Source organism: Pelobates fuscus, chromosome 4 (genome assembly GCF_036172605.1).
Source record: "Pelobates fuscus isolate aPelFus1 chromosome 4, aPelFus1.pri, whole genome shotgun sequence".
In the NCBI taxonomy this organism is placed as follows: Eukaryota; Metazoa; Chordata; class Amphibia; order Anura; family Pelobatidae; genus Pelobates; species Pelobates fuscus.
Genome location: NC_086320.1, coordinates 269,357,711 through 269,626,783, shown reverse-complemented (window position 1 = coordinate 269,626,783; position 269,073 = coordinate 269,357,711). Strand labels below are relative to the sequence as shown.

The 269,073-nt window shown below is 42.5% G+C and overlaps 3 protein-coding genes across 7 annotated transcripts; 1 reads left to right on the top strand and 2 right to left on the bottom strand.

Moving 5' to 3' along the window:
* Positions 1–41,630: 41,630 nt before the first annotated feature.
* EXOSC7 (exosome component 7) lies at positions 41,631–76,926 on the bottom strand. The gene is made up of 8 exons (XM_063450649.1): positions 76,839–76,926; positions 68,266–68,367; positions 65,907–66,001; positions 57,675–57,840; positions 49,761–49,831; positions 48,321–48,444; positions 47,576–47,731; positions 41,631–41,794 (listed from the first exon to the last, which is right to left on the bottom strand). The coding sequence occupies exons 1-8, from the start codon at positions 76,893–76,895 to the stop codon at positions 41,690–41,692; spliced, it is 876 nt and encodes a 291-aa protein (XP_063306719.1). The 5' UTR covers positions 76,896–76,926; the 3' UTR covers positions 41,631–41,689.
* A 75-nt stretch (positions 76,927–77,001) lies between these two features.
* ZDHHC3 (zinc finger DHHC-type palmitoyltransferase 3) lies at positions 77,002–148,275 on the top strand. 4 transcript variants are annotated; one of them, XM_063452107.1, is made up of 7 exons: positions 77,002–77,099; positions 85,807–86,136; positions 111,220–111,344; positions 114,504–114,600; positions 115,785–115,866; positions 117,254–117,384; positions 144,574–148,275. In XM_063452107.1, the coding sequence occupies exons 2-7, from the start codon at positions 85,834–85,836 to the stop codon at positions 144,832–144,834; spliced, it is 999 nt and encodes a 332-aa protein (XP_063308177.1). In that variant the 5' UTR covers positions 77,002–77,099; positions 85,807–85,833; the 3' UTR covers positions 144,835–148,275. The 4 variants fall into 4 exon arrangements, with proteins under 4 accessions (XP_063308177.1, XP_063308176.1, XP_063308175.1 ...); XM_063452106.1 differs by having other exon boundaries at positions 77,098–77,173; XM_063452105.1 differs by lacking the exon at positions 77,002–77,099 and adding an exon at positions 84,098–84,184.
* A 2,112-nt stretch (positions 148,276–150,387) lies between these two features.
* TGM4 (transglutaminase 4) lies at positions 150,388–229,466 on the bottom strand. Of its 2 annotated transcripts, XM_063450646.1 has the most exons (14): positions 229,351–229,466; positions 222,756–222,977; positions 221,119–221,228; positions 203,142–203,274; positions 200,241–200,359; positions 184,278–184,385; positions 184,004–184,178; positions 169,423–169,561; positions 167,938–168,041; positions 161,615–161,866; positions 155,046–155,342; positions 154,449–154,618; positions 152,274–152,410; positions 150,388–150,568 (listed from the first exon to the last, which is right to left on the bottom strand). In XM_063450646.1, the coding sequence occupies exons 2-14, from the start codon at positions 222,931–222,933 to the stop codon at positions 150,427–150,429; spliced, it is 2,064 nt and encodes a 687-aa protein (XP_063306716.1). In that variant the 5' UTR covers positions 222,934–222,977; positions 229,351–229,466; the 3' UTR covers positions 150,388–150,426. The 2 variants fall into 2 exon arrangements, with proteins under 2 accessions (XP_063306716.1, XP_063306717.1); XM_063450647.1 differs by lacking the exon at positions 222,756–222,977.
* Positions 229,467–269,073: the final 39,607 nt, after the last annotated feature.

Sequence of the window (269,073 nt, the reverse complement as noted above, 5' to 3'; positions counted from 1 at the left end):
TAAAGTAGAAACACTGTGCTAATTCCAATTTGCTCCAAATGAATTCATCCACTTAACCCATTAGTGACTGAAGCTTTTACAAGATTCCATGCCTGGCTTTCTCTTTAAATGGAATCATCAACATGTTTTGAAATTATTTTATCCCATTGTACAGCGCTACGGAATCTGATGGTGCTATATAAATAATAAAATAATAATAAAGGGAAGATAGGATTTTGTTTTCTTCTCATATGCCTGTTCTTTCTTCTCATTTTGGCTTTTGTCTCTTAAATTACTATTCTATAATTCCCAATATTTACAGGCTTGCTACCATCCTGGGAGGGAACATGTCAGTAGAGGGCATGCCAGTGACACAGTGGGAAGAAGCTCTCTACCCTCCAATAAATGGGGAATGGGGGGCAGTGCCATCTTAACAGCATTAACCACTCACAGGAATAAAAATCTAAATTATCAATACAATTAAGCGTATCTTTATTGATACCTCAAACAAATGCAATATATTCACAGTCTGCTGAATACACACACACACACAGAACTCAGAATACACTCAGGCTGCTGTATACACACACAGACTGCTGAACACACACACACTGCTGAATACACACACTATGTGTATGTGAGGGATGAGATGTTTATGAGGGGTGCACTGTGTGTGTGTATGTGAGGGGTTCTGTGTGTATGTGAGGGCTTTTGTGTGTATGTGAGGGGTTCTGTGTGTGATGGGTGCTGTCTCTGTGAGAGATGCTGTGTGTGTATGGGGTTGCATAGGGATAAGGGATTTTTGTTTTTTGTTATTTTTATTTGAAAATAAAAAATCTTCATATCCCCCCATGTTTTTTTTGTGAAGGAGGGGGGACACTGCCAGCCCTGGTGTTCTGGTGGTGAGTAGTATTGAGTTACAGTCTGCAACTCCTCTGGCTGCAGGCTGTCTTCACTCCTCTCAGGAGCAGAATGCTGTGTCAGAGTTTTGCCACGGCAACGCTCAGACCAGCCTGCTCGCGGGAGGAGCGCTCTGCCTCCCAGATCCTCCCTCCCTCTCACTAACGAAGGGCCTTTGGGCCAGTAAGGGAGATGTTTGATTTCCTTACTGGTCCAAGAGGGCCCAAAGAAAGTGAACAGGGCTGGTTTGTCTGTGGGTCGGTAGGGGAGATCAAAGGATCCATGCCGAAAGACGGCCCTGTGGGCGGCAAGCAGGCTGCAAGTCACTGTAGCTCCTGAGGAATTATGCTTTTAATGCTTAATACTTACATTTGTTCACATTCTTTCTGCAGAACAAGTTTTTGATGTTGCCTAATATTGTGTGATTCTGGGTCCCAGAGAGTGACTCAAGGACTTTGAGGCTTTACTTGCTGACCTGGCTGCTGTGCATGGCACCTTCCTGGTCCCATTCCCCCTCCCCTTTGGACTGGGTGGTTATCCCAGTCCCCACTGAAGAGGCTGCACGTACTGCCGATCTGGGACACATCCAAGGACTCAAATGCCTATCCATCAAGATGGCTGCAAGACTGCATTGTGCTGGCACATGCACGCAATTGAGAGACCTAATGGCCATGATCAATCGGCTGCTTGAGAACTTCCTGGCACGGCTGGTGAAGGACTAATGATCCACCCACACTCACGCTTTATTTCTGCAGAGGAGCCTTCCTGGGCCAAGATCTAACCAGGGACGAAGATCCTCTCACCTCCCACACCCTTGGAGGGCTTTGCGGTGGAGCCACCAAGGACTTCCAAAATGACAGTTGCCTTGGACTTACTCCAAGTCCAGGCCAGTGGAGCATGGGTGATATGTCCGATGCAGGCCTGGTGCTGGGGTGACATAATTCTGTTGCTCCCGCGTCCAAACAGCACTAAGCTTCGGCTGGTAAAGTCTTTGCCATTTATCAGACAGGGCATGGGCCGACCAATCCTACATCCAGCAATACCCTAATGTGACAGCAAGTTTAACTATATCATTGTTGGGGGCCTTATATGTATTTATCTGCTTGTCCCGGTTTCCTAAATATGTTGGGCGGCCTCCCAGGGGGATACTTCTCAGTCTATTATTTGACATCTCATATTTTTTTTGTATTCAGTCTACTAGCATAACACTCTTGTCTTCTCTATATATTAAAACACAGTGCGGTATCTTTTATATTTCATGTTCATTCCACATTCTTGTATTGTTCTTTATACTAATTAAAATATTACTGCAAGCCTATATGCTTTAATCAGCACTGCAAAAATAAAGAATTGAAAAATATATATAAAAATTGTGGAATTTTCTTTTGTTTCATGCATCTGCAGAGCAACCTTGGATGGTGGGAGAGACATACAGAATTATGAATATCCTGATCAGGGCCAGTGCAGGGAATTTTGTCACCCTAGGCAAAAAAGATTTTGCCCCCCCATTCGCTTCACCTATAATGTGACATCACAATGCCCAAACCATGTGATCCGCCCATGTCATGACATCACATAGAACTGTCATGAATTAAAAATAAATTTTGTATTTGGGTAGAAGTAGCCAAACTGCAAACATGGCTGTATTGGTGATTTTATTTTCCAATTTGTCTATTTTGGCCGTAAATTAGAAATGCACTCTAAATCCCTTTTGAATTGCTAGCAATTCTCACTTTGGTGAATAAACATGTAAACCCCTTAACCCCTTCACGATGCTGGACGGAAATTTTCCGTCAATGCAGTCCTACCAGTAAGAACGGATGATGGATAATTTCCGTCATTCACTAACAGTATTCAAATCGAGGACTAGAGCTGCTGCCTAATTCAACAGCAGTCAACTTCGTGTAAAGACCTATCAAAAGCAGTTGTGTCTCAAGCTCTTCATAGTAAGCTGAGTTTGGAGACCCGTCTAGTAAGAGCATGTCATAGAAATATTTTGATGGATTCTAAAGGACAAGATTTACCCACACACCACTTCTACTTTTAGAATTGGTGATGGTGATAGGAAAGTCTATGTTTTGCTTGAAATTAGGCACATAGAAAGAAATATGGCTTGGAGGCCAGCCTCCTCCCTACAGACTATGTACCCGGTCACAGAATACCCAAAAAGACTACTCTCACCGATGTCTTTCCTCCTTACCAAGCAGATGCAGTCTAACCGAGTGCCTGGCACCCTTTGTAGAGACCAGGGTGAGAAGCAAAAGTTTAAACCCTTACCTGAGTGGAATTAAGATTCCATATGTGGAATCAGGGTGATGAGGAGGAAAGCTTTGTGAAGATATATGGGCTGTAGGGGTTCTATGTTGTGAAAGAGAGTTTGGGGTCCTGATCTCCCAGCGCCCTCTCTGGAGAGGACTCATGTGTGGATGGACTGTTAACAAGTGCTGGGAAGAAAACCTTCCTTTGATCTGTTAATCACCTCCTGGAAGGTGAATACAAGTTTGTGTATAAATGCTGTGTCTGTGTTCTAATAAAACAGTTCTTGTTTCACCTTTCATTAAGTCTTGACAGATGTTTGGACAAGCTGCTAAATGGACTATACACGCTGTGGATGATCGAGTCAGGGAGAATAATGAAGGTACACTGGCTGAGTACGGGAGCATCGTTACTCCGTCCCTCCCTAGCTCAGAGCACATAATCTGAGCCGGTGAGAATAGTTCAGTCAAATGCTTCTAAACAGCTTTAGTCAGATCCTGGCCATTTTAGCTTAGTCTGTTTTCAGTTCACTACAATTCTTTGAGAAAAATAGAAAAATAAAAATTGACATTCACAATGGATTAATATTCCCACATATAGTGATACTTAACTTTGAAAGATGTAGCTTCCCAGGTAGTTTTTCCAGTTTACCACCATTCTTAACCCCTTAAGGACACATGACGTGTGACATGTCATGATTCCCTTTTATTCCAGAAGTTTGGTCCTTAAGGGGTTAAACAGCAAAATAGTCAAAATATTAGGGATTCAGCTAAACATTTTAAAAAAAGGATAATAAAATAACACCAGTTATTCCAATGATTTAATATCTCAGGACCATGGTTCTGATTGAAGGAGGCAAAGAAGGTGTTAGCCCCCTAGCCTACATTAGGGGAGGCACCACAAGGCGCCAAACTTTGCTACATTTTGTGAGTGTAATTTTACAGCGCATATTACCTTGTATATAACTGTGCTTCACCATATGGTGTTATTTTTAATCCTTTTTAGGTGTTTAGCTGTATCCCTAATATTTTGCTACAATTCATTGTTTAGTGAATAAGACCCTTAGGTAAATTTCTGTATTTTCTTATCTAGTAAGAATTTTCTAAAAGTAAAACTATATTATAAATATCACAGTGAAGTAATGTGTCTGATTTTCCTTGTTAATTTGCACTACATAATATTTAAAGAATAACACATAGGAGGTGATAATTAGTGATAGACATTTTAGGAAAAGTTTGTTAAGCTCTTAAAGATTTTTTGCATTTTCTCAGTTATGTATGTGCAAATGGGGTTCCCAGTGACTAACACAAAAGACAAAAGGTGTATTATACCTCTTTTCCACGGCACTTCAGGATAGAGAGAAATACTTTAGACTAACAGCAGCTTCAAATAGCAATATATATATATATATTTAAATTCTTTATTTTTGGTGCATTTTGCATGGTACAAAATTTTTTACATGCCACTTCCACGTACTCAGGATTCGGCTATTTTACAATTAACTTTTAAACATCGGGTATGGCAGTCAATAAGTTTGCAATTTTTTTTTTGCTGATAAATTGGTCTGTGTGGTTGTATCGGGGTGACCTGTGTATGTGACTGAGACCTCCATTTTATGTAGAGTGGTCTGGCCCTGTTTGTCCGTGGTTTCCGTGAGGTATGTCCCACATGTTCTGTCTCGTGTGCGGTGAGGCAGTGTGGTCTGTGGATACAGGTTGTGGGAACAATTGTGGGGATACAATGGGTTTGTTAGAGCTTAGTTTGGGAGCTCGAAATCATGTCTACCGGTGGGTAGTGATGTCGCGAACACGAAATTTTCGGTTCGCGAACGGCGAACGGAAACTTCAATGGGCAGGCGAATTTTAAAACCCACAGGGACTCTTTCTGGCCACAAAAGTGATGGAAAAGTTGTTTCAAGGGGACTAACACCTGGACTGTGGCATGCCGGAGGGGGATCCATGGCAAAACTCCCATGGAAAATTACACAGTTGATGCAGAGTCTGGTTTGAATCCATAAAGGGCAGAAATCACCTAACATTCCTAAATCACAATGGATATGGATTGACACCTGACATATGACATATTGACACCTTGACATATGGATTGACACCTGTCCTCAGAGACCCTGATACACACTGACACAGAGCAGAATAGGGACTGTTCCTCCTACATAGGGTCACTTGGCAGATATGGATTGACACCTATCCTAAGGATCCCTGATACACACTGACACAGAGCAGAATAGAGACTGTTCCTCGTACATAGGGTCACTTGGCAGATATGGATTGACACCTGTCCTCAGAGACCATGATACACGCTGACACAGAGCAGAATAGAGACTGTTCCCCCTACATAGGGTCACTTGGCAGATATGGATTGACACCTATCCTAAGGATCCCTGACACAGAGCAGAATAGAGACTGTTCCCCCTACATAGGGTCACTTGGCAGATATGGATTGACACCTGTCCTCAGAGACCATGATACACACTGACACAGAGCAGAATAGAGACTGTTCCCCCTACATAGGGTCACTTGGCAGATATGGATTGACACCTGTCCTCAGAGACCATGATACACACTGACACAGAGCAGAATAGAGACTGTTCCCCCTACATAGGGTCACTTGGCAGATATGGATTGACACCTGTCCTCAGAGACCCTGATACACACTGACACAGAGCAGAATAGGAACTGTTCCCTCTACATAGGGTCACTTGGCAGATATGGATTGACACATATCCTAAGGATCCCTGATACACATTGACACAGAGCAGAATAGAGACTGTTCCCCCTACATAGGGTCACTTGGCAGATATTGATTGACACCTGTCCTCAGAGACCATGATACACACTGACACAGAGCAGAATAGAGACTGTTCCCCCTACATAGGGTCACTTGGCAGATATGGATTGATATAATCCATCCACTTGGCAGATATGGATTATATAATATTGGCAGGGGCAAGGAAATTCCCTCTAAATAGATGGGTATGGAGACCGGAGTGATAAAGTGTCAATAAGGTGATATAAAGCATACTTTTAAATTTATTTTGCAAATGTTGCATCCTTTCCGACTTGTTGTAATTCAGTAACATTTCAGGCACTTTCTGCTTATACCGGGGGTCTAGTAGCGTGGACACCCAGTACAGGTCGTTCTCCTTCAGCCTTTTTATACGAGGGTCCCTCAACAGGCACGACAGCATGAAAGACCCCATTTGCACAAGGTTGATGCCGAGCTACTCATTTCCCGTTCCTCCTCCTCAGTGATGTCAATGAAGGTATGTTCTTCCCCCCAGCCACGTACAACACCACGGGTACCAGATAGGTGACAACGAGCACCCTGGGATGCCTGTTGTGGTTGGTCTTCCTCCTCCTCCTCAAAGCCACATTCCTCCTCTGACTCCTCTTGCTCACAAAGCTCTTCCAGCGTTGCCGCAGGTCCAGCAAGCGATGCTGATAAGGCTGTTTCTGGTGGTGATGGTGACCACAACTCTTCCTCTTCACGCTCATCTACGGCCTGATCCAGCACTCTTCGCAGGGCACGCTCCAGGAAGAAAACAAATGGTATGATGTCGCTGATGGTGCCTTCGGTGCGACTGACTAGGTTTGTCACCTCCTCAAAAGGACGCATGAGCCTACAGGCATTGCGCATGAGCGTCCAGTAACGTGGCAAAAAAATTCCCAGCTCCCCAGAGGCTGTCCTAGCACCCCGGTCATACAAATATTCATTAACGGCTTTTTCTTGTTGGAGCAGGCGGTTGAACATTAGGAGTGTTGAATTCCAATGTGTCGGGCTGTCGCAAATCAAGCGCCTCACTGGCATGTTGTTTTGCCGCTTGATATCTGCAAAGTGCACCTTGGCCGTGTAGGAACGCCTGAAATGGCCACACACCTTCCTGGCCTGCTTCAGGACGTCCTGTAAGCCTGTGTACTTATGCACAAAGCGTTGTACGATCAGATTACACACATGTGCCATGCACGGCACATGTGTCAACTTGCCCAACTTCAATGCCGCCAACAAATTTGTTCCGTTGTCACAAACCACTTTGCCGATATCCAGTTGCTGCGAAGTCAGCCACTTTTCCACCTGTGCGTTCAGGGCGGACAGGAGTGCTTGTCCGGTGTGACTCTCTGCTTTCAAGCAAGTCAAACCCAAGACGGCGTGACACTGCCGTATCCGGGATGTGGAATAGTACCTGGGGAGCTGGGGGGGGTGCCGTTGATGTGGAGCAAGACACAGCAGCAGAAGAGGACTCAGCTGAGGAGGTTATGGAAGAGGATGGAGTAGGAGGAGTAGAGGAGGTGGCAGCAGGCCTGCCTGCAAGTCGTGGCGGTGTCACCAACTCCTCTGCAGAGCCACGCATCCATGCTTGGCAGGCGTCAGCAGGTTTACCCAATGCGCAGTGTAGGTGATATACCTGCCCTGACCATGCTTTGCAGACCAGGTATCAGTGGTCAGATGGACCCTTGCCCCAACACTGTGTGCCAGACATGCCATTACTTTCTTTTGCACAATCGGTACAGGTTGGGGATTGCCTTTTGTGCAAAGAAATTTGGTCCGGGTACCTTCCACTGCGGTATCCCAATAGCCACAAATTTTTTGAACGCCTCAGACTCCACCAGCTTGTATGTTAACCCTTGTATGTTAACCCTGCAACAGTTCACCTCCCTCCTGCGCATGCAGAAAATCAAGTACCGCTGGGGCCCAGCGCATACTCTGCAGGTTACCAAGGATGACGCCAGGCATACCGTACGCAACATGCAGGAGGCAGAGGGAATCCTGGGGCAACTGGGTCTCCCCCCGGACTCGCTACTCACATCGAAGCCTCCAACAAACTCCACGCTCCCTCCATATTGGGGCAACGCTGAGGCTCCAACATTTGTCCCTAGAAACCTAGCCGGGACATCACCCGCAACTTGAATGGAAAACGGGACTAACAGGTCAACCCTGCTTACGGAGACTCTCAGGTCATTGATCGTGTCAAGAGGAGGGGAACAACTTAAAAAATAGATTCCTGGCAAATTCTGAAGAAAAACGTGCAAACATGAATCCTGAAAGTACAGAAAGACAAAACCACAAGAAGAATTTTTTGAAGACGACAAATAGCTGTGTGATATAATGTAGAAACATTTTATTCACCAGATAAAAAGAAAACAACCGACTTAATACAGTTTTTTACAACTTTGCTAGTTTTGCATTGATTTTTTTAGCCAGTACTTCCTTTAGATATTGCACTGAATATAGTAAACTCTGTAGTATGTTAGTTTTAGTTGCCAGAAAAGCTAAATAATAGTTTTCACATTTGGTAGATAGCTTGTGTGTGCTAATATTCATACTTGCATTTTGAATTTTAAGGCAGTATTTCTTATTTATAAGCAGATTTTGATATTTTTGTATCTTTTGAAACATTTATTTTCTCAAGCCGCTTTGATAGATTAACATTTCTTTATTTTATTAATCAACATGCTTAATCGTATTGGTGTACTAATTTCCAGTATATCTAAAAATGTTTTACATATTTTCTGATTTTAATTGCCATGTGTACCTTTCGTATGCCCATGTGAAACATTTTACCATTTAGGGCCCAGAGTGGGGTCATTTAAACAGATCATACCTCGAGTGCAGAGTGCGTTTAATCCGACTCGTTAATGTTAGTTATTCACTAAGCTTAGTGAAAACATAGTTGGCTTAAAGATGTTTTCTATTCAAGTTCTTGTGCCCCACAGTTCAAATTAACATTCAAATTACAATTCATGACAGATCACACAAGTGAATAGCCCTGCCAATGTCGTCTCAGAATTTTTTTGTTATCTAAGAAGAAATAAAAATGCATATCAACGAAAAATGCTTTTCCTAGCTGTTATGGTATTGAAAGCCAGCTGTGATTTCCCTATGCACAATTAGCAATGCTAACTGCTGTATGACGCCCCCTAGCTGTGTACACATAGTTTAACTTTTATAAGTATTATCCAACTAGGTACTACTATACTAATCATCAGTCAGCTGTTAACTACTTTTCAATGCTTTTCCTGTGCCTAGTCAGGGTAACAAGATCTTTGAATATTTTATACTAAAGTTAGCGATGTTACATTTCTATTCAAGTGTCCTAGATCAGTTAGATAAGCCAGTGCCTAGATTGAATGCTCCATAAAGTTTATAACGCATTGTGCCGCCAAGGTTTCGTTAGACCTGCTCAGCTAAACTAGGACCACATTTTAACTCAGTGTAATGTGTAAACGTGGACAATCTCGACATAAATAACTAAAAAATGTGCACGGATTTATGAAAACCCCATTGTTAAAAATGTTGATGATCAGCGTGAGGAATGCTATTGGGGCACCACACGCCTGCTGTTATGATTTTTTGCACTGCAAAAATAAAGAATTAAAAAAAAAAAAAAAAGCTGGCGGGCTAATAGTTCGGACAAGCCAGCTGTCAGACGCGGGGCAAGGGGGTGACTTTCTGACATTGGCTTCTTATGCTCAAACATGTCCTTGACAGACACCTGACTGTGGGCAGATGAGCGGGAACTGCTCAAGGCGAGAGACGGAGTGGCGTATGGTTGAGAGGGGGCAAGGAGGACAGCAGTGGTTGACGTGGCTGAAGATGCTGGACCAGGAGGAGGATGGCGGCTTTGAGTTTGTGTGCTGCTTGTACTCATGTGTTGATCCCATAGGCGTTTGTGATGTGCGATCATGTGCCTACGCAAAGCAGTTGTACCTAGGTGGGTGTTGGACTTCCCACGACTCAGTTTCTTTTGGCACAGGTTGCAAATGGCATCGCTGTTGTCAGAGGCAGACACACAAAAAAAATGCCACACTGCTGAGCTCTGCAATGACGGCATTCTGGTGGTGGACACAGCATGCGTTGATTGGCGTGCTGTCGGGCTGACCCCGGGTGCCGGTGCATGCTGTCTGACTGTGCCACTAGCTCCTTGCGACGACCTCCCCCTGCTTCCAACTCGTCTCCTCCTCCTCCTCTCTGTCTCCCCATCTGAACTTTCGTCCTGTTCTTCTTCTTGCTGAGCGGGCACCCACGTGACATCCATGGACGCATCGTCCTCATCAACCGCTTCACTTGTATCTGACAACTCAGCAAAGGAAGCAGCAGCGGGTACAACATCATCATCATCACACCGTACGTCCATGCTGCCTGCCTGAGACATATCCCTGTTATCTACATCCTCTGGCAATAATGGTTGCGCATCACTCATTTCTTCAAACGGATGTGTGAATAACTCCTCTGACATACCAAGTGAAGTGGCTGTGGTGCTAGTGTTGGTGGTGGCGGCAGGCGGGTGAGGGGTATCTTGAGAGGTGCCCGAAGCTAAGCTGGAGGAGGATGGTGCGTCAAGGTTCCGAGCGGAAGCTGTAGATTGGGTGTCCTGTGTTAGCCAGTCAACTATGTCCTCAGAACTTTTCAAGTTCAGGGTACGTGGCCTCTGAAAACTGGGCATTATTCTAGGGCTAAAGGGAATCACAGCACCACGAACACGATGGCCCCTGCGGGGTGGCCTGCCTCTGCCTCTCATTTTTTTTTGGATTAGTGGTACTATGAGTGCAAGCTACTGTGAGACCAGATATGAGTGGCACTGTGCAGTGGCAGAGGTTGGCAGAGTACACGCTGTAGGCCTGACACACCCACTTGAAGACAACTAACTGCTATTCAATCTATAACAGTGAAAATGTTTCTTCTTTTTAAATGCACGCTATTGTGACACCAGATATGAGTGGCACTGTGCAGTGGCAGAGGTTGGCAGAGTACACGCTGTAGGCCTGACACACCTGCTTGAAGACAACTAACTGCTATTCAATCTATAACAGTGAAAAAGTTTTTTTTTTTTTTTTTTTTTTAATTCTTTATTTATAACAAGGTGAAACACCAACATCACAATACACAGTGTAAAACATCACATTTGTAGAGTCTTTAGTAAGATCCAGCGTGAGCCTTGAGCCAATTATTCAAAATAGATCGTGTGTTATTCTTAGTATCGTTGATACATTAGGCACACTGGTCTTGAAGTGTCCGTATATGTGCGCGGTGTCTCTCCAATTTTCCAATAACATAAAATTCAAAAAGAACAAGAATGGCTGCGGTACACGATATATCTCTTCGGTACGCATGTATATAAGATCCCATTTCTGTCAGGTGCACATTACACAGGGCCTCTATACAACCCTGCCCAAAGGGATACTACATAATATAATTGCGCATGTCTAAGAATAGTACTGGGTGATACCGATCCCTATCCAGTAGGACCAAGATCCAGCCATGGTAGAGATAGAATGAGCAGTTAAAGCCATTCAAAGAATAAAAAGTAGAGAAATGAAAGGACAAAGGACAATACAAACAAGGAAAACGGGGGTGAAGAGAAGTATGGAAAGATATTCAGAGGGGGGGTGGGGGGGGAGGGAGGGGGGGGGAAGGGGGAGAGGTAGCCACTCGAGGTAGGAGTAGTCACCCGACCTCAGCACCAGCCTATAAGGTCATACCCTCTGCTAGAAGCTCTGGAAGGGGATCCCATCTCATTCTCCTGAAAGGGAACCTGGTATGTAAGCATCCGGCTCCCCCATAGGTGATGGAAGAAAGGAGAGCGGTGGTCCGGATCCCCCTTCCTTTTTACCTATTCACCCGCACCACTATCTATCCACGGTGCCCAAACTCTATCAAACTTTGCCGTTGTGCCTCTGACCTTCGCTGTGAGTTTATCCATGAGGAACGTATCCTTAATCTTTTGTATTACCCTAAGAAAAGGGGGGGGAAGGTTGAAGCCATACCTGGGCCAATGTCTGCCTCGCCGCCAGGTTTACGTTATTCAGCAATTTCAGTTCCGTCCTGGTCCAGCCCTCAAGAGGTCTGGCCAGAAGGAAGACCCATGGGTTCAGGTCTATCTCCCTACCGAAGATATCCTTCAGTAAGTTCGCCACTTCCTTCCAGAACGGTGTGATCCGAGGGCATTCCCACCACATGTGTAGGTAAGTCCCCTTATGACCGCAGCCTCTCCAGCATAAATCAGTGGGTATCCTATTCATCCTGCACAACTGCACCGGGGTGGTATACCACCTAAACATGGTCTTATATGCTTGCTCCTTTATTGAAACACAAATAGACGAAGCTGCGGCAGCTTCCCAAATCTCCTGCCAATCCACCCCCTCCAACTCTTCACCAAGATCCGCCTCCCACTGGGCTATGTACGTAAGGTCCCCCCATTCTGACGTGGAGGTGCTCAGTTGTGCATATAAAGCTGTTATAAGGCTCCTCGGGAACTGTGCCCTAAGGCACATAGCTTCGAAGAAGGTAAGCGGTTGCAACGCACTAGATCTATTGATCGGGGCCTGTGCAAAGTTTCTGAGTTGTACAAAGCGAAAGAAGTCAGAAGGGCGGAGATCTGCCCTGGCCTTTAAATCCTCAAACTGAAGCAGTGACCCACCTTCATATAGCTGGCAAAGGCGTTGGACACCCGTTCCCTCTATTCCTATGAAGTCCCTGGCGTATAGTCCAGGGGGGAAAGCTTTGTTTCTGAGGTAAGGGGTCAATGGGGATGTCCGAGAGGACAACCCGTATTTGACCGATGCAATATCCCATATCTTCATCGAATTTGCTATGGCCGGGCATTCAATTCGTGTTGTCGGTCTATGTTCACGAGGAACCCACATAAGGAATTGTGGCTTATCAGGTCCCATTAGGGATGACTCAAGGTCAACCCACCTCCGTTCATCTGGAAGGGTGTGCCAATACGCTATCTGCGTGAGTTGGGCCGCCAAGTAGTAAAAATAAAAATTTGGCAATCCCAGGCCCCCCCTAGATTTTGTTCTATAGAGGATATTACAGGAAACTCTATGCTTCCTGTTTTGCCAGATGAATTTCCCTGTGGCTTGTTGAAGCGGACCCAAGTCAGACCTGGTGAGTCGAACTGGGAGAGCTTGGAACAGGAATAAAATTCTGGGGAGGATATTCATTTTTACCGAATGGATTCTGCCAATCCAAGAGATTGGTTTATCCTGCCATCGTTCCATATCCAAAATAAGAGCGCGAATCATGGGAGTGTAATTCTGCTGAAATAGCTGGGCGGGGTCCGCCGTCAGATGTATCCCCAGGTATTTAATGTGATGCCTTTCAATACGAATATTGTGGTTATTTCCTATACGAGCGATATCAGACTCACTCATACTTATAGGTAGGGCGCACGACTTAGGCAGATTCACCTTGTATCCAGCCATTTCACCGTATGTCTCTAGGACTACTGCCAGCGCGTCCATTGACTCCGTCGGTTCCGTCAGAGTCAGCAGAACATCGTCGGCGAACGCAGACACAACATATCTCTGGTCCCCTATCGAAATACCGTGAATTTCATCAGTACATCTCACTTGTTGTAATAGAGGTTCCAGTGACAAAGCAAAGAGCAGGGGCGACAAGGGGCAACCCTGTCTAGTCCCATTGCCCAAGGCAAACGGTATAGCCTTGGAGCCCGCTATACGGACCCGAGCCCGGACATCCGTATATAAAGCCCGAATTGCAGTAATAAACGTATTCGGGAGGCCAAAGTGTTGCAGGACCTCGAATAGGTATGGCCACTTAACCCTATCGAAAGCCTTCTCTGCGTCAAGTGACAGGACCAATGTTGGGATTTTCCTATTTGCTTGTCGCCAGAGAAGGTCAATGTTACGTCGAGTGTTTTCGTATAACTGTCTACCAGGGATAAAACCCACCTGGTCCGGATGGATCAGCCGATTCAAATAGGGGTTCAGGCGGGTTGCTAAGATCTTAGCTAGAAATTTAGAGTCATGGTTTATCAATGAGATCGGTCTATAATTCTCAGGGAGTGAGTCGTCTCTGCCCGGCTTTGGTAACAGGATTACGTCGGCCAGCGACATGTCCCTGTCTGGAATACCCCCTTTCATTAAGTCGTTAAACAACGTCTCAAGATGCGGTACCAGTTCCTCTCGGAACAACTTATAATAACCGCCCTCAAAGCCATCCGGGCCTGGGGCCTTATTGCCCTTCAAGGACGAAATTGCCGCGTCTATTTCGTCGGCCGTGATTTGAGCCCCCAAGGAAATAACATCACCGCCCTCCAGTTTTGGTAAGGCTAATCGATCGAGGAAAGCTCTTGCTTCCCCGATCTCACGCTGTTGACGTTCCCCGTCTACTACTCCAGAATGGTTATATAAGTTGGAGTAATATGCTGTGAATACCGACGCGATATCAGTGGGATCCGTACAATGCTTACCTGCAGCGTCCTTGATGCTCGTGATATGAAAGTGACCCTGTCTCGGGCGGAGGGACCTAGCTTACAACGTGTCCATTTTATTAGACTTTTCGTAGAATGTCCTCTTAGTCCAAACCACTGCCCTGGCTGTGTCGTCCAAGAGTAACTCTCGCACTGACATACGCACTTTCTGTACGTCTGCCAATGTGATAGCCGACGGGGCTGTCTTATGTTTCTCTTCTGCACGACCCAGGGCCTCTAGAAGGGAGGACAATAGTTGCAATTTACGTTTCTTTTTTACCGTCGCTTCTCTGATAAAAATTCCCCGGATAACCGCTTTGTGGGCAGCCCAGACCGTAGCCGGTCGGAGGTCCGGGGTTGCGTTCCGGAGAAAATAATCGGATAATTCCTGACGGACCGTTTCCACCACGACCGGGTTCTGTAAAAGCGAAGTATTCAGCTTCCAGGACCACGGAGACGCAACACATAATTTATCCATAGTTATCGAAATGTCTGCGTGGTCTGACCAGGATATAGAAACGATCGTGGAAACAGAAACCTTGGACGCCGCGTGCGAATTAACTAGAAATAAGTCTATCCTAGAATAAGAGTCATGGGGTGCGGAATAGAACGTAAAATCACGGGCGTCTGGATGATGAGCTCTCCATATGTCTAGGAGGCCTGTACGCTGGATAAATGTGCGGAGTATCTTGTCCTGACTCCCTCTACCGTGAGATCTTGGTATCCCGCTGCAACGGCTCCGGTCAACTGCCGGGCACGGGGTGGCGTTAAGGTCTCCGCCGACAATTATCATGCCGTGCGGTAGGCTGTTGACCATTTGAGCCATGGCATCCCAGAATTCGGCCGATGGAACATTAGGGGCGTAAATATTGAGGAAGTGGATCGTGTGGGAGTGTAAACTCCCAGAGAGCAACAAATAGCGTCCCTCCGGATCGGCTGTCACAGTCCCTATCCGAAAGGGGCACCTATGATGAATTAGAATAGCTACTCCGTTCCTCTTATTTAGAGCTCTCGCCTCATGTACAACGCGGAACGTGTGGTCCCTCAACATTAGTTTCGTTGGCTTAGGTATATGCGTTTCTTGCAGAAAGGCAATATCAGGGTTCAGGCGCTTAAGTTCCCTAAACATAAGGCGCCTTTTACTCGGGGCATTAAGGCCTTTGACATTCAGGGATAACAGTTTTAACGGCATTGCAATCGGCTTGTCACACAAGTTGGATCCTCTACGGATCCATCTCGAGAATGCGGTGCGGGTATCATGACACCTCCCCCCACCGGGGTCCGAGCAGGGAAGAGGGGTAGGGAAGGGTATCGGGGATGACAAGGGGTGAGAGAACAGTGAAGGAAAGAAGAGAGAGAGAAAGGAAAAAACATAAAAAACAGTAGCCTGGACTTACCTATTGCCAGGACCAAATGGGAAATATGTCTAGGCGTTTCCAGAGAACCAATACGGCCCCAGAACCGCCTCAACATAGACCAACCACGAATAGCACCCCCAGGGTGCCAGACTATCCCCAATTGGAGATAAAAAATTTTGTAAATAAAAACATAGGGAAAAAAAAACGAGATGAAGGGGGAGACCATTTTGCCGTCCCCAAGTGACATCCAGACCCTAAAAAGAAAAAGCACAAACAAAACTCCAAAAATCCCACAGGTGCCAGAGCCGGACACCTATATACCGCTGAACCCGCCCCCACTCCCCCGTCCCGAAACTAATAATACATAGAGTCAGAACCCGGCTTAAGAGTGAACCTAGCATAAAAATAAAAATAAAAACAATCGTGGACATAGGATGAACCAGGACCCACTGCCCCATCCCGAACCCCCCCCTTATCTTAAAAAATCAGAGGCTTGGGTATACATACATTGCCCCCTGCCCGAAAGGGTCAGCCATGAAGCCAAAAGATGGCGGGGGGGGATAAATATGATGCAATGTCATAACCTGATGCAAAAGGATAGGCGACAAAAATAACATGAACACCAGGGAAACCGCTACCCGCCGCCCACCGCCCGCGAAGCCCAGGAAGCCCGCCTTGAAAAACAGTGGACCCCCCGGATTCAAACCATTGTGGGAGGGGCAGCAAACCGTAACAAAGCAGTAATAATATACCGAGAACCGCTACCCGCCGCCCGCCGCCCACTCCGATCCCGCTCCCCAGAAAAACAGTGAATAATTGTACAATGCCCCCGACCCTCTTGGACCAGGCTCAAGATCCTAAAAATCGTACTACAAAAAACAGTAGTTACAAAGGGTCCCTCGGGGAAGGGGGGGGCAATCGATATATAACATATACATAGTGAAAAAACACTACCCGCCACCCGCCGCCCAATTCTGATCCCAGTCCCCAGGAAAAACAGTGTTTAAACAAACATAGCCCTCTGCACCGAGGGACCAGACACAATCCCCAGAATCATGAGGAGAAAAATGGTGGGCAGTCCAGAAAAAAGGTCCACCGGGAGGGGGGTTGCAATGAGTCAGGTACATGGGAATTAGGGCGAGGACCGGGGACAAAAATAAGCCCTAACCCTCCCCATAACGAGCAAGCCCACCCGCGGGTCAAGGAGCCCGCTAACCCAAATGTGCCTCATATAAAAACACAGTATCCAGGGCCTGCCGCCACCAGAAAAGCCAATAACCAAAAGCCCAAAAAGGCATTTCAAGCGGGGCCTAGGAGTCACCCGCCCAAACAACCTGATCCCACCCGCGAGGTCTTACCATCTAGAAAAGCAGCCCGCCGCTCGGGCATGGCGACAGCGTAGCCCCCTTCCTCATTCGTCTGATGTGTACCATTCTCGGGGGAGAGCGGCAAGTGCCTCCGCCGCCCCCTTCGATACCGGGAAGTCATCAGGGGTTTGGATCCCCAGCTCGGACAGGAACTTCCTCGGGTCACCATCCGGGAATTGAAGCTTCGTGCGGCCATCCTTGAAAGCCATTAGCCGGAAGGGATGACCCCAAGCGTACTTGATGGTGTGGCGCTGTAGGAGTTCTGTGATCGGGCGCCAGTCCCTGCGCCTCTGCAACGTCAGCGGGGTAAGGTCTTGGTAGAGAGTGAGGTTGGCCCCGTTATAGAGGATCTGACGATCTCTGCCATACCTCATCAAAGCCTCTTTCGTTTGAAACGACAAAAATTTAATTATCACGTCCCTCGGGCGCCGGTCTTCTGCTCTCCTAGCCCTGAGGGCCCTATGCGCCCGTTCAATATGCCACAAGTGCTCTGGGATGTCGGGGAGTAGCGGCCTGAAAATCTCCAGAATGACCTCCGTCAGGGACCCTTCCCCTTCCTGTTCGGGTAATCCCCGAAGGCGTATATTATTGCGCCGTGTTCTGTTCCCCAGGTCGTCTATAGCTGCTTCTGCAGTGAGTAGTTGGGAGGTGAGGTGGTTAATTTGTGCGGCTGCAGCGTTATGGGCCATAACCGTGGATTCAACCCGCTGCTCGAGCACCGCCGTCCGCACCCCCAAAGCCTGTATTTCAGCTTTCACCTCTGAGGTAGTACGAACCATCTCAGAGGCAAGGTAGCTACGAACCTCCGACAGTTTCTCCAGTATTTGGCTGGTGTCGGAATCCGATGCCACACCGCTTGCTGGGCTCGCAGGAGAACGGGGTGTAGTCTGGCCTTCACGTCCGCCATCTTGTGTGCTTAGTCGCACGGCGCGAGAGGCCGCAAACATATCCGGCACTATAACACCCGTTTCCACCGCCTTTTTCACCTTACTTTTCGTCGTTCTCCGGTCCATCACGGCTCCCCCGACTAGTTCGGTTTGTTTGAGAGTTTATCTCCGCTTTCGTATGCTGTTGGCACTGTGGTCGCAGCGGAGCTCTACCCGGACACGTCCAGCTCGCTCGGCTGCAAACCACGCCCCCCAAAGTTTTTTTTTTTTTTTTTTAAATGCACGCTATTGTGACACCAGATATGAGTGGCAATGTGCACTGGCAGAGGTTGGCAGAGTACACGCTGTTGGCCTGACACACCCGCTTGAAGACAAGTTATTATTATTATTATTATTATTATTATTTTATTATTTATATAGCGCCAACAAATTCCATAGCGCTGTACAATGGGAGGACTAACAGACACATAATTCAGATCAGACCACTGGACGTACAGGAACAGAGGGGGTTGAGGGCCCTGCTCAATTAGCTTACATGCTAGAGGGAGTGGGGTATAGTGACACAAAGGGTTAAAGTAGGGGAATTAAATAGTTTGTTAGAGAAGGGTCTATTGAGTACTTGGTAGGTCATTTTTGACATTTGCAGGAAAGGAGTCATGGGGTGGGGGAAGAGAAGCCTGCTGACAGTTTAATTGATACGCTTTAATGAAGAAGTGAGTTTTCAAAGATTTTTTGAAGGAGTGGAGGCTGGGTGAAAGTCTGATTGAGGAGGGAAGGGAGTTCCACAGAATAGGTGCAGCCCTAGAGAAGTCTTGAAGGCGAGCGTAAGAGGTGGGGATCCGGGCAGAGGATAGGCGTAGGTCTTGGGATGAGCGCAGGGGTCTCGATGGGACATACTTGTGTATGAGGGAGGATAGGTATGTTGGAGCAGCATTATGTAGGGATTTGTAAGCAAGCGCCAGAATTTTGAATTGGGCCCTATATCTAACTGGAAGCCAATGCAGGGACTGACAGAGTGTGGAGGCGTGGGAGGTGCGACCGGACAGGAAAATAAGCCTCGCAGCCAAGTTCATTATAGATTGCAGCGGTGCAAGCTGGGAACATGTAAGACCGGTGAGAAGGGGATTGCAGTAGTCGAGGCGAGAGAGAACAACAGCATGAACCAGTATCTTAGCCGCGTCCGGCGTTAGATATGGGCGGATGCGCGCTATGTTCTTGAGTTGGAAGCGACAGGATTTGACTATCGATTGGACATGGGGAGTAAAAGAGCCCCTAGGCAGCGAGCTTGCGAGGTAGAGGTGATAGTAGCGCCGTTGACTTGGATGGAGACAACAGGAGTAGCAGCACTTGAGGGAGGAAGAACTAGAAGTTCAGTTTTGGACAGGTTGAGTTTAAGGAAGTGAGCAGCCATCCAGTTGGAAATAGCAGAGAGGCAGTCAGAAACACGAGTCAAGGTGGGCGGAGAGAGATCAGGGGAGGACAGGTAGATTTGCGTGTCATCTGCATATAAATGATATTGGAAACCAAAGGAGCTGATGAGTTTACCAAGGGAGGCAGTATAGATAGAGAACAATAGTGGGCCGAGGACAGAACCTTGGGGGACGCCAACAGAGAGGGGTTGGGGAGAAGAGGCAGAACCAGAGAAAGAGACACTGAAAGAGCGCTGGGAGAGGTAGGAGGAGCACCAGGAGAGAGCAGTATTCCGTAGACCAAAGTTATGAAGAATGTGAAGAAGCTGTTGATGATCAACAGTGTCAAATGCGGCAGAAAGATCAAGGAGGATTCAGATAGAGTATTGGCCGCGAGATTTAGCTGCAAGTAAATCGTTGGATACTTTGGTCACAGCAGTTTCGACAGAGTGACCAGCGCGGAATCCAGACTGAAGGGGGTCAAGCAGAGAGTTGGATTCGAGAAAGTCTGTCAATCTGGCGTACACAACTCTCTCGAGGATCTTGGAGGCAAATGGCAGTAGCGAGATAGGGCGGTAGTTGGATGGGGAGTTGGGATCAAGGTTGGGCTTTTTCAGAATTGGGGTTACGGTTGCATGTTTGAAGGGTGAGGGAAATGTGCCAGAGGAAAGGGAGAGATTGAAAATGCTAGCGAGAGGAAGAGCAAGAGAGGGAGACAAAGTGCGGATGAGATGCGAGGGAATAGGATCGAGGGAGCAGGTGATGGGGCGGGAGAATAGGAGCAGAGCAGAAACCTCTTGTGCTGTAGCAGGTGCAAATGTGCATAGGATGGCAGGGGGAAAGGGGTTGGGTGATGTAATGATAGGGGTAGGAGAGAGATTAGAGATCTCTTTCCTGATTGTAGAGATCTTCTCAGTGAAATGAGATGCAAAGTTTGTGGCGGACAAGGTGGTGGAAGGAGGGGGAGTCACAGGGCAAAGAAGAGCATCAAAAGTGTGAAACAGGTGTTTGGGTTGATGGGACAGTGTGCTTATGAGGGTTTTGAAGTAGTTTACTTTTGCAGAGGAAAGAGCCATGCTGTAGGAGCACAGCATAAATTTATAGTGGACAAAGTCAGATGCAAAGTGAGACTTTCTCCAGCAGCGTTCAGCAGTTCTGGAACATTTTTGGAGGTAACGGGTCAGCTTAGTGTGCCAGGGTTGTAGTTGGGGGCGCTTGCTGCGTTTAACTGTAGGAGGTGCCATGATGTCAAGTTGAGAGGAGAGAGTGGAGTTGTAGAGTGAGGTTGCAGAGTTAGGGCAGTTGAGATTTGAGATGGGTAAAAGGAGTGTTTGGAGTGTGGTGGAGCAGTGCTGGAGATCGAGGGAGTTGAGGTTTCTGCGAGGTTTTGGTATGGGGTATGCAGATGTTAAAAGTTAGCAGATGGTGGTCAGACAAAGGAAATGGAACAGTGGAGAGATCAGAGGTGGTACAGAGATTGGTGAAGATGAGGTCAAGAGTGTTTCCTGCAGTGTGAGTTGCTGAGGAAGAAATCTGTGTGAGTCCAAAGGAGGAGGTTACAGAGAGCAGACGAGAGGCATCAGGGCAGTTGAGCTTGTTGAGTAACTGCTATTCAATCTATAACAGTGAAAAAAGTTTTTTGTTTTTAAATGCACGCTATTGTGACACCAGATATGAGTGGCAAAGTTGACTGGCAGAGGTTGGCAGAGTACACGCTGTAGGCCTGACACACCCGCTTGAAGACAACTAACTGCTATTCAATCTATAACAGTGAAAAAAGTTTTTTCTTTTTAAATGCACGCTATTGTGACACCAGATATGAGTGGCAATGTGCACTGGCAGAGGTTGGCAGAGTATACGCTGTTGGCCTGACACACCCGCTTGAAGACAAGTAACTGCTATTCAATCTATAACAGTGAAAAAAGTCTTTTGTTTTTAAATGCACGCTAGTGTGACACCAGATATGAGTGGCAAAGTGGACTGGCAGAGGTTGGCAGAGTACACGCTGTTGGCCTGACACACCCGCTTGAAGACAGGTAACTGCTATTCAATCTATAACAGTGAAAAAGGTTTTTTGTTTTTAAATGCAGGCTATTGTGACACCAGATATGAGTGGCAATGTGCACTGGCAGAGGTTGGCAGAGTACACGCTGTTGGCCTGACACACCCGCTTGAAGACAAGTAACTGCTATTCAATCTATAACAGGGAAAAAAGTTTTTTGTTTTTAAATGCCCGCTATTGTGACACCAGATATGAGTGGCAAAGTGGACTGGCAGAGGTTGGCAGAGTACACGCTGAAGGTCTGACACCCGCTTTAAGGACACTGACTGCTATTAGCTTACAGTGAAAAACTTTTTTTCTTTTTAAAGGCACGCTATAGTCACACCAGATATGAGTGGCAAAGTGCACTTGCTGAGGTTGGCAGAGTACACGCTGAAGGCCTGACACACCAGCTTGAAGGACACTGACTGCTATTAGCTTACAGTGAAAAACTTTTTTTCTTTTTAAAGGCACGCTATAGTCACACCAGATATGAGTGGCAAAGCGCACGTGCAGAGGTTGGCAGAGTACACGCTGAAGGCCTGACACACCAGCTTGAAGGACACTGACTGCTATTAGCTTACAGTGAAAACCTTTTTTTCTTTTTAAAGGCACGCTATAGTCACACCAGATATGAGTGGCAAAGTGCACTTGCTGAGGTTGGCAGAGTACACGCTGAAGGCCTGACACACCAGCTTGAAGGACACTGACTGCTATTAGCTTACAGTGAAAACCTTTTTTTCTTTTTAAAGGCACGCTATAGTCACACCAGATATGAGTGGCAAAGTGCACTTGCTGAGGTTGGCAGAGTACACGCTGAAGGTCTGACACCCGCTTTAAGGACACTGACTGCTATTAGCTTACAGTGAAGAAAGTTTTTTCTTTTTAAAGGCACGCTATAGTCACACCAGATATGAGTGGCAAAGCGCACTTGCAGAGGTTGGCAGAGTACACGCTGAAGGCCTGACACACCAGCTTGAAGGACACTGACTGCTATTAGCTTACAGTGAAAAACTTTTTTCTTTTTAAAGGCACGCTATAGTCACACCAGATATGAGTGGCAAAGTGCACTTGCTGAGGTTGGCAGAGTACACGCTGAAGGCCTCACACCCGCTTGAAGACAACTAACTGCTATTCAATCTATAACAGGGAAAAAAGTTTTTTGTTTTTAAATGCACACTATTGTGACACCAGATATGAGTGGCAAAATGGACTGGCAGAGGTTGGCAGAGTACACGCTGAAGGTCTGACACCCGCTTTAAGGACACTGACTGCTATTAGCTTACAGTAAAGAACTTTTTTTCTTTTTAAAGGCACGCTATAGTCACACCAGATATGAGTGGCAAAGTGCACTTGCAGAGGTTGGCAGAGTACACGCTGAAGGCCTGACACCCGCTTGAAGACAACTAACTGCTATTCAATCTATAACAGCGAAAAAAGTTTTTTTGTTTTTAAATGCACGCTATTGTGACACCAGATATGAGTGGTGGCACTGGGCAAGTGGGCACAGTATCCACTGTGAGCCTGACACAGAAGCTGGCAGACAACTAACTGCTATTCAATCTATTACAGTGACAAAAACATTTTTATTTTTAAATGTCAAGCTTAAGCTATTGTGACACCAGATATGAGTGGTGGCACTGGGCAAGTGGGCACAGTATCTACTGTGAGCTTGACACAGAAGCTGGCAGACAACTAACTGCTATTCAATCTATTACAGTGAAAAAAAAAATGTTTTTAAATGTCAAGCTTAAGCTATTGTGACACCAGATATGAGTGGTGGCACTGGGCAAGTGGGCACAGTGTCCACTGTGAGCCTGACACAGAAGCTGGCAGACAACTAACTGCTATTCAATCTATAACAGTGAAAAAAGTTTTTTCTTTTTAAAGGCACGCTATGGTCACACCAGATATGAGTGACATAGTGAACTGGCAGAGGTTGACACAGTACACGCTGAAGGCCTGACACTCGCTTGAAGGACACTGACTGCTATTAGCTTACAGTGAAAAACTTTTTTGCTTTTTAAAGGCACGCTATAGTCACACCAGATATGAGTAGCAAAGTGCACTTGCAGAGGTTGGCAGAGTACACGCTGATGGCCTGACACCCAGACGCTTGCAGACAACTAACTGCTATTAGCTTACAGTGAAAAACTTTTTTCTTTTTAAAGGCACGCTATTGTGACACCAGATATGAGTGGCAAAGTACTATCTATTACTTTGCCACTCATATCTGGTGTCACAATAGCGTGCCTTTAAAAAGAAAAAAAGTTTTTCACTGTAAGCTAATAGCAGTTAGTTGTCTGCAAGTTTGGCAGAGTACACGCTGAAGGCCTGACACCCGCTTGAAGACAACTAACTGCTATTCAATATATAACAGTGAAAAAAGTTTTTTGTTTTTAAATGCACGCTATTGTGACACCAGATATGAGTGGCAAAGTGGACTGGCAGAGGTTGGCAGAGTACACGATGAAGGTCTGACACCCGCTTTAAGGACACTGACTGCTATTAGCTGACAGTGAAAAACTTTTTTTCTTTGTAAATGCACGCTACAGGGAGTACAGAATTGTTAGGCAAGTTGTATTTTTAAGGATTCATTTTATTATTGAACAACAACCAAGTTCTCAATTTTTGATTTCCTGTTGGTAATTATAAGGCATTTGATTGGATTAGGTAGCTACTTGCTATTGATTGGTATTTAAATTAGCTATTGTTTGCTAATAAGCAGAGGCCTACCCAGGTGTTAAACATTCCTAGTGGGAGGTGATTTTAGGAGTATATAAGGGTAGTTGTCATTAGCTTGGCTAATAGAGCTTGGTTGCTTCATCTAAGTGTTGCTTCTAAGTGTGTGTGTGGTTGGAGATATTCTGGAGAGTTTTACAGAAGCTTCAACTGTCTAAGAGTTGTGCTAAGAGTTCGTTTTTACTGTTACAGGTAAGATTCATCTGTAGGAAAAGGTTACTGACTGCACAAGGTTTGATTTCCTGTTGGTAATTATAAGGCATTTGATTGGATTAGGTAGCTACTTGCTATTGATTGCTATTTAAATTAGCTATTGTTTGCTAATAAGCAGAGGCCTACCCAGGTGTTAAACATTCCTAGTGGGAGGTGATTTTAGGAGTATATAAGGGTAGTTGTCATTAGCTTGGCTAATAGAGCTTGGTTGCTTCATCTAAGTGTTGCTTCTAAGTGTGTGTGTGGTTGGAGATATTCTGGATAGTGTTGCTTCTAAGTGTGTGTGTGGTTGGAGATATTCTGGATAGTGTTGCTTCTAAGTGTGTGTGTGGTTGGAGATATTCTGGAGATAACCTGGAGGTAATCCGAGGTATTCAGGAGGATAAATAAAAAGTTAAGGTTTGTTTGATTTAAATTATTCACCTCATTGGAATGGCAGACTTAGTTCAGTGTAATAGTTGCTTTGCATTTGTTTCACGTTCCACTTTTTGGAGGTTTGGTTGTTGTCTAATCTGTAGACAGTTCTCTATTTTGCGGCAGGAGATTGTATTTTTGAAGTCTGTGATTTGTAAATTATCTGGTATACAAACTCAGGCTGGAACTGCTGCAAAGCCACTGCCGCAGAGACATACTAGGAATGGCAGATGGATTACTGTAGGATCTGGTAGACTTGGAGTTGTGGATAAAAGGCATATTGCACAGTCTGTTGCTCTACATAATTCATTTTCTGCACTTTCAGAGTGTAGTGGTGTCGTGGAGAGAGGCACTGAGGCTAGTGGTGTTGTGCAGAGAGGCACTGAGGCTAGTGGTGTTGTGCAGAGAGGCACTGAGGCTAGTGGTGTTGTGCAGAGAGGCACTGAGGTTAGTGGTTTTGTGCAGAGAGGCACTGAGGCTAGTGGTGTTGTGCAGAGAGGCACTGAGGCTAGTGGTGTTGTGCAGAGAGGCACTGAGGCTAGTGGTGTTGTGCAGAGAGGCACTGAGGCTAGTGGTGTTGTGCAGAGAGGCACTGAGGCTAGTGGTGTTGTGCAGAGAGGCACTGAGGCTAGTGTTGTTGTGCAGAGAGGCACTGAGGCTAGTGGTGTTGTGCAGAGAGGCACTGAGGCTAGTGGTGTTGTGCAGAGAGGCACTGAGGCTAGTGGTGTTGTGCAGAGGGGCACTGAGGCTAGTGGTGTTGTGCAGAGAGGCACTGAGGCTAGTGGTGTTGTGAAGAGAGGCACTGAGGCTAGTGGTGTTGTGAAGAGAGGCATTGAGGCTAGTGGTGTTGTGAAGAGAGGCATTGAGGCTAGTGGTGTTGTGCAGAGAGGCACTGAGGCTAGTGGTGTTGTGCAGAGAGGCTTGAAGACTATGGTGAGGCCTAATAGAAAGCAGTTGTTGGTGGGGGATTCCATCATAAGAGGTGTGGAGATGGACAATGGTGGTCTTGTGAGGTGTCTTCCCGGAGCTACTGCTCACAGAGACAGGAGACGTATCGGTAATATTGTTAAGCAAGCAAAGCAGGAAGGGGAATTTGATGTACTTGTCCATTTAGGGACAAATGACTTGGCTTGCAATGAGGTTTCAGAGGTTAAGGAAGTTTTTAGTGTTTTTGCCAATGATATACGGCAGGTTGCTTCCACATTGTCATTCTCTGAAGTTCTGCCTGTGCATAACACTCAGAATGACAGGCGGATGTGTATTAGGGACTTTAACTTGTGGCTTGGTGAATGGTGTCGGGAGCAAGGATTTGGCTTTATTGCTCATGGTAGCTCTGTTTGGAATGGAAATAAACTGTACAAAAAAGATGGTTTGCATCTTTCTCAAAAGGGAACAAATGTTCTCAGTGAGCAGTTCAGAGGTTTTGCTAGGATGTATTTAAACTAGGAGGGGGGGCAAATGGGTGATAAAACATCAATCCAATTGTCCCCCAAAACAAGGACAGAAGGTGCCTGTAGCAAGTGTGTTAAAAAATGATAAGCTTAGAGTCATGTCTACAAATGCTCGCAGTTTAGGGAATAAGATCCATGAACTTGTGGCAATAATGGCAACTTATAATGTAGATTTAGTCGCTGTTACTGAGACATGGTATAATGAGAAAAATGACTGGGACAGGGTACTCTTTATATAGAAAAGACAGGGAAGGCAAGAAAGGGGGAGGGGTGGCCCTGTATGTAAAGAATAGCATAAAATCTAGCCTAATAAAGGTTAGTGAGGCGAACATAGAGTCAGTTTGGGTTACGTTAGAATTTGGTAATCACACAGTAACTCGTGTAGGTGTGATTTATAGGCCCCCAGGACAAATTGAAGAGTTAGATAATCTACTAGTTGAAGAAATAGCTAAAATGACAATGAAGGGGGAAGTTATCATCATGGGTGACTTTAATCTTCCTGATATAAATTGGAAAACAAAAATAGCTACTTGTGCCAGGAGCACACATATTCTAAACTCCCTACTGGGATTGTCTCTAAAACAAGTCGTTGAGGAGCCAACTCGTAAAGAGGCCATACTAGATGGAGATTTGGTATCAGATATTACTGTAGGTGAAAGTTTAGGATCCAGTGATCATCAGTCAGTGTGGTTTAATATAAGAACAGTGACTGAGTCACACCACACAAAAACAAAAGTTTTAGACTTTAGAAAAACAGACTTTTCCAAAATTAGAATATGTGTAAAGGAGTCATTATCAGACTGGAGCAATTTAAATGGAGTCCAAAAGAAATGGGATTATTTAAAAGTTGCACTACTGAAGGCAACAGAAAATTGCATTAGGCTTGTCAGTAAAAGCAAAAAAATCAAGAAACCACTGTGGTACTCCACAGATGTAGCCAAAATAGTAAAAAACAAAAAGTTAGCATTTAGTAATTATAAAAAAACCCAGAGTGAGGAAGACAGAATGACCTATAAGATTAGGCAGAAAGAGGCTAAGCAAGTTATAAGAGCTTCCAAATCACACACAGAAGAGAAAATAGCACAGTCAGTAAAAAAGGGGGACAAAACCTTTTTTAGATACATAAATGAGAAAAGAAAAGTAAAACAAGGATTAGTTAGATTAAAAACAAAAGAAGGAAGGTATGTAGATGAGGATAAAGGTCTAGCTGACTGCCTCAATGAATATTTTTGTTCGGTATTTACAGATGAAAATTAAGGAAAGGGACCTCAGTTAAGAAAAAGGATAAATGAGTCATTTATTACACGTGAGTTTACAGAGGAAGAGGTTCTATTTCAACTGTCAAAAGTAAAGACAAATAAGTCAATGGGACCTGATGGAATACACCCAAAGCTATTAAAAGAGCTTAATGGTGTACTAGAAAAACCATTAACAGATTTATTTAACCAATCATTGATAACAGGAGTAGTCCCAGAAGATTGGAAGTTAGCGAATGTTGTGCCCATTCACAAGAAAGGTAATAGGGAGGAGTCGGGCAACTATAGGCCAGTAAGCCTAACTTCAGTAGTGGGGAAAGTGATGGAAACCATGTTAAAGGATAGGATTGTTGAACATCTAAAAACACATGGATTTCAAGATCAGAGACAACATGGGTTTACTTCAGGGAGATCATGCCAAACTAATCTTATTGATTTTTTTGATTGGGTAACTAAAATTATAGATCAGGGTGGTGCAGTAGACATTGCTTACCTCGATTTCAGTAAGGCTTTTGACACTGTTGCACATAGAAGGCTTATCAACAAACTACAATCTTTGAGTTTGGATTCCAATATTGTTGAATGGGTAAGGCAGTGGCTGAGTGACAGGCAACAGAGGGTTGTATTCAATGGAGTATATTCGAAGCTTGGGCTTGTCACCAGTGGGGTACCTCAGGGATCTGTACTTGGACCCATTCTCTTTAATATTTTTATTAGTGATATTGCAGAAGGTCTTGATGGTAAGATGTGTCTTTTTGTGGATGATACTAAGATATGTAACAGGGTTGATGTTCCAGGAGGGATAAGCCAAATGGAAAATAATTTAGGTAAACTAGAAAAATGGTCAGAGTTGTGGCAACTGACATTTAATGTGGATAAGTGCAAGATAATGCATCTTGGACGTAAAAACCCAAGGGCAGAGTACAGAATATTTGATAGAGTCCTAACCTCAACATCTGAGGAAAGGGATTTAGGGGTGATTATTTCTGATGACTTAAAGGTAGGCAGACAATGTAATAGAGCAGCAGGAAATGCTAGCAGAATGCTTGGTTGTATAGGGAGAGGTATTAGCAGTAGAAAGAGGGAAGTGCTCATGCCATTGTACAGAACACTGGTGAGACCTCACTTGGAGTACTGTACACAGTACTGGAGACCCTATCTTCAGAAGGATATTGATACCTTAGAGAGAGTTCAAAGAAGGGCTACTAAACTGGTTCATGGATTGCAGGATAAAACTTACCAGGAAAGGTTAAAGGATCTTAACATGTATAGCATGGAGGAAAGACGAGACAGGGGGGATATGATAGAAACATTTAAATACATAAAGGGAATCAACACAGTAAAGGAGGAGACTATATTTAAAAGAAGAAAAACTACCACAACAAGAGGACATAGTCTTAAATTAGAGGGACAAAGGTTTAAAAATAATATCAGGAAGTATTACTTTACTGAGAGGGTAGTGGATGCATGGAATAGCCTTCCAGCTGAAGTGGTAGAGGTTAACACAGTAAAGGAGTTTAAGCATGCGTGGGATAGGCATAAGGCTATCCTAACTATAAGATAAGGCCAGGGACTAATGAAAGTATTTAGAAAACTGGGCAGACTAGATGGGCCGAATGGTTCTTATCTGCCGTCACATTCTATGTTTCTATGTTTCTATGTTTCAATTAACCCAAAAAACTCATTAATATCAAAGCTGAATATTTTTGGAAGTAGTTTTTAGTTTGTTTTTAGTTATAGCTATTTTAGGGGGATATCTGTGTGTGCAGGTGACTATTACTGTGCATAATTATTAGGCAACTTAACAAAAAACAAATATATACCCATGTCAATTATTTATTTTTACCAGTGAAACCAATATAACATCTCAACATTCACAAATATACATTTCTGACATTCAAAAACATAACAAAAACAAATCAGTGACCAATATAGCCACCTTTCTTTGCAAGGACACTCAAAAGCCTGCCATCCATGGATTCTGTCAGTGTTTTGATCTGTTCACCATCAACATTGCGTGCAGCAGCAACCACAGCCTCCCAGACACTGTTCAGAGAGGTGTACTTTTTTCCCTCCTTGTAAATCTCACATTTGATGATGGACCACAGGTTCTCAATGGGGTTCAGATCAGGTGAACAAGGAGGCCATGTCATTAGATTTTCTTCTTTTATACCCTTTCTTGCCAGCCACGCTGTGGAGTACTTGGACGTGTGTGATGGAGCATTGTCCTGCATGAAAATCATGTTTTTCTTGAAGGATGCAGACTTCTTCCTGTACCACTGCTTGAAGAAGGTGTCTTCCAGAAACTGGCAGTAGGACTGGGAGTTGAGCTTGACTCCATCCTCAACCCGAAAAGGCCCCACAAGCTCATCTTTGATGATACCAGCCCAAACCAGTACTCCACCTCCACCTTGCTGGCTTCTGAGTCGGACTGGAGCTCTCTGCCCTTTACCAATCCATCCATCTGGCCCATCAAGACTCACTCTCATTTCATCAGTCCATAAAACCTTAGAAAAATCAGTCTTGAGATATTTCTTGGCCCAGTCTTGACGTTTCAGCTTGTGTGTCTTGTTCAGTGGTGGTCGTCTTTCAGCCTTTCTTACCTTGGCCATGTCTCTGAGTATTGCACATCTTGTGCTTTTGGGCACTCCAGTGATGTTGCAGCTCTGAAATATGGCCAAACTGGTGGCAAGTGGCATCTTGGCAGCTGCACGCTTGACTTTTCTCAGTTCATGGGCAGTTGTTTTGCGCCTTGGTTTCTCCACACGCTTCTTGCGACCCTGTTGACTATTTTGAATGAAACGCTTGATTGTTCGATGATCACGCTTCAGAAGCTTTGCAATTTTAAGAGTGCTGCATCCCTCTGCAAGATATCTCACTATTTTTGACTTTTCTGAGCCTGTCAAGTCCTTCTTTTGACCCATTTTGCCAAAGGAAAGGAAGTTGCCTAATAATTATGCACACCTGATATAGGGTGTTGATGTCATTAGACCACACCCCTTCTCATTACAGAGATGCACATCACCTAATATGCTTAATTGGTAGTAGGCTTTCGAGCCTATACAGCTTGGAGTAAGACAACATGCATAAAGAGGATGATGTGGTCAAAATACTCATTTGCCTAATAATTCTGCACTCCCTGTATAGTCACACCAGATATGAGTGTCAAAGTGCACTTGCAGAGGTTGGCAGAGTACACGCTGAAGGCCTGACACACCAGCTTGAAGGACACTGACTGCTATTAGCTTACGGTGAAAAACTTTTTTTCTTTTTAAAGGCACGCTATAGTCACACCAGATATGAGTGGCAAAGTGCACTTGCTGAGGTTGGCAGAGTACACGCTGAAGGCCTGACACCCGCTTGAAGACAACTAACTGCTATTCAATCTATAACAGTGAAAAAAGTTTTTTGTTTTTAAATGCACGCTATTGTGACACCAGATATGAGTGGCAAAGTGGACTGGCAGAGGTTGGCAGAGTACACGCTGAAGATCTGACACCCGCTTTAAGGACACTGACTGCTATTAGCTTACAGTGAAAAACTTTTTTTCTTTTTAAAGGCACGCTATAGTCACACCAGAAATGAGTGGCAAAGTGCACTTGCAGACTTTGCCAGAGTACACGCTGAAGGCCTGACACACCAGCTTTAAGTACACTGACTGCTATTAGCTTACAGTGAAAAACTTTTTTTCTTTTTAAAGGCACGCTATAGTCACACCAGATATGAGTGGCAAAGTGCACTTGCTGAGGTTGGCAGAGTACACGCTGAAGGCCTGACACCCGCTTGAAGGACACTGACTGCTATTAGCTTACAGTGAAAAACTTTTTTTCTTTTTAAAGGCACGCTATAGTTACACCAGATATGAGTGGCAAAGTGCACTGGCAGATGTTGGCAGAGTACACGCTGAAGGCCTGACAACCAGACGCTTGCAGACAACTAACTGCTATTCAATCTATTACAGTGAAAAAAATATTTTTATTTTTAAATGTCAAGCTTAAGCTATTGTGACACCAGATATGAGTGGTGGCACTGGGCAAGTGGGCACAGTATCCACTGTGAGCCTGACACAGAAGCTGGCAGACAACTAACTTTTATTCAATCTATTAAAGTGAAAAAAAATGTTTTTAAATGTCAAGCTTAAGCTATTGTGACACCAGATATGAGTGGTGGCACTGGGCAAGTGGGCACAGTGTCCACTGTGAGCCTGACACAGAAGCTGGCAGACAACTAACTGCTATTAAATCTATTACAGTGAAAAAAAAAATGTATTTTTAAATGTCAAGCTTAAGCTATTGTGACACCAGATATGAGTGGTGGCACTGGGCAAGTGGGCACAGTATCCACTGTGAGCCTGACAGAGAAGCTGGCAGGCAGGCAACTGCAATTAGATTACACAGGAAAAAAAGCAGACTGATGTTCTAGCCCTAAAAAGGGCTTTTTGGGGTGCTGTTCTTACAGCAGAGATCAGATGAGTCCTTCAGGACTGTAGTGGACACTGAATACCCTAGCCTAGCTATCAATTTCCCTATCTAATGAGCAGCAGCTACACTTTCCCTCCTCTATCTAAGAATGCAGCTTCAGAATGAATCTAAAATGGATGCTGTACAGGAGGTGGGAGGGTCTGGAAGGGAGGGTGTGCTGCTAATTTGCTGGAATGTGTCTGCTGACCGTGAGGCACATGGTCAAAGTTTGCTCAATGATGACGAATAGGGGGCGGATCGAACACGCTATGTTCGCCAGGATCTATTCGCCGGCGAACAGTTCGGTACATCACTACCGGTGGGTAGTCGCGCTGTACTCAGTTGGGATTAGTCATGGAGGTGTTGCTCTTTTATGGTGTCCTATGTGTCGTCTGTGGCAGTCGCTCGTCTAAGGAGCTTTTGGTAGGTTGTGTGGCGAGGGCTATAATAGTGTGGAGCTTGTCGGTTGTCGTGAGAGGCATGTCGAGTGATCCGAGGGTCTATGTTCGGGTGCTAATCCTTCCGTGCCCCTGTGGTTTCTAATTTTATTTTTTATTTTTTTCATGTGGTGTAATTTCTGAGAGTTGTTTGTGTACTAGAAAGTCAAATGATCTCTTTACAGGGTAGTTCTTAATACAAGCATAAACAAATACATAGCCTGGCTATATATTTGTGCTGGACTAACTCTATGAGCAACGTTACCAGTACACTGCCAAAGATTAGCTGTTTTGCCTGAGTCTCCAGTCCATTTCAGCCACCATTACCAGAACCAACATGACAGGAGTCCCTTTATCCTTAAAATCTCTGAGGTACACACACAGCAATTCAAGCAAGTATCCTTCCACATGTACCTGCATAAATCAGAAATATTTCTGCCTTAAAGGAACACTACAGGCACAAAGACCCCTTCATCTCTTTGAAGTTGTCTGAGTGCAGTGTCCCTGGCCCTTCTTAGTCCTGCAATGTAAAACAGTGCAGCTTTAGTGAAACTGCAATGTTTACATTGTATTACTAAGACAGCCTCTAGTGGCAGTCTTAGTACAGCAATGTAAACTCATTCACTGCACAGCAAGGCTTCTTATCTTCTCTCTTCTCCTATAAGTCGGAACCCCAACCCCCCCAAAAAAACTTTTCAAAGCATCTTTACTATAATCTTTATTATATTTAGTCTCTAAATCCTGCAACTTTTTAAAAATTGTTATCAACTTGTTCTTTATTCATGTTTCATAAATTATCACAGAGCATCATACATAACAATGGAGGTAAATGTATACCACAAAATCAAATAGTCGAGTAATGTTTAAAATTTTCATATTGGCAATGGCTACATTCGACACCGAGTTCGAGGAAATAGGGGTATGGAGGAGAGTAACAAAGTAGATTGAGGGGTGAAAGAATAGGAAAAAGAAAATTGGAAAGTACCTTTGACAATCTTTATTTACGATTCTGATTGTAGTACAGATATATAGAATAGAGAGTGCAATACAGATAGAGATGAATTAATATTCAAGAAACACATTTTGCTATGAAATACATGTAACAGTTGGCAGCAAGCATGCGGCCCAAATCGTGCCAGGAAACACAGAGCAACGTATATGAAATGCATTTTAATGTCAGTCACTATTCCAGTTATCCCTCATGTACCCATGGTCCAACCAGAGCTTGATAGAAACTGGTGTTGAATGGGCAACCACGTTTCTATCGCAAGCACGAGAGGTCAAAACACTAACAGGAGTAGGAAGAATAGAGGTGGGAGGGTATGTAGGAAATAGGAGAGCAGAGGAAGAAGATAGAAGGCAGAGGATGAGAGAGAGAGAGAGAGAGAGAGAGAAGCAGGAAGGGGGGAAGAGGGTGGAAAGTACCTTTGGATTTTATGTCATGAAGAAGATGTACATAAACAATTGGCAATTATGAACACTGAACGATTATAAACATTAGCAGGTATATGACATGATGGATTTTGAACAAGCACAGTGGAAGGACTGCTGGTCCAACTCTAGGTTATTTGTGGTAACCTAGAGGTGGGGATTGAGATAAAGAATACAATTGTTTGTGTGATACGTTAAATAACAGTGGAGTGGTAATAAAGGCATATAGACCCACTCACATGGTGCTGAGCCTCAGCAGGACAGGCCTGCTTATGTGATCTGAGCCTGTCTTGCTGAGGCTCAGCACCATGTGAGTGGGTCTATATACCTTTATTACCACTCCACTGTTATTTAACGTATCACACAATTGTATTCTTTATCTCAATCCCCACCTCTAGGTTACCACAAATATACCCAAGAGAGGGGGGAGGTGAGTCATTTACGTGTAACTTCTGAGCGCTCCACCTACTGACTGGTGTTGGTTTCCAACCACACAGTCTATCATCATATCTCCTTCCAATGAGTGTAGTGTTGGTGATCGCACTAACCATTCATTCATATTTACTATTTGAGCATACTAAGTTGAGGATCTCTGACATCCTATCCAGGGTGGCTAATGACCAATTTCTTGCTATCAAGGTGAGAGCAGCTATTAATAAGTAAGAGATTAAATATCTTTTAGGTTTAGAAAGCTTCACAGGGTGCGAGTGTAACAAGAGGCACTCTGGTGTGTTAGGAAGCGTGCTCCCTGTGCATGTTGAGATAAGAGATATTACATATTTCCAGTATTATGATCATTTGTAACATCCCCATCAGAAATACGTAATTTTTCCTACTTGCTGGGTTAATTTCCAGAATGTATTATAGTTAGCGTTGTCCATGATGTATAATATGGAAGGGACAACCACCTAACCAAACTTTTCCATAATAATTCAGCATTCGAGGAATAAAGACCCCTTGTTCCCAATACTATCTTCAAACCAATACTATTCCATTAAAACGTAACCCAGGTCTTTTTCCCAGGCAAGAGCAAAGTTTAATTTGTACGTCCATATTTAAAGAGTAAATTATAGATTATTGAGATCATAAGTTTGGGTTTTGCATATCGGTGCTTTGAAGGTGCATCTTCAATCTGTGATATTGTCATATAAGCACGGTCATATCAGATGTGATATGTCTAATGTGTTTCTATGTAGGCCAATTTTGGGGTGTTAGATCCTTCTTTGAATGATACTACATTATTGAGATTCTAGAATGCTATTAACCACACAGAAATTCTATATTAAACAGAGTTTGAAATAAAGGAAGTTTAAACATTAGGTGTCTCTTTACAAAAAGAGTTTAAGAAAGGCTGTGTAAAGTCACATGGAGGGAGGTGTGACTAGAGCAGCATGAACAAAGTGATTTAACTCCTAAATAGCAGAGAATTGACTGCAGGAGCATGATCTATACACGAAAAGTAGTTCATTCACCCAAAGTTGTTTTGGTGACTATAGTGTCCTTTTGGATCTCTAAAAGAGCGCAATTATGCCAATGATCTATGTGTAGCTTGTCATTTAAAATAAGATGCTAACGAATTATCGTCATAATGTTTACGGCCATGCCATAAGGTAATTTTAGATACCTCTGAGGCAGGCCTGGACTGGCCATTGGGTAAACTGGGCAAATGCCCGGTTGGCTGCAATGGGCATGGGCCAAGGCCAACGTGGAAGGTCAGAGGATCTCTCCTGCTGGCCCATGCAGGACCGGCACTACCCAAGCGCCAGCCCTGCTGTGTGCCATGACGGGCCAGTGGGGAGATCAAAACCAGCGGGAGAGAGAGGACTAGACATGTGCAATTAGTTTCGGTCCGAATCGGAATTCTGACGAATGTCAGACAATTCGGACATTCGGGTACTTCCGAATGTCCGAAGTGCCGAATTGCCGAATAGCCGATTTCACGAAGTGCTGAAGTGCCGAAGTTCCGAAGTTGCCGAAGTGTCAAAGTGCCGAAGTTCCGAAGCACAGCATTGCCTAAATACTAATATGCTTACCCAGTGAAAGAAGAAGAATGTTACATTGTATACAATTTTAAATAAAAAGTATACAAACATAGCCAGGATTCACCTGTAAGCATTTGCAACACTTACAACAATCAAGTAACATACATTCATATAAAATGTAAGTTACTTGGCCAGTCAGTTTAATGACAGGAATGAATAAGTAGATAACTCCCTAATTCCCACCGTATTAGGGAGCTATCTACTAAAAGGCTGAAAGACCTAAATTGGTCTTTCAGCCAAATTTACTAATACTAAGTAAAGATTACTTAGTATTAGTAAATTATGCCCCTACTCGCTATAGTATTTAGGTCTTTCAGCCTTTTGGTAGATAACTCCCTGATACCGTGGGAATTAGGGAGTTATCTACCAAGTGACTGCAAGAGATGTGCCGAAGTCCCGAAATGCCGAAGTTCCGAAGTGTCAAAGTGCCGAAGTTGCCGAAGTTCTGAAGTGTCGAAGTTCCGAAGTTCCGAAGTTGGCGAATTTCCGAAGTGCCGAAGTCCCGAATTGTGAAATCCCATTGTTAATTTTTTTCCCATGCACATGCCTAGAGAGGACCCAAGGGCTCAAATTGCAACTCCGCAGGCACTGGTGTACTAAGGGGGGGTTCCATGAGTCACCACCCATCAATTCTTATAGTGTGGGCCGCGGCACCTTTGCGACCCCACTATACTGCACTGACTGCAGTAATAAAAAGGAGGAGGGGGAGGAGTGTAGCAACATCGCGCAACATGACACCGACATGCACCGCTGCCTCCTGTCTACCTTCATGGATCTCCAGGAGCAGAAGGATTCGATTGACGTGAGGCACCAGTGGTCGGAGCAGAAAAGGTCAGCGCAGAGGCATCGTCAAATATGAGTAGAGTTTTCATGAAGGGGCCTGGGGTGCAGAGTTTTTTTCTTTAATAAAGGGGGGGCAGAGTTTTTTTTAATTAAGGGGGATATGCACTTTATGTTCAGGGGGTGTAGGTTTTTTTTATTAAGGGGAGTATGCACTTTATGTTAAGGGGGTGCAGGTTTTTTTTAAGGGGGTTATGCACTTTATGTTAAGGGGGTGCAGGGTTTTTATGTGAAGGGGGTGTATGAACTTTGAGAAGTGGGTGCAGCATTTTTATGTGTAGTGTGGGTGTATGAATTTGATGTGGTGGGGGATGCAGAATTTTTATGTGTAGGGGCTGTATGAACTTTGTGAAGTGGGTGCAGGGTTTTTATGTGTAGGGGGTGTATGAATTTGATGTGTATGCTGGGTTTTTCTGTGTGGGGGTGCACAATTTTTATGTGCAATAAATATTCTTGAAAACATTGAAAAACATTTGTGGGTGTATTTTTTTTAATATTTTTAAGGGGGGGGGGGGGACACCAAGCCAAATGCTCTAAGTGCGCCCTTCCTTTTGCGAGGTTGGAGCGTTGCCACGCTTACTATGGCAACGCTCTGAAGCCAAATCGTGCAAGAGGATTTCACTCAGCACCACTGGCCCACCAGGCTTTACAAGCAATGTCCCCCCTTCCTTCCTATCTTTGCTCAGGTATGGGGGATCCTATGACCATATAAAAGTTTATTACTGTTCTTTATTTTTTTAAATAATGAGGGGGAAAAAGGCATATTTGCTCCCCCTACACACAATATAGGCCTTTTATCTTCCACCAAACACTGCACTCCTCACAAACACACTCTTAATTCCATATGCACACAAACATACCCTCTAAAGCCCCTACACTCTAGAGCTCCTTATCACACATATTACACAAATCTGCTGAAATCAACCTATTTACACAAAACATCACACCACAATCAGCTCACTCTACACACACACAATCCCACAATCAGCCTCCAAACACTTACACTTTTCTGGCACTGTTCTCTCTAATATCTCACTTATTGAGACAAAAAACATATTATGGGGTGTTTTCTCATGCAAAAGCTCTTCAGCAGGGCTCTGGGCATGGGCTGCCCTGGAAAAGCATTTGCTTACTTTGTGGGGGCGTGCTTGTCTTTGTTGATGACAAATCACCCACCTCTATGGTCTCTTCCCCTTCTCACAATTCTGGAATATGATTTGTGAACCAATCTATATTATCTTTAGGACCAGTTATTAGGGGATAGTGTTCTCCACACATCATAGAGCTTGTATTCCTGCAAAAGTTTGTTTAGTCATTTACATTGGAATTTAAGTTGTTTGAAAGGTATAGGGCAAAGAGGAGTCAATAGATTGGTCAAGTACCGTATGTGGTTTAAATATCCTTATAGGACCAGGGGCGTACCTAGAGCATTTGGCACCCGGGGCGGATCCTGGGCTTGGCACACCCTCACCCCCGGTCAAAAAAAAATAAATAAAACCTGTAACATTTTTTTAAATGTTTTCCTTTTTTTATGTATTGAACAAATTTAGAAACTTTGCAAAACCGCTGTCAGCCCCTTTCTACAAAACCCTTGTGTGCCCCACCCCCTCCTAAAAAACACATGTCCCACCCCGTCTACAAATCCTGTACTGCCCCCCATCTAAAAAAAAACTGCAACCCCCATCTACAAATCCCCTTATAGAGACTCCTGTCCCAATACAAAATCCCTGCAGCCCCATACACACATTTACAGGCAGGCAGACAGTCGCACACACACACACACACACACAGAGTTACAGGCAGACTGTCTCACACACACACACACACAGTTACAGGCAGACAGTCACACACACACACAGTTACAGGCAGACAGTCACACATACAATCAGGGACAGTCATGCACACAGTTACAGGCAGACATTCACACACACACATGCTCACAGACAGATAGTCACACACGGTTACAGGCAACATCAAACAGTCACAGGCAGACAGTCACACACACAGTTATAGGCAGACAGTTACACACACACACAGTCAGTTACAGGTAGTCACACAGAGTCTTAGCCAGGCAGTCACACACACAGTAATTGGCAGACAGTCACATATACAGTCACACACAGTCACAGGCAGAGACACACACCGTTACAGGCAGACCGACACACACACACACACACACAAACACACACAGTCATACACAGTTACAGGCATGCAGACACACACACACACACACACACACAGTTACAGGCATGCAGACACACACACACACACACAGTTACAGGCATGCAGACACACACACACAAACACAGTTACAGGCATGCAGACACACACAAACACACACAAACACAGTTACAGGCATGCAGACACACACAAACACAGTTACAGGAAGACAGTTTTACAGACACAGACACACACTACTTACTTACAGACAGGAGCTGGAGGAGGAGTGGATTCACTGGAGTCCTCCTGAAACCTGTTAGGTGGCGAGGCAGGGATGTCTTCTTGCTGCACCTCCATGTGCAGCAGTAACAGCAGCAGGTAAGGGCCGTATTAAGCCCCACCAACTATTTGGCCCCGCCCCCACTCTCCATCCGTGCGGCCAGTTCAGCTTCTCTTAGTGTGTGAGCTGTTCTGGCCGCACGGCACCCTAACATGGGGGGGTGTACTGTTCGGCCACAGCTCACAAAGTCCCCACACCAGGGTCATGGCACCCCCCACCCAGTGACACCCGTGGCGGACCGCCCCCTCCGCCCCCCTCTTAGTACACCACTGTATAGGACTATTGAGTCCTGTTGGACCTTAGGAAATTTGGCAAGAACTTGGCATAGTAAATCTCTTTGGTGGGTATTAGAAGAGTACATATTTGGAATAGTGTATAAATTCTCTATTGTGAAGATAGACCAGAATTAAGTATGGTCCTTGAGCATCTGAAATTTTGTGTAGGAGTTCAAAGGTTACGGCCTTATAAATATAAAAAGAGACTCTGCTTAATTTGGACTGGAAGGTAGCATGAAACTGGTTAGGGAAATCCTGGCTGCCAAACGAAGGTATTTCAGAGCAAAGAAAGTGCATTTCCTGTACACATATTTACAGATTGCTTATGAGCATCTTAAAAGGTGCATATGTCTTACACATTATGGAAATATATTCTCAGAATTCGCAATGATAAGGCTAGTTTCAATAATGTACTCCGGTAGTGTGCCGGTGAGTAATCCCAAATGTCAACCATCGAAAATAGGCTAGTAGATTTCTCATATTGCTAGGCTTAGAGTGTAGACAGATACATTGGTTTGAAATTTCTATTAATTGTGAATGTGATAGGGATACAGACTGTTTGTCTCCTTCACTGTACAACCTACAATATATGGACCACAGTGCAGGTTATGGGTGTTCCAAAGAGTTTCAGGGTTCTAAGAATGGGGAAAGGGCAGTATACACATTCTGTCAGTGAACTTAGGTAGTGTCAGCATTGCAAAAAGCTCAAAGTACATTCTGGAACAATCCTTGAGATCCATGATTTTGAGTTGTATTTCCCGTTGTTGGATTTTGTCTGCTAACGAGTTGTGGGCTTCCACAAACTCACTCAGCTTGTCCTCCACGTGTGTTGTTTGAGAAGTTTTCCAGGGAAGATTGTAGGAATGCATTAGTAATGAGATCTCCCTCACGAGCTGAATCAGATTCAGAGGCCGGAGTACCACATTCTGGATCCATTCTTGAGATGTTTTTTGGCCAACAAAAATTAAAGGGACACTACAGGCACCAAAACAAACTTCGTGTAATGAAGCAATTTTGGTGCATAGATCATGCTCCTGCAGTCTCACTGTTCTATTCTCTGCCATTAATTAGGGAAATCACTTTGCATGCAGCCCTAGTTACACATTACACAGCCTTCTTAAAACACTTCCTGTAAAGACACACTTAAACTTCCTTTATTGCAAATTCTGTTTAATTTTGAATTTCTTATCTCCTGCTTGATTAATAGCATTGTAGACCCTGCAGGAGCCTTGTGTGTGATTAAAGTTCAATTTACAGAGCAGAAAATAAAAACTTCTAATAGAATTAACATGATTGAATACATTTTTCCCATACAGGCTCTGTGAGTCACAGCAAGGGGAGGTGTGGCTTGGGCTGCATAAACCAAAACAAAAAAGTGATTTAACTCCTAAATGGCAGATAATTGAGCAGTGAGACTGCAGGGGCATGATCTATGCACCAAAACGTCTTCATAAAGCTCAAGTTGCTTTCATACCTATAAGACCCTTTAAGCCTACTGACTTGGTTATCTTGGTATCGCTTGGACTTGTGCTAGGATGTGTCTCCACGGGGTTTAAAAACCGCTTGCTTGGCAAAGGAAGTCACTTTAAATATTGCAATGCTGCATCCGGCTTGGCGGAGCTCTTTACAAGCGTCCATCTTGCTCTGCTTCTGGCCATGCCCATAAATACTGCAACTTTTAACAAAGGTATAACTCATATTTACACCTAACAAAATACAAAAATAGATAAGTTCATACAACCATTTGCCATCTTTTTCATTTTTACTGCAACTAGCTTTTAAGTCTTTTTTATTTTTATAGGACTCCAATACAACTCAATCATTTCACTCAAACATACCAGACCAGTCATTTCACAGAACCCTATACCCTATGTAAATAGTCTAGAAGAGACTGAGGTGATCTAGAAAGCTTGCATTTAAAATCAACATTTATAACCAAATATAGTGCCACTAGTTTTGTCAACAAAAGCAAAGACTTACTGATTATTTTAATTTTCAAGCCCTTGTACATTCTGAGGCAAGTCTCTGATGACACCGGATTGAAATATGACAGCCTTATTTTAATTTCTCACGTATCTATTCAGAATCAGCCATGGCCTACTGCCAGCACAAAACAGGAAATAAAATGTCACAGCTGGATGTCTGAAAAAATATGTCATTTTATTAATTTCCGTAGAAATATAACACATTTAGAGTCTTCATCTTAGGAATCCAATCTTCTGTCTCTTCTTTCCCAAACTTTCTTCCTGGTTTAATACACTTTGTAGGGAAACGTGCAATGATTTTGCAACACGCTTTCCTGTCTGCAGAGAAAAAGAAAGTTTAGAAAGGTGAAATACACTTTGAGAGAATAGACCGTTGTACAGGGATTTCACAGCTCATAATTGCAATAAAACATCTTAAACAAGTGAAAAGAACATATAATACACCATTAAAGATTTCAAAAGGCATCCTAAATACACAATGATATAGCGGCATTTGTAAATTCTGCATAGAATTACTAGGATGCAGTCTACTTTGTTCTTAGTTAGGACCATATACATCCTTCCTGGTTCTCGCTGCGGGTTTACTGCAACAAATGTGCATTAATTCCCAAAGGCAGTATCGATACAAAGTTAACAAGGTAGACAAGATGGTAAATGTACCAACTACGCAATCTCTTCAAACCTGAATGTTACAGATTTGATGCCAAACAAGGTCAGCTGACCCATTCATCGCTCCAAAGCCAATAAAATACCACTAAAATTAGTATTAATAGCTATAGCCAAGAGAACATGCTTGATAATCTCAATTGGATTTATTCACTTAACAGAGAAAGGTTATGAACATAACAGAAAAATTCAGACAAAACAGCTTATTTGGATAGATTATAGAAAGGATTTAGAACAGTGAACTGTGTATTAACTGCAGTCCAAAACGAACTCCCGCACATCTCAGGCTACACTAGGACATGTATCCTCCTGTACTCCCCTTACAGCTTATCATACAATACTAAACATTAGGGGTCTAAATTATAACAAATACAAGATGGCAATATTATGTTTTGCTCTCATAACTTTTTTGATATTTTGCTATTCTTAAGCTGGCAGAAAAATACTTCAATTCGGAAACCAGAACTGGCACCGAGCTGATGAGACGATATGGTTAAAACTGTACAGTCTGGATGGTTGGTTACTGGACATTTGCAGTTTGATTTCAGGAAGGATTGTGGAAACATGATTTCTCAGGATTGCTGCGGCCTAGAAGGACATGGTCTCGCGTGATATGCACAATAGTAAATTAGGAAGAAGAAACCCCTAAAACTGTTCTTAAGAATTAATTCTACTTAAGAAAAAAAATGAATAAACACATTTTTAAATCAAGACTTAATAATAGTTGTGCTTTTCTTCTAGCCAGGCCTTAAAGTGTCTTTGCATATTTTGCAAAGATCACAGATGATGACTGCACCGCTGAGAGTGTAGTGGCCATGGATGCAGAGGAAGGTAGTTTTTACTCACCTGAACGTGTCCCTCGTAGTCACCACAATCTTCTTCAACATCAGGTGCTTCATCTGCAAGGAGACAAACATCTGTTCTGTACTCTTGTGCATTCGAGAGAGCACAACGCTAGGGCATCCTCCAAGATCCCCATAGACAGGACATTTTCCACCTCAGCGAACTAAGCAGGGGTAAATATATACCGTATTTCTTTCAAGCAGAACCAATTCCCTTTTAGTACAATATCGGTATCACCTTTGACTCCTTTCCATCTTCAATTTAAATTGCCTTTCAAACACAACCAGCTCTATCCCCACGGCTGTACCACAATCTGGTACTGTTCTAGAGAACCATGAGACGTAATGGTCCCCTGTGTGATGCACGTCACTAGTTCTGCCACCTGTACATTCTCGCTGAAATACTCCCTCACCACACTGGTACCAATGTCCATTTACCAGTTATTTACAATTATTAATAAAGAAAGAGAATGGATAGAATAAGGTCCTAAGTGTCTTCCAATGAAAAGGGCCTAACCCTGTCTGTTAAACAATGATAAATGTTTCCAACGAAACCAAAATATTTGAATGACAATCCTGTATAGAGTTATAAATAAATTAAATCAAGTCTCACAATAGATAGTGTACAAAATTAAAGTGTGATATGGAAAATAAACACTACATAAGACAATTCCACAATTAATCCAACTGCTTTATTATGAGAAGATACCTTTATTATTGCTAGGATTACGTGGAATGTCTACTAAATATTAAAAAGTAATTACAGTGAAAGTGGGGAAATAGTTAAGACAAGCTGGCAGAGGAGGATGAAACTAATCCTCAAAGTCACTTATGTAGAAATTAAGGATAAATCTTCACCAAGGATATCTCCTAGTGGCCAGCACTCCAAAAAAAAAAAAAAAAATATAAAGTCTAGAATATATATATCTCTACTAGGTAGGGGGTCAAAATTACCCTTGTGATCAGGCTTGAGAACAAGGCGTCTTAAGGACAACGAATCATAGTCTCTACTAGAAAATTATTGTATGAAGAGCTATATCCCAAGGTAACAAAAAATTGCCCTTGGTTTAAACCCCACACGTACTCAAAGAAAAGAGGGAAAAAACAGCTCTCCTAATCAACAGCACACAGTGTGCTGCTTAGTGAGAAATGTATAATGTAAGAGAGTAACAATAGTTAATATGCTTAAACCTCCAAACTGTCAGGAGAGAGAGATTAAATGTACCACTTGCCACTAAGTTGCTACTTGCTATCAACATGGCTATTCGTTACAGTTTCTGAACTGCTTATGACCAAGCTTAAAGGGACACTAAGGTTACCCACTGAGGAGTGTATGTGAAGTCTATTTACCCCGAGGAGCCTAGTACGCCTACGAAGCCTAAAGGTTGGCTGAACATCAAAGGAAACAGTGGCAGGGCCAGAGTTAGCCGTCACTGCTGTAGGCGGTGTCCTCTGGCCTCAATTTTAAACAGCTGGTGAGTACAAACTGCAACACTACAGTGCATAGTTGAATGCATTAAAGCTAGTGTAATTAAGGGTATGGAAAACATTGCAATATGTAGCTAAACTATTTAAACATTTCAATGATTTGTTTATTTTGCAAGTGTAGAAGACAAACTTTTCAGACGCCATACTGTATAAATATATTTACGTACTACTCATATACTGAAAAAGTTATCAAGTAAGACAGCCGAACTTGTCTTTTTACTTACAGTTAAAGGGATTTGTATCTGTTATGGTTATTCTGATCCGAACCACTTTAACCAATACAGCACATGATAATCAAATTAAGGTTTTCTTTGGTGACTATAGTGCAATTGTCGCACAAACAGGACGATCACTTTATCACTTAAATTAATGTCTGCCCTCCCACTTAGCCATTACTTCTATCCTCCTATCCTGTAACCTAGAGGTTTAAAGAAAGAAAAAAGTCACCTACAAATATGCAGGAGCATCTGCTGGTAGCATTGTGGAATGCTCGTGTTGTTTACAGACGGTCATATTTGCGCTGATACACACTGGGAGCAGTGGAAGAGAGAGATTCACATAAGTATCTATATATCTATATATCTATCTATATCTATCTATATCTATATATATCTATATATATATCTATATATATCTATATATATCTATATATATATCTATATATATCTATATCTATATCTATATATATCTATATCTATATCTATATCTATATCTATATCTATATCTATATCTATATCTATATATCTATATATCTATATATCTATATATAGTATCTATATATAAATTAAAGAAAAAGTTACCTGCACTCTCTCCTAAATCCCTATGTATATTTAAACAAATGGAGGTCATTTAGTTACTCCAATGGCCATTGGAGGGAATGCCCGCCTTTCCAATGTCAAGGCAGACCCACCCCTAGACGGGTCCTACTCTGACCCTTCACCCTGCTTCCTTGAGCTTCTGGCAAAGATATCTCTAATGAGACAGAGAGGGGTATTTTTTATATACACCCCTATATACTTACTAACCCATGATAGGGAACACATGGGATGGGCGGCAGCATAGTAACATAGCTGTGTGATACAAAAAGGCAATACAAATTTAAAAAAAAGAAAACAAGTATTAATATATCCACTCAAATTAATGTCTGCCCTCCTACTTAGCCATTACTTCTATCCTCCTATCCTGTAACCTAAAGGTTTAAAGAAAGAAAAAAAAAAGTCATCCACAAATATGCAGGAGCATCTGCTGGTAGCACTGTGGAATGCTCGTGTTGTTTACAGACTGTCATCTGCGCACATTTACTCTGATACACACTGGGAGCAGTGGAAGAGAGAGATTCACGTAAGTATCTGTATATAATTGCTGGTGACTACCTACTCAAGGCTAAACCGACAGATGCTTTATGGTTGACTGATTTCAATTAAGCAAAGCTCAAGAGTCTTGTTAAAAGAGTTCTGTACTGTTTACTCCCCAACAAAGCCTACTGCATTAAGGGTTTTTGTTACATATCCATAGATAATATCAATATTCACTTGTGTTCTCCCAATAGAGAAGACATATTTGTCGGAGTGTGTCTTGGATTTTCATAACTTCCCGTGGGATTTATTAAAATACGTAGGTGCATGAACTGATTAATCACCTTTGCATTGTACCACCATTAGCTGCCTCTGTGAAGAATCGGGAACCCAAAATGACAGAAATAAAAGGCAACAATAGTGCGCTCAATAAGATGTAAAATAGTAGATTAAATATAATAAGAATAAATACTCACAAACATAGAGCAAGCTAACTTCTCTCTGACGACAGCATAGGTGGTATGATCCCCACCTAGGATCCTTTGGAGTAAAACAAGATAAGTTCTACTCCATTGATAAAGCCTTTTATGGTGAAAAGTGTTTAAATGTTAGATTTTTTTTATTTTTTATTATAAAATAGATTTTGGTCACTTTACCACTTGTGCCACTATCTTTTATTATTTTCTTTTTTATCAACCTGGCATCTACAACTTTTATCATGTTCTACTCCAAAGAATCCTAGGTGGGGATCAAACCACCTATGCTGTTGTCACAGAGCAGTTAGCCTGCTCTATGTTTGTGAGTCTTTATTCTTATTACATTTTATCTACTATTTTATATCTTATTGAGAGCACTATTGTTGCCTTTTATTTCTGTCATTTTGGGTTCCTGATTCTTCTACCACCAAGAACACTCATCTTATATCATTTAAGTGGGGATCATACCGCTGTACACTATACACACCAGAGCTGGCTTAAGCTCTACCAAATTTGAGTGCAACCCCATTTATTTCCTATTTTACCTATACTCAATGAGATTTAATGCACTATTGGCTTCTTCATTTTCATTTTGCCCTTCTCTGCTTATACGGACACTGGTGAAGCATAAAGAATATCCTCGTCTGACAAACCTACGGTAATTGGTTTCAAGCATTTGACACAAAACTTTGTGGATTATATAGAGATATACCTATATTACACTGTTGTAGCCCTACCCTACCTTTGTGTTCCTGTATTCAATTGTCTTCAAGGGTATTTTGAGGGAAACACTTGCATAGTGTTGCTGCCTAACTCACACTGTTTAATTTCTATTTATTAGTGCTGACCCTTATTGTTGTTGTTTTCTTGCATAATTTTAGCTGCCTGAGAGTCAATAAGTGAAACTTATAAAAAAAAAAAAAAAATTATTATAATTTGGCATATGCAGGTAAGATGAAAGCTACCTTTTCTGTACACACTAAAACGTGGTTTAAGTTCATACTTGTGCTGAGGAAATATTACATAAATTATCTACAGCTCAACTTAACCAAGTTTAACATATAGGCAACACCACATAGATCTTTGACATGACAAATAATTAAGGAATGTATATACACTTTAGCAGCTCTTCAATAAATAAATCAACATCAACAAGTAATATATATCTAGAGTAGCAGATAATTCTCATCTGTTATAATGCTCTTGCTGTACATGTTGCACACAGGTGTATTATGCTGATATGCTGAAGACATATTTAACTTATTACAAAAAAAATATTTATATATACACACACACACACACACACACACACACACACACTTTTCCTCCTACCTCGATCATCTCAAAGATGCTTTCTGGATCCAGACTGCCTCTGCCTAGCTTTCTCATGAAAGTTAGGATTCCTGTACTGGTCACTGAGACAAGGAGACTAGCCAGGGAACAGGCTTCCTCTTGTAATGTGGCATCTACTATGTGTCGGTGTCCAATCTATATGTAAATGAATATATGCATTAAAGACTTTCTTTGAAAAAAATTCCATAATTTTAAATGCAAAATTTGTATCCTTTAACAAATGACTTAACATATGGAATAAACATATGGTCACAATGGTAATGCTGAAGATAGCGTTGAAATGTAAAGGAAAAAAAAGGGAGAAGGGGGGGGGGGATTTCATTGTTGGACAGTGAATGACATTATACGGGATCCATAATATGAGCGAAGACTCCCATAATTGAATCAAATGCAATTAAGGAGTGTGAGATCATAATACTTATGTACAGGTAACTTAGATTACAAGAGAAAGTAATGGTGTATGGAAATGCCAACATAATTAAAATTTACACATTTAATTTCCATTTTGTTCTACTAGCAACCAATCATAAGGTTGCACAGTTAACACCACTGAATTTACTGAACGTTAAAATACCAAACAAAGCCATATATAAATGGGATTCAGAGGTCCTCTGCAAATTATTTTTAACATCACATATGTGTGCATTTGGCACCGAAATGCCAAAGACAAATTTAGCAAATATCCCTAAAAACATTAACAAAACGTGTACATATTTCGACGTACTCTGCTTAGTGTGACAATGCAGGGGACGTTAGCAACATTCAGACGCATGCAGTCGTAAGGATCATCTGATAGCTCAAAATCTTTGGCTCCTTCATCATCTTCTAATATGCGCACTTTGGGAATCCTAAATTCCAAAAATTAGTTTCACATTATTATTACACTTTGTTTGCATCTATGGAGGAACAGGTCTTCATTTAAGATCAGTATTTTTTTCTGCATATATCATTTTACATGGAAACCTAAAGGTTAGCCTATGTAAGGGTTTAGATAAGGTTCTGAGAATGCAATGCATGATGGACTACTATATACTGGTATAGGTAGAAGAATATATGTGAGCTCAGACAGAAATATAATGAGTCTCCTATACTGTGAGCTGCAAGAAAACACACAGAATATGCCATCCCCATAATAACAATCGTATAAACAGATTAAATAAACATGTCAAATATGCATTTGGGGTGATAAAATGTATTCCCCTCAATGTAAGCTAAAGTACATTATGTACAGTTAAAGTACATTTACTACCAAATATGGACGTTTTTTGTTTTACAAATACTGCTTTTAGTTACACTAAGTCACTCCTTCTGTAACATAAAGGATCTCACTTTTAAGTGAGCTTGCACGTTCTAGATATAACTATAATAATTGTTATTGACAAAGATTTTTGTTCATCTGCTTTTAACTTTGGAAATTTGCCCATCTGTCCAACTTTGCAGGTTTGAACATTTAAGATCATAGGATTGCACAATTTCACGGCCTTCTGGATTGATTTTCTTCATACAGTATAATAACGGGGAAAAAAGAAACACATGAATTTTATTGCTTTCAAATGCTTAGTGGACTCCAGTGAGTTGATCACAAAAATATCTTTGTTGTCCCCCCGACCCCCACTTATCTGCCTGATGTTCACCAGTTACACGTTATATGTCTTAGTGTTTCACACTTCAAAACTGCTCTAATAAAAAATATCAAAATGTGTCAAAACAACAGTGGGCTAAAACATTAATATAAGTTTTATTAGAATAGAATGGCATATATGAAAGAAAAAATAAAAACGATTACATCATGTAAAAATCTGAATGTAATTTTAGCTGTTTAGAGCAACAAGTTAAATGAAGTTAGGGAAAGGAAAGGAGAAAAAAAAAAAAAAAAAAAAAGGATTAATGCCCAACGATTCATATATCCCATAGTGTGGCTATGACAGATCATTTTAAATAAATTCTCGTGAATAATAATAATAATAAGACTCCTAGATAATATTAAAACATGAAAATATGTATTTAATTATTTCTGAATCTCTTCATATGGTTTGACAGAAAACTGGAGAATGGCTCCCACAGACTTTGAGTACTTCAACTCTAGAGGTTATTGTGCTTAGAATATACCTTTAACATGAAATAAGTTAAGTGCCTGGACATTGAAACAAAGAACAATTCATACCTTGCATTAAAAAGGGCTGCTTTCACAGCTATAGAGATTGTATCAAATAGGTTTCCACCACACTCCAAAAGCTGTAAGAGAAGTTAAAAAAAAATAAAAAAAATCGATCAACTTACAATTAGAGAAATAAGTGTTCACTATAGTTTGCTGTAGTGTTTATAATGCCAGCAGTGCCCTGGCACGCTCCCAGATGAATTTCCGTGGGTTTGACTGGGCTCCATACTTCTAGATTATCCTTTGAGAAAAGTCAGTTTAACATGACTGGGCTAAGTAGGGCCACTTATTAGCCATTTGTATCAGCTGAGAAATCTCAGTCAATTTGCGAGGTCCTGGATTGGCCAGGCTTAGCTCAGTCAATGTATCTGGCTTCTCCTGCAGGATAAGACCAGATGCATTGCAGGTGCCTATTGACCCAATTAAGTTGTCAAACTGTGCTTCAAACATTAGACAAATTAAACTGTAAAGGTGCCAGGACACTCCTAGTACCATAACTAAAAAGCGGGCTGTAGTGGTTATAGTGCTTTAAATGGTGCATTAAAGATTTAGGGAAATCATACATGACAATCTCCAAGTCTAGTTTATTGCATGAAACTATAAAAACGTTACCAAGACACATTTACCTATGCAAAGGTTTCAGTTGTAAGCTATACCACATGGTAGAAATTACACAATTGTGCATTTCTTCTTCACGTAACATTGTTTGAAAACACAAATGACAATTCTGCATGAGTGGTTTGGAACAAAAACTATGATAATTTTTAGCTTTTTCTTTTACAAGTAACAGTGACCTCAGTGATGCAGTGCCAACCATGAAGAGACGCCAGCACAATGAACAATTAGAAGACGAGTCAGATGGTAAATTTGTAATGTTAACTCTCTGGTAATTACAGAGATCCTAAATCAAGTCTTTTATAGAAGAACAAAGATGTAATTTCCATGAATCTTTAATTAGCAGAGGTTTGTTGTGCAGGAATATTCTGAAGACTGAAGCCGGGAGCCATTGATTTAAAAAAAAACCTGCAATTAAGTTATATCCACTGCTTTATATAGAGGCTGCTTCCGAAGAGTCAGTCTATCAGCTATTTAAACAATAGTCATGTTTAGATAGAAATTTATTTTTTTAAATCACTTGACTTACCGACTGCAATATTATAACTAAACCATGAACCATAAGGTATATCAACATTTTGTTTCAATTTTTTTTTACTTTAGAACTAATCCCCCCCTAGACATTTTTACTCACCTAATATGGAGGCAGTATGTATGGGTTGTGCTTCCTAATTGGGACAAGCATCTGCAAGATAGGTAGTTAAAGGAACACTATAGTCACCTAAGTTACTTTAGCTAAATAAAGCAGTTTTAGTGTATAGATCATTCCCCTGCAATTTCACTGCTCAATTCACTGTCATTTAGGAGTTAAATCACTTTGTTTCTGTTTATGCAGCCCTAGCCACACCTCCCCTGGCTGTGATTGACAGAGCCTGCATGAAAAAAAAAAAAAAACTGGTTTCACTTTCAAACAGATGTAATTTACCTTAAATAATTGTATCTCAATCTCTAAATTGAACTTTAATCACATACAGGAGGCTCTTGCAGGGTCTAGCAAGCTATTAACATAGCAGGGGATAAGAAAATCTTAATTAAACAGAACTTGCAATGAAGAAAGCCTAAATAGGGCTCTCTTTACAGGAAGTGCTTATGGAAGGCTGTGCAAGTCACATGCAGGGAGGTGTGACTAGGGTTCATAAACAAAGGCATTTAACTCCTAAATGGCAGAGGATTGAGCAGTGAGGCTGCAGGGGCATGTTCTATACACCAAAACAGCTTCATTAAGCTAAAGTTGTTCAGGTGACTATAGTGTCCCTTTAAGAAAAGTCCCTCTCCTTTACCCTATAAAGGGCATCCCCCGGCAAACCCACCTAAGTTGTAGCAAGAATACACACCTAAGCCACACACTGTAAGCAAAATTGTAATTTAGAGGGAGGGAGATTTGTACTGCCACCATATTAAGAAAAAAATTATTTACTGTGAGTAAAAATTTGAGTTTTTTTCTGACATATGGTGGCAGTACATGCAGTTGTCCTACCGTCAATAAGAACATATTCAACACTTCCAGCATGATGTCCTGTCTTCCAAAAGTGTTTTCGAGATCGGAAGATCCCCATACTCGAAAGTGATCTCCACCAGGCCCGAAAATTGGCTGTTTGGCCAGTATGGAAAGATTGGCAGAACAGCTGCTCTGTCCTTTCACCTCTTTTGAAGAAGTCTTGGGAACAGTCTATAGGAGAACAAATGCAAGCCCAGAGAAATACCCTTAGATAGATAGACCAACTATTCAACGTGAGCTGTCCTGTATCTGTCCTGTATATGCCATAAGGTCTATCCAGGCACTCCAAATCACTCTGTAGACCGTGAACATGATCAGATCTACAGTCCATTACTCTTGATCCCAATTTCTTGTGCTGAGGTTGTAGGTGATTACATTGTCGACACATGAGTGGAATGGAGAGAGGACCTCCCAGAGATCCTGAGTCCAGTACACCATTTTGGTACATAGCCGAAACAGACCTTGCCTCTGGCACCACCCTGTCTGTGGTTGTGAGGGAAACAGTGTCATGGTCCGGCTGCATTGTAATAGGTCCCTCAATCAACCAATACCTGAATCGGTGAGGGGAGTGAAGAACTGCCTTAAGAGCTTTGAAATTAGTGGACTATTTTTCTTAGGACCAAGAACACTGGCACATTAGAGAATTTAGATGAGTGACCCAGCCTGTGTTAGATGCATTCTGAAAATTACTCAGTCTATAGGATGAAAGGACAGACTTGTCGGAAAAAACTTGACGACCACCAGTTTAGTTGACCTTCCGCTTTTTTTGAATAGAGTTTAGGAGACAGAAATCCAAGATTTCCACTGTAGCGGTTGACTGCAGGAATTGAAGAAGTCAGACATCCCAGCAAACTAATCTCCCGTTCTTACAGAGGAATTTTCGCTTTATTAGGAATTGTACTTTCCTTCATGAGTGCAGTAGATGCAGAGGTAACGTTTTAAGGTTAACACGTACCTCAAAAAAAATAAAAATAAAATGCTGTATCCAACCGTGTTGCTGTAGAGCTCTGCTAGCTACCTGAACATACTTAAAGGGCAACTGTCCTGAATTGCAATAAGTAGCCAAACTCCCAAGTAGGGAATGCCTCGTTCCACAAAAATATGCTGTTAAGGGAGTGTTTTGAAGAGCAATGAAATCTCTTCAATCCACTTATTATGGCGCATTTTCAGAAAACATTTTGAGGGGCCGCAATAGGGATATGTGGGAATATAGCTGATCTATATACACCATGAAATTCCTTTCTGTAGAATCAGAGTTACAGAATCAGAAGTTTCGATTCTGAACTTCAGGAGAGGAACCAGTAATTTGGTTTAAAGGAATGATCAGAGTTTGATAACCAGGAGATTCCTGAGGAACCCAGTAAACTCCATGGTTCACAGAACAATATCTCAAACTCCTCGAATCCAACAAGAACACGGTTTCTGTAAATAGAGTGTCAGATGTTCGGTTTGGGCAGATTTGAAAACAGCAAGCTGTGCCCTCTTTAACTAAATCAAGAAACCAGTGATTGCAAGAAGTTCTACTTAAAAGCCAAGCAAGAGACATTCAGATATATACTGGTCCAAATGCATCCTGGGAATGTTAAGTGACTCCATCGAATGGTACACCAGTCATCTACCTCAAAAGGATGAAGGGCTAAGTCAACCCTGCAGGGAAATAAACCCATGAACCCCTAGGGTTGAACAAGATCTAAACCCACTGGGCTATCCACACTTCATGTAGTGTGGCCTCCGAGCTTTTTGGCGTCTGAAATGCCTACCCATGTTGGACCTAGTTCTACTCGTCTTGAGGCAGAGCTTTTTTCCTTTTTCGACATAGGTTATAAAAAAAGATACCCCTTCCCCTAATGGGAGTAAACAGGGGACCGAAAAGGACGCTGATCTGCCGCCCAAGATTAAGTCACCAGGATATAAGCCAAACAGCAGATCAACCCATGATCTTGGCCGACAATGTCAAATTTTATTAGTCACATCCATATAAAGTATGTGACAATCACAAATAAAACCGGAAACTGATGAGCTGCTAATCAGGAGACTTAAATAACCTCCATTAATGATTGTAAACAAAGTTATAAATTTTGGATACCGCTGCACCTGCCAGCAAAGACCCATACCGAAAAACAGCAGTCTGGAAAGATCGTCTGCAAGAGGTCACCGCCTTCTTGACGACAGGGTTAATAAAGCAGCAACATTTGCAGAATTTTATGGATTCCCAGTGTTCCTGGGGGTGTAACATTTACCCATTTGATGGTAACATATTAAACGCCGGGCAAGAAAGGCTCGTTACACAGAGTGTTCCCCTTTCTGCATATAAGAAAGACATGGGGTTTAATGAACAGATAACCCTCATTAAAGTTTAGCAGATTTATCCAGCCCTATGACCGATTCATTCCTAATGAACCTTCTCAGTACATCAGGTGGAAACCAACTCCACACAGTATGATGAAGCAGACATGTCTTAAGAAGAGGTAGATAAACATTCGCCAGACATTAAAAGTAATCGGGATGCTTCTCATCTGTCTCTGTGGAACATCTCAGGCAGAGCAGCTGATACACTGTTTGATTCTCTATAAGAATTCAAAGATAGGAATGATTGCATATTCTCTGCTTAATTTTACCCAAGAAATTGCAGCACCATGGTCATATTTATAAACCCCAGAACTATATTAAGGGGAGTAGCACAGATACAATAAGCAACAGCCTTGTATAGCAGAGGTATTCCACAGTGTACAAACAGTCCATGTTGCAAATGCAGTCCACTTTCTGTAAAACAATTCCATCCATAACTTGCAATTTTAATCAGAACAGATGTTCAAAGCAAAGATCAACTAATCTTACCTTGAAAACCTCTAAATAGTGTGGGGGGGTTGGTGACACTGGGAACCCTTCTGACAAGCTTCCTGCTGCCAGAGGGAACAGCACAGCGATCCCGGAACTTTGGTGGAACGCAACACCACCCGAGAGTGCGTTCCACCGCTGTGTGCAGGCGCACGGCCTGCAACATAATGAAGGCGTCCCCCGGCCCCATCAATACTGCCCAAGCCGGAACATACTCGACGCAGAGTCAAACAGAAAGGGCTCCGGAACCTTGGATGGAGCCCTGCTGCTCAGCCTACCACCCAGGTGGCTATTGAGCTTCATCCCCAGACAGCAACCTATGTGCCTCACCTTAAACAGAGGCTTGATCCGTCCCGACAAGGAAGAACTGAGGTGGGTTTGCTGGGGGGGGGGGGGGGGGGAGGGAAGCCCTTTAAAAGGGTAAAGGGGAGGGACATTTAATCATTACATATCTTGCAGATGCTTGTCCCAATTATGAAGCACAACCCAAACGTACTGCCACCATATGTCCGAAAAATATAATCTAAAATATATATATGAGATGTGAATTAGCGGTCTCATATTTGCCCACAGCCTGGCTGAGTGTCACGAGAAATGTAGCTCACAAACATCTAGGGTGTCAGGGTTTGTCAGCTCGGACCTAGAATCTTAAATAATTCAGAAAAGCTGGATCACTGCTAGATCTAATCAGCAAGGCACATCAGTGAGACAGAGCAAGAAAACAATGGCCTGAAACTACCCTCCCCTCGTGTGGATAGCAAGTTCATCTTCATGGAGATATAACATTTAAATGGTTATTTACGTAGCTATCTGACAGTTCGGAGACAGGTTAGAAAATTTACTATCACCCAAAATGTAATAATGCCTCCAAATTGATCTGGATAAACTTGCAAGTCTGAAATCATTTGAAAAACACTAATGACCAGCAATAAGAAATGCTCACTGGCTGAATGTATTATTATTATTTTATTATTTATATAGCGTCATCAGATTCCGTAGCATTGTACAATTAATAAATGCCCACTGGCTGAACAAGATATACAGTTAAAATAAATAAAAAAAAAAAACTAATGCTGAGGGGTGGGCCTACCTCTCCAGCAGCTTCTATCAATGTGTGTTGGATGAAGGGGATATCTGCGTGGGCTTGCACCCTTTTTTACATTGTATAATTGATATAATGCATTCGCCTATGCAAATCATTCTTGTTTGGATGAAGGTGTCAACATATAGTTATGCAGGTCCATAGTACCCTCTTCAAAGGAACATAAGTCTCAGTGCTATAGAATGACCAGTTTACATATTTCACTATTGCCACATCCCATAGTGTGAAGGTTGGCGAACAACAGGGTTATACCCATATTAAAACCCTCTATCCATGTGAGGAAGAAGACACAGAATCTCCCTGTTGTATAAAGGAATTCTCTAAAGGTAGGGAATAATATTAGTGTATGTACATTCTAATTGCAATGTAATATTTACTCCTTAGCAACGGTATAAAAAGGGACACAATCACCAGAACAACTACAGCTTATTCTATTTGTTCTGGTGAATATAATAATTCAAAACACTGTTTTTTGTTAAGAGAAAATGCAGTGTTTACATTACAGCCTAGGGATACCTCCACTGGCCACTCATCAGATGGCTGCTAGAGGCACTTCCTGGAACAGTGCTGTTCAATATGCAGCACTGCCATTCAGTGTCTACACCCTATGCATGGAGACACTGAACTTTCCTTATTGAGATGCAATGATTCAATGCAGCTCTATGAGTAGATGCTGATTGGCCAGGGCTGTGTTTGGCTGGTGCGGGCTCTACTCCTGATCTATAGACCACCCTAAGGTGCAGGTATCCAGGAGCCAGAAAATAAAGTAAAAAACAAATAAAACAAAAAGATAAATAGATAAAATAAAAAATAGTTAGAAAGCTTTCTAAGACTCAGAGAATGTCTTGTGTATATTCTCTGAGTGTTAGAAAGCTTTTAACTATTTTTTATTTTATCTATTTATCTTTTTGTTTTGTTTGTTTTTTATTTTATTTTCTGGCTCCTGGATACCTGCACCTTAGGGTGGTCTATATATTTTTTCTCTTATATAGGGTTACGTGAAATCCTACACATCCAGTCTTGAGCTCATTTATTGTTTTTATTCCCCCGCCTCGATCTGTCGCTTCCCTTTGGTAGCCTCAGTACTGTTATCTACTCCTGATCTGCCTCATTGACAAGCTCAACAAATCCAATGCTTTTCTGTGAGAAAGCGTTGTGATTGTCTTTAAACACCACTTCTGATGATGTCAGCCAAGAAGGCAGCTCAGGGGCAGAGCCAGCAGCAGCAGACTGGGATAAAGGTAAGATTTGTCTATATTTAGGGGGGCTAAATGGTGTTTTTAACACTATAGGGACAGGGATAGGGATAGGGACACTATAGTCTTGTACAATATATCCTTTATTTGTGCAAAGGTACAGTCAATGTTTCAGTCCAACTTGGTCTTGAAAAAAGTCCAAGTCTTGTCCTTGCCTGGGTGCAAATCACTTATGCCAATATATAAAGTATCAAGGAAGGTGCACTCACAGGACTTTGTAAATAAATCTTGAAGTTTTATTGTGCAATTATACACTAGAAAATGTGTCGATGTTTCAGACCTCTATGGGACTTTTCTCAAGACATACACATTTTATATATATATATATATATATATATATATATATATATATATATATATATATATATATATATATATAAAAATAATAATAACAATAACAACAACAACAACACCACCACCAGCCAAAACAGGCTTCTCTGGCAGGCCAAACAAACCTGACAATTAGAAATGCCATTGACGCTCTTTTAATTCAGGATTTGAAATATCATGTGATAGTAATAATCACCCTCCATCCCCCAAATCCATGTGAGAAGCCATATCTACTTTAATTCTGACACTAATTATCCTTCTGCAAGAATTAGTTTACTTACCAAGACATCAACATAAAGAACCCAGCAGTGCTCCCTAGGCTGGATACAGAGAGACTTGCGGTCCAGGCTACTTTTGTTGTCAAATATTTTATACAGCACATTGGCTATCTCTGTGCCAAGCTCTTCTCCTCCACGTCCTTCAAACTCTGGAGTGGCATTTGCAGAACTAAAATAAAAATACAAATATGAATATATGAATTCATGGAAATAATTGAAAAGAAAAAAAAAAGTTGGACACAAACGTAGAAACAGTAATGAAGAATATGTAAACACAGCATTTCTAATAGAAAGGATTCCAGGAACTGTTGTAGAAATTTCAGTAAGTGGTCTAAAGGTGGATCTGTTGCTTAACAGGACACTATAGTCATCAGAACCACTACGGATTATTGTATTTGTTCTGGGGAGTATAATTATTCCCTTCAGGCTTTTTGCAGTAAACACTGTCTTTTCAGAGAAAATGCAGTGTTTACATTACAGCCTATGCAGACCTCCAGTGGTCACTCATTAGATGGCTACTAGAGATGGCCCCTGATCTGCCTCCTTTACAGTGACAGTATCAGCCACTCCAATGCTATCCTGTGAGTAAGCATTGTGATTGGCTTTGAATAACACTTCTGCCAAGCAGGCAGATCGGGGCAGTGCCAGCAGCAGCAGACTGGAGTAAAGGTAAGATTTTTACTATATTTAGGGGGGGCAAGGAGGGCCAGATAGTGTTCATAACACTATAGGGTCAGCAATACATATTTGTGCTCTTAACCCTATAGTGTTCCTTTCAACATGTACTACAAGAATATAAAATTAACTTTCAAAAACGGACCATGGCTTTACATTTTCACCTTTGTATTAGTTTTTGCGATATTTGGTTTAAGCATTATTGACTATCAAAACAAAAAACAGTTATGGTAGATTTCCAATAAAATTTATTTTTAGTATGCTAAAACAGCAATCCACAGAATTATAGTATACTAAAGTGTGGGACTGTGTTAAATATTCTATAAATATCACCAAATAATTTAGTGTACAAGCTCAATGTCATCTACATGCAGCACAAAATACATAGTACTTTATAATAAATAAAAAAAAAATAAAAAAAATGGAGGTCTAATCCAGGAGTGACCAAAGTAAGAACTATCAGTAGGTGTTTATTACACCTTCCTATGATGCTTTGCCTCGATTAAAGCTGGTAATACATCAAAGAAGTTCTACAATAGCTACCCAGTTTTAGAGCATTCCTTAGGCAAAGATTAATCACCTTATATGTACATAAGTTGAGGTTAAAGGCACACTCCAGACCACTAAAGCACATCAGCTTGCTGAAACGCGTTATGCGTGAAGAATGTGTCATTTTTTAATTTTTTGACATACTGCAGATTTCAAGAGAAATTTACACTTCTAACGTGACCTGGTTACACCCCTCTGGCCTTTAAAGCAGACAACAGGCCCTGTTCCGTTCTGGTTTGGTTAGCTTATTTCACTAAACCATTTCCCAGAGTACTTACCTTGCAAAGACTTCTCATTGAGCTGCATTGGAAAGTCTGTGATACTACAGTCACATCAAGTTAGAGGGGGAGAGCTTGCAAAGGCAGGAGACAATAGATCTGCAGTTTTTGCAAGCTCTTTTTAGATATAACTCCAATAAAAATAAAAACATAAATAAATGCATGCAAGTTTTCATTTGGGGTATATCTACTAAACAGTGACATTTTGTATTTGGGCAGTGAAGTGTGCCTTTAATGGAAAGTTCAATTATTTTGATCAGTCACGCAGCAGAGTTTTCTAATAGTAAACTTACTGCTCAACAAGTTCTATATGCTGAGTTTTAGCGAATGCACCCATATATACCCATTCAGCACCCAGATTTTGCTTTTTTCTTGCACCCATATATAGATTTTCTTGCACAGACAACGGAGGAATACATTTTGTAAAAGCAGGTCAAAATAATCTAAAAAGAACAAGCAATTTCGGACTTAAACGCGTTTGTAACACAGTCATATTACACTCAGTCTTCTATCTTGGTAATGCTGTGCTAAGTCATTCAACTCATAACAGCACACCCTTAATTAAATGAAATGACATTTGTATGCTGCTATTAAGCATGGGAAAACAAAGCGGCAAACAAAACTAATTATGAACACAAAGCAAGCATTGGAGGAAGCAGTTGTGTAGGCAAGCACGAATATCTTATGTCAGGGGAACATCAGCCATAGGTCAATGACAAATCAAAAATATAGGCAAGGAAGGAAAAAAAATAAAAAAATAAAATAAAGGGGAAATCACAGCCCTTCAGAAGACCTGTACATGAAAACCAAAGGTTCACTATACAGATTTACTGAGAGTACAATAGCTTGCACACTGCCAGTTTAAAATAATCACTGAGAAGTAGAACACAAAGCTTTAAAACAGTGAACAACGCAGTGTTACTCGAGAGAAAATGCTGTATTGTCACTGGCTCCAATCCATTCTATGACATGTCTACACATCAATGTTGAATTAAGAACTCGCATTCAGGTGTGTGGCTTTTGATGGATGCTTATTTATTGAATTTGAAAGGGAGCAGTGTGATCGGTACACAAGCAACATTTCTAGAGAAATGGTGCTCACCATTAAAAGGTGAGTATAAAGTAAAAGGTTAAAAAAAAATAAAAAAAAATTTTTTTTACCAACTCTAAAATTATTTTTAGCATTCATTGCAATACCCTTGACAAAACGTATGAATTGTCATTACATCTTAGCTGCACTGTAGTGAGTAGATAATTTTGCAATGCATTTTACATCACAACAATGGCCATGTAAAAAGATTGATAAAAAGTTATTTTTATCAAAAAGTGGAATGATTTAATGAAGAGTGGCTTGGTTCAAGACATTTGAGCAAGAAGAAGGTTTCAGTTGTAATTGCATTATTATCCTCATCATAATAAATAACCGAGGGTTGAAATCCAAACTTCAAAAAGGAACAGTCTACTCAAAGAAACAAAAACCAACCAACCAAAAAAAACCAAAAGTAAAAAATAAAAAATAAAACATTTTTTTTCAGTACTTCTATTTTAGATTAGATTACAGACCCCCATTGACTTTCCAAAAAAAAACCTTCATAAAACGTATTTTCTGTAGAATTGGATGCAGACAGAATAATTTAAAATTTGCCAGGGTACATTATCTTACTGAAAAAGGCCACTGCCACCCGGGAAAGCCATTGTCATAAAGCTTACATTGTCTGCAATAATCTTTAGGTAGGTGTTATGTGTCAAAGTAATATCCAAATGAATGCCAGGACCCAAGGTTTCCCAGAGCATAACACTGCTCCTGCGGGCCTGCCTTTTTCCCACAGTACAAGATGCTGCAATCTCTTCCCAAAATAAAGGACATATGAACCAGGCCATCCACCTGAACTAAAAGAACATGTGATTTATCAGACAACCTTCTGCTATTGCTGCATGGTCCAGTTCCGATGCTCATGTCCCCATTGAATGAGCCTTTGGCAGTGGATACAGAGCATTATGGGCACTGACAGTTCTTCAGCCATGTAGTCCCATACTGTAGCTCTTCTGTGAGATCGTACCAGATGCATCAATGAGCCTTGGGCGCCTATGACCCTGACACCAGTTCAGCAGTTGTCCTTCCTTGCACAATTGTTTTGTATGTACTAACTACTGCATAATGGTAACATCACACAAGACATGCCGTTTTGTAAATGCTGGCTCAGATGTCACCCAGATTAGCAAGGTCCACGTCAGATGCTAGGAAACCAGGGCAATCGAACGACAAGTGGGATACTGAAACAAAATAATTCCTGAATACAAAGTGAGAACTTGCTTGACTGCTGCTATAACAGCAGACTGAATGAGAATGTATGTGGAAACCATGGATGAAGAGTCCATCTACACAAACACCAAAACAGCTAGTTACTCAACGTTTATACATTGTTAAGAGGAAGCTAGTGTTACACCGGAATTAGATGGACTACACAAAGCATCATACATGAGGAGGAAGAAATTACCATAACCCACACCTATACTTAGAGAGGCCTGAAGCTCTGCCCCAAGATGGCTTAACAGCAGATATAAGGAAGATGATCATTAAAAACAAAAAATGGTCCTTGACCACCGGACAAGATCACTGAAAAACAGCCACCAGACAAGATGCTAGCAACGGTTAATGAGGTACTATCCACAATAGAGATAGATATATGTCTCATGTTCATACATGCCACTGCATTAGACGGTCTCCAACTGCCTGTCTACAAGATCAGGCAGAAGGAGAAATAATGCCATCCATTAAGAGGCCTGAAGCTCTGCCCCACTAACTAACAGTGTTGCATGAACATCTAGCAGCAAACAAACCAACCAGCTACTAACAGGCTCCCATAATGACTGGCTAACACAAGGTAGAATAATACTGATCATGAAAGGCCAGTATTTAACTGCCTTGTTAGCCATCTAACTACCAACCAATCACTTGCCTCCCCACAACATGGAAGGTCCAGTCAGGCATCATAGCCTCCAAGATCGACGGGCATATGAGTCAGTACATCAGCAAAACTCAAGTGTTTTGAGGATCAAAACAACTACTGGTAGGGGGCGGGGCCTGACAGCCAAGATGGCCGGACGTGTCCTCTGAGGGCACTATAATGCACAATCTGCCTGATATAATGCGATCCACGACACAAGCTACCCAGGTATCGAACCAGTGCCACACGCGGAGCAGAATGGTACCAGTCCGGTACCAATCCGCCACGGGAAAGTCCGCACCGGCCACGCGGCCTAAGCGGGGTCTGGAGCATGGAGGAGGCGGCCGATCCCCCGGCCCACAGCCCGCATACAAGCGCGGACAGAGCAAAGCCCTACTACCCCCCCCTTTGGACCGGCGGGGGTTATCCCGGTCCTCTCTGGGGACGACAACCCCTTTGCGAGACCAAGCTACTACTAAACGGGACCCACGAGGTCCAAACAAGATGGCGGCAACCAGGCAGTCTGGGACGAAGCGCTCACTATACCAGCCTCCCGGGAACATAGCAGAGTTCTGCGGCAGACTCATTGCTCACCTCTGCACAAAGCTCCACACCCAGGGACAGGCATTCAGGCGGGCGAGGAGGGAAGCAGCGGCATGGATCCGCCCGAAGACAAGAAGAAGTATGAGCTGGAATCCTCCTCGGGCCTCCAGAGGGGCGATTAGGGGGCAACGCCGGCACTTCATACGGCGGGAATCGACGCCAAGCCCCGCGGACACCGGCACTTGCTTCCACACAAGCCAGGGCGCGAGCTGCAGACATAGCCAGCCAGAAGGCCACCCGGAGGCAACAAATCCACTGGGCCAGCAGCAGACTTTCCCAAATAAATGGACCCACACCGTCTGCAACGACGTACACCACCACCGGTTAAGTGCAGCAAGCGTCCGCACACACACACCAGGCGGGGGAGCCCATCACGAGGACTGGCACCGGGCGCAGAACAACCAGGGGAAGAACGGAGACACCATACTGAGACACCTCACTGACTTTCTCCTGAAGCACATACACGGTGTCGGATGAACATACCGCGGACCTGAGTAAGTCTGAAATGCACCCCTGGTATACCACGGTACAGCACATTACTGGACTCTGACAACCCTCCCAACGCCAAGAAAGATGACTGCAAATTAACACTGTTCTGTTATTGTCTCCACATTAGCTTAGTTGAGCATTATTGATTTCATACATACTGCATAAATGCTTATTCTAAACCAACGCTGCCCCCTAAATATGCTACTGCTAAATATGCAGGTCTATAATGATCACAAATAATTTTAAAGCACTCAGTTTTTTCAATCTTATAGAGTTACACTGCTTAAGTATTCGGTTAAAGTCCTGAATTACAGTCAGACCTGACCAGATGGCAACCACCTCTCCTAGTAATGTGACCTTGGTCACTCAGAAGCGTTGTCTAATCGGCTGTGACATTGTGCAGCCTTGTATGTAATGGGGTGTCTAGTCCACAGCTGTTGGCCATTGGGTGCTCTCACCTGTTTGTTTGCTCTTACTCTAACAATACAGTTTGCTAAGCGAGTTAAAATAATGTGTATAACAATCTACAAATATAGATAATCATCTTGACATTATTGTAGTTTAGGAATAAGCGCAGAAAATCTACTGAACTAAGCTGGAAACATATACTACTTAGATTCTTATCGATATGTTTAAACGTGTTTTCCTTAAATGACAAAAATGTGCAGGTAACTCTCAATACGCCATTGTTTAAAAATCTATGCTATAATATGACAATCACTCGCCTGTTACTGCTAAAAACATATGTTATTAAGCCATGTTTAACACACTGAATGTCCATCATCTTGACCTTTTTACTTTACTATGCACTCTCTCAGTTAAGCTTGTTTATAAAATATAAAATGAGGCCGTTAATCTGCGGAGATATTGCAATTTACCGTGATATGTACAACCTGTATGACCCTTGCATGTCTCCCTCTCTTTATTCTGTACCACCATGATCACATGCCTCAATAAAATAAAGATTGACAAAAAAAAAAAAAAAACAACTACTGGTAGACTGAGCAGTCACACTGGATTCTAATACCAATAAGACCAATTCGTACACTGCCTGAATTGACTACAAGAAAGCCTATGACAATGCCACAAGAGTGGAGCTAGCACCAGCCACCTACTCTACATGGACGACATGAGAAAGCGGAACATGGACTCATTGAATCACCTAACTAGGATACACAGCAAGGACATCGGAATATCGTTTGGACTGGATAGGCGTCGGCAGATGATAGCAAAAAGAGGGAAGGTGATCAGGACAGAAAGAGTTAAAGTACGAGAAGATCAAATAAGAGATGAAGAAAACATTCTAGGAACAGCTAGGACACTGTAAAACCATTAGACTCCCAGGCCTCTGGTAGAGGGCCCAAGAATGAGGAATACCAAAAAAGTCCATTTTATGTATATATTAAAATTTTAAAAAAACAATAACAGATAGAGCTTTCTATTGCACGTTCATTTGTATCCTTAACACCATAATTATAAAAAAATTCTTAAAAAAAAAAAATTCTTACAAAAGTTCTATGCACATTTTCCAATGTTTTCCTCATAACAATTACTACACAACAACAACAACAAATTCAAGTAAAGAAAAATAACTCAATATAGATTCACTTATTAGTCCGGATTGTAAGAATTCTTCATATGTCTAGGATTTCAGTAACATTTCGAAAACTAGAAGACAAATGTCTAGAAGTAAATTACAGTTTTAAAGTTAAACCTTTGGAATAAACCATTCCAACTAATGACTTGGCAGCTGGTCCTATTTTCTCATGTACTGTTTTGAAAATTACCTGGGGCTCCTCTAGATAAAAGGGGTAAACCAGATGCCTTAGGGGGGCATCAGCCACAGCTTACTGAAGAAACCCAATGATAAAACAATCACTTGGGGTTGCTATATCTGTTGTGCAGAGGGAACTTACTAGTACTTTATCTGCCTTATGGTCTGGTATGCAAATAGTTTAGGTTCTATCTGTGATGGCACAAGTGAGCTAAAACTAGAGAGGGAACGAACACACACACACCTTTTGTCATAAACCGTTTTTCCTGCTTTCGTTCTCAGTATACACACACACACACACACACAAAACGTTTTATTTCGTTAAAGATGATGTTGAGTTTCAATTTACAAAACAATCAAGATATGATTGCTGATGTAGCCAATAAAAGTAGTCCACACTGAGCAGAAAGAGAGCATGGCTATGCATCTGAACTTTGTAAATACTCACTAGAGGTTCATTAAATTCTGAAAGGCAGCTGAATGGCATTTGATTGTACAAATTTGGCTGTTGCAGCCAAAAGTTTGGCTTGGGAAAGCCACTCAGCAGTTTGCAAAATGCTAATAATTTTCCTACTCTACCCTGCTGCAATGAAATTTTCTATCATTTTTGTAACATTTCGGCTAAGCTATTTTCAAAAGAATTTCAGTACAGCAGAGACCAATTCGAATGAATGCAGTTTTAATTTGGTTGATACTGAATAATGTGTATCTGTGAAACTAAAGAGAATTCAGCTGTACGAATATTAACCCCAACGGTAATAATCCTCTGAAAAGTTCTTTATGCGTTCTCATACATTCAGCATCTAATCACTGGACTTGCATAAAAGGTGATAGTAATCTGGTGATTATCCTCATGAGAATGCCACAGTTTTGTGAACACAGTTTTCAAGTTGAATAAGACTGACTAAAATCCACTAACCAGTCAGCAAAGAACTCAAGGTATCCTTCGTTTGGACTTTCCAGCTTCGGTGTCCCCATTTCAGCTTTAACTCCAACTAAAACATCTGTGTGACCCTAGAACATAAATTCAAAACATTACTTTTGTAATAAACATTATATATTTAATATTTATGGTTTTAATTGTAAATGTGGCCATGTGATCCATTCTAAAATGCATTTATTACATTACATGTGGCAGTGATGCTACATAACCCAGTTTATAGGGGGCACTTGCTGCCTGAAAAATAGTCCCCTCTAAATTCCTCTCAGATTCAGAAAGGTTTAGTCACTGTTTGGGTTTCTATGAAGCACCATGAAATCCTCTCAAAAACAAACAACAAAAAGCACCCGCCTCAGTGAATAGACATCCTGCATGTGCATTTCTGAGGTTTATGGAAATTATAGAGCTCTTCAATATATGGTGACCTGGATTTCTATTTGGATTATATATTATATTGTGAAACTAATGAGTAGTGCTTTCCATACCATAAGCCTTCTTTATATTGTATATACCACATCAATGTATACCACCATTGAATCGGTCTGATTTTTAAATAAATTATATTAGACTTCTGTCTAAAATGACATATATAACATAATTATATTAGCAATTACTCCGGACCCCTAAAGCACTTTAGTTTGCTGAAATGATTGTGTGTGAAGAATGTGTCCTCTTTTCATTTTACAAAAAGTGCAGATTTAAAGGATCACTATAGTGTCAGGAAAACAAACTTGTTTTCCTGACACTATACATTCTTAGGTCCCCCCCACCCTCAGGGCCTCCCTCGGCACTGAAGGGGTTAAAATCCCTTCCGTAACTTACTTTAACCCCTTAAGGACCAAACTTCTGGAAGAAAAGGGAGTCATGACATGTCATGTGTCCTTAAGGGGGTTAATCCAATGCCGGGCTCCCTCGGCACTGGTGACCTCTCCTCCCACATCTGCTCCCGAGTGGAGCGGAATGCACATGCGCTCGCATTCAAATCGTCCATAGGAAAGCATTTCTCAATGCTTTCCTATGGACGTTCTGCACGCTGAATGCAATTTTTGCATCCAGCATCACAGAAGCGCCTCTAGCAGCTGTCAGGAATACAGCCACTAAAGGCTGGATTAACCCTGAATTGTAAACATAGCAGTTTCTCTGAAACTGCTATGTTTACATCTGAAGGGTTAAAACCTGGGGGGACCATGCACACAGACCACTTGAGCTGAAGTGGTCTGGGTGACTATAGTGTCCCTTTAGATAGAAATTAGCATTGTAATACCTCCTGGCTTTCAAGTAGACAAAGGGTCCAGTTACTTCCTGGGTTGTTTAGTTTATTTGAGAAAAACTCAAGAGGCAGCAATTGCAGAGGATCTGCCTAGCAAAGACATTTCAATGGAAAGTCTGATTGGACAGCCACAGAAAGTCTGGGCTGAGGAAGAAGGGGATGATTTGCAAACGTTATAGACAAGAAAACTGTACAAGAAAACCCACGTTTTTATTTGGGGCATATCTCCTAAACAGTGTTTTTTTTGTATTTCAGCAGTCAAGTGTCCCTTTAAAGATGCACACCACTGTATTTTCTCTCACCTTGAAGCATGCAGATCATTGGGTTAAGGACAACAAAAACTGCACACTGCAGTAAGAAGCCTGGGAGGTGACCTGAACTGCATGCAATAGCATTTATAGACAAATTTGCAATCTTCATGCATTAAAGGGTCACTCCAGGCCTCTAAAGCACTTTAGCTTACTGAAGTGCTTTTAACATGAAGAGTGTGCCCAGAGCACCTGCCTTGCAAAGACTTCTCACAGAGGTGCAGGGCTGGGTTAGAAGGGGAGGGCTAGCAAAGAGTTCATACAAGAGACCTACAGCTTTTGCATGCCAATTTTTAAATATAGCCCAGTACAATAGATTTTTTTGAAAAGCCTAATAAAATGCATGCACATTTCCACTGAAGTATGTCTACTAAATAGTGCTTATTAATTTATTTATTTTTATATGGGTAGTGGAGTGTACCTTTAACAAACCCACCACCTGTAAGATTTCTCCAGGAGCCTGATAATGCCAGATGGCCATTAACATAACTCAGGGTATGAAAACCCCATTTTTACACCAGAGAGGGAGGGAGAGGGGTGTGTTTAACTGTTGCTTTAATTATATAAGTAAGCCTAAAAAAACAAAATGAATACAAAACATTATTTTGCTTCAACAGAAATTGTATTAAAATCTAATTCTGATTAATTTAAGAATTTTATTTTGTTTTTTTCCCACTTGAGTGTTGCTTTAAGCGGAAACTATTTTATGGTCATACATTTTTTTGTCCTCTTCCCACATTCCTGCTCATCAAGGACTTACAATTTTCACACGTGCAGACCCAGTAGTGTTTGAGACCACATCAGTCTCAACTTCAATGCACCGGTAGTCTTCACAGCCTCGGCCATCACACCGTAAATCATCCTGCACATTAAAACCGAAACAAAGATGTAAAGTGTAAATATCACCTTTAAAACAATGGAAGGCAAGAGCGTTTAACAGATAATGGAAGAGGAAGGAAAAAAAAAAAATCAGTTCATCAAAAAATCCATTTTAGCGAAGGTTGAAGTTTTTCCATTTTACTTTTAGTTTCGAATAAATCAAAAGTCACAAATCAATATTTGCAAAGTATACAAAACAATGTAAAATAGTTTTTCCCCTTAAAAAGACACTAGAGGCTGGAATAGAGTCCCGTTGTTTTATTGTGCTGCACAAAACCCACTTTCCAGACCAAGAAATGTAATGAGCTCATGCACCTTAATGAGGAGATGTGGATTGACAGAGTGGAGCTTGCTGCGCATGTGCAGTAGCTTTTTCTATGGAGAACCCTTGAATTGGCTTAGTTACTGTCATTGATGATTTCAGCCAGGTGTGGAACAGCATGCACTGGAACAGGGGCAAGTAAAAACTATTACGGTGAGGCCTAGAAACTTAAAAAAGTGTTTTTTTCTAACATTACAGTGTTAGTTTCCCCAAACTGTAACCTAATCAAGTGATCCCCAATCACTTTTGAACCATGTCAAACCTCAATTATGAGAAAGAGAAATCTTTCCAAAACACACCTACTTTATTTTCTTTTCACCTTCATCAGCGACTTATAAAATATTACATTTACTTAACTTTTCTTCATCTGATATTACTTTTTTAGGTCCAATAGAAATTATTGGTGGCCTTTTGGGCCAATAGCTGATAACTGGTACCGATATTCTGTTCATTTACAGTTTTATTAAAAAAATGCAATTTCTACAGAAATCTGCCATTAACTGATCATGTTTATTATTTATTGTTGTAAATCTTTCTTTTATTGTCTCTCACTGCCTCTCCGCGATTTCCAACTGGCTCACTTCCTTAAACTCAACCTGTTCAAAACAAAACTTCTGGTCTTTCCTCCCTCAAGTGTTGCTACTCCCGGGTCGGTCTCCCTCCAAGTCAACGGCGCCACCATCACCTCTATGTTGCAGACTCGCTGCCTAAGTGTTCTCTTTGACTCCGACCTCTCTTTCACCCCCATGTCCAATCGATCGCCAAATCCTGCCGCTTCCATCTCAAAAACATAGCTTGCATCCGACCTTATTTAAAACCCAGACACGTCCATGCCGTTGTTCTTTCTCGCCTTGACTACTGCAACCCCCTTCTCAGTGGTCTTACGTGTTCCCAGATTGCAACTCTGCAATCTATAACGAATGTGGCGACGACCCTCATTTTCCTGTCCAAACGCACCTCCCACGCCTCCCCCATCTGTTAGTCACTACATTGGCTTCCAATTAGATATAGGGCTCAATTTAAGATTCTGGTGCTGCTCCAACCTACCTATCCTCCCTAATACACAAATATGTCCCGTCAAGGCCCATGCGCTAAGCCGAAGACCTACACCTATCCTTTTTCCTTACTCCCACATCTGATGCTCGCCTCCAAGACTAATCCAGGGATGCACCTTTCCCGTGGAACTCCCTTCTCTTCTCCGTTAGACTTTCACCCAGCCTCCACTCCTTCAAAAAAAATCATTGAAAACACACTTCTTCAGGAAAGCATATCATCTAAACTGTTAGCAGGTTTTCATCCCCCCTCGACTCCTCTCCTGCAACTGTCAAAAATAACCTAAGTTCTCAGTGATTACTTTTCTAGCAACCTATTTCATTACCCCAACTTATACCCTTTGTTCACTATACCCCACTCCCTCTAGCATGTAAGCTCATTGAGCAGGGCCCTCAACCTCTCTGTTCCTGTATCCATTTGTCTGGTTACAATTATGTGTCTGTTAGTCCACCTATTGTACAGCGCTATGGAATTTGCTGGCGTTATATAAATAATAAAATAATAGTAAAAATAATAATAATTGAGTGCTAAGAATACTTTCAGACCCAGACAGGCAAGCAAGGACTGGCCAACCAACCTGACATTGTGGTGATAGACAAGAAATGGGAGAGTGCAGTGGTGGTGGATGTGGCAATACCAAGTTACTATAACATTAGGAAGAAGGAACATGAGAAGATGGACAAATACCAAGGACTGAAAATAAAAAGAGCTAGAAAGGATGTGGAAAGTGAAGGCAGTAGTAGTCCCAGTTGTGATAGGAGCACTCAGGACTGGGACCCCCAAGTTGGGGGAGTGGCTTCAACAGATTCCAGGTGGGACATCTAAGAACGCTGTCCACAAGAGAGCAGTTCTAGAAACAGCTAAGATACTGCGCAGAACCCTCAGACTTCCAGGCCTCTGGTAGAGTAATATATACCACTCAGGAAGGGTGAGAAAATAAAATAAAATAAATATATATATATATATATATATTTGTGTTAAGGGCTCCTGATAGTACAGAAGATACAAACACTGTTAGGTGTGGGATGGTATTACAAGAGCAAGTCGGTTGTGGTGTGCCGGAACCGACGATGAGGTAGACCTGTAAATAAAGAGGGCCCACCTAGAAGAAATGTAAGAAAAAGGAGTTGATAAAGAGGAGTGGGTGGGAGGGTGATGCAGCGCTGACCTCGGACGGTATGGAGCCAGGTAAGGGGTGTCCCTTAAGTAGGTAGAAGGTGAGTCATACGCCCCTCCCACAATTACAGGCCAAAAGGCCTTAATACTTGTGTTAAGGGCTCCTGATAGTACAGAAGATACAAACACTGTTAGGTGTGGGATGGTATTACAAGAGCAAGTCGGTTGTGGTGTGCCGGAACCGACGATGAGGTAGACCTGTAAATAAAGAGGGCAAAAGTAGAAAATCAAAATTTATTACGAAACGAGCAATATACATACTTTAACCAGACATATCTTGAAAGGCATTTCTAACTTCTTGTACTGGGTTAGGTGTGTATCTAGAGTATGCAGAGGACTTCCAGCGCTGTAGTGGCTGCTCCTAAGCGGAAGGAGTGGCCCGAATAGTTATTTGCTTTTAGGCCTAGTTGTGTAAGTAATGACCTGACGTGGGTCATGAAGGTGGTGGTAGTGAGTACCGAACCTTGTAGACAAAAGTGGTTGAGATGGTGATGCTTGTAAAACCTGGGTATATGTGTCCAGTAATGTGACGGGGCACCACTCGTTGTGGGTAGGATAGTATCTAACCTCTACCGGAGGTGCGTGTTGATTGGTTTTGGAGTGATGCAGAGGCAAGATATAGTAATCCATGTGTTTTGTTAAGTGTGAGTGAAGCAGAATGTGAGTGGACTGGGTTGTGTAGATGGCGGTAAATTCTCTTGGTCTTAAAACCCATAAAAAGCCATATAGATGGCGGTTTTAATAACAAGGTTTGTGTTGTTGGCAAAGGGTTTTAAATCTAGTAGTTTGGATAGATCTTTGAAAATATTGACGTCTATGGGTAGCCTTTGCGCAGTACGTGGGGGTTCGGATCTCTGAATACCCCTAAGGATATTTTTGATCTGGTAGGAGGACATGAAACTTGTGTTGATTGGTTGTAATGTTAACATGTGATGTTGTATGCCTGTTAGATATAGCTTGATTGTGTTGTATGATAATTTGAGTTTGAGGTGGCAAAAAGGAAGCAAAACCCAACAAGGATGTCATAATGAAAGGTTGTGCGATATTGTGTGATGACAGAAATCTTTTGAATAGAAGGAAAGCCCTGTCATAGGTCTTCCGGGTATTGGCGGATAGCGCTAATTGTGACAATGTCCTGCTATGTTGCATTATAGCGTCTAGTCCATGACTAGTTGGTGGAAAGGTGGAGTGGTCGTGGCTGTGCGTGCAGCTGACGGAAGTATGTCGAAAAGCCTGTAAATTGAAACAAGACAAATGGTCAGCAGCCGTGTTGTATACACCTGGGACATGCACACAAAACAAGAAAAAATTGTGACACGCGGCCAGCCAGGTGAGTTTCCTCAAGAACCTCATAATGGTCAGTGATTTGGATCGACCTTTGTTTATGATGTGGTGCGTTGCTTGGTTGTCTGAGTAGCAACGTACTGACGAACCTGCCCATAGATGCCCCCATGTCACGGCAGCTGCCACAATGGGATATATCTCAAATAGAGCTGAAGTAGTTGGAAAAACTCTCCAGGTCCTGAACCTCTGGAGGCCAACTACCCCAAAGCCATTCATTCCCGTAAATTACTGCGAAACCTGTGGTAGACCCGCGTCTGACCAGATGGTAGGTGAAGAGTCAGACAATTCAGGGGGAAACATGCTTCTCCCATTCCAGGTGGTTAAAAGTTTCTCCACATAAGTAGGTCTGCCGTGGCCTGGGTATCCAGGGGTAACCTGTGTGCATCATGCTAAACAGTGGGAACATGTTTAGGAGTCGTGAGATGAAAGCCCGGCCTTGGGGTATAATGCGCATGGCAAAATTTAGTGACCCAAGTAGAGATGTAATTCTTGCGGTTGCAAGTACCGAGGTGTAAGTATAGGTTAATGTTGGTAAGAATGTTCTCTATATTGGTGTGTGGCAGGCTGGCTTGCTGGCTGTGGCTGAGTCTAGTATGATTCCTAGGAAAGTGATAACTGTATCTGGTCCTTCGGTTTTGGTGGGGGAAACTGGGACGCCCACCTGTTTAAAAAGACTGATGGTTTCTATGAGGCTACTGGGTGGAGAAATATTCTCTTCGATCAGTAAGAAATCATCCAGTAGTGTATGACTGTAGGGCATCTGGCTACATTTAACAATAATCAGCATAGTGTTTCGGCGAATACGTCGAAAAAGGCCGGACTACTTTTGAACCAAACGTTAAACGTGAGAAAAAATAGTAGTGCCCGGCCCACTTAATGCCATGCAGGTGCCATAGTGTACGGTGGATAGGCAATAATTTGAAAGCATGTGTTATGTCAGTCTTGCTGAGCCGTGCTCCGACACCTGCCTGCATGATAGCCGTAATGGCGTGATTATTGGCAGAGGTGTGAGGTGCAGACAGATCGATGATAAATCTTTGTTTGTGGGAAGATTTCCCTTTATATCCGTTAAGTATTGCTTAGGGTACATTTAATTGGACACATAGTTTTCGCCTGTGCTCTAAAGCATGTTTGAACATATATGCAATAACCTACATCCACTGTAATTACATGCACAGACATTGAAATTATTACATATTTGGGATTTTCCCAAAAACTTGATAGGACGACCCAGTTTATCTTTGGGCGTTTCCTCTGCTGAACCAGCGGAACCAGTGCCCTGTGAGGTAGTAGGTTCGTTTGCAGTGGTAGGACAAAATTGGCAGTATGGCCATGGAGGAGCAGTATGCACGGGCCGGTGTTCTCAAACCTGCAAAGTGTCTGCAGAAAATGACAGTATCAATCTCGCTCCAGTTGGACCTTGTCCCGTACTGTGAGAATGCGCCAGACACTTTGGAAAATCCTAGGGGATGTACTGGCAGGCTAATTATGCCGGGTAAGGCGAAACCATTAATCTTGTTCTTTGGTGACAGGTGAGGCCCTGCTAGTTGCCAAGTGGCTATGAGAGGCTCTGTCTATGAGTTGGCGCGAGGGGTTATTGAGGCCACCCGTCGTAGTGGCAGGAATCGTAGGCCTCTCGGTGATAGTAAAAGAAAACAGGGGGAGGGAGTGACAGGTGAGGCCCTCTCTATAAATATTGCGAGGCGGCTAACTCACGTGTGGCCCGATGGCGTTTGCCTCCGAGACTTGGAGGCGGGGTGTTGGCCTCGCGGACCACTAAACGATAGGCAGAAATGCCAAGAAGGGAGATACCTATTTGGGCCTATACCCCTAACTTGCCAGTACTCTATGGCCTAGAAGAATGAAACGTATGTGAACTACAGCGTGAGCAGGCTTACGTACCTGGTAGTATGTATAAAGTTTTGAGAATCGACAGGTATGAAAACCTGGATAAACCTAAAAAGGGATAGAGTGAGAATGGATCCCGTGAGACCTGTGTAATCTGTATAGGCTGGGATTATGGCTTCTAGCAGTATGTGTGGGAGGTGTAAAAGTCTATGAGTAGGATAGTGACATGACTGCCCATGCTTGGTGACAAGCGTTATGCTGAGTCCGATACCTGGCAGCAGGGGATTGGCCGTGTAATGTGTATATATGGAAGGTGATCAGATGATATGCATGTCACTAAACTGATCTGGGAATGTAAGGGACTTTTAATGTGAAAATGACAATATGCAGAATCATAAATGTTGCTGTAAAGTGACGTATGAATGTAAGAACCAGAACGTGTGATTCAAAACTGAAAGTCTTGTGAGACGTATATGCCGTGTTCTTGAATACTCGTGTTACGTCGTCTGAGTGTGTCAAGAAAAGGCCTGAGTTTGTAAATGCCATGTGAAATTATGTGAAATGACAATCTATGCAGAAAATGTTGTGACGTATGAGAGGTTGAACCAAGCGTGTGATTCAACCCGAAACCCTCTGTGGAAGGTAGGACCGTGTTCTTATATACTCGTGGTATTGCGTATGAGTATGATAAGAAATGGCCTGAATAGTTAGTGCCATGTAATCGTAGTGTACATGGTTGTAATAACATCTCCATTATACTCTTAGAAAATAGGACTGTGTCCTTGAGCTTGTGGTATGTGTACGAGCATGACAGAAAAAGGAGCCGTAATGTAGGCTAACCATAACTGTTGTATAACAGGATGTTATACTAATATATCCTAATATAATAATATATCTGAGCCCTCACTTAAGTATAATTTATAACACATGAATAGGGAGGATATGCTTAAACATCATATGTATATAAAATACAGTCTGTGTGTGTGTGTGTGTATGTATAAAATAGATGAAGTATCAATATGAAAATATATATACAGAGGTACTTAATAAAAGACTAAAATTAAACTTATTTACCAGGATAATTGCCAAGTACAGAAAATTTTATAAGGATAAATAGAAACATGGTAACATACTGTGAATACTGAATAATGATGCATACGATTGCTACATACACGGTACATAGGTTTCCGGAAACCAGAGGGTTAATTCGCCTGTGACTTGGCCGTAAAGCGTGCGGCCGTAAAGTAAGGCCGTGAAAAATCGTGACGCCGTGGGAAGTGATCCGGGCGACGGACTTACGTTTTTGAAGACCTGAGGACTCAATCAACAATGAAGACCGGGTTTTTGTGCGTGGCTGGCCGGGAGGAAAGACCTGAAAGGAGTTCCTGGACACCGCTAACACCAACGAAACGCAGAGTTTCCCCGAAAGCAAGATGGCGCCGTCCGTGAACCGGAAGTGGATTCAGGATGCAGCGCTGACCTCGGACGGTATGGAGCCAGGTAAGGGGTGTCCCTTAAGTAGGTAGAAGGTGAGTCATACGCCCCTCCCACAATTACAGGCCAAAAGGCCTTAATACATATATATATATATATATATATATATATATATATATATATATACATACACACACACACACAGTTTAATAACTCTGCTGCAGTGTTCTCTATAGATTTAAAGGGCTATATGTCGTGCTAACTTTCATCACTGCATGCTGCTTATCAAAACGCCTGGGCCACTAAAAATGGCCCCAGGTGACAGAGGGGACCCCTAGGTATCTAGTGAGTAGGGATTTAACCACACACACACCAAATAGTAGGGACGTTATGACACGTCTGAACGTCATTAAAGCGTTAAAGTAACCTGTCATGGCCATAGAAACCAACAAGCACGTTCCAATGGAGACTTATTCTACATTTTTCTATCATGATGTAGAAAATAACTATTTGATAAATCTCCTCTATTGGGGGTTATGTATAAAAGTAAAGTGTATTTTATTTACGACTTGTTTTGTTGTGTTTTTATTTTTCTCCTTTTTTTGTGCCCCAATTTCCCTCTCTGCCTCCCTACCAATATTTTCTTATTATAGGACATAAGTAGACACACAGATTATCTAAATTCAGCAATCCTATGGCTATTTTTTTGTGCAAAATTTTATGCAGTTTGCTGCACTCATATTTACTGGAGGCACTTATTGTTGCGGTTGGTCCTGCAATGTCTGTATGAATATGCCAAACCAATAACAAACCTTGCCAATGTAAAAATATTGACGTGACAGTTCTAAACATAGGAAAGCGGAAAATTATGGAACCGAATGAAGAAAAAAACAAACAAACAAAAAAAAAAAACAACACTTTTTATACAGGACATACTTGAAAAGAAGATAAAGCTCAGTGTATCCTTCATTGTACATACATACATACATAACCACAATTGTGACTGTTTAGTGGCTGAAATTAGAATAAAACATTGCTAATAGAAGCTCCTACAAAATAATGAATGGCATTTATCATAGCAGGTACCATTCAGCCATGTGATGCTATAAAGCAGGCTTCCCCAAACTCCGGTCCTCCAGATGTTGCTGAACTACAATTCCCATGATTCTATGAATGAAAAGATAGGCTGAGAATCATGGGAGTTGTAGTTCAGCAACATCTGGAGGGCCGGAGTTTGGGGAAGCCTGCTTTATAGCATGCTGTATCTGCCACCGTACCTGGACTCCATGCAGGATGTACACTTTCTCCGCCTCACTCAGTAGCACAGAAGCCATGCTGCAACCATAGCAGACCAAAAGCGCTATCGTACGTCATCAGAAACCGACAGAACGTCATCACTGCGCGCCAGCCCATTGCTTACACTCTCCCACTGCCTTCCTGCCAGTAGTTAACGTAATCGGTGTGCTGCCGAGTGCGGTGGGCGTGGCGGCCGTGCTTGCTCCTTGCTTCCTGACAGCTGCCCCCTGTCGCCATCTCCGGTAAGTGCTGGTGGAGCGATAACAACGGTGGGGCAGTTGGTTTGTCAAAAAAGCGGAAGGAGAGGGCATTGTCCGTAAGTGTGCTCAGATTTAACTGTGTGTGAAGCTATGCGCTGCCTGGAGCCCGGTGACTGCAGGGTTAAAACGGGGGGACGGGGATGACAGGATGCTGAATGTACTGATACAGAGGTGGGTTATTATTAATGTCACCAATGACTGCAGCTGGCAGCACTGTATGGGCAGCATGGTGCAGGTCTACTGTAAGACCGTCAATGTGCTGATAATAACACATTGGGCAGTCTGCTCATATGAGAATACCAAACTGACACGATCACTTACATGGATTTATGTGTCAAAGTGTGATATATGTGCCTGTGTGTGTATATGTCAGTGTGTTTGTCAAGCTGTGTGTATATGTCAGTGTGTGTGTGTGTGTGTGTTTATCAAGCTGTGTGTATATGTCAGTGTGTGTGTGTTTATCAAGCTGTGTGTATATGTCAGTGTGTGTGTGTTTATCAAGCTGTGTGTATATGTCAGTGTGTGTGTGTTTATCAAGCTGTGTGTATATGTCAGTGTGTGTGTGTGTGTTTGTCAAGCTGTGTCAATGTGTATGTTTGTCAAGCTGTGTGTGTGTGTATATGTATCTGTGTGTCAAGGTGTGTGCATTCATCAAGGTGTGTTAATAATGTGTGTAAATACTTGCAATGTGTTGTTAAATAGTTGTGTTCTGTCATAATAAAATGTCATGTCCTTGTTCATACATATTTGCTGTGTGTGTGGTGGTGGGGGTCCGCGGTAGCTTGCCATCTCCTTGTTCATACATATTTGCTGTGTTTGTGTGGTGAGGGGCTCAGTAGCTGATGAAGCCACCTCCCTGAAATTAGTTTTTGCATGTTGGGATGTCTGACAGTATAGTGAATGTATTAGCAATAACAAGCACATGTGACCATAATTATAATTCTCCTTTCTAATAAATCAATAAATTGATAGAATATGGGGGTGGAGAGTTAAAACACTTGCAGGTTTGATTTACTGTATTGCTGTTTGTTATGCAGTATTACCAGTAAGTGTTTTTTGTTGTTGTTTTTTTTGCACACAGGAAATCTATGATTTATTGTGGCTTATGTTATGTTTTCGTTTTGCTTTTCTGTATTTTTTTGTTTAAATCCGTTTCTATGTCAGACATCTGCAATAAAAGAGGTTCTTGGCCTGTAGGAAATATTTTTACAATATGTGATGCTATATTGAAGTATACCAGTGTTGGCGAATATTTTTCCAGTTCCCAAATATTCTAAAAATATTCACCCATTCTGGTTTTCTTCTCCCTTCCCTTTTTCATTTTTACGTGGTCATTCTTCATTGGATTTCTCGCTTCTCCTCATTCCCATTGTACAGCGCTACGGAATTTGTTGGCGCTATATAAATAATAATAACAATAATTTGCGTTTCATCTCAGTCACGTCAAATAAAGCTCTCCTCTCTATGTGACCTCCCATTCCTTCACTCCTAATTCTTGTGAATGGCTTTCCTTCTTTTCCACTCAGTCCCTACAGTCTTCATTTGAATATTACCCCACTCTCTAACTTTCATACTCCTCTCCACTGACTATTCTCCTGCTCTCAAAATGTACTCTCTATAACTTGCAAATATGTGTGCCTGTCTCGCCTTCTATATAAGTATTATTTCTTACCAAGCATTTCAGTTTTCTTCCATGTCAGTCCTTTTCTCCTACACCAGATCAGTCTCTTGTGTACATCAGTCCACTATACTCTATAGTTAAAGGGACCCTCCAGGCACCCACTTCTGCCCATTGGAGTGGTCTGGGTGCCAATTCCCACCACCCTTAACCCTGCAAGTGTAATTATTGCAGTTTTTATAAACTCCAATAATTACCTTGCAGGTTTCAGTCCTCCTCTAGTGGCTGTCTATCAGACAGCCACTAGAGGGTCTTCCGTGTTCTTGGAACATGAAAAGTGTTCACTATTCATGAGGACCTCCAGCGTCACCGGAATCCCCATAGGAAAGCATTGAATAATGCTTTCCTATGGGGAGGTCTAATGTGTACGCACGTGACCATTGCCGCGCATGCACATTAGGTCTCCCCCGCTGGCTGATGTTGGGGGGGAGGAGCGTGGGCGGAGCCTGACCCAGCGCCGAGGGACATTGACGCTGTATTCAGGTAAATCACTTAATGGGTTTTAACCCCTTCAGCAACATGGGATGGGGGTGGGAGGGAGAGGGGCACTGCAAGGTCATGCAGTGCCAGGAAAATGGATATGTTTTCCTGGCACTGGAGAGTCCCTTTAAATGATGCCATATTAGCTTAGACTTTTCATGTGTCCTGTCTTTCCCACATGTGTCCTCTTCCCTTTCTGACAAACATATTCTATCTGCTGCCTGATTCTGGACCAATAAACTGTTAAAAGGAGTATGCATCACTTGACAATAATTTTTTCTTTTTTGAAACAAGCATAAATGTAGTATAAACTTGGTCAGATTGTATTGTTGGACACCCGTATTAGCTAGGGCAGTTTATTTATCCCCAAGCCCCCCCTTTCCCTCCCACCCTTTATCAGTTTCAAACCTGTCCACTAATAGCAGAAACTGGATGTCATAGTGCAGCAGCAGGAAAGCGAAACCTGACACCAGAGCCTGCTTTTCATGGTCACAAGTATCAGACACCCTCTCTTCTCCCCCTGTCAGGATGTTGAAGGTGAAGATACCTTCCATCTAGCTGCACATGTGTAAATTTGTCAGGCTTGGCCAATGCACTTACTTTTCCAGCACTTCTAGGTATAGAACACTGGTTAGGTTGCTGTCCCTCTGGAGTGTGTGTGTAAAGTGTAAGAAAGAAGAAGCAGTTACACATGAAAACAAATTATATTTACCTACTTTTACTAGCCTGCAGGGTGAGGCAACTGACTCATTCAAACCTAAAGCTTTGGAACTAGATCTTTGTCTCAAAGTGATGTGTGTCCCTTTAATGTGCACTCATACCATTGCCAACATGTTACAGGGTACTTGATAATGATATTTTAAGTGCCTTAGTATGCAACATTCCAGCTACCTTTTCATTTGGCAGGCACTATAAGTGCCATTTCAGTGACGTCTGCTTTCCATAGGTGGCACGTGCCATAGTTTCACTATCATTGAGCTTCACAGACATAGGGATTTCATGTTTATATGTCTCACAATACACAAGTGTTTTGGGATTCTTCTTATATAGTGTGACCTGGGCATGTGTCATGTTTAGGTGTCAGTTTAACCACTGTAGCAACTTTGCATGAGTACCATGCACTCGCTCTAAATGCTGAGGGTGACTTACAACTGCAGTGATTTGAGAGCTGCAGCTATAAACCAGCCCACCTGGCTGAGAAACAAAAAAAAAATAGCTTTCTCTGTCAACTAAACATTGTGTGTGCAGCGCATGCATGCTGCACCCACACGCTGTGCTGTATGAACGCAACATGAATTTGTAGTGGAGGAAGTCGGACTGGGTGCGTGACTTCCACCAGCAGCGTTCAGCAGGACGGGAGCATCTCTGCAGGTGGCGTGTTGATTTAGTGGGCCACGGTTGGGGGCGTGTTCTCCTCAAGGTGCATGTTTGGAGCGGGGCTGCAGCATCCAGGGCAGAGGTGAGGGTAGTGTTATATGAGGAGATAGCCAGTGAGGGACAGGAGAAAGTAGGGATGGATAAAAGTTGGGAATCAATATTAGCTGATAGCTGCTGGAGGTCAATATAATTCAGATTTCTTCTTAGTTGAGAGGGGTTAGGTTGAGGATGATGGGGTAAGGGGCTATTGAGAGCAAATGATAAGAGGTGGTGATCTGCGAGAGGAATTGGAGTGTTGCAGAGATTAGAGATTGTATATTGATGAGAGAAAATAAGATCCAAGGGTATTACTAGCTGCATGCGATAGCCTACTGCGATAGCCCACTGCGATAGCCCATGGTGGGAGGACAGGATGTTTCAGTGGGTGATAGCATTTTGACAGTCAGGAACGGGGGAGGAGTGAATGGACTGACTCTGTCTTTTCATTGTTGGCAGTACTGTAACAGTCCAGAAATTGATAAAGATTTCTATAGCAGTTGTAAATACCTTTTTTCAAAATACATAATTTTTATGTATTTACTGTATGTAGGCATTATGCATAGGTGTGGGATTGTATGTATGTGACTGTGTGTATAGGTCTGTGATTGTATGTGTGTGTCTATGATTGTGTATGCGTATATCTGTGGTTGTTTGTGCATATGTATATACATGTGTATGTGTTTAGAAGATAGCTCCCTAATTTGGTATCCTTAAATATAGCAATCCCACATAAGTATAACAAACAAGGCATTATTTACTAAACCATTGAAATATCAAAATTAAGAAATTAGCTTTTAAAATTGTATTACTTGTATACATTAACTATATCATATAGTTGATGAATGGCCCAAGACCATTCCTCAATGCTCAATAGGCCTAGGAAAGCCAAATGGTTAGAGACCCATGGTCTAAAAATATTCATTGCCACTGTTTTTATTTATATATATATATATATATATATATATATATATGTGTGTGTGTGTTTATGTAGCAACTGAAATGTATCCTACCCACTGTGTTCATACGTGATACAAAGTATCCAATTCAAAATGAACAGATATATTGTAGTAGACTGTGTCATAAGTAGTGAAGCACTGCATAGAACAATACCATATTTACAAATCTAATGCACACGTTTTTCTTTCTTTCTTTTTTTTTTTAAAAATAAAATAATGTTTCCAAAATTTGAATGCTCATTACATTCAGAGCAAAATTCACACAGACAAATTGTGTTCCTTTCATTCGTTTAAGAAAGAACAGACTTAAAGGACCACTCTAGGCACCCAGACCACTTCAGCTTAATGAAGTGGTCTGGGTGCCAGGTCCAGCTAGGGTTAACTAATTGTTTTATAAACATAGCAGTTTCAGAGAAACTGCTATGTTTATCAATTAGTTAAGCCTTCCCCTATTTCCTCTAGTGGCTGTCTCACTGACAGCCGCTAGAGGCGCTTGCGTGATTCTCACTGTGAAAATCACAGTGAGAGCACGCAAGCGTCCATAGGAAAGCATTATGAATGCTTTCCTATGTGACCGGCTGAATGCGCGCGCAGCTCTTGCCGCGCGTGCGCATTCAGCCGACGGGGAGGAACGGAGGCGGAGAGGAGGAGGAGAGCTCCCCGCCCAGCGCTGGAAAAAGGTAAGATTTAACCCCTTTCCCCTTTCCAGAGCCGGGCGGGAGGGGGTCCCTGAGGGTGGGGGCACCCTCAGGGCACTCTAGTGCCAGGAAAACGAGTATGCTTTCCTGGCACTAGAGTGGTCCTTTAACATGTAACACTAAAACTGAAATACCATCAATGTTACTATGGTATATGGCAATAAACATTGTCATTGTAGCACAATGTTGTATAGTAGTATCTTCTTGTATAAATGCACATTACATTCGCCAGCAAAAACATTTATCTTCCAACCTTCAATAATTGAGGTCCGCATTAGATTCAAGTAAATATGGTAAGATTTACAAATAAACAAGGCTAAAGCAATAACAGGAAAGATTGTACTCTTATCACACAGCCAAAAAGTGGCATATCTACCAAATGTGTCTAGGTCAAACTACTCTTAATTTTAAACAGAGATATCAAGCTTGAATGTTGCCTCTAAGCATAGGGATGGTTTATCTATTAGTAATCTGACTATGTTTACTTTTTTGGCCATTGCCGTTACATACAAATACTATGTACATTGCACTTTGTGTTAATTGTAAATATAAATACCTGTTTGGTATTGTAGTACTCGAAAATTGGAGCCCTGATGAAGGTGTTAAAGCGGCTCTGTCAGAAACGTTAATAAAGACTATGTTGAAATTTCACTGAAATTCCAACCGAGTCAAATGTCACTATCTATGGGTTTCAAGGTTCTCTCCTGGCGTGTCACTTTCCGTCGAGTGACTGAATTAATGGAACTGCTGCTTGGGAGTTTAACTCCCACTAATCTTGGGCAGGCCAGGAGATATTTCCTCAATGCTGCTTTTAGATTAAAGGCTTTACCCTAAACAGGATGAGTCACACTGTGCAATACTGTTTTTAATGCACGGTTAAATGTCACTCACTTTGCAAAACAAGATTTGAAAACACGTTCTGCTTGCTGAAATAAGACAGATCAGCCAATATATAGCAATTGCTCGAACAATATATAACTTATTATTGCAATAACATAAATAATGAACCCAAAGAGACTGTAAATGGCCATAGCTTTTATTGCAAGGGTTTGAGAGGCATTATACATAACCATCCCATTAAAAACACAACCAAAATTGATTAAATCTTAAAATAACTTTAAAACCAAGCGTAAACAAATACAATCCGCCTTGGGAGCTAGATTCTTATCATTGCGCCTCTGTCCATTCTGAAAATTGGAGGCAACCGTACTCCTTTACTTAAAGCCTAAGACAGATAATTGGGAGGGTGGGATGCTTGTCCTTATAATTTGAGGGAAAAGGATTAGGATGCCAAAAATGATACTCCATTTATAACAGTTTATATTATTTATACAGTGCTGCACAAGCTTGATGAACTGTAGCCAATCAGATTATCGTTCTATTTTTGCCGTGGAAATTTGATTTCAAAAAACGCGATATACCTAAACTACCAGACCTACATGACCTAAACGTATCCCCACTGCACACTATGTCCAACAATGGACAGTTACAGCGCTGGCCATAATGCCAGCACGTTGCAATATTATTATTATTTGTCTTGGTAGATTTAACATATTTCAGTGACAGAAGCTCTTAAGGCATGCAAACAATGTCACAGAAGTGATCATGAATCACAGTGTTTGAAACCAATGCTGCAGGTTTCAAAGGAGGAGAACTGGTGAGGTAATTTAATTCAAGTGATGTGTCTTGGGCGGGACAAGCTACTACAGGTGTATTGAGGAAGTGACTTGGTAAACTTTAGAATCTGCAGGGAGCTTCCTGGTTTCAGTCAGCAATTCTCAGCAAAGTTGTGTTGGAAGGATTTTCTCCACGCTCGCTCGAGCCAGGTGGCATTTTATGGTCTGTTCAATGTTCAGATTCAATTTAAGGCTTGGTCTTTTGTATTCTAGGTCATATTTTATTGTTTATTGACTGTTAAATCTTGTTGATCTTTGGGGGAATGCTTTGTCTTCAAATTGGGCAACTTCCTGGGTTCTATATTTGAAACACAAGTGACATTATAGGAGCTTGGTTTCCTTTTCCAGTTGTAGTTGCACTTTGAGCTCTGAGAAACTGTACATCTATTATTAATTTATTAAAGGAAATGCATTACTTGGTGACAAAGATACTTTGTCATGATTGCATCACTACCAAGGAGATAGTAGGTAGGTGATACAACGCTCTGTAACGGCACATGAGGCTGTTTTACTTTAATTTGCAATAGGTTATTGCTTACAAATAATTGATGCAGAGTTTTTGCTTCTAGAAGATTTGCTAGTATATTCATAAATTATGTTTTTATATTCGAAAAACTCCATGCGATTTACGCATGTTTTACACATATTTAAATTGGTTGCAATTTTGTATGATTTCCAAATTCAACTTAAAACTTTTTAAATGAGTATGTAATATTTCAATAAATTGTTAATGCCCATACAGCCACTGTCCAATTGACAGCCGCCTAGGGCCCACTGTATTATAAAGAGTGAACATGGGAAGGAAGCTCCTGTAGGGAGCCTCCATTGGCTCCACCAAGGTAAGCCCTGCTGTGCAGGGTGAGCTCATTGGATGAGCGTGTCATCTGAGTTCTCTTGGCCAGAGAATGCAGCCCACCATGGGCCAGGCTTAGTTCTGTACAGGACATTTGGCTGCTGAGGTAGTGGTGCTGTGTTACTTATGAAACTCTTCTTAAATGGTTTGACTACTACCTTCTGGCACCATAACCACTACAGCAGGCTGTAGCAGTTATGTTGCTTGGTGTGTTCCTTAAAATAGAAATAGCATGTATACAATGTATGTTGCATGTAGTTTTGGTTAAAAATACTGCTGAATAACATTTGGTAGTTATATGCTTTTGTAACCAAATGCTATTTATCATGATATTCTCATGAAAATTACTTTCCATAGTTAAATTAAAGTGGCGGCATGTTTTTTAAAAATCAATTTTCATAAATATTGGAGTAGTATTGTACTAGCATTATGATGATTAGGTTGTCAAAGCCTCCCTGTGGATACGTTGACACATGTGCAGGTGTTTATTGTGTAGCAATGGCAAATAACCAAATTTCTAAATTGCGATCTAAGTAGCTGACCTAGAGACTTTACTACTTTTGAACTAAGTTTGACGTTTGCTTTTCAATCTTTCTGTAACTCCTTATTTAATTTTATAAAGCACATTTTACATCACTGTTGTTTAATGTAAAAGCAATGGAGTTTATGTAGTGAATTAAAAACCAAATTGCTAAATTTAGGACAAAATAGCCTATTTGAACAAATTCTCCAACTGCTACAGTCCCGGCTTTAGCGTGATAAAAAAAAAAAAATTCATTATTTATTTGTATCCTAATTTTTATAAATTCAATACCGTCATGATATTGTATAATTTACAGTGGGTTTTGTAGATGGATATGGCTTTAGTTTCTATCCATTGTATATCCAAATGTTCTGCCATAATGTTGTACTAATACCTGTCTCTCTTCCAGGATAAACTATGGACTATAGAGCATATAATGCTGAACCCAAGCCACCGTTATCGAGATATTGAGAGGACAGCAGAGTACCTCCATCCAGAGAAGTGCATGCCACCACCTATACGCAACTCCATGGATAAACTGTGGTTCATAAAGGATGGCTGCGGCATTGCATGCGGTGTGGTGACCTGGTTTTTGGTTTTCTATGCGGAGTTTGTGGTTATCTTCGTTATGTTGTTGCCATCCAAAGACTTGATTTATAGCACCATTAATGGCATCATTTTTAATATTCTGGCCTTTATGGCTTTGGCATCACATTTTCGTGCTATGATCACCGATCCTGTAAGTACAGCTGGTATTCTATTTGAATTTTGTTTGTGCCAAACTAATGGATGATAAAGCACCAAGGAAACTTTAAAGTAGCATTCCCACCCTCATGGCACCTTCAGTTCTTTGAAATTGTTAACAGGCAGAAGTATCAGGGCACCATCAACCCTTCAGTTGTCAAACTATTCTGCAATAGTATAACCTCAAAGTTATATCGAACATCACAGCTGGCAACTAACTTCCTATTTTTCTGCCTCTGTAGTATGAGGAAGGTTTGGGTTAGCCACATGACCTGTGATAGGCTGAGAAGATATATAACATTCTTGAAGATATAACTGATGTGAGTGTGGAAACACTTGAGCATTATTAATAAATATATTTATTTCTAACACTAAATTGTTAGGGATTGGTCTGGACCCCCCATCCAACCCCCTTTCTTGTAAGAAAAGGTTAAAGAGTTACGGTAATCACCCATAACCAGCAACAATGTTCCTTGCCTATCCACTCCTCCTCTCGGAAATCATCAGTAGTGATGATTTCCCACACCATCTAATTCTCCCTATAGAGAAGCACTGGGAGGCATGGCACATGAGTGCAATTGCCTTGCTGGGCTAGCAATGCTTCTCATTGAAAATGTAATTGAATCTGTGCAAAGCAGTGCCTTCGACTTTGTGCTTGGTAATACAAAAAGTCAGGAAGAGTACCCTCCTATCCAGAAGCTAGTACTTCTTAATGTATTAATTTAAGAAAATGCGTTTTGAGGTTTGAAGTGTTGATTTTAAAGGGACACTATAGGCACCAAAACAACTTTAGTTTAGCTAAGCAGTTTTGGTGCATAAATCATGCCCCTGCAGTTTCACTGCTCAATCTTCTGCCAGTTAGGAGTTAAATCACTTTTGTTTTTGTTTATGTAGCCCTAGCTACACCTCCCCTGGCTGTGACTCACATAGCTTGCATGACAATTTTTTTTATTAATTTCTAATCAGTTGTTTACTTGCTTTAGAAGTTTTTACCTCTCTGTAAATTAAGCTTTAACAACGCACATAAGGATCCTGCAGAGTCTAGCAGGCTATTAACAGCAGGAAGTAAAAATGTCTAAATTAAACTGAATATGCAGTAAGAAATTAAGCATTAACATTAGATCTCTCTTTGCAGGAAGTGTTTAGGTGGACTGTGTAAGTCACATACAGGGAGGTGTGGCTAGGGCTGCATAAACAAAAAGATTTAACTCCTAAATGGCAGAGAATTGAGCAGTGAGACTGCAGGGGCATGATCAATACTCCAAAACTGCTTCATTAACCCAAAGTTGTTTTGGTGCCCATATTCAAAATTTAACAGTTCAGGAAAAAAAAGTTACTACTTCAAACTGGGTTTTTTGCCTTTTGGATCAACAGCAAAAAACAAATGTGAGGAAGGCTGAACTTGATGGACGCAAGTCTCCTTTCATCTATGTAATTTATAAAAAAAAAAAAAAAAAAAAAAAAATTTGTGCGAAATGCTGCACATACAGACTCCAGGCACCATGAAATGGTTATGGTGCTTGGAGTAACCCTTTAAGGACACAAGCAATTTTGGCATTTTGCATTTTGGCATTTTGTCTTCAACCACCATTTCTATCTTTATTATTTGTTGCACCAACACATATTATACACCATTTGTTTAAAGGACAAAATGGGCTTAAAAATATATCTTTTTTAAAAAGTAAAACACATTTGCCAAGAAGAGTGTGTACATAATTAGTGCAGTTTAAGAAAAGTCATTCAAAATAACTTAAATTCATTTGTTCGGATTTACAGAATACATCATGCCTAAGATTTTGGTTTCATTTTTGGAATTACAGGTTACAAAATATAAGGAGTAAAACAGTAGTGTATTTTGGTTTTGTGCTGCCCTAGGCATGACTAAACCTACACACCCCCCATCTAAATGTACCTCACACCTGCCTGCCAAGGCCACACTTCTTCCTGTTTAAGATCCACCCCTTCCTCTTTTTTGGTCCCATCTCTTTCTATTTAGGCTCCACCATTTCCTCTTTGAGCTCCACCTTTTCATCTCTGGCCTCAAACAACTTATGAAAGCAATCTTTGCCATCAAACAGGTTACCGGTACCATCTTTGTCCCAAAACAACCTTACAGTGCAAGCTTTGTTCCCAACCAGCTTATCAATGCCATTTATGTCCCCAAACAGTGTATTGGTAACATATTTACACTTAAACAGCTTGCCACATGCATCTATGTCCACAAACAGTTTGCCAGTGCCATCTGTAATATCATGCCACTAAACTTTACATGCATAAACTTGGTATAACATGGCAATCGGCTATAACTGCATAAACTGGTATGACATGGCAATCAGCTGTAAAAGCATAAACCAGGTATATCTTGACAATGACCTGTAGAGCACCTCACTCTGGAGTCGCTGTCTCTTAGCGAAAGCCGGGATGTAACATCAAAGTTATTCAAGCTGGAAAAGTAGAGGTGTAATGTCTAACTCACAGAATGCATCAATTTCCAGGAGCACTGTTACTGACGCAAAGTGGCTGAACTCTGAGGCATCCCTTTTTATCCACCATGGTCGATAAAGCTCACATTCTATATGTATAAAGATAGGCTCATTTATATATAGTGACAGCCATATAGTATGTTTGTATAAAGATAGGATCATTTTACATATTGACAGCCATTGTGTGTGTAGCAATACTTCATGTGTATACCTTCGCAAAGGATCAAAATTAAACCTCACCCTAATCTTATTCCGAACCCTAATCCTATGCCTATCCTTAATCCTAATTTAAATCCTAATCCTATCATTTTATGTTTGGACTCCCAGAGGATGTCAACAGACAATTTCCCTTGCTGATTTCAGCAGAGGTATTACCTTGCTGGCCCTAAACCGAACCTTAATTAATTTAATCCTAATCCCCAAGGACTGCTGCAAATATCAGTACTGATATTGGCACTGGGCATTCTAAGATAAAACAGTAACGTGGTATGATGCTGCTATCTACTGGGTGTTTTGCCAGTGAAGGGAAGATTCTTGTCATACTAAAAATGCAATGCCATAACACTGTGCACTGTGGTCGGTGCTGGGCAACTGGCAAAGCCTAATTATAATGGCATGGGGATGAGTATCAAGAGCTCAATAGATGTAAATGGCTTTATGCAGTGCTCACTTTCAATTCTGCATACAGTTCACCAGTCAGTCAGGGGCCACTAATTTTGGTTCCAGTTAACAGATACTTGGGTCTAACTGTGTGAGCATTAATTTAACCCTACTCTTACCAGTTTGTGCCATCTGTGGATTTACCTGGTCATAGCCATAAAGTCTACAAATATGGAGTTCACAGGAATTGTGGGGGTTATATTTGGGCAGGGTGGATAAAAATCAGTGATAACATTAAAGAACCACTATAGGCACCCAGACCAATTCCACTCAATGGGTGCCAGGTCCATCTAGTGTTAACCCTGTAAATATAGCAGTTTCAGAGATTGGGGTCCTATATGTGTTTGTGTGGCTTTCCTGTGTGCTCAATATCTTATGCCCGTGCCATAAAGCTCTCTAATCCGCGTCAATGCTCTGACCGGCTTGTGGGTTGTGTATTGGACAACCCCTGATTTTAGAGGGAAGATAAATAAAAATGAGAATAAAATTACAGTATGCATTTGCTACCAATATGGTTTACACAATGCATACATTGATATTCATAATAACTTTAAAAACTATTAATAAAGTGTCACCATTTAATTTTTTGTCATGATAACTACCTGCATACTAGGTGGTTAAAGGACTACTATAGTGTTAATAGGCCCCCCCCCACCCTCATGCCCCCTCCCGCCAGGCTCAAGAGGGGGGGAGGGGGGGGAGGGGAAGACAAAATAGTCCCTACTTTTTCTTATGTTTCAAAGAAAACTAGAGCAGACAGGAAGAAATGAAGAACAGATCCTGAGAGAGGGAGAGAAGAGGAAGCGATTGGGGAAAGGTAAGTTCGGCATGACAGGTCCGCTTTAAAGGAATACTATTGCATTGGGAATACAAAACTGTATTCTTAACACTATAGTGTCAACCCATCCTACCTGGTCATTTGAGGTTAAAAACCCTTTGAGCACTTACCTCTTTCGAGTCTCCTCCTCCAGCGACGGCACGCCAATGGAGGAACCCAATGCACATGCGCTGTGCATGCATTAGAGCATCCCCAGAGGAAAAAAAATTAATTAATGCCTTCCTATGAAAATTTTGGAGATGCTGGATGTCCTTATGCAAATTGTGAGTTTAAACTACCCAGGTGTTAAACATTCCTAGTGGGTGGTGATTTTAGGAGTTATATAAGGGTTGTTAGCTTGGCTAATATAGCTTGGTTGCTACATCTAAGTGCTGCTTTAAAGTGTTTTACTGGAGATATTCTGGAGATAAACTGGAGGTAATCTGAGGTATTCAGGAGGACAAAAAAAATTAAAGATTTGTTTGATTTAAATTATTCACCTCATTAAAATGGCAGACTTAGTTCAGTGTAATAGTTGTTATGCATTTGTTTCACGTTTTAGAGATATGGATGCTGTCTAATCTGTGGACAGTTCTCTATATTGCAGTAGGAAATTTTATTTTTGAAGTCTGAGATTTGTAAATTATCTGGTAAACAAACTCAGGCTGGAACTACTGCAAAGCCACTGCCGCAGAGACCTACTAGGAATGGCAGATGGATTACTGTAGGATCTGGTAGACTTAGAGTTGTGGATAAAAGGCATATTGCACAGTCTGTTGCTCTACATAATTAATTTTCAGCACTTTCAGAGTGTAATGGTGTTATGGAGACAAGCTCAGGCACCAAGTGTAGTGGTGTTGTGGAGACCGGCTCAGGCACCAAGTGTAGTGGTGTTGTGGAGACAGGCTTGAAGACTATGGTGAGGCCTAAAAGAAAACAGTTGTTGTTGGGGGATTCTATCGTAAGAGGTGTGGAGATGGACAATGGTGGTTGTGATGGGCCTGCTGGCACTCCGACCGAGTACCTCCGCCAATCGATGCTTCTAGTGCTTGCCGAGGACTCCAAGCACTCCAACAGACACCATCAGCACTGCAGACTTATCCCACCCCCCAAGCATGAGCCAAGGCTTCAAGAAAGGGTCAAGCAGGGCTGTTTAATGAGCACACAAAAGCAACAGCACTCCTGCAGCAAAACAACTCCTCCTCAGAGGAAAACAAAATGACAGTTCAGATCACTCAGTGTTTGAATATATGACAGTTATTGGAAGTTGCAGAACTGTGCCAGTACCATTTAAAGGGCCAGAACAGTCTTTTAAAACACCAATAAGTCCAAATGGTGTTTCTAACTGGCAAAATCTCCCAGGGACCATAGTCATACGGCAAGAGGCTGGTAATTAGTCCTCTCCAGGCACAAGTGGCGAAGAGGGGGAGACTAACCAGGTACCTGACCTTCTGTCGGTCAGTACCTGAGTTAGGTGAGTAGCCCACCTACAACAAACAGTTAACATAGTAGCCCACCCACAACACACCGTTACTGCACGTGGTGATTCCTGGTGTCCGACTCTGGCCTGTATGTCCCAGGTTGCTGAGGGGAACTAGTGGGCAGAGGCCAGCGTTTCTGCTGGAAGGGGGTCAGTGGAGGCTAACATCTTCTCCACTAAACCCAGTACCAGGTTAGGGGTTGGCTGTGGAGGGGAGGGGTCGCCTACCTCCTCCTGGTACTCCTGCTGCCGCTGGGGAGCGAGACCGGCTGTCTCCTCTTCCTAGGGCTCCAACTGCAATTGGGGATCTGGGCCGGCTGCCCAGCAACCCTGTAGGGATGGTGGAGAGACCTCGATCCCATCTCCACCTGGCGTTTGGGGGTCCTCCAAGGACCAGTCCATGAGGTCCTCTACCTCGGCTACCTCTGGTTGCTGTTGGGGAGGGAGACCGGTTGTCTCTTCTTCCACTAACACATTCAGCCGCTGGAGAGGGAGGCCGACTGTCTCCTCTCCTGATAAGACATACTGCCGCTGGGGAGGAAGGACGACACCTTCTGTTCCCTGGGAGGCACACTGCTGTTGCGGAGGGAGACCGATTGTCTCCACTCCCTGTAGGATACACTGCCACTGGGGAGGGAGACCAGTTGTCTCCTCTCCCTGTGAGATGTACTGCTGCTGGGGAGTAGGACTGCCTGTCCTTACTCCCGATACTTCCAGCTGCAGCTGGTGATCTGGGCTGATTGTCCAACATCCCTGAAGGGCCGGTGGAGAGACCTCGGTCCCATCTCCACCTGCCTGTTGGGGTTCCTCCCAGGACCAGTCTATGAGATCCCCCAGGACTTGGGAATAAGGACCACCTGCCTCCTCTCTCTGTAGCTCTGGCTGCAACTGGGGATCTGGGCCGGCTGCCCAGCATCCCTGTAGGGCCGGTAGAGAGACCTCGGTCCCATCTCCACCTGCCTGTTGGGGATCCTCCCAGGACCAGTCTATGAGGTCCGCTTCCTCGGGTACCTCTGGTTGCTGCTGGGGAAGGAGACCGGTTGTCTCTTACCTCTGCACGGTGCACTGCCGCTGGGGAGGGAGACCAGTTGTCCCCAGCCCCAGTCTCCACAATCTAAACTCACATTCCCATGCTGCTTGGTTCTCCTCATCAAACTCTTGCATGATATGGACGATCACCTCTTCCGAAGGGTCTGGGCCATACTCGACTAGCCGCTTCTTTACCTCCGCGATGTAAGCGTTGCCCTCATAGCAATAGGTCATGTTTGCTTGGCCCAACTCTGGGCCACTAGCGCTCCGATCTGCGCCTTGGATTCCACTGTAGACAGGGGTGCTGTACGAGTGCTATTGTCGCCCTCACTTGTAGCTCCGTAACGTTACCAGTGTCTCCAAGCTGCTTCTCCTCACACTAGGACGCCATCCCACCCCTTGCCACTAAATGTGACGGGCCCGCTGGCACTCCAACCGAGTACCTCCGCCAATCGATGCTTCTAGTGCTTGCCGAGGACTCCAACCGACACCATCAGCACTGCAGACTTATCCCATCCCCCAAGCATGAGCCAAGGCTTCAAGAAAGGATCAAGCAAGTCTGTTTAATGAGCACACAAAAGCAACAGCACTCCTGCAGCAAAACAACTCCTCCTCAGAGGAAAAAAAAATGACCGTTAAGTTCAGTCAGTGTTTGAATATATGACAGTTATTAGAAGTTGCAGAACTGTGCCAGTACCATTTAAAGGGCCAGAACAGTCTTTTAAAACACCAATAAGTCCAAATGGTGTTTCTAACTGGCAATATCTCCCAGGGACCATAGTCATACGGCAAGAGGCTGGAAATTAGTCCTCTCCAGGCACAAGTGGCGAAGGGCACTTCGTCACACAGGTCTTGTGAGATTTCTTCCCGGAGCAACTGCTCACAGAGACAGGAGACGTATTTGTAATATTGTTAAGCGAACAAAGCAGGAAGGGGAATTGGATGTACTTGTCCATCTAGGGACAAATGACTTGGCTTGCAATGAGGTTTCAGAGGTTAAGGAAGTTTTTAGTGTTTTTTGCCAATGATATACGGCAGGTTGCTTCCACACTGTCATTCTCTGAAGTTCTGCCTGTGCATAGCACTCAGCACGGCAGGCGGATGCGTATTAGGGACTTTAACTTGTGGCTTGGTGAATGGTGTCGGGAGCAAGGATTTGGCTTAATTTCTCATGGTAGTTCTGTTTGGAATGGAAATAAATTGTACAAAAAATATGGTTTGCATCTTTCTCAAAAGGGAACAAATGTTCTCAGGGAGCAGTTCAGAGGTTTTGCTAGGATGTTTTTAAACTAGGAAGGGGGGTGCAAAAACATCAATCCAATTGCCCCCCAAAACAAGGACAGAAGGTGCCTGTAGCAAGTGTGTTAAAAAATTATTAGTCTACAAATGCTCGCAGTTTATGGAGTAAGATTCATGAACTTGTGGGTATAATGGCAACTGATAATGGAGATTTAGTCACTGTTACAAAGACATGGTATAATGAAAAAATGACTGGGACATGGCAATACCAGGGTGCTCTTTACGTAGAAAAGACAGGGAAGGCAAGAAAGGGGAGGGCTGGCCCTGTATGTGAAGGATTGCATAAAATCTGGCCTAATAAAAGTTAGTGAGCGAACATAGAGTCCGTTTGGGTTATGTTAGAATTTGGTAATCACACAGTAACTCGTGTAGGTGTGATTTATAGGCCCCCAGGACAAATAGAAGAGTTAGATAATCTTCTAGTTGTGGAAATAGCTAAAATGACAATGAAGGGGGAAGTTATCATGGGTGACTTTAATCTTCCTGATGTGAATTTGGAAAGCCAAAATAGCTGTTTGTGACAGGAGCAAACATATTGGTTGAGGAGCCAACTCGTAAAAAGGCCATACTAGATTTCGTGTTAACAAATGGAGATTTGGTATCCGATATTAGTGTAGGTGAAATTTTGGAATCCAGTGATCATAAGTCAGTGTGGTTTAATATAAGAACAGTGACTGAGTCACACCACACAAAAACAAAAGTTTTAGACTTTAGAAAAGCAGACTTTTCTAAAATTAGAATGTGTGAAGGAGTCATTATCAGACTGGAGCAATTTAAATGGAGTCCACGAGAAATGGGATATTTAAAAGTTGCACTGTTGAAGGCAACAGAAAATTGCATTAGGCTAGTCAGTAAAAGAAAAAAATCAAGAAACCACTGTGGTACTCCGCAGATGTGGCCAATATAGTAAAAAACAAAAAGTTAGCATTTAGTAATTATAAAAAAAGCAGAGTGAGGGAGACAGAATGAGCTATAAGATTAGGCAGAAAGAGGCTAAGCAATTTATAAGAGCTTCCAAATCAAACACAGAAGAGAAAATAGCACAGTCAGTAAAAAAAAAAAAAAAGGATGCATAAATGCATAAATGAGAAATGAGAAAAGTAAAGTAAAACAAGGATTAGTTAGATTAAAAGCAAAAGAAGGAAGGTATGTAGAAGAGGATAAAGGTCTAGCTGACTGCCTCAATTAATATTTTTGTTCAGTATTTACACATGAAAATGAAGGAAAGTGGCCTCAGTTAGGAAAAAGGACAAATGAGTCATTTGTTTCATGTGAGTTTACAGAGGAAGAGGTTCTATTTCAACTGTCAAATGTAAAGACAAATAAGTTAATGGGACCTGATGGAATACACCCAAAGTTATTAAAAAAAAAAAGCTTAGTGGTGTACTAGCAAACCATTAACAGATGTATTTAACCAATCATTGTTAACAGGAGTAGTCCCAGAAGTTTGGAAGTTAGCGAATGTTGTGCCCATTCACAAGAAAGGTAATAGGGAGGAGTCAGGCAACTATAGGCCAGTAAGTCTTTCTTCAGTAGTGGGGGAAGTAATGGAAACCATGTTAAAGGATAGGATTGTTGAACATCTAAAATCACATGGATTTCAAGATCCGAGACAACATTGGTTTGCTTCAGGGAGATCATGCCAAACCAATCTTATTGATTTTTTTGTTTGGGTAACTAAAATAATTGATCAGGATGGTGCAGTAAACATTGGTGTGTGCTCGTAATTATTTCCGTGGGTCTTCGTCTAGGGGTTCATTCAGGTTTTGAGCGGTCCCAAACACGGCCCTGGGAGTCACAAAACCTGGAATTTGTGCTACATGTTGTTCAATCATAATTCACCTCTTTTTATATTAAGTGCATCCACACTTATTATATATCATTTTGCTTAGAAGAAACCGGGCTTTCATTTCATATCACATATTTATATATACAACATAACTGAATGTGAATAAAATCTAAAACAGTGTGAGAAATAAAAAAAAATATTTTGCAAGTTCTGCATTACATATTAACTGTGAATATTATAATACTGTTAGATATTACTGCAATAAAATACACATATTTATATTCAGCAATGTCTCAGGAGTACGACAGCATCCTCCATGTACAGGTTTTATGAATTTTGGAAACTTGCAGGGATCAAATATAGGGCGATATTTCCTTTTCCATTTCTGCACATTGAAATTTGCCTGATTGGTTTGCTGGGCCCATAATGCCTTTAAGACGGTATGGCAGCCCAAAAATGAAAATTAACCCCATCATGGCGTACCATTTGAAAAAGTTGACAACCAAGGGTATTCAAAATGGGGTATGTCCAGTGTTTTTTAGTAGCCACTTAGTCACAAAAGCTGGCCAAAGTTAGCGTTCATATTTGTTTTTTGCATTTTTAACCCCAAAATTGCACTTTTACTGGTGATATCGTCGTGATAAGTTTTTGTATTTTGAAACACTCCTATTTGTGTTCAGCGAAGTCTCCCGACTACAATAGTATCCCCCATGTCCAGGTTTTATGGTGTTTTGGAAAGTTACAGGAATAAACATAGGACGTGTAAATTAAATTCTCTGGGCTTGCTGCATGGGTTGTTAGGCTGATCCCTCAAATTATAATTAATAAGATAACTTAATTGTGTAAAAAGATTACTCAAATATACATGTAGAATTTAAATATATATATATATTTAAATCCTACGTGTATATTTCGGTAATTACCGGGTATATCTATTTATATGTATATTTTTATTTATTTTTTGAAATTCTTTATTTTATTCGTGCAAAGTTAAGTCACATTAGGCTTACGATGCCACAACAGCGAGGGTAAGCAGTTATTCTAAACATAGTTTTACATTTGTTAGGCATTGGAGAGGTTGCACATTTTTATATGAGTTGGTATTACAGTAGCAAGACGTGGTATACGGTTAGGTGGAACATTAAAACATGGGTTAACATACATCAGGTATCAAAGCTAAAAAAAAAAAAAAAGTTGTTTAGCAGGCTGGCATTGCCTACGCTGCTTGGTCATAGATACATTGTAGATAAACTGCACATGTTCTAAAGTAGCATGTAATGTTAGACTAGTAGCACTTTTTGACGTTTTTTGTATAACGCTAGATAACTTATATGTTGTTTTAAAGCAGGAAAACATCTGGCTAAGAGAGCCCTGTACATATAAGGGAACATGCTGGCATAATTAAGCTTAATAATAGTGGGACCTGAATTGAGTCATCATACCATGTGGGAGAGAGGATTTATCCAAAACTGCTGTCGTTGGGTAATGTGTAACGCTGGTGAAGCGGCTTATTTAGTGGGGAAGCGCTGTTGTGCGTCTTCGGTGGGTAAGGCGGGGGGGGGGGGGTAAGGTCTTCCCCTAAGAGTAGGAGCGTAGGACTTTAGGTGCGTAAGCACTGTTATGTGGGGCCAGGGACCCTCGGGGGATCAGTGCTGCTATTGGTGCTGTTGTGTCGCTCGTAGGCTCGCGTTACCCTGTGGTGGGTCGTCATGTTGGGGCAGTGCTTGGTCTGTCAGGCCCAGTCAGTACCGTCCGTACCTCAGGGTGCACCCTGTTGTGTGATCAGTATGGCACGTCTTATCTGTGCCGTGAGCGTTGTTTATTCTTCGCTGGGTAACAGAGGGTTAGTGTTAGCTTATTGTATTGTGTGCGAGAGGGGTCATGTGTCCTAGTGTTGGGGGGGGTTGAAGGCCATGGCTAGGTGTATGTGTCAGCCGGTGTATGTATGCTAAGGTGGGGGTTTGGAGTTGGATGTAATTTTTGCTGCCGTTGGAGATCTCGTACGGCCTGTTTAAGTTCCCCAAGGTCCTGAGCGGTGGTGCCGGTTGTGCATTTAGGCGGGTTGTCAGACCCTTCAGGTCGCCCCTTAAGGCCGTGATATCCTCATGCAAGTCTTTGTGGTGGCCTGCAAGTAGCCTCGTGAGGACCGTTATAGTCACTGGAGCGGTGTCTGGGTTAATGTTAGTCGGCTGTGTCGGCTTACTCAGTGTGGGGGCTGGCAGACATTCCTCCCCGGATAGATCATCAGAAAAGTCGGAGCAGCCGCCGTGGAGCACCGTCATATTGGTCTCATTTGCCTGTCTCCACATGTCCCCAATTGTAAGTCCCGGAGTGGTTTTTTCCTTAGGTATTTTTTTCATTTTTTCGCCCCATGGCACGCAGGGGGGGTATAGAGTGTCGTTGTTGTAGTTTGAGGGCTTGCAGACTAGGTTTTTCCGTTTTTCCCCGTTTTTTGCCACAGAGCTCTCAGTCCATGTGACCGCTTGTCTCGGCAGTCAGGCTCCGCCCCCCATTTTTATTTATTTTTATATATTTATATAGAGATATATATATGTGTGTGTGTGTGTGTGTGTGTGTAACTCCATAATAAGTATATTTTGATATATATTTGATAGTTATATATATATATATATATATATATATATATATATATATATATATATATATATATATATATATATATATATATATATATATATATACACTGCTCAAAAAAATTAAGGGAACACAAAAATAACACATCCTAGATCTGAATGAATTAAATATTATTCTGAAATACTTTGTTCTTTACATAGTTGAATGTGCTGACAACAAAATCACAAAAAAAAAAAAAAATGGAAATCAAATGTTTCAACCCACGGAGGTCTAGATTTGGAGTCACACTCAAAATTAAAGTGGAAAAACACACTACAGGCTGATCCAACTTTGATGTAATGTCCTTAAAACAAGTCAAAATGAGGCTCAGTAGTGTGTGTGGCCTCCACGTGCCTGTATGACTTCCCTACAACGCCTGTGCATGCTCCTGATGAGGTGGCGTATGGTCTCCTGAGGGATCTCCTCCCAGACCTGGACTAAAGCATCTGCCAACTCCTGGATAGTCTGTGGTGCAACGTGACATTGGTGGATGGAGCGAGACATGATGTCCCAGATGTGCTCAATTGGATTCAGGTCTGGGGAACGGGCGGGCCAGTCCATAGCATCAATGCCTTCAACTTGCAGGAACTGCTGACACACTCCAGCCACATGAGGTCTAGCATTGTCTTGCAGGGCCAACCGCACCAGCATATGGTCTTACAATGGGTCTGAGGATCTCATCTCGGTACCTAATGGCAGTCAGGCTACCTCTGGCGAGCAGATGGAGGGCTGTGCGGCTCCCCAAAGAAATGCCACCCCACACCATTACTGACCCACTGCTGGAGGATGTTGCAGGCAGCAGAACGTTCTCCACGGCGTCTCCAGACTTTGTCACATCTGTCACATGTGCTCAGTGTGAACCTGCTTTCATCTGTGAAGAGCACAGGGCACCAGTGGCGAATTTACCAATCTTGGTGTTCTCTGGCAAATGCCAAATGTCCTGCACGGTGTTGGGCTGTAAGCACAACCCCCACCTGTGAACGTCGGGCCCTCATACCACCCTCATGGAGTCTGTTTCTGACTGTATGAGCAGACACATGCACATTTGTGGCCTGCTGGAGGTCATTTTGCAGGGCTCTGGCAGTGCTCCTCCTGTTCCTCCTTGCACAAAGGTGGAGGTAGCGGTCCTGCTGCTGGTTTGTTGCCCTCCTACGGCCTACTCCACGTCTCTTGATGTATTGGCCTGTCTCCATGTAGCGCCTCCATGCTCTGCACACTATGCTGACAGATACAGCAAACCTTCTTGCCACAGCTCGCATTGATGTGCCATCCTGGATGAGCTGCACTACCTGAGCCACTTTTGTGTGGGTTGTAGACTCCGTCTCATTCTACCACTAGAGTGAAAGCACCGCCAGCATTCAAAAGTGACCAAAACATCAGCCAGGAAGCATAGGAACTGAGAAGTGGTCTGTGGTCACCACCTGCAGAACCACTCCATTATTGGGGGTGTCTTGCTAATTGCCTATAATTTCCACCTGTTGTCTATTTCATTTGCACAACAGCATGTGAAATTGATTGTCACTCAGTGTTGCTTCCTAAGTGGACAGTTTGATTTCACAGAAGTGTGATTGACTTGGAGTTACATTGTGTTAAGTGTTCCCTTTTTTTTTTTGAGCAGTGTATATATCATATATACAGTATCTCACCAAAGTGAGTACACCCCTCACATTTTTGTAAATATTTTCTTATATCTTTTCATGTGACAATACTGAAGAAATGACACTCTGCTACAATGTGAAGTAGTAAGTGTACAGCCTGTAGATTAACAGAGTAAATTTCCTGTCCCCCCAAAATAACTCAACACACAGCCATTAATGTCTAAACAGTTGAAACAATCAACGTTTCAGTTCATATCTCAAGCTTTCATCAAGCCAACATCTTCCTCAGCCTAATCCTCCTTGGCTAACGTCACTCCCCCTGACGTTAAGTCAGGGAGAACAGACTGAGGGGAGTTACACCTCCCAAAGCGACGGGGATAATCTCTGTGCAACTTTTCAAAGCGAAACGCTGCACATACAGACTCAAGGCACCATGACCACTGCAAACCACTGAAGTGGTCATTGTGCTTGGCGTAACCTTTTAAGCATATACCCCAATTGTCTTTCACTTTGTAAAGGAATTACAAATTTATGAACAAAATAACTTAATCTGGGCAGAGCGCATGTAGGTATGTTATTTCTCCCTATACTGTACGCAAGCAACTTTTATGCACCAGCCATACTAAACTCCAGACCATCTTCTCCCACGCCAATATCCATCGGCAGATTTATTTATCATCCCATATCTATATATACCTCTGTTTTGGGTGTTCTCGCTTCTCAAACTATACACTCTTCCCTAGACTATGCATTCCTTGTGCTATTCAAATTTAACAGTCGTCACTGTCCTCGCTGTAACTATCCACTACTCTATTTGATGGGATCTACTGAAGTAAAAAGTTGGGTAATGCTGTTATATCCCTGCACTGAACCTCTGTAAGGCCAAATGAGAGATGACGGGCCTCAGTATGATTTGTGAAGAGGAGAGAAATTTCATGTCTTTCGGCAACCTGTGCCTGTTCCTTTAGAAAGCACAACACTTCCCTGTAACTTACATGTATTATTTCATTGATCATCAGCTATTAATCTTAAAGTGATCATTGGACTTGGGTAATGATTGAATGATGGAAGGGTTTTGGTAAACTATTAACTCAGCATGTAATTAAACTTAAAGGAACACTATAGTGTTCCTCTGTCTCCGTTGTCCCACCCCATCATACCTGATTTATCACCGCAACGTCATGGCAAAGGAGGCATTAATGCGCACGCGCAGTGAGTGCCACTTGCACATTACGGCGTTCCCCATAGGAAATCATTAAATCAATGTGGATTTTCAAGATGCTGAACATCCTCATGCAAGATAAATTGACTGGCGTGAGGACATTCTCAGTCCTCTCACGGAGTTAAACTCTGCGTGAATCATGGAAGCGCCTCGAAGAGGCTGCCTTAACTATGCAATGTAAACATTGCAGTTTCTATAAAACTACAATGTTTTACATTTCAGGGTTGAGGAAACAGGGGTCCTGCACCCAGACCACTTCAGTGGTTTACAATGACCATAGAAACATAGAATGTGACGGCAGATAAGAACCATTCGGCCCATCTAGTCTGCCCAGTTTTCTAAATACTTTCATTAGTCCCTGGCATTATCTTATAGTTAGGATAGCCTTATGCCTATCCCACGCATGCTTAAACTCCTTTACTGTGTTAACCTCTACCACTTCAGCTGGAAGGCTATTCCATGCATCCACTACCCTCTCAGTAAAGTAATACTTCCTGATATTATTTTTAAACCTTTGTCCTTCTAATTTTAGACTATGTCCTCTGGTTGTGGTAGTTTTTCTTCTTTTAAATATAGTCTCCTCCTTTACTGTGTTGATTCCCTTTATGTATTTAAATGTTTCTATCATATCCCCCCTGTCTCGTCTTTCCTCCAAGCTATACATGTTAAGATCCTTTAGCCTTTCCTGGTAAGTTTTATCCTGCAATCCATGAACCAGTTTAGTAGCCCTTCTTTGAACTCTCTCTAAGGTATCAATATCCTTCTGAAGATATGGTCTCCAGTACTGTGTACAGTACTCCAAGTGAGGTCTCACCAGTGTTCTGTACAATGGCATGAGCACTTCCCTCTTTCTACTGCTAATACCTCTCCCTATACAACCAAGCATTCTGGAGATTACCACTTGGAGATTACCAAGCCTTCAAGCCTTTTCTGAATTGTGGTTATTACTCATTAACTGATGTAAACCACACCTCCATTATCCTATCTGACCTGGCCTTAATCTTGCTGAAACCTTCAGCACATGAGTTTACACAAGGAGTGGCCTTTATAACAAGAGAGTCAAGAATCATTTCAAAGGACCCTTGAGATTCAGGAATTACTGGAAAGGTTTGATGCAGCAATACCTTATTGTGATTGTAGCCAATGACAAAATGTAATCTTTGTATCTGAAATGAAATAAATATTTGTATATAGTAGTCTTTTTGTATCATTTGTTAATGGCAAGGAAAGATGTGCCATACCTTTAATCTTGTTAGAGAAAATTTGCCCCATAATCCAAATAATTCAAAATGTTTTGTTTTATCTCTATTGTTTCCATAGAGCACATTTTAATTACATCCCTTTAGTGCCTTTACTGGTACCGTATATACTCGAATATAAGCCGAGGCCCCTAATTTTACCCCCAAAAACTGGGAAGACTTATTGACTCTATTATAAAACTAGGGTGGGAAATGCAGCAGCTACTGGTAAATTTCTAAATAAAATTAGATCCTAAAAAAATTATATTAATTGAATATTTATTTGCAGTGTGTGTGATGCAGAGCCTTGGTGGGGGATGGGCATTTTTATTATTTAATTATTATAATTGTAATATTATTTATTTTTTGTTATATTAATTTTTGTATTATTATTTTTTTTAATATTATTTATTATTATTTTTTAAATATTTTTATTTTATTTATATATATATATTTTTTTTTCCGTCCCTCCTCCCTGCTTGATACATGGCAGGGAGGGGGGCTCTCACTCCCTGGTGGTCCAGTGGCATTGGCAGTTCAGTGGAGGGGGGCTGGCAGAGAGCGGTTACTTACCTCTCCTGTCAGCTTCCTTCTCCTCCGCGCCGGTCCAGTCAGCTCCCTCTGCAAGTCCCAGTGTAAGTCTCGGGGCCGCGCTATGACCCCGCGGCTCTCGCGAGACTTACACTGGGAGCTGACTGAACTGGCGTGGAGGAGAAGGGAGCTGACAGAAGCTGCAGGAGAGGTAAGTAACGGTTTCCTGCCAGCCCCCCTCCTACACAGCCCCATTGTCTGTATTATGGCAATTACAGATATTGACTCGAGTATAAGTCGAGTTGGGGTTTTTCAGCACAAAAAATGTGCCGAAAAACTCGAGTTATACTCGAGTATATATACGGTAATTAAACATTATACTATAAAAACATAATGTGTCACTTTATAATTACAGGAGTATGAACATTTAAAAAATATCTACTTGTTTAATGGACTAAAGTGGTTGCTAAATTTTCTTGTCCTTTATGATAAATGACTTGACCTGACACGCAAACTAATTTCAGAGGAGAGCCCTTGCCTAGAACGCCGGACATTGACTTCGTATTTTAGCAAATTTAAGGGACACTTTGAGCACCAATACAATTTTAATGCATTTGATTGATTTGGGCCTCATTAATATGCTTTATTTTTTGTAGGCTCAAATCTTTTTAGTTTTTGCACACAGAAAAATAAATGTATCATTAGAATTGACAATCTCCTATGGGGAAAGCATTATGATTGGCTGAGATCATCAATTTAGATGATGTCAGCCAAGGATGCGGAGCCAGCGCTGGCAGACCAGCGCAGTGCTTGAAATAAGATTAGTTTTTACTAGCTTTAAATTAGCTAAATAGTTAGTTTTACACTATAGGGTCAGGCATATGTTATCGTAGCGATCCCTCTTCATAACCTCTGGGAAAAGAGGGCTAGCTATGATGGGGTAATTATGCAAGTAGGACCTTATACTTGTTTTTTTTTTCACAATACACATTACTAAGGGGAGTAACATTTATTTTAATTTTTTTAATTTCTGCGACATCGGTGGGGAGCCACATGTTTTTTGTACTTTAGTGTGTCCCTGGATTTGCACACAGATACTGGCTGGCATACAGGTTGGATTGTGCAGCCATCACTCAAATATGTTGACCGACATAAATACCATCAACTAGTTCTCTGGCTCACAATCATCTACTGTTGTAATGCCAGGTGTAACTGTGTATAAGGGTATTTCCAGTAAAGTTTGGGAGTACCCAGCTTTCCTTTTGCACTGCGGAACTTCCTAAGCACATTCTTGTAGATGGTGGTGGGGCTCCATCACTGGAGGACTCTACTGTGGCGAAACCAACCTCGCCACTGTGAACTGGAGGAGCCTGGTTGCCCGCCTGCTGCCTTTGGATTATGGACCGGCAGCTAAAGGGTTAGTTTTACTGTGCAGAAGGATTTATTTCTCCCTTTCTGAACAGCCGTTCGGTAGATTCTATCTACCGAACAAACAGCTTCTTTTCAACCTCCCCAGAGCCGTGGGAAGCCGGCCGGCGCTGTTAATGGGCCACCCAGAAGCTGGAGTGCGCCCTCCATTTACCTCCCTGAAGCCGCGGTTAACCGCGGCTTAACAAGCGTGTACCGGCAATTGACCACCCAGTAGCTGCGGTTAACCGCAGCTTAATTGATTGTTATTGGGTGGTCGCGGTTACACTTAGCCGCCACACGATGGCGGTGTTCTGGAGCTCCCCAGGCAGCCAGCGCTTGTCTGCCCGGCTTTCATGCTCCAAATCCGGACACTTTTACGTGCAGGCACCGCTGAACCTCCAGCCCCTGGTTCTAATTCGTACGGATTGAGCGAATGCATGTAAATCGGTATTTTATGTTGGAGGAATGCTTTAACCCAGATAGCAATGCCATGGAGCCTGTTCGTGTAATTAAAGACTTTGGCTCCATGGCAATTAAACTGTTATCGTGTGGTCTGAGTGCCATTCACCTAATAATGTGCATTCAGACCTGAGCTATCTGGGGATATGTTAAATGTGTATATTTACTGTACCATTTGTCCTATTGTATATTTTAAAGGGATATACTGTTTCTGTGTCACCACGTGCATAATGGAGTCTTGCCTCTGTCCTGGGAGATAATTTTAATTACTTCTCTAATAATCTCCAGGACAGAGTGGAGGAAGCCAGGATGCCTTGTGGGAAAGTCTTGTGGCTGTGTGTACTAAAATGATACATGTCTGTCTGTTGTTTCAGTCTCCCATTTGGTCCCCTAGGGGTGTGTCCACCAGGTGGGAGACCTGCATAAATACTGGGCAGGTAGCCCTCAGTAAGACAGATTCTGCTTGCCCCTCAAAACGAAGTGTTGTCTCGTTATTGGGGGAATTGGATTGTATGCTGACTGCCAGGAGTGTAAGCGTATTGTATGCTTTTCCTGTTCGGCTGATTCCAGGGTTCGTGTGTTTCCAGTTCGAGAGTTGGAAGATTCGTACAGTTTGGAGTTCGGGAGATTGGTGATTGCAGTAGCTGCTGGTCTATGGGAAATCGCCTAAACGGTTTTTATCCCCTTGTGAGCGAAACAGTCCGTTACATCTACTAAAGGCCAGAATGGCATTAGCCTCCTCCACTGTATAATAGTTTATTTTTAATTGGGTTGTCATGCAGACTCCCACTAGGCAATTCAACTGCTTTGCAAGTAGCCAGGCTGGAGGGAGGGCCAGATCATTAGCGCGTGCTATGCCACCCTAACGGCATTAAAGCCCACCTATTGTAGGACTGCATAGGACTCTCTAATGTCGGGAATGGGTTTAACATGCACTTTGCTCCCAACCTGCTTTTCTGTAGAGGTAGATGAATTTGTAGATTTCTATTTGTTTATCTTCCCCTTGGCTCACTTTACTTTATTGTTTGATTTCCTCATTATGGCATATGTTATTCAACTCCCACATGCTAGTTTATATGTTTTTTTGTTTGTTTTTGTTTTAATTCTTTATTTTGTTTGTGCATAGAGATAACAGATATGTTTGCACTGCCACGACAGCTAGTGCAAGCAGATACGTAGACATGTTATATCACAGGTATGGCATGAGAAAACTTTGTACATTTTTGTTATGAAAATCAGGATATGGACAAGTTGAGTATTAAACAATATGTGTAACCAAGCTGATCTAAGTTCCGCTTATAGGTGTTAAAAACTAACATGTTAAGGGTAAGTCGAGTGTAGTGTGCCACGCTTGCATGTTAGACTCACATTTATCATACATTGTGCTTGTCTATAGGTCTTCTCGTGGAGTTAATCTAGGCATGAATATTTGCATATTATTATAGTATTAACTTGCTTAAGCATATTATAGTTGTTTACAGTATCCCACTGATTTAACATACAGCGGAGCAATCACATGAAAAGCAGGGATAGTAGGTGCTGCCCGTGGGCATGCACCACTGGGACCGATCAGTTATGTAATCTCAGTCCCTCAGCACAGCAGCAGAGCTTGTCAGGCATTGATGTAATGAGGGAGAGACTACAAACATAGTGTTCCCTCATTAGATTCTTACCCCCCCCACAGACCTCCCGCTTGTCAATTCGGCAGAGTCCAGCATGTACCACAAGTCCCCAGTCTTTTGCTAGCATCCAATAACAGCGCTGGGTCTCTTGGTGAGGTGTTCAGCGCTGGGTCTTGAAGTCGGTCCTGTCATGCTTGTAATGGCGGCAGCCCTGGCTTTTTAAGCATCTGTGGCCTCCCATCGGGTCCCACCGTCAGCGGAGTGCTGGGTGGGCTCCATAGGTGTAGGTCTGCTCTGCGTTAGGCTTCTCCAGTAGGGGCTGTAGTGGGGTCTGAATGGTCGCTGTGACCTGCTCCAGTAGTATGCCGCCTGTTGGGGCTAGTTTATATGTTAATCATGCCAATACCTTGTATTTTTATTACAAATCTTATTGTACGCACACACTAACAGATGCATAATTGATGCCAAAATTTAGCTGTCTTGCCAGAAAATAGTGTTAAGTTTGCCAGTATCTCATATTAAAATATATCTCATAAATAAATATATCCTTTTGAAGTCTAAGATTGTGTTTGTCTATTTGCTGGAGAGGTATGGCAGCTTTTCGCCTGGGGCAAGTTTAAAATGAATTAAATTTTTTTGTGCACAAAACACAAGTCGCAAGAGAGTGCTGAGAATGGACAACAGCTCAATTAGCTTGCCCTTCGGTGGGTTCCCTCACAGTTCTCAAGCTGGTTTTAGCTCATCTTGTACCATTACAGAGAGAACCAGGCTATGCATATCAGACTGATTGCACCCAAAAGGGAAGAACAGATCCAAAATACTGGCCAGCTCGCTCTGCACGAGAGATACAGCTACCCCACACGATAGTTTCAACCTTGTTAGGCATCACCACTGAGGTATAGCCAATACCACTCTAGGCACCATGAGCAAGGGGTCCACGTCTGGATTACCCTTTAAATTTAAAGAGAGCAAAAAACAAGTCTCAAGAGATTGCTGAGAACGAACGACAGCTCAATTAGCTTGCCCTTCGGTGGGTTCCCGCTCAGTTCTCAAGCTGGTTTTAGCTAATCTTGTGCCATTACAGAGGTTGTGCACAAACCTCATGATTCCCCGCAATCCTTGGAAATATCCCAGTGGGCCAGTCATGGCCTGCAGGCCTTTAGCCCAATGTCAAACCTCAGTGCTGGGCTAGGAAAGGTTCTGTACATTTCCCGCCTGCTGCCTAGCTCCTACAGTACTCTGCAATTTGACATTCCAGTGCACCTCCGGTTGCTTTTTTTAATGTTTTTTTATTGAATTTTTACAAAATAAACTATATAAGCATTGCAGACATTTACACATAAAAATACAAAATACATATTAACGTAATGTTTTTAGTATTATTTTTACTTATCCAGTATATTTAACAATATATGTACTAACAGGTATTCATGAGGTTGGAAGTATGAAACTAAACGTGTGCACACTGCTTTATTTAGATCCATACTGAAACTGAGCATCTCCACCTTGTATATCTGTCAGTTGTTCTAGGCTCTCCCTTTTGCACAATATAGAAATGTTTGTTTTCTCTACGCCAATGCCTTGTGTGCCCTCGCTGTGCCTGGATTCAATTGAGTTAAGAGATAATTGGCTAAATCTCTAGTATATGTTAAAATGAACGCTCCGGCCCCATAACCACATTAAGGGTAGGGTACGTTTAGGGTTTATGTTTAGGGTAAGATCGGGGCATGACAGAGATGCCGGTTTTAATGGGGTCCTAACTGCTCTGGGAGTTCCGGCCTCACATTCCCTATGTGCACATATTTATAGTGATTTTCACTATATGTATGTATGTATGTATGTATGTATGTATGTATGTATGTATGTACGTACGTACGTACGTGTGTATCTGAAGGCCCCCCGCACCCTGTTTACAGCAGACAGGGCTCAGCTGACTTGGTTTTCACTTCCCAGCAGCTCCTCTGTCTCTAACTATCGTGACCCCCAGGCCATCAGAGCATTTCCACGGCTTACCATGGCAACACTCCGCGCGGCAGGCAGGCCGTTCTCACAAGAGTTGGAGACAGAAGTGAAAACAGTTTGCTGGGCCCCCTCTGCTGTGAACAGTTCCTAGCTCTGAGCACCATGCCACCGGACCACCAGGGAATGCGATCTCCCTGGCCAGGTAAGAAGCCAGAAGGGGAGACTAAAATAAAATGTTGTTTAACCCCTTAAGGACACATGACATGTGTGACATGTCATGATTCCCTTTCATTCCAGAAGTTTGATCCTTAAGGGGTTAAAAGATGTGTTTTTTTAAAAAATAAAATCAAAAATGCTCTCCCCCTCACTAATTGCAGCCCCTATTATATACACGCCACATGCCTACAGAAACTCACACTCTGCAGCCCTTTAATAGCGTGACTATACCCCTTTAAAAATGGCAACCGCAATTAGTGCTGGGAGGAAGTGACGGCCGGTCACTTCTTCTCAGCTTACTCCATGCGGGAGGGAGGAGAGACAGAGCGGAGGCCATGAGGAGGGGAGAGCCAGCCAACTCCCATCAGCCACAGCCACACCCTGCACCCAAAAGGTAAGAAACAGTAGGGTAGCTGAAAAAAAAATAGTTGCACGTGTGTATGTATGTTGTATGTACAGTGAGAGAAAAAAAGTATTTGACACCCTGTTGATTTTGAACGTTTGCCCGCTAATAAAGGAATGATTAGTCTATAATTTTAATGCTAGGTGTATTTTCAACAACAATAAAAAAAATCCAGAAAAAACGCATGTCAAAGTTATAAATTGATTTGCGTGTCATTGAGTGAAATAAGTATTTGACCCCTTCGACTTACTTGGTGGCAAAACCTTTGTTTCTTGTAGTTGGCCACCAGGATTGCACACCTCTCAGGAGGGATTTTGTCCCACTCTGTGTATCCTCTCCAAGTCATTAAGGTTTTGAGGCTGACGTTTGGCAACTCGAACCTTCAGCTACCTCCACAGATTTTCCATGAGATTAAGGTCTGGAGACTGGCTACGTTACTCCAGGACCCTAATGTGCTTCTACTTGAGCCATTCCTTTGTTGCCTTGGCTGTGTGTTTTGGGTCATTGTCATGCTGGAATATCCATCCACCACCCATTTTCAATTCCCTGGCTGAGGGAAGGAGGTTCTCACCCAAGATTTGACGTTACATGGCCCCATCCATCGTCCCTTTGATGCGATGCAGTTGTCCTGTCCCCTTAGCAGAAAAACACCCCAAAGCATAATGTTTCCACCTCCATGTTTGACGGTAGGGATGGTGTTCTTGGGGTCTTGGCAGCATTTCTCCTCCTCCAAAGGCAAGTTGATTCCATAGAGCTCGATTTTGACCACAACACTTTCACCCAGTTCTCCTCTGAATCATTCAGATGTTCATTGGCAAAACATCAGACGGGCCTGTACATGGGCTTTCTTGAGCAGGGGGACCTTGCGGGTGCTGCAGGATTTCAGTCCTTCGCGGCGTAGTGTGTTACCAATTGTTTTCTTGGTGACTATGGTCACAGCTGCCTTGAGATCATTAACAAGATCCTTCCGTGTAGTTCTGGGCTGATTACTCACCTTTTTCATGATCACTGAAACTCCACGAGGTGAGATCCTGCATGGAACACCAGACCGAGGGAGACTGACCGTTATTTTGTGTTTCTTCCTTTTGCGAATAATCGCACCAACTGCTGTCACCTTCTCACTAAGCTGCTTGGCGATGGTCTGTAGCCCATTCCAGCTTTGTGTAGGTCTACAATCTTGTTCCTTTAAGAGATTGCTCCTAATCTCAGCTCGTTACCTGTATAAAAGACATCTGGAGCCAGAAATCTTGCTGATTGATAGGGGATAAAATATGTATTTCACTCATTGACATGCAAATCAAGTGATCACTTTTTTGACATGCGTTTTACTGGATTTTTTTTGTTATTCTTTCTCTCACTGTTAAAATACAGCTACCATTTAAACTTATAGACTGATCATTTCTTTGTCAGTGGGAAATGTTCAAAATCAGCAGGGGATCAAATACTTTTTTCCCTCACTGTATGTCAGTATGTATGTGTCTGTATGTACACATGCACTAACACACACCGTGTCCACTTTACACACACTGCATCCAATACACAAAAATGTCCTATATTCACTGTACACACATATGGCATCCTTGTGGGCGAACTTGAAGGTGTGCCCTGAGGGTGGGCTTCGAGGCAGGCCACTGGGCCCCAGACCCAGTTTTTCTTTATACTTAAGACCTTTAATAAACCTTTAATAAAGCAATATATAATATATACGCACCCAGACCACTTAATCTGATTGGTGCAGCATGCCGTTGTACTGCATATGCACACTAGTACTTTCAAGTGAGAAAGTAATGAATTGGCTGAGATCATCAAGATGAATGATATCAGCCAAGGATGGAAAACTGTGCTGCGAGCGAGAAAAGGTAACTAATTTTCACTCTTCAAGCCCTCACATAGGTGGAAGGGGGGACATTACTACAGTTAAATTAAAGCTATAGTGTTAGGTATACATGTTTTGTATTCCTAATGCTATAGTCGCCCTATAAAAAGAGAAACCCTCAAATTATGGTGGTTAAAAAAAAAAGCACAAATTCTAGGGATTTGTTTTGGTTCAGAAATTGATTAATTGCATCTGTTCTTAAGGGGTTAAATGTTTGCTCTTCTGTATTGTGGTATACACAAATAGGTTGCCATTTTGAAATGTTTAATTTTCAAAAACATTAAGTTTTGCAGAATTGCACTTATCATTGCTGATTTGTTTGTTTGGTAACACTTTTGTCAATTTTCCAGGGTGCAGTCCCCAAAGGAAATGCCACTAAGGAATTTATTGAGAGCTTGCAGCTGAAACCAGGGCAAGTGGTTTACAAATGTCCAAAATGCTGTAGTATAAAACCTGATCGTGCTCATCACTGCAGGTAAAGATCTGGTCTGTCAACAAAAAAGAAAAATTGTTGATTTCATTTGTTTTAGATGAGCAATGTGTATTTGCATTTTTTTCATTATAAAATGTGATATTACACCTAATAATGCAGCGTATAACCTTAATGAAAAATGTTCCTATATATTGATCTGACCCAAACAATATAATGTTGCTGTATACTGAGAAGGCCTTTGCACTTGCTGTTAAATGAATGATCTAAGCACCAAAACAACTTTAGCTTAACAAAGCATTTCTAGTGTATTTTGCAAAGACCTCCAAAATGGACAGATCCAGTGTGGATTAAGTAACAGTAGGAGTTTTACTTACCTCAGGCTGTCCTTTGCAGCCGTTAACATCTTCATGTCGGAGGGCCTCTTTCGCTAATCGCACTTCAGTTGTCAGGAGCCACGTCAGTGTTTTACTTTAGCGCTTGCTCGAGAGTACAAAACTGAGGTCTATGGAGGAAACCGGGAATTCTCAGTAGACAAAGCCATTTGTGATGGCTGCAGGGATTTGACAAAAGATGACGGCAGAGCTCTGCCTTTTATCAAAATCAGGCTTTACCTGAGGTTATGATATGTCTTATCATATCTTTGGATTACATTTGAATTTTAATGAATTTCCAATGCTGTCTTAATCAGTATTTCATAAGGATTTAAATTTTCTTTATGAAGTACTGAAAAGTGGCAGGTGTACTTTAAACTGTAGATCTGTCTTTACAGGAAATGTGTAGAGAGAATTTGTAGGTCACATGCAGCAGAGATGTGACTAGTGCTGCACAAACAAAGGGATTTTAACTAGACTGCAGGGGTATGTTCTATATACCAAAACCACTCCATTTAGCAAATGTCGTTTTGATGCTGCGTATAGTGTCCCTGTAAATTAACAGTTTTTTTAAGCACCATAAGAAGTACAGCACACTGTAGTGGTTATGGTGCCAGGAGTGCCCAGACACTCCACCAATATATAGAGTCTAACCCATTTATAACTGTTTGACTTCTTATCTGGAGTTAAAGGACCACTCTAGGCACCCAGACCACTTCAGCTTAATGAGGTGGTCTGGGTGCCAGGTCCCTCTAGGATTAACCCTTTTTTTAATAAACATAGCAGTTTCAAAGAAACTGCTATGTTTATACTGAGGGTTAATCCAGCCTCCAGAGCCTCTAGTGGCTGTCTCATTGACAGCCGCTAAAGGCGCTTGCGTGCTTCTCACTGTGAAAATCACAGTGAGAAGACGCCAGCGTCCATAGGAAAGCATTGTAAATGCTTTCCTATGCGACCGGCTGAATGCGCACGCGGCACCTGCTGCGCATGCGCATTCAGCCGATGACGTCGCGAGGAAGGAGGAGAGGAGGAAGAAAGCTCCCCGCCCGGCGCTGGAGAAAGGTAAGTGTTTAACCCCTTCCTCTCTCCAGAGCCCGGCGGGAGGGGGACCCTGAGGTTGGGGGCACCCTCAGGGCACTATAGTGCCAGGAAAACGAGTATGATTTCCTGGCACTATAGTGGTCCTTTAAGTCGGAGCCTCTATCTAAAGCCAATGAGCCATGCCTGAGAGTCAGCCTGTGCTAAGAGGGGGCATTTGAAGTTGGTAGTCTGTTAAAAAGAGAAAAATCCCATGGCTCAGACGTGGTTGCACACCGACCTACCCCCGATGGACAGAGTTACTGGCAACATAAAAGAAGCTCACATCATGGACAAACTCACAGCTCAACTCAGAGACACGTACCCCTCCTTTCTTGAAACGTGGGAACCCTGGGAAGACTATACCGACCACTAGACGACACAACACCGACTCGCACACACGCGCAAGAGCATTACAGACGGATAGCTAATACTCCAACTGCTAAGAGCAAGTCCGCCCTGCTCCTTCCCCTCATACCTCTCCCCATCCCCATCCCCCACCTCTTTCTCTTTCTCTCTCCTTGTCTTTCACCACCTCATACTGCTTTTCACCCCTGCAAAAATAAAGGAAAACTCATGCCTCAACCTCAGCACTCTCGATCGAGGCATCGGTACTGAAAGTACAAACTATGGATAGGGAACGACACTAGTACGCTACGATGATATACAATGGCCATGTACTGGCTAAAGCACTACCAACAGAAACCTGAAGAACTGAATGTGTATACCCTATGGGGTGCCTCTGGCGGGTGTCGGGGTGGGAACGTGTGGCCGGCTGTGCGTGGCCGTCTTGGTGGCTGTGCATGGCCATCTTTGATGTCTCTGTTTGGCCGCCTGGATGTCCGCGCATGGGGGCTGTGGCTCTGGTACACAAACATACTAATATCTGTACATAACCATTGTGACTGCTTTCTGTAACCACCCTATTGTATGTAACTAGACAACTTAAAATGAATATGTGACCATCTTGGCATCCCTGTATGGCCACCCCTCTGTATATATGTAACCGACTTGAATATGCATGGCCAAATCGGCATCTCTACTAGATCTTCTCAGAGACTAAGCAAAACCTTTTTGATATGTTTCCCTATGTATATGTCAATGTGAGCAAGATGCTCACTTTTGTACCCAGTATGTGCAGAGAAAAATCTAGATGTTTAGAAGAAGTAGTGGTGGACTGGTCTTGAGGCAAGGAGTTGGACCCATCAAGGGTAAGCCTGCAGGATAGGGAAAACAAAGGAAGCAACCATGTCGTTAAGAGCATGGCTAGACATATTAATAGTGTAAATAGTCTTGGTCAGTATGCATTTAATTAGATTCACTCCGGGCTCGTGTTCATAATTTTGGGATAAGAAATTGGCAGCAATGGTAAGTAGGGTAAATCATTTTCTATCATTGCTGCTCTGTGAGATCTATGTCTCATTCCCATTTGGGTAGGTAGGTAGAAAGTGAGATGTCTGGTTATTTATTTAGGATTATATATATTTGCACGGCTGCACGTGGGTATTGGGCCAAGCAAGCATTCTCAAAAAAACATGCATGTTTGGTGTAGCAGGTGCTATTGTGGACAAGATATGTGTGACAAGATCTGTAGTAAAGTAAGTTTATTCTTTCTCAGTAGTATTTGTCCTGTGATCACATTTTCACCATGTCGTATCTATATATTGTATTTAGATGTGTGTATCTGGTAGATGTGTGTACTCTTTTAAAGAATAAACTACCTTATTAGCTTTTTTTCTCATCCCATTCCCAGCGTTTGCAAGCGTTGCATTCGGAAGATGGATCATCACTGTCCGTGGGTTAACAACTGTGTGGGGGAGAATAATCAAAAGTTCTTTGTCTTGTTCACAGTGAGTATCTCTTGATTTGCATTTCACATCAGAATTCAGCATGCTGTTTAATGGGAGTACAGTGGTTAAGTGAAAACGTTTTATTCACTTTACAGATACTGGTATACAAACTGTTTGGAGCATGACTTTTTTATTCACCTTAAAGATACTGGTATACAAACTGTTTGGAGCATATTCCGATATTCTTTAAAACAAAAAAAAAAAAATTATTCAGAGTGGACTTGGCTATTCTTTTGTACAGGGGAAAAAAACCTTAAATTTACAAATACCAGAAATTTCTCTTCCACACCTTTGGAAGCTAAGTAACTTCTTAATCTAATTTAACTCACTGACAAGTCAGACCCCTCAATTGATCTCCTACATCAAGTGTCTCCTAAAGTCAATGGGGAGTCTGCTCAAGGAGAATCAGAGTTGCTATGAGAAAAGCAAAATCACCAAGAACTTCATAAAGCTGCAATTCATCAAATGTACTAATGACTAGAGTCACAATACACATCTGCCAACTAAGATGAGTTTTCTTTCATTTTCAATTACTGTTGTCTGAGAACCAGGTAGGTATGAGATTTATTAGAAAATCCCTCATGTTAAGGCTTCTGCTAAATTATAACTGGTGTGTCCTATTATAGTTAACTGCCAAAGTCTGCAGTACATAAGGGTATCCTAGTATTTGTTTACCTTACCTTGTGAAAAAGAGAATTTGATTACCTTTTTATTGTCTTCAAATGATCCTTAAATTCATATGTAGAAGTCAAGTTTAGTATATTAATTGTAATGTGCCTTTATTTCCAACTAAACATATAATACAAGATACAGACATGAACATATGAATGTCTTCCACATCAACATGTCGCACAAAGCAATGACTTTGCCAGATCACAAAAACAGTCCAAAATACAAGAGTGGTGAAGTATTAATTGCTTGTGACTGTTATCCAGTAGTATGGCAAAAATATCATTTTTTCAATTTAGGCGTGAGGTTCTGTACATGTCACAACTATTCATTCATAACCATGTAATTCTGACTACATTAAGGCAAATTTTCTTGAATGAATAACTAAATTGAAATTGGTTACAAAATTATGATACAGAACAAAATTATTCTGTTGATATATTTTTTTTACGTAGCTCTTTTAACTGGTTTATTTTTATGTTGTTTTCAATATGTGTTGTCTGTTTCTTTTTCAGATGTATATAGCCCTAATTTCCTTGCATGCCCTTATCATGGTTGGTGTCCATTTCTTGTATTGTTTTGAAGAGGACTGGACAAGTAAGTGATATATTAAACACAAACTAATGCAAATTAGTCATTATGTTCCTTTTTAAAGAACTAGGCTTAATGTTTGTTTTGTTAAAGGGACCCTCCACTGTTCTAATACAAAATACATTAAAAAAAAAAAAACTGTTTATTGAAATGTCCCCAATGAAAGCTTGCATGCACTTAATTATGCTTTTCAATATATTATTTGGGAATATATGTAACCGTTTGCAAAACCTGTTGTTCTCTTGTCTGCAGCCTTTGCAAACCCCTCCCATACTTTACCAGCCCAGTTTCCTGTGGCTTTCCAATGCAGCTGAGAAGTCTTTGACGCAGATGCTCTGGACAATTGCTGCCTCTTGAGTATAGTTCCATTTAGCTAACCAAACCATGAGGTAGCATGACTTTTTGTCTGCTTGAAAGCCAGGGGGTGTAACCAAGTTAATTGATAAGAACGCCAATTTCTATTGAAAATTGCACTTTTTGCAAAGTTAAAAAAATAGGACACACTCTTCACACATTTCAGCAAGTTATAGTGCTTTAGGAGTCGGAAGAGTGCCTTTAATATTAAAGGGACACCATAGTCACCAGAACAACTACAGCTTATTGAATTTGTTCTGGTGAGTAGAATCATTACCTTCAGGCTTTTTGCTGTAAACATTGTCTTTTCAGAGAAAATGCAGTGTTTACATTACAGCCTAGTGATAACTTCACTGGCCACGCCTCAGATAGCTGTTAGAGATCCTTCCTGGGCCATGGCTGCCTAAAATGCATCCAAACATTCAGTGTCTCCTCCCTCTGCATGCACACACTGAACTTTCCTCCGAGAGATTCATTGATTCAATTCATCTCTGTGAGGTTTTTACAGAGTAAAATGTTTTTGCCCCATAAATTTATTTTAGGGATCTGGTCAGACAAGAGTACTGGGTGAGTGTGCTTGTACATGCACACGTATACACATATGAGCTTTGTTTTAATGTCATTACATTTCACCATGCTGATGGTTTCGGTGACCATCCGTTAGGCCAAGGTGATGACATGAACAGTAGTAGTTATACACATGGGGTATATGTTTCTCTTTGAAAAGACATACAGTGCCATGGAAATTTATCATATTTGGAGTTTGTTTTCTAACAATTGGTGATGTATAGTGGGGGTTGGCATTGATCCTTTAAAAGAACACTATGACATTAGGAAAACAACATTTTATTCCTAACTCTGTAGTATTCCTGTCTTTCTTACTGGGTGTATAAAGAGTTTAAAAAAACTTTTTTTTTTCCACTTACCTCTTTCCAGCACCAAGGTCCTTTGTTGACTCTGTCTCCTCCTCCCGCAACGTCTTGCTGGTTAATTCTCTACATTAACACTAGCCTGTCTGGTTTTTATTTTATCTCTTTAGAATGTAGTTCATTTTCACCACCAACAACCGTAATCTTGCTCATCCTGCTCTGTTTTGAGGGGTTGCTTTTCCTTATCTTCACTTCAGTGATGTTTGGAACACAGGTACATTCCATCTGCACTGACGAAACGGTGAGTTTATTTTCACTTTTTCTTCATATCTCATCCTCAAGGCTCACATAATGTTTCATTAGTTCAAAGTACTTGAAAACATCTATTTTCACTCAGCTTTTACAGTGCACTCATTAGTTACTAGTTGTTGGTGCCAAATGCAAATTGTATATAGTCACAAAGTCATTACAGTATATGCACTTCCGTGGACATAGAGCAAAAGCTTGGGAGTGGAAGTATGTATGCTTTGTAAATGTTCTTAGTCTGTATTAACTCCACAAGGACGGATATAATTATCCATGTTTTGTACTAAAACAAAACCTTGAATTTGAGCTATAGGTTTGTTCTACCGTAAAATTAATGACAAAAAGGGCTCTTACTTAATATCCAATAACTATATCTAACACAAGATTACATGTGAAGAAAATGTTACAAATGGGAAACAATTTTTTTTTTCATATTTTTGCTTATAATAATTTTTACACATCCAGTGCAACTAATTAAAAATAACTCAAAATAGATGAATATATCTGTAATGATTATTAAATGTCTAATATGTCTTGGATCTAAACTGATTTTTGGTAGTTAACAACCACTCCTATACCAGCTTCTACACGATGGCCGTACCAACCATACCCCTTACCCAATGTTTACACAAATTCTAACCTGCCCTAATCTTACCTCTAACAGTATGCTAACCATAACCTTACCCTAAAACTTACTCTAACCCTACCCTACTCTTACCCCTAAATATAACCTTAACACCAGCACTAACCGGAACCCTAACCCTAAAGGTAACCTATCATAAAGTCTGGGGCCACTAAAAAGGGCGCCAGCAAAATCAGATGAGTCCCAAGAATCCATTGATTCCTGGAGTTAATAGTGCATCACTGCAAGGTGCGCGAGGGAGCTGAGCAGGAACAGCTCAGAGGACAGAGCTTGGTAGAGAGACACCAAGAGGGGTTGAGGGGACACAAAGAGACACAGATGAAGACTGGGGAAGGGGAAAAAGAGTCAGATAGTGTCAACTAAAACCATTCAGATGATTAAAATACGACTAAAACGGCTTTGTAGTTAACACTGGGAAACAACACCTTTCCGATTAAAGACCACCTACAATTTGAAAATGGAAAGAAACAAGCTCAAAGTGCCCTTTTAACATTTACAGCATATCAGGTCACTAAAAATGTCCCCAACTGACTAACAGGAGCCCTAGGTATCCATAGATGTCTGGGGTTAGTGGTCGTTGCAGGGATTTAACCATGCTCCCAGAATTCTTCATTCTTTTGTTAGATAAGCTGTAATTTAAAAAAAAATGATTTACACACACTGTTTTTTATTTTAACTGTTCTTTGAGTTTGTCCAAGTTAGGGCTCTGTTAACTTAAACCATTCGTGTCACTCTGGAAACTTTCCACTCCCAAATTAAGGTACATATTGACAGTGTCTTGTTTTTATTTTCTATTTTAAATCTACTTTAATTAGGAGAAAAATTTAACAAAATATTCATAAGAACATGTACAAACATAGCAATAACAACAATAGAGAATACAGTACATTTGCATATTTCCAAATAAACACAAATTTCCAAGTAAACAGAAAACTCGATTTGATGCGTGGAGCCTGTGTCATAAACATAACCTAACTACACCTCACACTCTCCTCATAACACTGATGTGGTCAACGTGGGGGGAAGAAGGAAAGCATTAAAATAGTAACATTATTAGCTTTTTGTTTCTGATGTGTATACACACATTAAAAGCTTTTCAACTGGGCCGTTAACTCTTTTATTCTTTACATTGTGTTGCTTGTATGTTTGTTTTAGTAAGGTCATGGTAATTGTTCTATGGAAACTTGATTTTTAAATTAGGACAATTTTTCCTACAGCATCTGGGTCCATAACAGAACAATAAATACATTTACTGGCCTGAACTCACGTTTTAGATACATGCAAGGCAAACTAATTTAAACCAACTTGTAGGGAAAAATACCAAAAAAAACTTTATTTTTGGATTAAAACATTTGGCCAGTAAACAATAGAGGTAACGCACCAGACAAATGACATTAACACATTTTGCACCTTTCCATATTGTTATTTTACTCTTACTACTGGGCTCATATATGCCTTTTTTCACAATATGGGAGTATACCACTCTGATTCATCTCCCTTTGTCCTTATGTAATAACTCATTCCTACGTATAATCTGTTTATTTATTACTTTATAATTGTTTGAGGTAAGGAACGCAATACAGTAGGAAATACAATTCTTAATCCCTCTCAATGTCCGCAAGTGGGAGAATACTATAGTTGTGGCTGATGTCTAGACGTTAATACAGTATTGACAATTTTAACATTTTGGGTGGACACAAATATTTTTAAATAGACTTTAACACCAATTTAGTCTGAAATAACCAGTTTAAACTTGAGATACTCCTAAATAAACACTGCTACTTCTCTGAAAAGGGCAGCGTTTACAGTGATCAGCCTGCAGGGTCATGCTATAGACATCAGAACAACTACATTAATCTGTAGTGGTTCTGTTTACTATAGTGTCCCTTTAATATTAACACTGGTATTTAATGCAAATATCCTTATTTAAAAGGTTATGGCAGATAGTCTTCTGAAAGTTTAAAATAATAAATTCCATTTATATGTAGGAATAATGTACAGATTAAAAATATTGTAATTAACCTACTGTTTTTACTTTATTTCGTTTTAAGTAATGTTACTCCTTTGGTTAAATATTTTAAACAAGTATATAATATAAAATATAAGTTCTTTAAATAGATGTAATGCAACATTAAGCTATTCAGGGTGTCGGCCAATTAAAGCCTTAATAACAATCTACTGTTTGATATTTATCTACATGTTAATGACTGATGATGATATTGAAATGATCACAATCACACCTTGTTTTCATTTTGGCAACAAAAAAGGCTATATTTCATTGGTTGTAGAGCCCTCTAGAATATGTTGGCTCTATATAAAATTTTGCATTCAGCCTTAAAAGGACACTATAGTCAACAGAACAACTTTAGCTTATAGAAGCTGTTTTGATGTATAGATCATGCCCCTGCAGTCTGCTCAGTTCTCTGCCATTAAGGAGTTAAATCACTTTGTCTATACAGCCCTAGTCACACCTCCCTGCATGTGACTTGCACGACCTTCCTAAACACTTCTGTAAAGAGACATCTAATGTTTACACTTCCTTTATTGTAAATGCTGTTTAATTTAGAGTTTATTGTCTCCTGCTCTTTTAATAGCATTCTAGTCCCTGTAGGAACCTCCTGTGTGTAGTTGAAGTTCAAATTACAGAGCAGAAGATAAACATTTATTAAAGTAAGTTAACATTTAATTGAAAATGAAATTATTTTGATAATAATCTTAACAGCCAGGAGATGTGTCGCTAGGCCTCTATGGATAGAAAGAAAAGGGATATAACTCAAAATGGCATCAAACTGAGCAGTGAGACTTCCGAGGCATGATGTATACACAAAAACTGCTTCATTAAGCTTAAGTTATTTGAATGATTATAGTGTCACTTTAAGCAACCAGTGATACATTTAGAAAATGTTGTAAATTGTTACACTGGGTTGTGATCAACTTTAAAGTTTTCCTTGTCCATTCACTCTGATTTAAATTCTTGAGTTCCCTGAAGTAGACTTTAGTATTTTTTTTTGGTGAATACCTGAGGAGACAGCTCTGCTCGGCGAGATTTAATCTCTATTTGAAAACATGCAGTGCAGATAAGGATTTAGCAATTGATTACTTGAACACACATAATTGGAACATATGGCATGTTTGTTTTTGTTTATTTTTTTCCTCTACCTCTCCTTTTCTGAATTTTATTTATTATGTAAAACTTTTTATGTAAACTGCTATGTTTACATATGAAGGGTTAAAACCTGGGGGACCTGGCATCCAGACCACTTCATTGAGCTGAAGTGGTCTGGGTGACTATAGTGTCCGTTTAATGCAGTTAGACCGAATATGAAATGCTTAAATAGCAAGCTGTGCATGTGCCTATTTTTCCTTGTTGGTAATCAAGCTCTGTATGAAATTATGATACCATGTGGATTGCATTTTTGACATTGGTCACAATGATGTGTTTAGCTGCGCTTGGAGTGGGGGGGGGGGGGGATGTTTTCAAGGTTACAGACAATCAATCACTATGAATTCCAATTACTATTAATACTTATTCCAGTGATTTTAGTTGTGATCGCCCTCATGTTAGAACATTAATTTTCCTAATAGTTTTCTAAATTGTCCCTGCTGTGCCATGTTAGTGTTAGATGTCACTAGCTGCCAGACCTTCTTCTTGTTCCTTAATCAAAAGGTTTGATTGTTGATGTCTACAAGTGATTTGATTCCATCTTAAGCATTTTCTGCAATACTCACCTTTCCATTTCTTCTCATCTATTGAAATACTGTACTAAAATCTGTTTTAACATGTATGTGACAAACTGATCTGTGGTGTTGGTGGCCTAGAATTAGCAATCTACAATAAAGAAATACAATTTTCGGTGCTCATGGGCTTAGCTTTGTAACATTGTTATCAATAACACTACAACACTTGATGAGTTTAATAGATTTTGCTCAGGGTATTCTAATCTCCCTATACCCCATCATCAGCACATTACCCTAGAGCTCCCACAATCCCAAGCTACCAGAGGACATATTCTGTAAATTAGTTTTGTTCCTGATATTAGTATTATATTGTCCTGCGCACTAAAATCAAAATTAGCCAACACTCTTGACTGCAAGTTATTTTTGTTGATCTTTTTTGTTTCCAGGGAATAGAACAGTTGAAAAAGGAAGAGAGAAGATGGGCTAAAAAAACAAAATGGATGAATCTGAAAGCAGTATTTGGCCATCCGTTCTCTATAGCATGGCTTAGCCCACTCGCCACGCCAGACCAGGGAAAAGCAGACCCCTATCAATATGTGGTCTAAGGAATTCTGTGCCAGCATTGTCTATACCAAAAACACAAAAAAGGCCAGAAACACTGCAGGCCAGAAACCATTTACCAGCTTGACACTGAATGTTTCATAAAACACTATATTCTTTTTTTTTTTTTTTTTTTTTTTTTTTTTTTTTTATATTACTGGCTGAAAGATACTGTCGGGAAGAAATCTAACCACCAACATCCAGCAGTTCTGTTTTCTTCCAGTAATCTGGGAGCATTCACTTGATTTCTCCTTTCTCACATCTCTGCATTCTTTGTGACCACGAGAACTAAAAACGTGATTCTCCTGTGCCTCTGCTGCTTCCTGCTCTGCTAACATTACTTTGCTTTTTAAACTGGCCAACAACCTTTGATAGCTGTCTGTGCCAACAAGCCAGGATTTAGTTACGGAGACCTTTTGTATGTGCTTGGTTCTGCCACCACTCCTGGTGAAGGGGAATACATCTTAATAACTAACATCTTCAGAATAGTTTGAATTATTGATAATGCTGCCCATAATAGCAAGTCTTGAATGTATTTGTTTTTTGATTTTTTTTTTTTTTAAACGTGTAGCATCTTTGAAATTTTACTCCTCATTATAAAATTGTTAGTTGAATGGTTTTCCATCAAAAAAATACTGCATGATTGTCTTGTTGAATATACTGTAATTAGAACCACTTTTTAAAGGAAAATATGTAGCATTTTTATATGTAGGCTTTTGTTTATTACCTAAAATGCCGCCCATTTCAGAGCCTTAGTTCTTAAGGTAAGAAAATAATCCTTGTGCAAGCTTACAAGGTATTTATAGAACCAAATTCACTTTGGGCTGCTCTAATTTGAAGAATATGGAGCAGTGGTGTCTATAGTTCACCCCCTGTACCACACACAGCCATCTAGGATATATCATTCCTCTCAATGGTTAGGTGCTTCCTATGGCCTATGTTAATGCTGTTTAATCTCTATATGTACATTTTTAATATAGTGGTTTTATATTTATTGACCTAGTTTATAATATTTGTGTGTAAAAAAAAAAAGTGTTTTAGGGTGCCTTGAGGTTGTTGTGTGGACCTGCAAGTCTACTCCTGAAATCACTGTAGCCAAGGCCTGTGTGTAAATATGTTTAATATCATCCCAGAGGCATGCAGTTTGTGCATAAATTACGAGAACCGTTAAATTTGTTGTACTTCTTATAACGTAATCATTAAAGAGCATTCCAGACTGGCACTGATCATACCATGCGCACATTGTAGTAAATAAGATTGAGATTTAAATAAAATATAATCAAAAAACATAAAGCATAGTGACTAATATCAGAGTAATGTACAAATATCAGTCCACCTTTCTTCATTTGCATCATGTAAACACCACTAAGACCAAGTATAAATAGTGATTCAGAATGTCAAAACTCCAATGGAAAATCATTTTAGTTCAATGTGCATCCAGTAATAGAAAAAATAGAAAAAGATACAGTCGGAATAGCAAGTGTTGTAGAGATAAGAATAGAAAGATAAGATAGAGAGGTTAGAAAAAAAGAAGTAGAAATAAAGAAGCAAAAGGCAGATTAGGATAGGAAATGCCGTATCTAAACAACATTCAGGAATAGTCCTGTATGTGCACTGTTTGCTCCATTTGGGCAGCTTAGCAACTAAAATATTATTGCATATAGGCCACAAAATAAAAAAATAAAATGTCGCTAAATACCCAGCAGTAGGGTGAATTAGTATAAGATAAAAAACCCTGAATATACATGGATAAAAAAACCTTATGCTATAGCAATAATATACATTATATGATGCTCACCCACTGCCTTCCTAAAACATGACAGCGATAGGGTCTAGCAACAATGGATCTACAAAACACCATACATTGAAAACAAAAAACCCTAACCCCTTAAGGACCAAACTTCTGGAATAAAAGGAAATCATGACATGTCACTCATGTCATGTGTCCTTAAGTGGTTAAACAAGAGATGTGCCTGTAGGATGTGCTGCCTCCTACAAAGAAAAAGATGTTGCAGCCCCAGGTAGAGAGCTTATATCAATGTTGGTGGTGTAACCACAGGATGCTATCACAGAATATTGAGCAAAGGACTATGTCACAAAATGTAGCATAGGGTTAAGATACTTCAGACCACACTTTGTCTCTGGCAGTACAGCAGAGACTGCTGATCCAAGTCTCCCTCCAGGCATGTTCACACCAGTAGACACGCAAGAGTGGAGTCCACTGGAAGGTGGTAAAAGGTAAATCCACTGTTTTGGAGCTGTGCATGACAAATCTTGAGATCGCTCAGCCAATCCTGGTACATATCTGAAACTTAGCATTCCATAAATATTCATTCTGCATGACTTCGAATTCTGTTCATCTGGAAAATCACCAAATAAATGGAATATTTTCGTAAGAAAAACCACACTGCTACATAAACATTTAATATGCTCTCTCACTTTTCATTCTGATGGCTTCCATTGTTCACTCTATGTTTAGTCTCTGGTCATGATTGTATTGGGTTACATATTATAGGCACATGTGTAAAAAAAAAAAAAAAAAAAAAAAGTGTCAGCTTTTTGTGGGAGGGATGCAAATCTTCAGCACTACAGATAATGTTACCTGTATTTTTTTTCACCAACCCAACAGTTCTCTCAGTGGGGGTAATAAAATCATGTCATTTAAATGCTGAAGATTTCTGTTTTACCTGGCATAGTGTTGGGTTTGGACACACGTGCTCCTCCTTTTCTGATAGGGTATAGTTGTAAATGTAGTTAGATAGCTGGTACGCTGCCTATACCTGCTCGGCTGCACTCCACCTAAAACCGATTCTCAATTAAGTGGGCTTACAGATGCAGTTTCCCATTATTATTTTTTTATTTTATTTTTTTAAACCTGAGCAATATTGAACTGAATAATAACAATACTAACTTGTATTTGGGGCATGTACTGCTGTGAGGCTCTGAGTGGGTGAGGGAAGTATGTTTTGTTTCCTGACACTCAAAAATTGTGTTTTACTCTAAACAATTTTATAATTGTGTTATTCTGCCGACTGTTCTTTTCATTGCAGAAACTTGAAAATAAAAAATGGCTGTATTCAGAGAATGTTACTGTACCTCCAATATTATTACGTTATGCGCACACAAAATTCAAAATTATCTGCACATATTCTAACTCTAGAAAGCATTGCAGGGACATTTATTTTCTGCTTTTTATAAATTGTATTTGCAATATTACAATGTGTACAGATTTATATCAACATCCATGTAAAGAACTAGTCACATTCCATTCACACACTGTTGCTGAATATTATTTGAAATCTATTTTCACAACAAATGTGCAATGTATTTTTTCTCTTTGTTCTGTATTGTGTTTTTAAAGGTTTATTTGGGAGGTGCATGTATTGATAAACATGCAGATTTGACAGTCATACTTGAAAAACAACTTACACAAATTGTAATTGTTTAAAAAAAAAAAAGTTTTATTCTTGAATGTGAATTTCAGTCCACATCTTATGTTACCTCTGTAAATGCTTCCATGTTAAAGGGGGGAAAAAGAGAACCGCAACGCAATAAAAATTTATCATGCAAAAAAAAGAATTCTATACAAATTGAGCAGTCAAGGCATGCTTTTGTATATATTAAAATAAATACAGTGGTGTCATGTGATAGTACATCTCTGTTAAAAAAAAAAAAAAAAAAACCTCATAAACATTTGCAGTGGTCTTAGTGATATCATCTTCCTTCTATAGTAATCTACTAGTCCCTTGGTTCTTTACTGCATGAAAAATATGAACTTGAGCAAGCAAATACATGCATTTGTCACTCGCTCCTATTGTATCATTAAGGAACAGGCCTCTTATAGAAGCCATTCCTAGCCTGATGGGAAAATCACTTGTAAAGTTGCAGATGGTTTACTTTATTATTTTTTATATATTATTTGTTAGATGTTTAAAAAGACAAAAAATATTTTACATTCCAAGATTTGGAGAGATTTTCCTTTGTATGCAAACTACGAAGAAGAATCGTGGGAAGCAACCAGACATGGTAGCACATTACTTTAGCAAACATTTTACCATGGAGATTACAGGGAAAACAATGAGCGTTTATAAACTGGGGGCTGCAGCATATGATAGAGACTAGAGGGGAAAAATAGAAAGTACATTTTAGATTAAGACAGTGGGAGAGTGTTGATCATACTGGCTGTCGAAAGAGGCATCCACATGTGCATAAGAATGCAAAATGTCAGTAAAAAAAGGCATATAATGTCTTTGGAAATGAAAACTGATATTTTTTTTTTTTTTTTTTTTAATTCTTTATTTTTGAGTGCAGAGTGAATTACAGGCGTAAATACTGACTTGTTCAACATATGAGATCATAAACAATTTGTATGGGTAGTCAAAAAATACTGCACATTTTTTTTTGTGATAACAAGTTTGAGACATGAGGCAGACAAGAAAATAATACAATAATACAGTGATGATTTACATAACTGTTTAAGCTAGGCCTACATATCTATTTGATTTACTAGGCTTAAGTTTATGCGCAAAATACTTGCTAGATATGAAAAAGGTTATTTAGAAACACCCCAGGGCTTCCCAGGTAGCTTTCTGCATGAGTCTGTCAATCTTGGTATAGAGATGGGTGTACAAGGAGGAATGCCATGGTATTAGATTGCTGTGGGGATTGGTAGCAGTGTTAAGCAATATGGTTGAAGCCTGATCCCCTTTAACCTATGCCTGTGGTAGGTAGGACATAGTCACCCCAGAGTCTGCGGATCTGAAAGGTTCGGCACTGGACTGCTGTCAGCCTGACTGCAAAGAGCCTCTCCGGTTCCCTGTGTGAGTTTACGACTATTTCCCACCTCCTGGAGGTCCAGATGCTTGTCACCGGAGGAGGCCTGTGTGCCTGCCGCCGCAAGTTTTGCATTCTCCGCCATTTGCGGCGCGTTTTACGGGTTTTGTGGACCACACGTCGGGCTTGCTGGCTTCTTGGTGTTGTCTTCGGCGGGTAGGTGGTTTGGACTCGTGTGGCAGCCGTCAGCAGTCTGTTCTGCAGCTTCCTCCAGAACGCTTCAAAGAGGCTGTCCAGCCTGGATAATATGTTCTGTGGGTCAGTGGAGAACGTGGTGACCGCCATTTTGGGAGTGCTGCTTAAGGTGCTGTCGCTTGTTGAGGCTGTGCTGCCTGCTCTCAGACCAGTCGGGCAGTCCCCAGGGTGCGGGCCGGGATGACCCCCGCCGGCCCAGAGGGGGGGGTTGCAGGGCGCTTGTACTGTGTGCATGGTAGCCGGCTCCCGCCGGGTAGGAAGATCGGCCGCCTCTCCCATCTCCGGCGTGCACCAGGCCATACTTATGGATCTGCGTCCGGGGGGTTTTATGTGGCTGCTGACAGCGACCCCGAGCCGGACAGCCGGTGTTGGGTGCCTGAGCCGCTCGATTTGCCTCGGGATAATCGCTGATACTGTCGGTATGTAGGGTGAATTGAGTATTGCTCGAGGAGCTTGTTGAAAATGCGTCCGGGCGCCATTACAGTCAGGCCCCGCCCCCCGATATAAAATGAAAACTGATATTTGTATACTAGAAGTTTAAAGATCGTATCCACTTATTGAGTGGGAACTCATAATTATTGTTAATTGTTGTTGGGTGGATGATATTGTAATGGAGGACAGCCGTTCAGATACAGAAACATTTTTTTTTTTTAAAAATCATACTTTAGAAGCTGCAGGATTTTCTTAATTGATTTGGAACAATTCTTTGAGAGGCAGAAAATACGAATTTATCATATGCTGAAGAAAAAAAAAAAATATGAGCATGATCTCATCTGCTGTCATAAGACACTCTTCTGGGAAGATGTAACACTTGATGTTGAAGTATTGCTGCAAAGGTTAACTTCCCTTTTTAGTTTTCTCAATAAAAAATATTTCAAGGGACACTATAGTCACCAGAACAACTACAGCTTTTTGTATTTAATCTGGTGAGTAGAATTTCCCTTTGGGCTTTTTGCAGTAAACAAAGTGTTTTTAGAGAAAGTGCAGTGTTTACATAATAGCCTAGTGATAACTCCACTGGCCACTCCTCAGATGGCTGCTAGATATGCTTCCTGGGGCAGTGCTGCATACTGTGCAGTACTGCCATTCAGTGTCTCCACCCTCTGCATACAGACACTGAACTTTCCTAATAGAGATGCATTGATTCAATTCATTTCTTTGAGGAGATGCTGATTGTCCAGGGCTTGGTTTGACTTGTGCTAGATCTGCGCCTGATCTGCCTCTTTGACAGTCTCATCCAATCCCGTGGGAATGCATTGTGATTTGCATACAGAATCACTTCTGATGATGTCCGCTGTAAGCAGGCCGATCAGGGGCAGAGCCAGCAGCTGCAGAGTTGTATACAAGTAAGATTTTACTATATTTAGGGATGCAGTGGGGTCCTAGCTGGTGGTTTTAACATTATGGGGTCAGGAATACATGTATTTCTTTCAGAAAATGAAAAAATGATTCCTGTCAAGAAGATATGAAAAATAACCTATCACTAACTAACCTGTCACTGGTTCTAAATTATACCATCACATTTTTTGCACAATAACAACACATAATAAAGAGATTTTATATGAATCCATGAACAGCGTTGAACGTAAGAACACCAGTAGTCTGTAGTTTTAGAAATAGGCCTGAAACCTTTCTTACCCTAGCCAATTATTCATTCTATAAGACAGGAGGGAAAAGACCGTAATTGTCAGAGAAAGCCTCTGTAATGATGGGGAGAAGAGGAGTGACCTGGACGGGTATTAACTGTGCGAACTGGGATTAGAGTTTGTATCGAGTGATTGGGTGCTTAGTGAATAGAGTTTGGTGGAGATTCCAATTTGTATATTGAAAAGTATCATGCGTAGCTTGTTTCCTTTGGGGGTTTAGGGAATTAATTAATGGCTGCCAGGTCTGAAATAAGTTATTTCTCAACAATTCCTTATGATTACGAGTTTCCAACCAATTCATGTGTAAAGCATTCTGTAATTTGTTACTGTCATGGTGTAATACCCCAACATGCAGAGTTTAGGATAGCAAAGGCCAAGACAAGGACGTTTTACCGGGCCTTAGAATGGCCGGACTAAACGTCTGAGATAAAGTGTAATCTGAGCTGAGGTAAGGATAATGGAGAGCCAGCAAAAACGAAAACTTGCCAGAGTCAGGTACACATTAATCAATCAGAAAGGCAAGCAAGACAGGTAACGGTTAAAGATAAACTCAGAGTCAGGAACAAAGCCAAGGTCAATACCAGAATAAACACAATAGATCAAGGAACGCACTAAAGGATACTGAAACCATGATAGGGCTAGAATAGTTTAAATAGCATTTAATTAACATTTCATTGGCCCATGTCATGCCTACGCCCCCTAAACGTGTGTGTGGGCAAATGGGAACCTGAACCGACTTGTGGCTCCCGATCAGTGCACCCACTGCCCCTTTAAGAGTGGTCAGTGCACACGGCCCGCTCAGAAGAGGAGATCGAGCCGCATGTGGCTCGTGTGGAGTATAGTTTTCCTTGCAACCACTGCCATGACTAGAAGATATTTAGATGTGAGGGACATGGGTGTTTTTATCTTGAATGGCCAAGATGGATAGTAAGGTAGTAGAGTTTGTATTAACGCAATCACCAATACGTTTGACTCCCATTGTAGCCGAATGCATGTAAGGGTAAGCTGTCTGTCTGCATTGCAATAAGGGATTGCAGAAAGGGCATAAACTTTGAACATTGAAGCCATTGAAGACCCAGACGTATTTTGGTCAATTTCCATAATTTGACAGTGATCACCAGGAACCAGTTCTCCCTTACATCTTGAGTTCGGTCCACGTAAGGAGTATGTAAAAATTGTGCCAAATAAACATCCTGAGAGAATTGTTGATTTAAGTGGCACTGCGTATACCAATCCTCCCCAGTTATCCAGTCCACCACATGGCGGTATTGAGCCTCCAAGCACTATAGTCCATCAAATCATGTATTTTTTTGGTGAAAGGGTTTCAGATATTTGAGTTTTACCGGTTCACAAATTAATTTTACCAAGAATGCCTGGTCTTTCAAAGGTTCACCCGATAAGGCCATGGCAGTGGACTTATTGAAGTTTATGTAAAACCCAGCAATAGTGCCATGAGTGTGAAGGACATGCATGATTGCCGGGATGGATCTAGTAAATTTCACGAAATACAGAAGCAAATCACCAGCAAAAGCTGTGAACTTAATGGAGTAAGAGCCCACCTGAATGCCTGTAAATTCCTAAAATTTAAGCATTAATTTAATAATGGGATCCAGGCACATATTAAATGAGAGGTATGGGGGCGCAGCCCTCACCCTATATTAGTTTGTGTGGAATCCAAAGCATTAGTGGTCAAACAAGTAATTAGGCAACTGTATAGGAACTTGAAATAAAAGACGGGGATGCCAAAAAAAGTGTTTTTAAGATCCAAAACAAAAGGGGTTAAGCAACCATATCAAATTCCTTATGGAAACCAAGAGTCATAGTTCCAGTCAGCATAATTTCAGTCTAAAGTGCACTGTTTATTTTGTATTTCAAGACTTATATATTTTCCTCAGTAACTGGGTTACTGCCATTATAGCCACTATTGCATGTATTCGCTGTATAGGGTGTTAGCCCCAGACAAAGCCCAACTGTAGGGGTTGCAAAATATCTGGCAGGGAGGTATAATTTTTTATTTAATTTTTGCCACTATTTTAGTTTTAGTTTTCAGATCCTGATTCAAAAGTGTAATGGACCTGTTTGATTCTCCCAGAAAAGCAGCCCTATCTGGTTGAAATAGAAGAATAATCTGTGTCTGAATTAGAAATTGAAAAGGAGCTCACCAATGGCATGAGGTGTGTGGGGCCACAGATGGAGGTGAGAATCCCTGGCGATAGGCTCAGATAGAGCACCCTTTTACTCTGCACCCCTTTACCCCAATATCCGCTGTTATCTATACATGCAATCTTGCTGATGCAAATATCTTGCCGAAAACAACAAACATGTAAAGATGCATTGATTTAATGCATCTCTATGAGGAGATGCTGATTGAGTCAATGCATTTTATTTTTTTTCCATTTAAAAAATATATATATTCCAGCCCCCTCCCCCCTCACTTTTTGGAGGATAGACATCCTGATAGTCCAGTGGGCTGGATGCACTCTACAGTAGGAATGTGCATGGGGAAAACTTTCAGTTCAGCATTCTGAAATTCGGAACTTAGGCACTTCGGTTCGGTTTGCAATTTTGGGACTTCTCTTGCAGCCGCTTAGTAGATGGCTCCCTAATTCTCACAGTATTAGGGAGTTATCTACCAAAAGGCTGAAAGACCTAAATTGGTCTTTCAGCCAAATTTACTAATACTAAGTAAAAATGACTTAGTATTAGTAAATTCTGCCCCTACTCGCTTTACTGTGAGTAGGGTAATGTCTATTAAACAGTGATCCTGTGGCTGCTCACTGTAAAAAAAAAAAACACAAAAAAACCCCGTGCCGCGCGAGTGGGGGCTTCTAACCTGAAGGGGGACCTATTGCCCCCCGCGCTCCCCACCCCTGAACGGAGGGTGGGGGCCCTAAAGTAAAATAAGGGGGGGACCTATTGTCCTCCCCCCGGTTTCCACCCCGGACCGGAGGGTGGGAGCCCTAAAGAAGAATAAGGGGCGGGGGGAGTTATCTACTTATTCATTCCTGTCATTCCATTGACTGGCTAAGTAACTTACATTTTATATGAATGTGTGTTACTTGATCGTTGTAAGTGTTGCAAATACTTACAGCTGAATCCTGGCTATGTTTGTATACTTTGTATTTAAACTTGTATACAGTGTAACATTCTTCATATTTCCACTGGGTAGGTATATCAATACTTCGGCAATACTATGCTTCGGAACTTCGGCACCTTGGAACTTCAACACTTTGGAAATTCGGCAATTTCGGAACTTTGGCAATTCAGCTATTCGGACATTTGGAAATATCCGAATGTCCGATTTGCCCAAAATTCGTCAAAATTGACATTTGGAACGAAACGAATACTGCACACCATTTAAAATGAATGTCCATGCACATGAGCAGATGTGCACAGAGGGATAGCTTCAGAGGCTTCTTAACAGTGTTAATTTTGTTCTCTAACAATTGTAGATTATGCTAGCTTTAGTGTACCTATAATCTTAATTTTATTAATGACAGGAGGCGAGTATTTGCTTAAGTCTCTCTTTACTAGAACTCCACAGCAGCACAGAAAAACAACCAATCAGAAAAAAGTTAGGTACTATAAAACTCCCCTCCCCATGCATCATTTCCTCTTTCAAGCTGCGACAAAACAGAATAAAAGGCAGAAAACATCATGGGGAAGAAACAAAGTCCTAGATACAACGATGTCCACCTTCCGAGAAGAGTTGTCAAACCAGATAACGTTGATGGACTGTAAACTGAAACGAGAGAAAAACAGAATCGAACAGGTTGATTAGCCAATGAAATGTACTCTGAATAAACATGCAGGTACCCAATGTAGCAACCAAAATCAACCATAATATGTAGATATCCCAACCCTACTATGAAAACAGACATAAGAAACAAGCGACAGGTAGCAGAGACAACAAACAGTTGCATACGTACCTGATAATCTAAACTATAACATTAAACAAGGGAGGGATAAGAAAGGGTGGGGAATACTCGCCTCCTGTCATTAATAAAATTAAGATTATAGGTACACTAAAGCTAGCATAATCTACAATTTTATAACATGACAGGAGGCTTCGTATTTGCTGTTTTAACGCTCAGTCCACCAATCCAACGCTGTTTGTGTCGCTGGTACCTATTCCAGGCAATAGAGTAATCCTAATTGGATATCCAAGTACGATAAATGACAGACGGATCAAAGATGATGCCAGCCAACGAAGCATCTCAAATACGGAAAAAAACACCATCCATTGATAGATCCATTGTACGTGGTGTTGCGACCTGTTTCCTAGCAGTCGGTCCACGAGCTGGCAAACTGACCTATCAGCCATATCCCTGTAGTTGAATAATATCGAAGGACAATTTCGGACTTAGGGTCATGAGAAGAAACTGCCACCAAGTCTCAACTCATGATCCGTAAGGCGGCTCCTCCGCTCGTGCCAGGGTCATTCGGCGATGTGTCCTTGCAGGTAGATCTCCAATCTCCAGGAATGCGCCTAAGTCCACCACCAAACTCGCAATAGAAACCGCGGAGGATCTTTCGTTCCTTCCTGTCCTACCCGGTGAGATGCCTCATCCGAGCATAAATTCATAATGCAGGCAAGAGTGTGGCCAAACCAGCCGTATTCTAAGTGATTCTAATATTCCAAATGGACTGTGTAATCCTCAGACGCAGTAGAGAAAAGGCTCCAAAGGAAATCCATGCAGGGTTCCGAACTGAACTTGTGTGGAGGAACGGTGGTCGACTATTGTGGGAATAGGGAATCCCAGAAATCTTCAAAGGAATGGGAAATGCAAACAGGAACGCAGATTTCCATCCAGAAATGCCCTCGTCCAAGAGTGAAAGATGTCTGTGTAGGAGTCGGGGCACACCAGGTACCTCCATAAAGTCTCGTAGGTCTCCTCGACGATAGTGGACAAGTAGGTTAGCGCGAATCCAACAAAACGGCTCCCATGAGGGATAAATAGAAAACAGACGGAGGGTCCTCCATCTGCGAACCATGATCACCAGGTATGCGCTCCGAAGAGAGGGGGCAGTCCTGCCATCTTATCCCAAGATCTGATGGCTGGGGAGGTCAAGACAAACGGGGTTTCCGGTCTTACCATGTGATCCATACGTATGGTTTTACCTTCAGACCGGGTAATAGGCCTTCCTTAATCTTGTTACCCAAGCAAGGCAGAGCCCGTCTGCTCCATGAAGGTCTCCGTATCTCCTGGTATCTTGACGTGGGAGAAAACAGAAAGCAATTCCCTGTATTATATGGTGCAGAATATACCAAAGACCTGCATTCTCTCAATACCGGAGGACCATCCGTTAGCCGAACCATCTCCAGGAGCGTGTGTAAATTAGTGGGGGTCTCCCATTTCTCGCGCGTGTCACCGCGGTCCGGATCCAGTAGATCCATTACCGGAGATAGAATAGAGGGATCCAGTCTAAATAATGATATCTAGCATGACCAGGCAGTCCTCTAGAACGAAGTCATTAGCATGGATGACATCTCTAATTGAATGCAGGAGGGACGCCCCTCTATGTAGTCGTCTTGCACAGGAACAAGCCTGTGTGACGAACAAATGGCCAGCACTGTAAAGCGTCGAGTGTATGAGAGAGCCGCGCTCTCTACTAATGTGATCGCATACCGAGATAGCGTCTGGCTGCTAGCCTGAGCGGGCCGCACCCGCTAACAACCAACAGCAGAGTCTACATCCATGACCGGTTCTCTCTATGAGAATGTGTCCTCCAAACCTGTCCTCTGTATCCAGCCCAGTATCTGGTTGAGGTCGAGGGAGGGGCTGCGCCCTCTAATAACAGACAGTATCTGGTTCTGTATCTAAGAGGGTTCGCCCTCCGTTCCTGAAAATAAACATACTCGGATCGAGGTGATGGAGGGCCGCACCCTCCTGTGATGCAAACTAGAGTCCTTAGCGACTCAGGGCGGCCAAACTGCAGGGCACACCTCTTATAAATGTCAGCATAAGGCTGAGGGCAACCTTCGGAAACAACTATGGAAAACTATCAACCGACTATCCGGATCCCGTGCGCGCGCGGGGTCCAGGAAGAGCGTTGGTAGTCTGAGGAAAGCTGGAGACGTTCTCTGCAATCCACGAGTGCCCGGGAGGTCGGAGGAGGTCAAGTCAGGCCTCTCGACGACCCGAGCGAAAAGGGAAAGGAAGTCATGAAAGAACAAAAAGGCAACAATAAACGTAGATAAGAGTAAATACGCCAATTCTATCTCAGATAGAAGGCAAATAGCAGGCCGGAAGGTAAAAGATTCCGAGAGGCAGATACAGAGTAGCTGGTAAAGACAAGGAAGAAACACCGCTTTCTCCTGTAGGTGTCTGAGTACCGGTCCTTGCCTGTGCGAAGTTCTCTTTGGAGATGTGCCGTCGCCGGTTTGGAATAAACCGTGGATGTGTTCAGGTCTTCATAAGAAACTTAGCCCTTCGGGCATGAGGTTTAGGGCCTTCACCCTTTCCACCATATTCAGATGGCCGTACACTGGTAACCACTTGGACACTATGGCAATGGTGTTTGTCTGGACACCTGCCCATCTCCTTGTCACTGGTGGGCACTGGGTTATCCTCAGTGATATTCCCCCAGGCCTGCGGCCAAAAAGGGTTTCAGTACCAATAGTGCAGGCCCGTCCGTAGGGCACAGGCCAGGCAGGCCAAACGAATGGGCACAGACACAGCAGGCCGTTCTTATGGGCACAGACACAGCAGGCCGTTCTTATGGGCACAGACACAGCAGGCCGTTCTTATGGGCACAGACACAGCAGGTCGTTCTTATGGGCACAGACACAGCAGGCCGTTCTTATGGGCACAGACACAGCAGGCCGTTCTTATGGGCACAGACACAGCAGGCCAATCAATGGGGCACAGACATAGCAGGCCAATCAATGGGGCACAGACATAGCAGGCCAATCAATGGGGCACAGACATAGCAGGCCAATCCTGGGTTGTATATGACATCATATGATTATGTTATTTATATAGCGCCATCCAATTCCGCAGCGCTTTACCATGGGCCTTGAATGAGTAATGGGGACCTCTGAGCTTGGGTAGAGTTCCCCCCCAAAAATTGCAGATCTTCAGAGCACTCTGACATAGGGCCCCCAGACATCAACCCTTGTAGACAGCGTAATGCCGTGTGAATAACTTGAACCGGGCCGGGCAGTCCCTAAATGCCCAGCAGGCAAATAGTGGTATCCCAGCTGCATTGGGTATAAGCGGAAGTTGTGTCAGTGATTACCATGTCCATGAAAGTAAGATGCATTGAGCGATACGCTCCTTACTGTGAAGTGGAATGCACATGCTCGCACATATCTGTTTGATGTTTCAATCATAAATATAGATACCATCCTCATCGCTGAAAATATTGTAAAGTATCAGTGCAGACTGGTCTTCCCATACCAGTTTGAGCCAGACCCAGGTCTGGTAACCTTATATCTATGCCATGGACGGTGAATTCGTACCAGAGTAATCTCCTCAGAGATCCCATGGTTGGACCCCCCAAAAATATATACTGTGAAGCACATGAATCCTAGATCATAATACCTGTAACTCACAGAAATCTGTGATAGACACTGTCAGCAAAAAACACACAGTATCCTGAGATATAGACAGTCAGTAAAACTCACAGTATCCCGCGATATACACTATCAGCAAAACTCACAGTGAACTGATATACACCGTCAGCAAACTCACAGCAAACTGTGACATGCACTGTCAGTAAGACACAGTAAAACACACAGAATTTTGTGATACACACCGTCAGCAAACTGCAACGTATGCCGCCAGCAAACTGCGACGTATGCCACAAGCAAACTGCGACGTATGCCGCCAGCAAACTGCGACGTATGCCGCCAGCAAACTGCGACGTATGCCGCCAGCAAACTGCGACGTATGCCGCCAGCAAACTGCGACGTATGCCGCCAGCAAACTGCGACGTATGCCGTCAGCAAACTGCGACGTATGCCATCAGCAAACTGCGACGTATGCCATCAGCAAACTGCGACGTATGCCGTCAGCAAACTGCGACATACACTGACAGAAAACAGTGACATACACAGACAGAAAACAGTGACATACACACACACACAGTAAAACACATAGCAAGCTAACTAAACAACTGTCATAGAACACATAAGCCTGACATGAAAAGAGATCTGATATGAAAAGCCATAAAGCTCACAGCCAGCTGTGAGATATACAGTGTATGTAAACTATAGGCGTATAGCAGAAAGCCGGTAGACCTGCTGAGATCCGCCGGGGGATCTCAGCAGGGCAGCAAACGCCGAGATCCGACCGTGGAAGGAGGAGGGGCCGCGAGCAGGCGCCCCTTCTCTAGCCGGTCGGATCCACATGGCTGAGAGAAACCCGGCCGCGGCGAGGCGGCCACGTGTGTGAGCAGACCCGGTCGCGGGGTACTCGCGTCTGACCGCGAGAAATCCCGGGCGCGGGCAGGCTCACACCAGAGTTCGGGGAGTCAGAGGAGGCAGCCAAGCGGCTAGTCTCCTGACACCCCAAGCGGAGCGCCCGCAGCCCCAGAGGGGGGGAAGGGGAACTAACAGAATGGCGATAGGGAGAGGGTGGGGGGAGGGGGGAGGGGGGTAAGCAAACTGAAGGGGGACCCCCCCCAAAAAAACACCATATCTCCGGAAAGAACATCCCCAAAGACACAGGGGAAACGAGTAAAAAACGGGCAGAAAACCCGGAGCAAAATTAATAAATAAAATAACGAAAAAACACTATAAATAATCTGCAAATAAAACATAAAAGGAGAAAGGCTATGACCAAAAAACATAGCATAAAATATATACAAGCAATATATATAGTCAACATAATATGATATCAAAATAATAATATGACTAAATACAAAAAACATAATATAGATATAACTAAACACTATAAACAAAAAATATATAATATATAAATATCATGATTAAATTAAATAAATATGTATCCTAAAGAAATCATAATAAAACCCAAAGCCACCCACTATAAGCAGGAGGCAGTGGTACTCTGACCTGTACTGATGCGGAGCAGCAAAGAAAGAGGAAATGATGCATGGGGAGGGGAGTTTTATAGTACCTAACTTTTTTCTGATTGGTTGTTTTTCTGTGCTGCTGTGGAGTTCTAGTAAAGAGAGACTTAAGCAAATACGAAGCCTCCTGTCATGTTATAAAATTCTAGTCAACTAAAACTAAAATAATTCAGATGATTAAAACACGACTAAAACTAAAATGGCATTTTAGTTAAAAAAAACTGTGACTAAAACCAAATAGAAATTTGCAGCCAAAATTAACTCTGCACAGAGTGTACGTGGAAGGGGCAAAAGAGACAGATCATAGCTTGGATGAGGGGCACCTAGAGGGGCTTGGAGGAGACAAAGAGACACGGAGAGAATGAGAAAGGGACAAAACAAACAGATGCTTTAACTAATCCCATTAGATTTTAGTTGTGTTGACTAAAATCTCCAGTTGATTAGTAAACTAAAACGGACATTTAGTTGACTAAAACAATGCACATTACTAAAATACAACTAAAACTCCTTTATATTTAAAAGACTATGACTAAAGCTAAATTAAAATTTGCAGCCAAAATTAACTCTGAAAGAGTCTTCTGGGAAAAGAGGGAAGGGCTTGCACAGGCTGTAACTACTGCAACCTATTTTAGCTATATCCACAGTGAATACATACATACAAAAATGCATTATTTTATTCATCGGGGTTATATGTACTAAAAAAGGAATTTTACCTTTGTTTTTTTTTTTAGGTAACTGAGGAATGTTCCTTTAAAGGATATGTATTCCTAACACCACAGTGCCTGGGCCAGCATTGCTATTGTTACAAAATGCAGTTTACTTGCCTTTTTTATTCTCAGCTCATTGCTGTCCCTGTTGCCGAAACATTGGGTGTATAGGCTATGCATGTGTCCAGCTCTTAGGGCTTTGAGTAGGTTTTGTTAGCCAACTGTATTTGTATTAATGTATGAAGAATAGCCTCTGTTACTTTTTGGTTCTTTTATTATTTGTATTTCTACATGGTATTTTATATTGTTTAATTAAGTATTGATTTCTTTGTGAAGGCTTGGTTTGGTGCACATCCATTTTGTTTACATATGTGACTGTTTAGGCACTTTAGGGATTCCTCTTTAGGATAGCACCCTTTTGCTATTTATTTATGAGCAACCTTTACCATATCCAGCTGTTATATGTTGAAATTCACTGACATTTGCAGTACAGATCATTCATCATTCTTCTGAACTTTGACTTATTGAATGGCTGTCTGCTTTTTCTATTTTTAATATCTGTTAGACAGGAGCGTGGCTGAAATAATTGACTACACTAATCACAAGCAATGGCTAGATACTTGATTAAAGGATCACTATAGGGTCAAGAACACAAACATGTATTCCTGACCCTATAGCAGGGGTAGGCAACCTTCGGCACCCCAGATGTTATGGACTACATCCCCCATAATGCTCTTACAGCTATAGTGCTGGCAAAGCATCATGGGAGGTGTAGTCCAAAACATCTGGCGTGCCGAAGGCTGCCTGTCCCTGCCCTATAGTGTTAAAACCACCATCTAGCCCCCTGGGCCCATCATGCCTCCATAAATATAGCAAGATTTTACTGTATTCAAGCCTGAAGCTGTAGATCTGCATGCTGTTTGACTCAGAATAGCAAGCTGTCTGCTGACATCATCAGAAGTGGTAGCCTGATCCAATCACGATGCTTCCCCATAGGATTGCCCAGACTGACAAGGAGGCAGATCGGGGCAGAGCCAGCATGATTCAAACACAGCCCTGGCCAATCAGCATCTCCTCATACAGAGGGAACGTCTGCATGCAGATAGAGGAGATATTGAATGTGTGGATGCATTTTAGGCAGCCATGACCCAGGAAGGATCTCTAACAGCTATCTGAGGAGTGGCCAGTGAAGTTATCACTAGGCTGTAATGTAAACACTGCATTTTCTCTGAAAAGACAGTGTTTACAGCAAAAAGCCTGAAGGTAATGATTCTACTAACCAGAACAAATTCAATAAGCTGTAGTTGTTTTGGTGACTATAGAGTCCTTTAAATAAAAGGTGATTCTTTACATATTCCATAACTTTTTACTAAGGCATTGTTTATTTGGTAATATTTGGCATGATTATTTTATATGCACAGTTGCAATTTTCCCTTGGAACTTAAAGGGTTAAGGTGCCGTACAGAAGAAATTGCGTTTGTTTTGCCATATGCAAAACTTTTCCAATCTGTATATTTTTGAATCTGCATGAAAGCCAGTCTACCTAAAAAGCAAATGAGCAGGTGCTGAAAGTATCCTTGATTAACAATGTATAATATACTAAACATAAATGGCTGCTCCAGCATCTGTAGTGTGAGCTTCCCCACTTTACGAATCATTTCTAGATCTTTTAAATAGTTTTTTTTTTCCTTTTCCCAACAAAGTTTAACTTGTTAACGGTTTTCTGATCCATCCTTCATTGTCACACTGGCAGATCTCAACCCTTAAATTATTGTCTTTGCTTCACCAATGCACAATGTTATTGGTTACCTTCATATTTAATTATTCTAGTTAAAGTGAAGACTGAGGTTGGATCATTGAGTGATGAGTCCTGTTTTTATTAAGCCAGACCTCAGATAAGGGGATTAGAGATGTTGCGAACATAAAATTTTCCGTTCGCGAACGGCGAATGCGAAATTCCGCAAATGTTCGCGAACTGGGTGAACCGCCATAGACTTCAATAGGCAGGCGAATTTTAAAACCAACAGGGACTCTTTCTGGCCACAATAGTGATGGAAAAGTTGTTTCAAGGGGACTAACACCTGGACTGTGGCATGCCGGAGGGGGATCCATGGCAAAACTCCCATGGAAAATGACATAGTTGATGCAGAGTCTGGTTTTAATCCATAAAGGGCATAAATCACCTAACATTCCTAAATTGTTTGGAATAACGTGCTTTAAAACATCAGGTATGATGTTGTATTGATCAGGTTGTGTAAGGGTTACGCCCGCTTCACAGTGACAGACCAAACTCCCTGTTTAACGCACCGCAAACAACCGCAAACAGTCCATTTGCACAACCGCAAACTCCCCATTTGCACAAGGTTGGATAGCAAGCTAGCCATGTCCCGTTCCTTGTCCTCACTGATGTCATTGAAGGTCTCTTCCTCCACCCAGCCACGTACAATACCAAGGGTCCCCGAAAGGTGACAACAAGCCCCCTGTATTTTTTTTTTTTTAATGTACACTACTGTTACACCAGATATGAGTTGCACTGGTGTGACACTGTGCCCTGGCAGGCCCTGAAACGCACACGTGTGAAGGAAACGGACTGCTATTATTTCACAGTCAAATTTCTAGTTTTTTTTTTTAATGTACACTACTGTTACACCAGATATGAGTTGCACTGGTGTGACACTGTGCCCTGGCAGGCCCTGAAACGCACACGTGTGAAGGAAACTGACTGCTATTATATTACAGTCAAAAAAGGAAAAAAAAAAAGCAGACTGATGTTCTAGCCCTAAAAGGGCTTTTTGGGGTGCTGTCCTTACAGCAGCGATCAGATGAGTCCTTCAGGACTGTAGTGGACACTAAATACACTAGCCTAGCTATCGATTTCCCTATTAAATCAGCAGCAGCTACACTGTCCCTCCTCTCACTAAGAATGCAGCTTCCGGGCGGCAGGGCCTAGCTGTCATGGAGGAAAGACGCACTTCGTTTGAGCTCCCTCAATATCTCACTTTAAGCAGCTATCAACAAGCGAATTTCACCCCAGAAGGGGATGACCCAGCAATGTTGCTCCTACCTGACCGACCCGACATGCTTAATAGCGGTCAGCAACTCGACAGAGTCTTACTTACCTCTGTGGGGCAAGTGTGGCCTGGTGCTCACCGGGCGGGTGTTTAAACATGTCATTATTTCACCTCCTAAAGAGTTTATTGTCGTAGTTCCTTACATGCCTTTACCTTAACCGTTCATGTATTATGTTATTCACTAGTCTCATCTCATGGGGCAACTCACACTTGATTTATAACTCGTGGTGGAGCTGCTGATATAAATACACAGTTGATAACGTGCAAGCTACCACCCTAAACATGACTGCCATCTTACACTACAATATAATGCTATATACTCACACCCTAAATGCAACTATCATGATATACGCACGTTCAGCCTAGCATGCTCAAATATAACACACTTCTGTCAAAAAAAACAAGAATGCAGCTTCTGAATGAATCTAAAATGGATGCTGTCCAGGAGGTGGGAGGGTCTGGAAGGGAGGGTCTGCTGCTGATTGGCTGGAATGTGTCTGCTGACTGTGAGGTACAGGGTCAAAGTTTACTCAATGATGACGAATAGGGGGCGGACCGAACATCGCATATGTTCGCCATCTGTGGCGAACGCGAACAAGCTATGTTCATCAGCGAACCGTTCGGGACATCTCTAAATGGGATCCATTTTTTGATTCTACAGTCCATCATCAGTTGGTCTATGTGTATAGCTTAATTTAAAAGGACAATGCTTTTTTTTTTTTTTTTTAGGGAGAAGGTTTTACCCATTTTCATCAAATACTACCATTTTCAGTGTTCTTGCTCCATATACTTTTCTTGTATTTAGAATTTGCATCTTTCTTTATTTGGGCTAGCTAATTGAACTTCTGGACCATGGCCAAAATATCCACAATACAGAAGCAGCTTTTGACAGATTATTAGCTGATTGGAAAAGGTTCTGCTATGAACTAAAACAGCACTGCTTTGTTTGGAGAGAAAACATTTTATATACAATCTCTGAAGAAAAAACACACACACACACCACCCCTCTCTCTCTCTCTGCACTTTAGGGATTCCTCTTTAAGATAGCACCCTTTTGATATTTATTTATGAGCAACCTTTACCATATCCAGCTGTTGTATGTTGAAATTCACTGACATTTGCAGTACAGATGATTCGTCTGTACTATATATTTTTTGTTATATAAATATATAGTTGGGCTGCACTCTCTGTCTTTAAAAATCCAATCTTTATTGTCAAGTATTAGAAATTCAGCTTTTCAGTCCTCTTTCTTCAGGAACAAAATAGCTGAAGAACTATTCAACAATGTGCATTGTCAATCAGCAGTGGCTGAGGCCAGTAAGGTATTGTCATGCATAGAAAAGGGCATTAATTTTCTGGATGAGAAAATCATTTTGCCTTTTTATAAATCACTGGTAAGACCACATCTTGAATATGCTGTGCAATTTTGGGCACCTGTTCTCAAGAAGGATATTATGACACTAGAAAAAGTGCAGAGGTGGGGTACAAAATAAATAAAAGAAAGGAAAATTTTTAGTTATGATGAAAGGTTAACAAATGTAAACCTTGTTAGTTTAGAAAAACATTGCCTCACAGGGGATATGATAACATTATATAAATATATCCAGGGCTGATACAAACCATTGTGTGGAAATCTGTTCACAAACAGGACTATACATAGGACACAAAGTCATGCTTTTAGACTGGAAGAAAGAAGATTTAGTCTAAGGCAAAGGAAACAATAAGGATGTGGAATCCTCTGCCTGAAGAAGTGGTTTTATCAGAGTGCATGCAGATGTTTAAACAGCAACTAGTTGCATACTTGCAAAAGCATAATGTTCAATTATATATTTTTTCAACTGTAGGGTAATAGCTTCTTGATCCAAGGATAAATCTGACTGCCATTTTGGGGTTAATAAGGAATTTTTTGCCTTATTTTGGATCAATAGCAAAAACCAGATGTGAGGAAGGCTGAACTTAATGGGCACATGGCTCTTCCCTCTCACCCCCCCAAAAAATGTAAAAAATAATAATAATAATAATAATAATAATATATATATATATATATATATATAAAGAAATGTCATAAATTGGTAAACTGGCCATTACAAGTATAAATCCACTTGTAAACCAGAAGCATTTCCTTTTGCTTTATGTTGGATCACAAAGCACGTAAACAAGCTGACATCTGACATGCTTTAGGTGTTTGGAGTGTTTCTTCAAGGTTATGATGAAATAGTTTTTAAAAGACTAGAGAGTAGAATTATAGAGGGGTTAAATTTACTTTACTAAAGTACAGGGGTTGTTTAGGATTAGACGGGTTAAACCCAGCAATGCAATTAAGGACACGTTTGGGTTTTGGGGGTTATCACATATTGATTTTTAATTTAGGTAAAGATGGTGTGGGAAATAAGTCTCTTAAAATTTTTTGGTCTTTTGATTGGTATTTTTAAAACTGGTTAAGACATTATAAACAAAATAAAGTGATTAAAACTATCATTTAAAAAAAAAAAAAAAAGACAATAAATTAATGTCCCGATACACGTTACACCACATAGTGGCTCTCCCAAGTGACATTTACAGCAGTTAAAATACACATTATGGTAAGTTTTGTGCAGTTTAATGATACACACCAAACATTCTGGGCCAAAGAAATATGTTTCCCATTAAATGCTTCCTTTCTGAAAGAGTGAGGTTTGGGCATTACAAAAAGTATACAGATCACCTTTAACGTCCTGACAAAAAGTGTGCTGTTTTTTGCCCCCCACATTTATTTTCTTGCATGATTTCTTTTAGGGTATTGAACGTCTAAAGAAAGAGGACCCTACTTGGGAGAAAACAAGCAGCTGGGAAGCGCTCAAGCAAGCCTTTGGGGGTAATTTCTCACCAGGATGGTTAAGTCCCTTCTCAAGTACCTTGTACCATAAAGTTCCTTCAGACATAGAGGCTGAAGCATCAGAATTAAACCGTGAATATGTCACAGGAAAGCTGGTAGGACATGTGGAAGTCATAGAGGTGGGCAAAGCAGAGGAATGTGCCAGCATCCGATTAACATGAGAACCGATTCCTGGAAACCCATCAGAATTCAAATGCATCTCTTTTAAATAATGATTCCTAAAAAGCACTCTAGCTCTAACTGGAAAAAATATTTTGCACTGTTAACATCTGATAAAACATGTTTGACTAACAATGGAAATATTGGTTGTACTGGAAGTTTGCTTTATCCAAATTGCCTGAAATAGTTAAACTCTGCATTGTAAGTCGAATGCCCCTGTCAACAGTCCATTCCTCACTTTAATTTAGCATCTCAACTTGTTGCCTTTAACAAGCATTTTATATCAATTCTCAGCAGTGGTAACATGTGACAAAATCCAATCAATCCAAACTGTATTTCATTTATCAGTTTATTACTTGTCTACACTACATAAAATGACCTTATGGGGATAGATAATACATTTGATAGATAATTGAATATGTAGTCAAATTAGTTTTATTAGACTCTTTACAGTCCATTGCAGCAAGGAAAGCAGTACTGCTATAGTAACTAAATTATTGTGAACATTTACCAGGGTGCTAATGAGTATAATATGCACTTCTCACCATTGGGGACCAAATAAAATATTCAAATTGTTGATTCGTAATGGCAGAGACATGGGCTTTGCACAAGAAAAAACAACATTATCAGCTTGCCGATAACCCAAGATGAGAGATAGGCTACTAAGAAACACACACCGAGTTATTCACTAAAGTGATAATTCAAAGTGAGTTCATATTTAAGGCTGAAATAGATAAGCTATGTATCCAGTTTGACTTACTTTTAAAGTCACTTTCAACTCTTTAATGAATGAATAACCCTTACAGAATTCCTATAGTTCTGTATGAAAATGGAAAAGAAATAGCAAACGCCCAAATAAAGTCTTAGTGAGGTTCCATTCTATGAAAATAACATGAATAAAAACCACTTGCACAAGGGAAAAGGATCTATGGAAAATGCGCGCTGACTTTTTCCCGGTCGAAAAATCTGTCACTGAAGGAGTATCAGACCTGAGGATTTCCAGTAATAGAGAAAGGTGAGTATTATTATTATTATTGTTTTTCTTTTTAAGGAGTGTAATTAAAAGAACATTCGTAGCACCATAACCAGTACTACACAGTGTACTCCCGGGGTAAGTAGTTAAAATGTTTGCAAACAACTTGGCCTCCAGGAGAGCCTGTAGATCCTATACAGAACTTCCATAAGCTCCCCCAAGCTAAGTCCTGCAACACAGGGCCAGATCGTTGGCTGAAAGCATCAGCCAATGAGCTAAGGCCTATAAAATTCCAGTTCTTCTGAAGGAGGTTACCAGGCCTTGCAGACCCCAGGTAACTTGTCAAAATATTTGTAAACTGTTTGATTACTTACCTGGGTGGGCACTCCTGGCACCTTCACCACTAAAGCATGCTTGGTTATGATGCTAGGAGTGACTATAAAGCAGCACTGTCATACCAAACTTAACTTTCTCCTATTGTTTCCTCTTCTATTCCTCTTTAAGAATCTGCTCTTCTTTTCTTTATTTTTGATCTAGCTTTCTTTAACACACAAGGCAAAGTAGGCACTACTTTGTCTCATGTATTTTTCCAGCGCTTGACATTTTTTGACCAAAGCATCAGCTCCATTTCCTGTGTCAGAAAAAGTACTTGCCCTTCTCACTGACACAAGAAATGGAGCAGACTTAAGTTCCTCCTTTGGTCAAAGAAAGTCAAGCCTAGGAAAAATACATAAGACAAAGTAGTCCCTAATTTATCTTATGTTTTAAAGAAAATTAGATGAGATAGGAAGAAAAGAAAAACAGATTCCGAGAGAGGAAGAGAAGAGGAAACAATAGGAGAAAGGTACGTTCGGTGTGACAGTGCCGCTTTAAGTGTGTAGAGTGCAATATGCTATGACTTTTAACCATAATGGGCCTTGGGAAAAAAACTTTAAAATTGTGCTTGAGTCTTTTTCAATGAACGTGTAAGATACTAACCTATTTTGGTTCTTTTTAATTAATGAACAATATTTTAATTTCACTAAGTGCCTTCTTATATATATTTAAAAAAAAAAAAAAAAAAAAGCGCATCAGTTGTACTCCTATCTGTTTACAAGCAGTATTTGATTGATTCATATCTACTTCATTACTCCACTCTCTTGTGGATTTAGATATAGTTGCAGAGCACTTGCTGAGCTTCTCATGTCTGACATATCAGCTTCAGTTAAAATGAATTTACATAACATATTATAAACATTCAGTTTACGCATGAACAGCTGCTGGGCGTGCACTCTCACAAAAATACGCATTTGCTCTGTACGTCCTTAATAGGATCACATATTACTTATGTACAAACTATATTATTCAATCAATTGTAAGAATCAGCTTTACATGTGTGAATAAACATTTTTCTAAGTATTTCAGGTCTGGCTACAAAATCTCAATCCAGAAATGTACTAAAGTAAACTGAGCATCAGCAATTAAACTCTCATAGAAAAGGGAATGTCCTAAGGACATTGAATGGTATGGTATGAGGAGCTGTCCCAAACCACAGATCTTTAAATTGCATGCTTGTCTATTATTTTATTGAGTTTTCACCATCTCTTAATGATATATTTCATCTTCTCTTGTTGTGGCGATGATATCCATGGAGGATATTCCAATGAAATTATGCCTTAAATGTAATGTGTAAGTACCATAACCACTTCATCTTCAGCGATATCCAGAAAAAGGGTGCCCATGGGACCCAGATAAATGCCAAACTGTTTGAAAACAGTTTGACTCCTTACCGTGATATGGCGCTTAGACTATACCTTTAATCAAATTTAAATTCCATATAAATCAGACTGTACTTGATACATAATATATCTGATGATCATGTGTGTTCTAGATCAGAATGGGCTTTCCGCTTTATCATTCCATTATTAATCACTCTCGATGTCATTTATTCTTTGTATTATGCATGGCCATTGCTCATGAAAACTGAACATCACACTGATTCGGAAAGTCAATAACGTTGTTAATCACATATAATGACCAAAATCAATATGTAATAAAGCAATATAAAAGAATTGGTGGCCTTTAATAAATAATGTAATAATAAGTCTACAGGAGATGCATGTACCCTTCTAGCTCTGCACAAATAACTAGGTATATATTTATTTTATATAAATATGTATATGTATTTAAATTATTCCATCCAACTTTCTTGCTACTTGTTGACATATTTCAATATTGCTTCATCATTTGATGTTTACTTCTCAGTCTTCACAGACTTTTGTGCTCATCTCAGTTGTATTACATGTAGGCTCAAGCCATGGGACATGAATGTAAAAACACCACACTTTACAGTATTGTCACAATTATAAGCATCATAGACTGAACTGACCATGTGTTACCTCTCCAGATGTTCTTCATTGTACCTTCCTTTCCTTTATTCAGTTGACAACTTTTAACTGTTTCAATTTTAATAAAATATTTGAATATGGTATATTTTTCTGTATAATATCAGGTTTGATCCTTATTAAAACACATTGCATTATATTCAACAGGTTTGCTGTATTATTGAATATTTCACTAAAATGAACACATAATATTTGTTAAAGGGATACTATAGACAACGTTTGTTTAATGAAGAGGTTTTGTATAGATCATGCCCCTGCAGTCTCAGCAGCCCAGGTCACATGTGCAAGGGGTGTTACTTTCACCCCCAGCAAAAAGTGCATATTTCTCTGTATGAGTGGTGTTTCACGCAAAAACGCTGCACATACACATTCCTTGCTCCGTGACATGACTACTTCGAAGCAAAATAAGTAATGGATATTGGAGTACCCCTTTAAGGTAGCATATATTTTGCTAAAATATTATGCACTATATAAAAGGGCCCTTAGTCCAGTGTGAGATTAACTCAAATCACTATTTAACCAATGTTTGCAATATCCTGTGGCCCAGGTAGTGGACCAAAACATCATGTTGACTCTTACAACACTCACCTGCAGAGCCAATTTGCAAATGCCAATGCACAACAAATGAACCTTGCAAACTAGGGAGGACCTTATGGTGGACCTATAGCTATTGTATTGCAGCAGTTGTAGTGCTACAACAGTTTTTGCTTTATCTTTGGTTGTACTTGCTCATATGAAGAGAAGATTAAAAAGAAAATATATCCACCATAGTACAACTATTTATGCACTCTTCCAGTTGCTAAGGCCAGTTAAGTATTGTCATGTAAAAAAATGGGTATTATTTTTCGAAATGAAAATATAATTTTTATTTTTTTATAGGTCAATGGTAAAACCACATCTTGAATATGCTGTGCAATTTTGGGCAACTGTTATAAAGAAGGATATTATGGCACTAGAAAATGTGCAGAGGCAGGCTACAAAATTAATAAAAGGAATGGAAAATTTTAGTTATGAAGAAAGGTTAACAAAGTTAAATCTGTTTAGTTCAGAAAAACGGTGCCTCAGAGGGGACATGATAGCATTACACAAATATTTTCGGGGCCAACAAACCATTGTCTGGAAATCTATTTATAAACAGGACTATACACAGTACACAAGGTCACGCATTTAGAGTGGAAAAAAGGAGATTTGGTCTAAGGCAAAGAAACAGTTTTTTTACAGTAAGAACAACAAGGATGTGCTATTCTCTGCTAAAAGAGGTGGTTTTATGAGAGTCTGCACAGATGTTTTAACAGCAACTGGATGAATACCTACAAAAATATAATATTCTGGGATATCATTTTTAATTTTAATAGCTTCTTGATCTATGGAAAGATGTGACTGCCATTCTGGGGTCAAGAAGGATTTTTTTCCTAGTTTGTTGCAAAATTTGTTGCAACAAACTATGTTTTCTTATTTTGGATCAACAGCAAAAACAAATGTGAGGTAGGCTAAACTTGATGGAAGCATTTTCAGCTACGTAACTAGGTAACAGTTACTATGAAACAGGAGAGACAAACTATACCAAGGTACATATTTACATCTTGGTCACACAAAAAAATAGTCTACTTCAAGAAAACTCCCACGTTGACACAGTTTAATTATTGTGACCACCACTGCCATATTTATTTATATTCCCACTTCACCCTTGTTTCATTTGCTTGTTTAAATTATATTTTATTTAGTTTGATGTATTTTTATACCAACACCTTAACTTAAAGTGTAGAACTACTATACTCGACCTATTTTGTTTACCCATGTTTATTATCTTTTACTTCTTTTTGTTTACCCACATTTATTATCTTTTTTATCTTTAACTTTTTTTTTTTTCGAGGTGGGATAAGATTATTGTTAACTTTTTTTTTTTGTAGAAAATTATTACATGATCTTATAATTGCACCAAAGCCTTTTTGTTAACCCATGTTTATTATCTTTTTTTTTTTTTTTTTTTTAAAGGTGGGATAAGATTTTTTGCTTTTTTTTTTTGGCTGTGAAAATTTTTGTATTTGATCTATTCTTTTATTTTCCCCACTTCTTTGTTAAAATATTATGAAATATAATTTCATGAAATAAAAAAAAACTTATTTTTTTTAAACAAATCTTCATTGCAGTTCCATATTTATTTCAATGTAGATTATCAGTGAAAATTATTTGTATGCTAAATTATATTACAAAGGCATGGAAAACCTCTCTTATTTCTAGTCAGTAATTGTAATCATCTTTTCGGCTAAAATTCCTTTGATTTGTTTGGAAATAAGTTCAGCTACGATCTTCTTCTCTCCGGTTTTCTTTGGTGCACATATAATTTTGGAGCGGAATATTCCTCCGGGTCGTATATCCCTGTGAATTAGATTTTCATCAATTTATAGGAATTTAACAAAATAAATGGGATTACAGCATTTAAAGGGAAGTGATAATGAAAACTTCCAATGATGTCAATGATCTTTAATATGGACCATATAACATTTTTTTTTTACTTATTTTGTTTAAAACCTCAATAATGCCTTCGGCCAAAAAACAGTTAATACATTGGAATAAGCTGACATGCAAGGAAAAAGACAGGACTGAGATTATTTATATGAGTGAAATGGTCTGCCAGAAGCTGATAATACGAAACTTGGCATTGTCAAGTAGTTAATGTTATCTTTCTTAAAAAATATATAAAGTGTTTAATTTTTTCAGTGAATTTTTTTTTTTTTTTATAATTCTACATATGTTTTTTTACTTTTAGTATATAGGTAATATATAGAGCCAACCATCTCAGTCTAATTACCCTTCATCACCATGATGTGAAGGCAGTGTGTACTATTTCCCAAGTCCAGTTTAATTAGGATATAGTTGACCTGTAATAATTAATTTAGTTCTGAGGACCACTGTGTCAGGTCCTCCTTGGTTTTATCAAGGCGGGCGTATATTTTTTGTTTCAGGAGAGCAATCACAAGTTTCCTTTGGTAATATTTGGGGTCCCCCAATTTATTTAGCTGTGTTTTGTTTTGTATGTGGACAGGGTTTGGTTGATAATCTGTATCTGGTGCTCTGTTGCTGAAGACAAAGTTATACCCATTATCCCAGTTAGCCTAGCTCAGACAGAGAGCATTTCCCTCTTGGAAGACTAGTGTAGGTAAGAAGTGGCACCTGGCGGCCTCAAGTAAAAAATCAAGCCACTAGAAAATGGTTTGAATATATTTGAAGTTTGGAGGAACCACTACAGAGCACCATATTGGTTATGGTGCTAGGAATGTTCGTTTAAGCTGTAAAACCAATTAGAATTTATCAGTTTAGTTTTTTTCACACTGGTCCAGCACCTAAGATTACACTTTTGTATTTAAAGGAACACTCCAATCATCATAACAACCACAGTCTGCTGTAGTGGTTATGGTGCCAGGACTACCCAAAAGCCATTCCAAGGTAACAGTGGAGGATATGGGTCTTCATAGGTCTGTCTAATGAGAACATATAATTTACATTTTCATTGTCATGATACCTGTTATGATCATGTGACATATAGCCAATCTCTCTCTGATTTTCCCTCCTGTTGCAGCTGGAATGTGTCATTTTTAGGCTACATGCTCAACAAATTGTTAGGCTACGAGCTAACATGCAGTACAGGCTGAGTGCTACTCAAAAACACAGAATTAACGAGTAAAAAAAAAAAGTTTCCTGTTACATAAACCTGAATTTATATTGTGGCTTCTTTTGGCCTAGTTCAAAGCATAGTTCTGGAGATGATGCTCCAATAGCTCCTGTGTTAATTTGACCTTGCAGACAAAGTTGTTATACCACTGGCAAATGGTTTGACACCTTATCTGAGATCTGCAAAGTGCTGGTCTTAGCATCTACTGGAGCTGGAAACTCTTGCTAGGAATGTCTGTTAGTTTTACTGAGCCAATCCTTGCTGTGCAGTGGCGTAGCAAGTGAGGGGGAGGGAGGAAGGTTAGGGGCTGACAGGACCAAATCCATCCATTACTTAAGCATCATGCAACAGTAGCTGTAGGATGTAGCATCTGTGTGCATTATCCAGTTAGATGTTTTAAATTGTGCTCACCCTTGATCGAACTTCTCCAATTTGAATATGCCAAGTCCTTCCACATGAAGCTCACATTTTTCTAGAGGAATATGAAGTGTATTCTTAAAAGTAAAAGTACAAGTGAAATCTTCATTAATTTTTCCAGTTTCTGGCATCTAAATGGGAAAAAAAATAAATTATGGATATTTTTTTGAGAACTAACCGCATCTGAAGGGAATTAACAGACTGAATTTATTCATAAAAATATTTATTGCATAAATAACCATAACATGCAGTACATTTCAGTTGCAATATTGGGCCACTGGTGATATTTCCTGAAATTGTAAATCATTGAAAGGTACATTCAGAGTACACCAAAACAACTTTAGCTGAATAGATTTGGAAATCTGCCATTTAAGATTTAAATCACTTTGCTAATGTAGCCTTAGCAAGACCTCCCCAAGCGCTGACTCATGTACAATGCCTTCATACTTTCTAAAAAAAAAAAAGATAGTTTTTTTAATTTCCCTTATTGCACAGTGTGTTTAATCTAGTATTTGTTAGATATACTGTTAGAACCTACATTGCCTCCTGTTATAACAGTTCAATTAACAGAGCAGCACTTCTAAAGTAAACACGCTGTGCTGTAAAATGAAATATTTTTTTCCCATGGAGAATGATTTAACTTTTAAATTGCAAGGAATTTAGCAGAGACACTGCAGAGCCACGATCAACACACCAAAACTGCTTTGTTAAGCTAAACGAATATTAGTGATTAGAGCATCCCGTTACACTTTACACACTCATTAACTACACCTTTCTTTTATTGTTAACCTCACTCAAAAACTTAATCTCACCAGAAGGTATCAAGACAACAGTAGCTGTAGGATGTAGCGTAAATTGTGATCGCCCTTAATCAAATCTGTCCAATTTGAAGATGCCAAGTCCTTCCACAAGGAAGCACACATTTTTCTAGAGGAATACTACGAGTATTCTTAAAAGTACAAGTTAAATTTTCATTTCACACAGGCATTAGGAGCATACCTGCAAACAACATTCCCAGGTATGTGAGAATCTATTTATCATATATTTTCCCGGGAAGAGTATATTGATGATTTATTGGTGAAGATTTTACTCATTTTCAAGTACGTCCAGAAGAGAACATACAAATACTTTGTATATATGCAATAGAAGACATGCAGCATAACTATTTATTAATCATTACACATACTGTACAATCATTATTATTTATTCTTGCCTGGTGAGGAACCAGACAAGAAATGTGAAGAGAATGTCTGGATTTGTGAATTAAGCAGTTAGAATGATGGGTTACACCGGAGAACAAAGTGATATAACAAATTACACAATGTTGAGTTTAGATGTCTTTGCATTGCAGATGCATTGATTACATCCCCATAGTATTTGATTGGCAGTAACATTTGCTGTGCAAGCCATCTTAAAGAAAAATTTAATGTACTGTTTTTTCACTCTCTTCAACTATGTTTACATTTTGTATACTGGGAATGTCAGACATCAATGTAAGGGCAAAAGGAAGGACATTGCAGAGTTCTGTCCTGACAAAATCCCAGGCTTTTGCTCTATATACTAGAACTAGATTATTATTATTATTGCCATGTATATAGCGCCAACAGATTCCGTAGATCATCTGACAATGAAGGCAAGGGAAGTACATATCATAATAAAATGTTTCTGTGAAAAAAAATATATGAACACCTCTGGATAAGTAGAAATAAAAGATAGTTGATACAAACACTATATTTTCCCTTTATAACTGATGCAAGGAAATTTGGAAATGGAGTAAAATTTCAAGCCAAACATTGACACTGTAGGAAAAATATGTAAATTTTAAAAATAAAACAGTAAAGGATAAAATATATGTAATGTTTGATATTGTCTTCTGAGTTATGAAAGATTTTTGAACTTTTAAGTATTTTTTGCTTAATTATTAATTTGTAGTTACAGGAAAAACTGGCTTATGCGCTGTATTTTTCTAATTTCTTCTGTATTGTTCTTTAATTCTGTTTAGAGGTTCCAGGACCATTTTAAGTTGGTTGCTCCATGGCCCATCTAAGACTTTATTTGGTCTGTGTGACACCGATTGTCTTATTATATACTGTAGCAGCAATTGCTGAACAGAGTGTTTTTTTATGTACAATTAAGGTAAAAAAACTGAAGATATGCGAAAAGATTTACCTCCACCGTGATGGCAGGATACGTGAATGATATAACCATGCTCTCCCTGTTTTTTTCCTTTGTCTCCTTGGTTTCACTTATAACATTGACCATTATAATGAGCTCGTCATCCACCAAAATCACAGACTTCATGTACAAGTCTGGAGCCACATTCAGAGGGATGGTGGCAGCTTAATTCAAACAAAGGAAAACAGGAAAACAAACATGTTATCATGATTCAAAGCAATCAAATGCACAAACAGCTACCATGGCCATAGCAGCAGTAAAACAAATTAATGCATCAATTGCCATTCTTTTAATATTTGTTAAAGGATATGGACCATATGCTAGGTCAATACAAAAACACGAAATACTATTAGAAATGTTAAGAACAAACAGTTGGCAGCCAATAATGCCCTCGGAAATTTTTGGCTTCATTATGTGTTCCATATGACTAAGCACAAAACACTGGCAAAGTTTAGAATAAATAGTGATTTGAGCAAAACTATGACAGCTGATAATCCTAAGACATTCCGTTATACAGCAAATATTGTTGTCACTGGTCTCAATATTATGCTTTCCATCCATGTGCATTTCATATATGTTTTTCATTAGTACCTTGTTTCCCTGCAACTTCAACTGTCTGAGTGATGGATGCCAGGTTGGCAATGACTTTGCCAGTGTAGGTCTGTAGCTGGCAGCCAACTATAACATTCACAGTCTTGGCATCATCGGATTCATTTTCAATTGAGATGTTCAGAGACATAGGATTCCCTGGCAGCAACTCATTGTTGCCTGTGATCTGTAACTTAATCCCTGCAGGTGGGGCGGTTGGAGGAGCTGCAAAGACTAAGCAAGCATCTGACTTCAAATAAGAGCAGGCTGTTTGAACGGCTTTCCTTTCTTCTGGAGATCCTGAGTAACAAACAGAACATATATCAATAAAGAGAGGATACTCAAGGAGAATTTTTTTTTTAAATGTATTTTGGGCACATTTATCACTTCTTGTGCCTAGCGTAAAATTTGGAGGAACCAATAGCAACATGTAATTGGTTTCTTAATGCAGTTAATCATGAAACAGCCTGAATAAGATTAGTAATGTTTTTGTTTGTGAAAAAACAATATAATCTACAGCACTGTACGAGGTATAAATGCAAAATATGAGTGTAACAAAACCGAGCCAACCCCTGTTATAAAAGTGGAACAGTCACTTTTCAGTTTTGTGGGGAAGTTTGATAATTGTTTGTCCCTCCGTATCCTCTCAATTTTATTATAAATATAGGAGAATTAATAGAACGCTATAGGTACCCAGACCACATCTGCTCATTGAAGTGGTCTGGGTGCAGTGTCACAGGTCCCTTAACCCTCACAGGTCCCTTAACATTAGTAAAATGCAATAATTACCTTTGAGGGTTAACTACACCTCTATTGACTACCAGGCAGCCACTAGACACTAGAGGGACTCCTGGGTCATTAGGCGACTTTTGGTCGCCTAACTGATGCTGGGCATCCTCATTTTATGCACATCATATGAGGGAAGTACTAATGCGAACACTATGATTACTGTGCATGCGCATTAGGTATGCCCCGCTGGCTGATGTCAGCAGTAAAGGAGTGGAGGCAGAGCCTGAACCAGCCCCGATGGACATCAACGCTGGAATCAGGTAAGTGACAGAAGGGTTTTTTAAATCTCTCCTTCTGCACCATTGGTGGGGGCACTATAGGGAGCTATTTGTGCCAGGAAAACAACTTTGTTTTCCTGGCCCTATAGTTTCACTTTAAGATACAAGGGGCATCAGCAAAGGAAAACTGAACAAAGCCATGCAATGTAATCTAACTAAAAATGGCAGCAGTACCCAGTACCATACACCAGCCAGACATTGATGAGAGTGTAGTCAATCACTACTAGAAAAAGTGCAACTATGGGCTGTAACATCTAATACTGTCACTCCTTAAAAGGTCACTCCAAGAACCTTGGTCACTTCAATTATTTAAAGTGATCATAGTGCCTGGAGTCTGTATGTGCAGGCTTTTGCTATGAGTTGCTGCACCTATGGAGTTTAACCTCTCTTCTTCTGAAGGTGTAACATCATCTCGAGGAAAGTCATTTTGGTGTCATCAGCCAACTTGATGCTAGAGTACGGACTGGTCAATGTCAATTCTGTGCAGCTTTCATTGCACAGAATGTCAGTCATTAGCTTAGAGTGGTCAGCTGATGCTGTCAGCCAAAAAATAGAGACAGCTAGGGCTTCCAGTTTCTGCAGCTCTACAGAAGCCAGAAGTATGTAACTAGACCACAAGGGAGCCTCATAACCCAGCCGGGACCCAGGTACTACAGTGGGAGGTAGTGGTTATGATGATTGCAGTGTATTGTTTTTTTCTTTTTCTAGCCCAGCTGAATGTGCTTTAACTGATATTCAGTTATGTGTGTACAGTAAGCCTAACTGTAACAAAACATAGAAAATTATTCACAAGTCGGGTGAATAATAAGTTCCTTTTATAAAGACTACTAGGCTGCCCAAAGATATGTTAAATTATTACGCAGCCTATTTTTTTATTTTAAAGAGTGGGTCATGGACTGTATCCATGACATGCTTTATTTCAGGTAGGTCTACTAGGTAGTTCTTTTCATACACATTTGGTATTGTGACTTTTTTGTCTTTTTTCAGGTAGGTGATAATCTAGCAGAGGGCAAAGAGGCACTTTGATAGCATAGCGCTAGCACATGTAAGTACTTACCTTGCTTCCCTCCTTTGCACCTTCCCCTGGTGAAATCTCTTGTTCCGGTAATTTCAGTTGTGCCGGGGATGTCTTTTTAGCTGGCGGCGGCCATATTAGTACCCCTTGACGCGTTGGTCACCTTGACACATAATTTAAATCTATCCAGCCCCTGATTTAAAAATCGTTTTATTTAAGCTGTATAATTTTGTTTTGTATTATTTTAGACCTCTTTCAAGTCTCTTATTTATTATTGTATTATATTCAAGTTTTGAGTTAGTCACATGAATGGTCACATGATCTGTAACATCATCTAACCATTTTTAAAAAAAAAAATTGCTGCTATTTAAACAGGACCATTAAGCTGTAACACTTTGAAAAAGCCCAGTCTGTAGAAAAGCGTTAGTGTTTTCATGCTGTATAATGGTTCTATTATTTTTGTCTTAACCCCTTAAGGACCAAACTTCTGGAATAAAAGGGAATCATGACATGTCACACATGTCATGTGTCCTTATTAAATAAAACATTTTTTTTTAAAAACTACACCTGGATCTTCCTGATTTTATCCTTGGAGATTTTATCCATGGTATTCACACTTTTATTTACTTGGTGGGGAAGATACTACCTACACTGTGTATGATTGAGCAAAACCTTTTTTTTTTTTTTTGCTCTCCTTATGTCAGTAAGGACATAATTACTTTTATCTCAGCTATACAGAGAGCACTATACTATGTTTAATTTTCATCCTATATACTGGTGAATTCCTATTGCCATAATGCTTCGCATTGAAGGAAAAGACTCCTGAACACTTGGCATCAAAAGTGACTAATAAGCCTGGAGCACCACCCTGTAAAGGACCGGGACCATCAACGTATCCACAGGCTGGGATAATACCCCCAACCGCATACAACTAGAACTGGTCATAAGTAAATTGTAAGTTTTATCCATTTATTTAATTCATCAGTCTCCAAAAATACTACACTATAGTCCAATTTTATCTTCCTGTAGAATACACGGATTAACTACACGGATTTCAGGACACTCTGAAAGCGCTGCTTCCCTACATCTCATTGCATACAGTATCTTTTTAAGGCCAGAAGAAGAGACTCAGGTTTGAGAAGTACAAGCTGCCACAATTATATGAGACAAGCGCCAGAAATCCTATTGTTTTATACATTTAAGTATGTGCTTGCACTATGCTTTCTAGAGACAGTTCTATGGTATTCCCAAAAGCGGGACACCAGAGAACAAAGTCTGGACAACAGAGCTCTAAAATAGGGACTGTCCCACCAAAATTCAGATGGTTTGGAAGCCTGAAATTGTACCCACCATAACCTATCACTCCACTCAATTATTACTTTTTAAGGTACTATTAAAAAATATATATAAAAAAGGTTTTCTTTGAAGTTACTGTATAATCATCAATATGTGCAGTTTTCTAAAGTAAGCTCTGCTCAGAAAAGGTAGGTGAAAGCCAGTGTTATTCCCACTGCAGTGCCAAACATATTCTATAAACCCTACACACAACAGCGGTGTATTTCAGTAATGTGTCTTCTGGGTCTGCTCTTACCCTATGATTGCTTTGGCAGTGAAAGAGTTACAACAAGCACCATATAACACAACATGAGGGATATTTTAACTACCAAAGAAAGACTAGCAGTGGATTTTATGCAATGTATTGTTGTAAATGGTTTTGTCAGCAAAATGCAGTAAGGATCTGCCAGGCAGAAAGATTCGGCTTTCATATAAGAACTACTTGCTAATCCCACATTATTACACATAACAAACATTTCTATTTAAAGCAGTCTTTTTGATTCTAATAACACTTTTTTCTCACACACCCCAAAACTGTACTTGTTTCCTGTAGAATTCAGAATGCATTATGTAACAGATTTTCCTTCACTGCTCTAGATAAGACTGATGAGAGTCAATGGGGGAAAAAAAATCCTTATTTTATTAAATATTAGAGTAAATTTGATTGTAATACTCAGATTTACTGTACTTGAAGAGTCATGGGGATCTTCCTCATGCAAAGTCCTTTGTGACAAGCCACTCAAACTGGCATGCAACCATACCATTATAGCAAATGGTTGTTTTTTATGACTACAATTACCACTTATACATATAAGCCAACTAATCAGAGTGTACTGACAGGCATGTCACACTCCTTTCGAGACTTGTGTGGGAAAATTAATATTAGCGCCTCTACTTACCACCCCTGGGTGAGGGGTTTCAGAGGAGGCATCCATGATTATCCACAATAGGTCCACCTGAGGTACAAGCTGGGGACACTAAGTCCTACCCACACATTTTCATTCTTACCATAGCTGTTATGAACATGTGGCATATAGCACATTTTCTACAGTTTTTTTCTCTTGTGTAACTGCAGTGTCACATTTGCAATGCCACATTTTTAGGCTGCTTGCAATATTCTGCCTCTACATCCAGTCACCCCCCACAGTGAGCATCTGCTTCTTCGCCGTAGTCCCTGAGAATGAAGTTTGATCTCTACCGTCTTCTCCACACCTCACTACCTTCCCACTTAACCGTATCCCTGTCCCACATCTAACACCTTCTTTGTTCTCCACCCTCACTCCTGCACTTACTCACATCTTCAACCTATCACATGGAATTGCTGTGTTTCCATCCTTTTTCAAACATGCAAAGATCACTCCAATAGGAGCCCACTATTGACTCTAATTCTCCTGCAAGGCCCTGCCCTACATCACAGCTTCCTCTAATGGCAAAACTCCAGGAAAACTAGTTTAGGTATGCCTAACCCACTTCCTGTGCTCCAACTCCCTGCTTGACCCTCTACAATTTGGCTTCTGTCCCAAACACTTGACTGAAACTGCCCCTCACAAAGGTTACTAATGACCTTCTTTCTTCTAAAGGTTACAGTCACGGTTATTTCTCATTTCAGCAACAACTTAGCTGGTATTTCTTTCTTAATGGTCTCTCGCCACCTAAAGATCAATGTGTCCAAGACTGAGCTCTTCTAATTCACCCATACAGCTCTACTCAGATTTCTAACTTTTCTATCACTGTTGACAGCATCACTATTTCCCCATCACCCTAAGTCCACTGCCTCAAAGTTACACTTGACTCAAATTTGTTCATCATCTCCCACATCAAATCACTTTCTTCATCCTGTTTCAACCACTTACACAATAACTCTAAAATATGTCTGTTTCTGAGCTCTGACAGCACTAAGCAACTCATCTACTCCTTTGTTGTTTTTTTCAATTTGACTACGGCAATAACCTTTTAACTGGCCTTCCTCTCTCCTGCTTCTTTTCCCTCCAATCCGTGCCAAATGCCTTGGCCAGGCTAATTCACCTAAGTCATTCTATATCTATTGCACCTCTACACGAGAGTCTACATTGTCTTCCCATTCACAGCTTAATTAAATTTAAAATTATCCTCTTGACCTACAAAGTCCTTATTATAACTGCGCACCACTATCTGTCCTCACTGATCAGCAAATACACTCCAGTCCACCCCTTAAGATCTAACAATGGCCTGCTCCTTGGATCTTGTATTACCACTTCCCATGCTAGATTGCAGACTTCTCTCATGTGGCACTAAAGTCTGAAACACAATTCCCCACACCATTAGACTTTCCCCTAGTCTGCCTCCGCCAGAGCATTGAACTGAAAGGCCTGTGACTGCACTAGCAGTCCACTGGACCACCAAGAAATCCACCAGGGAACCCACCGGACTACCAGGAAATCCACCAGAGATACCTCTTGACTACCAAGGAATGCATTATTGCCCCCCCCCCTCCCTTCTGCTTACCTTCCCAAATAAATTAAAACAAATAAATGAAATAAAATGCATGTGGAGAGACACATACTATCACTCCCCACACTTGTCACACTCACCATCCCTCAACCCTGTCAGAATCACTACCCTTACTCTATCACACTCACTCAAAACCTTGTTACACTCACCACAATAATCCTGCAACATGCACCTGTTTACCCCCTATTCACCCTTTCACAGTCTCCAAGATAGTCATACACTGTCACCTCTCACACATGACACAGCCTCACCATAAACACAACACACAAAGACCACATGCAGCCCCCCTTACACACAACTACAAACAACTACCCCGTACACATACACTCAAAGACACACATTCACACACAGGGATGCTCAGGCACATACACAGATACACAATGCCGGAAACACACTCAGTCAGAAACAACACACACACACAGATAATCTCAAGCAGATACACAGGTACATAATGTTAGATACATTGATACTCTCAGTCAATTTTGAGCAAGCTCGTTCACCAGATTAAATGCAAGACCAAGAAAATTATCATTCACCATCTCTTCCTATTTTAGTAAATGTAACCCCTTGTTGGTGTTTTGATCATGTAGCCCAAAGCATGGTCATTGCATGATTACTTTTACACATTTATCATTCTATAGTATATAAAAATCCACTTTTCTTACCCTCTTTGTGCTTATATTGCGATGTAATATCCTGTTTCATATTCTTATTGAGCGCTTTGGTGCTGATGCACTTCCCAATGCAGCTTTTTTCCTCCTTTATTAGAGAGATATCCTCTTGTCCATCTTTATCTCTGACCATCCAGTGTACCCTGTCAGCATTGACTTCAGCAAAAAGAAACTTTGCATCATACGGCAGATATACATCTCCATTTTTTATGGCTGTTACTGAACAAGGCCCGCACTGAAAGACTCCTGAAATGGTAGAGTACCACATTAAAAAAAAATATATAACCAACATATCTCTCAAAAAACTTTGAATAACAAAAAAAATACTATATTCTCAGAAATATAATAATATTTTTTTTCCAATTCCCCCCCTCCCCCCAAAAAAACAAACAACTTATTTAGTCGAATTCCAAACTGAGTTTAAGCAAGAAACCAAATTAATTGCCACTAATTTCAATATTATTTGTAAAGTTCCAAGCAATTCACTCATTAGTGAATAGCCCTGAGTATCAATTCATTTTCAATATCAAGAACAACATCAAGCAAAATGGATTCAAGACTATTTCCCAATGTACTTAGACCCAGTGAGACGGAGTTGTATTTATCACATGCCCTGTCACCTCGCTGTATAAGACGATGAGGGGTGGCAAAAATAGATTTTCATGTTTAATAAAAAAAAAAAAAAGAAGAAGAAAGAAAGAAAAAGAAACTCGCAAAGCAAAATCAACAGAAACTCATCCACATAATCTGTTCTTCAGCACACCTGAGCATATGCAAATATTGGAGGGCTAACTCCCCCCACACTAAATACTGATTACTACTACTACTACTACTGAAAATTTGGTATATACATAGTACTAAGAAACTTACAGCACAGATGTATGATATTCTACAATAAAATACAATTTAGGAACTCTTGATAAAACACCATGCCCTTTTCTGGTTCAATAGGCTAATGCATCATCAGTAGAATCTGTTCTACCCTTGGGTTGCAGGTTTGAATCCTGGCAGGGTTGATTCTTTCTGAGGTAAATAAAATGAGTACCATATAAATTGGGTAATAGTAACAACCCCTGGATGTTGGGCTAAAGTAACATCCCCAGGACGTACTTGAAAACCACAGTTATCTGAATGTGCCTTTCCTGGTTAAATACTTTGTTGTTATTATTAGTCTTCCAAACAGACTTTAGACACACAACCTTCTGTCACAGGTCCTAGTATTACTCATATTTACCATAAATTCTCTACTTTAATTAACTACTTCTCAAACATAATTTTCAGTCTTTTTACTAACTAATCAACTTCTCTAACTAGATTATCTCACCTTGTTTATGCTTTTTACATTCACTACTTCACCACCATAGGAAATTAGTATCGCCTATTATGCTAAATATAATTTCCTAGCACTGTTTGGAACATGAACTCCTACTTGGGTTAATATAAAATACCAAAACACAGACTACATCCTAATATTTAACATTGCTATGTTCACTTCTTAAAATGTGAAATGATACTGATCAGCCACAATATTAAAACCACTGACAGGTAAGGTGAATAACATTGACTGTATCGTTACAATGGCACCTGTCAAGGAGTGGGATACATTATTCAGTCAGGAGCAAATAGTTATTGCTGGATGACTGGGTCAGAGCATCAAAATGTCAAGTCTTGTGGAGTGTTGCCGGTATGCCGTGGTTAGTACCTACAAAAAGTAATGTAGGGAAGGATAATCGGTGAACCGGTGTCAGGGTCATAGACCCCCCCAGGCTCATTGATGCATGTGTGGAGCAAAGGCTAGCGCTTATCATCCAATCACACATAAGAGCTACAGCTCAAATTGCTGAAAAACGTAATGCTGGCCATTATAGAATGCATTATAGAATGCATAGCCCCAAACCACTTAGAGTGCCCATGATGACCACTGGCTTACTCTGCACCCGGAATACTGTGCTCCAGCATTAAAATAGCTGCCACTCAACAACCACTGGAAAATACCACAATGACTTACCTGCAGTCAGCTCCATTCACAATGCAGTTTGATGGTATCAGTTCCCCCGCCTGTACTGAGTTGGCACACTACAGCGACACCTCAGGAGTCAGCGGAGGGCTATCGGCAACTACGGCCTATACACTCAACTATCAGGCTTGATCTCCGTGGCCACCTTCCTGGACCTAGAGCCACAAAGAAATGTCCATCGCATTGCAGCCCAACTCCTGGGAGGATCATTCTTTCCGGGGACTCTGATGTTGGCCCACAAGAGAGCCGGATTCAAGGGCGATGGATGCAGGCCCGAGCAAAGACCCGGGGGCCGGCGGAGTGGAACACACAAGGCTTGCCCATCTATCGAGACTCTAACACCTCTATACCCAGGCAGCCTGTAGTGGGACGGGGCTGAGGCCATTTTGTGCAATTTGGGAAGCTTAATATGTGGGGCTCCAGTGGCATCACCTAGCATGTTTTAGCTTATTTTGCTTTACGTTCCCCTTTTTAACACATGTCTAGCCAGCCATTCATGACATCTGAGCAGGGTCGGACTGGGACAAAAATTCAGCCTGGGCAATTAAAGGCAGAGCAGCCCACTTTTAGGGGCGGGGCCAGAAAGGGGCAACACCATTGACACACACACCCCCCCCCCCACCAAATGAGTATGTTAATGTGACACTCCTCCAGAGCATCCAGTGCTCTTGTATGAGGTAAATGCCATGGTTTTTTTTGGGGGGGGGGGGGGAAGGAGAGGGAGGAGAGTTTGTGCTGTGTTTGCTGGCGATTTGTCTCTGGTGTCCTCAGTAGTGGGATACCAGAGATCAAAACAGGAGCAGAATGTTTGTGTGTTAGTGAAGGGGTGCAGTGTGTGTAGTGTTTTGTGTGTGTGTAATGTGTTTGTGTGTGTGTATGGCCTTTAAATTATTATTATTATTAAAAAGTTAAAAAAATGAATAAAATAATCCCATTTACTCCCCCTTTTAACATTGCAGGGGGGAGAGGGAACATTCACATACCTTGTGGTAAAGTGAGGGGGTCCACGCCACACACCGATCCCTGGTGGTCCAGCCGGCAGGTAATTTCAGTCTGTACCCCGCAGGCTACAGACCATGTCTCTCTCCCTCTCATGAGCACCATTTTTTCAGAGCGTTGCCGCGGGTTACCATGGCAACGCTCTGATCATCTCGGAGCTCGCGAGAAGAAGAGAAAGGAAGCTGCTTGGCATGCGTGGAGGGTGACCGGCTCACTGCCCGAACTCCCCTCCGGCCCATGATGGGATAGAACTCCATCTTGGGGCCGGTGTTGCCATGCATGGGCCGGCAGGGGAGATCTCTTGATCTTTCCTGCCGGCCTCGGCCCATGGCCATCGCAGCCCACGGCCATTGCAGCCCACCGGGCATTTGCCCGGTTTGCCCAATGGCCAGTCCGGGCCTGCATCTCAATTTCATAAGTTCCCCTATTTGTGCATAACTGAGTCTTATAGTTCTACCTCCTTGAGCCTTAAACTATAACCTACCCTTTTGATTCAATTCAAGGAATATGCAGTATTTCCAGAGGGTCACCTAACTCGTGATACCCTTCTGTGACATATTCGTAGTTATTTAATATCAGGAAGTATTATTTTACTGAGTTGATGCATCGAATAGCCTTCCAGCTGAAGTGGTAGAGGTTAACACAGTGAGGGAGTTCAAGCATGTGTGGGATAGGCATAAAACTATCCTAGCTATAAGATAAGGCCACAGAATAATAATGAAGAATGGGCAGACTAGATTGGCCGAATGGTTCTTATCTGCCGACGCATTCTGTTTCTATTTGCAAAGATCCTCCCAGGTACTGTTTACAGCATTGTAGTGACTGGAAGGAGAATGGAGATACATTGATCTGAAACTTTCTTTCCTTTACTTACGTAATAGATTTTGGATTTTTTTACATTTTCACACATTCTCTATGTCTGTTTACATTTTTAAGGCTTTACTATCTCACTATTTTAGATCATTAAGTTGATAGTTGATGTTTAATATTTTTTAACATGAACCTTGTTTTAATACCTTTATACATGGGTTACATTGTTTGCTTTTTTTTTTGACACGTTTCGAAAATATTTTTTTGGTACTTGAGTGCCACCTACAGGGATTGAGGAAACATTTTTTTTGTTTAACATTGCTGTACAGCACATTTTATTAGGATGTGTACATAGTTGGCATTTATTTTTCTTACAATATTTATTGAAAACCCGACCTTTTAAAAGGTAAGTTATTTGATTTAAAAAAAATATATTTTTATTGTTTTTACAATGTCAATATAACAACCGTTCACTGCTCTAACCTGGGTCCAACAACCCTCCAATGAGGCAATAAACTCCCCTCTCTTTACCTTATGTTGCACGCCTTATGTTGCTACAGCCTTGGCAAAAGGTTCTCCCATTTCTCCCATATCTTGTCAAACCTGTCTCTTTCCTCTCTAGAGCTAACACTCATTCTTTTGTATATATGGCCAAACGCACCTTCTCTATGAGGTTTAGTATGCTTTGGCAAACTTCTTACAGGTTAGGGCAATAAGCTGTCTAGCAGCAAGAATAAAATGTTTAGCTAGTGTCCTCATATGTCTGAGGAGTGAGTTTGGGAATAGCAGTAGTAGGTAGCAGGATGGCGTAAAGGGTATGGAATCAGTAGACATTTGTGTATACAGTCTTGTGATTTCCTCTTACAGTGGCAGCAACACCCTGCACTCCAATCAAATATGTAGCCTGGTGCCCTCTTCTTCCCCACACCGCTAACATAGAGTCATAACCAAGCTGTTCACTTTGTGTAATCGACTGGGGGTGAAATACCATCTACATATCAATTTTTTATGGGCTTCCATTATGAAGAGCAGCGGGACAAGTCACCTAGAGCATTGAAATACTCCAGCCAAGACTGTTCTGACAGGTGCGTTCCACATCCCATCTCTTCATGAAAGCAAATGGGCTAGCAGGAACCATTTCTTCTAAAGCTGTGTAGCACAGTGACAGGGTCTTTCCCAGCACCTATGTATGAGCACTTTAAACACTGCATTAGTCTGATAAGCAGGGTCTTGTGGTGTTATCACCTGAGAGAGAATTATACTTTTTTATATGTAGGTAGGGAACAATTTGAGTTTGTGGAAGTGCAAACTTGGCTTGGATATCTGGGAACTGTAGTAGTGTGCTCTTCGATAGTTGTGAATCTACCTAATCTTCTCCAGCCTTAGCCCAATGTTTCAGGGACAACCAAGCAGTCAGAATCAACAACGCTGACAACAGGGCAGCAGACATGAATTTCCTCCCCACCGCTGTACCACTTTGTGATTGTCAACGATGTAGAACTGTAGTACCACGTATGTGCTTTTCTCAAATGTCTCGGAGACCATTTGGTGTCAAGCACCAGTGGGCTTTGCTGTTGGGATATCTCCTTTTCATTCACTGAAATATACCACTCGATGATGCACAGCTAAGGCCATCTGTAACAAGGCCATCCTGTAATATCTTTCAATGTGCGGCAGTCCCATACTGCACACACATACAGTCTGTGTAGTGACTTGTTGAATGTCCAAAGGATCTTAATGGGTAGAAGTCTAAAAAGATACAATATTTTTGGGAGTAACATCATATTTAATGTATGAATTCTACCTGCCCATGGATATATATTAAATAGTGAAACTCATAAGCTAATACTAATAGCATAAGGTGTCCCCATTTGGCTAACTCCTTCCTACATTTATCCAGAAGTAGTAGGTAAAATCAGTTGTGTATTTTTGGTCAGTTTAATGCTAATGGTGGTAGTTCTCCAGTAAAATATGTATGTCCTCTTTAACTCCTCAACCACTCTCCCCAGAACACCTTTAGTCAGTGCCTGTGTTTTGCTTGATTTCATTTGTAAATGGAAAATTGACCTTAATGGGCCATCAATTCCATTAGTGCCGGTATTGAGCAGGTAGAGTCGCTTAGTGTTAATATTAATGGTAAGATAATATCATGGGCAAGAAGTGACAGACAAAAGTCCTGGTCCCCAATTGTAATGCCCTGCATTCATATTTCGATCCTGCATTAAAGATTGTGGTAATAGTTCTAAGGACAGTGTGAACAACAGTGGGGAGAGCAAGCACCCCTGCCGCGTACTTTCATAGGAGTATAAAAACTGCCTGTATGCCCTGTTGACACATTTTTTAACCCCAATGGGACAAGGGATATGTAAATCACTTTATTTAATAAACCTATTAATATGGGGCTTAAATATTTTCAAAAACTAAAGAGTGTGTTTATATAACAATAAATACATGAGTAACTAACTTGTATAGAGTTAAATAAGCATCTTACCTTGACTAGGTTCCTGTGGAGTGGAATCAAGTGCTTGCCATCCATCATATCCACTGGGCAGATCAGGCCTCTTCATCCACACTTCATTCCAGACATGAAAATTCCTGCAGCAGTAGAGGAGAAAAACATGTAGTTTTATAATATTGAAGGTACACTCTAAGCACCAAAATACTTTATTTTAATTACATTATTTTTGTGTGAAGATCATGCTCCTGCAGTCTCACTGCTCAATTCTCTGCCATTTATAAGTTAGATCACTTTTGTTTCTGTTCATGCAGCCCTAGCCCAACCTTCCCAGTAAGCACAGTCTGTTTACTTTAGAAGATTGTATCTTTTAACAAAGCAATAGATAAGAAATTCTAAATTAAGCAGACAGCGCAATAAAGAATGTTTAAAAATTAGATCTCTCTTCACAGGAGGTGTGTAGGCAGACTGTTTAAGTCACATGTAGGGAGGTGTGACTAGAGCTGCATAAACAAAGGGATTTAACTCATAGATGGCAGAGAATTGAGCAGTGAGACTGCAGGGGCATGATCTATACACCAAAACTATTCCATTAACCTAAAGGTGTTTTGGTGCTTACAGTGTCCCTTTGAACTGTAATGGGACATATATTCCAATAGTGCCAGTATTGAGCTTTACTCGTGGATTTAGGGTCGTTGTCTTTCCTCTAGGTGGATGCCTCGGCTCCATCTCGGGGTTAAACCTGGTCTAACTCGATCCAGTTCAGCTAAGTAATAGCAGAGCTTATTACAATGATTGACAGGAAGACAAGGTGGAGGTGCCCAAGTCCACAAAAATAGCAGAATACAATATTGTGGATTTCTATATATAAAGGATTTTTATATCTAGGCACCATGACCACTTTAGTAATTTGAAATGGTCATGGTGCCTGAGTCTGCATGTGCAGTGATTTGCATACTAATTTGAATCCCTTTGCTGCCGAAGGCAGTGTCATTGGGGTTGGCCGAGAGAAGTTAGCTGATGCTCTCAGCTAATAAATGGAAACAGGATCCGTATCCAGCTAGGTCTGCAGAAGCCATATACATGTACCCAGACCTGCAAGGAGGTTCTGCGCCAGCCTGAAAATCCCTTTTAAAGTTAAATCCAAATAATAGAGTAATTCACAAACCCAATGTGAGCTATTTCACATGTAAGAACTATTCCATGAAAGTTAAACTACAATATTTAATATATGCCTGTCCCTATGGGATAGTGCTTTGCTCTCTCCTCCAGCTCTGCTTCACTCCTACTTGATATTTCCTATCCTAATGTTTCTAATACCCCACTTCCTATAGACTGTAAGCTCATTTGAGCAGGGTCCTCTTCAACCTATTATTCCTGTAAGTTTTCTTGTAATTGTCTTATTTATTGTTACATCCCCCCCCTCTCAAAATATTGTAAAGCGCTACGGAATCTGTTGGCGCTATATAAATGGCAATAATAATAATAATAATAATAATAATAATAATAATTTGTACATACCAAACAGAGTCAGAGGTCCAGTCGTCTAATTTTTCTCCTTTGTCATTTAAGTAAATATCAACGTTTAAATTTTCTTCCGTATCGTGAGCAGAAGCAAAGTTAGTAACACTTCTAGCTGGGATACCTAAGCACCGCAACACTATCAATACAAAGGAAAAAATACATTAATTAATAAATAAACAACAAGGCTTTAGAAATAAATAAATGAGTGTACCTGGCATTATTAAAGACCACTGGAAGCTTACAATTTTTCTTGTATTGTCATTGCTTACTTGTAGGTGGAAGAAGTTTGAAGGTGTGGGAGGAAGCGGTGGTGGATTTCCAGTGAAGAACTTACAGTTGCCACACAATGCAGTAAGTGCCATCTAGCTGGTTGTTTTCAAGATGTAGCAAATTAAGCCGAAGCTACCTCCTTGAGGTGGTGTCCATATGGCCAAACGAGGATCGCCCGAAACCAAATATATGGACAATATTCAAATGTATGAGATATTTAAGGGATTTGAGTACACTGTGATATATGCACCTTGATTAAAACCTAGTATCGAAACACGATGCGCTGTATGGTGTGGTGGCTTTTATTATTAAAAAAAACACCACTACTTTAAGTTTTTAAGTACTTTACAAGAAAGTCTTTTGAGTTTGCTCAAATTCGTTTTGCATCATATGCTCTAGTTGAGCTTGGAATGAATGGGTAGAATTAAAGGTGAAATAACATGAGTTGAAGCCCGATTTCAAATGCCATATATTAGAGCCAATATTGCTGGCTCTGATAATTGTAAGTGCTATACTGCATTGTGGGAAGCTTCAATTTATGTACACATATTACGTTATTATATTTGCTCTGTGTTACCTCTTGTAAATTTACCCCTGTTATTTTGTACCTGAAGGGTAACATTTTATTTGTGGTCATGTGCACTTTCACTTTTTTATTTTTGCAATAACATTGTATATGTCAAAGCAAGGATGCATTTGTGTTTATTGCAATGGTAGGGCTCTTTATAATTGGTCTCGGGGTTTAATAAATGTAGTTGTCTATCTGTAGCATATGTGTGAGCAGCGATGTATCTACCGTGAGGCTAGCAAGGCATTTGCCTTGGGTGGCACTTACATGGGGGCGGCAAAAAAAGCCACCCACCCAAATGCCCCGGGAAATGTCTTGCCAGCCTCTTGTCCTGGGGGGCCCAGGTTAAACACAGGGCTTGCAAATTCAATTCTCTGGACTTGTTGCCTGGGTTTAAGACAGGTACCTCAAATTATAATTAATAATATGACTTAATTATGTAAAAAGATTACATAAATATACATGTAGAATTTAAATATATACAATACAAATACTTGTATTTAAATTCTACGTGTATATTTATGCAATTATTTATGTAAATTGTAAATTATTGATATATATATATATTTATAGATATATATAGTTAATACATTGCTAAACACAAATATACACACCGGTCAAGCCATTAGGCTTGCTTTTCCCACAGAAATCTCACTTTAACAGTGCTCTCACTACAGCAGGGGATTCTGGGTAGGCATATGCAAATTAGCTTAATAAAGAACCACATTTTTGCCTCGTAATTCCACTTTATACATGGATTCCTTGGAGTATGTGTCTGCTGTATACAGTAAAAATATCACTAGCCAACTGGCTATTCTTCTATGAACCTCAGATTATCAGTATCCCATGCAAGTCAAACTTCAGACTTTAATATTGGTCTATGTTAGACTAGGATAAAGTGGTATGATTAGGAGATTGTAGTGATCTAGATCAATATCGCTACTTGAATGTATAGCTTAGTAGAGGGCTGTGTATCAATAAAGTGGAGATGGTCGTATATAAACCATCTTTTGGCACGTGAAGACAAATCAGTGGGGGCACCCTCAGGGCACTCTAGTGCCAGGAAAACGAGTATGTTTTCCTGGCACTAGAGTGGTCCTTTAAGCTCTCTATGGCAGTGTGCTCAATAGCTATTACCCTTCAGTTAAGTAGCATCAGATTTAGAGACATGTCTAACTCGACTGAACAGTCTCATGTAGAATGCTATTCCTTGTTAGGCTAGAGTGTAATATCATTAGGTACAATCTATGAAATCTCTATTATAATCTGGTCACCAGAGAGGAATAAGAAACAATAAAAACGTGCTAATGGTGTAGAACCATGCTTAGAATGCTGGTTGCCTACACCTTAAGTGCATGAGTGAAAGTGCCCTGTGAAGAGAAGGAAGAAACCCGACGCGCGTTTCGGCGCACAGACGTGTGCACCTTCGTCACCCCCAAAAGATGGTTTATATACGACCATCTCCACTTTAAGGATACACAGCCCTCTACTAAGCTATGCATTTAAGTAGCGATATTGATCTAGATCACTACAATCTCCTAATCATACCACTTTATCCTAGTCTAATGTAGACCAATTTATTAAAGTCTGAAGTTTGACTTGCCTGGGATACTGATAATCTGAGGTTCATAGAGGAATATCCAGTTGGCTAGTGATATTTTCACTTTATTTATTATTATTTATTATTTATTTTCTTTATTGACCTTTTATTTTTGTGGTTACAATGTGGACTAGTACAATCATTTAATATTTTGAACATCATCCATTATTCTAATATTTTCCAGCTTGATAATCACCCGTCGGAGCTTTGGCTCCCATAGGTGGTATTCTGCCATTTCCGTACTATAAATTAGGGGTCAAGTCCCAAGACACCCCTGGAGTGTATAATTATTGTGGCAGTATAGGAGGAGAGGTGGCTGGTACGAACCCCTCTGCCCCTTTTTTTACTGTCTCCCTTACATGACAGATTGTATTAGGTTTTTTTTTTTTTAAAACACCTAATCTAGGCAAAAATAATGGGGGTTTAGTTACATTATATAATCATACATTGCCTAAGACTGCCACAACGTCAATGTACCCCATCTTTGGCAGGTCCTACTCTAACAGCCTAATGTCTGCTCTTATGTCTGCTCTTATGTACATTGTCAATATAATATAATATATAAATATCAAAATTATTTAATGTATAATAATTTTATTAAAATATATATAAAATTTATACAATTACTGTATATGTGTGTGTGTGTATATATATATATATATATATATATATATATATATACGTAAATCCATAATAAGTGTATTTTGCTATTGTTTTATATATATATCTCAATATCAAAATAGACTTGTTATATATTATATGATATGTATCCTTTGCAGTAGTAACATCCAGTGGCGTACACATGACCTATGGGGCCCCGGTGCGAAAATTGATCCGTGGGCCCCCCCCGCATGCTTACTCTGCGCAGGCCGGGGCCGCAACACATGGCGGTGGGCACCTGGTCACAGGGGTTGCAGGGTTGCGACCCCTGCGACCGCGGTATGTACACCAGTGCATGCAGATGCACACACACTTAACCCCTTAAGGTCCAAACTTCTGTAATAAAAGGGAATCATGACATGTCACACATGTCATGTGTCCTTAAGGGGTTAAAGGACCACTACAGACACCCAGATCACATCAGCTCAATTAAGTGGTCTGGGTGTCAGGTCCCTCTAGTTTTAACCCTGCAGCTAAAAGCGTTTCACTGAGGGTTAATCCAGCCTCTAGCGGCTGTCTCACTGACAGCCGCTAGAGGAGCTTCCGCGATTCTAAGACACTGAACGTCCATAGGAAAGCATTGAGTAATGCTTTCCTATGGGCGGTTTGAATGCGCGCACGGCTCTTGCCGTGCAAGCGCATTCGGAGCTGAGCGGCGGAGGGATCCCCAGCGCCAAGGGAGTCCGGCACTGGAGAAAGGTAAGTGCTGAAGACACACACACACTCTCACGAACAGACGCATACACACTAGCTAACAGACACACACATTTACTGACAGAGACACACTCAGCGACAGACATGCATACACACACACTTACAAAACATACACTCTCACTGACAAACACACAATCAATAACAGACATCAGACTCACTAACACAAACACACTCAGTAACAGACACACACAGTAACACACTCACTGACACTCACTAGCAGACACACACTCACTGACACTCACACTAACACACACACTAACACTCACAGTAACACTAACACACACTAACACTCACAGTAACAGTAACACACACAGTAAAACTAACACACACACTTACACTCACAGTAACACTAACATACACACTTACACTCACAGTAACACTAACACACACAGTAACACTAACACTCACAGTAACACTAACACACACACACTAACACTCAGAGTAACACTAACACACACACTAACACTCACAGTAACACTAACACTCACAGTAACACTAACACTCACAGTAACACTAACACACACACACTAACACTCACAGTAACACTAACACACACAGTAACACTGACACACACACACTAACACTCACAGTAACACTAACACACACACTAACACTCACACTCACACTAACACTAACACACACTAACACTCACAGTAACACTAACACACACACACACACTAACACATTTTTTTTTTTTAATTTAATCCCCCAGCCTCCCTACCTTTTGGAGTGCTGAGGGGATTCCCTGGGGTCCAGTGGTGCTGCTGGGCTCCTGGGGGGCCGGTCACCTGGTGGGCAGTCAGGCTGGCCGGTGCGCGAGGGAGCACTCTCCCCTGAGTGCTTCCTCTTCAGCTCCCTCGCGCGCCGCGTACTGATACTGAAGAGGAGCACTCAGGGGAGAGTGAAGAGGAAGCACTCAGGGGAGAGTGCTCCCTCGCGCACCGGCCAGCCTGACTGTCCGCCGGGTGTAACCAGGGCCAGCCTCGGGGGCCTCGCTGGCCCATTGCATACATACCGGGTGGCAGGGCGGCCGGGCCCCCTGGTGGGCCGGGCTCGGTCGCAGCCGCGACCCCTGCGACCCTGGTATGTACGCCACTGGTAACATCCACAACATAACATTGTATTAACTAGATATATGTATCTATGTGTGTATATATAGCTGCAGGCTAGAGTTCACTCTCGCGAGACCCGAGCGTTGCTGCGGTAGCCGCGGCAACGCTCAGAATCCCACGAGAGGACCCGGCGGAGGTGCTGGCTAGAGCTCCGCCGGTCCTCTCCTCCCTCCCTCACACCCCAGCAAGCGGCCGCCTGTAACTGCCTCTGGGCCGGTGAGGGAGATCTTTGATCTCCCCACCGGCCCATGGAGGCACACAACAGGGCTGGCACTCGGGTAGCGCTGGCCCTGCTGGGGCTGGCAGGGAGATCCTGTGATCTCCCCTGCCGGACTCGGCCCCACGGCCATCGCAGCCCACCGGGCATTTACCCGGTATGCCCGATGGCCAGTCCGGGCCTGTGTCAGAGAGAGTATGTCTATCCGTGAATGTGTTTCAAATCAGTGAGATTGCGTGTTTATCATTGAGAGAGAGAGTGTGTGTCTAATGTGTGTGTGTGTGTATCTGTGTCTGTGAGTGTCAAATCAGTCAGTATGTGTGTGTCTGTCAGTGAGTGTGTCTGATTACAAAACGGGGTGGGGCTTAAAGATGGAGAGATGGAGTCATTGACATAGAAACATGCATGATGGACTGCAAAGGGGAGGGTTTATTAAGATGACCACACCCACACGGGGCACCACCCCAAAAAATCTGTGACCCTAGGATCAACACTGGTCTCTTATTTCTCTTACAATATCTTTCTCTTCACAGGTCTCACATTTCTACGCATGTTTTTCTCTTCATATGTTTTACTTTTTTATTCCACATATCAATTCCCACCGGGCTAACCCCAAATTTAACTTCTTCTGCGGCGCCAATGCTGTAGCTGCTGATAACATGTGGCATGGCTGAGCAGGATACTCTTCGTCTGGCTCTGTGCATTCCCTTGCAGAGCTGTTCTGCAACAGCGTCCTGTGTGTATATAACTCCTCATCATCCCAGACACTACGTTCAGAAGAGCCTGCGTGGGAGTGCAGGTAAAGTGAGAATGCATTTGTCTGCTGAATGTTAAAGTGCTTGGACTCTCCATAAGGTCCATGGTTTTCACTGGTGCTGGTCACTCAGTCTGTACCATAAATGAAACACAATAATGGTGAACCGACTGGGTACATCCCCCCACAGTTTCTACAGGTGATACTCAAAAAAATTGAATATTGTGCAAAAGTTCATTTATTCCAGTAATGCAACGTAAAAGGGTAAACTAATATATGAGATAGACGCGTTACATGCAAAGCAAGATAGTTCAAGCCGTGATGTGTCATAAGTGTGATAATTATGGCTTACAGCTCATGAAAACCCCAAATCCACAATCTCATTAAGTTAGAATATTGTGAAAAGGTCAGCTAAGTAAACCATAACAACTACAAAAGTGTTTCTGAGCCTTTAAATGGTCTCTCAGCAGGCCCGGACTGGCCATCGGGCACACCGGGCAAATGCCCGGTGGGCCGCGATGGCCGTGGGGCCGAGGCCGGCAGGGAGATCACAGGATCTCCCCTGCCGGTCTATGCAGGGCTGGCACTATCCGAGTGCCGGCCCGCTGTTTTCAATGATGGGCCGGTGGGGAGATCAAAGATCTCCCTCACCGGCCCACATAGAGAATTTCTGTCCGCCAGCGGGGAGAGAGGGAGGGAGCCAGGAGAGGACCCGGTGGAGCTCTATCTTGCAGCTCCGCCGGGTTCCTCTCGCGAGATCCGGAGCGTTGCCATGGCAACGACCGGATCTCGCGAGAGTGAACGAGAGTGAACTCTAGCCCGCAGGCCGCAGGCAGGCTAGAGTTCACTCACCCACTGGACCACCAGGATAGTGCCTGAACCCCCCTCCCAGGCTAAAAGGTAAGAAGGGAGGGGGGGGGACATAATGCCTACTTTTTTTTTTTTTATCTACCCCCCCAAACTCTCACACCCATCATCCATAGTACTTTCACACTCGGCAATCTCACACACACATCACACACACCACTCTCACACCCATCATCCACAGCACTCTCACACACACACATCACACTCAGCACTCTCACACTCAGCACTCTCACACTCAGCACTCTCACACTCAGCACTCTCACACTCAGCACTCTCACACACAGCACATCACACTCAGCACTCTCACACTCAGCACTCTCACACTCAGCACTCTCACACCCATCATCCACAGCACTCTCACACACAGCACTCTCACACTCAGCACTCTCACACTCAGCACTCTCACACTCAGCACTCTCACACTCAGCACTCTCACACACACATCACACACACATCACACACAGCACTCTCACACACAGCACTCTCACACACACAGCACTCTCACACACACATCACACTCAGCACTCTCACACTCAGCACTCTCACACCCATCATCCACAGCACTCTCACACTCAGCACTCTCACACACAGCACTCTCACACACACATCACACACAGCACTCTCACACACAGCACTCTCACACACAGCACTCTCACACACAGCACTCTCACACACAGCACTCTCACGCACTCTCACACTCAGCACTCTCACACTCAGCACTCTCACACTCAGCACTCTCACACTCAGCACTCTCACACTCAGCACTCACACACTCAGCACTCACACACTCAGCACTCACACTCAGCACCATCACACACACATCACACACAGCACTCTCACACACATCATACACAGCACTCTCACACACATCATACACAGCACCCTCACACACAGCACTCTCACACACATCATACACAGCACTCTCACACACATCATACACAGCACCCTCACACACATCACACAGCACCCTCACACAAATCAATCACACACAGTACCCACACACACAGCACCCACCACACCCTCACACACATCACATCTCTCACACACACATACTGCACCCCACACAGAATCCCCCACGACACACTGCACCACACACATACACAATACTTCCAAACATATTTATATAATATATATACATATATATATATATATATATATATATATATATATAAAAAATATATAGCTTGGCACTCACCCTGTCTCAAAAATATAGTTTTAGATGCCTTGGTGCTGTCCCACGTTAAGAGATATAAATGAAGAAATAAGGGAAGCACTCTCCGGTCTTGATAAAGGGTCAATCGGTATTTTATTTCCAACAAGGATTTACATTCTTAGATCGACGTTTCGACCCCTCAGGGTCTTCCTCAAGATCAATGTAAATACATACAATTACCAAATATATAGTAAAATAACTATTGTACTCACCAATCGTGACTGAACCACCTCACCCCATCCGTGTGCACCCGGAAGTGAATTTGCGATCACGTGACCACGTGACCTGCCGTGATGCGTGCGTGCTGACGTACGAATGTGTTGCTAGGGAACCAGTAAACACAAAATAATATCGCAAACAGGTCTAACCGGAGCAATATGAAGATATGTGAATATGTGCATAGGTAGATGCTGTGAATCTAGTAAGAATAGCTATAAATATAATAATAATAAGAAGCTATATAGGATGATCTGTAAAGTGATGTTCAGAATATTTAAAACAGTGAGCAAAGAATGTAAATCCTTCGTCGATCTAAGAATGTAAATCCTTGTTGGAAATAAAATTGACCCTTTATCAAGACCGGAGAGTGCTTCCCTTATTTCTTCATTTATATATATATATATATATATATATATATATATATATATATATATATATAATATTCACACACACACTATAGCCTGTATGCACACATTTGCTACATCCCCTATACACACATTCTCTACAGCCCCTAGCCACATATGCATTACATTACACCACAAACACAACACGACTAAAACCGACCTTATAACACAATACCACACCACAATCAGCTCACTCTGCACACACACAATGGCCGGCTCCAAACACATGCACAATACTCTTTCCTGGCATTTTTGTCTCCTGGTATCCATTTATAGAGACACCAGAGACAAGTTGCAAGGAAACACAGTGCAAGCATGTTATTAAATTTGCTTGCACTGTGCAGAACAAATACAGGGCTTTTTTCTCATGCTAGAGCTCTTCAGCAGAGCTCTGCACATGGTCTGCCCTGGCCTGCACTTTGAGAGGGGGCGTGTTTGTCATTAATGATGACAAAACACACTCTCTCTGCCCCGCCCCCTTCTTAGTGGGCCGCTGTGATAAAAAAATGTCTCTCAGTCTGGTTCAGTAGGAATCACAATCATGGAAAAGACTACTGACCTGACAGTTGTGCAGAAAGCCATCATTGACACCCTGAGCCTGCACTAATATGAGGAGGCACTCTCACGCTGCTCTGGGGACCCTGGTGGCCGCGGCCCTACAGAAAGACCACTGGACACCCAGCCCCCGAGAGAGGTGAAGGACCCTGCCTTTGGGTTTGGGGGTGACCCGGAGGAGATCTGTCCCCGACGTTGTGAGTCCTGTGGGGCGGAGGCACATCGACCTTTCCGGTGTACCGGTCGAGTGAGGAGGATGCCCCAGTCCCAAGTATGTGGCCGGCGCTCAGTGGGGCAAAGGAGTCCAAGCACCTCATGGAAGCATATGTGGTGCTGGGGAGGTGCAGGAGCCGGTTGGGGCATGGACTCTTGGTGGGGGGTCTAATGGACTGATCTGGACTCTGAGTGCCCACGGTGCCACAGGGCGCCATGCGGGTAGACTGGATGATATATTATATATAGTCTGCTGAAGTTATTTACATATTTTATTTGCTTTAATTGCTGTCTATATTTTCGTTATAAATTTGCAAGGTACCACTGATAGATGAGTACTTGACCTTACAACAATGCAGCTGACTGCTCGTATTGAAATGCAAAATACAGTTTAACCTACATTTACTGCTTTTTTATACGCTGTCATACCAAGAATAGATAGATTATTGTTAGCGTTACTGATCCGTGTTAGAAGATTACTGTTAATTAATCAGTCTAAACAGGGCCGGTGCAAAGATTTTTGCCGCCGTAGGCAAAAAAAAATGTGCCGCCCCCCCTCATATGTCCTGCCCACCATGTGACATCACAATGCCCCGCCCATATGCTCTGCCATATGGGCCAACGCCAGTCTTCACAAAGTGTCTTTTATCTGAAAAGACAGTGTGTTTACATTAAAAAGCCTACAGGCACAGGCTATAGACACCATAACCACTACATTATGCTGTAGTGCTTTTGGTGACTATAGTATCCATTTAATGTGAGGTAAATTAGAGATTAGTGCCCCTAATAATATATTGGATTGCCTACTTACCACCAGATGAAGACAAGAGGCTGATGATGGGCTCAGTCTGGCTCCACAGGTCTGGTGTAGAAGAGGCTCTCTGGAGACTGTTTTTAACAGTGCTCACAACAATTAACGAACAGGAAGCAGCTCCATTTTTTAGGGCCCCTTACACAGCTCAAGGTCTGGGCCCCCAGGGGGCATACGCCTTCAATGCCCACCCATAAATCCACCTACATGGCCCATCCATGAGTTGGGGATGTTTTATGTGTGCAATTTGTGTAAGGGATGTGTGTTTATAGGGGATGTAGTGTGTGTTTGCGTGTAAGGAATGCATTGTATGTTTCTGTGTGTGTGTGTGTGTGTGTGTGTGTGTAAGGAGTGCAAGGTTTGTTTCTGTGTATGTAATTGAATGCAGTGTGTGTCTGTAAGGGGTGCATTAATTATGTAAGAGAACGTAAGGGATGCATTGTGTGTTTCGGGTGTGTCTGTGTGTGAGTAGGAATGCATTGTATGTTTCAGTGTGTGTGTGTGAGGGGGGATGCATTGTGTATGTGTGTAGTGTAAAAGAGAGGGTTTGTGGGGTAGGATAGGGACTGAGAGGGGAATAGCTCTTTATTTAAAAAAAAAAAAAATTCATAGTGCTCTCCCCTCCGGTCAATTATTGATTTCCCTTCTGTCCCTCCATGTTCTCCCCTTCTGTCAATTAGTGCTCTCCCTTGGCCCCCTGTCCCTCTGCAGTCCCCCCTTGGTGGTCTTCTCACTCCCCCATCCCCCCCTTAGTGGTCCTCCCTCTCCCAAACCCCTTAGAAGACCTTCCCCTACTCCCCCCACCCCCTTAGTGGTAATCTCCCCCCCTTAGTGGTCCTTACCCTCCTCCCCTCTCCTTAGTAGTCCTCCCTCCTTACCCCCCTTTGGTGGTCCTTCCCCCCCCTTAGTGGTCCTTCCTCTCCCAAACCCCTAGTGGACCTCCCCTCCTCCTCCCTCAGTGGTCCTTACCTCCCCACCCCCGTTCCCCCTGTGTTCCTTCACCCCCCTCCCCCAGTGGTCCTGACTCACCCCTCCCCTAGTGGTCCTTACCCTCCCCTCCCCTAGTGGTCCTTACTTCCCCCTCAACCCCCCCAAGTGGTCCTTACCCTCCCCTCCCCTAGTGGTCCTTGCTCCCCCCTCCCCTCCCCTCCCCTACTGGTCCTTACCTTCCCCTCCCCTAGTGGTCCTTACTCCCCCCTCCCCTCCCCTAGTGGTCCTTATCACCCCCTCCCCTTAGTGGTCCTTATCTCCCCCCCCTCCCTCCCATAGTGGTCCTTACCCCCCCTCCCTCCCATAGTGGTCCTTATCCCCCCTCCCTCCCCTAGTGGTCCTTATCCCCCCTTCCCTCCCATAGTGGTCCTTACCCCCCCTCCCTCCCCTAGTGGTCCTTACCCCCCCTCCCTCCCCTAGTGGTCCTTATCCCCCCTCCCTCCCATAGTGGTCCTTATCCCCCCCCTCCCATAGTGGTCCTTACCCCCCCTCCCTCCCATAGTGGTCCTTATCCCCCCTCCCTCCCATAGTGGTCTTTATCCCCCCCTCCCTCCCATAGTGGTCCTTATACCCCCCTCCCTCCCATAGTGGTCCTTATCCCCCCTCCCTCCCCTAGTGGTCCTTACCCCCCTCCCTCCCCTAGTGGTCCTTATCCCCCCTCCCTCCCCTAGTGGTCCTTATCCCCCCTCCCTCCCATAGTGGTCCTTATCCCCCCCTCCCTCCCATAGTGGTCCTTAAGCCCCCCTCCCCTAGTGGTCCTTATCCCCCCCTCCCCTAGTGGTCCTTATCCCCACCCCCTCCCTCCCATAGTGGTCCTTATCCCCCCTCCCTCCCCTAGTGGTCCTTATCCACCCCCTCCCTCCCTCTCCTAGTGGTCCTTATCCCCCCCCCCCTACCTCCCCTAGTGGTCCTTACCCTCCCCTCCTGCCCATGTAGCGTGGCCGGGCAGCGCGGAACGCGGGACAGGAACCTCTGTTTCCTGTACCCGGCCACCGGCGGAATGACAGGAAGCGCTCACTGAGTGAGCACTTCCTGTCATTCCGCCGGCGGCCGGGTACAGGAAACAGAGGTTCCTGTCCCGCGTTCCGCGCCGCCCGGCCACGCTACATGGAGAGACCGGCAGGAGGGAGCGCTCTGTGCTTCCCTCCTGCCGGTCACTCAAACCCGGCCGCCCTCCATGCAGCAGTGCTGCGCCGCCTGAGGCTTGTAAAAGCGCTCAGGCGGCGCAGCATGAGGAGCCACACCGGGCACAGGGATCCGGCACCCCCTGCTAAGTTGCGCCCGAGGCGGCTGCCTAGGTCGCCTTACAGGTGGCACCGGCCCTGAGTCTAAATCATTCTTGCACAGCTAGTAGCATACACCTACTTAGCCGTAGGGTATTCGATAAAAGGCATATAAATATAACACCCTTGGCCATAACATATGCCATATTGCCACGTACCGCCTCACTGAGAGACAGGCAGCCACAGTGATCATGCGTTGAGCTTTACTTAAAACATTTAACGCATACATCTGGCTTGAGAAGAGCTCGCTTAACGCTCACGGACCTGAACATAACTGCAACTTACTAAGAGGTATACACTCCCTCTTTACCGCGCATTTAAGCAAGCGCTGCACTCATTGGCCATCTTATACCTAGCACCTGCATATAATATGCACAACTTTTAATCACATTTAAGGGGCCCCTTTATCTGTTCTGTTGCTACCAACGCTCTTCCCCTCCAACCGCTAATACGAACTTGCTTTCCATGTTTCAGGCAATATAAATATAAGCTCCTAAGCATGACTTACTGAGTGCGTATTTAGCGACTAAGACTTAGCTTAAATGATTATTATATAAATAGCTTATTGTCATTCAAAGCGGTATTGATGTGGAAAATGTACTGTGCATTACCATGGTCTGACAAAATAGGCCTTTGAATAGGCAATACTGCATTCATCATTTAAACTCGTTTTATGTCTGCTATCATATTACGTGCAAAATAAAAGACAATTAAAAAAAAAAAAAAGGTAATTGCGAAGGAAGTTGGATGTTCCCAAAGTGCTGTATCAAAGCACATTCATAGAACGTTATGTGGAAGGGAAAAGTGTGGAATAAAAAGGTGCACAAGCATCAGGGATGACCGCAGCCTGGAGAGGATTGTCAGGAAAAGGCCATTCAAAAGTGTTGGGGACTTTCACAAGGAGTGAACTGAGGCTGGAGTCAGTGCATCAAGAGCCACCACACAGAGACGGATCCTGGACATGGGTTTCAGATGTTGTATTCCTCTTGTCAAGCCGCTCCTGAACAACAAACAACGTCAGAAGCGTCTTACCTGGGCTAAAGAAAAACAGACCTGGTCTGTTGCTCACTGGTCCAAAGTCCTCTTTTCTGACGAGAGCAACTTTTGCATCTCATTTGGAAACCAAGGACCCAGAGTCTGGAGGAAGAATGGAGAGGCACACACTGCAAGATGCTTGAAGTCCAGTGTGAAGTTTCCACAGTCTGTGTCGATTTGGGGAGCCATGTCATCTGCTGGTGTTGGTCCACTGTGCTTCATTAAGTCCAGGGTCAGCGCAGCTATCTACCAGGAGATTTTGGAGCACTTCATGCTTCCTTCCACAGATGAGCTTTATGGGGATGCTGACTTCATTTTCCAGCAGGACTTGGCACCTGCCCACACTGCCAAAAGCACCAAAGCCTGGTTCAAGGACCGTGGGATTACTGTGCTTGATTGGCCAGCAAACTTGCCTGACCTGAACCCCATAGAGAATCTATGGGGCATTGCCAAGAGAAAGATGAGAGACATGAGACTGAACAATGCAGAAGAGCTGAAGGCCGCTATTGAAGCATACTGGTCTTCCATAACACCTCATCAGTGTCACAGGCTGATAGCTTCCATGGCACGCCGCATTGAGGCAGTAATTGCTGCAAAAGGGGCCCAAACCAAGTACTGAGTCCATATGCATGCTTATACTTTTCAGAGGTCTGATATTGTTCTATGTACAGTCCTTGTTTTATTGATTGCATGTAATATTTTAATTTACTGAGATTGTGGATTTGGGGTTTTCATGAGCTGTAAGCCATAATCATCGCACTTATGACAAATCACGGTTTTAACTATTTTGCTTTGCATGTAATGTGTCTCATATTTTAGTTTCCCCTTACTGAAATAAATGAACTTTTGCACGATATTCTAATTATTCGAGTATCACCTGTACATCTATGATTCCTGGCCTACCTCAAATAGAATTTAAGTTTTATTGATCAGGGACTTATTTACCACTAAATAGTCACTTTCTTTAAATTTAAAGTGCTGCAAAATATGTTTTCATAATATAAATAATAATACAATTAGTGGCAGAACATTTTATAATTTTAAATTTTTAGTATACCTATAACACATAACACAATATTTTATTTAATTTTACCTGTGGTGAGAACTCCAGAAAACACCCAGCATTGTCCAAAAAGAACAGGTCTTTTAGTTTTATAGTACTTCTGCAAAATAGTGCTGCTTCCTGTCCAAGTGGTAGGAGAAGTGCCGGCAGAATAATTACCAGACCAGTTCCCACTTAGTACTCCTTGGTCATCATTTGAGTTAACCTGAGGAAAAACAATACCATTTGCTCAGTCTCTTGAAGAATATTAAGTAAAAGATACAGTTTCAAGATCTTAACTATTGCATTGTAATACCAAACTTACTAAGGCAGATAATTTCCTGGATAAAATCACTGGGTCCCTCCTCGCTGCAGATTTAAGTCCACTTCGATCAAGAAGGTGCATGCAACAATCCAGGACATCAATTTCATGCTATGAAAAAACCCAAAACATTTAAATTAAATTAAATTAGACAGGAGTAAATATGGGATTAACCATATAGGTAGTACTGGAACTTAAGTTTTAGGGGTGTTTTAACATGTACAGCATTCATAAACATTAATTAAGGCAACATATAACATCCCATTTACCCTAGAGACCTCGGCTTGCTTCTTAGGAGGACTTGCCTGGTATATGCCGTTATACTGGTTCTTTAACTTAACAATAGTTTTTAGAGGCACATATTTGTTCTGATTATTTAAAACAGCGTTGCTCGTGTATTTGTTCTTTGTATTTCCAAAAATTCTGTGATATACCCACAAGAAGATTCAATTAAAAATAAATAAAATTATTAGGATGTGTTTTGTCATGATCCATTCCAGAACAATTTTTGCAGTGTGGCAGGGTGCATTATCCTGCTGAAATGTGCCACTGCTATCATGGAACATAATTGTCATGAATGGGGTGTACATGGTCTGCAACAATCTCTAGGTAGATGGTACATCTATGTGAATGCCAGCACTCAAGAACATTACCCAGATCAAAACACTGCCTCCGCTGGCCTACTTTTTTTCCACAATGCAAAGGCGCCTGACCATCCAGCTGATCTAAAATAAACCGTGATTCATCAACAGATAAGGCAACCTTCCGCCATTGTTCAAAGGTAAAAATCTGACGATCATGTCCCAATCAAAAGAGCTTTTGGCGGTGAACAGAAGTCACCATGGGCACTAACACCTTTCTATCATGACCAGCATTAAGGGTTTTAGGAATGTAAGCATCAGTTGCTATTCTGTGTGATTTGACCTGAAGGGCTCCCCATGTGCATGAATGAGCCTGACGCCGGTTCACCAGTTGTCCATCCTTTTGGTAGGTACTGTAACGGAGCTTCCTGTACCCCTTGCTGGGTACCTCCACCAAGGAAAACTTCCTGGCTGGAACAGGGGACAAACTGCAGCACTTCTGCCCACAATCGCCGTGGCTTGACAGGGGTCCTGGAACCGCTCCCTCCTGGAGCCGAATGGGGAATTCGCTCTAGACACCCCCATGCACTGGACGACACTCAGTCCTGGGAGCTCTAGTCCTTACAAGGATTTTCATTTACATTGGCTCTCAGATCCAGGACATTCCCATAAATAATAAGATAATCCCTCCCCTTTGCCTGGGAGATAATTCAGTCAAGTACTGTATTAAACTCAATTATCTCTGGTACAAAAAGAAACACATTTCCCTAACACCCCTAAAGTACCTAAAAATTACATAAAACCCTACAAAATTTACACCCCCTGATAGCCCTGATCTGGGTGACCACATATCAAAAAATCACCCAGATCGGTTCAGAGGTTCAGGAATTTCCTGGAAGTCATAATTTGACCGACCGCAAGCATGGTCCCATGCCCAAAACCGTTCCAGAGAATCAGGGCTTGCGGTCGGTATAGATCAGTAGTTTACAAAACCAAAAGAATTACCGAACATAGTCAATGTTCTTAGCCTGAAACTTGTTCCCCATGTTCGTGGGAACGTTTCCACCAAACAGCACCTTTCTAAGTGTTGTAGAACCGAACCCAGGTAATCATGGAAGTCCAGTAGTGTTCGGGAGTTTCAGTGTCCAAAAATAGTTCCATGTACTCTACGACCAAACACAGCTGCCTGTTTTCATGGGAACAATCTAGCCGCCACCTCGTGGTCATCCATAGGAATTTGCGGCCACCCAGACAAACACTTAGAACACTGCGGTGCAGGAGGTCGGCACGGAGGTGATGACGTGATTGCGTGAGCACGTCGAGAGGCAGAGCTATGAGGAGCGGGCGCAGGCTTGGTGAGGGGAGATGAGGCGAGGACGGACGCTGAGAGACTCGAGGTCCGAGGCTGCTTGAAGCGAAGCCGAAAGTTTAGGGAGATTTGGCAGCATAATCTCCCTGGAGACGAGCAGAAAGCCGGAGGGTTAAAAAGACATCATAAGTGTCACGGAGATCAGGAAGTGGATACCTAAAACACTGACAAAAAGATAAGTGCACGCTAGTCTTACTCTTACTAGGAGGTTTGCTAAGCGTTGGGCTAAAAGCTGGTTGCCTGTGTTGCAGGGGGGCGGAAAAAAGGAAAAAAAGGGGAATAAAGAGGGAAAAAGGAAGCCGTTACAATTATTGGTTAAATAAGCTCAATAACTATCTGTAAAAGTTCAGAAGCTCAGAAGACAACGATATCGATTCTGGGCAATAGTGAGAGCATATTTAAAGGTGTACTCCCACTTTGAAAAGGGGAAGGAAAAGGAGAGAAAAAGAAAGGAAAAGAGGAGAAGGGGGAGAAAGGAAAAAAAATAAAAATAAAAATAACAACAAAACTCAGAAAGAGCTCCATAATGGCTTCCAAGAAACAAATTAAAACCAGAGATAAAAAAGAGGACCCCCAGCCAACGAGATTATCAGGGTTTTTCTCACCTAATAGAGAAAAACAGGGCCCTAAAGACAATGATACGCTATACCAAGACCAGCACACACAGACAATAAGCCTAAAATGTGATGAACAGAAGAATTATGTATCTCAGGATTTCTTGGTGACAAAATTGGAAGAGCAAGTGGCAATGATAGCCAATCAGATCACCAATAGTATTAACACAATTAAAATAGAGATGGAGAGAATGAATATAAAACTAAGTTCTGCACTAGAAAAAATCACGATAATGGAAGATCAAATAAAGTGCTTGCAAACAGAGAATATCCAAACAGAAGATAAACCACAGCAAATGGACTCGTAGATTAGAGATTTGGAAGATCGCTCAAGGAGGTGCAATGTGCGCTTTAGAAATATTTCAGAATCTATAACTCAAGATCAATTAAAGGACTTTCTATTATCATTTTTTCAAGAAGCTGGATTACAGAATGAAACTTCTGCACCCATTATAGAAAGAACACACAGATTAAGGAAACCTAATGAGGTTCCGTCTCATTATCCAAGAGATGTTATTGTGTGCTTCTTTTCATACTCATGCAAACAACAACTGTTGAATCTGTTAAGGAACAAAGAAAATCTCCCTGAGAAATTTAAAGATATTACTGCATATCAAGACCTCTCAATCCAAACTAGACGCTGGAGAAAAACCTTTCATCAAGCCTTAGAACCACTGAATCAAAAAAATATAAAATATAAATGGATACAGCCATCTAAAATAATTGTGTGGTGGGAAGAAAGATGGAGACCATTTACTTCAGCCAAAGACCTAGAGGACTGGACTAAAGCATGTTTGATCTCCAAAAGATAAATTAGTTAACTAAGAATTAAAGGACAAAGAAGAGAGAGGGGAGGGGGGGGAAAAGAAAGAGAAGGTTTTTTTGGGGTTTTTTTTTTTTTAATTAATAGATGCTAATAACAGTATTTAAGTATAAACTAATAAGGTAGTGGTAATTATAGAATATAATAAAGCACAAGATGATGTAACACAATAGGGGCAATTAAGAGGTAATTAAGGCCTAATTGGGAAAATGGTCTTTACAGAAGTAAAGTAAAAGCTCCCCAGACGAAAAAGAGTCACAAAAATTTTGGTTTGAAGGAACTAGACGATATAAAGGGCAAGAGTATTTATAATTGGGCACGGGTTGCTATTTCACTAAATATATCACTAAATGGTAAATTTAACCTGTAATGAGTGTGTTTTTAAAGATATAACGGCAGTAAGGCTGCTAGAATAATCAAATTAGGGTGGTATAGTACAGAATGGCAAGGAATAGATAAATTGATTTAAGTATTCTTTATGGAGGGATAAAAAAAGGCTTGCTGTAGAAAAAGAATCAAATGACACTATACACAAGGTGGAAGCAATATGCATAAATTAGCACAATGAATATTTGCAAGGATGAAATCGAAATAAGTATTCACTATGGAAGGGAAGATAAAAGGTGGTTGTAGAAAAAGAGATACGTGTTATTATATATAAGAGGAAATAGTTTGCACAAATTAACACAATGGATAATTATAATACAAATAGTGAAATTATAATTCTAATTTTTTTTTTCTTTTTTTTTTTGTTTGTTTGTGCTTTCTCTCTCCTCCCTCTTGGTCTCCCCCCTGGTCTGTGCCCTTGGACGCTACCTCATGGTCCTGCCTGATGCTTTTTTTTTTACAAGCACAAGTCTTGGAGTAATTGGTTACTCTCGAGACAGGGTCTATCCACAGGGGCCAGGTTATAGCCTTCTGTGAGATAGGGTTAGTTATGGGACTATATATAGATGTCCCTAGGTTTTGTCATGTCGTCTGTTGTATATTTGTGTTATCTGCGTGGTTTCAAAGTCAGGAGGGGGAAAAAGAGAAGGAGAAGAATAACATATGGTTAAGTTCATGTCTATAAATGCTCAGGGTCTGAATTCGGTGTACAAAAGATCCCTGTTACGTAACCAAATGATAAAAGATAAGATCCAGAGGCGGCTCTCTAATTAGGCGGTTTAGGCGGCCGCCTAAGGCCTCGCGCTGGCTGGGGCCTCGCGGCCGCCTAAACCGCCTGTGGGCAGAGTGTGTCAGGTCCTCGGTCAGTGACCGAGGACCTGACACCAGGAGGGGGCCCGGCGGCTTGCCCGGTATGCCGCCGGGTGCGAGGCCCCTCCTGGCTGCCCGGCCACCATCGCAGACACTGGTCTGCAGCTCCGCAGTGAGCAGAGCTGCAGACCATGTGACTCGCGAGATTTGGCCAATCAGAGCGTTGCCGCGGGTTACCACGGCAACGCTCTGAAATCTCGCGAGATGACACGGTCTGCAGCTCTGCGGAGCTGCAGACCGGAAGCAGTGGCCACCGGACCACCAGGGAGCCCACTGGACCACCAGGGAAAGGTAGGCTATCCCTCCCCATAACCCCCAACCACACTCAGGCTCACCCCCAGCTTTGCCCCCCCACCACATCACCCCCACCACCCTCAGCCTGCCCCCCACCACCATAACCCCCACCACCCTCAGCCTCACCCCCCTTCACCCTCAGCCTCACCCCCCACCACCCTCACCATTACCCCCCACCACCCTCACCATCCCCATAACCCCCACCACCCTTACCATCACCCCCCACCACCCTCAGCCTCACCCCCACCACCCTCAGCCTCACCCCCACCACCCTCACCATCACCCCCCACCACCCTCAGCCTCACCCACACCACCCTCACCATCACCCCCCACTACCATTACCCCTCCCCACCCTCACCATAACCCCCCACCACCACCATCACCCCCACCAGCATCAGCCTCACCATCCCCATAACCCCCACCACCCTCAGCCTTACCCCCCACCACCCTCAGCATCACCCCCCACCACCCTTAGCATCACCCCCCACCACCCTCAGCCTTACCCCCCACCACCCTCACCATCACCCCCCACCACCCTCAGCATCACCCCCCACCACCATCACCCCTCACCACCCTCAGCCTCACCCCCCACCACCCTCAGCCTCACCCCCCACCACCATCACCCCCACCACCCTCAGCCTCACCCCCCACCACCATCACCCCTCACCACCCTCAGCCTCACCCCTCACCACCCTCAGCCTCACCCCCACCACCCTCAGCCTCACCCCCCACCACCATCACCCCCACCACCCTCAGCCTCACCCCCCACCACCATCACCCCCACCACCCTCAGCCTCACCCCCACCACCCTCAGCCTCACCCCCCACCACCCTCAGCCTCACCCCCCACCACCATCACTACCCCCACCACCCTCACCATTACCCCCACCACCCTCAGCCTCACCATCCCCATAACCCCCACCACCCTCAGCCTTACCCCCCACCACCCTCACCATCACCCCCCACCACCCTCACCATCAACCTCCGTCACCACCCTTAGCCTCACCCCACTCACCATCACCTCCTCCTTCTCACATTACCCCCCTCTCACTCTCACATTAGCCCCCCCACTCTCACATTAGCCCCCTCTACTCTCACATTACCCCCCTCTACTCTCACATTACCCCCCTCTCACTCTCACATTACCCCCCTCTCACTCTCACATTACCCCCCTCTCACTCTCACATTACCCCCCTCTACTCTCACATTACCCCCCTCTCACTCTCACATTACCCCCCTCTCAGTCTCACATTACCCCCTCTCACTCTCACATTACCCCCCCACTCTCACATTACCCCCCTCTCACTCTCACATTACCCCCCTCTCACTCTCACATTACCCCCCTCTCACTCTCACATTACCCCCCTCTCACTCTCACATTACCCCCTCTCACTCTCACATTACCCCCCCACTCTCACATTACCTCCCCACTCTCACATTACCCCCCACTCTCACATTACCCCCCCACTCTCACATTACCCCCTCTCACTCTCACATTACCCACTCTCACATTACCCCCCTCACTCTCACATTACTATCACCCCCCGCTCCCTCTCACATTACCATCACCCCCCGCTCCCTCTCACATTACCATCACCCCCGTTCCCTCTCACATTACCATCACCCCCCGCTCCCTCTCACATTACCATCACCCCCCGCTCCCTCTCACATTACCATCACCCCCCGCTCCCTCTCACATTACCATCACCCTCCGCTCCCTCTCACATTACCATCACCCCCGCTCCCTCTCACATTACCATCACCCCCCGCTCCCTCTCACATTACCATCACACCCCGCTCCCTCTCACATTACCATCACACCCCGCTCCCTCTCACATTACCATCACACCCCGCTCCCTCTCACATTACCATCACCCCCCGCTCCCTCTCACCATCAACCCCCCCGCTCCCTCTCACCATCAACCCCCCCGCTCCCTCTCACCATCAACCCCCCCGCTCCCTTTCACCTTTACCCCCCGCTCCCTCTCACCATCACACCCTCTGCTCCCTCTCACCATCTGCTACCCCATACACATAGGGTCTCAGACAAAAACACAAACATGCTCACAGAGACATACATTCACACACACAAGGATACTCTCTGTCAGACACACTCTCAGGCACATACACAGGTAGACAGTGCATCAATGTGTATATGTGACACTTTTTTGTTAGTGGGGCCTCATGTTTGCGTTTTGCCTAAGGCCTCATAAAGTCTAGAGCCGCCTCTGATAAGATCGATATCTGTTTAGTGCAAGAGACTCACTGGAGACAAAATGAGAAACCAACGTGGGGGGGGGGAAGAAGTTCCCAATTATTATACACGCCTCTATGAAGGAAAAAAAAAAAAGAGGAGTTGCTCTGATAATTTCAGAAAGGGTAAAGTGGGAGACATTATATCAGGAATTAGATAAAGAAGGAAGATTTATGATATTAGTAGGTCTGATAAATGAAGTGAAATATACTATAGTTAATATATATTTACCCAATATAGCCCCAGTCTCCCAATTAAATAAAATATTAAATAAGGTAGACCAAATTAAAACAGGATTATATATAGTTGCAGGAGATTTTAATTGCATATTAGACCCATTAAAAGATAAAAAACTGATGAAAGGGAGTGTTATAAACAAAACAATAATAAAAAATGCTAGCTCATTAACTAATACCAAAAATAAATTTGATTTATTCGACGTTTGGCGCCTCCAAAATCCAGAAGTAAGGGATTATACCCATCTATCGAAAGTCCATTATACATACTCAAGAATCGATATGATATGGGGCAATTTACATATGGCGAATAATCTGGCTAAAATAAATATAGCAGAAAATGTATGGTCAGATCACAGTATGTACATATTTGTAATGAAAGATAACTTGACAACTAGAAATAATTCAACGTGGAAAATAAATAATTACCTGCTACACAATAAAAACTGTAAGACTAAGCTGGAGAGATTAATAAACTGTTTTTTTAAGGAGAATGATCCTTCGGATACATCAAATTTAAATACTTGGTGCTCCTAAAGCAGTTGTGAGAGGTCACCTTATAAAACTAAACCATGAAGTTAAAACTAAAGAAAAAAGATTGGGAGATCTATATATTGAACTATATAAGCTTACAGAGGACAATAAAAAAGATCCTTCAATAGAGAAAGGTAGAAGATTAACAGAAGTTCAAAATAATATTGTACAGTGTTTGAATATTAAAACAATGAATAACATTAAAAAACTAAAATTGAGATTTTATTGTAGAGGGAACAAAACAGATAAGATGTTAACAAATAAGCTGAGGAAACAACAGGCTAACGCTCAGATACTAAAGATTATATACAATAAAATAACTTATACAAACCCAAGAGATATCGGTAACTGTTTTAGAGAATATTATGGTGCATTATATAATATCCCAGATGAAGCCCCTATAAATAAAATTAAACAATATCTGACTAGTACAAAGCTATCGAAAATAGACCAGACTAAGACAGAGAGTTTAAATAAACAGATTACAGAGGAGGAGGTAAATCGGGCAATAATGAAAACTAAGAAACAGAAAACTCCCGGCCCAGATGGATTCTCTAATCTGTTCTTTCATACATTCAAATCTATCCTAAGTAAACAATTAGCATTAGCATTTAACAATGCGGTGCAAGAGGAAAGTTTCCCTGAAGAGATGACCAGAGCGAATATGCTCCCCATCTTGAAACAGGGAAAAGATCCAACTGTCATGGCTAGCTACCGCCCCATATCCTTAATTAATTTGGATGTAAAAATATTCTCATCCATCCTAGCAGAGCGTCTCAAGAGTATTATTAGAACTCTAATCCATAACGATCAGATTGGTTTTATACCAGAGAGATGGGTGGGCTCTAATTCAAGGAGAATTATAGATATCATAGATAACGCCAATAAGAAACACATCCCCCTTATGACTTTAGCAGTTGACGCAGAAAAAGCTTTTGATAGGCTGAATTGGAAGTTTTTAGAAGCATCTCTAGAAGCATATGGAATAGATGGCTGGTTGTTAAGAGGCATTATGTCTTTATATAAAAACCCTTCAACTAGAATAGTAGGCCCAAATGTCTGCTCAGACTGGGTACATATAAGTAATGGGGTGAGACAAGGTTGCCCGCTTTCACCTTTGTTATATATCCTTTCAATAGAATCTTTAGCGGAGAATATTCGGAACAACGAAGATATAAAAGGATATAAAATAAGAGATAAAGAATTTAAAATCAGCCTGTATGCGGATGATATTCTGCTATCAATTACTGATCCAACTAGTTCTTTAAACTATTTGATGGAGGAAGTCAGAAAGTACAGCCAGCTAGCCAACTATAAGTTAAATAATGAAAAAACAGTTGTGATGGGTATTGAATTAGATAAGAAATCAAGGGAAGAAATTAGTAAAAAATACGCATTCACATGGGTATCCCAGAAATTCGATTGTTTAGGTATAGTTATCACTAAGAACATAGAGAGAATGATGGAAGAAAACTTTTTAAAATTATTAAAAAGTACAAATCTATTACTTAAAGATTGGAGAAATATGCAGATTACCTGGTGGGGCCGTATTAATGTTATTAATTCTTATATTATTCCTAAGTGGAATTATGTATTGCAAATGATTCCTCTTAAGATCCCAGAAAGTTGGTTGACGTTACTACAAAACAACTTAGAAAATTTCATCAATAAAGGCAAGAAAAATAGAATTAATAGAAATATTCTCTCACTGAAAACCGAGGAAGGGGGACTAAATTTCCCCAATATAAGAGTTATGTATTGGGCAAATGTGATCACCCATATGTATAGATCCCAACTAGTGGGTGCCAAAGAGGAAAGCTGGTTCAATATCGAAATGGAAGATCTGGGACTAAAAAACCCTGAGGGTTTGATATGGAACACGAAAAGGGTAGATAAAATGGGGATTGATATTAAAAATAACACGATCTGGGCCCAAATGTTGCCTGTATGGGAGGAAATCAAAAAGAAATTAGATTTGAAGGGTACAATAATGGAATCGGCAAACCTGAGGATTATAGAAGCCAATATGACAGATTTGTCCTTAGAGACCTGGAGAGTACAAGGAATAAATAAAGTGTCACAGATACTATCTCCAGACAAAATAATGTCTTTTGACTCTATTATACAAAAATATCACCTCCCCCAAAGAGAGAGCTTTAACTATTTGAGGCTTAAATACTTTTTGCAGAAACATCTTAGTAGAAAGCTTGGAAAATCGTCCACTATGCTGAAATTAATATTCTCAAATCAGGTCATACCTAAAGTATTGGCTAAAGCGATAGAGGTAATTAGAAATATCAAAGTAGTATCGAGCTTTCCCCAGAAGAATAAATGGGAAAAAGATTTAAATTGTATTCTAGAATTTCAAGAGTGGTGTAAAGCTATAAATAATACTCGTAGCCAGGTCCAATGTTTAAATCTACTGGAGACCTACTACAAGGTGATTTATAGATGGTACTTAGTTCCGAGTAAATTATCTCAGATATATCCAGGAGTTACCTCAAGATGTTGGCGATGTGATAAAGAGGTTGGATCATTTCTCCACATCTGGTGGAGCTGCCCAAATATTCAGTTTTCAATAGTGAGATTGATAAGCTTTATTAAAGGCATAACTGGAATAGAACTAGAAACGAAACCAGAGGTAGTGCTGTTACATATGCATTGGCCGAATATGTCCTATTCGGTAAGGAGTTTTATAATTCATTGTTGTATCGCATTTAAAATTGTATTAGCACGGAATTGGAGATCTAATTCAAACCTGCCTTGGGATGCTATTAAAACTCAAATCAATCTTCAGGCGAGGATGGAAAGAGATTTAAGCATACCATATCTGAATTCCCCAAAAAGATTTGACCTATGGCAATGCTGGGTTAATGAATTGGAAACTACTTGCTGAATTAAGGGGAGTACAGAGATTTGCTATTATCTAAGTAGTTATAGGCCCGAGCTTAGACAGCCCTCCCCCCCCCCCCCCCCCCCCCACTTGGCTTGCCCCCGCAGATAACGATGTATTATGTACTGTGTCTGTTTACGGAGAAATAAGATTGTTTTGCATTTTACGGATTATATTATTATGTAATACAGACTATGTCCTGTTTGTTGGTTTTTGTATTTATGTCAAAAAAAGAATAAAAGAATTTATACTAAAAAAAAAAAAAAAAAAAAAAAAGAACACTGCGGTGGAAATTGCTACAAAGTATCAATTATGCTTAACAAGCTCCAGGTTGGTCTCCAGTTCATGCCGCTGTTCGGTTTCCAAACCAGTTGTCTAGCCATCACTATTTTACCCTTGTAAAAGTCACTCTTTTTGCTTGCCCATTTTTCCTGCTTCCAACACATGAAATTATGTTCACTTGTTGCTTAATATATTGCAGCAAGTGAACATAATCTTAATATGTGCATCTGTGTTCAGACAGTGTTTGCAAACTGACTGTTAGTCTCTCTTTTATTGAGCTCCAGGTTGGTCTCTGGTTAATGCCGCTGTTTGGTTTCCAAACCATATAGTCCAAATACATGAACAGAGACTTTTACATCACATTTTACAGGGTCCATAGTCTGTGGGCAGGAGGCTAGCAAGCAGGCTCCTCCAGGAACTCGTGGCAAACTCACTTGGAAAGGTGAGTTTGTCACAGGCACTAGTAACAACTACATACTGGAAAAACTCCACAAGACTTGCCGTTTTGGAGATGCTCTGACCCAGTTGTCTAGCCATCACTATTTCACCCTTGTAAAAGTCACACTTTTTGCTCGCCCATTTTTCCTGCTTCCAACACATGAAATTATGTTCACTTGCTGCCTAATATATTGCAGCCTTTGACAGATGCCATTGTAATGATATAATCATGTTATTCACGATTATTATCCAGTCAGTGGTTTTAATGTTGTGGCTGATCAGTGTATAAAGCAGCAAAATGGTGTTAAAAACTGTATTCTGTATTCCATTTTCAACCTTCTCTGCAGTTTATTCTATTGCTTGTATACATGTTGAAAGCCGTGATGTGGTTACTAGTGGTACCCTAACACATAGATGCATTGTTTTAGCGTATAAAGTTTTTCCCTTTAGTATATATTGATGTAAGCTAAAGATGGAGATGGGCACAACTTAGTCCCTTTTGAGCCTGGATCTTATACTGTGAGACTACTGTTCCAGGAAAACATCCATTGCAGGAGACCAGTTACAGCTAGTGAAGTTTAAAGATGGTGGGGCGGTGCCGTCCCCTGACTAAAATGCCACCAAAGGCACCCAGGGAACTTCATCTTAATATGTGCATCTGTGTTCAGACAGTGTTTGCAAACTGACCGTTAGTCTTTCTTTTATTGAGTGGTATGTGCTTCAAATATAAGAAGACATATAGAAAGGGAAAAAAATGGTCATATAATATAATATCTCAAGACACCATAGATTATACATATATAAACATATGGTCATTGAGGTAGACTATTAACCACTTGTTTCATTTTTATTTTTGTCGAGGGCAAGTTATGCAACAGTTAACCAAATCACATCTGTGATATGCGCCTAAGGTCAAGATAATTCCTATTAAATAAATTTAAGGCTATTAAATCAGATCTCTCTCGCTGATAGAGTGTATATATCGGCCATAAGATATAGGCTGTGTAATGTGCTAATGTCTGCTAAAATATGGCACCTCCTTTAGGTGTTTAACCCATATCCAAGCGGTCGAGGAGGGGGGGAATGTTTGGTAGTGGCGAGAGATTTGTGTTGTTTAAGTGATATCACATAGTAGCTCAGACATCTCGAGACCACCCTGTGGTGGTTCAGTGGATAGCATAAAAATAAACCATAATGAAATACAAAAGCAAATCATACTTCCTTCAAAAATGTAAACTATGAACACTTATGTCACTGAGTCCTATCCCCCTCCAGGGACAAATGGTACCACATTTAGGATATCCCAGGTATAGCTCGGTGCAGGTCTCGATGTTGATGGAGACAAGTCTTCCAGGTTTAGGGCTGAGAGCAAGGCAAGAGTCTCCTTGGGATATGAAGCATTAAAAGTATTTCCTTCATGGTGGACTACCTGCATCTGCGGGGTAGACCATCAGTTTGTAATGCCCGCTTCCAGTAGTTTTTCATGATGGGTTGCATGGGTTTCCTCCACAACAGCGTAGATCGTTGTAAATTCTATAAGAACACAATGCAGTGAAATTCCAACTCAAGATGCGCTTTTTCCTGAAAAGCTTTCTTTAGTTTTTTTTTTGTCCACATATGAAACATCTTAGTATATTGTCCACCCTCGCACCTAAGCCCCGCCTCCCAAATACAAGCCACACCTCCTGCAAGTAAGCTCTGCCCCCACAGGCAAGATGCTGGGGTAGGGTTATGGAAATGCCGAAGTCTCGAATTCCCGAAGTGCCGAAGTCCCGAATTTCGGAAGTGCCGAACTGAACTGAAGTGACAAATTGCCGAAGTCCCGAATTGCCAAAGTCCCGAATTTCAGAAGTGCCGAACCAAATTTTTTGCCCATGCACATCCCTAATATTTAAAAGAAGGAAAACTACCACAACAAGAGGACATATTCTTAAATTAGAGGGGCAAAGGTTTAAAAATAATATCAGGAAGTATTACTTTGCTGAGTGTAGTGGATGCATGGAATAGCATTCCAGCTGAAATGGTAGAAGTTAACACAGTGAGGGGGTTTAAGCATGTGTGGGATAAGCAGAAGGCTATCCTAGATATAAGAGCCTAATGCAAGTATTAAGAAAAATTGGCAGAGTAGATGGGCTTAATGGTTCTTATCTGCTGTCACATTCTATGTTTCTGTCTCCCTTGCATCTCCAGGAGCAGAATTTGGTGTCTTCTGTGTTCTGCCGCCCATCTCCGACAAAACTAAATCTCTCCTGCAAAATGGTGGGAATTCACTCCAGCCTGCTGGATCCTCAATGAGGTCCACAGGTGTTCCGGTCTGAGGCTTCTTCATGGCCTGTGCAGCAATTTGGTATGCGAGGTAAAGAAAAAAAGCATCTGTGTGTTCTTCAGGCTTCCCCGCAGCTAAATTCAGCACACTGAATAATGGATGGTGGGAGAATTGCCTGGATTCAGCCCAATTAAGGCACTAAAGCTGGAGCAATAAAATATGGCATCTAAGCCGCATGGATGCAAGGCTCAGCCCCCCCAACAGTCAGTGGCAGATCCAGAGCCTGATCTCCGGAGGGGCACTTGTAGATTATTTAAAGAAATAATCCAGACACAATAACCACTACAGCTCAGTGTAGCGGTTATGGTGTCAATAGTGCCGGGACCCACTCCCAGAGTTAGTAGTCAAACCGTTTAAGAAAAGTTTGACAACTTACCTGAGGTCTGCTGGGAAATGGGGCTTTAGTAGGGCATAGCAGTAGTGGTGTGTGTGAGTGGTGCAATGTGTAAGGGGTGCAGTGTGTGAGTGAGGGGGACAGTGTGTGAGCAGTGTGTGTGTGTGTGTGTGTGAAGGTTGCAGTGTGTGAGTGAGGGCAGCAGTATATGTCAGGGGTGCAGTGTGTATGTGTTAGGGGGCAGTGTATGTGTGGGTAAGTATTCGTGTGTCACATTTGCAGTGTGTGTGTGTGTGAGGATTGCAGTGTATGTGTTAGGGTGTGGCAATGTGTGTGTATGGAGGGGCAGTGTATGTGTAGGGCAATGTGTGTATGGGGGCAGTGTGTGTATGGGGCAGTGTGTGTGTGTGTGTATGGGGGTACTGTGTGTATGGGGGCAGTGTGTATGGGGGCAGTGTGTGTGTATGAGGGCAGTGTGTGTGTATGGGGGCAGTGTGTGTGTATGGGGGCAGTGTGCGTGTATGGGGGGAGTGTGTGTATGGGGGGCAGTATGTGTATGGGGGGCAGTGTGTGTGTTTGTGGGCAGTGTGTGTGTATGGGCACAGTGTGTGTGTGTATGGTGGCAGTGTATGTGTATGGGGCAGTGTATGTGTATGTGGGGCAGTGTGTGTGTGTTTAGGGGCAATGTGTGTATGGGGGGCAGTGTATGTGTGTGTGGGCGGAAAGGTGGGGCAATGTGTGTTCTTATGGCACACCCTTCTTATGGCACACATTGCCCCCCCCCCCACACACACACACATAAACTGCCCCCATACATACATATTAACTAAATAAAAAAAAACATATTATATTAAAATATTAAAAGCCCCCCCCCCTACCCTTCTTATATGTATTTTTTTTATTTAAATGTAATTAAAACAAATATTCTTACCTTTATTGAGGAGATGGGGGGACATTTCTCCATCCCTGGTGGTCCGGTGGGGAATCCCTTGTGGTTCCAGTGGTTAGAGTGAACTCTAGCCTGTAGCTCCAGGGCTAGAGTTCACTCTTGCGAGATTAGGAGCGTTGCCGTGAAGGACCCGGAGGAGCTGCAGGCTGAACTCCCGGGTCCTCCCTCCCTCCCCTGCCAGCTGCCAGCACGGTGCCTGATCTACCCTCCGGTCCTTGAAGGCACATTGCAGGGCTGGCGCTTAGACAGTGCCGGACCTGCATTAGCCGGCAGGGGAGAAGGAGACCCTCGGTTTTCTCAGGGGGGAGGGGGAAGGTGGGGGGGGGGTGAAAGGTGGGGGGGGCAATTGCCCCATTGCCCCCCCTGGAATCGCCACTGCCAACAGTTAGTCTCTGTGGTCTACGGTCTACTGTTTAGGGAGTAAAAGAAGTGAAGCAGGGAAGATAATGTAGACTGTCGATTTCCAAACACTGTCTGACCAAAGGTACATGTATATGGCTGAAGGATCCTGTCGTATTCTAAAGGTAGGGAGGAGTTCTTCTGATTTGTTTACACTTACCTTATTTTTTTAATGTATTTCATTTCAATACTTGATAAAGGGATTATTATAATAGAAATATTTTTTGAGGTGACAGTTGTCCTTAAACAAGACACTTTTCTCATTATAAAACAAAACAAGAATGAAAAGAGTAGTAACTGTAAGAATAAGATTACAGGTTTAATCAAGCAGCATATCATATTTTGGGACATACTTTGCAATAGTAACAGCAAATAAACATATACCTGTCCAAAGTTCCATGGTCTTGCCGAGATCCTGCTAGCAGACCCTACATAGATATAACCCGTGTCTTTCAGTACGTACTCTTTCCTTTCATCTTCATTAGGCATATATACTTCGTCATCTAGAAAAGAAGGAACATGCAGCACAAAGCACATGTGATTGATCTTATACTGAACAGGTGATCTTCTATTTCCCACTGTTGACAAAAATGTTCCTTATAGAACATTTTCTATAAGAGAGAATGGAAAATGGCCTACAATTCTGGTAACAGTTGTCATCAAATTAATGGGATATTATATCCATTTCATATCTCTAAATTGGTTATAGTGGCTGCCATTTTCAAGCATTTTAACACTAAATGGGGTCTCTGGCTGCAAACAGCCAAGCACTCACTATAGGTATGGGAAAGGCAGAGATTGCACTTTTCCTTCTAACCACACCAATTCCTACTAGCAATGGCTAAAAACGCTCGGCTGACACTCTCAGCCAATCACGGTTGCTCAGGCTTATGCTTCATCATTAGCTGTAGCAGCACAGAGGGGAATATTTCTTAACACTGAAAGGTAGGATGGTGCCAAAAGACTCCAGACATCATAACCACTTCATGAAGATGAAGCAGTTACAATGCCTCAAAAGCAGAGGTGTAACTAGAAACCACGGGGCCCGGTACAAAAATTGCCCTGAGGTGCCCCCCATAGTCTATCCCCCACCCCATATATCCCCACCCCACATACATCTACCACCACCACCCTATACGCTCCCCACATCCTCGCACCCCACACATGCAGACAAACAGACACACACACACATGTAGATACACACAAACACATATACATACAGACACACATACACACAAACACACACATACAACACACACACATATACACAGAGTCCATACATACAGACACACACACAGAGACACATACATACACACACATGTAGACACAGACATACAAACACACACACACACACACACACACACACACATACATACAGAGACACATACATACAGAGACACATATACACACAGAGGCACATACATACAGACACACACACTCACAGATATACAGACACACACACACAGATATACTGATACAGACATTCTCTATCACACACACACAAACTGTGAAAAAAATGTAGTGACTTACCTGGGGTCCAGTGGCTGCCTCATGATAATGGGAGTCAGAGCTCCCACTCTGACTCCCTACTCTCCTCCTGTGCGGCACTCTGTTGGCTGGGAAGAAGTGACGGCTTCCTCCCAGCTCTGAAATCATCACTGGGGCCGGTCAAGAGAATAGGCCACCCTATAGGCTCCTTAAATGTGGCCCCGGCGTTTTTTCAGCGCGGTCGGGCCGCAACAAAATGCTGGCGGGCATCCCCTGTCCCAGGGGTCGAAAGGGGGGCTGGGATCCCTGGAATGACAGGCCAGTCACAGCTGCGACCCCTGCGACCGTGGTAGTTCTGCCAGTCCTCATAGGCTTTTACTTACTAAATCTTATAGTGTGGCTGCATATGAATAGCTGTACTGAACTCTTGCAGAACTTAACAAATGAATAAATTTTAAATCCGTGCTCACTGCTCTAATCTTTTAATATAAAATGGATTTGGTATTAATCCCAACCCTGCCTTTTATTAAAGGTACTGCCATGAGGGTAGGCTTAAAATAATAACTATTTATACAGTTCTATCAATGTGTCATAATTGTATCAGTTATATGTGTGTCTGTGTTTTGAACTAATTAATTTGTGCGGTCTCTGAGGCTAATAAATAACAAAAGTATATATTTTTCGAGAGTGCATTTGTTACATGTGAAAGTGTGTCAATGTATCATGAGTAAGTAATAATGTGATACCTCTATACAGAAAATAGACCTGTTATCTGTAGGGATAAGAGGTTTTTAAAACACTGGTTTTGTTCAGAGTACCCCTTGCTATATGGGTTTACCCCCCCTCCCCCCCAAAAAAACAAAAAAAGAACAGCTAAAATGTATCCCTGTGCCAGTGCCGAAGCCTAGTCTTCCCTGCAGCCCAATCCTCCACAACTTTTGTCACTAGTTCTGGGCTGGCTTATGTTGCTACACCAGCTGGAACAGAGGTGTTAATCAGCAGTAAAATGCTGCACATACAGACTCCAGGTATCATGACCAAAATACTGACGTGGTCATCATGGTGCTTGCAATAACTTTAAGAAAATATTGAATACATGATTCCTATGCTGATACAAGGTATCTAAATCTGGTGCCTCTAATGAAAGCATGTCAGTCATGGATTGAATGGGTAGTGCCTGTTGAAGATAGTCTTTCTGTGTTTGTGTTACATCTCTGCTGTCCACTTGCCTCATATTTGCATTTGTGGTGTGAAGATATAGGGCATTGGTTCCCAAAGCAGTCCTTAAGACCTAGCACCTATCCAGCTTTTGTCAGTATCTCCATTGGAATAGAAAAGTGAAATGCTTAAATTGTGGACTGTTGCTGGACTGAGGACTAGCTTGGGAACCACTGGTGCAGGGTACGTAACTGTACACGGTAATGTTTTTTGTCTCTGTGATTAGTTTAGTTTATCTAATACATCCATTCCTGAGATATTCTCCTCTTGGACAAAATGCTATGTGCTGGGATTATAGGTCCTAGTTTCCTGCAGGTTGGTCCAACAGTGCCAAGCCCTTCCAAATATAATATGTAGGCTACACAAATATAGAACATTATTAACAACTTCAAAGGTTTTCATACAGACTCTATTCTGCCTGAACAATTAAAGGGTTTGTTGTACTGCATTACCAAGACTCTAACCTCTAACCAGTTTTCCAGACAAATTTGAATTGTGAGTGTTCCACGAAACTTAAGACCTGCACAGGATTGATACATAGTAACATGCATGACACTATTCATGACAAAAACAGATTACCTTCACACCAAGGATTGCACAGGATATATATGGGACTGTCCTCTGGCATATAAACAATTCCTTTTCCTGTTATTACACTCAAGGCGTATTTTCCAACAATGGCATTGGCAGGGCTGTTGACAGTAACCAAGTACTATAAAAAATAAATAGTTATTATTTTTCCGTTTAATTAAAATATTCCTTATAGAGAGAATGGTCATTTAAATTGAGTGATTGCACTAGGCAGCAGTGCCCCCTCTCTCCTCTTTTGTTTATTTTGTCATTAGAACCAATTTCGCAACAGATTAACCCCTTAAGGACAGATGACGGATATATTCCGTCATGATTCCCTTTTATTCCAGAAGTTGTGTCCTTAAGGGGTTAAGGAACATTAAAATGTTCAGGAAATTCAGGTGGGTTATGACATGTATAAAATATCAGCTTATGCTGATGACATTCTTCTTCCAACTAAGAACCATCTGACAACCTTACCTTCCCTATTCGGATTGTTGGATGAACATGGTATACAAGCAGGGTATAGAATTAATTATGATAAATCAAGTGCCCTTCCTCTGAATCTGTCAGCCACTGAGCTATATATTATTAGGTATGCATTTGGTCTCCGCATACAACGGACGAGTTTGATATATATGGGAATCTATCTTACTTCTGAACCTGCCTCACTCTTTCGTGCTAATGTTACCCCGTTGTTAGATATGCTTAACCTTAATGTGGCTACTTTGGCAAGGAAATCCATCTCCTGGTTGGGCATGATACATTTTGTTAAAATGAATAAAATGAATGTGCTGCCCCAGCTCCTCCTTTTGTTCCAAGCTCTTCCTGTTATAGTTTAAAAAAACTACAGAAAACTGTTGTACAGGCCAAAGAGGGGGTAGGGGGGGGGGGGGGGTGCTGGGGCTACCGAGTCTCATTATGATGGCATTCATCTCCTGGGTTGTAAAGATGGGTGGATTTGGAGTCCTCTTTGAAAGGACTAGATCTCCCACAGGTTTTTTTTTTATCTAGTTGGCTAAATCGCAGAGGGCTATGTTGAGAACGTAATGTTCTGCCATATTAAATTTTCTCTCCCTCTGGGATAGGCTCAGTGCCAAGTTTGTCTCCTACATCCTCCCCGATGGCTCCCTACCTCTGTAATAGGGATTTCTCCCCAGAAATGTGTACTAGGGATTTTAAAAATATTACGGTTACTTATGGCGAGGGGAGGAGTTAGGAGATTTTAAGGAGTTATATAAAAAAGTTCATTTTTCTCTGAAGGATTATTTTAGGTTCCTTCAGGTTTGAAACTTTGTGGATAAAAAGGAGGTCAAAAATGCTGCCAAAAGAGCACTATGTTTGAAAAATTATGCAAAAGGGAAACCACTCAAAAATAAGTGATTTCACTTATATATAACCACATATGTTTAAATTCTAGATTATGGGGTGAACTGGCCTAAACAAAATAGTGGGAGGAAGATCTGGGTGGTACATTGTAAAGGGATGAATTGGAGACCATCTGTAAGACTGCAGTCTCTATTTCGGTTTCTGTGTTTTTACAGGAATCTATGCAGAAAATCTTACACAGATGGTGTGACAGAGCTCCTGTACTCCATCCGAGTACTTCCGCCCAATCCACTTCCTAGCCACTTTCAGGAACCCTGGAACACTTCCCCCTCCCCCCCCCCCCAGTCGCTGAAGCTTCACTGGGGTCCTTCTGGAGCTCTTCCACCCGACCAGGCTGCAGCTCTCCTTCCAGGCAGCTATCTTCCCCTCTGCCTTTTCCGCTGCAGCTTTCCTTCCAGTGGATCCCAGGGCTGGAGGGATCCTGCAACCAGCAAACAGGTCTGAAGACTCTGTTGCTGGGATCACTAAAAATCCACACAGGACACATGTTTCAAAAGGAACTAACATGCCAAGCTTTATTTTTATTAGGGACTAGCCTAAATGATTATAACAAAGATTGCAGTGACAAACTTAATAAAATACAAATAAACAAAACATGTCAGAAAATATGCACGGAAATATAATAACATAATAACATATCTACAAAGGGCTAGGGAAGTCAATAACCAACACAAAATATCTCGCCTGCCTGTAGAATTAGCAATATGCAAATCTACCCAAATCTGCAAATTAGCAAGCTTTGCTGTTCAGGTAGTGCAAATAGCTGTTCCTAGATCCTTGCAACCAACAGGTGGTGCTGTACAGGTTCCACAGCCAAATTCACCTAGTTGATTGCAAGCATTAGCAAGACAGGAGAACACACTAACATTTAACCACAAACAACCACATTACACACACACCCTGCACCCACAATGGACATAGGGTGACTTAAACATTGGAATCACTCAGATACCTAATTAAATTGTCCATCTTAAGCTCTTCGTGATGGTGACTACCGTTGCAGATGGTATACCACCCCGGTCCAATTATTCAGAATGGGTAAAACCCCTAGTGATCTGTGTTGCAGGGGATGTGGACTCAAAGGTTTATATATCCAAATGTGGTGGGATTGCCCTAAAGTAAACATGTTTTGGAGTCAGGATAAGGGGATAATGGGTGAGGTATCCCAGAGATTGATAGAATTAAATTCCTGGTCCTTCCTTCTTTTTAAACTGGTAAAGGGTCTGAGCAGACATAAGCAAAAAATGATATAATAAGATTACTTTAGTGGCCAGATGGTCACTTGTGACCAATTGGATTAATTAAGAGGTTCCATTACTTAGGGAGGTCAGGTCCATGATAGGACATAAAAAACTAGCTTATGGCAGTGGTAAGAGGTGGGAAAACTACCTTTCAAATTTTGTGCATGGTAGGAAGAATTGTGTCTCCGAGGGAATGAGTTGTGAGTATAAGCTTCTGACCCGACAGCAGACGGCTACCCTGTCTCCCCTTCCCTTTCCCTCCCTCCCTCCCTCCCTCCTTCCTTTCATTTTTTTATTTTTCTTTTTTGTCAAATGTTTGTTTCAGAGCTCCTCTGCTTTTGGAATCAGGTAATGTCTATTTTTAATTATTATGTGTGAACAAAAAAAAAAATGGCATATATAGAGAAGAGGATATTAGCTATAATCTATTATTGTACTGACAGGTAATCATGTCCTAACGCTTTTATGGCAACCTCATAAAATATCTAAATGTATTTATATTACTTTCTTTATTCAGTTAGTTTATTTTAACTGTATAATATGTGATGTTTATGTATTTTTTTCTTAGGATCTTGTACATTGTAACCAGGGGTCAACTCCTGGGCAAAAAAGTGTGGGAACTTACTCAAGATCCACCTCCCCAAAAAAAACTAATTATAAGCTTGTATGCATATATATATAGCTAAGTGAAGGGGTGACCGTGTGTGGGGGCTGAAAGTGATTGGGGATGGTGATATTGTATATTGAGGGGGTATCAGTGTGTGTATGGGGATGATAGAGTGTGTGTGGGGGTAATAGTGTGTGTGGGGGTGACAGTGTGTGTGCGTGTGTGGGAGGGTGACAGGGTGTGTGGGGAGGTGACAGGGTGTGTGTATGGGGAGAATGACCGGGTGTGTGTTTGGAGAGGTGACAGGATGTGTGAGGGGGCTGTGACAGGGTTTGTGGGTGGGGGGCTGTGACAAGGTGTTGGTAGGAAGGCTGTGAGACGGTAGATGGGCTGTGAGGTGGGTAGGGGGTCTGTAAGTGGGAAGGGGTCTGTAAGTGGGTAGGGGGTTGTAAGGTGGGTAGGGGTTCTGTAAGGTGGGTAGGGGGACTGTGAGGTGGGAAGGGGGGCTGTGACGAGGGAAGGGGGGCTGTGAGGTGGGTAGGGGTTCTGCCAGGTGGGTAGGAGAATTTGAGTTGGTAGGGGGGCTCACTAAGTTACTGACAGACACACACACACAGACACACACACACACACACACATTTCCCTCCAACACTCACAGATTATAATTTTTTTAAATTTAAATCCACCCAGCCTCCCTACCTTTGGGAGAGCTGGTGGATTTTTTACCTGGGATCCAGTGGGGCTGCTGGCCTGGCTGTGCAGGCAGGAAGGCCGGGCTGTCCTGCAGGAATGTGTTCCTGCAGGATGCGAGCCCTGATTTTAACCCGATTTTTCACATGTCCTTAAAATAAAGATTTTTTTTTAAAGTACAAATAAGGGATTATTTTTTTATTTGAATTTTTTTTAATTTGTTTTTAAAAAAAAATTATTTATAATTTTTTCAGATTATAATGAGCAGTGTATGGGGTACAGAATAGAAGCAGGGGGATTGGGGTAACAAAATAAGTGTATATCTTCACTGTGTAACTTTGCAATGTCTATTTTGTTTTCTTTCTATATTTTGTACAATCCTTATTTGTATTTTACACATAAATAGTTATTAACTCTTGTGGATAAGCTGTGAGCTGCATATCTCGGTGGTCTATTATGTCCAGTCTCGTCATAAGGTGTCTTGTGTGTCTGTAGGTCTTGATCTGGGGTCAGGGGAAGCTTGGGGGAGTTTCGAATGGTCAGTGCTCTCAGGGAGCTTAAGATAGGGTGTTTGCGTTGGTTATCGCTTTATGAGTGTGTGTGCGGTGGGAGTTTTCCTTTCGGGGGTGTGTGTTCAGGTATCAGTATTTTCAGTAATCTTAATTTTGTCTTTTTGGTGTGTGAGTCTGTGTGAGGTGTGAGTGGTGTCCGCGGTCTAGTTGGGGGTTGACAGGTTGCTGTTGGGTAGGGGAGAAGGTTGTGTTGTTTTGCGATGCAATGTTCGGTTTTGTGTTTTGGCTGTGGGTGGGGGATTGTGCCCGGGGCTGGGGAGCAAGTGTTGTTTGGGAGGTGGGGGAGGGAGAGGAGGGGGTGGAGGGTGGGCCGGTGGTGGGTAGCCAGTTATATGTGGGCGATTTTAGGTGTGAATCAAGTTGTATATGATCCATGGATCCCAGATTTTGTTATGGTTGTGGGTTGTATCGTGAAGTAGGGCTGAGAGTTTATCCATCTCTCTGGTTTCCTCCGCTTTACAGAGTACTGCCCCTATGGTCGGTATGTTTTGAATAATCAGTTTTTATTAAAGTGTGAATAAGATAAAGTTTAGGCTCGCAGGCCCGCAGTAATAACAGAATGCAAGAGTACAATGTAAAAACATTATATATCCAGAAAGAAATTACATTCAGAGACAGAGTCAGTTTCATTTTCAATATCAGTTTACATCAAATCTCATGTTTCAGTTGTAACTGTGTTCTTCAGCAGGTATTGCAATGCTATGTTGCGTTAATACCGTGGTTAACCAAACAAGTCCATCAAGAACTAGATTAATGTGGACATATTAATGTACAGAATTTCCTTGAAGTTGCGCGTCTACTAACGATTAGTATCGTCAATTCTTGTCGATAAGTGTGAAAGTGTCACATATTGTGTTGAGATGTGGTATGACCCAGAGGGGGTCTGTTTATAGGTGGTGGTAGTGTGTTGGCATGGCACAGAACAACTATTGTAGATGGGAAGAAAATAAAATGGTACAGGTCCATGAAGTCTAATTATAGTGTATTAAATATCCCCTCCAGTTGTATGATCTTCGTCGGTATGTTTTGATTGTCCCATTGTTCAGCTATTGTGCGCCTGGTAGCTAGTGCGATTTTGGCAAGCAGATGGTTCTGTGATCTGATTAGAGCGGAATGAGGTTTAGAGAGCAGCCAGACCCACAGGTGTCAGGGTACCTGTTGTCTCTACCTCAGAGGAGGTGAGACACTTAGACGTTCATCCTCTCAGAGGGGCTGACTCACTCGTTCCTCGCAGTTCTCTCGGCCGTTTACACGCCGGCCGTTTACACGCCGGCCGCGAGGGACCCGCTTCCTTTTATGACGCGGCGCTCAGTAGCCGACATCATGACGACAATCCGTTCCGACCTGTCAATCAAGTCCCGAGCACGAATCAGGACTCGTCGGGGGCGTGATTACCTATCTAGAACCAGGGTATAAAGTAGGGCTTTCTGCATTTGTTCATTGCCCTGTCGTGGTTCTGCTTGTCTAGTCACTCAGTGCTCTTGTTATCTATTTGTCTCTTTGGTTTTGACCCGGCTTGTTTGTTCTACCCTGCTTACCTCTATTACCCTTTGACTCGGCTTGTCTCTCGCTTATCTGCTCTCTCGTTCCCTCGACCTCGGCTTGTCTCTAGACCATTCTTTGCTTACTCCTTACGTTAGTCCGGTCATTCTAAGGTCCGGTATACGTACCTACCTCCTGTTTGTACTTTGCGTGTTGGATCCCTGTCCCGATCCTGACATTACGACAGGGCCAATGGATCCTGCAGGTACAAACACTCAGGTTGGTTCTTCCGACTCTAGATTTGAGGCCATGGATCATAGAATGGATCAGATGGCTCTAGCGCTGCAGGCTTTATTATCTCGTTCTAGTAATCAACCAGAAGAGATGCGTACTACATCCATCTCCCCTGTAAGTTCAGGTCTAGAGGTAGCCACAGTAGGTGCTTCTTCCCGTATTACTCCCCCTGTACGTTATGGTGGCTCTCCGGATAAGTGTCGTGGTTTTTTAAACCAGATAGGTATTCATTTCGAATTACAACCCCGCTCCTACCCTACAGATAGGGCGAAGGTTGGATTCATTATCACACTACTCATTGATAAAGCTCTGAGATGGGCCAATCCATTGTGGGAGAATGATAACCCGTTAGTCTATAATTATAATGCCTTTGTCGCTGCTTTTAGAAGAACTTTTGACCCTCCAGGTAGAAAGGTCAATGCAGCTAGATTACTGTTGCGCCTTAGACAAGATAACCGAACCCTTGTGGATTATGCACTAGAGTTCAGGTCCTTGGCGGCAGAAGTTAAGTGGAATGAACAGGCTTATATAGACGTATTTTTAAACGGATTATCAGATGAAATTCTAGACGAGGTTGCTACAAGAGAGCTTCCTGAAAATTTGGAGGATTTAATTTCTTTTATTTCTCGTATTGATGAACGTTTAAGAGAGAGGCAGAACACTCGAGATAGAACCCGTAGACCTTCCTTTAAACTAGCTCCCTCATTTCAAAGTCCTGAATCCACAACCTCAGCTTTTCCAGAACCTATGCAGATAGACAATACTCGCCTCTCAGAAGAAGAGAGACAGTACAGGAGAAGGGAGGGGTTGTGTATGTATTGTGGAGTAAGAGGGCACCTACGCCTAAATTGTCCTAATCGCCCGGGAAACGCTCGCACCTAAGTTTCAGGCAGGCCTTGGGTGTTTCTATTTTGTCCTCTATACATAATTATAAAGATCACAGGCTTCTGCTGCCTGTTTCTTTAGCTTGGGAGAAGGGAGTACTAAAAACTATGGGGTTGGTAGATTCCGGAGCTGCTGAGAGCTTTATTGACCAAGTTTTTGTTACTAAACACTCTATTCCATCCCAGCTAAGGGATACACCCTTGGCCGTTGAGGCCATAGATGGTAGACCATTATCTGAACCTGTTATTTTTCGTGAGACCATACCTGTTAACTTAACTGTTGGTATCCTACACGAGGAAGGTATATCTCTTATGCTTATTTCGTCTCCTTCTGTTCCTATAGTCCTGGGGTATCCGTGGTTAAAGAAACATAACCCTATTATTGATTGGGAACTAGGGGAGATAGTCTCATGGGGCCAGGGTTGCCAGAGCAGGTGCTTACAGAAAGTCTCACCAGTTTGCGTCGTTAACGCACCGGCTAATTCTACCCAATCTACAGACGTACAAATACCGCCTCTGTACCTGGATTTAAAGGCAGTCTTTGACAAAAAGAATGCTGACACTTTACCTTCACACAGGCCTTTTGACTGCAAGATCGGACTCCTGCCTGGGACCATGCCTCCGAGGGGTACGGTATACCCTTTATCCACTAAGGAGAACTTAGTCTTAGAGGAGTATATTCGTGAGAACCTAGACAAAGGATTCATTAGGAGATCCTCCTCTCCTGCCGGGGCCGTTTTTTTTTTTGTGTGAATAAGAAGGATGGTACGTTAAGGCCTTGCATTGATTATCGAGGCTTGAATAAAATAACTATCAGAAATGCCTACCCGATTCCTTTGATTACTGAGCTCTTTGATCGTCTAAAAGGCTCCAAGATTTTCACCAAGTTAGATCTCAGAGGGGCGTATAACTTGGTGAGAATTCAGCAGGGAGACGAGTGGAAAACAGCGTTCAATACCCGTTATGGGCACTATGAGTACACGGTAATGCCTTTTGGGCTCTGTAATGCACCGGCAGTATTTCAGGACCTGATCAATGAAGTTCTTAGGGAATTTCAACATGATTGCGTTATTGTATATTTGGATGATATACTAATACACTCTAGAGAAATTGAGACCCACCACAGACAAGTCAGAAGGGTATTGCGCAAACTTCTACAACATGGGTTGTACTGCAAATTGGAGAAATGTAGTTTTGACCAATCTCAGATAAACTTTCTTGGTTACGTGATTTCTGGGGACGGGTTTAAAATGGATCCGGATAAACTCCAGTCTATTTTAGATTGGCCATTACCCAGGGGTCTCAAGGCCATTCAGAGGTTTATTGTATTCTCCAATTATTATAGGCGTTTCATTAAAGGATACTCTTCTATTATTGCTCCTATTACCAATATGACCAGACAGGGGGCTGACACTAAGACTTGGTCTACTGAAGCTCTCGTTGCTTTCAAGACACTCAAGGAACTTTTTGCTTCTGCACCGATTTTAGTTCACCCTGATACGACTTTGCCTTTTCTACTCGAGGTAGACGTGTCAGAGACAGGTATAGGCGCTATCTTGTCTCAAAGGTTAGGTGTGGATAAACCGTTACATCCATGTGGTTTTTTTTCCAAGAAATTATCTGGTCCTGAAAGCAGATATGACATTGGTGACAGGGAACTACTAGCGGTTATCATGGCTTTAAAGGAGTGGAGACATTTATTGGAAGGGACCTTGCATCCTGTTACTATTTTGACGGATCACAAGAACTTGTCCTATATTGGGGAGGCCAAGCACTTGTCCGCCAGGCAAGCTCGTTGGTCCTTGTTCCTCACTCATTTCAATTACGTGCTCACTTATAGACCTGGTTCTAAGAACTCTAAAGCCGATGCTTTGTCTCGCCAACATGAACCTTCTACTATATCTGAGGCGGTTTTGTCTTCTATAGTTCCCAAGTGCAATATTATCGCCAACACGAGTCTCAGGATTCATTCTCCGTTGCTTGCCGAGATCATGAAGTTACAGCATCTGGCTCCTAGACAGGGCCCTGGGGCACGGTATTTCGTTCCTCCTGAACTCCAACTGGAACTGTTACAGTGCTTTCACAACAGTAAGGTGGCTGGGCATCCTGGCATTCGCAAGACGTGTGCCTTGATCTCTAAAGATTTCTGGTGGCCTTCACTACGTAAGGATATTAGGGATTTCGTCGGAGCATGTGAGGTCTGTATGAAGACTAAACAACCTCATACGCTTCCATGTGGGTTTTTGCATCCCTTGGAAATTCCCGAGAGACCGTGGTCCTGTCTGGCTAGGGACTTCATTGTCGATTTGCCTGTTTCTAAAAAACAGACTGTTATTCTCACGGTGGTTGACAGGTTTACTAAGATGGCTCATTTCGTGCCCTTACCTAAACTTCCATCTTCTCCCGAATTGGCTGAGATATTCGCGAGAGAGATTTTTCGTTTACATGGGATACCTTCCGAAATTGTTTCTAATAGAGGTTCCCAATTTGTTTCCCGTTTTTGGAAATCCTTCTGTTCTCAACTGGGCATCAAATTGAATTTCTCTTCTGCCTATCATCCCCAGTCTAACGGAGCTGCTGAACGCACCAACCAAACGATTGAACGATTGGGTCGGTCTGATTCCTTGGGCGGAGTTTGCACACAACAATCTCGTTTGTGATTCTACTCGTTCTAGCCCCTTTTTCATGAATTATGGCTTTCATCCTTCCATTCTTCCCTCGGTTTCTCCTTCCCAAGGGGTACCGTCGGTTGATGTTCATGTTGCCAATTTGAGGAAGTTGTGGGATCAAACTCGACAAATTCTCCTGCATAATTCCGCGTTGTTCAAGAAACACGCTGATAAGCGTAGAAGGGCGGCTCCGGTTTTTGTTCCAGGTGATAGGGTATGGCTGAGTACCAGAAACATTCACTTGAAGGATCCTTCTATGAAATTCGCCCCTCGTTACATTGGTCCATACAGGGTTCTGACTCGAATTAACCCAGTTGCGTATCGTCTGGTCCTTCCATCTGCCTTACGCATTCCTAACTCCTTTCATGTTTCCTTGTTGAAGCCTCTAGTATGTAACAAGTTTTCCTCCACTGTATCCTCTCCTCGCGCTGTTCAGGTTGAGGGTCAGGAGGAGTATGAGATCAACTCCATCCTCGATTCTCGAATCTCTCGGGGGAGGTTACAATATCTTGTTGACTGGAAGGGATATGGTCCTGAGGAGAGGACTTGGGTACCTCAGGATGATGTGCATGCTCCTCGCCTCCGCAGGGCTTTTCACTCTCGTTTTCCATCTCGCCCCGGTTCCTTCCGCCCGGTGGGCGTTTCTGAGAGGGGGGGTACTGTCAGGGTACCTGTTGTCTCTACCTCAGAGGAGGTGAGACACTTAGACGTTCATCCTCTCAGAGGGGCTGACTCACTCGTTCCTCGCAGTTCTCTCGGCCGTTTACACGCCGGCCGCGAGGGACCCGCTTCCTTTTATGACGCGGCGCTCAGTAGCCGACATCATGACGACAATCCGTTCCGACCTGTCAATCAAGTCCCGAGCACGAATCAGGACTCATCGGGGGCGTGATTACCTATCTAGAACCAGGGTATAAAGTAGGGCTTTCTGCATTTGTTCATTGCCCTGTCGTGGTTCTGCTTGTCTAGTCACTCAGTGCTCTTGTTATCTATTTGTCTCTTTGGTTTTGACCCGGCTTGTTTGTTCTACCCTGCTTACCTCTATTACCCTTTGACTCGGCTTGTCTCTCGCTTATCTGCTCTCTCGTTCCCTCGACCTCGGCTTGTCTCTAGACCATTCTTTGCTTACTCCTTACGTTAGTCCGGCCATTCTAAGGTCCGGTATACGTACCTACCTCCTGTTTGTACTTTGCGTGTTGGATCCCTGTCCCGATCCTGACAACAGGTCCATGGGGATATCCGTGTGGAGGAGTCGGGACATTAGGTCGCTACAGCCTTCCATAGTTGGGCTATGTGGGGACATTCCCACCATGTGTGGATGTAGGTGCCCCGGGATCCACATCCCTTCCAGCACCTTTCCGTGGTTGAGCATCGTATTTGACATAGTCTTAAGGGTGTCAGGTACCATCGGAGGAGCGTTGTTTTGTAGGCTTGCTCCTTGTGATTGACACATATTGTAAGGGACGCCGTAGTCTCCCATATGTCACCACAGTCTGAGGGGTCTTCAGGGAGGTGTTGGTTTCAGCTATACCTTTCCCATGCCTTTGTGTAGGAGAGTGCATCTGTTGGGCAAGCAGAGTTTAATTGGAGATAGATAGAGGATATTTGTCCTTTTTGGATTGGGTTGTGTACACAGTTCTTTTCAAATTGGGTCAGGTCGGTGGTAGCCGTGTTGGCGTGTCGGGAGTCTTGGAAGAAGCTTTGGACCTGCATGTATCTGAAGTGGTTGAAGGTGGTCAGTGGGGTGTGTCTGGGTAGGTCTGGGAATTGAAGCCGTTGTTTGGATCTGAAGTAATGGTGGAATCGTGTGAGTCCATTGTCTTCGAAATGCGTGAAGTCTTGGGGAGTCATTCCTAGAATTAATTATTTGTTTCTTAGGAGTGGGGTCAGAAGTGATGGTCTGTTGATGAGTGGTATCTTATTTGTGATCTTGTCCCACACCAGGAATGAAGTGCGTAGGGCTGGGGTCGTGTGTGGGGTGACGGGTCTGAACTGTTTCAGGAGCCATAGGAGTAGTGAGGGGTGGTCCCCCCCTAGGCGGTCGTGCTCAAGGTCCACCTACATTTTGGGGCCTGGTGGGGCATGTAGTTGCTGTATTTGTGCTAATTGGGCGGTTTGGAAATAGTTATAGAAGTTGGGGAGTCCCAGACCTCCCGTTTTTGTATTTTTATACATTGTGACCCTCTTTATTCTGAGTTTTTTGTTAGACCAGATGAAGTTGTCTATTTTGGTTTGGAGTATTTTGAATTTGTTTCGGGATATTGGGATGGTTAGTCTTTGGAAGAGGTATAGGAATCTGGGGAGCAGGTTCATCTTGATGGAGGCTATCGTCCCTAACCATGAGATGGGCTTGTTGTTCCAGTTCTGGAGGTCTGTGAGTGCTTGTTGGAGTAGGGGGGTGTAGTTCAGGGTATATGTGGAGTCAAGGTTAGCGGGAAGGAGTATCCCGAGGTACGGACTGCTATGTTCTTTATATCTAAATTAGTGCGAGGATCGAAGGTTGTCGAGAGTCTGTTCCGGTATCTCTATCAGGAGGACTTCTGTCTTGTTAAGGTTAGGTTTGTATCCCGAAATGGCTGCGTATTCTTCCAGGAATGTTAATAGAGGTGGAATGGATTGGGACGGGCTAGTGAGTGTCAGGAGAATGTCATCGGCATATGCCGCTATTTTCTATTCGGTTTGTCTTACTTTGAGGCCGCGTATTGTTGGGGAGTCTCGTATCTTCTGCAATAGGGGTTCAAGGGAGAGGGCGAATAAGTGTGTGGAGAGCGGGCATTGCTGTCTGGTACCATTTCCGATCTGGATTGACGTGGCTTTTGCATTGGGTATGAGGAGGTTGGCTGTCGGGTTGTCATAGAAGGTGGTTAGGGCCGTGATAATCGAGGTGGGAAATCGGAATTTCCGTAGGAGGGTGAAGAGGAAGGGCCAGAAAAGGCGATCAAACTCCTTTTCCGTGTAAATGGAGAGGAAAAGGGATGGGATCTTCCTATGTAGTGCCACGCAGATGAGGCCTAGTGTGCGTCTGGTGTTATCGCTGGTTTGTCTGGATGGGATAAATCCGACCTGGTCAGGGTGGATCAGTTTCGGGAGGAAAATTTGTATGCGGTGTGCTAGGAGTTTGGTGAATATTTTGGTGTCGACATTGAGGAGAGAGATAGGTCTATAATTTCCCTGATCAAGATGTGTTTCGTTTGGCTTTGGAATCAGGCAAATATTTGACCTCAGCATGTCTTCTGGTATTATTTTGTCTCCTTGTAGTAGTGAGTTGTATAGCTCGGTGAGGTGGGGTAGGAGTGTGTCTGAGAATGTTTTGTAATAAAGGCCCGAGAAACCGTCCGGTCCTGGGCATTTGTGTGGTTGGATCGATTTTAATGTTTGTGCCACTTCTTCTGCGGTGATGGGGGCTGCGAGTTGTGTTCTTGCGGCATCATTCAGTGAGGGGAGGGGGATGTCTCTGAGATAAAAGTCTATGGTTCGCTGTACTTTTTTTATTTTTAATTTTTAATTAAAATTTGTAATTAAAATCTATATGGTTGTTAAAATTAGGGTCAATTTTTGTTTGCTTGCCTCATAAAAAAATCCAATTTATCATGGATTTACTATTTATTATTCACTAAATGTTTGCATGTACTGAAAAGCATACATTTCTTGTGTGCACACCCTAATGAAATGTGCTTCTAATATATACAGTTGCAAGAAAAAGTATGTGAACCCTTTGGAATGATATGGATTTCTGCACAAATTGGTCATAAAATGGGATCTGATCATCATCTAAGTCACAACAATAGACAATCACAGTCTGCTTAAACTAATAACACACAAAGAATGAAATGTTGCCATGTTTTTATTGAACACACCATGTAAACATTCACAGTGCAGGTGGAAAAAGTATGTGAACCCTGAGACTAATGACATCTCCAAGAGCTAATTGGAGTGAGATGTCAGCCAACTGGAGTCCAATCAATGAGATGAGATTGGAGGTGTTGGTTTCAGCTGCCCTGCCCTATAAAAAACACACACCAGTTCTGGGTTTGCTTTTTACAAGAAGCATTGCCTGATGTGAATGATGCCTCGGAAAACAAGCTCTCAGAAGACCTACGATTAAGAATTGTTGACTTGCATAAAGCTGGAAAGGGTTATAAAAGTATCTCCAAAAGCCTTGCTGTTCATCAGTCCACGGTAAGACAAATTGTCTATAAATGGAGAAAGTTCAACACTGCTGCTACTCTCCCTAGGAGTGGCCGTCCTTTAACCCCTTAAGGACCAAACTTCTGGAATAAAATGGAATCATGACATGTCACACACGTCATGTGTCCTTAAGGGGTTAAAGATGACTGCAAGAGCACAGAGCAGACTGCTTAATGAGGTGAAGAAGAATCCTAGAGTGTCAGCTAAAGACTTACAAAAGTCACTGGCAAATGCTAACATCCCTGTTAGCAAATCTACAATACGTAAAACACTAAACAAGAATGGATTTCATGGGAGGATACCACAGAGGAAGCCATTGCTGTCCAAACAAAACATTGCTGCACGTTTACAGTTTGCACAAGTGCACCTGGATGTTCCACAGCAGTACTGGCAAAATATTCTGTGGACAGATGAAACCAAAGTTGAGTTGTTTGGAAGAAACACACAACACTATGTGTGGCGAAAAAGAGGCACAGCACACCGCTTTGCTGTGTCAGGGCCTGGACAGATTGCTATCATCGAAGGAAAAATGAATTTCCAAGTTTATCAAGACATTTTGCAGGAGAACTTAAGGCCATCTGTCTACCAGCTGAAGCTCAACAGAAGATGGGTGTTGCAACAGGACAATGACCCAAAGCATAGATGTAAATCAACAACAGAATGTCTTAAACAGAAGAAAATACGCCTTCTGAAGTGGCCCAGTCAGAGTCCTGACCTCAACCCGATTGAGATGCTGTGGCATGACCTCAAGAAAGCGATTCACACCAGACATCCCAAGAATATTGCTGAACTGAAACAGTTCTGTAAAGAGGAATGGTCAAGAATTACTCCTGGGGGGCGGAGCCAGCAGCCGAACGGAGCGGCCACACTTTCCCGAGCTCTGAGCTTAGGATCTACAATATTGCGGTAAAACGGCAAAAACAGCACCAATACCCGACCTCAAGCGGTCACACTGCTACCTAAGGGGGTAATGGGTCGAAAAAACGAAGCAAAGAGCGGACAGGGGCCCCTTCTGCCACGATATTGGTGAGATGCTGCGAGGCCCTCTGAGGCCAGCATGGGACAAGATGGCGTAGGGAGACGATGGCTCCTCGTGCTCCTCTGAGGGTCTCTCCTACAACACTGGGGTTGGGACTTTGAGCAGTCAACCAGCAGTGCCAAAAACCAAGCCACCGGCTGCCGGAGACCCAGTCACAGCCGCCCAACTCAAGGATATGCTTTCTGAATTAAGAGCGAACATAGCGGCGGACATGGCCCCTTACAAAGACGCCATAGATGGGGCCGTGCACAAAATAACCCTCCTGGAGGCTAAAACAGACACACAAGACTCAAGGCTCACCGCGGTGGAACATGCACTGGCGGAGCTCCAGCAGAAACAAAGAGCCACAGCTGACAGAACTGAAGCCCTGGAGGAGCGCAGGAGGCGAACCAACCTGAAAGTACGGGGAATCCCAGACTCGGTGAGCCCGACTGACTTACCACACTATATACGACGCCTGCTTAACCTCCTACTGCCGCCGAAACAAGCCAAAGCGGTCAGGATCGAGGGCATGTTCCGACTGCCGAGGCCGACGACTGCACCAGTGGAGGCGACGTCAGACCTAATAATTAGATTTCAAACCTTACAAGACAAGATCTCGATCCGTACATCCTCCTCTGTTGTTCGAGGGTTCAACCCTATCACTGTTCCCGGACCTCACCAGAGGCACCATCGCATGGCGCAAGACCCTACAGCCACTACTGCAGAAACTACAGGCAAAGGACATTCCCTACCGTTGGGGGTTCCCGAGAGCCCTGTCCTTTACCCATCAGGGCGCGACATACAAAGCTTTGAATTTCCAAGAGCTGGAACGTCACCTGCAAGGCCTAAACCTGAACGAACCAGCAAAGACAGCCACAATGAGTCTGGCGGGAATGAACCCCTCCACTGTACCGGAGTTCACCCCCCGCGCCACGCTACGCAAAACGCATGCCAGGGAAGAAACCTGAAATTTAACGCCTTAGTAGCTGGACTTTCATTCCCATGTCGGGCCCAAAGATGGACTCCACTGCATACTGAACTCAGATATTAAGCTACCGCACGTTGTTATTATTACTTTCTTTTACTTTCGTTATAGTTTTCCTCCGTTCCTCCACCACAAATAGTTGGCCACCTGAGGTCACGCTCCCTTCAGGCGCGTGACAAGGTATATAACACACCCTTAACAACAGGGGTTCACACCGGGGACCATACTACGGACCACCCCTACTCCTACCCCCCCCCCCCCCCCCCCAGTCATGATAAATAGATATTGCTCTTTCATTATCAGGACGGGGTCTTATTTATTCTTTTAAACAGGGGCTCCGACATTTTGGCCACCTAATTTAACAGAGAAAACTTACTGAGACCCCCTAACATGTTTCCTCACTAGCACAACCTTGTGCCCCTGGGGATCTCGTTAATAGACACCCCGACAGCCCATAACCAAGGCCATACTAGTCTCACTCTACCAACTAGATGAGTATAGGCTGAAAGGGGAACCCCTACAGGCACATAGTGTGGGACCATAGCCGCCGCCTCACGCACCCCATGAGACAGTACTACCGCTAGCAATACCCTACAGCCCAGACACTCGCCTAGCGGCAAACATATCAGCCTGACGAGACACTTGGTAGCTCACCCGTACTGCCCAGACTCCAAGCCAGGCTCCCACTACTCGAGCTTGGGTAATAATGGTTAAACAATTATATAATAAACATTAATTTACAACTTTCCGTTCAACTATTAAACGACATGCAACAGTCCTTAGAATAGCTTGGTTAGTATAAGCCTTATTTCAACGCTCAGTGACAACATGTGCACCAGAATGGGCATGTCTTGCAACATTAATTATTATTATTTTCTTATGTTATTCTTCTAATGTCATTGTTTTGCATCACTCATGAACCTGCTGCATGTTCACGCAACCTAGATATTCCTGACCAGCAGGATAGAAAACTGCATGTTTAGCCTGTGACATTACAACTACACCAATAAGGGTATGGCTAGAATAACACTGTTAAGCATCAATAGTTATTTTTTTTTTTTTTTTTTTTTTTTATTTTCATATTCACTTGTATTCTTCACTCTGCCATTCGGGCTGCATAGCACAGCCAAAACATTAATTTATTTACCGAATCTACTTAACGGATACGCTTCAAGTCTGATGATCCTTATGATTGAAGCACCGGCCTAGTCTTTTCAAGCAGACTTGTTTGTCCCAGCACTTAAAACACTGCAGTAGTATACAGCAAAGCCACCTAATTTACATATACTAACTTACTTTGCAGTAACACTTCACCATTGTTAAGCCTGTTATGTTGATCCTGCTTATACTTTATATCTTAAAAAATGTGCACAAACTCTTGCCAATGTTAAGCCTGTATGTATACATATAAGTTCGCTGTTGTGGCGTTTGATACTGTCATGTACCTATCTGCACAACAAAAATAAAGAATATAAAAAAAAAAGAATTACTCCTGACCGTTGTGCACGTCTGATCTGCAACTACAGGAAACGTTTGGTTGAAGTTATTGCTGCCAAAGGAGGTTCAACCAGTTATTAAATCCAAGGGTTCACATACCTTTTCCACCTGCACTGTGAATGTTTACATGGTGTGTTCAATAAAAACATGGCAACATTTCATTCTTTGTGTGTTATTAGTTTAAGCAGACTGTGATTGTCTATTGTTGTGACTTAGATGATGATCAGATCACATTTTATGAACAATTTGTGCAGAAATCCATATCATTCCAAAGGGTTCACATACTTTTTATTGCAACTGTATATATTTGTAACATACTGAAAATGTATATTTTATTAGTTTATTAAAATAATGTAGGATGAATGCCCACTTTAAGATTCCTTAAACTTATTCTGGAGGATATTCATTTGACATTAATCCATTTTTTTTTTATAATTTCTCATTTAGTAAAACATATTACTAATTACCTCATTGGTGCTGCTCAGTTGCATGTTAGTGCTCCATTGTTTTGTCAAATTTGAGGTTAAATTCATGTCAACAAGATTCATAGTCCCATTTTTTGGCACTGGTTGAGAACCTAGAGGCAAAATGTGTGGATTTAGTGGCACATCATTCTTTGAGATGTATGAGCGTTGAATATCACGAGAAGTTATACTCCAGACCCCTAAAAGCAGTTTAGCTTGCTATGAGTGTGACATCTTTTATCATTTTACAAAAAAGGGTATATTTCAATAGGAATTGGCACTTTTATACCCCTTGGCTGTCAGACAACCTGTCCTGTTACTTCCTTACAGTTAAGCTAAACTCAAGAGCCAGGCAATTATTCAGAGCACCTGCCTTGCAAAGACTTCTCATTGAGCTGCATTGGAAGTCTGTGATTGGACTTCCACAAAAAAGGTTTGCAAAAATATTTAATATGATATAAAAGAAAATGGAGTTATGGGTGATTTTTTACATTTTATTCCATATTATAAATTCCACAGACGCGATGGATATACTTCTGATGTCTGCATCTCAACAGAAGCAAAAAATGCTTTGGAGCCTAGCAGCAATCTAGGTACGATGGAAAACAGTTGCAAAATGGTTTCCTCCATTTTCAGGAAATAGGACCAGGGTACCCCTGGCATCATATCTACTACAGCAGCTCTGGTGGTAACAATATGTGGAATAACCCTTTAACCCCTTAAGGACACATGACATGTGTGACATGTCATGATTCCCTTTTATTCCAGAAGGTTGGTCCTTAAGGGGTTAAAGGACCACTCTAGGCACCCAGACCACTTCAGCTTAATGAGGTGGTCTGGGTGCCAGGTCCTTCTAGGGTTAACCCATTTTTTCATAAACATAGCAGTTTCAGAGAAACTGCTATGTTTATGAATGGGTTAAGCCTTCCCCCTATGTCCTCTAGTGGCTGTCTCATTGACAGCCGCTAGAGGCGCTTGTGTGCTTCTCACTGTGATTTTCACAGTGAGAGCACGCAAGCGTCCATAGGAAAGCATTGTGAATGCTTTCCTATGTGACCGGCTGAATGCGCGCGCAGCTCTTGCCGCGCGTGCGCATTCAGCCGACGGGGAGGAGAAGAGGAGGATCGGAGGAGGAGAGCAGGAGGAGATCTCTCCGCCCAGCGCTGGAAAAAGGTAAGTTTTTACCCCTTTCCCCTTTCCAGAGCCGGGCGGGAGGGGGTCCCTGAGGGTGGGGGCACCCTCAGGGCACTCTAGTGCCAGGAAAACGAGTATGCTTTCCTGGCACTAGAGTGGTCCTTTAAAGCAAAAATGGTCAAAATGATTATCAGGATTATTCACTAAAGTGAGAATTCTAAGTGAATTCTAAGTGAATTTAAAATTGAATTTAAAATTTGAGGCCAAAGTGGGCGAACGGGAAGCGCAGTTGACTTGGAGAATGTTTCCAGTCTGACAAGTTTTCCTTCAAAATTACTTTGAATTCTTACTTTAGTGAATATCCCTGTGTATATGTTCTGCACAAGCCTACATTTAGCTGAGGCTTGATTTATGCTCAGCCTATATGGTACATTTATAACTTTAATCCATGATATTCATTGGTATCAATTGTGGACTCCTCTGACCCACCACCCATATGTTCTTACCAGTAGTAAACTGCAGCATAGCACGGTCATTTTCAGTAAGTGACCTATTAAAGTCAATCTTTAATGTGAACATTTGTCCTCGTCTCACAATAAGATTTGGGATGTCAAACTCGGAGGTGTGGTGTTCACGTGCATTCTTAGACTTGAGAAGGTCAACTTTAGTGGCTTTCAGGGTCATTTCAAGGATCAAGAAGGGATTTGGTATTCTTTAAAGAAATGTATCTGAGAAAATGTATTGGAAATATTTGAAAAAAGGTTATACCTCTCATTAAACATGTTAACATTGAAAAATCATGTAAAAAAAGTGATGTAATTTGTTTGTATTTTCCTGCCTATTTTTCAGCCCTTTCAGGTATAGATGTATAATAATCTCATGGTGATTTAACAGAAAGAACAGAAGGAAGATCTCGTGGTTTCTCGTTACTATCCTGCTGATTTCTCTTTATGATCACCAAAATGTTGACTATATAGCACAGGGATAGGCAACCTTCGGCACTCCAGATGTTTTGGACTACATCCCCCATAATGCTCTTACACCCGTAATGCTGGCAAAGCATCATGGGAGGTGTAGTCCAAAACATCTGGAGTGCTGAAGGTTGCCTGTGCCAGATATAGTATATACATACAGTACATGTATATTTGACTGTAGGGTAAAAGTATATGAAAGCATATTTGACTAATGTGTGCTCTGTATTGGCTTTAAAGGACTCTGTAGCAACTAAAACAACACTAGCTTAATGAAGCTGTTCTGGTGTATATATCGTGCCTTTGTCACTGCTCAATTCTCTGCAATTTGGGAGCTTAATCACTTTGTGTATACAGCCCTAGTCACACCTCCCTGCATGTAACTTGCAAAGCATAATAAACAATTTCTGTAAAGTGAGATCTAATGTTTATGCTTCCTTTATGCAGATTCTGTTGAATTTAGAATTTTGTATCTTAATGCCTTCTAGACCCTGCAGGTGCCTCCTGTGTGTGATTAATGTACAGAGAGAAGATAAAACTAAATCTAAATCAAGTTAACATCTGATTGAGACACAAAAAACAGAGGAAGGTAGGGGTAGCACCACGGTATAAAGAAATATAGAATTAGCAAATAAATAAAAACAATTGGGAAGCTATAGTATAGTGCACAAATAAGTGAGTATAATAAAGTCCCAAGAGGAGTAAAAAAAAAAAAGTCCAATATATGAAAGTCCACAGTAATAGTATGGGGATTCACTTGCAGATAGTGCTGGTCCAACAGGATGTCTTCGTGATTCCTCAATGGGAATACCAGGTTGGGTTCAGCAGTGGGTTCCGTATGTAACAACAGAGAAAAGAAGGAATAATAGGGTAGTATGTTCTATCTGGGAGCAGATGAAAGGAATAAGATATAGTCCTACTCATTTTATGGAGCTGTAACTAGCTCCAGTATGAATGGCATACAGTGGTACAATCCCCACTTGCAAGGATACGTGGGAGTAGTGTATTTGTAGTATGAGGACCATAAAATATAAAAAGATTAAAAAGGAAACACAATAGTGCTTCTATGCCAAATTTAAAAAAAATAATAAATAATAATTGGTGATTTTTTTTGACACACATACCAATTTAAGAATACATGTACATGAACTTTAAGGGTTACTGCCAAAGAACACCCCAATATGTGTTCAGCAACATCTCCTGAGTACAGCCATACCACCCATGTATAGGTGTGCTCGGGTTCTCTGGGGGTTAAAAGTTTTCCAACTTGGAATTTTCACAGCTGGTCATCATGCACCCATGTCCCATTTGGAACATTTTTGAAGCCGGCCAATGTAATTTAACCCCATCAAACAATATATTTTTGAAAAGTAGACACCCTAGGGTATTTCAAATGGTGGTATTTTAACACTTTCCATGCACTAATTCTATGGATTCTCAGCTCCTATTAGGTGTTATTGCCAAAGAACACCCACATATGTGTTCAGCAACATCTCCTGAGTCCTGATGTACAGGTGTGTTGGGTTGTTTGGGGGGTGCAATGCCAAACGCCTGACATGTTTTTTCTCAAATTTTACATATCTTCTTTGCCTACTTATTTTATTGCCATGAGCGTGCATAAACTTGAAAAGTTGACATCTCATGGTATTGTATATGGAGTGTTTTGATGCCTTTGATTCAAACGTTTTAGTAAAAAAAATTGGAGAAAATGTGCAGTGGCAATATTTGAATTTTTATTTTTACACACACATTTGTGTTTAATTTAGGAGAGCCTGTTGGTTATTGCAAGAAAACACTCAAGGTTGTTTTCTGCAAGGCTTCCTTAGTACACCCATGCCCCCCCCCCCCCCCCCCCCCCCCCCCACCATGAGTAGGTTGGCCAGGATTTTGGGAAGGTCCAGTTACAATTGTATGACTTGTAATTTGAGTTGAAATTGAGAGTATTTCTTCTGATAGGTCTATCTTTAGTTTGGGGCTGATCACGTACCCCAGTTTTATTTATTGCCATGAAAGTGTATATATTTGAAACGTAGACACCCCAAGGTATTGTGTATGGAGTGCTTTGATGCCTTTGGTGCAACTTTTTTAGTGTGTGGTGGCAATTTTGCAATTGTCATTCTTACACACACATTGCTTTTTAATTGTGATTTAGGAGAGCCTGTTGTTGGTTATTGCAAGAAAACACTCCTGGTTGTTTTCTGCAAGGCCTCCTTAGTACACCCATGCATAGGGTAAACGTAACAAAAAAAATAAATAAAAATAAAATAACTGAACAGCAAATGTTACAAAAAATAAAAAATGGAGTGTGGTATCGTTTGACGCAGTCCCCAATGCAAAGTCCAGGCTATCCAGGGCAACCAGGACAGTGATATATAGTATCTTTTCTCTGCCCCCTCTTAAAACAGACTCTGCATCTTTTTGGGGGATTCTGCTTGGCTGCAGTAGAGGGAATTTTAAAAATAACATGTTTAGCCCCAACTCTGCTCTCTCCCATCACCGCCCTGGGAGTAGGTGCATCACGATACAAAATCCCCAAAATGATCTGGAGCTGAAACTGTAAAAAAACTCAGTTGCATTCTGGGGTTTGCTTTTTTGAACAACAAAAAAGCGTTGTGGGTTGCCATCTGCATTGAGCAGTTTGCAACCTTTTTGTACCAGGCCCTTGTCTTGCCTATAATTAGGAAGGGCTGCAGCAGCTGATCTGCCAGATGAACCAAACCCATATGCCGGTTATAGCCCTTGATGGCTGGCTTCCTTGTGCTCTCAGGTCTGCCACATACAGAGACTTCCAAAGACGTCTCAGTGTGGATGGTGGTAAGAAGGTACACATCCTTCTTGTCTCTGTACTTAACTGCCAACAGCTCCTCTTGGCGTAGAGCTGAGGTCTCCCCCCTTCGTAGCCGTGTGTGTGCAAGTTGTCCTGGGAAACCTGCGTGGTTCTTTTTGATTGAAACGCAAGCTACTGTATCAAAACAATACAGTAGCTTGGACAAAGGGACACTTGTATAAAAATTGTCTGTATACAGGGGGAATATCAGGTCCCAGACAACCTTGCCACTAGTTCCCATATGTTCTGGGCAACCTGGAGGGACAAGGTTGCTATCCTTTCGCTTTATACACCCGGAAGGCCTGAGTATACCCAGTCTCGCTATCACAGAGCTTATACACCTTTACACCATACCTAGAGTGCTTGGAAGGAATATACGGCTTGAATCCCAGCCTTCCCTTATACTTCATCAGGGTGTCCTCCACGCATATATTCCTTCCAGGTGTATAAGCCTCTGCAAAGCTGGCAGCGAAGTAGGTAATTAGGGGGTGGATTTTATGCAGCCTGTCAAACTGGGGATGCTCCCTAGGGGGGCACAGGCTGTTGTCGCTGAAGTGCATGAAATGTAGAATTATTTCATACCTCTTCCTCGACATACATTGGGAGAAAATGGGGTAGAGCAGATGGGGCTACTGCTCCAGTAGAAGCGGATAGAGGGCTTCTTTATTATACCCATCAGCAGAGTCAATGCCCAGAATCTTTAAAATTCTGGCACATCGATGGTGGCCCATTGCTCCTTTGCCAAAAAAAGAGTCAAGCTTTGCAGCACGGAACTGATCGGCATATAAATTAGTTTGGGCGACAATGTTGCCCAATACATTATCGCCCAGAAACACCTCCATTAACGGCTGAGGGTTAAATCATGCGACATCCAAATTGATGCCAGGATTTGCAGTGAAGGGTGGGATAGCTGGCCTCTGGTGATGAGGCACTACCCACTCCGAGCGGTACTGCCAGCTGGAGCAGCACGTCTCCTTCTGGCAGGGGGACTAGCAGGCATAGATACACCATAACTAGATACATCACTAGCAGCAGACACTGTATCTAGTGATGTATCCGAGCACCTGGCAGGGTCAAAATCAGGGTCGGAGTCAGACATAGACGTGTCAGACTCTAGCGCAAGGATGGCATACGCCTGCTCAGCGCTATACGACCTCTGTGACCCCTGTGACATGATCACAATCACTTTACCTAGTGACCTGTCACAAAAAAAACAAACAAAAAAAATTAACCCCTAAAAAAATGCACAGACAGCAAAATAAGTGCTGCTGTGCAAGAGCCTGTGATCTATCCAGTGATCACTGGCAGGATAGGGGTCATTAGCTCTGAAAAGAGCTTTTGGGTCTCACAAAAAAAAATCACAAAAAAATGAACCCAATCTCTGATTGGATGTCCCTAGCCTGCCCCTATGATGAGGCAGGCTAGGGACACCCCCAGAAGCCCCATGATGCACTGCCTTTAGAAAGGCAGCGCCATCTTGGGAGCCACATGGCTGAGGGTGGGTAGGGGGGTTTATAGGACTTTATATTAAATTTTTAATATATATCTCTATCTCTATATCTATATATATCTCTATATCTATCTTCGCTGAATGCCTCGACCCCTCAAGGCACTCAGCACATGCAGAGCATTGGAAGCCTGCCCGATGGTTTCCAATGCTCTGCTTAACTGCCGGGCGCCACATGGAGCGACCCGGAAGTGATCACCCGGTGCCTGGCAGAAATGAGCAGTATTGCACGATGCCTCAACAGCGAGGCATCGCAGCAATACTATCAAAGCGGCTGGAAGCGATCACGATCGCTTCCAGCGCTCAAAATAGCCATGGACGTATCGGGTACGCGATCAGAAAGGGGTAAAACAAGCTGATACTAGGTTGGAGGTAGGCAACCTTTGCCACTCCAGATGTTGTGAACTACATCTCCCCTGATGTTTTACCTGCATCATGGCATTGGCTATAAGAAAATTATGAGAGATGCAGTCCACAACATCAGGAGTGACAATTGTACCTTTGTACTAAGTCGTAAAATTATAAGTTATAGAAGGACTCCTAGCTAGGATGCATTTAATCAATCTACACCTACGCGGCTATTCACTAAATTGAGAATTAAAAGTGAATTCAAAGAGAATTTCAAATTTAAAGCCACAGAAGCTAAACTGGAATTGTACATTACTTTACAGATTTTATATTACATAGATTTGTTTTAAAGTCAGGGTTAGGGCTAGCGATTGAGCTATGCTTCCATTAATCTTAGAGCTACCTAAGATTGGTGGGAGTTACACTCCCGAGCAGCAACTTCTACTTGTGGTTCCTATCTTTAATTTTTCTCCTCTCCTTTTAATGATATGCTCCTCATCTGCAAAATTAATTTCAGATGAAGGATGAATAGGTGATATATTGAAGTGCAACTCATACTATTTCAGGCTGGCTGGGATATGTACATCATTGTTCTGTCCTGAGGAAAGCGGCCATTCAGTGTAATTCTGTACATATTGGGTTTTAATAAATGATGTAACAGCACACAACACAAACATGGCCCGTCAGCTAAAATAACACAATAAAACAATGATAGATTTATTCCCTGAACAGTGATTTGTGGGAAGTTAAAAACTAAGTTGGAACATCTTTGCCAGCTAAATTTTGGAACATATGACTAATGCTTATCTCTTTCCAACTTGATTATTTTATGTATCATCTTCCAGTTTGCTTTTCAATTAATTAACTACAACTACTGTTTAATGAATAAACACTGATGATTTCCTTGTAATATGTGGCATACACGGTCAACATACAAAATCAGGACAAATAACTATTTGCTGTATTTTCTAGCAGTAATTGTATACACATTATTGTAAACAATTCCACTTTTTGCTTTGCATATATACACACGAAAAAAAATTATATGCATTTTTGTCAGAATATTTGTATGGCTATGTGGATAAAATACTTTGTTAATAATGTAACAAAGTATGGAGCTCCGAGACAACACATTTACATGTATTCTTTTCAAATATGTTAATGTATTTATTCAATACTGAAGTAACAAGCTGTCATGGTTATCACTGTTACTTTCATCCTTGCATGAATGGGGCTCCTAATGTTCCTACAAGAGAGGTTTGCATTGTTTGTTGTATACCAGAGTGGGTACCACAAAAAACTCAGAAGAGACTGCCTGTCCAATATAAAATTACTCCAGTCTCAGTTCAACAGGGATAATCATACCACTATTCGGCAGCGCAACGAAATAATGTACTATAACAAACGCACATTGAAGCTGTAACATTCAATAAATATGAAGCACTAACCTGGAATTTGACTTTTGTATCTGTAATCTTCAGTGAACGGTTATAATGTGCCAAGTAATTGTTTCTTTTTATTGCACCTCACAAGGCTGACGTCAGGAACCATACACCAATTAAAACACATTTAGGAAATATGAGCAGGGTGTACATAAAGGTGCGCAAATAGAAGGAAAGCCAATGTGAGAAATGCACAATGCCAAAAACCCATCCCTACCACATCACAAACAACAATTTATAATAATTAGAGGTGTGCAGTAAAAAGGAAATCCTCACTTAGTGCCTACGTTGGCTTGCAAAGGGCACTGCATTAATGATTTGCATTACTCTCTCTCTCTCTCGTTGCAGTTCAGGTTCCAAAGTGTCCCTTTAAGCATTGTCTCATTACTAGGAAAAAAAATTTTGCTTAGGAGAAGGAGACATGAATAAATGTGAAAATATAGCTAACAGAAAATACTGGATTGTAGTTTCATAGGTTTGGCTTTATACTGCTAATGGGACAGGTATGAAGCAAGCCTTGTGATTTTGATCCAGTCGCGTACGTAAATGTACATTTTCCCACATTTTTCATATTGGCAGTCTATAAGTGCTAAAGTGTTGGCACACCCTTTATGTCAGCAGTCTTGAAAGGATTAAAAAAAAAAAGTTGTCTGTCAACACTGAGAGGCATTGAATTAGTTCATGGAATGGTGAGGTGCAGTGTAATAATGTTTATGTGTAATTATGTGTCAGATATGCAATTTGTGTTTCTGTTTGTGCAATGGAGCTGTGCACCTCCCAAACAAGGTGGCATGTTAAACTGGCGTGCATGCATGTCAGGGTGAGCAGCAGACATGTTTACAACCCTCTCTTTGTGGTCATGTACACAGAGCTTCTAAATTCCCCTGTTAGGAAAAAAAAAAACCCGAGTTTGAGTAGTGCAGAGAGGGCAAGGGGAAGAATGTATGCCAGTTGTATCTCAGAAATGGAACGGATATCAACCCAGGAAGGCACAAAAGGTTTCAGAAATTGGGATAGTCCCATTAAATTTGTCCCCTCCCCCACAAAAATGCATCTTCACCCGTGTGTCCCTTATTCCCCCACTCAAATTTCTTACCCCTTTTGTGTTTATTATTTCCCCCTTTTGGTCTTACACTTCCCTTTAGCATATCTTATCCTCCATTTTCCCCTAAGGGTCTATTACACCCCATCCTTTGTGTGTCTCTTTCTACATCAGCCCTTTGTGTGTATCTTTCTCTTCCCTGCCCCTTCGTGTGTATCTTTCTCCAAAAGGTAGAAATAGACCGTCAAAGGTAGAAATAGACCAAGGTAGAGGATGCTCTTTGTTGGTCTATTTCTACCTTTCACGAAACCTCCCGTGCCACAGCCTGCTGAAGAGACTATGGGCCTGGTCACAGGAAAAGAACTACAAAGGAACAAAGTGATTCCTTACACCCGATACCACCTCCCCCTGTGCCAATACACCATGACAACAAAAGGTTATCTTGATTGAACCCAGTGTCCCTTCAGAGCAATCTCTGGTTACTTCAACACAGATCCCACAGCAGGTGGTCACTCACGGTGCAGCATTTAACATTATTGGCCCACAGAATACATTTCACACCTAACTATACTTTATAGTTATAGAGCTGCTGCCCTCCTCCACTTTGTTGACCCACAGCTGCATATACAGACACACACTGGTCTATGTATAATACAGGTACACAATACAGCGATATCTAGATACATGAAAAACAGTCACAAAAGTGGTGCTGCAAGCTTGTGGCTTGCGCCAAACAAATCAGGCCATCCATCATAGTGATATATAGGATATGGGGTTACATTGTGTTAATGTTGAGTTATTATGTAACATGTTGACCTGGATAAAAACTATTGTGTTAATTGTATGTATTTTTGTACCTGGGAGATAATTGAGTTTGTACAGTTCCTTATTCTATTATCTCTCAGGCACAGGGAAGGAGTTTGTGTGTAATTGTATGAAGACCACCTGTTGTGTGTAAGGGGATAAATGCATGTTTTTCTCTTAAATAAACAGTTCTCTTGTTTTACCCAATACGATTGGTCTTATCCACTATATTGGTAAATTTTACAAGGTTCCAGAGGGCTAGAATCACAGTATACTGTAGCTAAATCCAGGACTAGCGGAGGATTAGAGAAGTGGCAACCAAGGGGCACTAAGAGTCCCTGCAACCCGTCACACTACCCCAGCCCATCTTTGTCTTTTTCTCTCCCCACCCCCTTTGTGTGACTCATTCTTCCTCCAGTCCCTTTGTGTCTGTCTTTCTCCCCTTCCCAACCCAGCTATGTGTCTCTTTCTTCCCCAGCTGCTCTATGTCTCTCACTGCGCCCCCAACCCCTGTGGGTGTCTCCCATCAGCTCCTGTCTCTTTTGCCCCTTCCCCAGACTCTGTCTCATGTGTTAATTCCACAGCCCCTCTGCATTGTTGTATGTGTCCTAACTCTTCTGGGTGTCTCTCCCTCAAGTCCTGGTCTGACTATTTTGCCACTTCCTCAACCCCTTTGTGTCTCTTTGTGTCCCCCAGCCCATCTGGGTGTCTCCCCCCCCCCTTCCCAAGCCCCTGTCTGTCTCTTTTTTTTTTCTTTCCCCAGCCCTTCTGTGGCTCTTGGCCCCCTCTCACAGCTCCATTTGTGTGTCTTATCCTGCCAGCACCTTGTCTCTTTCTCCCCCAGTCCCTCTATGTCACTTTGTGTCCCCCTCATCCTCTCCATGTATCTCATCTCCCCCATGTGTCTCATTCCCCCAGCCTCCCATGTGTATTAAACAAAGCAGTTTTCCTGGCACTACAGTGCCCTACTCCCTACAGTTTCCTACAGTGCCCCACTCCCTCACGCCCCTCCTCCCACGGCGCTGAAGGAGTTGAAAGCCCTTCAATCACTTACCTGAATCCAGCGATGATGTCCCCTGATGCTGGGTGAGTGCGCTGGCATTAGGATTTCCCTATAGTAAAACATTACTTAATGCTTTTTTATGGGGGAAAATGCAAAGCGTGAGGACGTCGAGCATCAGATACCGGACCAAAGGCCTATTTCAATTCTGGAAGTGGCTGTCTACCAGACAGAGGAGTTAACCCTCAGAGGTAATTATTGCAGTTTCTCAGAAACTGCAAAAATTACCACTGTAAGGTTAAGAGACATGGGACATTGCACCCAGAATGGTTGACGTTGGCGGGGGAGACCTAATGCGACCAAAGGTCCGTTACAATACGGGAAGTCCCTCTGGTAGACTAGAGGAGGAGTTAACCCTCAGAGGTAATTATTGAAGTTTCTCAGAAACTGCAATAATTGCCACTGTAGGGTTAAGAGGCATGGACATTGCATTCAGACCACTTCAATAAGCAGTGTATCTTTAATTTCTCCCCCCGCACCTCCATGTGTCTCATTTCCCTCCGAGCCCCTCTATGTGCTCATTTCCTCCATGAGTCTCATTCTCCCAGGCCCCCATGTGTCTCATACCACAAGCCCCCTAGTGTCTCATTCTCCCAGCCCCCCTATAAGTCTTATTCCACCAGTCCCCCATAAGTCTCATTCCCCCAGAACCATTTGTCCAATCCCCCAGCCCTCAATGTGCCTCATTACCCCTGTCCCACCTTTTCATTACCTCAGCCCCTCCTTGTGACTCATTCCCCAAGCCTCCCCATGTGTCAAAAAGTGTTGACTAGCAATGAGAATGTAAAAATACTCATGGCAAAAGCTAAAAGTGTTTTAGATGACCATATTTTAAAGGAATGCTATAGTCACCCAACCACTTCATCTCAATAAAGTGGTCTGGGTGCTGTGTTCTAAACTCTGCATTGTAAAACATTGTCGTTTTAAAGAAACTACAATGTTTACATTGCAGGGTTAAGTCACCCTCTAGTGGCTGACAGTGTGAAAGCTGCACTGACCAAGTAAATTGCAGTGTCGGAAGTTTCCTACAGGGAATTTAAATTTGTGCGCGGTGCTTGCCCCACATGTGCATTATATTCCCATTTCTCCTCTGTGAGTAGCATTGGATTGTATATTGGTGAAGAAGGCCATACCTTCTCTGTGATGTCATGGGATGTGGAGAGGAAGCCTGGTGCTGAAAAAAAAAAAGGAGTAAATATCTCATTTTTATTTATTTTAAACCGAACGGAGGGTGGGGGGCGGCAGAAAAGAGTGGGAAAAGGAATTCGATAGCAACATGAACACAGATTTTCTTTAAGGATTAAATAAGTTACTAAAAATATACACATTTTGTCAATTGCTACTATTTCTGAAATGTCTTTCTTTGTGGATTCACATGTAGTGTACATATGTGGGTCTTACTTCATATAAATATGTAATATTTAGGTGTGGGAGCAATAGAAATTCTTAGAAAAATCAAGCCACACCAAAAGCAAGCAGAAATGTTATGCAAACTGCTGAAGGGTGTTGAAAAGGTTAGTCTTTATAAGCTTCTTAAATATTGATCTTAGAATGAAATAAAATGCTCCTGATTTCAATTTGAAACCTAATAAATTATATTGCACAGTGCCAAACTGTAACAATGCAGTATCTCGCAACTTTCAGGGATTTAATAGTACATTATGTTTCCAAAAATAAAATAAAAAAATATGGAAATAAACAGCAGTTTCTGAATTAATATAAATTAATCTTACAGGGTTAGTCCTGCAAAATACATGGCACTAAAAGAGCATCTCGAGTCCACAGTCATTACTGAGAGTGGCCGGCAGCAGAAGTCATTAAAGGGGCACTCCACTGCGCAAATGAAAAAAAAAAAAACAATGTTTAGTAGATATAGCCCCAATGTATACATGTATGCATTTTCATGTGTGTATTCATGGGGGGTATATTGTAAAACAGCTTGCAAACCCTGTAGATCTTATGTACTGCAGTCTTCCTGGAAGAAAAATTAATTGAGAAGCCTCTGAATTGGCGCCGCGCGCACGTCTGGTCTGAGGTCTGGAAGAGCTGGTCTGAGGTCTGTGTGGGATGAGGCAGGTAAACTCAAGGGGAAAGTAGGAAGGAAACCTTCCTGGCTGGTTTTATTGACAGCCAGGGGGTGTTTCCAAGTTAATATACAAAAGTGCAGATTTCGCATAAAAATCACCACTTTTATAAACTGGGGTTAAACGAGGATGATACTCATCCAAAAAGCAATCTGAAGTGCTTTTGTGGAGTGGAGTGGTCCTTTAAGGGCTGTCAATTAAGTTACCCAGGACACGTAGGCTTATTTCCAACTCCTCAATTTAATTCAATTTATTTTAAAATATGTTTTATTGGCTGTTTATCAACTCCTGATAAGCCTTTTATCATTTTTGACAGGTTTAATTCCACGTATTAAAACATTATCGAAAGCCAATTAATTTTGTTTCAAATATCAAATGTAAAGCCTCTATTTTACATGAAAAGTATAGGATTTGACTATTCAATTCCATTTTGCATAGTAAATGACCTCCAACCGCTCCAACAAAAACTATTGACAAAATAACACATTTTTTTTTATATTACTTGCCCAATGGCTGCTATTGGTGACTTTTAAATCTTCCTTGTACTAATTTGGGAGTCATATTGAAACCCTTTTCTTTCAGGGTTAATAATTAAAAAAGCACATAAATGTACTTCGAAAGCATTTTTATTGTAGGAATTTTCTCAAGCAGCCAAACCATTTCTTTGATTTTACTGCTATTTTAGTTGCAATTCGATAAAAATATTGTCCAAAACTGGTTAATATTTTTACTGTCTTTGGTCAGAATTAAATCTAGGGCCTTGTTGGTAAATAGCTGTCGCTATTAACAACAGGTTTCACTGTTTTTAACCATATGGCCACCTATAATGCCTGCTTGCACATGTTTTGACCACTTGCAGATTGATTAGCCACTTGCTGGTAAGTTGTCACCATAGCAACCACAACTTGTTAATTTAAAAAAATACAAATAAAATAACAAACAAGAAATTGTACATTGTCTACAATGTATTACTCAGGTATTTTGTGCTATGCCAGATACATATCTGTATTTTGTTCACTTAAGCGAAACATTTTGCTTATGAATAATAATCTTACTTTCCTATCATGTGTCTGGTATTTTAATTTATTGCTCTAGGATATAGATTAATATGCTTTGATATAGGCTCTAGGGTTTCATTGTAACATAACTTACAACATTGGGAGATATAACATAGGGACAGATGGGCACATCTTTGCTAGGCCCTGGGGGATCTCACAAGAGATGCAAGATAACAACTGTGGCTGCCTGGCACCCCGACTTGGGTACCTCCATCAGTCGCTGCTTCCTAGTAATTGCTAGTACCATAAGTACTGCACTGGAGCACCATAACTCCTGTAAACCCCACAAACCACCGCAACTTGATTGGGGTCTCGCTGTCCTCCACCCATCCTGGACCCAAGACCAGGATCCAGCTTCCACTGGGTAGACCTCTCGTAGTCCAGAGAGCGAAGCAGACTGCTCTTACAAGAGCAATCGTTGTAACCCAAGGGAGTATAGTGATTATAGCAAACCCCATAGTGAATATAGCTTTCCAATCCCCCAAACATGAGCCAAGACTTTATGAAGGGGTAAACTGTTCTGTTTAATGGCAGCCACAACTGGCCTTTTATGACAGTCCCCATGCAAGGGGCACTCTGCCCGTGACCTGAGAGTAGACTACAGTAAAAACATACACACAATTGTATTTCTCTCAGGTCCAGGACACTCCCATACAAAACAAGACAATCCCTCCCCTATGCCTGGGAGATTGAGTCAGGAACTAAAATAACTCAATTATCTCCAGGCACAAAACACACAATTTTTAACACCACCACGAAATCCATGAAAAGTTACATCCCCTGATAGCCCCAATATGGATGACCAACATATCCAAAAATCACCCAGATGCCAGATCGGTTCAGGGGTTCGGGATTTCCATGGAAGTCATAATTTTGACCGACCGTGCACATGGTCCTATGCCCAAAACAATTCCAGGGAATCAGGGCTAACGGTCGGTCTCTCTGTCTGGAGTAAAAAAGTACATAACTCACATGAACAGAGCCTTTTAAAGTGCATTGAGCAAGGTATATTGCAGGGTCCATAGTCCTGAGGCAAAAGGCCGGTCAGCAGGCCCCTCCAAGAACCCATGACGAGATTCAGTTCATCACATTTCTTCCCCCCAAGGTAAGACTAACCAGGTACCTGACCTTCTGTGGGTCGGTAGCTGAGTTAGTCGAGTAGCCCACTCATAAACAAGTACTGGACCTGGTGACTTCTGTAGCCCAGCTCTGTCCTGTGTATCCCCAGCTGTTAAGTGGGCATCTGGTATTCCCGGCCTCTCTGTTGCTCTCCGGCTTGGAGTTGGGTGGGCAGAGACCAGCGGTGCTCTGCCCCGCAGCCAGCGTTACAGCTGGGTATATCAGAGGGTTGTCAGGTCCTGGACTAAGGACAAGGGGAGGGCAGAGGCCAACTGCGCTATGCCCTGGTGCCAGTGCTTCTGCTGGGGGAACCGGTGCATAGTCCTGCCCTGTAACATGGGGACAAGTATAGCAGAAACCAGCTCTTCCGCTGGGATGGCCAGTGTATCATCACCTAGATCGGTTCTGGGGTTCGGGATTTCCATGGAAGTCATAATTTTGACCAACCATGCACATGGTCCTATGCCCAAAGCAGTTCCAGGGAATCAGGGCGAACGATTGGTCTCTGTCTGGAGTACAAAAGTACATAACTCACATGAACAGAGCTTTTTAAAGTGTGTTGGGCAAGGTATATTACAGGGTCCATAGTCCTGAGGCAAGAGGCTGGCCAGCAGGCCCCTCCAAGAACCTGTGACAAGGTTCAGCTCGTCAAAACAACCATAATGGGCGTCAGAAAAGGGACATTCCCAAAGGGAAAAGGAGCACAGGGAAAGGGAGGACATTTTAATCAAATACATTTTGGCCAAATGTTTCTCAAATTGCAATCATGCATCCTTGATTGGTTCTTACATAAATGTATGCCTAAGTATGAAATATAAGAATCTCTCCAATCAAAATCAAATTTATTTTTTAAAGTATCCAATTCAAGTCTTGGGATGAAAAAGGAAAGAGCTTCTGATTTGTTAGTGTTCAATTTATAGGGGATATAATGATGAATTCTTCCAGGATTGACATTAGCGGTGTAAGTGAGGACAATGGTTTTTTTAATGAAAGCATGATGTTGTCAGGGTCTTACATGTGGAGTCCCGAATATATTTGTATAATGTTATCATATCCCCTCTCAGGCGACGTTTTTCTAAACTAAATAGGTTTAAATTTGTTAACCTTTCTTCATAGTTGATATGTTCCATTCCTTTTATTAATTTTGTAGCACGCCTCTGCACTTTTTCTAGTGCCATAATATCCTTCTTTAGAATAGGTGCCCAAAATTGCACAGCATATTCAATATGTGGTCTTACCAGAGGCAAAATTATATTCTCTTCCCGAGAATGAATGCCTTTTTTCATGCATGACAGTACCTTACTGGCCTTGGCCACTGCTGATTGATATTGCACATTGTTGCATAGTTTGTTGTCTATAACAATTCCCAAGTCCTTTTCGTGTGTTGTTATCCCTAATTCGCTTCCATTAAGGGTATACGTTGCTTGTGTATTCTTTACGCCGAAATGCATAACTTTGCGTTTTTCAACATTAAATTTCATCTGCCATTTGAGTGCCCAGTCCCCCAGTCTATCTAAATCCCTCTGCAGCAAAGTAATATCTTGCTCACATTGTATTATTTTACAGAGTTTTGTGTCTTCTGCAAACACTGAAACATGACTTTCAATGCGGTCTTCAAGATCATTTATAAACATGTTAAATAGAAGGGGTCCCAGAACAGACCCCTAAGGGACAGAACTTGCCACCTCTGTCCAGCTTGAAAATTTACCATTAATGACAACTGTTTGCACTCTGTTTTAAGCCAATGTTCTACCCAAGAACAAGCATTTTCATCTCGACTGATTTATTTGAGTTTGAACATTAATCTATTGTGTGGAACTGTATCAAATGCCTTGGCAAAATCCAAATAGATCACATCCACTGCAACACCCTGCTCTATACTTCTACTTACTTCGATAGAATTCACTAGGGAATACCTTAGGGAAGTTATGTCTAGATTTGGCTTGCCGGATCCTTTAATTGGTGCCGTATTCGCTTTATACAGCCAAAGTCTCTGCGTCTGGTTTCATATCAGATAGTTTTTCCATTATCTAATGGTACAAGAGTTTTTGGTTTGCCTATTGTCGCCACTTTTATTTGTGATGGCAATAGAGTCTTTGGCAGAAATCAGTAAGTGGTGGGATGCAATCATTGTGGTGGGAGACAAAGAACAAAAAATTGGCCTATTTGAAGATGACATCTGTCACGGTTCTCACATCCAGACGAGGTCGCCCCTGAAGGGAACCTGGAGACTTTGTGGTTCTAAGCCTGTGTTCCTCCCTTTGAGCCTCCCTTTATCCTTGCCATGTCTCCAGCACTGGGGCCTGGACTTTACCTGTGACTGCTCTTGTACATCATGGTCCACCTGTAGCTGATCACTAATTAGCCAGATATAAGACACTGCCTCTCCCTGAGGGTCCGATGATCCAAATACTGAGGGGAACCGAATCTGCAGAAAGAAATTACGTCAGTAGACCCGCCGGGCGGACATAGGAAACATGACGTCTAGATTCCCACCTTCCAGTTCTCTGAACCACCTGCGCTGGCATGCCAAGTCTAGAGGCCTCAGTGGCCATCCCAATACGAAAATAATGCCCCCTGAAATCCATGCTATCAATTCCCAGAGATTCCAGCCCTAAACTGAACACTCTAATAAACTGGAAATGAGAAACGAAACTACCATCCTCATGCACCATGAGGGGCAGAGCGGGAGAAGAGCACAAGGTACAATATTCCCCAAAGGACCAAACAGGACAGATGCCGGAACCTGGCACAGCCCCCAGACGGACCCATTTGTCCGTACCCAAGACATCAGTCTTTGATCCTGAAAGAGATCTGATCAGCAGTGCAAGAAACATCCCCAAATAGTACCCCCCCCCCCCCCACCACACTTGTCGCCTACTGGGGCACACCAGCTCCCCAATCTGCATGGCACCAAAGAATGCCAGGGAGAAAGCCAAGCGAAAGGGCCAAGCCTCGAATTCCGAATAGCAAACCATGCGCAAAGCATCACACAGATTAGTCAAGAGAGCACCCGAGACAGGACACCTCGAGTCCTGCGAGGGCACCCTCCCTGCTTCAAACCTTTTAGATCCTGGCGTACTATAAACGCTTTGGTAGCGTCTTCCCAACCCCGCAACTTGAACAGGAAGCTGAGCCCCACCAGGCGCGCAGAAATGGCCGAGAGGGACAACCCTGCAGCCGCCCAGTGCCCCAGGAGCCGAACCAGACCCTGCAGGCAAGTGGACAAGTCCGGAAACCCCGATGGGACAGCTCCCACCCGTCCCATTCCCTCCACACCTTGTTATAGTGTGCCCATGTGGCCGCCGAGACCGACCCACGGACCAACTCCATCAATCTGTCAGGCCCAATGACCACATCTCTGTCGGGCATGGGACACCTTCCAAGTCGGCTTGCGGAGCCACCGCCCGAAACACGTCCCACTGTGAACGAGAGAGAGCATCGGCCATCACATTGTGAACATCCGAGATGTGCACAGCCCTACAATACACATTAAGCTCCAATAGTGCAGAACCAAGCGCCGCAGCAAGCGTACCACGGGGAGGCGGGGGGAGGGGGAGCCGACAGCTGGTTAATAGCACCAACCCCAAATTGTTGCAATGGAAAACCACCCGTCTGTCCTCAAGCAGGGAACCCCACACCTCCAAAGCCACCAGAATAGGGAAGAGCTCCAGAAAAGCCAAGTTCCAAGTGAGCCCTGTCGTATGCCAGGCCTCCGGCCATGAGTCAGTGCGCTATTTGGAGCCCAGAATGGCCCCATAACCCGCCTCGCCAGGCGCATCAGTAAAGAAGTGGAGGTCTGCATTAGAAACCTCTGGGGCTTGCCAGTATGTCCTACCATTGTATGAAGCCAGAAAGGAATCCCAGACAGCCATATCAGCCCGCAAAGGCCGTGTAAGCTGGATAAAGTGCTGTGGGCGAACTACCCCAGATGTCGCTGCCCCCAAGCGCCTGTTAAAGAGACGACCCATGGGCAAAATCCAACAGGCAAAATGTAATTTCCACAGCAGAGATTGCAGGCAGCGTAGCCAGGCCCAGACTGGCCATCGGGCACACTGGGCAAATGTCCGGTGGCCAGGGGCCGAGGCCGGCAGGGGAAGGTCCCAGGATCTCCCCTGTCGGTCTATGCAGGGCCGGCACTATCCGAGCGCCGGCCCCGCTGTGTGCCACGACGGGCCGGTGGGGAGATCAAAGATCTCCCTCACCGGCCCACTGAAATAGACATGCGGCTGGGGAGGGAGGGAGAGGACCCGGCGGAGCTCTATCTTGCAGCTCCGCCGGGTTCCTCTCGCGAGATCCGGCGCGCCGCCATGGCAACGACCGGATCTCGCGAGAGTGAACTCTAGCCTCGCAGGCTAGAGTTCACTCACCCACTGGACCACCAGGGATGCTGTGCGAGCGCCGGTACCCCCTCCAAGATACCACCATGCCGGTCCTTCCTCCCACTCACCACCGTGCCGGTCCCCCCCTACTTATTTTTATTTTTTTACCAACCCAAAACACACACAGACAATCCCTTCTAATACTCACACACAGCACTCTCACACACAGCACTCTCACAACCATCACACACAGCACTCTCACACCCATCACACACAGCACTCTCACACACAGCACTCTCACACCCATCACACACAGCACTCTCACGCCCATCACACACAGCACTCTCATACACAGCACTCTCATACCCATCACACACAGCACTCTCATACCCATCACACACAGCACTCTCATACCCATCACACACAGCACTCTCATACCCATCACACACAGCACTCTCACACTCATCACACACAGCACTCTCATACACAGCACTCTCACACCCATCACACACAGCACTCTCATACACAGCACTCTCGCACCCATCACACACAGCACTCTCGCACCCATCACACACAGCACTTTCACACTCATCACACACAGCACTCTCATACACAGCACTCTCACACCCATCACACACAGTACTCTCATACCCATCACATACAGCACTCTCATACCCATCACACACAGCACTCTCATACCCATCACACAGCACTCTCGCACCCATCACACACAGCACCCTCGCACCCATCACACACAGCACTCTCGCACATAGCACACACAGCACTCTCACACACATCACTCGCACACTCAGCCCACAAACATCACACACACAGCACCCCTCAAACACAGCATCCATCACACACACACTGCACCCTTCACGTACACACTACATCCCTCACAGACACCCACTGCACCAAACACACACACACACAATACTTCCGAACATATTTATATATATTATATATATATATATATATATATACACACTACAGCACCCCTCACACACATACTGCAGTCCTAAACACATTACGTTCCAGACACACACTAGATCCCTTACCCAACTCTGGATCATATACGCACACTAGATCCCTTTATACACTCTGAATCCTTATATACACACACTCACTAGATCTCCTACACATTCTGGGTCCTTCAAACACACACTAGACTCCTGTATACACAAACACTGCGCCATCTACACACACACATACTACATTTCTAAAATACACATTCTGGATCCCTTATATACACACTAGTTTCATTGTAAACAAACACATACTACACCCCAAAACACACACTCTCTACAACCCCTACAAATACTACATCACCTATATACACACACACACACTATAGCCTGTATGCACACACTTACATTCTCTACAGCCCCATGCCATATATGCATTACATTACACCAAAAACACAACACTACTAAAACCGACCTTATTACACAATACCACACCACAATCAGCTCACTCTACACACACACAATACCACAAGCAGGCTCCAAACACATGCACAATACTCTTTCCTGGCCCTTTTGTCTCCTGGTATCCATTTATAGAGACACCAGAGACAAGTTGCAAGGAAACACAGTGCAAGCATGTTATTAAATTTGCTTGCACTGTGCAGAACAAATACAGGGCTTTTTTTCTCATGCTAGAGCTCTTTAGCAGAGCTCTGCGCATGGTCTGCCCTGGAAGAGCATTGAACCAACATGCTCACTTTGAGAGGGGGCGTGTTTGTCTTTGGTGATGACAAAACACACCCTCTCTGCCCCGCCCCTTCTTAGTGGGCCGCCGTGATAAAAAAATGCCCGGGCTGAATTTTTCTCCCAGTCCGGCCCTGAGCGTAGCTGAATCTTACGCTGCCCCATGGCCCGTGACAATGCTAGGCGCAGGTCCAGAACCTTATCCTGGGGCAACCAACATTCCCCGGCCACCAAATCGATTTTGATGCCCAGAAAACTAAGGCACGTGACCGGACCCACCGTCTTGTCATGAGTCAATGGAATACCGAATCGCTGAAACACTTCCCCGAGAACCCGCAGCAGCTGGGCACAGACATGTGACTCTGCCCGTCCTACACACAGGAAATCATCCAGGTAGTGCAGGAGGGAAGTGACCCCTGCTTCCCTCCGTACTACCCATTCCAGAAAAGTGCTAAAGCACTCAAAATAAAAACACGACAGAGAGCAACCCATAGGGAGGCACATATCCACAAAGAACTGTCCTTCAAAGGCACAGCCCAGGAGATGATGGCACTCCGGATGCACCGGAAGCAGCCGAAAGGCAGATTCCACGTCCACCTTTGCTAGCAATGCCCCCGGGCCCGCTGCCCTCACCATGCGAACCGTCACATCAAAGGATGCGTAGGATACCCTGCAAAGCTCTGCCGAGATGTCATGATTCACTGAACCCCCTTACGGGTATGACAAATGGTGAATCAGGCAATATTTACCAGGTTCCTTCTTAGGCACCACGCCCAAAGGGGAAACCCGCAAATTAGGCATGGGGGGGTGGAAAACGAGCCAGCCATCTGACCCAAGGAGACCTCCTTCCCCAGTTTTTCGCGTACTACCTGAGGGAATTCCCGCATGGACCTGAGGTTCCGAACAGAGTGCCGAACAGAGTGCCGTGGAGGGCGCTCCAAGAAGGGGATCCAAAAACCCCGCTCAAACCCTTCCACCAGGAACCGCGCCGCGGCCCAATTCTTATAAAGGTTGAGCCACTGGCGCATCGCGTTTACGAGCACCGCAGTCGTTGCCCCCATGCAGGGGCGGGCTGGGCCGGGGGGCAGGGAGGCAATTGCCCCCCAGGCCGCCCTAAATCCCATTAAGACCGGCCGCGGCGGGCCGGCCCTTTAAATGATGCAGCCGCCTGAGTGCTCTGTAAAGAGCGCTCAGGCGGCTGCATAACAGATTCTCCCCTCCCTCCCCTCCCTTGTAGCGTGGCCGAGCCGGTCTCCGGTCCGCAGTCCCGGCCGGAGTGATGGGAAGGTGCACGCTCAGTGTGCACCTTTCTTTCAGTCCGGCCGGTTACAGGAAACAGAAACTCCTGTTCCGCACGGAGTTTCTGTTTCCTGTAACCGGCCGGACTGACAGGAAGTGCACACTGAGCGTGCACCTTCCCATCACTCCGTCCGGGACCGGAGAGCAGCTCGGCCACACTACAGGGGGGAGTAAGAGGGGAGGGGGGAGTAAGGGGAGGGGCGGAGTAAGAGGAGGGGGGAGTAAGAAGAGGGGAGGGGGGAGTGTAAGAAGGAGGGGAGACAAGAAAAAGAGGGGGGAAGAAGAGGGGAGGGGAGTAAGAAGAGGGGGAGGGGGGAGTAAGAAGGAGGGGAGATAAGAAAAAGAGGGGGGTAAGAAGAAGAAGGGGGGAGTAAGAAAAAGAGTGGGGAGTAAGAAGAACAAGAGTGGGAAGTAATTAGAAGAAGGGGGTAAGAAGAAGAAGGGGGGTAAGAAGAAGAAGGGGGAGTAAGAAGAAGAGGGGGGAGTAAGAAGAAGTAGGAGAGTTAAGAAGAAGAAGGGGGGGTAAGAAGAAGAAGAAGGGGGGAGTAAGAAGAAGGGGGTAAGAAGAACAAGGGGGGAGTAAGAAGAACAAGGGGGGAAGTAAGAAGAACACAGGGAGGAGGGGGGTAAGAAGAACACGGGGGGTTAGGAGAACACACAGAGGGAGGAGTGAGAAGAACACAGGGAGGGTGGAGGGGGGGATGAGAAGAGCACAGGGAGGGTGGGTGAGTGTGAGAAGAGACCGCTAGGGGAGGGTGGGGGAGAGAAGAGACCACTAAGGGGCAGGGGAGAGCTCTAAGGGACAGCTCTATAGGACAGGGGGCAAGACAGGGAGCTCTTTCACACTACGCGCACACACACACACACACACAATGCATCCCTATACATACACAGAAACACACAATGCATCCCTATACATACACAGAAACACAACATGCTTCCCTTACACACAGAGAAACACACAATGCATCCATTACACACACACACACAATGCAACCCTTACACACAAAGACAATGCATAATTTGCACACATACACAGAAACATACAATGCAAACCCTTACACACACATGCAAACACACACACTGTTTTTCTTACATACACACAGAAACACAATGCATCTCTTACACTCAATGCACACACATACAGACACACACCTTGCATCCCTTATGCATACAAACACAGATTCACACAATGCATCCCTTACACACAACCAGAAACACATAATTGTCACGGTAATATACCCCAACACGCAGGAATAGTTCAATAGTCAAGAGACAAGAAACCAGGGTTCGTCTTACCGGACCTTAGAATGGCCGGACTAGGACGAGTAAGAAAGACAGAGTCTAGAACAAGCCGAGGTCAAGGGAACTGAGAGACAGCGTAACGTAGAACAAGCCGAGGACTGGTACACAGAGGACAAAACAGCGGATAAGCAAGCAAGGATAAGGAGAGAGCGGAGTCAGGAACAAAGCCAAGGTCAAGCACCAAAAAACCAACTGAACGATACAAGCACTAAAGGGAACTGGACAGAAACCACGATAGGGCAAGGAGCAAGGGAAACAGGTGAGTATAAATACCCTAAAGTTCACTTTGATTGGCCCCTGTCATATCCACGCCCCCAAAACGTGAGTGTATGGGGAACGTGGCATGACAGGGGCCAATGGGAGACTGATTCTAATTTAGTCTCCCACTGTCCCTTTAAGAGCGCGCCCGAGACGCGCGGCGCGCTCTTAGTGTCGGGCGGGACACGTGACCGCTTCTCGCGGTCACTGCCCGCCTGACTGATCTTATCGTTGGCTGAGCCGCGCGCGGCTCGTGCAGGAGCAGGACCGCGCGCGGCGAGAAGAGAGGACCCCGGCCGGCCCCTGGAGAGGGTAAGTACCGCTACAGTACCCCCCCCTGAAGACACGCCCACCGGGCGGGGAGGAGCAGGCCTGGCAGGAAAACGAGCGTGGAAAGAACGCACAAGGCGAGGAGCGTGAACAGCGTCAGCGGAAATCCAACTGCGTTCCTCAGACCCATAGCCCTTCCAATGTACCAGATATTGGAGGCGACCCCGAAGCAAACGAGAGTCAATTACAGCCGCCACTTCAAACTCCTCATGGCCCTCCACAGAAACCGGAGGAGGAGGAGGGACATGCCGAGTATAACGGTTGCACAGGAGGGGTTTTAACAAGGAGGTATGAAACACGTTAGGAATGCGTAGATTTTTAGGAAGATCCAATGCATACGAGACAGGATTAACCACATGCAAGATACGAAAAGGACCAATAAAACGAGGGGCCAACTTCATAGAAGGCACACGAAGACGAATATTGCGAGTAGAAAGCCAAACCCGGTCTCCCACAGCATAGGATGGAGCCGCCCTGCGATGCTTGTCTGCCTGAACCTTCTGGCGAGCAGCTGAAGCCACCAAAGAACACTGAACCTGCTCCCAAGTATTACGTAGACTAGCCAAATGTTCGTCCAGAGCTGGCATGCCCTGTAAGGAGAATGCAGCTGGAAGAACCACGGGATGCCGGCCATAAACAACGTAAAAAGGGCTGTTACCGGAGGATTCATGAGCAGCATTATTACGAGCAAACTCAGCCCAAGGAAGAAGGTCAGCCCAATTGTTCTGATGGTGGGACACGAAACAACGAAGATACTGCTCTAGAGATTGGTTGGCACGTTCAGCAGCTCCATTAGACTGGGGGTGGTAGGCGGAAGAAAACGAGAGGGAGATACCCATCTCTGTACAAAACGTTCTCCAGAATCTGGAGATAAACTGGCTACCCCTATCGGACACGATCGAAGTGGGAATACCATGCAACCGAAACACCTCCCTGGCAAAGATAGAGGCAAGTTCCTTGGATGATGGCAATTTGACAAGAGACACAAAATGAGCCATCTTAGAAAAACGATCCACAATCATCAGGATGACAGTTTTACCATTAGAGGGAGGTAATTCAACAATAAAATCCATGGATATATTGGACCACGGCCTCTCGGGTATGGGCAACGGATGCAACAACCCACAAGGAACTCTGTGGGAGGACTTCATACTGGCACAAGTGCTACAGGCATTAACGTAATCGGTGACGTCCTTGCGCAAGGAAGCCCACCAGAAATATCTAGAAACTGCTGAGAATGTCTTAGAAATACCAGGGTGTCCAGCAGTTCTAGTGTCATGATATAATGACAAGATGTCTCGTCTCTCCGGTATATCAACGAATAGCTTATCAGCAGGCCTCTCCCCAGGAGCCAAGTTTTGTTTAGCCTGAATAGCTTGTAAGAGAGAAGACGAAATAGAAAGAACAGTAGTAGCTATTATTCTGTCAGGCGGAATGACAGGGGTAACATCGACCTCGAGTTTGTCAGTAGTCTCGAATTGTCTGGACAGAGCGTCAGCTTTAGCATTACGATCACCCGGTCTGTATGTGATTATGTAATTAAAACGAGACAAAAACAGAGACCACCTGGCCTGCCTAGAAGACAATCTTTTTGCTTCACTAAGGTAGGAGAGGTTTTTGTGATCCGTTAAAATGAGGATGGGATCCCTAGTACCCTCTAGCAGATGTCTCCATTCCTTGAGCGCCAAAATGATAGCAAGGAGTTCACGATTGCCTACATCATAATTCTTCTCAGCTTTAGACATCTGTCTGGAAAAGAAGCCACAAGGGTGTAACGGCTTTTCAGGTGAATCTCTTTGAGACAAGATAGCACCTACCCCTATCTCAGAAGCATCAACTTCAAGAATAAAGGGCAGTGAAGGGACAGGATGCTGTAAAATAGGAGCAGAGGCAAATGAAGCCTTCAGGAATTCAAAGGCCTCGAGTGCTTCTGGTTTCCAGACATGAGTATTACCATCCTTCTTGGTCATTCTGGTTATAGGTGCTACAATGGCAGAAAACCCTTTAATAAAACGCCTATAATAATTAGAGAACCCCAGAAAACGCTGAATGGCTTTCAAACCCTGAGGTAGAGGCCATTCCATAATGGCAGACAGTTTCTTGGGATCCATACGAAAACCCTTGGCAGAGATTATATAACCCAAGAATTGGACTTCAGATTGATCAAATGAACATTTTTCGAGTTTGCAATAGAGACCGTTAACCAGAAGAGTTCTCAACACTAATTTAACATGCATGTGATGAGTCTGTAAATCAGTAGAATAAATTAATATGTCGTCCAAGTATACTATAACGAATGTATGTATATATTGACGTAGGACATCATTAATAAATTCTTGAAAAACTGCTGGGGCGTTACAAAGACCAAAGGGCATCACAGTATATTCGTAGTGGCCACTCCTGGTATTGAATGCGGTCTTCCACTCGTGATCCTTTTTGATACGTATGAGATTGTAAGCACCCCTAAGGTCCAATTTAGTAAAAACTGTGGCCTGTTTAAGCCTATCAAATAGTTCTGTGATCAAAGGTATGGGGTACGCATTTTTGACGGTGATTTTATTTAGGCCCCTATAGTCAATACAAGGCCTTAATTCGCCATCTTTCTTAGATACAAAGAAGAAACCCGCCCCTGCCGGGGAAGAGGATCTTCTTATAAATCCCTTCTCTAGAGATTCCTTAATATATTCCTCCATAACCAGATTCTCCTGAGGAGATAAAGGATATATTCTCCCTTTGGGAGGCATCGTACCAGGTAATAAATTAATAGCACAATCGTAAGGCCTGTGAGGTGGCAATTTTTCAGCCTCCCTTTTATCAAAAACAGATTTAAGAGACAGGTACTGAGGGGGTATGATCGTAGGCACGGGAGGAATATTAGTAGAATTCAAAGGGGTGATTTTAACAATACAAGACTCTTGGCAAGAATCACTCCAAGAAACTATTTGTCCTGACTCCCAATCAATGGTGGGATTATGAGTACGTAACCAAGGATACCCTAACACGAGGTGAGAGGAAGGAGAAGTAATGATCTGAAACCGAATGGTCTCAGAGTGTAACACCCCTGTAGACATATGTAGTGGAACAGTTTCATGTGTGATAACTGGAGAGCATAATGGTCTACCATCTATGGCCTCAACGGCCAAGGGTGTCTCCTTCTCTCTGGTGGGTATGTTATTCTCCTTGACAAAACTGGAATCAATAAAGTTTTCGGCCGCTCCGGAATCAACCAGGGCTAGTATATTCCCTGCTATGCAGTTACTACCAAGGTGCAGGGAAACAGGGAGAAGTAATTTATTAAGAGGCAAATGTGAGGACTGTGATGTCACACCCAAGGCCAGTCCTCTATACGGTCTTAGGTGCGATAGTTTCCCGGACGCACGGGACATTCTTGTCTCATATGACCCCTCCTACCACAATAAAGACAAAGTCCCTCCTTTCTCCTATAAAGCTTTTCAGCGTCAGTAAGTTTGGCAACCCCTAACTGCATAGGTTCCTCCTCAGAACCTTTAGATCCCTCGGGAGTCTCAGCTCTAGGGGAGTTAACGGGAACAAAACGTCTATTTCTGGACCTGGTATATAACCTGTCACGGATCCTGTTATCTATATCGATAAGATAGTCAATCAGGTCCTCCAGGGGTACAGGGAGGTCCTTAGCTGCTACCTCATCCAACATAGTTTCAGACAGACCTTCCATAAACGCAGTAGTAAGCCCATTATTAGTCCAATCTACCTGTGAGGCAAGGGTACGGAACTGAATAGCATAATCGGCTACGACTAAAAGGTCAAAAAATGCCGCCAGGGCATTAATGAGAATAAAGCAAGTTTATTCTCATTAATGCCCTGGCGGCATTTTTTGACCTTTTAGTCGTGTCAAATGTTCTACGAAACGCTGTGAGGAAGCTAGTGAAGTCGTGTACCATAGGCCCATTAGCCTCCCAAATAGGATTTGCCCATTCTAGTGCCTTATCCGTAAGCTGGTGCATAAGAAAACCCACCTTAGATCTATCAGTGGGAAATGAACGTGGGTACATCGCAAAGTGGAACTCCACTTGATTAAGGAATCCCCTACATGTCTTAGCGTCCCCTCCATACCTAGGTGGCGGGGTTAGATGTGCTGAAGCATTAGGCATATTAGCTGTGTCTGGTATAGGGTTTCCAGGAGGCGCAGGTACAGGTACCGGAGCTGATCTGGATAACAGTGTCTGGATGGCTTGAGCCATTTGATCCATACGGTGATCCTGTTCTGCGAATCTAGCCTCATGAGTGGCCATCTGTTGTCCTAAACCTGCGGGGTCCATGGCCCTATCGTAATGTCACGGTAATATACCCCAACACGCAGGAATAGTTCAATAGTCAAGAGACAAGAAACCAGGGTTCGTCTTACCGGACCTTAGAATGGCCGGACTAGGACGAGTAAGAAAGACAGAGTCTAGAACAAGCCGAGGTCAAGGGAACTGAGAGACAGCGTAACGTAGAACAAGCCGAGGACTGGTTCACAGAGGACAAAACAGCGGATAAGCAAGCAAGGATAAGGAGAGAGCGGAGTCAGGAACAAAGCCAAGGTCAAGCACCAAAAAACCAACTGAACGATACAAGCACTAAAGGGAACTGGACAGAAACCACGATAGGGCAAGGAGCAAGGGAAACAGGTGAGTATAAATACCCTAAAGTTCACTTTGATTGGCCCCTGTCATATCCACGCCCCAAAAACGTGAGTGTATGGGGAACGTGGCATGACAGGGGCCAATGGGAGACTGATTCTAATTTAGTCTCCCACTGTCCCTTTAAGAGCGCGCCCGAGACGCGCGGCGCGCTCTTAGTGTCGGGCGGGACACGTGACCGCTTCTCGCGGTCACTGCCCGCCTGACTGATCTTATCGTTGGCTGAGCCGCGCGCGGCTCGTGCAGGAGCAGGACCGCGCGCGGCGAGAAGAGAGGACCCCGGCCGGCCCCTGGAGAGGGTAAGTACCGCTACAATAATACATCCCTTATACACAACCAGAAACACATAATACATCCCTTATACACAAATACACGCTGCATCACCTGCACAAACTGGTATCCCTATACACTACATACCATAAGCACACATATTAGATCCTCTACAATAACACATAACACATCCCCTACACACTCCACTCCCTGTGAGCGAACTCATGGGTGGGTGGAACATATAAGTGGACTTATGAGTGGGCCTTATGGGCATACTCACCGTCAGGCACTGGGGCCCAGACCTTGAGCTGTGTAAGAGGCCCCAAAAAATGGAGCTGCTTCCAATTCTCCCAGAACATTGAATTTTGTGACCACAGTTGCAAACAGCCTCCAGAGATCCGGTTCTACACCAGACCAGTGGAGCCAAACTGCAGCTCATCATCATCCTCATCTAATTGTAAGTAGGCAATCTAGTATATTATTAGTGACACTAATCTATAATTTACCTCACATTAAAGGGACACTATAGCTTAATGAAGTGGTTCTGGTGTCTATAGCTGGTCCCTGCAGGCTTTTTAATGTAAACACACACAGTGTGCAGCTCTGGCGTTAGTTCATATGGCAGATCATATGGGTGGGGCATTGTGATGTCACATGGGGGGGCGGCAAATTTATATTTTGTCTAGGGCGGCAAAAACCTTGCACCGGCTCTGATCCTGGGCAGGTGCACCAGTGTACTGGTGACCCACAGGAGGGGAGTGCACTGATTGCACTGCACTCTCCTTCTGCCCAGACCCGTCTTGACCGCAGTGCAAGTGCCCTCTGCCCCTAATTTACAGTGGCTCACACTCACAACAAGCAGTGCCTGGAGCCCTTTGCAGAGACGGAAACAAAGAGGTTCTGCGGCAGCTAGCCGTCCTGCAAGTATTACATTAAACAGCTGTTCCCCATGCAGCCACAGGTGGCGTTGTGCTGGGAGACTGTGATTACTCTTCACTTCCTCCCAGCCTACAGAGCAGCGCATGGGGGAGAGAGAGGAGGAGGCATGATTTAATCTTGAATAAATCCTCTAAGCAAACCTTTATAAATTTGGGGGGATCAGCTCTGTTTCCACAGTTTATTGGTGTTAACTCTGATGTCTGTATTAATATTGAGGGATGTCTAAGTAGTAACGTCAGTGTGTGTCAGCAGGGCCAGCCGTTGGGGTGGGCAAGCTGTGCGGTCACGCAGGGTGCCATGACAACAGAGGCACCCGGCGGCCAACACAGCTCACAAGTTGGGTACACCAGCATATTTAATTTAAACGATTCGCTGGTGGTCCACTGGTGCGCACCAGCAGTAGGTGCAGTCAGATCATATCCTCTCCCTCGTGGTTCCGGCGCTCAGTTAGTGAGTCAGAGCACAGGCTCAGAGATTCTCAGCCTGTGCTCTGACAACACTGAAAGTCAGAGCCGTGAAGGAGCGGGTATGGCAAAGAGCTACTGATTAGCATAACATCAATATCCGTTATAAAACCAGGAAAAGGTGGGCATGGATGGTGAACTGATTTGGTGGCGCAATGGGCCACTTAACTGGTTTTGCCCCCCAGGCCTAAGGCTGCCAGCCCTCCCCTGCCCCCATGTCCACTTTTTCGCCAGTTTTACCCCACTTGAAACAGCGGGAGGCAGGGTGGGCCCCACCGCAACTGGCACGAGGATCCCCACTTACAGTGACTGTCGTTAAACATCCAACAACAGTCCGGCCTCTGATTGGGGGCCGATGGAGATGAGGAAGAGCCCCCACCGCCCCCCCAAGTAAGGACGAAAATGCACCATGCTGGGGGGCTGGACGGGTCATAATAGCGAGCCAGAGACCAATATCCATCTGGTCCCACGACAGCGAAAGACGCACTGCCAACCGCTGCCGAAACTGCTCATCGTACCTCCACCACCCCAGCCCCCCATAGGTTTAACAAGCGTTTCAGATGGTGTCTTGATAACAGAACAACGCAGAGAATTTCTGTGGAGACTTCTCCCCCACCACGCTGGCCAGAATGGAGAACGCCCGAATCCAATTCCCAAAAGTTTTGGGAATCTTCTGATAGCGGTATTTTTCTCTATCCTTTTCGGACTCCTTACGGTCTTTCTCCGCCACAGGAGGAGCCACCTCCAGCAGCAGGAGAGAAAATATCTCGACAAATTCCCCTTTCCAAATTTTCCCCCTCATTTCTTGCTTCAAGTGCAAGCCCAGAGGGTCAGACCAGCACATGTTAGCAGCGCCCCGTGCCACTTCCGACACCCCGCGTGCCCCTCGCGGGCCTACTCACCACAGGGACCCCAGCGGCAGCCCCTCTCTCTCGCCGGCTGTGTGGGGACTTGGATCGTCGCCGGGCAGCCGCCTGTCGCCTGGATAGAGTCACCAGCCTTCGATCCACTGTTGGCGGATGGGGCGGGAGGCGTTGAGGAAACTGGCCGGGCGACCAGAGCCCGCCAGGTAGGCAGGGAAGGCCTCACATCAGGCCTCGTGGGAGCAGGCCGCTAATCCCAGCCTCTGGAAGTAGGCCACGTGTCTGGAGCCCCCGACACACGGAGATGCCTCGGGCCCGGGCTCCTACTCAACCGGCCCGAGGAGTAGTGTCCAGTGAGAGCCTGGCAGGTGGGCGGGAACGCCGGCCCATGCTAGTGCGGCCCCCAGGGGCAGGGGCCTGCAGGAAAGTCAGCATGGTATACCGCAGGGGGTGCTCCAGGGGGAGGTAGGCCACGGGGGGGCACACACCGGCATCCATACCTCCAGTAATGTGTGCAAATTGCTCCCTCAGTTGCCGGCCACCATCCAGCGCTGCAGCAGCCCTGAGGGACGCCAGGATCGCTTCAATATCCATCCCTCAAGCTGTGAAAACTACAGGCCCAGGCAAACAGGGGCAGGAGGACAAGAAAAGCTGTTTGCTGGCCTGAATCCCAAGTGGCACTGAGGTAACACTAACACTAACTCACATAGAACATAACCCCACCCTCACAATCTTACCAAACCACTCCCACGCATCTATCCCTACACTCCTACATGTGCCCTTGTTCGCTTTGCTGCGCTATCTCCCCAGGGCCTGAGCATGCACTAAAACATAACTTGGTTCCCTACACAGTATAGTAATGAATAGGAGCCATGGTATGGCTACTGTCAGTTTGAAGAGCGTGATTATTTTAACTGCTCTTCTGGGATAAACTACTTATCCCATAATCTCCAACAAACATCAACTTACATGCAAATAGGAAGAGTTTTTTTCGTCATTGAGAAATTCAATTGGCCTATTAAAACGGAAACCTATGTCCATTTATTGACTTTTAAACAACACTTTTTTTTAATAGTTCACACATTTTATATTTTTATTTGGTAGTGTGATTTGATAGTGTGTAAGTCAGTCTTTGTGTGTCTGACTGATTGGAAGTGTAAAAGTAAGAGTGACTAACAGGGTTTTTTACTTAAGTGAGAATTCAAAGTGAAATTGAAAAGCATGGAAAGCATGTAATGTCTCAGGACAAAAATACATGTAGATAGAAGATTCCTGCAAAAGTAATGTAATTACTCAATAGGCAGCAGTATAGTTCTGATAAGAAGATAAAGGAAAAGTCTAAAATAAAAAGAAAGACAAACATTTCTGATAACAGGATTTTAAATCCACCATCAGAAAAGATGTCTCCCAAATTGACTGCCATCAATCAGAGTATCCCTAAAAAAGTTTGAAAAGGTGTGGAAGCCATAGTTACAAAGTGACTTAAGCTGAACTGAAGTGAAGGTGGAATGGGTGGGGCCACCCCTCCTACGCAGGGACCCTCCCCCCCCCCCCCCATTTTCCCTTCTTGCTTAGCAGGACACTATGCCTGGGGGCGTTACGCCCGGCCCCTTCAAATCTTCTACCCTCACTCACTTTCTGCTATTCTGGGTTACTGACCTTCTCTCTGCTATCTCCTACGGACAACACGAGGTATGCATGCCAACACAGTCCCAAGAAGGAAGCTGAGGCCTTAAGACATGGTGTGTCCAAATGGGGCAGCAGATGCAGCACCCCATCTTTGTGAGAGTGCATTATTACTTTATTGTGGTGCCCCATGACCATGCGTGCCCTGCCCTGGTATTGGCTCTCTACATATACTTCAGGGATAAAAGTTTAAATATATTGGCGAACAACCGCAGGTGAAGAAGGTAGGCTACCCAGTTATACAAGATACTCAAAATGTACAACTATTGACAACAAAATGTATACACTTGAATTATATACTACAAACTGTGCGGGTGCTGCGACATCCGATGAAAATATTTTTATGTACTACATAATCTTCTTGTACACACCATAGTGCAATAGCGCAGTGTTTGGCTACCGCATGTTGTTTTGCCACTTTGAAAATATTGAAAATATTGAAAATAAAGAATATTTAAAAAAAAAAAAAAAGAAAAGATGTCTCTTATCAGTTCAGGGTTCTTTATTTTAGCCTGTCATTCTCATCCAGAGTGTTCACAAACATTTTGATTGTCCTTGCAGCTCTCCTATAAAGTAAAGGCCTCTTGCAAGCAGAATAAAAAGAGAAGTTGTTACAGCATGTAAAAGTGTGGCATTGTCAAGTCTGGACATGACTCAATTATTTTGTTGAATAGGTTAATTTATTGTATATTTATGTATGGTTAAGAATTGGAAGATTCTTAGAAGAAAATGTTAAAAGCATCAAAAACATAAAATCAGTAAGCGTTTGGTCATAAGACCCTTTCTGGCTAAATACAACAGAGAACAGACAACTTCCCACCATTTCTCCAATCCTTAACAGGAAACTATAGTGCCAAAAAACAAAGTTGTATTAGAACTTCCCCATAGAAAAGCATTGTATAATGCTTTCCTATGGAGTTTTGGGTAACGCTGGACGTCCTCCTGCATAGCATAGATTACTTCCTTGTAGCAATAGGCAAGACCTTAGTCATCATGCATAGCATAGATTACTTCCTTGTAGCAATAGGCAAGACCTTATGCATGTACATTGTTCTGTAAGTGATATTTAAAGACTAATGTAAGAATTGAAAAATACCCTAAATATTTCTCATGAAGTAATATTTCCTATGGAGTTTTGGGTAATAGATAGCATAGATTACTTCCTTGTAGGCAAGACCTTAGTCCTCTTGCATAGCATCAGTGGCGTACATACCAGGGTCGCAGGGGTCACGGCTGCGACCGGGCCCGGCCCACCAGGGGGCCCGGCCGCCCCTGCGACCCTGTATGTAGCCACTGGGCCAGCCTCTTCTCCTGGGGGGCCCAGGAGCCGGCCACCTCCGGGCCCCCCGAGGCTGGCCCTGCTTACACCCGGCGGGCAGTCAGGCTGGCCAGTGCGCGAGGGAGCACTCTCCCCTGAGTGCTTCCTCTTCAGCTCCCTCGCGCACCGCACTGATACCGGAGCCGGCGCCGGTATCATTACGCGGCGCGCGAGAGAGCTGAAGAGGAAGCACTCAGGGGAGAGTGCTCCCTCGCGCACCGGCCAGCCTGACTGCCCGCCGGGTGACCGCCCCCCCAGGAGCCCAGCAGCACCACTGGACCCCAGGGAATCCCCTCAGCACTCCAAAAGGTAAGGAGGCTGGGGGGATTAAATTTAAAAGAAAACATGTGTAAGTGTGTGTGAGTGTTAGTGTGTGTGTGAGTGTGTGTGTGTGAGTGTTAGTGTGTGTGTGTGAGTGTTAGTGTGTGAGTGTGTGTGTGAGTGTTAGTGTTAGTGTTAGTGTGTGTGAGTGTGAGTGTGAGTGTGTGTGTGTGAGTGTGAGTGTGTGTGTGAGTGTTAGTGTGTGTGTGAGTGTTAGTGTGTGTGAGTGTGAGTGTGAGTGTGTGTGAGTGTTAGTGTGTGTGTGAGTGTTAGTGTGTGAGTGTTAGTGTGAGTGTTAGTGTTAGTGTGAGTGTGAGTGTTAGTGTGAGTGTTAGTGTGTGTGAGTGTGAGTGTGTGTGTGAGTGTGTGTGTGAGTGTGAGTGTGAGTGTTAGTGTGTGTGTGAGTGTTAGTGTGTGTGAGTGTTAGTGTGTGTGAGTGTTAGTGTGTGTGTGTGAGTGTTAGTGTGTGTGTGAGTGTTAGTGTGTGTGTGAGTGTTAGTGTGTGTGTGAGTGTTAGTGTGTGTGAGTGTGAGTTTGGGTGTTAGTGTGAGTTTGGGTGTGTTAGTGTGAGTGTGTGAGTGTGTTTGTGTGTGTGTTAGTGTGAGTGTTGGTGTTTGTGTTAGAGTGTGTGTGTCTGCTAGTGAGTGTCAGTGAGTGTGTTACTGTGTGTCTGTTACTGAGTGTGTTTGTGTGTGTGTGTTAGTGAGTCTGTTTGATGTCTGTTAGTGAGTGTGTGTTTGTCAGTGAGAGTGTATGTTTTGTGAGTGTGTATGTATGTCTGCCGCTGAGTGTGTCTCTGTCAGTAAATGTGTGTGTCTGTTAGCTAGTGTGTATGCATTTGTTCGTGAGAGTGTGTGTCTTCAGCACTTACCTTTCTCCAGCGCCGGACTCCCATGGCGCTGGGGATCTCTCCGCCTTTCAGCTCCGAATGCGCATGCACGTCAAGAGCCGCGCACGCATTCAAACCGCCCATAGGAAAGCATTACTCAATGCTTACCAATGGACGTTCAGTGTCTTAAAATGGCGGAAGCGCCTCTAGCGGCTGTCAGTGAGACAGCCACTAGAGGCTGGATTAACCCTCAGTGAAACATAACAGTTTCTCTGAAACTGCTATGCTTTCAGCTGCAGGGTTAAAACTAGAGGGACCTGACACCCAGACCACTTCATTGAGCTGGTGTGATCTGGGTGTCTGTAGTGGTCCTTTAAGTGTGTGTGCATCTGCATGCACTGGCGTAAATACCGCGGTCGCACCCCTGCGACCAGGTGCCCGCCGCCATGTGTTGCTGCCCTGGCCCGCGCAGAGTAAGCGCGAAGGGGGGGGGGCCCATGGATCAATTTTCGCACCGGGGCCCCATGGGTCATGTGTACGCCACTGCATAGCATAGATTACTTCCCTTTAGTGGCAATCTGGTAAACAGCCACTCGAGGTGGAGTTAACCCTGCAAGGCAATTATTGCATTTTATCAAAAACTGCAATAATTACCATTGCAGGCTTAAGGGACCTGGATGCGCCCAGACCACTTTAATGAGCTGAAGTGGTCTGGGTGTCTATAGTGTCCCTCTAAAGGCCTCTCCCGCACTCTCCACCAAATCTCAATTACATTTATTAGGAATGCAGATAAAGTTCTTCAGAACAGTTCAAATAGAGATATTAAGTTCACGCAGAAACAGAAAATGGTGGCGGCACAGTTCACGACATCCAATAGAGAGCAATTTTACGCTCGTAGTCTTTCGTACTTTGCAGCACAGCAGAGAAAGTACAACCAAAATTAAAGCCAGTAGATGTTTAGTTTAAACACATGTAAAGAAGCAGGTCTGCATGCATCAGTATACAGATGTAATCAAAATGATTCAACCCCCATTGAAATCAGGTTTATTGTCAAAATTTACAGACTTTCAGCTGTTTGCAATGAACAAATCAAACAGAAGCAATTGAAATAGCTCAACACAATGAATGCTTTAAGTGGTTTCCCTAAATTCAACTGGAAATGCAACTTATAATGACTTATTCCGTTTCAAAATTATTCAACCCCTTCAAGGCAAGCATCTTTAGTTCTTAGCACCCTTTTGCTGTTGTGACCTGCTCCAAATGAGATGCATAGCCATACACCAGCTTATGGCAGCATTCCTGAGGAATCTTAGCCCATTGTCCATGTGGAATGGCCCCCCATTTAGTTATATTCTTGGGTTTGCGTGCTGCAACTGCCTCCTTCAAATCCCACCAGAGATTTCTATGGGGATCAAGTCAGGTGGCTGTGATGGCTAGTGTAGAATTTTTCAGGACTTCTTCTGCAACTAAGCCTTGTTGGAATTTGAGGTATGCTTGGGATCATTTTTTTTGGGGGGGATCATGTCTTTTTGGAAGGTCCAATGACCCCCAAGCTTCAGCTTCCTGACGGCATGACGTTTTCTCATGGGATTTCCCAGTACTTCAATGAATCTTGCCTTCCACATGGTGCAGGTTTTCAGTGACAGAGGCTGCAAAGCAGCCACAGAGCATCACCAGCCCATCACCATGCTTAACTGTAGGCAGAGAGGTCTTTTCAGCGTATGCTTCAATCTTCTTTCTCCAGACACACTGTTGATCTAAAAGGTTCCAGTATTGTTTCATCGCTCCACAGAACAGAATCCCAAAACATCTGTGGCTTATTTAGAAGATATTGATCATATTGGAGCTGACTTTTCTTGTGCTTTTATGTCAATAGTGGTGTACGATTTGGAGTTCAGGCATGGAAACCTTCTGTGTTTAGTACACGCCTTACTGTGCTCAGTTAAACCTCAGTGCCTGTTGACAAAAAGTCTTGCTGCAGGTATTTTGCAATCACTCAAGGGTTTTTTCACAACCTGCTTTCTCAGAAATCTGGATGCAGCCATTGATAGCTTTCTTTTTCTGCCCTGTCCAGGTAGTGTAAGCACTGTTCCTTCAACATTGAACTTGCGAACTATACTTCCAATGGTGTCCTAGGAAAAGTTAGTGTTTACGCTATCTTTTTATCTCCTGTTCCTTGTTTGTGAAGAACAATGATCTCTTCTCTTAATTTTGTGGATCATTCTTTTGACTTATTTCGAACATGCAGTCAAACGTGACACTCAACAATGCCCTAGCAATTTCAGTGTTGGAGCTCAAGCACACCTGATGCAACTAATAAAACACTTCATTAGTTGAATCAAGTGTGCTTGAGATAACATCTGTTCTGCACATTTGTGCTGTTGTGAGGTATTCTATGCTGGGGGTTGAATAATTTTGAGACTGGAGAAGTAATTATAAGTTCCATTTTCAAAATTGGAATTAGAAATTAGGGAAACCACTTGATGCAGTCACTGTGTTAAGCTATTTTAATTGCTTTTGTTTGGTTTGTTCATTGCAAACAGCTGACAGTCTGTAAATTTTGACAATAAATCTGGTTTTCAAAGGGGTTGAATAATATTCGATTACAACTGTATAATGCTTGTTACTCAACAACATTGTATTCTTGACGTGTCAGGTTGGTGGAGGAGATAAGGCACCAACATAGAAGGGACTTAAGGAGGGTGAACATAAAGAACATGATTAACCATCCTATTACTGCCATCACCAGCTTATTTAGAGAGCCAAATCAACTACATATACAAAAATCAAAAATTTCATGAGAAATATTTAGGGTATTTTCGAATTCTTACATTAGTCTTTCAATATCACTTACTGAACAATGTACGTGCATAATGCCTTGCCTATTTCTACAAGGAAGCAATCTAAGACCATGTATGTCTGTCCCACTGTGATGTCAATATGGTTAAAGAAACTGCACCTTGTAATATACATTGGGACATTTAGTAATTGAATTTCCTCCAACATATTTGACAGTTTTAGTAATTATCAGATATCTAAATGTCATGCTCCAATGGTGCATTTATCCTAATAATGCATTAAGAATATCGGGCTACATAGAGCATTATAACCCAATTTGGGGAGATTGAACTTGAGGAAGGCTATTTGGTCCATCAGTAGATTTAGAATGTTCCATATAAGAGTGGAACTTTGGGTAGTGGACAGTGGACATAACAAAAGCAGATGGGCAACCAGACACAGAGCAAGCTATACACTCATTTTCTCATCTCTTTGGCAGCTCAGAGGGTCCTTACTAGGAGGAAAAACATGTTCACAAAGGTAAGCTCTGACCATTTCAAAGGCACATATAGTCTCCTATTGCTGATTCACTTTCTCCCTTCAAACTGCCAGCAGTCTCAGCCCAAACTGCAGATGCTAATCTCTGCTGCTGGGAGTAATAGGCAATGACAACATGTTAGGTTCAATGTACAGATCTTCCTTAACCACTTTGCCAGCATCCTCTATTGTGTTGCAAAATCATGGATTTTATCAATAAGTCTGTGCCTCCAGTAAGTCAGTAAGTCTGTGCCTCCAGTAAGTCAGGGTGTTATGTCAGTGCCAGTTTCCACTTAATCTTGGGATCACACAGGGAAACTAGTATCAGTTTGGGACAATTAGCAATTTGTTCATAGTAGATCATTCAGCCTCCTGACCAATGCTGCTACATCAGTGTGGAGTGGGCAGAACTAACTCTCTCTTTTCAAGGGAGGCAATTATCTTGTTTATGAGGTGGATAAACAAGGGGATTACATGTCAGAAACTGGTATTCCAGTAGTTATAAGTTTCTGTCACATCCCTAAATGAAATAAGAACTGGCACTAGCTGCCCTATTATTGTCCAAGTGGAAGTCAAGACAAATGGAGTGGTTGGGATACTATGGATTGTCCTCTGTTGTTCCAAAATTCTTTTCACCATGCCTAAAGTGGAGTTCCATTGCATACTAACATCCTGTCACAGACAGTGTGTGGGAAGTTATCTGTTCTCTTACTTCTGCCTCAAGAGTTTGCTAGCAATCACACTATGGTGGCAATACTTTTGAAATACACAAGTATGGTTTCCCCCTTTGTGTGACATTGTGAACTGCAGCCTTCAATATAAGATGTAGGATTTTTGCAGAACAGCGCACACCTACAAAGGAACCCTCTCACAGAGTATTAACCATGTTAGATTATCTCCTGGGACAGACTTAAACAAATGTCTGTAGTGGAAGAGGAAGAAGCAATATCATCAACACCAGATTCATAACAACTACCACCAAGACCAGAAAGAAAAGAAGGGACCAGAGAGAGTCCCTGAGGTGGAGAGTTATAATGAAAAAATGGGGAGTCCCTACCTTTAATAATCCTAATGGGAAAAAACAAACAATAGGGAAGGAATAGGACAGGTAAAACAAGGGAAGGGGGTAATGCCGGCAGAAAATAGTGTCACAGGTCCCCCTTGGAATAAGGAGGTAGCCTAACTATATCCTCAGCTTACTAGGCTTCCCCTTAACCCTTGTGGAGGGATCTAAGATGGTAGGTGAAACTTGCTGCGAACGGAGGAGCAGTAAAGGGAAAATCCTCTATCAGGGGACACACACAAGGTCCCAATGTAAACCTTAACAGGACTACTAAGTGAAGAGGACTGACCCTAAATACCTTGGCACTATATGAGGAGCACTAGTGCCTACTGTGACCAGAGTCCCTATAGCTCCCCCAGACAAGACCCTTGTAGTGCAGAGCAGCGAGAGATCCCTAAAAAGGGACACACAAGATCCCAAATTAATCTAAGCAGGAACGCTGAGAGAAGAGGTCTGACCCTAAACACCTCGGCACTATATAGGAGCAGCTAGTGCCTACTATAACCAGAATCCCTGCCTGTCCTAATAGATAAAAATAAATTAAATTAAGTTAATAAATCAAATCCATTAGTGCTACCAAAAGAGTGTGAAAAATTAAGTCTAGCTCGACGCGCGTTTCGGCGTGTCAGCACGCCGTCGTCAGGAGCAATGAACTGTTTAGATTCCCAATGCTGGTTTAAATACCTCTCTGTGTAATCGTTCCGTTAGTGTTGCCGGCTGTGTGTACCACGTGATCTGCCGTACTTCCTCGGTACTCATTGGTCTGTTCATGGTGCTGGTCCCTCCCCTCAGTAGTAATTGATCTGACTCATTTGCAGTCCCTCCTCTTGCTAGCCGCGTCATCTGACGCGGTTCTAGTCAAACGGGGGGGAAAGGTGGAGCTTCCATTCATTGGTGCTCAGCCCGTCTGTCATCTTTCGGACCTGCCCCATTACTGGTTGCGTCATATGACGCGGCATCAGCCGTGGTTAATAGTAATGGAACAGTGGGCCGAGCCCACATATGGAAAAGATGAAGGAGTGATTTAACCCCTGCGGCATAAATCCAAAGGCTGCAATTGGTGGTCAGTTTATACTGTGTATGAGAGGGGTACTGATTATTTATGGTGCTAAATGCATCCATAAAAACACGACCAGAGTGGGGATAAATCCTATGTACCGTCTATGGAGATGGGACAGAGGTGAGTTACCTGATAATGGTAACAAAAGTGTAACATCTATCGAGATGGAATGAACGTGGTCACAAAAGTAAGTTACCAAAAAATGGTAACAGAGGTATACCCATAAAGGAAAAAAACCCACACACACAACATCCCTAAGTAAAAATATATACAAAGTTTACGTGTAAAATATATACAGTGCCTGAATTTGTGTCCCATAACAGGACTGGTGGGAATCACCATTATTAAAACATCCCGAAATGAGAGGAGGATTGAGAAGATATTTAGAGGAAGGCTGAAAAAGAAAACCCCTCGTTCAGACCTGCCGGAGAGAGGGTTTTGAGTTTATAAATCCAATAGGATTCACATTGTCTTAATTTCGTGTCCCAATCCCCCTTCCGTTGAGTCTGTGGGATATATTCAATCCCTATAAATTTTAGCTTGTTTGCTGAATTTTGATGATGGATTTTCAGATGACGTGAAATTGGAGTTTCAAGGTGTCTTCTGACTGAGTTGACGTGTTCCCTGATTCTCAGTTTAAAGGGTCTGAACGTTTTACCCACGTATTTCATACCGCATGAACAGGTGAGTAGGTAAATTACCCCTTCTGTCCTGCAGTTAAAAAATGAGCGTACAGGAAAGGTTTCCTTGTTGTTACTGTCTGTAAAGTTCTTAGACTTTAAATTGATGAATTGACATGCGCTGCAATGTCCACATCTGTACGTTCCCTTAGGTAGGTAATTGTTCCCTCCTTTCTTTAAGGGGGCAAGATGGCTCTGTACCAGAGTGTCACGTAGATTTTTACCCCTGCGTGCCGTCACAGAGGGAAAAGTGGTGACTACCTGGTGATCAAACCGACAGACAAGGGCGGTAATGTGGTCCTGATGGATCACTCTAATTACATACGGATGGTACAGAAGCGGACACCCCGTCTGCAGTGTTTTCCTGGAAGTACTGACGAAGGTGATCCGCTATTTGTTCCCTAATTGGTGCGTCTAAGAGGAGCGCCTCGTTGAGTCTCCACGATGTTCTAGCCGGTCTATAGAGCGGGAACGTCATAGTTATTCTTGCCGCACAGTGGTCTGACCAGGGCATGGACTGGATCTCCGCCTCTCTCAGGTACATTAGCCCCTCTTGTTGTACGAACACATGGTCAGCTTCGAGATCGTCCTACGGAGGAAGCTGGCCTGTCCCGCGTTCGGAGTGTACACATTAGCCAATGTGTACATTTTCCCAGAGATCATTCCCATGACAAAGAGGAACCTGCCCTCCGGATCCCCCTGAGCCTCAATCAAGGTAAATTGCAGGTGAGCTGCAATCAGGATCGCCGCACCCGCCTTCTTCGATGTGGGGTAGTAGTTCACCGGATAGTGTCTATCTCTAAGTAGTTGGTTAGCCTCCGCCTTTAGGTGTGTTTCCTGTAAAAGGGCAATGGAGACACGTTGTCCCTTAAGGTTTCGCAAGAGATGTGTCCTCTTCTCCGGGGCGTTTAGTCCCCTGCAGTTTTGCGTTATGATGGTCAGCGCGGCCGGGGTGTATGCCATTGTGGCTTCAGCTTGGTTCGGGGGGATCTGTCCCCCGTGTTCCTTTCGCAGAGGGCTTCCGGAGTCCCGGTACACAGGGAGACCCAAGCACGCCCGGCGAGTCGCTGCGCCCTCGAGCAGAAAAGAGTAAAAAAAAAAAGGGGGGGGGGGAGGGAAGCAGCCGAGCTCGGGTAGGGTGTGGTGGTGTATCTCCCGGCTTGCCTGCCGGTGTCAGCTGATGTCTGTGTTTTGAGGAGTAAGTGTGGTGTGTGTCTGTTCTGTCAGTGTGTGTTCGTTCCCGTCCCTCAGTCGGGTGGGAGAGCCCGCGTAACTGAGCGGGCTACCAAGGCCGTACCACCTCTCAGGGCTTCCTGGGGCAGCTTTGGTCGTGGCTCCCTCAGTAGTCTTTGTATACGCGGGTCTAAGTCAGGCCGTGGCCCGTAAAGATCTGGAGATGTGATTAACTTATAAGTGTAGTCGACTAATATGTCCCTTCGCCCACTAGATGTAATGCTTCGTGCATGCACCTTTGTAGTGTTTGTAATATGCTATCTCTGTCGCCTCCTGTGGGGTCTTGTGCCGCCAAGTCCGTTGCGGATCAAAAAAGGTCGGTCTCCCCGGTTCTGCACGGGGGGGGGCATCCCAATTGCCGCCCATCCTGTCCCCTGTAGCTCCGTCCGTGTATTGTCATCCTGTCAGCTATTAGTCAGTAGTATAGGGGCCGTGGCCTAATCCCATGCAGATACCCCGTGGGAATGCGCATATGCCCTATCTTTACTAGTGGTCTCATATGGGAAATAGCATGTGCCTGGGGTGCATGGCAGCGAGTGAAAGTGAGTATTTTCGTGGCTTACGTGGCAGTGCTAGAGCAGAGGCTCATGGCACATATCCCCGTAATCGCTTCCCCTCTGAGGCGCATATCAGCGTCATATCTGTCCTGTGTCAGCAGATCTGTTAAAGCAAATATACATTACGGGGAATCTTAGTGTGTGTGTTAGGAGAACTCTATCAATCCCTCATTGGCTGATGTCATTCAGCAACCATCCCTCCCCCCCCCACCCCCCCACACCCTATTTTATTTTATTTTTATTGCGTTGGTTCTTATGGCTTTTTATTTGGCCTTTTTTGGGGCTGAAAAAAGAAGATTTTAGAAAAAAGAAGACGTCAAATGGTAAGTTGAATTTTTCTTTACAGGTTAGTTATTTTATTCCCCCTTCACTATTTTTTAGGGTGAGGGGGGATCTTTGAAACACACACTGGCATAAGAGCGAGACGTCAGCTAGATTTCAGATAAATCACAGATAATCTAATGTTTACCTGATAGCAAAGCGCAGCAATGTAATATGTTGTAGGAATGCCGTAACGTACCAATTGATAGATGACAGATGTAACATACCCAGCATGTATTTAACAGGTCTTACCAAAAAAAATAAATATGTGCTTTATATCTGAATGTCATACAACTGTTAACGAATACTTGTCTTTAAAATGTTTGTGATTGCTGTTATGGCATTGCTGACATGCGTATGTTATCTCAAGCACAGCAAAAATAAAGAATTAAAAAAAAAAAAAAGTGTAATGCAGAAAGTGCTTTGGGGGTCCAGGAATATGAATCAGCATCCTTTTTTGTTAATCTGGTTATGGGTGCACTTTTAGAAGAAAAGTCTGTTTCAAACTTTCTATAATAATTAGCAAAGTCAACAAATCGCTGGATGGCTTTTAAGCCGTGTGGAAAGAGCCAGTCTAAAACTTTTTAGCTTTTTAGGGTCCATATGAAAGCCATTAGCAGAGACTAAATAACCCAGGAACTATTCGTCAGTTTGATCAAATAGACACTTCTTGAGTTTACAATAAAGACCATGTATTAGACGTGTGTGTAAAACTTGTTTGACATCAATGTGGCGAATATGTAGCTTGGGGAATAGATCAAAATGTTGTCCAAGTATACAATTACGAATTAATGTATAAACTCCTTTAACACATCATTATTGAAATCATGAAATACTGCTGTAGCATTACAGAGACCAAAAGGCATCGCGGTGTAATCCTAGTGACCACTACCAGTGTTAAAGGCAGTTTTTCACTCATGATCCTCTTTGGTACGCACTAGATTGTAAGCTCCCCTAAGATCTAACTTGGTAAATACTGAAGCCTGTTTAACTTGTCAAACAATTCTGTTATTAAAGGAATGGGATAGGCAATTTTTTTAGTAATCTTGTTAAGACCCCTATAATTGATACATGGTCTCAAATCACCCTCTTTCTACAAAAAAGAAGCCCGGCCCTGCTGGAGAAGATCTCCTGATAAACCCTTTCTGTAGTGATTCCTTGATATATTCCTACATAGCAAAACTTTCTTGAGGGGACAAATTATATACCCTCCCCTTGGAAGGTATTGTACCAGGTAGCAGATCAACCGTAAAATAGTATGAGGTGGTAGTTTATCTGCTTCTCTTTTGTCAAAGACATGTACTGAGGGGGTAGAACAGTAGACAAAGGAGGAGCTGTAGACACATTAATATAATTTAAATTAGTAATTTTGATGATACATGATTCATGGTATTTGATACACCATGGTCCTATCTGACATGACTCCCAATTAATAGTAGGGTTGTGTATACGCAGCCATGGATAGTCCAGTACAATCTGAAAAGAGGGAGAAGAAATGACCTGGAACTGCATTCTTTCAGTATATAATAACCCTGTAGACATGAGTATGGGTACCATTTCATAAGTAATCACCAGAGAACACAACAGTCTACCATATACGACCTCAAGAGCCAAGGGTGTTTCTTTCTTCTTTAAAGGGCCGCTCCTGTGTCAACTAAGGCTTGAATATTCCCTATATCAGTAGCATTATCATAATGCAGAGTAATAGGGAGAAGCCACCTCCTCAGTGGTTTTAAGTGTGGGAGTACTCCGGATGAACGGGACACTCTCTTTGCATATGACCTTTTTTACCGCAGTAAAGGCAGAGTCCCTCCTTCCTTCTAAATAGCTTTACTGCTTTAGTAAGCTTAATTGCATTTACTGCTTTAGTAAGCTTAATTGCATAGGCTCTGTATCTGGCATGGTGGAGATCTTGGGACTGTCAACTTTGGGTATAACTGAGACAGCAATGTCTCTATTTCTATTTCTAGTATACTGTCTCTCTCTGATTCTATTATATATACAGATATGTTAGTTAATAGAATCTTCCACCTTTCACTCTTTGTCTTTCCTGATCTTTCTTCATTTTCTCTCTTTTCCTTCTCTCCTCTTGTATTTCATGTCTTACTCTTTGAAACTCCCTTCTTTCTCTTTACTCTTGTATGTTTTACTATATCACAGCCAGGCAAGTAGCAAGAGAACTACGGATACAGGGATCTTTATTTGTATCCAATAGGAAACGCGATTTGCAGCTTATACCGACATTACTTCTATAGCTAACTAAGTACCTGTGTTTCGGTTTGGACACATTACTTAACAATGTACATTCATATCTGACCAGCCACGAAAAGTTTACTGTACAACGTTATTTGCTATAAAATGTGTGTCTTGGTCTTATCAACCTGCATTACTGTAGTGCACAGCAAATATATAGAATATACCTGGTAAGCGACAGAGGCACACGGTTACTGCTGGACTTGAACTAGCTTGCTGAGAATATGAGTCGGTTTTGGTATAAACATGGTATTTCTGATAATCAAAGTTATTACGTTTGATGCCAATGTATCTGTTTTTCTGTTCCAACATAACTGTGAAATGTGCATCTACGCCACGCCTGTCCTGAGTACGCTACTGTATAATGTTGCATGTTACATGACATATGTACGGGCTTTGTCGGATTGTGATTTTGCAATGCACAACTAAAAATAAAGAATTAAAAAAAAATAATTAATGGATCTTCCAAACTAACAGGGAGTTCTCTGGCAGTGTCAGGGTACCTGGAGTCTCTACCGTTGAGAGAGGTAGAGACTTAGAAGGTTATCCGTCCGGACGCCATGTCTCCTCGGTCTCCCGCGGTTCACTCGGCCTTGCTAACGCCGGCCGCGAGGGAGTCACTTCCTTTTATAACAGAAGGACCGGAGGTAGACGTCATGACGCTAACCCGAAACATCCTGCCACTCAAATCTCGGGAGACGAATCAGTACTCGCCGGAGGCGTGTCTCCTCTCCCTAGCCAGGATACTTAACGGGGGTTCTCTCATTCACTCATTGCCCTGTCGTGGTTCTAGTCCTCCTAGTCACACAGTGCTTTGTGATTCTCTTGTCTTTTGGTTCTGACCCGGCTTTGTTATTTACTCTCCTGCCTTTCTGTATTCCTTGACCCGGCTTGTCTCTCGCTTACCTGTCTTCTGTTATCCTCGACCTCGGCTTGTCTCTGACCATTCTATTGTAGTTCTACGTTAGTCCGGCCATTCTAAGGACCGGTATACGTATCAGCTACTCTTTGTACTCTGCGTGTTGGATCCCTGACCCGATCCTGACATTACGACAGGGCCATGGATCCTGCAGGTACAAATTGTCAGCTTGGTTCTCCTGATCCTAGGTTTGACGCCATGGATCATAGGATGGATCAGATGGCTCTGGCACTACAGGCGCTGCTGTCTCGCCCTATTAATCCACCTGAGGAGAGGCGTAACACTTCTGCTTCTTCTGTGGGTTCAGGGTTAGAGGTAGCTACTGTAGGTGCTTCTTCCCGAGTTACCCCACCTGTACGTTATGCTGGTTCCCCTGAGAGGTGTCGTGGCTTTTTGAACCAGATCAGTATTCACTTCGAGCTACAGCCCCGTTCATACCCTACTGATAGGGCAAAGGTGGGATTTATTATTACCTTACTCATTGAGAGAGCTCTGAGATGGGCGAATCCGTTGTGGGAGAATGATAATCCATTAGTCTATAACTATAATTCCTTTGTAGCTGCTTTTAAAAGAACTTTTGACCCTCC

Coding starts and splice junctions, on each gene's coding strand:
- EXOSC7 (XM_063450649.1), bottom strand. CDS start 76,895: ATGGCTTCTGTGCTACTGAGTGAGGCGGAGAAAGTGTACATCCTGCAT. Junction 68,368..76,838: donor ACATCCTGCATGGAGTCCAG/GTACGGTGGCAG, acceptor TTTAATGTGCAG/GATGATTTACGGTGTGATGG. Junction 57,841..65,906: donor CTTGAGTTCTTTGCTGACTG/GTTAGTGGATTT, acceptor TTTTTATTTTAG/TTCTGCAAATGCCACTCCAG.
- ZDHHC3 (XM_063452105.1), top strand. Junction 114,601..115,784: donor AGTTCTTTGTCTTGTTCACA/GTGAGTATCTCT, acceptor TTTCTTTTTCAG/ATGTATATAGCCCTAATTTC. Junction 117,385..144,573: donor CCATCTGCACTGACGAAACG/GTGAGTTTATTT, acceptor GATTTCTTTTAG/GGTATTGAACGTCTAAAGAA.
- TGM4 (XM_063450646.1), bottom strand. CDS start 222,933: ATGACCCTGAAAGCCACTAAAGTTGACCTTCTCAAGTCTAAGAATGCA. Junction 203,275..221,118: donor AACTGAGCAGCACCAATGAG/GTAATTAGTAAT, acceptor TATTTTTTATAG/TACTTGGTTACTGTCAACAG. Junction 155,343..161,614: donor GCAATATAAGCACAAAGAGG/GTAAGAAAAGTG, acceptor TTTGTTACTCAG/GATCTCCAGAAGAAAGGAAA.